General features: G+C 38.6%; 11 protein-coding genes and 2 non-coding genes across 33 annotated transcripts in view; 5 read left to right on the top strand and 8 right to left on the bottom strand.

The window, feature by feature from the left end:
- scara5 (scavenger receptor class A, member 5 (putative)) overlaps nucleotides 1-47135 on the top strand; it is an 82271-nt gene extending 35136 nt beyond the window's left edge. Inside the window, exons 4-12 of the mRNA XM_037751374.1 lie at nucleotides 2173-2372; nucleotides 2530-2708; nucleotides 3271-3397; nucleotides 3577-3745; nucleotides 13531-13611; nucleotides 17816-17923; nucleotides 23136-23201; nucleotides 36946-37134; nucleotides 45918-47135. Of these exons, the coding sequence (XP_037607302.1) occupies nucleotides 2173-2372; nucleotides 2530-2708; nucleotides 3271-3397; nucleotides 3577-3745; nucleotides 13531-13611; nucleotides 17816-17923; nucleotides 23136-23201; nucleotides 36946-37134; nucleotides 45918-46051 (1253 nt within the window). The 3' untranslated portion in view covers nucleotides 46052-47135. The remainder of the gene's footprint in view (nucleotides 1-2172; nucleotides 2373-2529; nucleotides 2709-3270; nucleotides 3398-3576; nucleotides 3746-13530; nucleotides 13612-17815; nucleotides 17924-23135; nucleotides 23202-36945; nucleotides 37135-45917) is intronic.
- Nucleotides 47136-59509: 12374 nt separating this feature from the next.
- pbk (PDZ binding kinase) lies at nucleotides 59510-66911 on the top strand. Its single transcript, XM_037749860.1, has 7 exons — nucleotides 59510-59661; nucleotides 61128-61295; nucleotides 61845-61984; nucleotides 62909-63078; nucleotides 63667-63796; nucleotides 65121-65312; nucleotides 66186-66911. Exons 2-7 carry the CDS (start codon nucleotides 61129-61131, stop codon nucleotides 66416-66418), a joined length of 1032 nt encoding a protein of 343 aa, XP_037605788.1. The 5' UTR covers nucleotides 59510-59661; nucleotide 61128; the 3' UTR covers nucleotides 66419-66911.
- A 1790-nt stretch (nucleotides 66912-68701) lies between these two features.
- Nucleotides 68702-76988, bottom strand: esco2 (establishment of sister chromatid cohesion N-acetyltransferase 2). The gene is made up of 15 exons (XM_037750953.1): nucleotides 76845-76988; nucleotides 75195-75262; nucleotides 74407-74561; nucleotides 73200-73509; nucleotides 72741-73044; nucleotides 72512-72624; nucleotides 72209-72320; nucleotides 71958-72024; nucleotides 71713-71755; nucleotides 71207-71348; nucleotides 70788-70919; nucleotides 70146-70235; nucleotides 69774-69917; nucleotides 69055-69239; nucleotides 68702-68872 (listed from the first exon to the last, which is right to left on the bottom strand). The coding sequence occupies exons 2-15, from the start codon at nucleotides 75245-75247 to the stop codon at nucleotides 68740-68742; spliced, it is 1983 nt and encodes a 660-aa protein (XP_037606881.1). The 5' UTR covers nucleotides 75248-75262; nucleotides 76845-76988; the 3' UTR covers nucleotides 68702-68739.
- Nucleotides 76989-77834: 846 nt separating this feature from the next.
- Nucleotides 77835-82726, top strand: ccdc25 (coiled-coil domain containing 25). 2 transcript variants are annotated; one of them, XM_037750951.1, is made up of 9 exons: nucleotides 77835-78034; nucleotides 78228-78275; nucleotides 78400-78439; nucleotides 78560-78611; nucleotides 79458-79533; nucleotides 79796-79899; nucleotides 80076-80278; nucleotides 80513-80558; nucleotides 80872-82726. In XM_037750951.1, the coding sequence occupies exons 1-9, from the start codon at nucleotides 78010-78012 to the stop codon at nucleotides 80899-80901; spliced, it is 624 nt and encodes a 207-aa protein (XP_037606879.1). In that variant the 5' UTR covers nucleotides 77835-78009; the 3' UTR covers nucleotides 80902-82726. The 2 variants fall into 2 exon arrangements, with proteins under 2 accessions (XP_037606879.1, XP_037606880.1); XM_037750952.1 differs by lacking the exon at nucleotides 77835-78034 and adding an exon at nucleotides 78939-78970 and having other exon boundaries at nucleotides 78230-78275.
- A 2468-nt stretch (nucleotides 82727-85194) lies between these two features.
- On the bottom strand, nucleotides 85195-85282 carry trnay-gua. Its single transcript is given in 2 exon segments — nucleotides 85195-85230; nucleotides 85246-85282. It is a non-coding gene; the product is annotated as a tRNA-Tyr (tRNA).
- Nucleotides 85283-86252: 970 nt separating this feature from the next.
- Nucleotides 86253-101378, bottom strand: tmem214 (transmembrane protein 214). The gene is made up of 17 exons (XM_037751022.1): nucleotides 101051-101378; nucleotides 93834-94027; nucleotides 93181-93331; nucleotides 92909-93043; nucleotides 92402-92484; nucleotides 92117-92222; nucleotides 91111-91192; nucleotides 90546-90647; nucleotides 89813-89954; nucleotides 89549-89640; nucleotides 89314-89362; nucleotides 89043-89150; nucleotides 88782-88899; nucleotides 88567-88663; nucleotides 88184-88352; nucleotides 87849-88000; nucleotides 86253-87511 (listed from the first exon to the last, which is right to left on the bottom strand). Exons 1-17 carry the CDS (start codon nucleotides 101226-101228, stop codon nucleotides 87385-87387), a joined length of 2085 nt encoding a protein of 694 aa, XP_037606950.1. The 5' UTR covers nucleotides 101229-101378; the 3' UTR covers nucleotides 86253-87384.
- Nucleotides 101379-103875: 2497 nt separating this feature from the next.
- Nucleotides 103876-114809, bottom strand: LOC119477134 (microtubule-associated protein RP/EB family member 3-like). 4 transcript variants are annotated; one of them, XM_037751023.1, is made up of 10 exons: nucleotides 114709-114809; nucleotides 110801-110868; nucleotides 109917-110066; nucleotides 108933-109057; nucleotides 108688-108833; nucleotides 107916-108075; nucleotides 107757-107798; nucleotides 106495-106634; nucleotides 105236-105379; nucleotides 103876-104074 (listed from the first exon to the last, which is right to left on the bottom strand). In XM_037751023.1, coding segments are annotated over exons 3-10 (828 nt in total). In that variant the 5' UTR covers nucleotides 109919-110066; nucleotides 110801-110868; nucleotides 114709-114809; the 3' UTR covers nucleotides 103876-104005. The 4 variants fall into 4 exon arrangements, with proteins under 4 accessions (XP_037606951.1, XP_037606952.1, XP_037606954.1 ...); XM_037751024.1 differs by having other exon boundaries at nucleotides 109917-110036; XM_037751026.1 differs by lacking the exon at nucleotides 107757-107798.
- On the top strand, nucleotides 109960-110042 carry trnal-cag. The gene has a single exon. It is a non-coding gene; the product is annotated as a tRNA-Leu (tRNA).
- Nucleotides 114810-116839: 2030 nt separating the features above from the next.
- LOC119476905 (dihydropyrimidinase-related protein 5-like) lies at nucleotides 116840-145462 on the bottom strand. Its single transcript, XM_037750555.1, has 16 exons — nucleotides 145334-145462; nucleotides 143989-144245; nucleotides 133238-133352; nucleotides 131746-131895; nucleotides 125314-125472; nucleotides 123926-124105; nucleotides 123635-123703; nucleotides 122843-122887; nucleotides 122674-122749; nucleotides 122436-122592; nucleotides 122214-122355; nucleotides 121414-121556; nucleotides 121088-121295; nucleotides 119587-119764; nucleotides 119417-119498; nucleotides 116840-117160 (listed from the first exon to the last, which is right to left on the bottom strand). Exons 3-16 carry the CDS (start codon nucleotides 133334-133336, stop codon nucleotides 117157-117159), a joined length of 1692 nt encoding a protein of 563 aa, XP_037606483.1. The 5' UTR covers nucleotides 133337-133352; nucleotides 143989-144245; nucleotides 145334-145462; the 3' UTR covers nucleotides 116840-117156.
- Nucleotides 145463-151952: 6490 nt separating this feature from the next.
- Nucleotides 151953-199688, bottom strand: LOC119476900 (DNA (cytosine-5)-methyltransferase 3A-like). Of its 7 annotated transcripts, none has more exons than XM_037750533.1 (22): nucleotides 199555-199688; nucleotides 190676-190783; nucleotides 180381-180504; nucleotides 179965-180002; nucleotides 179716-179832; nucleotides 164747-164968; nucleotides 164073-164231; nucleotides 162279-162386; nucleotides 161657-161804; nucleotides 161110-161253; nucleotides 160402-160446; nucleotides 159474-159553; nucleotides 158478-158590; nucleotides 157446-157629; nucleotides 155985-156069; nucleotides 155686-155831; nucleotides 155473-155563; nucleotides 155132-155280; nucleotides 154881-154966; nucleotides 154706-154775; nucleotides 154038-154156; nucleotides 151953-152890 (listed from the first exon to the last, which is right to left on the bottom strand). In XM_037750533.1, the coding sequence occupies exons 1-22, from the start codon at nucleotides 199621-199623 to the stop codon at nucleotides 152749-152751; spliced, it is 2547 nt and encodes an 848-aa protein (XP_037606461.1). In that variant the 5' UTR covers nucleotides 199624-199688; the 3' UTR covers nucleotides 151953-152748. The 7 variants fall into 7 exon arrangements, with proteins under 7 accessions (XP_037606461.1, XP_037606463.1, XP_037606465.1 ...); XM_037750535.1 differs by lacking the exon at nucleotides 199555-199688 and adding an exon at nucleotides 197929-197953 and having other exon boundaries at nucleotides 154706-154799; XM_037750537.1 differs by lacking the exons at nucleotides 190676-190783; nucleotides 199555-199688 and adding an exon at nucleotides 183503-183521 and having other exon boundaries at nucleotides 154706-154799.
- Nucleotides 199657-246352, bottom strand: LOC119476904 (dystrobrevin beta-like). Of its 10 annotated transcripts, none has more exons than XM_037750551.1 (23): nucleotides 245918-246352; nucleotides 236088-236139; nucleotides 231969-232060; nucleotides 231660-231740; nucleotides 231177-231390; nucleotides 230962-231047; nucleotides 230196-230350; nucleotides 229839-229938; nucleotides 229244-229410; nucleotides 227330-227454; nucleotides 225970-226041; nucleotides 224772-224849; nucleotides 223334-223418; nucleotides 223063-223142; nucleotides 222259-222357; nucleotides 218475-218571; nucleotides 218235-218255; nucleotides 217827-217980; nucleotides 217342-217431; nucleotides 217079-217126; nucleotides 215800-216027; nucleotides 215439-215469; nucleotides 211295-214218 (listed from the first exon to the last, which is right to left on the bottom strand). In XM_037750551.1, exons 3-21 carry the CDS (start codon nucleotides 232057-232059, stop codon nucleotides 216002-216004), a joined length of 1869 nt encoding a protein of 622 aa, XP_037606479.1. In that variant the 5' UTR covers nucleotide 232060; nucleotides 236088-236139; nucleotides 245918-246352; the 3' UTR covers nucleotides 211295-214218; nucleotides 215439-215469; nucleotides 215800-216001. The 10 variants fall into 10 exon arrangements, with proteins under 10 accessions (XP_037606478.1, XP_037606479.1, XP_037606472.1 ...); XM_037750544.1 differs by having other exon boundaries at nucleotides 223334-223421; nucleotides 245918-246351; XM_037750545.1 differs by having other exon boundaries at nucleotides 215439-215466; nucleotides 223334-223421; nucleotides 245918-246351.
- A 3622-nt stretch (nucleotides 246353-249974) lies between these two features.
- On the top strand, nucleotides 249975-254252 carry LOC119476902 (toll-like receptor 5). Its single transcript, XM_037750543.1, is given in 3 exon segments — nucleotides 249975-250129; nucleotides 251352-252475; nucleotides 252477-254252. Coding segments are annotated over 3 exon segments (1908 nt in total). The 5' UTR covers nucleotides 249975-250087; the 3' UTR covers nucleotides 253219-254252.
- Nucleotides 254253-258777: 4525 nt separating this feature from the next.
- On the bottom strand, nucleotides 258778-280940 carry LOC119476901 (kinesin-like protein KIF3C). Of its 2 annotated transcripts, XM_037750541.1 has the most exons (9): nucleotides 279009-280940; nucleotides 266006-266107; nucleotides 265687-265809; nucleotides 265420-265428; nucleotides 263146-263264; nucleotides 262324-262440; nucleotides 261871-261979; nucleotides 260441-260586; nucleotides 258778-259527 (listed from the first exon to the last, which is right to left on the bottom strand). In XM_037750541.1, the coding sequence occupies exons 1-9, from the start codon at nucleotides 280425-280427 to the stop codon at nucleotides 259440-259442; spliced, it is 2232 nt and encodes a 743-aa protein (XP_037606469.1). In that variant the 5' UTR covers nucleotides 280428-280940; the 3' UTR covers nucleotides 258778-259439. The 2 variants fall into 2 exon arrangements, with proteins under 2 accessions (XP_037606469.1, XP_037606470.1); XM_037750542.1 differs by lacking the exon at nucleotides 265420-265428.
- Nucleotides 280941-288358: the final 7418 nt, after the last annotated feature.

Genomic DNA, 288358 nt, shown 5'->3' with positions numbered 1-288358 from the left:
TGGAAACAGAAATGTTGTGACATCGGGCTGTTAGGGGCATCAACGTGTCGAAAAGCCTGCGTGAAGCGAATAACCTGCTTCCTCTCGTTTCCCAAGATATTCCCTTTTCTCTCCAGCTAAAGTATTTTGCACACACTGGTCCCTGCTGTCCCGCGGAGAGGATGTCGTCATGGCGTAACGCTGAGGATCTGGTTTCAAAATATCTCCCGGGCTATCGAGCCGTTACCACGCAACATGCTCTCAACATAACATGAAACCGAGGAGCTTTTTCTCATTAGGCACGATGGAGAACAGAGAGAAGGGAAAAGAAGAAGTGGCCTTTATGCCACAGCCAGAAACAAGACAAGAAAGGTTCATCAGTAATATGTTAACTGTCACCAAATGTGGTGTAACACGTGCATATCGTCCCAAAACTCTCCACAAACTCTTAAAGGAAAACATGTTGTCACTTTATCTTTTTATTTCTGTTTCTTTCAGATTTGTGTGTTTACAATTCTTCATCAAAAGGTCCCTCTAATTTAATGTGTATTTAAGGTTAAATGAGCGTATTACACATTATAACAAGTAGATGATTTCATAATTAGAATAGAAACAAAACCAAACTCCAACTTTTTGTCATTTTAATGTAGAGGAAAGTTCAGCAACAACTTGCTGGGAGTCCACATTGGTGGTACTCAGATCCTTTACTTAAGAAAAAATAGCAGTACTATAATGTAAAAATACTCCGTTACAAGTAAAATTCCTACTTAAAGGAACAGTGTGTAACATTTAGGGGGATCTATCTTCAGAAATGGAATATAATATTAATAGTATATTTTTTATATTAGTATATATTCACCTGAAAATAAGTATTGTTGTGTTTTCGTTACCTTAATGACCAGTTTATATTTACATACGGAGTGAATCCTCTCCACGGAGCTGGTCGCCATGTTTCTATAGTCGCCCAGAACGGGCAAACCACTGGCTCTAAATAGGGGCATTCGCCTTTTTGCGTCAGCCACTGTAGTTCTCCTACACGCTTTGCACACGGGAGAAGTTTCTGTAGGTTGGAATTTGCAACTTCATCAGTACAGTATATGCCGCCAGATCCTACACACTGCACCTTTAAGTAAACCTATCAAAGTATTGTCAAAAATAAAACTACTGTTTCTGCAGAAAATGGCCTCATGACTGACACTGTATATAATCAAGTATTTCATTATTAGATTGTTGCATTTTTTACTTTTATAGCTTGTCAAGTTGGAGCTAGTTTTAACTACTTTTTACAGTTTAGTAGTTAAGTCAAGTGGTTCTCAACCTTGGGGTCAGACGCCTCCAAAGGGTCATAAGATAAATCTGCACTGCTCTCATGCGGCGGTTACAGCTGATAACAACGGCGTCGTCAAAGAAGCATAGCACCCACCCTCTGGTGGACTATAGACTATAGACTTAAATTGAATATCCTTACACTTGAATAGCCCTTATTTAAATCAATAGGTCCTCAGCAGTTAAGCCATTTTGGCTACATGCACCACTGAGCAACTCTCATAGGAATGAACGGGAGCCCGCCTCCAACGCTGAATCCAGTTCTCTTTATACATCGATGTCCCAATCCTGTATTTAGCGCCTTCAATCTGTAAAGTAACTAGAAAGTATAGTTGTCAGATACATGTAGTAGAGTAAAAAAGTACAATAACTGTTTGAAAACTGGTATAAAAGTACCTCAAAGTTGTACTTCTCGAGTACAGCGTACTTACAGTAGTTACTTTCCATCACTGGGAATCCATACGTCATATCTTTTTAAAAAGCGCTCTGGGCTAATGCTCTCTCTCCTTGGACGAACAGCAACATGTGGAGGCCAACTTAAACATCAGTCAAAACAGAGACAGAATTTCCAAAATATGTCGTCAGTAAACACAGAGAACCTCACAGCGAGCCAACTCTGGAAACTGGTTTTGAAGTCATAAAATATTTAGGTCTTAATTTAACAAAACAATACATTTAGAAAGAATAGACCATCAAAATTAGTGCGGGTGACTGAGTCAACATCTGCTCTGCATTAACGTGCTGGCTGGGTCCAAGCTGACAGTAGTGATGGATAGTAAATGATACTCGATTTGGGGACTGAGGGATCAACAAATCAACACCCAGAACAAATCTCTCACTCTCTTTTCTTTCTCTCTCCCTCCCCAGTCTCTCGTTCCCAGGTGTCTTCACAGCGGCAGGAGGTGCTGATGGAGAATGTGACCCGGATGTCGGAGCGCTCTCGGCTGATCCAGCAGACCCTGGGCGAGGCGTCCACTCAGGCTGACCTGCTGGAGAACATCTGGAAACTGGAGAATCTCTTCCAGAACCACAGCGACTGGCTGCAGAGGCTGGAGATCCTCATCAAGGTACGACACGAGAGACCGGGAAAGTGACATTTAAAGATAGATAAGGGATAGATAGATAGACTTTTAGGTTTTACTGTGATTTCCAAGTTAGTAATTATCTTTATAAGTGATACTTGTGTTGAATTACGTTGATAGTTGTAAGTTCTTTCACCCGCAGGGCCTGGAGGTGGAGCTGAGGAGCATCCAGGCTCACTCCCTTCAGTCAGAGGGCTACCTGGTGCAGTTGGACGACAGGTTGTCCTCCCTGAGCAGCTCCACCGGCAGGAACCTGACGGGCCTGATTGCGGAGGTGTCCCGCACCTCCATCTGGCTCCACGACCAGGACCTCCTGTTCAGGTACACGTTTATATTACAGTGAAAATCCTCATGTCCAAAATATGGAAGCATAACTGCATCACAATGAAGACTGAAGTAGAATATAATTAATTGAATTTATGGACGCATTACTGAACGGGCTTAGCGGGCACACGCCCAGGGGCCCGAAGTGAAGCCCCCCTGGCCTTCACCTACAAAACGTCACTCAAAGAGACCCAAAAAAAGACTACAAAGAGACGCAAATGACTACACAGAGACACAAAGCAACTACACAAAAATGCAAATTTACCACAAAAAGACACAAAGCGACTACAAAGATACACAAAGCAACTAAAAAGAGATGCAAAATGACTACAAAGAGACACCATACAACTATAAAGACACGCAAAATGACCAGAACGACACACAAAACAACTACCAAAAGAGGTTAAACCACTATAACATCTGTGTGTCTTGCTCCTATGTAGGAGTGGTGGTGGGGCCTTTTGCATGTCTGTGCCCAGGGGGCCCATTACCTCTACAGTAAATCCACCCATGATTGAATTAGAAGAATAAAGTTCTGTTTGTTTCTGTTCTCTTTCAGGGAAACCTCAGGACAGGTGAGCGGGCTGAGAGAGAAACTGGACGAGGTCAATTGGACGGTGGGAGCTGTCAATCATACCTTCAGCAATGACATCAGCATTCACCACCTGAAGATACAAGACCTGCAGGTTCATCACAGCTTACACAAACACGTCCTATACGTTAAATCTACTACTGAAAAAATGTTTTTAAGACACATTTTGGAAGCACAAAGTTAACATTTATACATACACAATACGTGTTATAAGCTAACTTTAACTACACTGTGAGGAAATCTTACTGTTACCGTCTTCCTGCTGCTGCTCAGATCCAGATCAGCAACATAACAGAGGACACCAGCAGTCTGTGGGTGACCCACGTCCACACGGAGGCCCAGCTGAGGAACGAGATGGAGATCCTCAACACAATCACGGAGGACCTCCGCCTGAAGGACTGGGAGCACTCTCTGGCCATGAAGAACTTCACCATATTCGAAGGTCAGCTCCAAAAATGTTCAGATTGCTGAGTGGAAAAGAGCCCCCTTTTTAAAACGTTTATTTAACCAGGACTTGGCTGTTCCCAAAGGGGACAATTCAACGCTTCAGAGGGGCACTTGAGAAGCCTGAGAGCCCCTCTCGTTGTCCCAAATGCTCCCCTAAGTGCCCTTGTGGTTAGCTTTAGTGCTCCTGTCCATATAAGCAATGATTTAGTGATTTGCAGGTCAAAAGGCGTCAAGATGTCTGAGATAGAACTGGGATAAATTGAGTTGAAAAGTTTTTTTCAAACATCGGGGTTACATAAAACCATTTAAATGATTATATTCTAATATGAAGCAAGTCCTAAATACACTTTAAAACGTATCCAAACAATAGATGATCTAGACTTTTTAGCCCAGTTCTGATCTAGACCCCTAGCCATCTTGTCATCTTGAAATTACCAAAACCTAATGCTGTTTAATCGGGCCGAGGCGCGTCGTGCCGTGAACACGTGTTTCCACTTAGACATCACTGCAGGTGATAGCCGTGCAGAGCCGCGCTGTTGTGCTCCTGCTTGGTAGCGGTCAACCTGTGATGGTGTTCTCCCTCTAACCAAAGCCATGTCCTGCACCAACACGTGTGTGTTCGTGCTGGTGACTAAAGAGAAAGCTCTTTGTTCAATTTATCAGTACTTTTGTTTAAGTTTAGTTTCACTCCTACATACCTGTCAGCACTTTCAAATATCCATCCTAAGGATTCGACATGCTTCAGCCATGTTGGAGCTGTTTTAAGTTACGGCTGATGCATGGCTTGACTGGTTGGGGTTGCTCACGGCTCAGTCCAGTATCACCAGTACAGAAAAACAGAAAAAGTTACTGGGTATGATTGTCTCAAATGCCCCTAAAGTTAGCTCAATCTGAAGCCTGATCCAAATCCTGCACAGGGAAGAGGTACCTGTATACAACATATAAGGTAATTTAGCAACATCCAACGATGGAAATATCAAAAATTCAATCAAAATCATAAAAGAGTAATTGCAATGTTCAAATTTGATGATATATTGAGATAGATATGTCAAATTGAATTCAGTTTAGGGATGTCACGGTGAGGAAATTTTCCCACTGGTTAATAAACTTGTGACAACATCGGTTTTACACTGGACATTTTACAAGAAAAGATGACGGTTAATGTATGTAAAGAGCTTACTTTGATCTTTAACGTTCTGGTCGAGCTTTCGCTGCGGGCCGCGGGTTTCCACCCGGTGTCACTGCATCACGCACACCTGCCATGAACGCTCCGTAATCCGCATGGCGATTGCCTCGTCATTAATGTTATGGTTCCCTTATAGTGCTGGTTTTGAATCTGAAGTATTGCCAAATAGGCGCTTTTGCTTTTCGCTTTTACACCGAATCCTTCGCCATCGTCTTGTTTGTCAACTCTCTCTCATCCCGTGTGTGTGAAATCTGACTCCTGCTACTTTGTGCTGAGACTCCGTACGGAGCAGACACTTTCACTTTATAATTATAGTGTCCATCGTCCGACTATGTATTGATAATATGGCGCCGATACACGAAAATTAACTAAATGAGTTTTATTTCTTTTAAAAAAAGGCAAAACGACGGCGGGGGCGTTTGGTATGTAATGTAATCGGTGTGTGCCCGACCACCGTGTAACACCGGTAACACTGACTACTACGGCAAGCCTAATTCAATTATGACAAGACTTTCAACAAAACTTTTGTGTCGTTTTGCAGAAATCAGCTCATTGTGGCTGAAAAGAGGAATTATATACACCAAAGAGCATGAAAACAACAGACAAAGAAGGGACTTTATGGATAACATGCATGTGTGCAAAATTCCCACAAGAAGGACAAAGAAAATTCATTTCATGTTAAGTGAAATTTACAAGACATCCATGCGGTTTTGTAGGAATGCATGAAAGACATGTGAACACAGCATGAGAACATGAGACCTTTAACTCTCAGTATAATGAATCCCTCTGGGTGGAACTCTGTGCTCCAGAAAGATCATTTACAATAGGGCGTCTGAGCCAGTAGATGTTTGCAGTGTGATTGAATGCAAGTGACCGTATAGCACGCAAACATGATTTTACACCGTGGGATTACTTCCCCGGGGTAATTGAGCAACGCTGAATGTTCTTCCTCCGGTCTGTTTGGATCTGATTAGTCCCGACGTGGCACGACTCTCGCTGCCAGGGCACAAAATGACTTCCCTGGCTTGTTACAATCAGAATAGGTATGCTGTGACGTAATGCTGGCCGGGGACGAGGCCCGAACTGATTGATGGCAACTCAAACCCATCGAGACCCCTGATCTTGTGTCTGCTTCACATGTGGGTGGGATGCTGTTTCTCCTGAGCCTGGAAACAATTGTAGGTTAAATTTAGACGGGTGAAAACTCGACCACTCAGCTCTGTCATTAGTTTTCTCTCCGCAGCCCAGTTGTTTGTTCTCAGCTCGAAGTCACCTTAGCCAAAAAATGGTTTGACATCTCTCTCCATGTTTATCCTCCTCTGTTCTGTTCTGTTCTGTTCTGTTCTGTTCTGTTCTGTTCTGTTCCCTTCTCTTTTCTTTTCCCCGTCCTCTCCCCTCTTTCCTTCTTATTCAGTTAATTTGCCTTTAATTCCTCTGTGACTCACAGTGATGTTCATGCCACACATGTTGTATTAATGATAAAGACACATGAGAAGCTGTTTTTTAATGTCGCCTGGAGTGTTTTACCTCTCCATGTGGTAAATTATTGTACAACATGGTGTTATTTACAGTAACATGTTGCCACTAAGGGGAAATCAGATGATTTCAATTACAACTTAAATACTGTGTGTGTATGTATGAGGTTATCCTCAGTTTAGTGTTTTATCAGTGACGAGACATTTAGTTTTGTTTATTTGAGAAGGGACAATGCATAATTAATAAGAATAGATAAAAAAGAATTAGCCGAAAGGCTATTTTTCATCCGTTATCCATTTGTATTTTCAAAGGTTATCAATAGCTGTAGCAAAATAATAGTGCCAGAGACACTTGTAGCACTTGTAGGGAAGGACTGAGGGCCCCATTTCTGTGTTTGTTATGTTGAAAATTTGCTGCCAGCACGTCGGTAATCCTCTGTATCCGCTCTTGGAAAACGAAAGTGGGATGTATAAATCGGTCATCATGAAAGGCCAAGGGTGGAGCGCATTGCTGACGGCGGTATAACAGCTGGTATAAATCGCTCCTCCTCATCCAACAAAGTTAATCCCACCTTTCAAAACAATGCGCTATGTCAACAGCTATGTTATGAAGGACTTTACATAAGATTTAAGTTGTAATCTATGCCTGCGTTTGAACTATTTCAGCTGGTGCAACCATTAAGATGTTACCAGCTCGTAAACTCCGACTTAAGTTAGAAATTACGTTCAAACTAGGCTACGTTTGAACTTACACATAGCTGCTGCAACCCAGTGCATGATAACATCGTAAATATAAATCTGTGTGTCGTCTGCATAATTATGATTTAAGATATTTTGTTGTTTTCCATAATCTGAGCGAGTGGGAGCATATAGATGTTGAACAGAAGAGGCCCGAGAATGGAGCCCTGGGGAACGCCACGTCGTTTTTTGTATATTCATATCAATTGACATAATGTAGTCCCTGTCCTTCAACTAGGAGTTAAACCAGTTTAGCACTGGGCCAGAAAGTCCCACCCAGTTTTCCAGTAATATGCTGTGGTCGACGGCGTCTCTTTCGTTGCTCCGAACATTTGTTACTGTGTCACTCTGGTCTAAGTGTTTAATTGGCATGAAGCAAACGCCTTCTACTTGGGTTTCACAACTATCTTTCAATTTGACAGCTGTGTGTGTGTGTGTGTGTGTGTGTGTGTGTATCTGTGTGTGAAAGAAATGGTGTATTCACGTGCATTCAAGTTCCCTCTATCCGTGTGTGGAGATATTTGCTGGCATTTTATGAATAGGCCCACACGCTGTTATGTAAGGTCACCAACAAGAAATAGGTCCTTTGTCAGTGCTTTTTGATCTTTTGCTCCTACGGTGAGAATAAATCTCTTGTATCCAACATGTAAACTATTAAGGAACTAAGAAAACACCATCTTTTGGACTACTATGCATTTACAAGAGAGTGAATCAAACCAGTAGAGGACAGATAAAAAGTGTTATAAAGTGCTATAAAGCTCAGTAAAGCTGAGGGAAGCTGCAGATTCAGGTTCATTTTGGCAGCTATTTTAGATTTAGTCTTAGTCTTAAAATGAAAATGCTTATTAGTTTTAGTCATATTTTAGTCATTTTTATCCTTCATAGTTTTAGTCTAGTTTTAGTCGATGACAACTCAAAATGTCATTTGATTTTATCAAAATGTTTTCTCTCTTGTCAGCTATTTTTTTTTTTATTTAATTGTGAGACAAGAAGGACAGAGACAGACTGAGCGTTGCCACCGTAGCACGTTTTTGTGTTTGAGACAGAGAGAGAATAAGAGAAGGTGGAAGGTGATAAAAATGTTGGTAAAGATATGATGATATTACATGTTTGATATCGTCAACGTTAGTGTTTCAAGACGTCGGTACCGTCTCGTCATCGTCTCGTCTTAGTCATAGAAACAAAGGTCGTTGACGAACGTATTTCATCATAGTTTTCGTTAATGAAATTAACACTGGTGGTAATTCTCTGTAGGTTCATCACTATAAGCGATCCCTTTCACAATGTCACTATAATATCACACTATTATTATAAAAAAAATATCTATAATAGCCGCTTAAACTCTTAACTAAGGCAGTTTTTTCCCAAACCTATACTTTGATTGTTAAAACTTAAATTTGTTGCTTGTAAGTTGTGAGTTCTCAGGGGCTTTAAGTTTACTGTTATATGGTAACCTACATTTGACAACAAATCTATCATATGAGACTACTCAGTTTTACCAACTGCTGGATGGCTCTACACTCACAGGCAACAATATGTTTCATTTTCTCTCTAATTCACAATGTTTCTCCAGCTTGTGCCAGAAGATGACACAACTTCATACGCAGGGTTTTCATACAGTAACGGTGACACATTTGGATGGATGATGTGTTGTTGCTGAAAGCTGCTGAGCTGCGGGAGTTTTTTGCTGAGTTAGTCAAACGTTACGAGTCGCTCTGAGCAACGCCGAGGCCTGGAAACATTTACAGCCCTAGGTGTCATCTGATGACCATTAATGTACATTTTGAGTGGCATGTTTGTTTTACTAGTGAAGAGTCCCATCGCTCAGACGAGGTTGGCTTATACACACTCACATTCAACTCACAATTAGCAGCATTTCTAATCGAAGATACAATATCTAACTGTCCTTTGGAAGTCTTATAACCTAAAATGTCTCTAAGGGTAGATAGGTAAATAAATATCGCCTTATGTCCGGGCCAATATGCTAAACTGTCTCTGTGTAACAGTATCTGTAAAGCCAAAGCATTTTGTAGAAAGCCCCTACTCTAAATCCTCCAGAAAGAATCACTTTTTAAACACAACCCTGTCCTCTTCTATTAGGGATATACATTGAACATTTTAGCCTCATTCTGACTACAGTTTTGTCCGTCTGTTTTTTATTAAAATGACTGTATCCTCAAATAACATAAACCCTGATAATACCCTCTGTCATTCGTCATAGTGATGGATTTCACAACGCGCTCTTTATCTCCTTTTACATTTAACATACAGTACATTTTGTCCCATCACGGCGTGGTGTGATCTCCGCTAAGATCGTCTGGCTCTCTGCCCTGTTGCTCCACCCTGCATTACATTAGTAACAGAGACTGGATGTTGGATGGAGGCGCCTGAACTCCACGCTAGTGTTGTATTCTTGGACTCGGTGCTGTCAGATGTTTGCAGGCTGACCCTGAAGGGGCCGCTGGGCTTGTTATTGTTGAAACGCTGTCAGCTGAACGAACACATGGGACTCTGAAAGCCAAGAGATTAATAATGTGAAGCTCTGCTTAAACAAACTATTAAGGAGGACACATCTCTTCAGGACCACCAGGGTGAACTGTCTTTACCAAAGCTGAGGCATGCAGACACCCATAACTTTATGTTATATTTTATAAAGGGATGTTAATGTGTCAAAAGATGTTCAGAGATTAGTTGTGAGTTCAGCTTTCTCTCAGGGAAACTCTTAAGTTTTGATCTATAGATTCCTGTGACCACAGATGATTTTGCGCTACGGTCCAGATATCCAACATCACAATAAAAAAAAACAGCATGGCCAAAGAGAAAGGAGAAGACTATAGCATCTTATCAGCTCAATCAGTGGGAATTGGAACCAGACGTCTTCATGGGCCCCAAAATTTGCACCTGACCTTATCTGACCTGACTCTCAACACTTATTAGATGGATTGCCATGAAATCATGTAAAGAAGTTCACGGTCCCCAGATGATGAATCCTGCTGACTTTTGTGAACTTCTGACAATTCATCTAGATCCCCCAGCAGGTCAAAGTTTTCACTTCAGATCAGTCATTCCCAAAGACTGGGTCGGGACCCACGAATCGTAGGAGATTTTATTAAGGTTGCCAAAAACTTTGCAATTTTGCCAAAAAATCTACATGAATGAATTTATTTGGTCTCATTTATAAAGTATTTACACGTGTTTATGTTTTCATTATACTGTCAAAGTTAACGCAATAATAACGCATTAACACAATTGAGCTTTCGGAGGTTGTAGCGGGCTCAGTTTTAAAGCTAGAGAATCCATTGGTACCAACCGCGTCATACTAGCTTGTCGTGAAGAGGAGGCTAAATAATACTAAAAAATTACGTAAAATTTTGGCGAGGAAAAACTTTCATGGCCATTTTCAAAGGGGTCCCTTGACCTCTGACCTCAAGATATGTGAATGAAAATGGGTTCTATGGGTACCCACGAGTCTCCCCTTTACAGACATGCCCACTTTATGATAATCACATGCAGTCATAGTCAATTCAGCACACTGACACACTGACAGCTGTTGTTGCCTGTTGGGCTGCAGTTTGCCATGTTATGATATGATCATATTTTCCATGCTAAATGCAGTACCTGTGAGGGTTTATGGACTATTTGTCATTGTTTTGTGTTGTTAATTGATTTCCAATAATAAATATATACATACATTCGCATAAAGCAGCATATTTGTCCACTCTCATGTTGATAAGAGTATTAAATACGTGACAAATCTCCCTTCAACGTACATTTTGAACAGATAAAAAATGTGCGATTAATTTGCGATCAAGTAGTAACTCTTCTATTGGATTGGACAACACAGGCCAGCCTTCGCTCCCCTCGTGCATCAATGGTCTGACCATATCGCCGATACACCGGTTTTCCTTCCTTGGACCACTTTTGGTAGATCCTGACCACTATAGACCGGGAATATCCCACAAGAGCTGCAGTTTTGGAGATGCTCTGACCCAGTCGTCTAGCCATCACAATTTGGCCTTTGTCAAAGTTGCTCACATCCTTACACTTGCCCATTTTTTCTGCTTCCAACACAAAGTTCAAAGTTCAAAGTTCAAAATGTTCACTTGCTGTCTGATATAACCCCCTCACTGCCAGGTGCCGTTGTAACGAGATAATCAATGTTATTCACTTCACCTCTCAGTGATCTTAATGTTATGGCTGATCGGTGTCTTTATGCAAAAATATGCTTTTTTCACGATTTCTAGGCCTATATGTTTGTCATTCTTAAAAAGTGGGTCGATGAATTGGACAAAATTTAGCACAAATATTCCCGTTCCCCTCAAGATATCGTATGTATAAAACGGCCCATAGTGAAAGTTACTGATGTTGGCTTAACCCAATAAAAACAAAAACCCAACAGCCAGAAAAGCCGACTTTTGTCCAAAATGCTACTTTCTTAAAGTAACAAGCAGAAAACACTCACACGGTGATTTTACTCAGTAATTTGTTGCGTTTTGACTGACGCAACTGACTAAAACTGCAACATCTGTTGTTCATGTTATTTATCTGTCTGCTGACCTTTCATGGGTCCACGGGGTCCAGTCAAACGTGAGCAGAAGCCCCAAGATCTGTAGCAGATTAAGTCTGTCCACAGCTGACAAGACACTGTGAACCAAAGGTTAACTCGGGTCAGGTCAGGTCCTCGGGTCAACTCTGTACAAAGGCCTTCAATAGGAAGATGTTCCCTACAGAAACACCACGTTGTAAATCTACCGATAATTACCCTGATTAATCATTTGGTCTTTTAAATGTCAGATAATATTGAAAAAGGCCCATCACGAGTACTAAATGCTCAAGGTGATTTCAACAAGTTTCGTCCAACCAATGCTACAAAACAGAAAGATATTTCATTCACAAAAACAGAAACAATGAAGAAGATGAGGAAGTTTGGCATTTTTTTCTAAAAAAAGAATTTGACAATGAATTTAAATAGGTGCCAATTTTTCTATTACTGAAGGATATCATCACTAGTTGTAGTAGACACCCAGCCTCCCCTCTTAACGTGACCTTTTCACAGGCTCGTGACCTGGAGGTCACCCGTTAAGTGTGTCCAGTTGTAAAGCTGCTCGAAGCGGCAGCAGGCAGATCGGTATCTCAAAGTCGCTCGGCAGCTTCTCGGCATCAGAAACTTGCAAATTAAGAACATTAGAGGCTGTGAAGGATCAGAACCGCTGGACAATAACAAGCCCTGAATTTTTAAGCATTCCCACAAGCTGTGTTGTGGTCCACCTTGTTAAACATGTGGTTCCCATTGTGGCCAGGCCTCTCTCTCTCTCTCTCTCTCTCTCTCTCTCTCTCTCTCTCTCTCTCTCTCTCTCTCTCTCTCTCTCTCTCTCTTTCTCTCTTTACTGTATGTATGCGTTTATCTCTCTTGTCCTCTTTCACTCACTATTTGGCTTTTTGTTCATTCACTCTCTCCAAGTACAACAAACGTTTTGGATTGAATCCTTAGATCAGTTGTAAGAACCAGTTTGGCCTACATTTTGTGTGTGTGTGTACGCGCGTGTGTGTGTGTGTGTGTGTGTGTGTGTGTGTGTGTGTGTGTGTGTGTGTTAGCTATAGTAAATGATGAATATGACATTGATAAAATCATTATCTGAAGGAATTAAAGGCTCGCATGTTGCTCTTTGAAACAACTTTTGGTCCCATGTGTTCCCTTTTCAAGTGATAATCTACATGATTCCTCTCTTCCCTTTATTCTGGCAGCACCTTTGATGATAAGCGGTCCAACATGCTGTAATAATAAAGACACACTGAGTGACTCTTATATTTCTACCCTCTTTTTATTCCTCAAAAACCCCTGTTGCAGCTTCTATTCCTCTCCAAGAGAAGTAAAGTCAAGATAAAAAACGGGTTATTTTCATGGATGTGGTATGAGTTACAGTATATCTTTTAAGTAAATGGATTAAAAACATATACAGTATATGCAGCCATTTTTAAACTTAAATAAAACCATACACTGTTGTAAATTCAACTTGACTTTCAAATCCGCCTTGGAAAGAATAACATGCTGCAATTAGTAAAGTAATTTTTTTTTCTGCTACTGAACAGTAGAAGATTACTGAGCTTCTCTTCAACTCACTTGATGTTGTTTTTCACAATCTACAATCTCCAACAGCATCTGAAACATGTGCGACAAAACACCAGCAGTCCAAGCTGACTGACCAAAGTTTCGCTTTTTCAGTACATTTGATCGTCCCATATAAAAACAATGCAGTGTAGGTCGTAAAGGACTTGAAAACTATCTACCATCGCTGAAAAATGTTGCATTAGTAACTATTTGCATTGTTTACCAATGCATAATGTCATCAATTGTGACCATAATTGTGTTTCTTTCTGCAGGTCCTCCAGGGCCAAAGGGAGAGATGGGTGATACTGGAGCACTGGGGCCCCCCGGAGCTCCTGGGTTGACAGGATTGAGAGGTGGGTACAACCATTCATCAGTTAGTGAACTGGATACAAAAAAAGACCTATTAAAGTGGCAGTAGGCAACAATATTTTGGCATAATTTGGCAAAAATTCCATAATAACCTTTCAGCATATTGTAATTCAAGTGATCTGAGAGAAAACTACACCTCTGCTCCTCCTCATGGCTCTGTTTACAGGCTTTAGAAAATCTTGCCCGTGACGGCAGACTTTGACCAATCACAGGGCATTTCAGAGAGAGCGTTCCTATTGGCTGTTCCACAAAAGGAGATGCGCGTTCACGTCTGGTCTCTGCAGATAGTGAAAGCCTCGGTCAATGGCGGAACAACCTACTGGAAAGCTTGCTATTCCAGCATTGGCAGCAACTGCCTACACCTCAAAACAACCCAAAAAAAGAAAGACAGACTTTCAAAAAGACAGTCCAAACTGTTGATGTCGTTAGAAGGTAATGTGTAGCTCGCTGCGGTAGCCTCCTCAGATGTAGCGAGCACGTATGAAGCGCGTGCATATGCCCGTTCTCGTGTGGGGGGAGGGGCTTCGGACAGAGAGGGGAGAGCGGAGAGAGGAGAGAGAGGAGAGAGCAGCTCGAGGGGATGCAGGATTTTGCGTTTTCCGGATTTCTACGCACTGCAGCTTTAAAGGAACAGTGTGTAACATTTCAGGGGATCTATTAACATAAATGGAATATGATATTAATAACTATGTTTTCATTAGTGTATAATCACCTGAAACTAAGAATCGTTGTGTTTTTGTTAGCTTAGAATGAACCATGTGGAGCGGGTCCTCTTCATGGAGTCCACCATGTTGCTCCTTTTGCATTTTTCTGTTACCTGAAGGCCACCATAGTTCTCCGACACGCTTGTGAAACTGCAGTAACCTGAGCTGCAGAGTGTAAAACCGCCGTACCGCCAGTCGCCGTCTGACTTCCGTTGCTCCTAAAGTAGTGTTATTATGGTGAGGATGGCCTCTGAGCGAGGTGAACGGCGTTACCACAGTTTTGCACTCGGCGGCTCACGTTACTGCAGTCTTAGAAAGGGAGGAGTGAGCGGAGGGATACTCAGTTGGTTGCAATCTGCAACCACACCACTAGATGCCGCCAAATCCTACACACTGTACCTTTTAATAGTTAGAGATTTTGGGAAATACTAGTTTTTTTAGCAGAGCATTAGATGAAACAATCAATACCACTCTCATGTCTGCCTGTTAAATATGAAGATGTTGATGGACGTCTTGATAGCCCGAAAGATTAAGACGTATATACCACATAACCACAGTGTCGACCTTTATTTTGTATCCCGCCCCCTTTCTCTCCCCTCATTTCCTGTCTGCCCCAATACTAAATTTAAATGCCATTGTTTCAAACTTCTACGCCAACCACTGCAAACAAATCCCCAACCTGCGGGAAATGCTGTGATATGTAAGAAAGGAATGATCACGAATTTCTGAGTGGCTATTTCTGATTTAATGAATGTGAAGCCAGAGACGCACAAACACAGTGTCAAATAAAGCCTTGTGTTTTCGGACTGTTTTTTTTTTTTTTTAGATGAGTTTAAAAGCCCATAGGTCATAAAATGTCCTTGGCCTATAAATGTCCAATGTAAACAAGAAGTTTGGAGTTACAAGCCTTTTTTACGGGAGAGGATTTAGGTTTGAGTGGCATGAAAGGTGAATGTGTCACCTTTAACGCAAAACAGACTTCTGGTCTTATTCCCTCTGCTTCTGTGATTACATTCAGTTGCATTAATAATGCAGCGAGCGCAGAGGATATAAAAGGTCATATAAATCCACTTAAGAAAACAAAGACCCAGACTTTGGATGGGGATTTATTTTCAGACCGGGTGTGGACGGGACCAGCGGGACGGGTCATCTATCTTTGTCTTGTAGGTATGTCCACCAAAAACCACAAGATGAACCCTCATCCAGGCAGAACTGGCACCTCAGAACCATGAAAGTTTTCATAGATCCTGTAAGATGCAAACAACAACAACAACAACAACATGTGTCCAGATGTTTTTGGGACCCTTTCCAGCTTGGTACCTCTTGAATCATCACCCCCTCAGCTCCTACCCCCATCATCATCCATCCCACATTCCCTGGCCGACGAACTGCAGCTCTCACATGACATTTCCAAGAAGCATTATCTTCCTGCTGAAAGGAAACCCCCCCACCGCTGCTATAGTTCCAGGAAAAAGTGAATAAAAAGAATTTCTAACTGTAGGGAAGGAGGAAAAAGGCTTGTTTAATTTTTAGCATGAAAACATAATGTAGTCCCCCGGACATTGAACAATCTGTCATAAAGATTAGAATCAGTGTTATCAGATTTATTTATTTTTTCGCTGACAGTTCTATTTGATGAAAACCGTACATAACCGATTAATGCAGCACATGTACTTCTGTTACACCATTTCCATTGAAACCAAAAGAAACCATCATCACATCCAGGCTATTGTTGAACGAACATCAGAATATGATGGGTCACATTTTCCCATTGCTTTTTTTTTTTTTTGAGAAAGAAGTTATTGACCCTTTACGGCAGAAAGATAGAAACCCACAGAAAACGTGACATCATCCATCATCGTTTTATTTTGTGTCTCTGTCTCAGTGTTATTATTTCTTTCAGATTGCTGAGTAGTCACAACAGTGTAATCAGAGCGTATCGGGGCACAGCGACATTTGACAAAGATTGTGCTTTATACTTCCAACGGTGCAATCAATAACTCATTACCACATTAATGTTGAGACGTTTCAGTGTGCTTACTGTAAACAAAAGTTCCCATTGTGTGCCACAGGGCAGGAAATCTGAATTGGATTGTTTTATAGAACAAAACAAAGTATAGTGCTATTCTTCCAGCGTCAGCAAGCATTCAGAGATTTGAAGCTTTGGCAGATGGTGGACGTTAACAATCACTTTCAGCATCTTTGAATCCCCTATAAATTAAGCCAGGATGGGAGGGAGGACAGGAAGCAGTAAGGCTTTTTGTAAATGTATCATAAAGTCATATAAAATCATATTATTACTTTTTTTTTTAAATTGCTATGGTATACAGTGGATTTGCAATGATTTGCAAGTAAAATTTAACCTGAGTTTGTTAATGAATGTTAAGAAGACAAAGTCCTCGTTATATTGATTTATGATTTGGCACCACAGCAGTTCTCTAATTCTTGGATTGGATTTGATTGGATGCTTTCCTCATCAAATGCTAATTAGAAGGAGTTTAGAAAATTGTTTATTTAGTGGAACCAATCACAACCAAATCCAGTTGTTATTCTAAAACTGCCAGGAAACAAAGATGGATTTGAAAGTACTGTGAATTTAACTTTAACCTCTGAAAGTCAAATCTGATCATTTCCGCACTAAAAAGAAATGTCTTAAATACTCTTAACATGATTTACCCTTAAAGCAGGTAAAACCATGGGCGGATTACTGAATGGGTCTACATGGCAGATGCCCAGAGGCCCAACAGATTAGGGGGCCACAAAACTACCAAAAAGAGATGCAAAACTACCACAGAGGCACAAACATACCAAAAAGATGCAAAACTATAAAAAAAGAGATGCAAAACTACTACAGTGATGCAAAACTACCAAAAAGATGCAAAACTACCACAGAGGCACAAAACTATCAAAAAGAGACGCAAAACTATCAAAAGGAGATGCTAAACTACCAAAAGGACATGTAAAACTACCAAAAAGAGACGCAAAACTACCAAAAGGATATGCTAAACTACCAAAAAGAGACGCAAAACTACCAGAAGGAGACGCAAAACTACCAAAAGGACATGCAAAACTACCAAAAAGAGATGCAAAACTACCAAAAGGACATGCAAAACTACCAATAAGAGATGCACAAGGAGATGCAAAACTACCAAAAAGAGACGTAAAACTATCAAAAGGAGACGCAAAACTATCAAAAAGAGATGCTAAACGACCAAAAGGACATGCAAAACTACCAAAAAGAGACGCAAAACGACTACAAAGAGGGACTCTGTAGTAGGGGTGGCCTTTCACATGTCCCATGGTCCATTGTCTCATAATCCGTCCATTGGTAAAAGCGAGGGTAGTTATGGCATTTTGTGTCATAGCTGTTGTTGAGGAGAGTCTGATGAACGATATTGCAGGATGTTATGACCACATGGCTTTCCTGTTGGATGGTTATTAATCACTGATTGAATCAAGCTCCTATGTGTTTGTTGTGTTTCAGGGTTTACAGGAGAAAAAGGGATCCAGGGCAACCGAGGAATTAAAGGGTCTGTCGGAGTCGAAGGTTTACAGGGAGAAAAAGGAGACGTTGGACCAGCTGGTCCCAGAGGTATGTATTTTAATTCTCATATTAATCAATACATGTTTATATATAATCATACGTATAGCTTAGCTACTGTATAAAAGCAAATAACAGTTGATTTCTGTTCATTTCCGTCCATGAGGTCACGGCCGAGAACGTTCATCTAGAAAACATATTGAAGCATCAGTACATATAGCACAGATTAATTATTATAATTATAATACAATAATCATAATGCTGTGTGCTTTATAGGGTAACAGTAGTAGTCACATTAAAGTGAGTCACTTACTCACTCGCCCAACAGTTCATCATCCACAAGTCAGTAGAAAAAGCCTTTTACTCCCGGCAGTCACAGCTGAATGTTGTCAACGCGTTCACAGCTCAAATCATTTCAGACTTTTCAGACGGCTGCTTTATTTGCCAGAGTAGAAATGTCTTCCTCCATCACTAACAGGTGGCACTTGTTTTCTTTTAATGTTTCGCAATGGAAGCTATAATTGCTTAACTATCCATATCTCCCTTTATTTATTCCACAGAAACAGCTGTCTGTACTAATCAAATCTGCTGTTTTAAATGAGTCCATGCAAGAAAATATTTTACCATACTGTATATAATCATTACAAAATGAACTTTAAAACAATGAATACATTTTTTTGAGCATCATAAACACTTCAAAATGACTTCCAAGGAGAAAAAAGGAGGCAAACACTTTTATAAATAGCTATATTAGCATTAAAATGATCCATATAGACACTTATCATGTGTGATTCAAGGAACAGGCCTTAAATTAATCAAATCACATCATGGTTTGATAAATCAGTCAGTGAATTAAGGACTCAAAAAGAGAGTTGATTATTTTTTCCTTAACATATTTAAAGGTATGCAGTGACCTCTATGCATTTGTAGAAAGCCCAATGCTATTTTGAGTGTTTAAGTAGGTCAGTCATTCTTATATATGATTAAAAATCCATAATGAGCATTTAATAGCGTCAAGACAGCTGAATATACTATTATGCGTTGCAGGAGAGCATCGGGAAATTCTTCACCATTCTGTATTTCCAGCAGTTTTCCATTGCACACTACAAATATACATTTCTTTTTACATCAGCGTTCAGATTTTCTAAGTAGACGTAAGAATCAGATGCCAACTTTTGGAGAAGAAAAAAACGACTTTAAACACACAATAACTTGATGACTTAGCGCTACAATTTCTGCCTTTCCTTCCATCCACTAATCCACCCATAAATCCATTTATCCACACCAGTCTGTATCTACATAACCCTCCGGGGTGTAAATGTTTCCACGCTGGCATCACCAGCTGGACGGTGCCAGCAATAACAAAAACACACTGAGACACACACAGAGCGCTGTTGGGGAAAATAAAGCCACGACAAATGTGATAAGGCGCTTTTGTGTCAGCATGTCATTGTGTATGTGCGTATATAATATGTGTGTGTTCAGCCAACAGCTGTTGCTGATCAGAGTTGGGTTTGGCTGAAGTGTCCAGTGTTTTGAGTCCCACAGTCCCCATGTTGGCCAGTAGCTCCTGAAACCTTGGACCAGGCTGATCTGTTGTCTCCTGTGTGAGCACATGTGCTTGGCTGTTATGGCTCAACACTCTGCACCAGACTAGTTTTGGTGCATTTTTATACAGATAGATGTGCTGCTATAATTCAGCAGCACTCTGCCTTTGAGGTCTTTGCTGGAAGCAATTTTGAAACTATGAAAACAGGAAAGAAAACAAGAACACAAGAAAAGATTGACCTTAAATGCCCGATCACACAACTAGTGTTTGCAAACTCTTAACTGGAAAAAAAAAAATCTGCTAAGGCCTTTACACACCAGAGACGTTTTTTTCATGCGATTAATTCACACGTCAATATATATGTTGTTTTTGTCATGAATACTTTCACACAAAACGCGAATATTACACGGCGAAAAAGCGGCATACTTTTTTTCGCACCGCAAATAAAGGCATCAAATGGTAAATGGACTTGCATTTATATAGCACCTTTCTAGTCTTTTGACCACTCAAAGTGCTTTACACTACATGTCAGCATTCACCCATTCACACACACATTCATACACTGATGTCTGCCATGCAAGGTGCCAACATTGCCCATCAGGATCACAGCCTTGGCACAGCCTTCGGGAGCAATTTGGGGTTAAGTGTCTTACTCAAGGACAATTCGTTGTGTGACTGGAGGAGCCGGGGATCGAACCGCCGACCTTCCGATTGGTGGGCCACCTCTGAGCCACAGCCGCCCCACAACCAATCACGTTATGTGGAACTGGTTGAGTTGCGATTATATTTATCAAACAACAACACAGAGGAACCAAGACGGCAAACTTTATTACTCCTTTCAACCTTGACAAAGGCGGCTCGGACCAGATCCACTCTTTCTGCTCTTACCTTTCACAATAAAAGCCCTAAACATATAACATTCGCAGGCGAGCATTTCATATTTTCGTCACGCTTTCGGTGTGTAAATGCCTTTTAAACAGACACATTTTATGTATCAGGGCCCTGTTTTAAGCACTGCTTAGACACATATCTCAGATGACAGAAACATCGTATTTCACAAGTGATTGTCACTTGTGTTTGTTTTGATCAGTGAAATAATAAAAAAAAGAAGCTCGAGGAACTAGTCTTTTGTTGCATATCATAGCTTGCATGTTGTAATTTGGTGTAACAGGCCTCTGATTTGTTTGGAGTAAACAGAAGAGAACATGGAAAGTTAGCTCGGTCAGCAATAGCCGCCTTGGCTGAACAAACCTGAAAAGGCTCTTGTACTGGTGACATTGTTTGTTTGAGTTCAAAAGTGTTTTTCCTGAAAAGCGGAGACAAGAGGAAGAAAACGATGATCTTCGCGGATGTTTGGCCATCTACACTCTGGCAGTTTACAACAATGTCCGTCTGTGCTTCCACCCATCTGGGGTCTGGTTGTGGGTTTAACAAACCAGCGAAGGGTGAAGAGTTTGTAGACTTTCTGAGGTGAACGGAGCCTCAGCGGAAAGCAGTCGCTCAGCTGTGGATACTGAAAGCTTGTTAAAACAGCACCGGGAAGCTTCATGGCTTCTTTTAATAGATGAATGGTGGATAGACTCGGCGAGTGCATTAGGTGGTTTTGGCTTTTTCTTTGGTTGTAAAGCGCCACAGATCAGCTGAGTTGAACAAGCCGAAAATATTGTCTTGGTCATTTCTTGGTGTTGGCAACTTGAGGGAAGAAAACTCCACAACAAGCTGACACACACACTCAGCTCAGAAACATTTTAATTGGTTTGGAGTCTTGTTTTTGTGCAGCTGTTGACTATAAGTCCAATTCACTCATATTTTAGCTCCTTTTTGGTCTCCACCAACTCCTCAGAAAAACAACTGGGTTTTTAGCTGCTAAAAGCTCCACTGCCGGAAGTGAAACTGATTCGAGTACTGAGACAATACAGTCATTTTGCCAGCTGTAAAACCAAAACAATGAGCTAAGAAAAAGGCTAAACAGGCTGACACTGACTCAGTTTGCACAAAAAGTAGTGCTATGATGTTGGATGTTACAGGAACTGTGATGAATGCAAATGCAGAGCCCACTGTTCTGATTGAATTAAAAAATGATATCAATGGACAAATTAAAATTTTGACCTGCTGGTGGTGCTATAGAGGAAAAGTCATTAGGATTCATCTTCTGGACACCATGAATGTACTGTATGTACCAATATTAATGGAAATGCATCCAATAGTTGTTGAGATATTTCAGTCTGAACAAAATTGGTGGACCAACAGGCCAACTTTACCTTCCATACAGCCGCTAACGTGACTAAAACTGTTCATTAGTGAAGCTTTAAGTGCTTAAACTTCACACATGAACTCTTTGCTGCCATTCAGGGCGACCAGCATGTAACATTACTGGGGCAGTTTGAAAACAAATGCATCTGTTGTCTCTCTTGGCTCAGCAGTAGCTTACCAGTGTGTTTGGGTTTTTCCTACAGTGTTATTTAGTCGTTAAGGATGTGGTCAAGATGGAAGTGACACTGACAGGCAGGGTGTGGTGTTAGATACACTACTCAGAGACATGGACACACTCACACACACATACAGTAACACATGGTAGGTGGGACCGAGTGCCACCTCGTCTGGCAGCTGCCCCTGTGGTCTTGGATGTGAAATAAGGAGTCGAATTAAAGGTGGGATAAATGCCGACTTGAAGCCAATCCTCTTATAGCTTCATGGCAAAAACAGACTTGTGGTTTTTCAAACCTCATGGCTGAAAATTAGCAACAAATGGCGCTCAAACAGACGCTCTCTCCCGCTTTGGAGGTTATTCCCCGGAGTTTGGAATAAAATCGTGTTTTGAAATGAAAACAAATGAGAAACAGTCGTATCCAAGCTGCTGATTGGAGGGAGGTGTCGTGCATTTAAACGTACCGTCATTTTGAGGAAACCACAAATGAGAGGATTTTCTACTTTCAGCATGCAAACGCTGTAAAGACACTCCAAGAAACTATACCTTGACACTGGTACCTTTATTTCAGTCCTACTTCTGCTTCCTCTCTTTCGACCTCATTCACCTCGCACAAAAAACACATCTTTAAGAGGTAAATTAAGCACCGGACGCAGGGTGGGTATCCTCTAATGTTTCACATGTTATACCCATATCACTGGGCATGATTACAGGGCACACTATTTTAGAGGCTTTTGGAAAAAAAATATACAAAGGAGTACAAAGGAGAGGAAATGGGTGTGAGGTAGCGGAACGGTTTTAAAATCTAAACCTGTCGAAGGTTCAGCTGCTCCTGTGTGTTATTTCACATTTCTGACCCCATGTGTGTTATGTTGTGGTTGCCACTGTCTGTAGACGGTACACATTACAGTAGGTTTTGGTTGTGAGTGTCGGGTTTAACTGATGAATAGGTCTACCGTTGTTGGTCTGTCATTAAAAGGGAAATGTGTAAGATCTAGCCATGTTTAAAACATCCAAAGTTGGAGCCTAAATAAAGTAAAACAAACAACAGGCTATAAAAAGCATGAACTGCAAACAAGGTGTCATACATGAAATTGAAGCATGACACAAGAACATTTGCTCTCACAAGTCCGATGAGATTGTGAGGAGTCTAGAAACAGTCGTACAGAGTAAAGTAAGGTCAAGTTTAATGTGTGTCTAAGATTGAGTTATATTTAACCAGTTCATATTTCATTTCTACTCCTGTAAAGTCTGTGATGTGATTTTCCATTCTGTTTTGTCCTCAGGCGACCGAGGAGAAAGAGGGTTTAAGGGAGAGAAGGGGGATCGAGGAGACCGAGGAGAGAAAACAGGTAAGAGCTGATTTATTGATTAACAGAAGTGGCAGCATTCAGTCCAGAACACTCAAATGACTATAGCCTTCAAAAACTTCTGTATATTTTCTATTCCTGTACCGATATCGGCAGGACGACGTATTTGTCTGTGCCTTCCAAAATGTGTATGATGGTTATAAACACAATTAATATGACTCTGAATTAATATGATGGTTAAGGTTTAGCAATTGAATCTACTTAGAGTAGTATTCCTGACCGTCCATCCAATCGAACCCCTCTCCTAAGAGGTTTTGCGACGGTATAACGTCACACAACTCCCGCCTTTGTTTCTGAGAGACAATAGTCAGAACTAACCCGACAACAAGAGGTCCTTATCAGGGAAACATGAGGTTGTTACAGAATTCAGACATTTGAAGACTGGACCTGTTGTTTTTAGGGTGAAGACAGTGCTTGCTCCTCTTTAAGCCTCGATTATGCTCCCGAATGGACGCATACACGGACAGCTGTGGACACCACGGACGCATAGTAGTTCTGTTTATACTGTCCGCTCGGAGAATGCGCTTCACACATCCACAGTAGATCGCTAATCAGACGTCTTTCTATTTCACTATTTTACTTCTTAATTTATTTGCTTTTATCTTATTGTGTCAGTCATGTATGAAAAGCCCCTGCACTTGCAGCGGGAACCTAGTTACAAAAATTCAGAGGTGCACGACCAAGCGCTGCGACAGCTTGCGGACCCTTGCGAAGCCGCACTTAACGTACAATACGTGATGATATCATTTTTGGGCTCGTGTACCCTCGCGCCGTGGACACTACGGTGAGCATAAACCTCACTTTAGGTTTCCAACATTCAGTAAACTGTTCTACTTGAACAATCTTAGTAATAACAAAACAATGCAAAGCTGGAAAGATTTTCTGTTTTTCACCACCAACTAAAATCCCCCAAAATAATAACATCCTGTTTCTTTTGGTTGAGTGACTTCATTAATGTGCTGCTTCCAGCATGTAAGATGACCACACACACACACACACACACACACACATGGATGCAAACAGACCAGTGTGGTCCAACAGTAAAGTGAACATGCTCTGCTAAAATATTCAACACTGAAATTAAAGTGTTTTATAGACTTCATCGCGGAAAACCAAGTTGGAACAACTTATGTTACAGTAATATTCACACTAATTAGTGTGGTAATAAACTCCAGTTTCAATTCCAGTGACACTGTTTTATGTTTTTTCCGCTGTCATCTTCTTCTCCCACTAAACCGCTTTTTATGAACAACAGCAGAAAAGTTTTAATTCTCATGCTGCTTTGATAAACTGGAAGTCAGAAATGCTTACAGTCTTACTAGAAATCTAAGATACACTTAAAAAAATAACTTGGAGCGATAAAGCTACAACAATTTTTGAGGCTTTTGCTCCACTTTTCAGACCGTTCACAACTTCCCATCGGCACTGGATGAATATTTAATACTTTTATTTCCAAGATTCGTGGAATTTGTGTTATTGAAGCCTCACACAGCATCACTCACATTTGCGTAGCTTTTAAACTTAAAGTATTAGAATGAAAAAATTACACTTTAATGATCTCTGTGGAGAAGCTGCATTTTGTTGCAGTAGAAAATTGTGATAAAGTACTATAAAGAAAGACGGGATGCAAACAGATAAAGGTATCAGAAATGAATCATGTATAAGATGTTTGCATAAAGCATCACCTGAGACGTTAGGATGCATTTAAAGTGATCATATGTTCATGTAAAGACTAGCAACACCAGACTCTGTTTATTCTACATCTTAACTATTTCAGCCAAGCTGTTGCAGATGATGGATGATGATGATGGTCTCTCCATGTTCATGTAAGAAGTACTGTGGGAGAGAAGTAGCTTCAGTTTGTGCCTCTCGTGTATGAAACATTACATTCAGGTCACGAAGATAAACATTAGATTTTCCCAAAAATACATACCTGATGATCTCTGAGGAAAAACAGAAGATTGTATAAAAACACATACAGCTGTTTTGAAGGTATTTCCAGAATACTCAAACACTCTTCTAAACAACAGGATGAAAAAATATTCCATCCGTTGCACGATCAAAAATATTTTTAACCCAATTCTCACGTTTTGACCATATTTCTCAATCCATTTAGACAGAAATTAGGCAATATGTCTTTACTCTTTGTAAACGACAAGCAGCGTATGTTGTGGGCGGCTGTGGCTCAGAGGGTAGAGCAGGTCGTCCACCAATCGGAAGGTCGGTGGTTCGATCCCCAGCTGCTCCGGGTCAGATGTCGATGTGTCCTTGAGCAAGACACTTAACCCCAAATTGCTCCCGAAGGCATAGCCATCGGTGTGTGAATGAGTATTTAGATTATATCCTGATGGGCAAAGTTGGCACCTTAGCAGCCTCTGCCATCAGTGTATGAATATGTGTGTGAATGGGTGAATGCTGACACGTAGTGTAAAGCGATTTGAGTGGTCGGAAGACTAGAAAAGCGCTATATAAGTCCATTTACCATGTTATTTTGGAAATATAGAATATTGAAAAGAAACATCAATATATACCAATATAATTGATAATACAATTCTAAATTTTGGTTCATGTTGTACAAATTGAGCAACGACATTATGTCATTTCCAGCTACAATCTTTTCTAAGATTAAGAAAATTGATTGTTAGAAGAATCTTGGTTTTCCCCAAAAAAATGTAGGTATATTGGATGCTGTTTTTTTGTGAGTGAAATGTACTACTTGGAGACATGCAGACATTGTTAACTGTTTGCATTCAAAATATGATTTAGTATATTAGCATATTTCAAATATACAAAGTAATTCTGACTCTGATACTGTATGTCCATTTGAGAAGAGATCCCAACTCGTAAAATGGAGATTTAAACTTAAACAACTTAGATTTTACCAAAAAAATATCTGAAAAAGCTAAATAAACAAGCATCATCAAATAAAATAGTGTAGGTTAAATATATAAATAATGTATTGCTAACAGCTACACATTCTACTAAAGAAATCTGTCTGTGATAAAAGCCCATATATCAGTGCACATGATCCAAAGCTGGCAATATAAGACCAGAAATTTACGAGCTGATGATTTTATGGGCCTCGTAGATCTCTGCCACACCTGCTGTCCTCTGCAACGAGCTGTGGGAAGTTTAGAGGATCAGTAGATCTGCTTTTCTTTTCAGCGTAATCTCACGGTTTCCGACACATGATGAGGAGCCACACGGCTTAGTGTACATCAAAAGGACTTGAAAACCATTATATGTACATACATATGTCCTGTCAGGGTAAGATAAAACCTCGGTCAAAACCACCAATCTTGGTTCAGGTTGAAAGAAAAAAAAATGTTAATGACCCTCAAAGCCACAGACATTTCTCTTTTTTTTTTTTTACCACAAATGTTATTCTTCCTTTGTTACGTCAGTATGGTTGTTCTTCACGTGATGAGCGATGTGGTGGTTCACATCAAATAGACTCGACCATCTGAATGCTGTTTCTGCCAGTTAAGGAACCGTCAAAGATCGGTTCTTTCCTCACATCATTTATAAGACACGGATCTTTGAGGTTCCAGAGAAAGAAACCGAGACCACATGCTGCTGGCTGTCAGAAATATTAAATCACAGCGTCGCTCACTTTTCTTGTCACAAACCATTTGGCTGACTTGTTGTTTGATGCATGACTCAGATCTTTTTTACGCTTCAAAGCATACTAGTGCATACCTGTGTGATCACTTACCAGAATGAGGGACCCAACACCATTGAAGTTCTGTGTGTGGGAAAAGTGCACGTTCATCCACACATGTTGGGTGTTAACACTAAATGAACCTGCCATACAGGACGTTATGTCACTGAGAGGATCAGAATCTTTAGCTCATTGAAAACCTCAACAACACACAAAAAAGAGTATTTAAAAGCAAATGGACCCCAGCTTGTAGTCATTTGTGAGATAGAGGACAATTTTCTTGTATTGATGGGCTTGTAATTGCCAATGAAAATTCTTAAGTAACCAGAAACACACTTAATGTACAAAACAAAAACAAAAACAAAAAGGAAAAAAGTTATTGGGAGATTAACGTACATGTGAATCGACATAAACATGTCCTTTATACACGTGTATCTTGTAGATCATTGTCTCTAGGGCCTCGTGCAAAATCCATATTCTAACATGCATCAAACCGCAGAGAACTTTACTTTTGTTCAAATCCACTAACGTTTGAACGTTTTGTCCTACAGAGACACTAAAAACCGTCTTTTTTACCAACTCGTACACATAGTTACTGTTACTGCAGCCCGGTTGCACGAAAAGGCGTGTGAATAACACGATGATGCGCAAGGCAAAAGCGTGCAATAACAACACCATTCTTGCTTTTGGTGTGTCATTTGTATGCCATGTAGTCTGTACTGACTGCAGTGTAAATGCATCAAAGTAAATATGCAATGCTCAGAGCTAGAGATGTGGATGGGTCCAACAAACACAGGACTTTCACCCAGGAGGCCGGTGTTCGAGACCGTTGTTTTGTTTTCTAAGTTACGTTAGTGACATTTTCTGTACTGATGTTACGTTGTTTCTGTACGTATTTTACTTCGTTTACGTACTTATTTTTAAGCCCACTCATGATGTTTTTCGGAACTAAGTGGTTTTGTTGCTTAAACCTAACTGCAGACGTTACCGTAGTTTTGTTGCGTGGTGTACAAATGACACGCGAAAACGCCAAAATGCATCCTCAAGACACGCAGAATTTCCTCGTAATGTTGTGGTATTTATACGCCTTCCCGTGAGATCGGTTTGGTTACTGTTACTGTTACTGTTACTGTTACTGTTACTGTTACTTCTCGATCCAATAGTACATTGACATTTGTTTTTCTATTAATCCAAAGGCTGTAAAAACTACTTATGCCTGTTTTTTTGTTTAAAATCCTCTCTACATGGCGTTTGTTGCTCTTTATACTTCATGGTTCACAATTGTGTGGATGTCGTAGATATAGCTATGAATGGTGTATGAGAACAGCATGAACCTGTAACCCCACAAATTTATATATTTACTTAATATGCTCCTTGGCCTGGACGTAATACTGTAGGTTTAAACTACTTAGCTGGACATGCTAAACATTGTGGTTTATGTTAGAGCAGATAAACACACTTGAATCCATTTGTAATGTTGTGTATTCCTGTAAATCTTTTCCCTGAATGCCACAGAGATAAATAAGAATATAATAAACTGTACTGTATCACTCATCTAAAGGCATGAAATATGTCCTACATTAGCTGAGGCCAAAGTCCAACAATAACTCCTGAGAGACATTTTCCCATGTGCATGTAACATGTAACAAAACACCAAATTTTTCATTTTTGGGGCATTTAGGGTAATTTTCACTTGACAGATGACGTATTACAAGAGCGATTGGAAGTGATACACACACACACACACACACACACACACACACACAGCTCTTACTTTCATAGCTGACAGTTTGATCTCGAGGGTCCAACTAAGTGTTGTGGGTTTAATGTTTAACAGGCTGTTTTTTACAGTGGACCTGAGCAGCTACAGAGATCCAATTATAAATGATTTCAGCTTTGGACTCATGAAAAACATCATGTTATTATTTTTATGTGTAGCCAAGCTAAAAGCTCCACCCTCCAACATCAATACTGAGGAACATAGTCAGAGATCAGCCAATATATATTTACTTTCTACTCTTCAGTTCTCACGTCTGTTGAAATACCTCCTATGTACTCTGTTTTTATTATTTATGTTCTCTTTTTATTTTTGCTGAATTCAATTATCAGCTTGTGGGAACAGAACAACCCAGCTCCCCCACAGTGTATCTGATTTTATTCATTTCTAATGTAATGCACACACAGTTAAGCAAACACACATGAAGAGATGCTTCATGCTGAGAACTCTTCAAAACAGTGAGGTCAGTCAGTCTTTTGCTTTTATTTTACAAAAGAATCAGATCCAGTTTGACCCTTTCGTCTAGGGCAATCGATTTTCCGATTCAAATCGATCTTCATTTAAATGATCCGATATCGATTCATAAAATCCAGAGACCGATCATTTAAAATATGCCTTTTCCCGTGGATGCGTGAGGCTTTAAATCGGTAAGTCTCACGTGGTCAGCCCTTGCTCCTGTAGATTCCTGACTTTTAACCCCGTTGGTTTCACATGGCCAGCATTTGGTTTATCGCGGGATCTGGCCACGTGAGAGACTAAAGCGAACCTCAGTTGAATCAAAACATGCCGGGCGCTGCTCCACTGAAGGCACCGCCACAAGCCTAAAGCCTAATAAGGACCGCGACAGGAAATCATTCCTGCCCACAGCTATATCAATATACAATGACTCTTCTATGCCGGGAGAGGAGACTTATCTTCTGAGTGGCAATGCACAAGGCACATTCTACTTCAATTTGCACAACGCGTATTTTACTTTCAAGTTGCACAGATGAGATATCCAATAGGGCATTGTTAAATCTAAAAGTCAAAACTAAGGGAAAAAAGATAGATGGTAATCATTTCCAAAAAATTCACAATATTTTTTTAGCTAACAAGATATTTTGGTTTAATCCATATTTGTTGGCGTTTAGCCTTTCAAAAAACAAAATTGTCACAGTGATCAAAAAACCTATTTGCTCTCCCGCTTGCACCATAAATTACATTTATTTAACCACAATAACAATAAATCTATTGTGGCTCTCACACTATTATAGTAAATTAATTAAATTGTTACAAAAAAAGATCATATTTTGTATCTGCATTTGCATGGCGAATCCGTCAAGACGTCATCACTTTATTTATGTTGACAAAATTGATTTGTTATATTCATTAAAGAAAGTTAATTTAATAAAATACAACACTGGATCACCTTATTCAAATTGAGGATTTGTAATTTTTTGTTTTTGTTCTACATGATGTTAATTTTAGTGAGCTTTAGAGGTGTTGGTTGGCTGCTTTTGTCACCATTAGAGAGCACATGGCTAGCTGTTTCCCCCTGTTTCCAGTCTTTATGCTAAGCTAAGCTAACTGGTCGCTGGCTGAAGCTTTATATTTACCAAAAAGATATGAGAGTGGTATCAATCTTTTCATCTAATTCTCAGCGAGAAAGTGAATAAGCATATTTCCCAAACTGTCAAACTATTCCTTTAACATATCACAGTAGAATTCAGGTCAAAAACACCCCATTGACAAACACTATAATAGTCATCACCTCTGTAACAGCGTGTGAATCAGACACGCTACATCAAGTATAATATATTATTGCAGTGAAATCCATTTTATAAAAACCCTGATTTTAAATACTTTTTAATGCATTATTTCCTTTCACTTGGCTGAAAAGGGGTATTTCCAAAATGTCAAACTATTGCTACAAAGACCACACGAGAGGCACAAACTGGTTTCAAAATGTGCCTGTGTGGCCAAATTTTGAGTGTGCATGACTGGCCAAGAAAATCAAATTAGAAGCAAAGAAATTACACTAAACAGAAAGAAGAGTCAAAAGAAGAAAACATAAAAAGACACCAACAGAGCAATGACAACAACAATGTGAAAGACAAAAGCATCTGAGGTTCAATGAGAACATTTTCTGAACAGATGGAGCTGGTTAACTGTTGAGCCGAAGCCACTCAGTCCTGTTCGGTCCAGACCCGCCCTGCCTGCCAGATAAACATTAGTAATACGCGATCACTCCATGTTCTGGCCTTCTTCAGGTATTGACAGTCTGCTGCTGGAGCTCCCCCCGGCCTTTAAAGGCTTGCACCACTTGGATGAACACCAACACTTGGAGCTCGTTCGTCTAGTTTCCCCTGGACAAAAACAGTCATTATATCTCGTGCACAGGAAAAGGTGCAGGGCTTGTTATGAAATGTCAAATTTGTCCAAATTAGAGAGTTTATGGTGAAGCGCTTTGTTGGCCGTCCAAAGTGAACACGAGAGCTGTTCGACTGTGAAGAGACCGGATATGTTAGACACCAGCATCCTTGACTTTTTGCATAATTACTTAAATAAGTAGTTGTTTTGATTGCTAACTTTCGCGCTTTTTGACTCAGGAAATATCATTAACTACGTAAACATAAGGTCTTAATTATTAGTTGAATTCATTTATTTCCACCACTGGAATAACAGCTAAATTTATGTTCTTATATTTGAATCCAAAAATGAAATTTATGGTTTTGACATGTTATGATATTTAAAGATAGTTTGGAAACAAAGATGAATTACACCAGCAAATGTTTTCACCAAACAATGTGCTGCCCTTAGCTACCGTTGCTACGCCTGTTAAGCTTTCTGCTTTCATATAACACATGAAGGGATAATGTACAGCGAGCCGGTCACTGTTGTGAAATAAACCCTGCTAGCTGTACATTATCCCGCTTATTACACGGCTACTTACATAAGGAATGAATTATTTGACACAAAAACGGTCCTCCAGAGTCCGACATCAGAACTGCGTCCATAGCAACGGTCTGTTATACATAGCAACGGTCTGTTATGCATAGCAACGGTCTGTTATACATAGTAACGGTCTGCTATAAAGAAGTAACAAACGGTAGAATGCTGTGATTGACCAATCAGAATAGAGTATTCAACAAAGCTGTTTGCAGATAAATATCAGGCTACACTAATATTAGTATTAGTATTTTACTATCTGTAGAATTATATTCCAGTGGCGGCTGCGTAGGATTATTTCCAACTCGTGTGATCCAAACATTTCCAATAACTCTAGAGCGTTGAACATTTATTAAAAAAAGATATTTGTAATAATTGTTTTTACTTAACGAAATATTCTGCATCAATCCATGTTTGTTGGCGTTTAGCCTTAAAAACACTTTTCATCGCATTTTCACTGTGATCAAAAACCTATTTGCTCTCGCACTTGCCGCACACAAAGGGAGGCACGCACCTGTATTAACGGGGTGGTCTAGTAGTAATCTATAACACCATAATTCACATTTATTTAACCACCTTTATTTCATTAAAGCAAGTTTGTTTATAAAAAAAGACTAATTTAATTCATTGAATCACGTTATTCAAATTAATAATTTTTTTGAGGATTTGTATTTTTTTTTTCGAAAGGGTGATGATGTCAGAAAATATCAGGTTGGGTGGGGCAGCTTTTCTTAGATACAAGTAGGGGGGGGCTTCAACATTGTTTGTGTAGAGCTATACTTAGCTTTAGTATTATGGTACAGTATAATGAGGAAAATGTAAGGTTATTTGGTTCCAACGTCATCCCTGTTTGGGTGTATAGCTTACTCAAGCAAAACATCCAACCAACAAATGTTATATTTATACTTTATTGTTTACATTTAAACTATTTCAAGAGAAAAGGCTTTGAGGATGAGGATTAACCACATGTGTTCGGAAAACGTAACTTTATCTCGGGTAACAATTTGGTTTGTGGTTTCTGGAGTGTAAACTTCCCCAAATCCAATAAACAGGACAAAGCCGAACATAGTTTATATAGTAGCATCCAGGAAAACATAATTTATAACTCCACAAAATGATAATGTGCTCCTTGTCCATGGAAATAGTACCACGTTAGTGTTACTGCTGCAGGTCGTAAGCTAGTTACACAGACATGCTAAATTTGTCTAATCCATTTCTTACACTTTGGCTCTTGTGTTTTTGATTTTGCATGCTAAAACATTTTGGCTACACTATAGCTTTTTAGAATAAATTGACTGTTTCACCTTAACTTTCTTGTCATGCATCTGTCTTTATTCTACCAACATTTCCTGCAAAATAAATCAAGTTAACTTCCACCACATAATTCAGCACAACGCCAAACATGTTTAACTCCAGCTTTTCTTTGCAGAGATATGAATGTCCTGTGAAGTTTGCTTGTATGGTTCTCATTATATCTGAAGACTAAAGCTTACATGTGCTGCCTCCCTTCCTCTCGTTCCTTCTCCTCCTCCCCCTCCTCCTCTTTTCAACAGAGTCTCTCATTTTGACAGCTCATAATATAATATATACAGTAATATTCTGAAATGGGCCATTCTGCATAATGAGTACTTTTACTTTTTATGCTTTAAAAGGACCAGTGTGTAACATTTTGGGGGATCTATTAGCACAAATGGAATATAATATTCATAACTATGTTTTCATTAGTGTTTAATCACCTGAAACTAAGAATCGTTGTGTTTTCGTTAGCTTAGAATGAGTCTTTCATATCTACATAGGGAGCGGGTCCTCTTCACGGAGTCCGTCATGTTACTCCCCCAAACACTGGCGCTCATGGCTTTCACGTTTTTATGTTACCTGAAGGCCATCGTAGTTCTCCGACACGGTAACATGAGTGCCAAACTGTGATACCGCCAGCTGCCGTCTGACTTCCGTTGCTCCTAAAGTCGGCAATGCGAAGGTCCTGAAAGATACCACGGTTTTGCACGCCGCGGCTCTCGTTACCGCAGTCTTGGAAAGGGAGGAGTGAGCGGAGGGGTACTCAGTTGGTTACAATCTGCAACCACACCACTAGATGCCGCCAAATCCTACACACTGTACCTTTAAATATATTTTGATGCTCATATTTTTGTACTTTAGTTCAATTTTGGATGCAGGACTTTTACTTATAACAGAATATTTCTACACTGTGGTATTACTGCTTTTACTTGAGTAAAAGATCTGAGTACTTCTTTCACCTCTGAATATAAAAATGCATTTTAAACCAGACTGACAAAGAGTAATCCTAATCCTTGCTCTTGGTACATGTGTTAGCACCGCTGTGTTGTAGAAAAGTCCTGGGACTAATTCTTAGTCTTCTTCCTTTTATGTTATTATGACTGTTATGTGGGTTTACAGTCCAAAGACTAGCAAGTTTCTAGGTGAAATTGACCCTCTAAAGTGTCCTTATAGGTGAGTGGTTTTGTGTTTTATGTCACATTCGTGTCAGGGACAAATTGTAGTAACTCCCTGTTGGAGATATTGTTTATTTCTGATGGTTAAGATACCTCCAATGTGGTAAAAAATAACTAAAGAAGTGCCAACAAGCCAGTGGCAAATTGGCTGCAATCTAATTAAAATCCAATATGTTCAGTAATTCAATCAATTCAGCTGATAGAAAATAACTACACTGCTTGTCAGTATCCCGTTTCTCCAGCATGGCACACAATATGTAACAAGATAAAAGCAGCTAATTTAAGTGTATTTTTCAGTGTCTAGAAGAAGCAATGAGGGTAACTCTATAGCACCAACTATAAATGACTATTTAACAAAAATATGCATCAACGGTTGGAGCAGATTTTTGTCTGGTGGTTCATTTGAGGACATTTAAAAGTATCCTGTTCAAAAAAGTAGTTAACCTTTATGAGATGTATTAATTACTGTTCTACTTTTACATCTTTATGCCAGCAGAGTCCTCCAGTTTTTACCCAACTTCATAGGAATTTAAAAAAGAGGGACTGTTTTGTACGTGAAATAGTTTCAACATCTGTTTCAGGTAATTGAGTATTCAGTTGCTCATTCCTTGTTGAAAACTAAGTATGTGCTATTATAGCACTTGTTGATTTCTTCTATTTCAGTCTCTTTCAGTATTGTCTAGAAAGAAAGAGCAATAGGAGGTTGAAAGTTCATCCAATTTCTGGTTTTAATTTGCTGATTTTCTGTATGAATATGATACAAATATGTGCAGCAGATATGATGGTATACTGTTATGGTAGGTATTAAATTATGATGGGCTAGTGAGAGCAGACTGTCTAATGAGAGTTAAATGGTACACAGTTCGAATTTATGATGGTCTGATGAGACTAATATCCTGTCTAGGTAATGTGTCTGGCTCTACTCTCCAAGACTTTGTCAACAGTCTCAATCAGCGAGAGCACGTCTTAACACCAAGGATAGTGTCGCTCTATGTGTGTGTGTGTGCGTGCGTGTGTGCGTGTGTGTGTTTACCTCTTACTCATTTTCTCTCTGCGCTCTGAAAGGTGATAAATCAAGTCAATTATACGAGTACAGCTGCTGCATAGTTTCAGGAATACGAGATGTACTGTGGATCCATGAAGCCTCTGCTAACACAAACACACACACACACACACACACACACACACACACACATGATGTGATTATAATGTAGGTACGTTCTTGAGCAGGGCACTCCAACCCTGAATCAAGCAAACTGGCTTAAAACGACCACTGTAGAGAGTTTACTTTCACGTTGTTATATTTTATTGTTAGATAGTAATTTTTTAAATACCCTGATGTATATTGTGTTAAAATCAGGTGTTCTCAAACCATATACAACAAACTAATAGAAGCAAATTGCCTCCATGTTTTGTAAATGAAACCGCTTTATGTTTCACAGTGAAAACAAAGGCTGTCATGGCAGAAACAAGATTCTTATTCTGCTTTTATTGATTCTAGTAAATGTCCAACAGCTTGTTTAATACAAGGAAAAATTACTTTTGGTTCAGAAACATCACAGCAGAAGCAGCTCCTTTGCATCTTTGAAAAACAAACCTATAGTCTTTTTGTTTTTATCACGTAAGCCTAATATTATTGCTGCTGCAAGTGCATTATTTCATGCTGCTAATAGCTACATGCAAACATAAGACACTTTTCACCTCCCACTTCCTTCCAGTGACATTTTGTATTCAATTATTAATTCATAACCTTCATTTATTTCCTTATCTCTTCACCTTATTTCTGATTATTTGTGTCTCAACACACAATTGTTGATCATTTTCTATTGTTTTATGTATGTTGTCATGTTTGATATTGTATATCCTATAGTGGATTCTCATAATGTATTTAGTAATATACGTTTTTAAAGGAATAGTTCTACATTTTGGAAATGTGCTTATTCATTTTCTTGCAGAGAGTTAGATGAGAAGATAACACTCTCATGTCTGCATATTAAATGTGAAGCTAGTTTAGCACAGAGACTGTAAACAGGGATACAGGTTGAAAAACCCACCAACACGTTTGTTGAACCTGCACAAAAAGTGTAAAAACAACAAGTTGTGGTTTTACGAGGGTTTGTGTACCGGACTATTTTGTTACCAGTACCAGTAAATTCCTGAAGTTTTGTCCATAACTGTTTGTCGATAAATGCTCGCAGATGCATAGAGTGAAGTTTCAAAGAAGGAAGTTGTGAATTTCAAAATCTTTCAACCCTTACGCAATAAAATTCACAATATTATTGCCAGACTATAGGTTATTATGTTCGGCTGACGGTCAGCAATCACTGAAAAATTACTTTTGGACAGAACTTCAATCCCAAATTCTTGTAACCCCAAACTTTTTAGAAGGGGATTCACATAAGATCAAGGAAGAAAAATTCCCCTCACTTGAAATTATTTTATTTATTTTTCTTTTTGAATCAAAGACTATTTCTGTGGCTTCTGGAAAAATAAGTTCCTTTGCAGCATGTTGAAAACAATCTATGGTATTCATCTCCGTTTGTTTTCATATTGGTTTGATTTACAGGGCTTCATTAAACTCATAAACACTCGCAATGAAAATAAGCTTCTCTGTGTGAGTACAAAGTCACGCCAACAAGTGTCGGATAAAAGAGAGTCATGTGTTCTTTCAATGTAGTCACGTTGAATTAAATAATGAAGACTCAGCATTTCTGCACACTGAGGAACGTGATGCTTTTTGCTGCAAACATTTTATTGCTTGGAGACTCCAATAAACTGTCTGCGAACACATTACCTTATAGAAAAAAATGTGTATAGATGCCAGTTCATATGTGTATTTGCATCCACAGATCATTACGTTAATGTGTGTGTTGTGTGTGTATGTTGCAGTGGAGGAGACCCTGGTGCGGCTGGTGAACGGGTCAGGTCTTCACGAAGGTCGTGTGGAGGTTTTCCACGAACGCCGCTGGGGGACGGTGTGTGACGACGTCTGGGACAAAAAGGACGGAGACGTGGTGTGTAGGATGCTGGGATACCGAGGAGCCGCCGAGGTCCATAAGACGGGACGCTTCGGACAAGGTATGACATGGTCGACACAAACACGTATACAATCTGTTGTTTCACTGGTACATTGTCCTGGTTTGCTTTCCTGCCAACCATGCAGCAATTAGATTCAGCTCATGTCTGTGTGATTATGTGCTCGCAACGACTTAAAAACTTGCTTTAGATAATCCCTCTATCATAGGGAACATTTAGTCGTTCCTTTTTTGTTAAAAGTACATTATTGTCACTTGATAAAAAAGGGTCCAAGAGGTAGAACAGGTCGTCCAGTAATTGAAAAATGCAGGATTGACAGAAAGTGCATTGAATTGAATCAAAATTGTAATCAATCAAAAACGTGGTCAAATTTAGTGAATATATCAGCTGTATTAAACACAGTACCAGTATTAAAGCTGCAATGAATGGGCCCTCGCACCTTCCCGAATGTCCGGGGTACTGGCGCTCAAACGGTTCATGAGTTATGGAAGTGGACGGGGCTATGAATCTACATTGGCATGTAAATGTCCTCAGGCGTGTACCCTTATCATGGCTGAGAAATTTGGAGCAGATGTACGCTGAAGTTACAACAACTTCCTATTTTATGGCGAAAGGAGCTTTTCCGCTGCAGTGCAACGGCAGCAATTTTGCATGAAACGTAAACGATTAATAACTTTATCTTAGGTCTTTAGATTGTACTGACCAAATTTGAAGTATATCTGATTAACTCTGTAGGAGGAGTTCGTTAAAGTACAGAGCGTCGAAATGTAAAAAAAAATAAATAAAAAACACCCTAACATTCAAAACGGCCGACTTCCTGGGTTTACAATATACATTCAAAGGACTTTTTTGTACGTCTCCCCATGTTACATATACCTACCAAACTTCATAGATCTAGGTGAAACGCACCGAGGGGAATACTAACTAGGGGGCACGAGCGAGCCATTTTGCCACACCCATGCATAAGACCCATATCACATGTACATTTTTTCCAAGTGTGCAAAGTTTCAATACCTTTTGAGCACTCGAAAATACGATTCTTTTGAGACAATAATAATATTTCCTTCAGTTACAATAGGGTCTTCACCTACCGCCTGGTCTGTGCTCGGGCCCTAGTTAACTACAGTAAGGCAAAGATGAATAGATGATATTTTGATTATAGAGTCACTCTCCCTTTAAGCTCATTCTTTCTGGGTCAGTGGTCGTTTTGTGGAATACGAACATCTCAATCAAGACAGGAAATCAGTACAGTTTTGTTTGCCCACAGAACATATCCATGGTGAAGTTTACTGAAGGAAGTATTTCTGATTTTTACTAACTCTGCTGTTTTTTGTGCAGTAGAGTGGTTTTACCTGCAGTAACAGTGCCCTGAAATGCTGCAGGGATTAATATTAAGGTTTTATGGGGCAAGACATGCGAGCCAGATGTCGTCAAGAAAGAGTCTCAGAGGTCACTTTCACCTCTCTCTCTCTTTCTCTCTTTATTTCATTTCAGTCACGAAGGCAGCCTTACATCATTCAGAGTCTCTGTCCAGGCAGAGTTGTTACTAATAAGTCTGGAAAATTGGGGGGGAAACATTTCTTTGTTCCAGGGGACAACCTCCAGATAACAGCAGTGACGACAAATCACGGCTGGATTCACTTTAAAACAATCTGGAATTCAAATACATCTTTTCAGATGAGTCAACCACCTTTAAATTTTTATATTCAGAACATCTTTTAAAACTTTTAGGGCATTTCACAGACACAGATTTGCCTTCTAACTGTTGAATACATTAAAGGTGCTCTATATAATATCCAGAGCAGTAATATAGCAGCAAACAACTATTGTCTATGTAAAGATATAGAGGAGTAAGTCATGTCTACCTGAGCAGAGAATGAAGTCGCTCTCCCTCTGTGTGTGTTGTAATCCGAGCTTCTCTCTGCTTTGTTGGCATATCTGAGCCGGCCGCGCATGTTTTTAGTGCATGTTCGTGCATGTAAGCGTGCTCCACTGGCTAACTCACGGCCGCCAATCTGCACTGCTATGCACTGCTCTCATACAGCAGTTACAGCTGATAAACGGCGTCCGGACCGATGGCGCTCTTGCGGAAGCGTAGCACCCACCCTCCGGTTCCTCCTCAGGTTAAGACTATTAGCTCTGTCAGCACTGTTGCCGTTGTTTTCACTGTTAGCTGCAAGCATCCGGCTCAGCAGTCGCCATTTGAGTGCTTTGCGCAGGCAATAGGTATGCTCCCAATCTCGTATAGAGCACCTTTAACCATGCAATCAGGATATTTTTAGGACTTGCTTGAGTTCCTACTCATTTTATTACAAATTTGCCTCAAGGGGCTTTACAATCTGTACAGCATACAAGACCCTCTGTCATTAGACCCTCGATTCGGATAAAGAAAAACTCCCAAAACAAGGAAAAACTGGAAGAAACCTCAGGAAAGAGCAACAAAGAAGGGATCCCTCTCCCTGGACGGACAGATCAGGGAGATGTCGTGTGTACAGAATAAACCTACATAGTAAAATTACAGTAAAGACAATCAAGATGACAAAATTCTAGATAGACTGTAAACATGTATGAAGAATTGTACCTCTTTCTTCATAAGTGAACAATGATTTCTGTTTCCCATGACTAGAAACAGAAGAACAGAGTTAATAATCAGTGAGGAGACACAGACATCAGCCCTCAAGGAGAGTCAGTTTACAGAGAAAAAGTTCTCTTTAACAAAATCCAGGACTGACTGATTTTCTAGGGTTGTTTTTTTTGTCAGCACGCTTTTTCAAACAGCATTTTAATCCTTCAAATCACTCATAAACTGAGTGACTCTTTTCCTAAATCATCCCTGGGTGTTCCCTTAAAAATCCCACACAGTGTTTCTGGTGATCCAACACTTATTTGTGAGAAGTGTCATAAGTTTAGTGCGAGCGGTGCGACCCCCCGGCCTGAAGACAGCAGAGCAGTAAAAGTGTGTTGAGATCCAGAGTAAACAGTTTAAAGGTCCGTGTCCGTTAAAGCAAACCCTGAGAAGGCACAGCAGCTCAACAGCTGGGGCTCATGTATTCCCCAGTGCATACCTCATTTCCATCCTGTGCACGCCTCCATGGAGACAAGTGCGCCTGGTGTTTCATGCTGCTTTGAAGATGTCAAATCTGCAGCCAGTTTTTGTTATGTTGTGAAGCAAAGCAGGAATGTTGGAAGCATATGGTTTGACTGAGATGCTGATTTATGTTGTATTTATGCAGATATGAGCCTTTAAATGCAACATTATGATCAGATGTTACAGAAACATACATTGTTTGTTCAAATAATTTACATCTCCTTGTCCAAGACGTTTATGCCTGATTAAAGTGCCTCACTTTTATTCGGCTTGAGGATCTAAGGATACAGAGTACCATGTGTTGTATGGATTGTAAACCGTTTGAAGCACACTTTTGATTTGAGATTTTGGGCTATATGTAAATAAAATTGACCCGAGTCAACCTACATTTTATTTGTCCGGGATTTCAGCGGATAGTTTATGTGTCCAATGATGATTTAAAGTCTTCAAAACATCATACTTTTTCTAACTCCAATTGAACTCTAATGTGGTTAAAAACACAAAAACAGGCCAAGTTGAAACTGGCTGGACTGGAAACATACAAACTCATGTCAGCATTTTTAGGGAACATATTTCATACAGTAAATCTTCAAACACAAAAACACAAATCTCAGCCCAGTGTGACACCAGAGCTGAAACGAGGACTATAGTTTCTGTAAAACAAGCAGCTTTCTTCTGCTGATCAAAGCCTTAATGGAACAACACAACTTAAAGGTGCTCTATACAACATCCAGCGCTTTAATATAGCAGCAAACAACTATTGTCTATGTAAAGATATAGAGTAGAGTAATGTCTACCCGAGCAGAGAATGAAGTCACTCTTCCTCTGTGTGTGTTGTAATCAGAGCTTCCCTGTGCTTTGTTGACATCGCCGGGCCTGGCTTTTAGTCCATGCTCTTGCATGTGAGCGTGCCCTGTTGGTTAGCTCACGGCCGCCACTCTGCACTGCTCTCATACAGAGGTTACAGCTGATAACGCCGTCCCGACCGCTGCGCTGGTGACAGCTATGGACAAAGGCATTCATTTTTGGAGTTATCCGTACAAAATGATTCGATTTTGGTGGTCAAAGGTCACTGTGACTTAACCAAACAAGTTTTTGTCCATAACTCAAGAATTCATACACTAATTATGATAATAAATAAATACTGTCTAACAGGATAAAATGATGAAGTGACGACATTTTAGACAGACATAGATATAAACTGCAGCTTGACTGGTCTGGAGAAGCATACAACCGCAAGGCGGTATTTCTAGTTTTTGATTGATTATCTTGGAGGCTTTTCAAACAATCAATTAAGTTAAGGGGCATGTTATTGTAGTCATATGCTGCGTTTGTTTTCCATCAAAGAAATGGTGCTTACTGTTTGAATTTAACAGGGTCATTTAACAAAGGGAATTTGCAGTGAAACCAGGCATAAAAGCCACGCAATGAACAATGAACACCTGGAAGAGATTTTCTGTGCTAGTGTGTTGATAGTTTATGTTGAATTTTCAATCAAATCTCTTATTTTCATGTTCTTGACCTTTGGACAAAGTTAGTGTAATGGAAAATATACTGGCTTGTGTGTCATTGTGACCTTATTCTCCTGTAATGGAAATGTGGTGAGCTGACCCAGAAAACACACTTCGCCTCTTTATTATATATGCGTATTTTTGTTTCCACACCTGTCTTTGAGACGGGTTTAGACTAATTTCTGTACGCCTAAATGTTCTTAAAAACGTACGACTCACTTCTGTAAGCTAAGTCCCCTCATCCTGCTTTGTTTGGATAAATAGATGCCTCACCGTTATTTGCGGGTGTTGCTCTCTGAACAGACTGGCAGACTGTATATGCTCTGTGTGTTTTGCTGAACAACCATTCTTGCAAGAATAAATAAGACAAAGACATGTATTGTTCCAGTATCTTGAGATCCGGATCTCCTTTTTCATGAGACCTGTACTGTAGGAATAAACACATACGTAAGCATAGACAAACACAAGAAAACCAGCAAAACACACGATTTACTTGTGCTATCGAGGTTAGTTCCACATTAAAGAAAACTATTAAAAAGTGGCATTCAAAATGCTTTAATATTATATTATGAAATATGCTTTGGTTTGTTCACTTTCTACATGTGATACAGCTTAACTTAAAGTGTCTTGAATGTACAGTTTCTATTGTTTAAAGATATAAACTATGAGATACATTTTTAAATCATGAATCTATCATCTGTGCTACACAGCAGGAACCTGGACAGTTAACATGAGAAAGCCGCAACACTTAGTTTGGGTTTCCTTTGTCGTCTGTTTTGACTAACCTCTCGGTCTGTGTCTTGTTTTTCGTGGTTAGTTAATAAAAGTCAGACACAAATGAAGGACAATAGAATCTGACATTCATCAGATGGTCCTCATGAGGTGATACTTCTCTCTTCAGTTGTCCTGATGTTGACAGCGCCTTGAACTTGTTGCCAGTTATAGAAGAGGAAATAAAAGAAGTGGAAGATTAAGAGGTTCAATCTATTTAAGGTTGGCCTCATGAGACCGCTGGCCTGATGCTGAACTATCGTGCTTTTGATTAAACTTCTGTTTTATTTTGCGTGTGCTTTTTATATTCCTCGTTCGTGACTTTACCAACATGAGGTTTGTTGTATTGTTTGTTTCTCTTCTTTATCCTATTTGTCTGTTCACCTGAGTGATAAACAGTTATGATTTAGAGCAGAACAACAGAGATTACACGACTCCAGATGTTGCTTTCAGGGCTTTACTGATGAGTCAGCCTCTCTTCTCACCTACAGCGCATTAAGTCGTGTGTCCTTAAACTGCATCATCAGTGCGTGAGTACAACCAAATGTTACTTATTCCCTCACAGCTGAGCGCCATCTCCTCCGAGGCTCTAAAAACTGTTGCAAAACTGAAGGGACTTTCCTGAAACCCTCCAGTGATTCCCGGTTTTACAAACAGGAACAAAAGTTTTATAGCGAAACAATTCAGCCAAAAGCTCTGATTACCAGCTGGAACTGTGTATTTTATTACCGGATGTAATATTATCTGATCAACAATCCTGGGAGGAGTACTTGATGTCTCAATCAGAAGACTCATATACACATACCAATAATAATGGTGACTGTTTCTGATTTATGTCTCTGCATCCAAACACTTGCCTTTAAAACTTTTAACCTTCTTATAACCGTTAAACGTTTGGGGAAAAAGCAGCACAACAACTGAAGAATCATTTGACCATTTCACCGAACCAAAGAGTCTACAACTAGCTCTTAAAACATTGTTTGTAGCTATACCTATGAAAATGAATGCACTGGGACATTCGTATTTATCCCACAAAATCAATTTATTTGTATTCCACGTAATCGTGAACCGGGAAGTATAAACGCCAATAAGGAGGAGTAGCGAGGAGGTCGGGGTGGATGGGTGGATGAAAAAAAATACCAGGCTTTCGCCCAGGTGAAACCAAAAGTCAACCTTGATTTATTTGTCACGTAACTTCCGTACTAAAGTTACGCCACTTCAGTGGTTATCTTAACCCAAATGTTGATTCATTCAACCCAATCCGACTCCCAACTTGTCAAATACCGCCGATTGGTCAGTGCCCCTCAGCATCGGAACCCGACGCACAGAGGCACCCATAAGCAACAGTATGTGACAAACAGGACTTTCAACTAACTCCAATGTAAACCCAACCGTTATTCGATGGTCGGAGCAAGTGACGTTGACTTATTTTGTCATGTGACTCGTTGTATCGTCAGTCCTGTGAGTCACATGAGTCGCTAGTCAATGAAGTTTACATCAACCACGACTGTTTTCTAACCCTAAGTGGTTGTGTTCCCTAAACCTAACTTCCTGTGAAAACAGAAGTTTATTTTGAAAGGACACTATGCATTTAATGAGCGTATATTGACCCGTCCCTGGTACGTCCAAAAGTAACGTAAGACGGGGTACCACATGCGTGGGTCTCCGATGCTGAGGATCATCGGAGACCAACGCATGTGGTACGTCAGAGTTTGACGAGTTGGGAGTGAGAATATTTTGATTTGTCACATAACTTCCGTACTTATGTAAGGCCACTTTCGTAGTTATTTTAACCCTTTTCCTAAACCTAATATTCGTGGGAAAATGCACGAAAACTGAGGAATAACTGTTCAAAGATATCATACGAACTGTTGCATGAGGACACGTTGAGCTGCGTATAGATGCAGATGTGTCCTCCACATAATCTTCTTCTCACATAAATACAATGTTTCTATGGCAACAATGTGGGAGAAAAATCAGCTCTCTACATGCCACAACAAGAAATGAAATGTCAGAATCATTGACTGGGTTTCAGGGAGTGTTTATGTTGAGTTTTTATAACAGTTTATGACCAAAACACTGTTGTGTGTGGTGCTCACATAACGTCAGCTGGTGATTAACAAGCAGCTCCGGCAGCCAACATGTTCCCTCTCTTTGGCTGCAGTTGCATCATTTTGAAGGAGAGGGAAAGTGATGCATGAACGAGCCATCAGAGGGAACGCTGAACTTGGACCGCTGGTGTCGAAGTCCAGATGTGATTTTTGATCTTTATAATGACGAAGAGAACTTAGGAAGTGACTTTTTTTCCAGTTGTTGTTTTCCATATTTTTATCCATGTACTGCAGCGTAGATGGGGTTCTTCTCTTTGAGTGTCTTGGAAAAGGGAATTTGTCAAGGGGTGTAAATTACACTTGTCAAAATCCTTTTTTTGGATTTCGGATTTTGCCTCGCAGGCTACATACAACCTGTCTTACCTTATTGAATCTAGGGCTGCAACTCACGATTATTTTCTCTATTAGTCGTTTGTAACCTGGGAATTCACAACAAAGGATCCTAATTAACTTTTCATTGGCATTGTTGCCGTGGTGCCGGCACATAATACGCTGTTAAAAGGTCATGGTTGTTTCACATATTTTTGTGACATCACATGACATCACATATCGTGTGTCCCCCACATCAGAAAGCAAATCTACACCTTTGGGATTTGTGGAGGTTTCTTTAATAAATATTTATTGGGTTTTGTCTTTACAAAAGGCAGAGTTTGAACAAAACAGGAACTATAAAAAAAACAGACAGGAAAAACAAAGGAAAACAGATGTGAGGAAAGAAAAAAGAAAACAAAAACAAGACAATTGGCTCAACGTAATGGAGCGAAGCCTCCAAACCAGTTCAGACCGTCATCTTGAGCTGCACTGCTGTGTTCACACGTGATATACCGGACTCTCTGTAGAACTACCAGAACTAACAACTAACAACAGAACTACCCAACAGGGCCTTGCATCGCCCTGAAGGGGTTTATTTCACAACAATGACCGGCTATCTGTACATTACCATGCTTATTACACCGCTACTTACTTAAGAAATCAATAATTTGACATAAAAACGGTCTGCCAGAGTCCAACATCAGAACTGCGCCCATAGCAACGGTCTGTTATACATAGCAACGGTCTGTTATACATAGCAACGGTCTGTTAAACATAGCAACGGTGTGCTATAAAGAAATAACAGACTGTAGAACGCAGTGATTGACCAGAATCGAGTATTCAACAAAGCCGTGTAATAATATAATATATCACCACCACCCCAACATCCACCTGCACTCTCTGTCTTTAATGAGACTTTGTGCAAATCATAGCAGTCTACACAGTTCAGAAGTTGGTCCTACATTTAAACATTAAATAAATTGTCCATTTTGTACACTACAATCTATAAATTCTTTCTTCCTTCCTGTGCAGGTACTGGTCTGATCTGGATGGACGACGTAGCGTGCGCAGGGACCGAAGACACCATCCACCAGTGTAAGTTTTCTGGCTGGGGAAAAACCAACTGCGGCCACGTGGAGGATGCTGGTGTGACGTGCATCGTCTAAAACCTTCATGATCCTGGTACTGCTGCAGCGGCCGAGCTTCTCCTCAAACGGTGCCTTCAACGTTTAAGAAGCTACAAGGTGCATAACGTCCTGCCACATCGTCCGGGGTGTCACAGTAGCAGTATGTTGTTTTTTACCTGCAAAAAAAAAAGTGACAAACCTCCATGTTGTGCATGAACTAAATCTGCAGCTTTTTTTGTTAGAAGTTCGTGATTAATGATCGTTTTAGCTACAAGACTGAATCATGGGAGCTAAGAAAATGCACACATTTTCAAACTTTGAGCAACCATATGAGCTGGGGATGATCGCACGACAGGACTCTTCATCAGGACTGAATTACAGAGCTCACCTGTCTTCAATGAAGGCCCAAGGTCAGCTTTCAGAGGGTCCGTCTGTCCTCAGAGGCTCGTCTGGGGGCAGGTTTGCTGTTTTGACCTCCAGTGTGGATTAGAAACTAATCCAACAACTTCATAATCCCAGAGTCTTCCTTCGTCTATCAAGTTTCTGAGGAGCTGAAACGGCACATAAAGAAACTGATTCTTCATTTACAGGCAGCTGCTCTTCACATTATTATGCAGGAATGGCTTTTGAGTGATGCTAAACATACACAGTGTTGCCTTATTATACATCATATAGCATTACCTACAGTAGTAAGCACTCATTTGTTGATTAGCAGGTCGAAAACTGGACTAAATTTGGGCTGAAATTTAATTTTTTCAACTACTTTTAAAGCTTCTGTGTGGAGTTTTATGTAAACATTCAAAGTTACTCACCAAAACACATTGTGTGTATCCTTGAGATCTAACAAATGAGTTGAGTACATTAACTTCCTCCTAAAACCTGTGCAAAGACTTTTTTGAAATATTTTTAATCATGCATTGTTTACATCCATGTTTGCTAGCTAGCTGTCTTTCTACGTTTTTCTGTGCATTACTGCCGAAGCACCCGATTCGACGATTATCAGCTCATTAAATGTACGTTATTAGTCGTTATGAGCCTCATAGATGTGGGTCAGTTTGGGCCTGCTACACCTACTACATTGTAAAAGTGAAAGCAAAACTTAAAAGCAACATTTCTGACATTATATTTTGAACACAAACCAAACAGCTTGTTTAGGTTTAGGCAACACAACTACAACTTCTTTAAGTTTAGGAAAAAAAGATTGTGTTTTGGCTTAAAATAACTACGTTTGAAAACTGAAACTGAAGGTTGTGAACACAAAGACAATTACACGTCGGTTTTACACGGGATGCGAACCCAAGTACTGTGTTTTGTGTCCCATCTATCCCCCGACATCCACGCCGTATGGACTTTCACACCGTCCATACTACAGCGTCTGACCTCAGCTTCTGCACCTGTCATAATTACTACGGTCGTTAGAGGTCGCTGTGTCTTCTTTTATTCTTTCTTTTGGTGATTGCCCATGTGAATAGATGATAAAACCTACTAGTGGGTGACCTTCTGACCCATATCTATGAGGCTTACGACTGATAACAACCATTTAATGACCTGATAGCAGTCTAACCGGCTGGCCTAAGCTGCAGTTTTTTAAACTCTCCTCTAATCAATGTTTTACATTTTATAAACAGAGAATTATTACCTACAGTAAATCTGTACAAAGTTCATTGTTTTGCTCGAAAATCTCACTCTTTTCTGTCAAAAATACTCTGATAAATCCACTCTATGTTACCTGCCCAGCAACAAAAGACAGACACAAAAAGTTAGCGACAATCTGGGGAATTATTTAGCAGCTAAAGAGCCAGATATTTTTCTGAGTAGATGGTGGAGACCAAAAACATAGCTAAAAGGAGACTTACATCCATCAGGTGGACAGAAACACGACTCCAACTTTAGGAGGTTTATTATTGCAGCTTTTTAGCGCTGTTTTAATCCCAACATTCAGACGTCTTTCTGACCTGCAAATCACCAAATCAGTGTTTACTCTGTGCTTTATGTTTTTAATGAAAATGGAAAAAATAATGCAACTAACAAAGAAAGAGTCATCAGTCACTGCAGTTGACAGATGACGCGATAATGAAGAAGAAAGAGCAGATGAGTATAAACAGATGGACGAAAGCCCTGTACAATTTACGACTGTCATCGTTTACTGCCAAAAGTTGGGTTGATTCAGCATTAATATGTGTATGCACACACTCACACGAAACCAACCATAACAGACAAGCTTTCTCTTCCGAGTTTTATGCCTCTCTCAGAGGGGTTTAAACTTTACGGCTGCTCTTGAATCCAAAAAGGCTGGTACCTCCCAGGTGTCCCAACAGGAACGCGTCTCTTTATTCAGTCATGTTTTATATTTGAAGAGGGGAAACTTTTTTAGTGCACCTTTTAAAATTTGGCAAACTCACAAACCTAAAAGAGCTGTAGTTGAGTTCCCTCTGCTCCTATATTCTGTAGTGAAATCTGTCTGTGTAAGCTCTCCTAGCTCAAACAAATCAAGAATTGTATGGCCCACTTTATTTGTATGGAAATTAATCTGCACACATGATGTCCATGTGAGGGAGGAAAAAAACATTGGATGTGAATTTGACTTTTCAGGGCGATTTCAGCCAGAAATTATTTTTTCTACCTCATGTTCAAGTGCCTTGGTGTTTGTTGAGGGTTTCGGTTTTAAACCGCAGAAGAAGATAAATTAAAGAGGGGAAAGGGAGTCTTGGGAAAGGGAAAATGAGGTGAGAAAACAGACTCAATAGTCTCAGAAGACGCTATGGCAACTCAAAAGGGAATTGTGGGTTTAAAAAGTTGATCTGAGAACTCACTCAATAGCTTGTACTCAACAAAAATCAGGTATAATTTGTATGAAGTCTTGTCATGAAGTCACTTCTCGCACAGAAAGCTGTGATCATTTTCTACATCTGTATCACCACATACCTTCTTTTTTAACCTTTTGCCAGATAACAACAAGCACAACTGAATGCAATGCAAACTTTATCAGACATTGACAACTCTTTGGCTCACCAGGAAGCTAGTTGGTTATCTGTTTCTTTTTCATTAGCTCATCCTTCATGCTGAACAGTTTTCATTTTGTTCACAAGGTTTGGAAACTGTTTTATAAAAGCAGCATTATTATAATTATTATACACGTTAGAGCTGAAACGATTACTCAATTAATCAATTAGCAGATTGATTCATCGGATCAGGTACCAGCATTCAAACATTCTCTGGCTTCAGCTGCTTTTCTCTGTTCTATATCATTTAAAATTGAATATCACTTTTGGACTGTTTGTTGGACAAAGTATGATATTTGCACAATGGATATTTTCTGCTATTTTATGGACCAAATTAATCTATTAATCGAGAAAATAATTGGCAAATGAATCAATTATGAAAACTCCCTGTGGAAAACACATCCATATACTTAGTGTATGTCTTAGTATCCTATAATAGAGACCAATAGAGGTAGAGCTGCAACAATTAATCGATTAGTTGTCAACAATTAAATTAATCAACAACTATTTTAATATCGATTAATCGGTTTCAGTCATTTTTTAAGGAAAAAAAAGTCAAAATTTTCTGATACCAGCTTGTTAAATGTGAATATTTTGTTTTCTTTACTCCTCTATGACAGTAAACTGAATATCTTTGAGTTGTGGACAAAACAAGACATTTGAGGACGGCATCTTGGGCTTTGACATTTTTCACCATTTTCTGACATTTTATAGACCAAACAACTAATCGACTAATCAAGAAAATAATCAACAGATCAGTCAACAATGAAAATAATCATTAGCTGCAGCCCTAGAGACCAGGTCAGACTTTAATGTATAACTGCATCTGCATGAATCCAAAAGTGGCACTTTAAAGCTGAAATGCAGCAGATTAATTTGCCCAAAATCAGGCGGGAGGAATTCTTCTCCCTGCACAGGAAGCAATAAAACATAATAATGACATGTGAAATACAGCAGCTGACAGTGACAGAACCACATATGACACCAGCTCAAAGGATTTCTGGGCAGTCGAGTCCTTTAAATGTATAAAACATACATTAAAATACAGATGACAGATCTCTCAGCAACTTGGTTCTGCCAAAGTACAAAGTTTATGACACGAATCATCAAAGGACCCATCAAACAATCCAACATATAACAGTCAATATACAGTTAATTTATAGTATTAGCAGCTTGATATATGGTACGATTACACTTTTATGTCCAGTAGTTTGTCTTTTTCTGTCGTCCATGAGGTGGTTTTGCTTAAAAGGAGTGAATGGAACAAATTAGAAATTTACAAGGTTATAGAGTTGAATACTTCCCAACTAATGTGTGCATGATTGAGTGTTATACTCTCTCACACACACACACACACACTTTTACAATATGAGCTCTGTTTTTCTGTGCTGACAGTACGACTGAGTGGCAGCCAGCTCTTTAGGTCTCGACCTGATGACCCTCATTAATCTTGTACAGGCGTCACATTCAGCACTTTGGCCATGGAGGAGTTTTTACTTTAAAGCTCTAAGCCAAAGATAACACCCAGAGCTGCTTCAGTATATTTTCTCCTCTTTTTAAACAGAGAAACAAACAAAATATGATTGAAATTCCCTTGGAGCACTTCCTCAGAAAATAGTTTTGTATTTACGCAAGTTTCAGTATGTTTTACTCCACAGTATTGATCCCAGCAGGCCTTTAATATTCATTAATGTTAAACTATTTTGATAGCAGCAGGAGCTATCAGTGTAGCTACGAAGACATGGCAGTGCTCCCAGCTTTTGTTTCTTTTCTTTTTTGCTACTGAAGAGAGACAATTTATCAGATTTGGTGCCATTTCCTTTTTAACTTAAGAGGTGCCAAGTGTGAGAAAGTAAAGATCAATGTTATCTCATCTCATCTACGTCCTCATTATCTTATACTATAGGTATTTGCCAGTAGATTAGACTTCCATAACATTTCTTAGAGGCAGAGCTGCTCTAGTTATACCTCAGTGAGCAGAGTCAAGTATTTGCAGCACAAGTTTGCTAACGTTCAAACTTTATTGGCAGGATATTGTTAATAATTATTCATGTCAGTTGCTTCTCTCATCCATGACCCTGACATTTGTGATCTTGACTGATCAGCGAGGCGAAACAACAGTCACTCAGGCTTTTTATTTACAGATAACTTAAGAGATTATTGGTTGGAGATTGGTGCCGTTTCCACTTTCAAAAAACTTTTTTGCCCATAAATGAAATTTTAGCCCCCAAATTTCTAATGCCCCAAACTGTTGTACAGATTGAAAGTTAAGAGGTGCAAAGTGGAAAAAGTAAAGACCAATGTGTTCAGTCCTCAGAATGTGATGTTTAATAGGAAAATAGCATAGTTGGTCTCCTCATTATCAGATGATAGGTATTTGCCAGTAGATTGGACTTCCCTAAAAATGTCTTAGAGTCACAGTTATACCTCAGTGAGCCGAGTCTAGTATTTACAGCATAGATAGCAAGATATTATGGGAGCACTAAGAATCAGTTAGGCCTTTTATTTACAGGTATGTTAGGAGATTATTGGTTGGAGATTGGCAGACCAAGCAGCTACAGTAAATCAGTTTTGTTTTTGTTTTGTTTTTTTGTACCATTTTTCTCACTTATGACTCAATTTTTAGCTCCCAAATTTCAATTACACCGATTGAAATGTAAGTGATACACACTTTTGTGTTCTACTATCAATGTCAAGAGCTCCAATGGGACTGGATATAGAAATCATGATACATTTTGAATATGTTTTTATTAAGCGGATTATTAAAAATATCAACAAAAAACCTCCTGCAGTTCATTTACCTAAAGTTAAAGAAAATTAGATGCATATTCAGAACAACTTGGCTGCTCACTGTCACCTCGAGGTGCTGCTTTTGGAGGAAGGTACAGTAGATTGTGCATTTCACAGGTATGGAATAATCACGTAGGATCAATAGTACTGTAGGTTATCCTTTGTGCTCTGAAAAGTAAAAACACAGTTGCTTTGTCCTGGGTTTTTTTTTACTGATTGTAGTTGGTTTGTTAGTTTGGTTGGTTGTTTTTTCCTCTTTAATATACAGTACATATACATAACTTTGTAATGTTCAAAATCCCAAGAAATTGCATTTGTGTCTCCTGCTGCAAACTGCTGCTTTTTTTGACTCCATCCAAATATGTTCCAAAACCTTTGACTCTAATATGTCAACAAAATGAAACAAGAATTGTGAACCTGGCTTTATCCAATGTTCAGATTTCTCTTCTGGAAATGTGTGCACATTTGCACACATTTAATATGATAGTGCCTCATTTGCACATTTAAACATAACATTTCAGAAAACCTGTAATACAAAAAATAAGTGCCTTATTGTAAGTAATCAACTGGGGAAGTTTCATGGTTATATCTACTTGTTACATTTTTTATCCTATTCACCTGGGGTATTTCCCCTTAAAGAATATGCTTCTAACTCTTACAATATGCTGGTAAATATGGATTCTGGAGACGGTAACATGTGAAAGTTGTGCAGACCAATCACATACCAAAACCATATGTGCACAATTCAACCATAAAGAAATGTGCAATCCCAGTGTCTCCTCCAGTTGATCCTCTTCTCACAACTAAATGTATTTTTTACTGATGTTCCTTCCCGGCGAAGTTGCAGCCTCTCAGATATCAGAAGGATAAAACGCTTGTGATGTGATTTCCTGATTGGTCAGAGGCTCCGCTGACCTCACATCAATGCTTCTGCCTCACGGGGTCAAATAACTTGAATATTTGACTTTGAAAATATAATGCAGCCTAATGCCATCGCTTATGAAAGTGAGAACACATTGCAAAGTGCACTTAATCACTTAAATGTGTCATATTTTTAAAATGTATACTTTGTTGTACAAAGACCTTACTGTGCTATACGTTGGTATAATGGTCTGTTTTTTATTACATTGTGCTGGTCATAACACATATAAGGGCTATGGAGTTAACAAGATACGTACAAAAATAAATGCCTAAATCAAACATGATTATGTCAAGAACATACTCAACACAGTGCTTCACTTTTTACTTTATGTTCTGTTGATTTGTACCACTAAAATGCTGTATATGCACTGCTGAAGTAATAAAATGTAGATTTGTTTAAACAGGTGAAGTGTTGTTATTCTTGATAACATTGAGAGGTGGATTGGAAACAGGCACTTTTTAGACGTCAAGCAGGTGAAGAGAGAGCGAGGAAGCTAAACTTGTGTTTCAGTTACACACATGATCACAAGCGCGGCCTGAAGCACGTGGGCATGTAACGCCACGCATGTGCTGTGATTGACAGCTCTGAACAGTAATTACAAGTATGATGGTTTCCACATGTGAAGCGGATGTAGAAATGATTGGATGAAAAATCACCTGATGTCCGACACACATGGCCGAGAGTCAGAACAAAGACTGTGAAGCCGGTTTGACTCGGGTCAACGTGGTTTCACTTATCCTCCAGGGAGGTAAGACTTTATATTAGTTTTTATTAGATACAGTGAAATATATACTACAGTTCTGCAAGTGGAACCAATTTTACACACGTGTAGGCTGCAGTAGATGGTTGGCCGGATGGATGGATGGATTTTTAGAAAGAAATTTTAGTCGACTAAGACCAAAACGACTGATTAATCGACTAATCGACTAAGAGGGTGCAGCCGTATATATTTGTGTTGTTACATGGTCATTATAAATACATGATATGTGAGCTAATAATATGGCTGTCAGCTTGATTTGCATCTGCATTTAAGGAATAAAACTGGACTTTATATTCCTTAGCTGCTAATTTAATTAGCTCTTTTTTTCTTTCACTGTACATGTGCAGTTTTAGAGCTGTCATTTCATACATCAGATTTATTTTTTTTATAAATTGGTCCGTTAATTGAAAACCTTAAACCTTAAAATCTGAGGTTCAAAGTTCATTCCTAGACCTTGAAAGCAGCAGTTGAGAAAACAATCTCACCACAGGGTCCATTTAGCTGTTCTTAGGCTTTCAATCATCCCCTTGTGGTGAGATTGTTTTCTCAATTTCTTGAAAAAATGTTATTTTTTGCTCTCCTAAATCTGTAGTAATCCTGACTATTAGAGATAAATCACAGGAGTTCCTGAGAGCTGAGAGGAAGACATGTTGTATATGCAATGTAAGCGTGTTATGTAACAACGTCCACAGCTAAAAAAAGTACAGCATGCAATATCTTCACATTGTGATAGTAAAACGGAGGTGTAATATTCAGATATCCAAATATGTTTTGCCATGTGGTGCATGAACGTCCTGGATTCCTATCTGTTAAATATTTTTTGTGGTTCAAAACAAAATATATTTTGTACGTGCTTTGTTGTTGTTTACATGGTCATTATAAATATACGTTCTGTCCCATATGTGAGCAAACATCTGGTTGTATCTCATGATAAAAGTAAATTGAATATTAACCTCCTTCAAGCTGCATGAATGACATAACAGAGAGAAATTGACACACAATACTCCTCTCATTTTTGTATTTGAATCATTACATTAAGGTATGTGACTGTTCTTAATTTGATGGTGACATTAAGCACCATCCTCTCTTTCTTTCTGGGTGTTTTTTTGTGCTCTGACTAAAGAGTTACCCGTCCTTATTCTATAAAATACACCACAACATGTGGCAGCATGAGCCCATTTCAAACATAAGCTCATTTGCCTTTAGGGGAACGAGGGATGGCTTCCCATCCATGTCCAGTTGTCATCGGACCACATTCCTGCTCCTCTTCCTCATAATGAAACGGTTATCCCTCCACACAATGAGAGGAGCCGGCAGGGAACATCTGCAGTATGTGAAGGAGATGAAACAATAATGGGACCATGAGAGTCGAGGTCGGAGGTCAACTTCATCGTCGGAATGAGTGAAATTCTTTCGTACAAGGCCCCGATATTAAGGAGAGGACAGACACATGCTGTGATGAAGATTAAAGATCACATTTTGTAAAAAGTGAGATTTCCATGTCTTTTTTTAAGATAAAGCAGGTTTAAGTGCTATATGAATACTTTGAAAGTACCAAAACGCTCATTCCACAGAGAAATACACACAGCCCGTATTCAGAAACTCTGCATTTGAAACAAGCTGTCAGGATTTCTGCCCATTTGTGATGTCACAAATATACAATATTTAGACCCATTACACAATTTTAAACATAAACATTCTAAATGTGTCCCAGTTTATTTCGTGTTGATGTGTGTATGTGAATGTCATCAACTGACAGGAAGTAAACATGGACCCAAACTGTTTCCTAGCAACGCAATTCTGTTGTAATTCCATTGAAATGCACTAAAACGGAGCGTTTCAGACAGAGGCTAAATACAGGTATATTCAGGCCGACAGCATGAGGAAAATAAAGTTTTTTTTTAACATTACAGCATGTAAACATGTTCTAGTAGAAAACACAAAATAAAGCATTAAAGTGGCAGTAGGCAACAATATTTTGGCATAATTTGGCAAAAATTCCATAATAACCTTTCAGCATATTGTATTTCAAGTGATCTGAGAGAAAACTACACCTCTGCACCTCCTCATGGCTCTGTTTACAGGCTTTAGAAAATCTTGCCCGTGACGGCAGACTTTGACCAATCACAGGGCATTTCAGAGAGAGCGTTCCTATTGGCTGTTCCACAAAAGGAGATGCGCGTTCACGTCTGGTCTCTGCAGATAGTGAAAGCCTCGGTCAATGGCGGAACAACCTACTGGAAAGCTTGCTATTCCAGCATTGGCAGCAACTGCCTACACCTCAAAACAACCCAAAAAAAGAAAGACAGACTTTCAAAAAGACAGTCCAAACTGTTGATGTCGTTAGAAGGTAATGTGTAGCTCGCTGCGGTAGCCTCCTCAGATGTAGCGAGCACGTATGAAGCGCGTGCATATGCCCGTTCTCGTGTGGGGGGAGGGGCTTCGGACAGAGAGAGGAGAGCGGAGAGAGGAGAGAGAGGAGAGAGCAGCTCGAGGGGATGCAGGATTTTGCGTTTTCCGGATTTCTACGCACTGCAGCTTTAATATATTTTGACTTTTTTCATGAAATTTTTCAACATTCTATATTTTGACTTTTTTTCATGACATTTTTCAACATACTATATTTTTACTTTTTCATGAAATTTTTCGACATTCTATATTTTGACTTTTTTTCATGAAATTTTTCGACATTCTATATTTTGACTTTTTTTCATGAAATTTTTCGACATACTATATTTTGACTTTTTTCATGAAATTCTTCGACATACTATATTTTGACTTGTTTTCATGAAATTTTTCGACTTAATATATTTTGACTTTTTTCATGAAATTTTTGAACATACTATATTTTGACTTTTTTCATGAAATTTTTTGATATACTATATATTTTGACTTTTTTTCATGAAATTTTTCGACTTAATATATTTTGACTTTTTTCATGAAATTTTTCAACATACTATATTGTGACTTTTTTTCATGAAATTCTTCGACATACTATATTTTGACTTTTTTTCATGACATTTTTCAACATACTATATTTTGACTTTTTTCATGACATTTTTCAGCATACTATATTTTTACTTTATCATGAAATTTTTCGACATTCTATATTTTGACTTTTTTTCATGAAATTCTTCGACATACTATATTTTGACTTTTTTCATGAAATTTTTTGATATACTATATTTTGACTTTTTTAATGAAATATTTCGACATTCTATATTTTGACTTTTTTTCATGAAATTCTTCGACATACTATATTTTGAGTTTTTTTCATGAAATTTTTCGACATACTATATTTTGACTTTTTTTCATGAAATTCTTCGACATACTATATTTTGACTTTTTTTCATGAAATTTTGACATACTATATTTTGACTTTTTTTCATGAAATTTTTCGACATTCTATATTTTGACTTTTTTTCATGAAATTTTTCGACATTCTATATTTTGACTTTTTTTCATGAAATTCTTCGACATACTATATTTTGACTTTTTTCATGAAATTTTTCGACATTCTATATTTTGACTTTTTTTCATGAAATTTTTCGACATTCTATATTTTGACTTTTTTTCATGAAATTCTTCGACATACTATATTTTGACTTTTTTTCATGAAATTTTTCGACATACTATATTTTGACTTTTTTTCATGAAATTTTTCGACTTAATATATTTTGACTTTTTTCATGAAATTTTTCAACATACTATATTGTGACTTTTTTTCATGAAATTCTTCGACATACTATATTTTGACTTTTTTTCATGACATTTTTCAACATACTATATTTTGACTTTTTTCATGACATTTTTCAACATACTATATTTTTACTTTATCATGAAATTTTTCGACATTCTATATTTTGACTTTTTTTCATGAAATTCTTCGACATACTATATTTTGACTTTTTTCATGAAATTTTTCGATATACTATATTTTGACTTTTTTTCATGAAATATTTCGACATTCTATATTTTGACTTTTTTTCATGAAATTCTTCGACATACTATATTTTGACTTTTTTTCATGAAATTCTTCGACATACTATATTTTGAGTTTTTTTCATGAAATTTTTCGACATACTATATTTTGACTTTTTTCATGAAATTCTTCGACATACTATATTTTGACTTTTTTTCATGAAATTTTGACATACTATATTTTGACTTTTTTTCATGAAATTTTTCGACATTCTATATTTTGACTTTTTTTCATGAAATTTTTCGACATTCTATATTTTGACTTTTTTTCATGAAATTCTTCGACATACTATATTTTGACTTTTTTTCATGAAATTTTGACATACTATATTTTGACTTTTTTTCATGAAATTTTTCGACTTAATATATTTTGACTTTTTTCATGAAATTTTTCAACATACTATATTTTGACTTTTTTTCATGAAATTCTTCGACATACTATATTTTGACTTTTTTTCATGACATTTTTCGACATACTATATTTTGACTTTTTTTCATGAAATTCTTCGACATACTATATTTTGACTTTTTTTCATGAAATTTTGACATACTATATTTTGACTTTTTTTCATGAAATTTTTCGACATACTATATTTTGACTTTTTTTCATGAAATTTTTCGACATACTATATTTTGACTTTTTTTCATGAAATTTTGACATACTATATTTTGACTTTTTTTCATGAAATTTTTGTGAGCATGAAAATGGACCTTTAAACATATAAAGTAGGCTACTAAATTCTCAAAAGCTAGAAAATCCTTGCAATCTCTTGTGCTGGCATCATCATCATTATTGTATAAATTCAGAGTTAGTATTAATCTAGCTATCTATCTATCTATCTATCTATCTATCTATCTATCTATCTATCTATCTATCTATTTTATAACGTGACCGCCCTCTGTTGGTGAAAAGCTATATTACAACTGAAACTGATTTTAAAATCATGTTGAAATATATTTAGAGTAACGCTGAGCCATCTTTATAATCACAGTTAATAACATGTATACTCCCTAAAGCAGGGGTCAGCAACCTGCAGCTCTTGAGCCACATGAGGCTCTTTAGCTCCTCTCCAGTGGCTCCCTGTGGATTTTTAAAAATGGAAATGAATAACTGTTTTTTGTTTACATTTTCATTTTTATTGATCATTGTTGTAGGTCTATGGTACGACAGAGTATTAGGGTCACATTGAGGGGAAAAAATATATCTGAGATTTCGAGAATAAAGTCATAGGATTACGAGAATAATAATCGTAATATTATAAAGTAGTAATTTTACATGTTATTTTTCTCGTAAAGTCATGACTTTATTCTCATAAATTACAACTTTTTTTGTTAAATTATTATCTTATTTTTGTAAGATTATGACTTTTTTATTGTAAAGTTATGACTTTATTCTTGTAATATTATAATTTTTTTCTCGTAAAGTTATGACTTTATTCTCGTAATATTAAAAAAAAATTCTCGTAAAGTTATGACTTTATTCTCGTAATATTACAACTTTTTTCTTGTTAAATTATGATTTTATTCTCGTAATTTTACGACTTTTTTCTTGTTAAATTCTGATTTTATTCTCGTAATATTACGACTTTTTTTCTCGTAAAGTTATGACTTTATTTTCGTAAATTACAACTTTTTTTTATTAAATTATGACTTTATTCTCGTAATATTACGACTTTTTTTCTCGTTAAATTATAACTTTAATTTTCGTAAATTATGACTCTTTTTCTCGTTAAAATACGACATTATTCTCATAATATTATGACTTTATTCTGTAAATCTCAGATTATTTTTCCCTCAATGTGGCCCTAATACTCCGTAGTACATTTGCTCTTTGGCTCTCACTGCATTAGACTTATATACTATATACTTAGACTATAAACTGTTACCTTCATCACAATGCTCAAATGTTTTGTGGCTCCAGACAGATTTTTATTTTTTATTTTTTGCCTAAAATGTCTCCTTTGATAGTAAAGGTTGCTGACCCCTGCCCTTAAGTCTTATCAAATAAAGAAATTAGTTTTAACTCTGCTGTTTTCATTACCCAGCCTCAATCGCCCTCCGTTCAGTTTGTCCCTCCGCGGCCTCCGTCGTGCAGCCGGGTTGAAGCCGGAAGTGGTATTTTGAATGTTCGGCGCGTTTTAATCTAAACTTCATCAGTTCAGTTCAGTTTGTGAAACAGTGAAAGAAAACGCAGGTAACGTTACATTTATTAACTAAACTATGGACTTATCTGACTCAAAACACTATAAAAACACCTTAAATCCGGCTGTCTTCATTACAACATTAGTAACGTGTCACTTTATTTCGAAGCTAACGTTTAAAGTTAACGCCATTAATGAAGACTACTGTGCCAGACTCCATTCAAAATAATGCGTTTTATTGTTGTTTTACGTATTCTTAGACTAAAATAACTTTATACATAGTTAGTAAAACATTAGACAGTTTAGATTTTAATTCGGCTTATATCACATGCATCAAAACGTCACTTATTCCTATAAAATATTAACTTTTAGGACTTTAAAGGGGAGACATCCCAGGGGATAACAATTGACACCCACCATGAAACTTCCCCATTTTATTGATTCAGTTTTGTATTACAAAGTTTTCTGAAATTTGTATGTTTGTTTCAAATATGTTTATTGGGAAGCATGTGCATGTCAGTGATACAGACTTCTGTGGGGTGTGTATAACGCCTCATTTCTGATATATATATCAACAAAAACAGACAATACTAGGAACTAAGGGCAAACAAAAATGGAGATAAGCAAATACAAAGAACATAAGTAGTTAAAGGGGAAAACAAATAATAATAAATAAGATAAATAAAACACAGACAACACCCTAAGAAATTTTGTTTGAATTTGCAAATGAGGTATTATCTTATCAAATAATGTGCTAATTTGCATACATTTCTTTTTCTTTTCTTTTTCTGTTTTTTTATTTGACCTATCTTATTTACTCATTTTACTAAATGTATCTTACTTAATTGTTATTCTTTTAGGCACTGGTGCTAGAAATAGTACTTTTCTTTTTATACACATGAACTTGTTGTAATTTTGATGTATTTCTGAGCAATCTCTGGCACAAGAATTTCCTTCGGGATTAATAAAGTTCTATCTTATCTTATCTTATCTTTCCAGAACAGAAATCTGAACATCGGATAAAGCCAGCTTCAAAATTATTGCTCTATTTTGTTGACATAGAGTCAAAGGTTTTTACAGAGGGATTTTTGGATGTCTCTTTAGAAAATACTGTCAACAGCTGAAAATAAAATCCATGTTTTTATGAATAAAATATTATATAAATCAGGAATGATATATAAACAAACCCCTCTGTAAAACACCTTCAGAATATAGATGGGAATAAAACTGTAAAGTTGGATGTAAGTGCTACTGAAGTGGAGATTTCTGGCTCAGAGTCTGAAAAAAAGGCCTTTAAAGATATATATTGTAAAATCCACTACATATTGGTGAATACTAGGGTAAACAATTTTAACTAATAGTTAAAGTCTCAAAATTTACTAGTACATGAAAAACAAAAGGTCTCCCCTTAAGTCACTAGTGTTGATATTAGGATTAAATGTTATGTGTTTGGGTTATTAGCTGTATCCCTATGTGTTTTCCCCTGTTAACTATTGTAGTATTTGTTTTCCTCTGACAGAATGGCCTCCCCCACCTCATGCAGCGACGAGGGCGCATTCAAGACCCCTAAAAACGTCCGAGTGAAGAGCGTTGGAAGCGGCGGAGGGACCCCGATCACCATCCCGGCCTCACCTTTCATGAAGAAGTTGGGCTGTGGGACTGGAGTCAACGTTTACCTCATGAACAGGTTTGTAATGTTCTCTGATTATAAAAATACATTGTTTATAATAATGTATATCTCCTCATTTCTCCTCTTTCTTCTTCACCCTTTAATATAAGAATATAGCTCAAAATATCTATCTGTTGCGGTTCAATTCACCAAAAAGCCCTTAACTTAAACAAATCCTAGGCTTTTTTTTAGAAATGGTTCACCATGGTCCCTCGGTGTAGTTCATTTAAATAATACTGTGAGAACAGGACTGCTGAAATGTACATTTTATTGAAAGAAAAGTTGCTTTAGTGTATTGCAGATGCATACTGGATGACAAAGGCGAGTAGATTCCTAAACATTTAAATCACAATGAATGACGTATGTACTTTAGCAAAGCCAAACTAAAGTACCAAATGTGTGCATGGAGTTTCATGCATCAAAATAAAAATAGTTTAAGTCAAAATATATTTACCATGACTGTGCAAATCCATCTTCAGTATAAATTGTTAAATAGTGCTGTTTCCCAAGCCTACTGCATATGAATGATAAACAATATGTATATGTTGTTGATCAAATGAATCCTAGAATGGGAAAGTTGAATGCCTCTCCCTGGGCTGTGAAGAAGATCAACAGCAGGTGTGCATCCGGACAGACGGCGGTTTACCAGAAGCGCCTGAACGAGGAGGCGGAGGTCCTGAAGGGAATCAATCATCCAAACATTGTTGGTAAGACACGACCGCAGGCTCACGGTACATACACTGTGGTGTAGCACTTTACAGTGGCCAGTGTAACAGACGTTCTTCAGAAAATAATACATAGATGAATGATTTAATGCTTCTTTGTGTCTCTGGCATCATTGTAAACCACAGGAATATTTTAAGGGACATTTTACACTTCAGATACAAACAGCAGAATCATTATTGATCGTAACGTTGATAAAGGCCTCACAATATTCACTCCAACAGCGACTTGGATCTCAGACTCCCTCCAACAACACTCATTAAAGGAACAGTGTGTAACATTTCAGGGGATCTATTGGCAGAAATGGAATATAATATTCATAACTGTGTTTTCATTAGTGTATAATCACCTGAAAATAAGAATCGTTGTGTTTTCGTTACCTTAGAATGAGCTCTTCATATCTACATAGGGAGCGGGTCCTCTTCAGTCCGCCATGTTTTCTACAGTAGCCCAGAACAGACAAACCAAACACCAGCTCTAGAGGGAGCCTTTCATGTTTTTACATTACCTGAAGGCCACTGTAGTTCTCCGACACACTTGTGAAACTGCGATAACGTGAGCCGCAGAGTACAAAACCGTTGTACCGCCAGCCGCTGTCTGACTTCCGTTGCTCTTAAAGAAGTGTTATTATGGTAAGGATGGCCTCTGAGCGAGGCGAACGGCATTACCACGGTTTTACACCCGGCAGTAGGAAGGTAAAGTGACAACATAAAGGTAAACTTGCTTAAGATTCAGGTTGAGTGGACAAATGTGGAAGCAAATGCTAAAACTAGGCTTTTCAATGGCTTGTTAGTCAGCTCATTTTAATTTCCCACCAAGTACACCAATCTGGTGTTGACTGATGTTACAAGTATGGCATTAATAGCTCATTTTGTTAATTCTGTGTCCTTATCATCCCAACATTAAAGGGTTTCGTGCCTTCACCACGGCCAAAGATGGATCAAAGTGTCTGGCGATGGAGTACGGAGGAGAGCAGTCCCTCAATGACCTGATAGAGAAGAGGAGAGAGGACGGCCTGAAAGCGTTCCCCGCTGCCAACATAGAAAAAGTAGCGCTGCATGTTGCTCGTGGCCTTCAGGTAAATCACAGACACTCTTGGTGTTAACATGTATCAGATCTGGATTATCTTCACACCTGTGTCCCTCTATACTCATGTTTGTCTTCATATGACAGATTACTGCACACATCAGCTGCTCTTTTTTGTAGTTTATACCTCCTCCTGCTTGTTAATCATCCTCTATTAACCTTCTAGAGCTGCAGCAATTAATCAATCAGTTGTCAACTATTACATTTTTGGAAAGTATTTTTATAATTGATTAATCGGTTTCAGTATTTTTTTAAAGAAAAATATGTCAAAATTACCTCTTTCCAGCTTCTTAAATGTGAATATTTACTGGTTTCTTTACTCCTAACAATATTATTATTTATTTATTATTTTATTTATAATAATACTAATAATAAAGAATAATATGATTTAATAAAATATCCATGGGAAACTGTAGACAAACCCACTGACAACATCAGTCGTTCATTCTTTCCCAAAACATATTTGTCTCGTCTCCTCATCAGCCATCTTTCTAATTTAATTTTAGAAATGAGGATTGTTTAACAAAACCAAATAAACACAGAAGGACATTGTTAAGTCTTTGTTTGTTTCTCTCCACAGTATCTCCACAATGAGAAGAAGCTGCTGCACGGCGACATGAAGTCGTGTAACGTTGTCATCAAGGGCGACTTTGAGACCGTTAAGATCTGCGACGTCGGTGTGTCTCTGCAGCTGGACGAGAACATGAGAGGTAATTAGTAACTGTGTTCATGTCAGTCAGGATAAAAATAAACTGAGTAGCTTTGATGTGAAAATACAGCACTGTACTTTCTGTGAGAGAAATAGTGGGAGCTCCCACAATGATCACTGTTTGTACACAAGTTCAGGGACATCTTAAAAACAACACAATTTATTTCTAGCTCCTCAAAAATCCTTGAATTTGAAAATAGCTGAAAATAGTTGTGCATTGCTTTAGACAACAGGGAAAATATAGCACATGATTTTTTGTCTGTATCTACATTTTTTATTTACAGTAAACAGTCATATCGCAAAACACCAGTGTCATGCTGCGTTCACACTACAAGCGACACAGTAACAGGCTAAAAAAGAAGCTACAAACTGAAGCGCTGAAAAAAGTTGAGACCAGCTCAACTTTATTTGTATGTTGGCGTCATGCAGCAACAAGAGTTGGCTGTCAGTTTATAGCTTCATGTCACCGGGTTCCATTGAAAATGATTTGTAGCCTGTTGCTGTGACGCTTGTGGTGTGAACACAGCATAAGTTGACTGATAAAATCTTAAGTACAGGTAGATGTACTTGTTCTTTACTTAATACAGTACTTGAGTAAATGTTCTGAGTTAAGTTTAACTTTAAAACTCTAATTTTATCAATTCTAAAATAATTGTGTCATCAGACAATGATGTAATGTGCACACACACACACACACACACACACACACACACTCACTTGACCGTGAGTTGTGTTTGTGTGTGTGTAAACATTACAAGTGGGAATAATCACGGAGTAAAGCACAGAATTGGCAGAAAAGATTTGGTTGGAAACAACTGTTTATAGCAGCTGATTAGCTTTGTTCCTGTGCCCGGACAGAAACAAAAAGTCTTTAGTCTCTCATGCTTTGACTCTTCTTGTACATACATGTCAGCCAGTGGGGGTGTCCTTTATTTATTTTAAACTAATTGCAAACTTCTGGATCTTTGCTTTGTCGTTGCAATTGTAAAACAAAAAAAGCCAGAACTACATGCGCTTTGTATTTAGTTTTGTGTTTGACACTATTTTGTCTATTATGGAAACACAGACAAATTGAATGTTTTGTTTTGTAATTACATTTTTATCCAGCCCAATTTGGGTTTCATTGTCTACGCCAAGGAGGTTATGTTTTCAGTTTGGTTTGTTGGTTTCTTTTTGTTTGCGGGATTAATTGGAAGGAAGATCCCATTCGATTTTGGAGTGGCTTCGAATCACACATTATTTTTCACGTATGGAAACAACCTTGGTGGAGGTCTGTGCTCTCCGAGTGCCCTTCTAGTTAATGTTTTTCTTCTCTCTGTCCTCAGTGTCAGACCCAAAGGCGGAGTACATCGGCACAGAGCCGTGGAAACCAAAGGAAGCTCTGGAGGAGGACGGAGAAATCACCGACAAGGCTGATATCTTCGCCTACGGTCTGACTCTGTGGGAGATGATTACGCTGGCCATGCCTCATCTGGAGATGCTGGAGGATGATGACAACGATGAGGAAGAGGATGAAGGTAAGCCCCCCCTGAATTTCGTACTTTCTCCACACATCCGGCTGATTTGCGTTCTACTTAGGCTAAAGCTCAGTTATAGTTCTGTGGCGGTGTCAAAAAAGTCAGTATAATGTGTCGAAAACTTTTTAAAAAAGTCATAGTATGTGTCAAAAAAAAGTTTTAAAAAGTCATAGTATACTTTGTCGAAAAGAGTTTTTAAAAAAGTCCTAGTATAGCATGTCGAAAAAAAAAGTCAGTATAGTTTTCCGAAAAAAAGTCCTAGTATAGTATGTCGAATTTTTTTTTTAAAAAGTCATAGTATAGTATGTCGAAAAAAAAAAAGGTCACAGTATAATGTGTCGAAAAAAGTCATAGTATAGTATGTAAAAAATTTTTTTTAAAAAGTCATAGTATACTGTGTCAAAAAAAGTCAGTATATCGAAAAAAAAGTCATAGTATACTGTGTCGTAAAAAAAAAAAATAGTCACAGTATATCGTGTCGAAAACTTTCATGAAAAAAAATCATAGTATAGCGTGTCGAACAATAAAGAAAGTTAAAAGTATGTCAAAAAAATTAAAAAAAGTTCTAGTGTAGTATGTGGAAAAAATAAGTCATAGTATAGTATGTCAAAAAAAGTCAAGTTTCATATGTCAGAAAACATTTTAAAAAGTCATAGTATAATATGTCGAAGAAAATTCATAGTGTAGTACTTTGCAAAAAAGCGAACATTATAAACAGAACTACTAAGCGCCTGCAGCTGTCCGTGCATGCGTCCGTTTAGGAGTATAAACGAGGCATTAGAGCCGTTCAAAAACTTCCTATTGTCGATTTTCTGACAATACAAGCTGCTACATTCAAACAGAGCGTGTTAAAATGGTGCGTTTGTATTTCAGAGAACTCTATGGAGGAGAGTTTTGACGAGGACGCCTACTATGAGAGGTTGGGGACAAGGCCGGTGCTGGATGTCAAGGCTCTGGGCAGCTCGTACCGGAGGACGGTGGAGCTTTTCTGTCTCTGCACAGAGGAGGACCCGAGGAAGAGACCCTCTGCCGCCCAGATCGTCCAGGCTTTAGAGAGCAATGCCCCGCTGGATTTAATGCCTAGTGAGGTGATTGTTATCGACTGATTTCTACAAATAATTCAGCATTCTGATCTTAGAATAAGCTAATTGTTAATGACTGGCTGAAGGGGATTTATATTAGAGGGATAAACTGATAGGGGATTGAGGTTCTGACCATATATTCACTAGTTTGCTTGGGGTTTTTTGTATTAATTTAGAAGCTCCAGGACACCCAATTTTGACGTAGAAATACGTCACTGGTCAAAGTATCGGTTGCCTTTGACAAATCACGATAAGCTTTTGTAGCTCATTGTAATTTCTATACTGTCCATCTTTATCTGTTGACACTTTAAATAGCAATTAGTCTGTCATTTATTTGTATGTTGTCTTTGCTGTACAGTATTCTTTTTTTCTTCTATGTACGTCAACTTTTAGTGTAAGTGTTCAAGTTCTCGTGTGTGTTTGCTTCTGCACCTCTATAAACTTTGATATTTTCTTGATAAAACTCTAGCGCTGTCCTGTGTTAATATTTTACCTTTTTAATACATTGCATATATTCCGCTGATGTATCAGTGTCTATGGCATAATTGTGGTAGATTGTACTGCAGCTCTGGTTAACGGGAATCTGCTTTGTATGAGCTGAGATGCAATAATATCTGCTTTCTTTGTTTTTAGTAATTAAAGGTGCCAAATACGGGATTGGGAGCATTTCTTTTGCCTCTATTTTGCCGTTTCCATACAGCTTTTCTATTGCAATGCTTCCAAATGCATAAAAAATGTGAATGGAAACACAGCTTCTAAATTATAAAAAAAAAAAAAACTAATCGTTCATGCAATTGTTTTAAAAATTATTTTCCGCCTATCTACCAACATTTTCAACGACTCTGATTTCTATTTGCAGTTACACAGACGATAGTCCCTCCTCTTGAAGTAACAATATAATTATATACATCTATTTTAAGTGAACTGTTAGTGTACAGTCAGTGCAAAAATATTTTCAAGAAACACATTTAGGATCATAAAACAAAAGGCAACGTTTATTAAATGTATTTACAAAGTAGAATGCCCCTAAACAACAATGGCATCCAACTTACAACAGGCCTATCAACATATTTCCTTCCAAAAACGTACCGAAAACCTCGAACTTGTAGCAAACATTTGAACCAAAAGGAGGTTTCTAGTTTTCTTTCATGCAAAAATAGGAAATATTTTCCGTCGCTGCAGTTTCAAGCTCCTTATTTAGCAGAATATAAACATCTGAATAGAAAACGCTGCTAATATACATTCAACAGTAAATTATAGAGTATAAATACTGAGTGACAACAGGTGTATCATGAATCTTTAAAAACGACTTAAAAAAGGGCCAGTGTGTAGGACTTCCGGGGATCTTTTAGCAGAAATGGAATATAATATTTATAACTATGTTTTCTTTAGTGTATAATCACCTGAAACTAAGAATCATTGTGTTTTCGTTAGCTTAGAATGAGCTTTATATCTACATAGGGAGAAGGTCCTCTTCATGGAGTCCGCCATGTTTCTACAGTAACCCAGAACGGACAAACCAAACACTGGATCTAGAGAGAGCCTTTCATGTTACCTGAGGGCCATTGTAGTTCTCAGCCACGCTTGTGAAACTGGTAATGTGAGCCGCAGAGTGCAAAACCGTGGTACCGCCAGCCGCCGTCTAGTGCTATTATGGTAAGGATGGCCTCTTAGCGAGGCGAACGACGTTACCAGTTTTGCACTCGCCAGCTCAAGTTATCGCCGTCTTGGAAAGGGAGGAGTGAGCGAAGGGGTACTCAGTTGTAATCTGAAAATACACCACTAAATCCTACACACTGTACCTTTAATCCTGAACACGGAACGTATTGAAATTATACAGGCTTTGACACACTCCAACACAAACTAAAGCCTCGTCAAGATGAAAAATTAAGGGTACTCCGATCGTTATTAGCTGATTTTCGTTCTAAATAGTTTGATCAGTGGTCTCTTTAAAGATAGATCATTAGAGCCGATCAGATGACTCATCGATTCTGAATTGAAACATTTTTAATACTCATTTGCCTGCTCTTTAACAGCAGGACATACGTACACGATTCTTGCTCTGCGACGCATACTGTCTGAACAGCCCGACTTCAGGCAGGCAGACGCAGAATTGCTTGTTGACCGGCGCAGAGAAATAGCGGTGACTCCGCGATCGATCTATATTGCTTCTAGCGGTCGTGATTAGTCCCAAAAAATCCTGATCGGAGCACCCTTATAAAAAACCTGAACAGTTATTGCTTTGCATATGAAAAGACAATTAAACAATTGCCTTAAGATCTGTTAATATGTAATACTTCAAATGCATCAGTTGAAACCATGCATCTTTAATCCACGTATTTACTTCATGCAATGAAGTTGTAAACCATGAATGTTGGTGTGTTGGAATACTTGGTTGCGAACAGTTTGCCGTCAGGCGTCGGGTCAGAGAAGGCGATTTCTTCCTTGGTCAGATGGCTGCCGTACACGAAGGTGCTCCTAAAAAACAACAAGAGAGATGTAATTACTGAAAGCCTTTAAGAGCAATTTCTTTAAATGTAGGATATAAATGCTGTCAAGTTGAGTTCAAATGCTATTTGAATGTGTTTTTTTGTGGTAATTTCTTCGCTAAAATGAAAATATGTGCCAATTTGGGCAACAAAAGTAAGAAGACTTTGTACCTGACGGTGTCCAGCATGCGTGTGGCAATGCCCTGACGTCTGGCCAGACTGAAGACCCAGATGCGACTGATCCCACACAGAGCTTGTTCTGGGACGGTGGAGCAGCACCAGGCTCGGTGTCGCTCCATGAAGTCATCCTTCATCATGTCTTTGGGTTGGTCCGGCTGCTCGAGGACTCTGTAAGCCTGCAGGGACAAAAAGTGGATCGTCATCGACACAAGGCACTGAACGAGCACAATTTACTGTCAAATGTTTACGTACAAAAATCACAACACCTATAAGCCCATGATGTGACTTAAGCTGGCAATTCATAGAGGCAAATGATGGCTGTTTTAGTTCAGAGTATAAATAGGATACAAAGGTTAATTAAGGGTTACTTGTACATTTTATCAGTTATTATGTCCTGCCATCGTTATGTATTAAATAGAACATGAAATATGTCACTTAGACAGGGGTCATCAGTTTACTCAATGAAAGAAAAGGGTCCCTTGAGGAAAAAGGTTTAGAACTACACAAATACTCCCTCAAATATACTATAATAATATGTCTATTACTTGATAACTTTTTTGGTTGAACTAGTCACTAGTTTTAAGCAGCCATGTGCCAGAACGGTTGGGAACTGCTGTATGAAGGTCTTCATGGACAAATACCAGAAGAGATAGAATGGGACTGAATCTACCACACACTAACCCAACAAACACACACATCTTCAGCCCTACCTGGCGTATGGATTCAGCGACGAGGCAGCCCACCACCATGCGCTCCCTGTTGATGAAGAGGTAGGTCTTGGCCTGTGTGGGTCTGCTCAGAGTCACCTGCTGGAAACCCAACTCGCTGTCCGCTACACACCGCACGTCGTCAGCCTGAAAACACACACACACACGGTGAGGAATGAGGCATGAACACCAACATGGAAAAACTAGTTTGTACACTTTCTCACACACTCACTTCATCAAATATGACCCACTTTGGAGTATGTTTGACTTCAAATTTCCTGCTAGCTGAACTATAATTTTTACAGACTGAAGTGGAGACATACTTTACAGCACACACACGAACTGTGAGAAACCAGCTGAAGTGCAAACCAACACCTTTTTAATGGCATATTTGGGATCATCTGGCATGACTAGGAGGATTTTTCCATCCCAGAACTCGGCCACCACCCGCTCCTTCTTCCAGCCCTGGAAACACAACAGAGAGAAGCTGCAGTTACAAACTCACCTCCCCATGAAACAAACTCATGCCAGCAGCCTTGGCAGAAGATCGCTGCAAAATAGTACTTCAAATAAAAATAAGTAATTTATTCATTTCAGTGGCAGAAATGAAAAAGAATGAAGGGAGAGTAAATAGTACAGTTAAGAAGTGATATATTACTACTACATATTGAAACAGACGTGTAATTGAAGACGAAAGACTGTCAATATTGTGAACTGAATTTTATTTTGTCATTTATATCATGATTTACGACAAATATTATTAAAAAAGGTTCATGTTCCTGGTCTAGATTTGACAGGTATGGAGACTGGAGCCTTAATTGAATATCGTTTTGATATTGTCTTTTGTATTTTCTGAATATCTTTCTAAAGCATGGGATAGGAGGAGGAAAGTAACATAGATAAATAGACACGTATCCAGTACAGCTATTAAATGTTAAAACGGCTTTCCATAAGGTGTCTCCCTAGAGAGTTCAGTTCAGGGAGATTGAAGGAAGGAAGGAAGGAAGGAAGTTTTACCACAAATTTGATGGAGTCAATGAAGCGCTGGTGGAACTGGGTGTGTTGGAAATTGTCCTCTGGGTTCTCTGCGCTGTACACCATCCCACACGAGCTGCAGGTCATCGCTCCAAACTGCTTCTGACCTGCGTCCTGATCGAAGAAAAATACAGAGAAAGATGCAGTTAACACACACAGGAAGACAAATGGAAGGGAAATTGACGCATGTAAACTGAAAGAAAAAAACCCACTTCATTTCTAATTTCCCTCCTTCCAACCTACTTTTTGCATATAAATTTATATTGTAGTTGGCATTAAATCGTACAAAAAATTAACCAGCTTCAATATAGAGTATCTGCACCAGCCATCAAATATGTATTCTGGGCTCAAGTATGTACCAAAATCTAGTCTAAAGCCTGAGAATATAAATATTAACGTACGATGATGAGCTGGTCGTCGTCCTGTTTCTCTTTCTTCCTGCGAACAGGTCGCTCTTTGGCTGCAGGAGTAGTCTGCAGTGACGTTATCGGGCCAGAGGGGGTGCTGCAGGACACTGGTGCCCGCCGAGAGGCACTCTTTAACCTACAGGACAGCAAAATAACAGAACATACTGTAGTTTTAGTGGGTTAATGCAAAACACAACATGGTACTAAAGGATTTTGTCAGAGCGACAGAAGTAATCAAATAAACAAAAGCTGACACCAGCGGCTACTCATTATATTCTGTTTTGTAAAACTTGTCATTGATCTTGCTTCCCATCTCCCTGCTGTTTTTGTCTTTACTGAAGAGAGTTAACATGTTGGAAGAAATGCTTCCATCTTCTTTTGCCAGAACCTCAAAGCTTTACCTCTTTATAAGCTAGAAATACAACTTCCTGTTTTGCGTCATACAAGAAATCTTTTCATTGTGCCGTGGTAACTGTTGATGACTAAACAGACTGTCTCACCTCTTGGAGGCAGAGCCAAAGATGGGATACACCGCTGCAGATTCTGTGGAGAAAATAAAAAGAGATATTTAAAATAAAGCGTTCATGGAACAGGAGATATTTTAAACATCTGAAACCTCAAAACAAGGTGAGTGGACTGGATAAAGCTGCTGAAGTGTCTATGATTTGATGTGTGCTGATCAGTATCTCAGTGGAGTGAAATCAGCTACAGATGTTGAACTGGTAAAAACTGTGTGTCTATGTACCTTTGAGTGGGCTGGCAGCAGCACTGGTGGGACTTATATCACTCAGGTCAAACTCAGAGCCACCGTCCTGGAAGAAGAAAAATAAAAATAAATGTATGGTTGAGGTCAACATCATTTTTATTCAGCTACAAATGTCTAGTGATGATTAAGACCTGCAGCTAAAGTAAAGCTAAGTTGGATAATCAAGATTTTAAACATGAAGAATCTGAAAAAAATCCTATCTATGAAATGTGTGTATATGTCTGCTGTACCTGAGTACTGAGGCATGCAGCTGTGGATGCAGGACTTGCTGTTGGGGTCCTTGCCAACACAATATTCAGCTGTTTGGTAATCCCATATTTCTTCGACAACATTTTAGGAGAGCTGCAGGAAGAAGATGAAGGTTATTGATGACCTGGAACAATGCATTTCCCCAGTATAATTACAAATCTGTGCACAGGACACCCCAACATCTAAACATTCAGAAATGTGTCGGTCCAAAGGTTGGAACAATTTCTTCTTAATTTGGGGGGGGGGGATTATTCAGACAGCCAAACGTTTATGCAGTAAAGCACCTGAATGGCTGTGGAGTTTCAGGCTGTTCATTAACAGGGTCCATCCAGTCTGACGGATCAAACTTTACTCTCTGCTTTGTGCTCGGCTGGTTCTCTTTAGTCTTGACAGCACTCTGCAGGAAACAACCAGTACAAAACTGAAAAGTCAAAACCAAAATAAAATAAAAACTAATTGAAAATTCATAACTATTATAACCCTGGTCTAAACCAACACAGTGGCTCTACTCACCTCTTCAGGATGTTTCTGCTGCTGGTTCATCACCTGAGCAGGTGGCTTTAATTTCTCACTCGTTGTCTGCAGCAGGATAGCTTTGCTTTTAGGGACTGAAGCTGACCTGGTCGAGGATTTTGGTGCAGATTTCTTGTACATGGATGAAGGTTTCTTCCCTGTACTGAAGAAAGCTGCACCTACAAAGATCTTCGGTTTGGGTTTCAGGCTGCTGAAAGTGATGGTGATTGCCTTCTTGGGCTCTGCTGGCTTAGCGCTGCTGGAGGGAGCAGCGGTTGTAGTGGATGCTGGTTTAGCAGCGACACTGTTGAAATAAATGATGCAATGATTGCAAATACAGATTAAATATAAATTATAACTAAAACTACACTAATGATGATACTAGAACATGAGGTCAGAAAGCTGCAGAAGCACCAACAAAACAGCAACGAATGGACTGTGACTTATATGGAAACAAACCTGCTGTTAAATTTGGACAGCTTGATCATCTTTGGAGATGTCGCACTGCTTTTGGTACCCGTCTTCCCCACATTACTAGATCCTGCAGCCACCTTTCTCTGCTTCCTGCCTCCTTTAACATTCCTCTTATTCTTCTTTTTCTCCTGGGAAGGAGGGGAAGGAGAGGAAGGAGGAGGAGGAGAAGGCCGGGACTCCTTTATCGCCTTCCTCTCTAGTGGAGTGAGATAGATGGGCTTATTCTGGCCATAGAAGGAGCTTGTAACCATGGAAGGTTTGAACGGAGATTTACGAGGTGATTTGGCTGGAGAGCCTAGAAAAGATGATATATATGTGTGAGAAACAATGTGGAAAAGGGGAGGATGGAGTCATTTCACAGCATGTCCTAACTCTACTAATGCAATGCATTTGTTTAGACTTAAAGTTTTTCTCAATTGTTTACACACCAACAATAGTACTTGAGACACAGTGACCACAACATGTAAATCATATACCAACCCCGTGAACCAATTCTGCTAAAATACAAGCACATTTCCTGCTTTACATTCAGACTGAAGTTCTAAACCACACTTTTTACAAAACACAACACACAAGTCTCTACATTTGGCACAATCTTCAAGGATAAAATCGATTAAGTTCACGTGGAACACCCTGCCATTCAAAATGCTTAACTTAACGTCCCTACTATCCACTCTCACTCCTCACATAGACAAACACATGTTGCATTCTCTGTTAGCAATCAGAGCTTTAGCAATAAAAAGGGCCACAGGTAAGCTCTTCTGTTTTGGGAGCAATGGATGAGACATAGGAGAAAGAAGATTAGCAAGAGGAGTGAGAGAGGACGGGGAGGAGGATGAGGAAGAAGAAGGAGCCAAAGGGGCCGTGTCCACCACATTTTCGCTATGGTAAAAGCAGCGTGACAAGGCGCTGAGCACTGCATGTTGGGCGTTTTTTCAGGTCGTCAAAAGCAAATCAGTGTTCAACTAGTTATTAAAAATGTCTATTCATATGATGGTGTGTATGTAACGTTACATAACATTGTTTTGAAAGCAATGTTTTGCCTTTTGTGTGTGTTTTTGGATTTGTGTGTAGAGTTCTGAGAATATGGGGTATGCTCTCAGAAATATACTGTAAACAATTGAGAAAAACTGTATAAACCACATCGGCTGATCCAAAATTACCAACGATGGCGTTCACTAGTCCACCCTACCTGCTGCTCTACGTGGGGACTTCTGTGGCGAGGAAGAGTTCTCCTTGTTCAGCAGCCCGACAAGCTTCTTCCTGATCGGAGACTGTGGCGGCTTCCTGGGGCTGCTCCTCTTCACGGGGGACACCTCCTCCCTCACCCTGTTCTTGGCCGGGTTACTGGAGTTAAGGTAACAAAAGATCGGGTCACAGTGAGAGATGAGAAACAGCAAATGCTACAGATCCAACACAGCTTTCACCAAGTTTCCCCAGATGAAAACCTCTCTTCAGATTTTAACAAATACCCATGTAGTAAAATTGTAAAACCAACAAAAATACAGCATATATCCATAGATGGCAATACAAATAATAAACCAAATGCAACTAGAAATGTTAAACCCAGAATACTTTAATGAAAATATGAATTAAGGAAAATGGCAGATTTCAGATATGAATAAATAAGGAAAATAAACTGTTAAAATGTTTGACAGAAATGTATGGAACACATGAGGATACACAGTATATCAATAACTGTTTACTGTTACTGGGGCTGAGATTTGTTTTGAGATTTTTCCATACTAGTGTCGATATGATACTGTACTGCTGTAGAAATGCTTGCCTAGCATTGGATAAAAGTCTGAATTTGGCAAACTTTTTGATTTAAATCAGAGACTGTCTGATCAAAGTAAATTAAATTACAAATGTAATACCTAGCCCCATTTGTTACATCTGAATTTACCACATGTGCCACAAGTACAGTACATTTTCAGAGTAGCCAAATGCTTAAATCCAGTCAGTGTGTTCACAACTCACCTGTCAGAGTCCAGAGAGGAGAGCTTCCTCTTCCTGGTAGTAGTGGGCATCATTTTCACAAACTTCACCTACACACACACACAGATTAACATTAGCAGGTTTTCTAGATTAACATAAAAAATATCACAACTTTAAGCATGTTGCATCTAAAAAAACTCAGAAAACAGGAGGAAGCATTTCCCTCTAACATATTTGTAGTGTCACAACTCACTTACTCTAATACTGGGTGTACAAGAAAATAATTACGATGTTGTATTATGTGATTTTATGTATGATATGGTATTATGTATTTTTTCTTAAAGGTCCCATATTATGCTCATTTTCAGGTTCATACTTGTATTTCGTGTTTCTACTAGAACATGTTTACATGCTGTAATGTTCAAAAATACCTTGATGTAATGTTAAAAAATACCAGTATATTCATACTGTCTGCCTGAATATGCCTGTATTCACCCTCTGTCTGAAACGCTCCGTTTTAGTGTATTTTGACAGAATTGCAACAGAATTGCGTTGCTAGGCAACAGCTTGGGTCCATGTGTATTTCCTGTCAGTTGATGACATTCACATACACTGCAACAGGATATAAACTGGGACCCATTTAGAATGTTTACGTTTGAAACTTTAAAATGGTCTAAATATTATCGATTTGTGACATCACAAATGGACAGAAATCCTAACGGCTTGTTTCAAACACACAATTTCTAAATACGGGCTGTGAGTATTACTCCATGGATCGAGTGTTTTGATACTTTCACAGTATTTATACAGGACTTAAGCCTGCTTTATAATAAAAAAAACATGAAAATCTCACTTTTTTATAATACGAGACCTTTAAGTGTAACAATGCCTGTCAAATAAATAAATAAAGGGATGCTTCAAGGTAGATGGAGTGATGTATTGTTAGTAACACATTATGATTAATACCAATTTGTAAATGATGATGATAAATGGTTTATTTGAAGAAATCAAATTAATTCCCCACAGTGATATTGTTGGATATAGTTATTTTTTTTACAATAACAGCCACCATAAGTAGTGCCACAACGCTTCCTGTTGGTAGTAGAAAAAAGGTCACAGACTGCAAAGGTCACTTTAGTGTTTGACGTTAAATTGGCAGATTTTCAACAGTAGTTTGGTGTGACCGTCTTAATGTGCATGAAGCCGGTAAACTAGTACACCGGGGTTATTGGTAGCTAGAATTGGATAATTGATCTCCGTTCTCAATTTAATGTCACACCAAAAAATGACATCATCTTGTTTGTGCACAAACGTGGATTAATGTCGTCATGAACGTTAGCTTTAGCATTACATGTTAGCTAAGAGAAGCGCTTATTTAACGAGATGAATGGATAATTGGCGGGATGATTAGCTAGCTTATACGTAAGGTGACTGTCTCAATACAAACTAGCTAACGTGTCGATATGGAGCACATGTTACCGGTTTGTTTCCATGTTTGTGTTTGTTTTTGAAGCTAATAAACACATCTTAACATCGAGCAGTTGTTTAACGGTTGTTTAACGGCTGTTTAACGGCTGTTTGTTCTCAACATGTCAGTCACTTTTTCCGTAATTACGTCATTTAGGAGAGAAACCAGCCACGTATCAAACACAACCAGTAAACACGTTAACTGTTATAATACATATCTCTTACCGGACACGTTTCTGTGGAGTATAAAACTATATAAATGTGGGTATAAAGTTTGAGTCGTTGCTTCTTCTTCTTCTGCCGCGGTTCTTCTCCGTGTTTTGAACAGCGCGCGCTAGTCTCTAAAAAAAAAACCGGACCGGAAACGGAAACACTATTATTGTCTTAATCGAGCTACCACAGTAAAAGCGCGGAGGGACAGATAATAATGACCAAAAACACACACATATATATATATATATATATATATATATATGTATATAGATAATAATGACCAAAACCATATATATATATATATATATATATATATATATATATATATATATATATATATATATATATATATGTGTGTGTATATAGATAATAATGAACAAAACCATATATATATATATATATATATATTTTTTTTTTTCATAGTGGTTTAGAGAAAAAAGACAGATAATAATGACCAAAAACACACACATATATATATATGTATATAGATAATAATGACCAAAACCATATATATATATATATATATATATATGTGTGTAAATAGATAATAATGAACAAAACCATATATATATATATATATATATATATATATATATATATATTGACATATTGACATATATTTATATATATATTGATATATATTGACATATGTTGATATATATATATATATATATTGATATACACAATAACCACAATTGCAAAAAATCATGGGTGTTCAGCAAATTAACAGACAGCTATCAAAAACAGCAACAACAAACAACATATTTGTAGAAAGAAATAATAAACGCAGTTATAAAATAGCAGGGGGGTGCTGGATAAAATATTTAATTCGTGATTGGCATAAATATGTATGTGATTTGTTGTTGTTTTGTCTGCTATTTGTATGTCTTGTGTGTTTCTTTTCAAATTCCTTCCAGATAGACAGTTAAAAAAATGTATGGATAAGGCAAGCTTTTATTTTGGAAAAAACAAATGTGGGTACTTCCTGTTTCCTGTCCTGTACTTCCTGCTAACTGAACAACTTCCCGGGTCAACTTGTACATGCGAAAAGTGACAGCAGCAGCAGTCTCCACACAGCTGTTTATATATCTCTTTGCGTTCACAATTAGCTGTGGTAGCTTTCAAACTACATACACTAAACATTCATATCTTGTTAGAGAGTTTTAATTCCTGTAAAATGGTGTTTTACTTCACAAGTGCTGGTGAGTAAAAACTACAACAGAGCTAGCAGCAACGTTAGCTAGCAGCCTGGTTAGCCAACACTTTATAAAGCTTTATTTCTCATTTAATGTGACTCTGTTTGTGTCTTTTTATGTGTTTAGTGTTTGCTTTTGTAGCTGTTTCAACCAGTAACTATACAGTATATACAGTAACTATTTGTTGTTTCTCTCTCAGAGGTGAATCCTCCCTACACCATCTACATGGGCAAAGACAAATATGAAAGTAAGTTCATTATTAGATCACAACACACCCTTTTTCACACACTCAGTGCTCTTTGTATAACTTTTGTATTGTGCTGCTACTATTTGTAATGTGCCACACCAACTTACTAATATTGTTTTTGCAGATGAGGATCTAATAAAGTATGGATGGCCTGAAGACATCTGGTGAGTCTTGTGTTATTTTAGCAAGTGCTTAACAGATGTTATTTAATATCTTCTAATAAATAATCTGTAAAAACAATTAATATTAATATTACAAGTTAATTATGTCTTGTTGTTTTTCAGGTTTCATGTGGACAAACTGTCTTCAGCTCACGTTTATCTGAGATTACATAAGGTAAAGAGTCAACCCTGAAATACTGAATTTGAAGTACACAAGTCCTGATTATACAGTATTACATTATTATACATAAGTTACCTTTGGTCAATTTACATGTAGCATCATGCAAAACAGCACAAATGAGACAACAATGATGCTCAGGTTGATCTATTTTAGCCCTTGAACACAGCAGACATTTTCCCAGAACCACCTTTAGGATGACAAATCTTGTTGATTCAAGACCTTGACTGTGAGCACTTAAACTATGAGGTAAAATGTGAAATTCCCTTTTTTTTTTTAAACACTAAAACGTACATTTCTATGTGTTGTCTTGTGCACTGGAAGTCTGCAATGTAGAAGAAGCCCTAGATCTAATGGTATGTAACCCTTAAGGCCGGGGTATGCTTGCAACGAAGTAGTTTTCCTACTCACCTTCAATCCAACATCATAGCACTACTTTAAGAGGGAACATATACTGAGAGGGCACATCTCTTTGCAGTTAATCTTTGCATGTAAACTATTATTTAAAAATCTATAGCGTTTTTGAGAATCAATACAGTATCACAAAACATAATATCACGATATTCAATATTTTTTCTTACACCCCTAATGCGCCACACTTTTTTATAGCTTGTCCTTCAACTCATTTAGGGTGTTGCACTCGTTAGTCGACCCTGCATAGCTGGCTAATCACTGCATAAACAGGGCGGGTTTGTCAGATTTTCCGTTTCGGAAAGTTACCAAAATTGTCGGACGGGTCAAACTTTTCAGACACTGTTCAACTATCCACTGAGCACTTAGTTTGAACGACACCGATGCCTTTAGCACACATAGGCACTGCTGATCGCTCTGTGTCTTTTCTAGGGTCAGACAATCAGTGATATTCCCCCTGAGGTGCTCATAGACTGCGCACAGCTGGTGAAAAACAACAGCATCCAAGGTAAATATCTGTTTCCTGATGACGTCATGTCATTTGTAGAATGATTGGCATCAAAGATCAGCCATGAGCAAAGGTTTCAGAATAAAAGCCTTGATTATCACAGCTGATCAGAGTGCATGAGATGTATTAAAAAAAAAAAAAAAGATCCTTAAAGCTGCATGCTGGCAACTACCCTGAGAAATCATCCTATCAAAGCATTTTTCTCCTGTTTTTTATGTATATTTCTATGTATATTAAATTAAACTGTGTTGTGTGCTGTCAGGCTGTAAGATGAACAACATCAACGTTGTCTACACGCCGTGGGCCAACCTGAAGAAAACCGGAGACATGGACGTAGGACAGATCGGCTTCTTTCGACAGAAAGAGGTCAGTAGACCAGCACTGACATGAAAACAGTCTGACTCTGGAAAAATAATACAAAGTTAGATTAAACCTGATGTCATGTTCACTGTGATGGTAATTTGATTTATATAGCCCATTATGACAGGTGTTGGACGCGTTGTTTTTGTTTTGTATTCTAAGGTGTCTCGTGTGTTTCACAGGTGAAGAGCGTGTCAGTGGAGAAGAAGGTCAATGAGATCGTAAATCGTCTGGAGAAAACCAAAGACGAACGCTACCCCGACTTCATGGCAGAGAAAGAGTCGAGAGACCAAGAGGAGAGGAACGAGAAGAAAGCTCAGATCCAGGACCAGAAAAAGAAAGAGAAGGAGGATGTGAAGAGGAAAAAAGAGATGGACGAACTCAAGTACGTCCACAACTCTGATCAAAAAAAAACATTGTTTCCCATGACATTGTTTTAGAAAAGTTGGATTGAACTAAAAAAAAGAAAATACCTCAGTATTGTGAAATAGTTTACTGAAGCATTTAAAGTGATGGCCTTCTGAAATACTGCTAATTTAAAACTGTACTCCATATTTGAAGTTTTTATTACATTTTCTGTATATTTAACATTTTGTTATGTTTTGGTTTCTCTCTCCAGGAGCTACACTTCACTGATGAAGAGTGAAAATATGATGACTAATGAGGTGAGAACAAATCTATTAATTTATATTTTGTTTAGGAATTCACAGAGAGGGAAGGTCAGAGGATCTGCTACATTTTTTTGTAGAATAATTTTCAATATGAGGGATATTCATGAATGGGTCACTTAACGGAGATGTACCACAATGTATTTTCCTATTTCATTATATACGATGGTATCAGTGTCAAGTGAAAAAGAGGCACAAAGCATACAATTATTTATATTAACAATCTGAATGAAGCAGAAAAGAAAGAAATATGTTTAGGTCATGGGCAAGCTTTAACATTAACTTGTGCTTCGCTGCCTGTCGTTTGCAGGATGGTAATGATTCAGACGACTTCATGTGAGAGGTGAACACCAGGCAGCAAGTGGACCGAATCCTCCTCCACCACTCAGACCTGCTGTCAGGACGCTCTCCTGCTGCTTTTGCTTGCTGTAACTGACATTGAAAGAAAGAAAAAAACAAAGACAAATACCTTTTTTGCTTTTGGACGCTTTGAGCAGAAAGCGAGCCAGTGAGGGACAGCGCTGGGGTTTTATTCCACATGCTGATTGGTTCAGACACCAAACCAAGCTGGCTGGCCTCTACATCACAGGACGACACTGTAGACACAGGACAACAAAGAAGAATGCTGAGGATCATTTTGGAGGAAAACACTAAAATAGCAGAACTGTTTTCACTGATGTCGATGTATGATGAAATTGGGTGTCCTGGTGTTTTTATAATCCTGCAAACTCTTCTGTTCACTTTCTTTATGTGTTCATTTCTCTGCATGTCAGATTTTATTCAATACAATTCAATGTATTAAACTCACAGTTATTCATTGACAAGCCCTTATATTGATTTGCAAAGCACCATAAACCAGTTGCAGCATCCAACTGCAGAACCATAGTGTGTGGAGCCACTGAAGTCCTGATGTTTTGTTTTAATCTTGTGTGCACAAATTCAGGGCTGCATCTAACGATTATTTTTATACAACGCCTGTCACATTTCCTACAGTCATAGCTGACGTCTTAGATTGCTCATTTTGTCCAACTACCTGTCAAAAACCTAAATAAATTACAGTAAGTTTACAATGATAAAACAAAAAAAATGACTTTAATGATTAATAGACTATCAAAACAAACAGCGCGGACAAGAAGTAATTTGTGTGCACAGCATTGAATAAATAATACGTTTCCAGACTTCAGGAGCTCCGTTAATAGTGAAAGTAAAGCCTACAAGTAAATTCATGACCTTTGAAACTGTAGAAAACATCTTAACTCAAGGCCTTTTTTTGACTTGCTTTGTAAACATCTATGTTCAGTATGTTCTTAACTATTGTACATATTGTATTCTTTTTATTATTCTAGGACGCTTAACATCTGGCAAAGGGACTGCCGATGAAAACTAGCCTCCTGAATAACTCGGGTACATTCACATTTGTTTGAATGATGATTAATGTACATTGTCCCTTTTTCAAATAACTTAAAATTAAATCCCTCACATTCGATTTAAAGTTAGACTAAAAAGCAAGTAAGCAGACCTTGAGGAAAGATTTTGTTTTGTCAAATAGGGCTGAGAAATGTAACAGCAGCATCAGATTAGACCTGTTTAGATGTATTATATGCTGATTTATGTGCATTATCTCAAGGCAGGGGAAAACACATGCTGCAGTTTTGATGCTTATCTACTCCTAGTGTTCAGTAGATACAGCTCTGTAGTTAACAAAACTCGTACATTTTGCAGGTTTAAAATATAAACTGTTTAATAAGAAAATACTGCACTGTTTTTAAAATTGTAGCAGTTTCTTTCTCTTTCCTGTAGGTGGCGACATCAACTCATTCACACCATGTTAATGCATTAAGAGGATCTGCAGGTCGAACATGTTGATGCTGTTCATTAACATTTCTTTAAAATGGCACAGACGTGTGTTTGTTTGACAATGACTCAACGACTCTCCATGTGGAGGATCTGCTAAATGTGGAGGAAATGTGCTACATGAGGATGTAAGCCAGTTTCATGTGGTGCTTTGCATGTAAAAAAAAAAATTTAATAATATGTTAAGTTGTTTCACATGATGTCATCATACTAACTTCTGAGTTAATTTCTGTAATTTTGTTAAGTTACTTCAATTGCCAAGATGTTGTTGATTGTTTTATAACAATAAATCAGCAATCCTGTGGAAAGCATTTCTAAATACTATACTTTATTAGTAAATGTTGGTGTTGGGATTCAGTAATTTATATATTTGAAAGGATTCATATTTTTTTTTTAGATATTTTATTTAATTTTCAAATACTTTAATTGATTTCTTTAAGAATCCTATTAGTGCACCACTGTACTGGTATTATGAGCTGTGACATTATTCATCAGAGGACATTTTACGGATTTATGTTGTTCATAATATGATCCTTTTGGGCATAGAGTTTCGTTAAAAGCCAACAATAATAACGTTAACATATTAACTACATTATGCTATCCTTTTTATAGATAGATAGATAGTAACTTTATTGATCCCGAGGGAAATTCAAGTTTCCAGCATCACAGTTCCATAGTGCAAAACATGTTAGTAAAAAGGCAGTCAAAGAGTTAGTAGTGCAAAGTACAAAGTACAAAAAAATATACCAGATATAAAAATACAAGGAGATGAAGAAAACTGTTAAAAGTGAATATAGTGCAGAATAACAGCTGTGATACAAAACTATTAAAAAAGTGAATATAGTGCAGAATAACAGCTGTGATACAAAACTATTAAAAAAGTGAATATAGTGCAGAAGAGACTGTTAAAAATGAATATAGTATATAATTTATGTCCTCGACTGTGGTAGTTCCGTCTACTGTTTCTTTCTCATGTCACATTGTTAGCAGCATTTACTGTAAAAGGTTGTTATATCCACAAATATGTGGATATATAAATGTGGTCGTCTTTGAGGCAAAGAAGAAACAATAAATTGGAGGATGCGGGCATCGATCCCGCTACTTCTCGCATGCTAAGCGAGCGCTCTACCATTTGAGCTAATCCCCCGTGATGCAATGCAAGACATGACGTCACTATTTAAAGTTTTTTTTACTTTATTTACAAAGACTTTGCAGTTGGTGAACACTTCTAATTTCTGCATTGGACTTCTGTTTCGCTTTCACGGTGCTACAGCTGACTCGCCCGAGGCAAACTTGTTTTTTTACCATCTTATAACTCCATGTTGGGCGGTTGTAAGAGAGTGGGGGTTGGGTTGTCTTCTTAAAGTGCAATTTTAGTCATATTCGTGTTGTGATGGAGGTCGAAAAAACAGTTTAAACGTTGCTTTTACAAAATTAAAACTACAAACTCACCATGTGGAGGGCAATCATCTCGACGTCTTGTAAACCAGGAAAAAGGCGATGTCAGGTGGGTGTAGTTATCTTTACACATCCATGGTGTAACGGTACAAAAATCAAACAGTACAGAGCGGGTGACATCCTTTCTCCTGAACAAGAAATAACTGGAGATAAATAAGAAACAATAAATTGGAGGATGCGGGCATCGATCCCGCTACTTCTCGCATGCTAAGCGAGCGCTCTACCATTTGAGCTAATCCCCCATGATGCACTGCCCCTCTGACGTCACTATTTGAACTCCAACGCTTTCTTTACACAGGTTACATAGAGTACATGTGTGGTTTTCCAATGGCAGTAATCGATCAGCAGGTGTCACCATTGTAAGGACACATTTAGAAGTTAGGCACAGTGAAAAAGACATGTCTGGGAGATGGATTATTTTAGTTGTTGATATAAACAGCTTTTTACTAATCTGCCATAAACCTCCTGAACTCTGACATCTCCTCTGTCTGAGTTGAACACGTGCAATGTAAATCTACTGTTATGGACATGTGCAATAACACTTTGGTCACTTTTGTGTCACTTTTTTGCAATGTAAACACTGTAAATAAGCTGTTACGGATATGTGCAATAACATATGCTGATCACTATGTGCAATAATTATATAAATATCTGACGGACACTTTGTGTGCCCCTTTTGGGCACAGAGTTTCGTTACAAGCCAACAATAATAACGTTAACATAATTAGCAACATTATGCTATCCTTTTTATGTCCTCGATAGTTCCGTCTACTGCTTCTTTCTCATGTCACATTGTTAGCAGCATTTACTGTAAAAGGTTGTTATATCCACAAACGAAAAGAAGAAATAATAATATTGGAGGATGCGGGCATCGATCCCGCTACTTCTCGCATGCTAAGCGAGCGCTCTACCATTTGAGCTAATCCCCCGTGATGCACTGTTCTCCTGACGTCATTTTTACCGTAGATTTGGCGTAAAGGTTTGACGCACTGGTGGGTTTTATGTTGTTAATTGATAACACCTTACGTAAAGAATCAGCGCAGGATCGAAGCATGTGGTCCGGTGTTATGACAAATTGTGTTACCTGTCGAAATAGGAACTTTAGCCACCACACACTTATATGATTTTACCAAAATATACACAAGCGAAATTGTAGGAAAACTACAACAAACATCTGATTCAATGTACTTTGGTTCTAATTAACATTGAAACCGTCTAACTTTGCACAGGTAGTCAAGATAGCTAGCTAACAGGGTACAGGTGTTTCCATAGCAGCTAAACTAACTTTCGTTTTCGGTAGAGAAAAAGTTGAAAAGTTACCTCCTTCGAGCCGGATTTGAACCAGCGACCTAAGGATTTCCATGTATTCACTCTACAGTCCTCCGCTCTACCAACTGAGCTATCGAAGGGGATACTGAAGATTCAGTAAAATGCAAATAAGAAGCTCGTCATCGTTCATTCAAGGTGATTACAGGTATTAATGTATCAGTGGGTGTTCCAGGCTATTTGTTCACCGTGCAGCCTGGTGCCCCCTATACATGTGGCGGCTCCATTATACACACAGAGACCCCAAAATCAACTCAGTTGATGGAATAACACAATCCCCAGGCTTTTTGTTTCTGGAAATGTATATAGGAATATGCACTTTGTGACTACAATATAAACCAACAATAAAGGTAATAAAACTAAAACATTTAGAGCCATGAAATTAGCTAATATTGCAGGACCACCCTTAGTTTATATTGTAGCAAAAAAATATAAAATAAAAATAAAAATAATAGTGTATTTACAAATAATATGCAGTATAATAATAAATATTTTTATTTTAAATATTCAAATAATAAAGGAAGTACTTGGTATATGGTAACTATAGAGGCAAAATAATAATAATTATAATTATATATATATATATATATATATATGGGAGCAGTAGAGGTTGCATACTATAAAAATATTGCACAGGCATTTATTTATTTTTCCATATTGCACAAATTGCATTGATTGAAGTATTGCACTTGTTTATTGCACTTTTTGTGAGGGAGAGAGTGTTGTATGATTTATCTGTTTAAGAGTCTGATGGCCTGGGGGGAAAAAACGTTTCTCAGTGTTTGGTGTGTGGTGTAATTTGTGATATTTGTGGGAAATTTAACAAAATGTAAACTTATTTCTTCATTAATAATATGTTGGGGAAAAGCATCTATGTCAACAATAATGAGCATAAAAATAAAGATGCAGAATAACACCAAGGTCCATCTAGTTGCTGTTCTGGATCTTTTGATCATACCACATGTTCTTCATCAGAGTTGTCATGGAGCTGTAAATGCTAAAATGTTCAATTTAAATGAGACTTTACATGAGAAAAACAGATAAACCAACTGGTGGGGTTGAATTCTTTATTATAAATCATTTACATTACAAAGTAAGACATTAGTCATTGCCATATCCATCATAACATCTCGTTTTACAAGGAAGGGTTAGTGAATCAGCTGGTCAGAAATGTTTGCCTTGCCCAGACGGGCGGGGGGGGGGTTATTCAGGAGGACATTGGCACGGGGGTTAATCATGATCCCATTATTGAGAATAAGCTTGTTGATCCACACAGACACGCACACACACACACACACAGAATATCATCAGCCTTCACGTATGAGAACACTGCTTTCAGCTCCGGTGTTGAGCTACTGATGGCAAATGAAAAAGCACGAGAAACAGCAGACAGATGACGAAGCAGCAAAAACGAGACAGCAGGTAGATTTCTTCTTCTTCTGGACCTTTTGTGACTGATGAGAGACTTGTTTCACCAGCAGTTTTGACCCTTTTACCCACGATATCTTTCCTGTTGAAGGCTTTACACTGTGAGCTGCCCACTGGACAGATTCTCAGGTTTGATGAAGGCTTTTTACTGAGCCTGACACACATGAACATACCGCATCTGATCCGGAGATGAAGTGGCGCTCAGAAGTCAGCTAATGAGGTCTTCAGTGGCTTAGAGAAGTCTGGAATATCGTTTTTGGTCTGTTCCCTGCCCTTTACCAAGTTTTCACATAACACTTTTTTTATATATATATATCTTTAAATAAAAATGGTTTATAAATCATCTACAAACCTACATTTTTCTATAAATTACACAATCTGTTTAACCCAAAGGTTAAAGCAACAGCTGAAATTTGCAGTAGAAAACTCAGGGAGAGAAAAAGAGAGAGAGAGAGAGAGAGATACGACCTCTGCGTCCAGCACTGACAAAAAGATTGGTAGAAAAAAACATCTATACAACAGCAAACTGATTTTAAAAAATGTAGCCAAAACAAGAGATAGAAGAGATCGAAGGGGTCCTTTTGAGTGAGAGTTTGTTTGTCTGACCCCACAGCGTCCAATCACGGCTTGAGACGGGAGCCGACGCACTGAAAGGCAGCCTCAGATTGGGTCAGCGTGTCTGTGCGTGTGTGTATATAACTTCATGTGTGTATATATTATGTGTGTGTGTGTTAATTATTCAGCATCTGTGATGTCATCACGCTCGTGTCAGCAGCTCCTGAGCCCACGTCTTGATGGCCGACGTCGTGTGTTGGAGCAGCTGCCACGTTGAGTTGGTGAAGGACACAGCGTGGCCTTGCAGACACGATACAGACACCTCGCCGCTGCAGGAAACAGAAGAAAATAATGTTTTTGAGGGTTTGCTCTTCAACTTACTGGTAAAAATAATATTATTAAATGCAGCTTTATGATTTGGATACCAGGATCGGGATGCACAAGCTATTCATAAATCCACTACTGTGTTTGTGTGTAAACATAGACATAAATCTCCACCAACACTACACTACACTGCATTACACTTAACATTATGCTAAATTTGAATTTATGAACAACTACAGCTACTGGCTCCTGACACTTTTCTCAACGCCAGATGAAACCAGCTCACATTCAGAGAAATATGGATACAAAACAAATGTTTAAAGGATGCTTCAAAGTACTGACTTGCAGGAGTCCTGTAGGTTGGCCCACGCTCGTTGTAGCAGTTCAGAAATGTACGCCAGCGCTGGCAGGATGTAGTTGTGATGGAGGGAGAGGAGCAGCTCCTTTAAATACGCCAACACCTGGAACACACTGTCGGGCGTGTTGGTGTTCACCTGGGCAAAGACACACAGAGGTAAGACACTTAGTTAATGACATATAATATGACGGTTTCATCTTGTTAGAATCAACAGAAAACACATCCAATCTTTGTCATCAGAACTTAAGTGGAGGTATGTGAATGAAGTGAACATCAGGGAGTTTTACAGCCATTTATTTATTCATTTACACAGCCTTACCCATTCTATAGCCTGCGGCGTCTTTTCTTTGACCCAGAGGATAAACTGCGTGGTGTTTTCAGAGATGAAGATGGCGGCTGTTTTCGTCTTTTCCAAACCTTGTTCCATTAGTGGCCCCAGAACCCGCGCACACTCAGAGTAGTAATGAGGAGTGTTTGTCTCCAACCAGCTACAGAGGATACAAAAAAACACAACATAAAAACACAAGTTAAATTAAATTAAAGTTAAGTTAAGTTAAATTAAGTTAAATCATCCAGCGAGTTTAAAGAGCGGGTAGAAACAACATCACAACAACACAACACAAGTCTGTTACAGGATTAGCAGACTTGCATAAGACGTGGACAAACTTTAGACAAAAACAGAAACAAATTGTGAGGTCGTACCTGAAACCCTGTGTAGAGTAGACCTTTATTTTGCTCCAGGCCTGCTGGGATACGGCGGTGACCCCTGAGTTGCGCAGATACAAGGCTGTGGTGGAGTCTGAAACACACAACACACTTTGTTAAGACCTCAAACGTCAATGGAAACAGCCTTGCACACATTCTGATATAAAAATGAAGACTAGTGATTATGATGGGTTAACCGGACTCAGACGGACCTGCGAAGGAGCCTTGAGATCTGATGTCATGTGCGATGAAGCCGGCGGCGAACACGAGCAGAACCATGAGCAGTTTGGACCAGGGGAACCCACGACCACGCATCTTGACCTGCAGATTCTGGAGACGGAAGAAGAAAACAATGAGCAAAAACTTTATTGACACAAAATCCAAACTTCTATGTTTTTTGTGTTTGACAATCTAAGTGTTCAGTACATTCATAGTATATATTCTAGAGGCTTCTACAGTGATCTTTGTCTCACCTGACACAGGTTATTGCAGTCCTGAAGCTCCTGAGTTTCAACGGTGTCTTTCATCTCCTCATTGGTCACTTTGAAAGACTGGATTGTTTCTTCAAGGTTCTTCCGGAGCTAAAGATGGAATATAAATCACAACAGTTTAACACGAGACTCAGTTTAAATGTATTAATGAAGCCGTTGCTCTCTGAGTGTAAACATGCCCTGATGCTCTCATTAGTCTCCAGGGAGGTGAGTTTGGTTTATGAACCATCAGACCTGGTGGCAGGAGTCGTACCTTTGGTGGCAGGATATTCCAGGACTTAAATAAATGGTTCAACAGCAGACTGGAGAAGAAAAGAGAGAAGAACGAACAGTCAGCTCGATCTATCAGAATATAAATGGCTGAAATCCAGAATTTTGTTTCATTAATTTCTGTGGAAATGTGCTTGTGACATGCTTTTGCAACAGATCCTCGCTGTTTTCTTTCTACTTTTCACAGTTTGAAAAGAAAGAAAAATCACATAACTCACCTGGACTGGGGTAAGTGTTTGGTATAGAGCTGCCTCCACACTCCTAGACTCTGGACATCCACACACAAACACTCCGTCATACTGCTGAGCAGCTGCAAAAAACAAGAGAGAGAGAAGAAGGAAAAACTCAATTTTTCAGCTATAATTCTAATTAATGCTCTTTAATTCATGATGGACACTAAAGTGTTTTCTGTTGACATTTTAGATAGCCAAAAATTTTTTTTTACAATCAAATTCTATTAAAGCAGACCAGGAGGGTCTTACCTCTCTCTTCATGTCGTCTGGACAGTGCGGTGTGGCTCTGGACAGAAATGATGGCAGGTATGTGTGTAATGTGCTCTCAGGTTTGGCTCCAAATGCGAGGACCTTCAGTCGAGGGTACAGACGCCTCAGCTGGTCCTGCAGACTGAACACAAACACAAACGTGTTACTTTATTCGTTTTTATAAAGTAAACAGTCACTGGGAGGTAAAAGAAAAACACTCAAAGCCACACTAAGCTGTTTTCAGTGTTTAAATATACATGTGAGAGAAATGCTTTTACTAATGAAAATAATAATAAAGAAAATCACATATTTCGTAACAATTGCCTTTTGTGAATGATGTCAGCTGTTATCCATGTTTTACAGAAGAATGGTAATTTTACAGGTGGAAACTGTTGGAAGAAATGCCCGATGGGTCATGTGACCAGAGGATAAAAACAAAAACCCTCATATTCAAAATGTTCCACTACTAAAAGAGAAATGAAATTCCCAATAATCTTCTTAAATGGCTTCAGTGAATATGCAAATCAACCACAGTCCCTCAGCTCTGCTCTGCTCTTCCTAAAGTCACGACTTGTGGTTGTTTGATTGAGTATAATTTGGGGTTAAGCATGCACAACCATCCATTCTCTACACCCACATCTTCCTACACTGCGTATCTATGCTGTGCACATGGGACAAAATCAAGAAAACTTGACATGACTGGAGTTGAGTGTTTGCATTATGTTAAAGTTACCCTGATGACAGGGCGTTCTTGGGCATGAAGGCGAAATCCAGCAAAGGAAAGAACTCTTTAGGACCCATGATGCCAAATCCCTTAGTCAGGTTTGCATGAAGTCTGAAAACAAGAAACATGAAGCACAAATTTAGGAGTCAAGGTTTAGTTTAACTAAGTCAGACATTAAAAACACGACGTCCTTCATTAAATAAACATTAACTGTGAAAGGGTAACTTTGGTATTTTTCAACCTTGACCCTATTTTTTCATGTTGTTGTGTCTAAGTGACTAATAGGGACAACAAATTTAAGTTAGACACAAAAACTTGGGAAAATAGGGTCCACGTTGAAAAATACCAAAGTTAATTACACACAATTAATTCAAAAGAAAGGCAAGATCATGGATATATAATAATATTTACCAAGTGATATTTTACCCAAGAGAGACAATATTTGGTTGTCACACTTCACATGAATATCTTAGATAGTTAATAATGAAAAGAAAATAAAGTTTTGGTTGTATTTTACATCATCTAAAGAAAACACAAAAATAGAATGAGCCACATGTTTCTCAGAGAGACTTACAGGAGGAGTCTCTCCAGATATGCGATGGCGTATGAAGACAAGGACTTCACTCCCAGCACAGGAAGCATGATACCCAGCCACACTGAAACACAAATAAAGAACTTGATTCACATCACAGGAACTTTTACTTCTGGCATGAAACGTGTGAACAGTCGGCCTTTTCAGCTTTCAATTTAAAAAAAAAAAAAAAAGAAGCCCAGAGCAAAACATGACTTTTATTCTTTCATGCTTAATCATTACTTAAGTAACATGCTCTGGAGGCATTTCTTCTGTGTATTAACAAAGGAAAACAAAGATACTTCACTGTTATATATCATAAGTCTGTGACATTAAATGCACTCAGATGTTATTTTGTTCTTGTGACATTCACTGTTGCCATTTTAGATATCATTTTGTCCAACTTCTATCGCATATCGCACTGGAAATATTTCAATATCAGGTCAATATCTTGCCAAATCTAATCACATCAAAGTCTGGGGCTCAGACAAGAAACTCTTGATTGCTTTTTAAACAAGATTAGATTTCCTAACGGGGTTTTCAATCCCATTTGAGAGATAATACGCAGGACATTTTGCACTTGTAGTTTTGTAAACTGCATCAGAATGAGTCAACTTGTTTCTTTCCTTTGCCTTGGGGCGAGTCAAATGCTGCTCAATAACCTTATTTTGCAGAAGAAGCTTGTTATGTAATCTTCCAAGAACATTCATCCTCCTCCTGCCCACATGCTAACACCCACCCCACAGCTTCACCAAACACCAGGCGGCAGACCTGGAGCAGCAGATGAGGTTTTGAAGTTATCATGTGTTTAAGCTCACAGATGGCTGTTAGTGACTCTAATATGCAACTGTTGCTTCATTAACCCCTAACCCAGAATTTATGTCAGCACATGTTGTTGGGAAAGTGGGAGAAAGGCGAGACAGAGTGGGACACAGTGCAAAGGATGATAAAATACTGTCTACACGTTTAAAAGGAGTGTGTGTGCTTCGTGTGTTTGACTGTCTGTTACCTCTTAATCCCTGGCTGAGGTCATAAAACCCGGCTTGGCCAAGAGCCCACATGATGGTCAAACACTTCACAGGACGATTCTGAACAGATCGCAGTAACTCCAAATACTAGAGAGGAAGGACAAGAGGAAGGGAGGGTATTACAAGATATTATTGCAAGGTTGCAAAACTTGTATTGTTACTTAATTAGATTACATTCAGAGCAGACAAGGGCAAGACAGCAGTTATCTGCAGGACTCAAGGACACACACACACACACACACACACACACACACACAGTCACTCACCTCTGGCAAGTTTATGGTGGCTATCCTGGGTTTGTCCTGCAGGATTGCCTGGATGCAAACTCTGTAGCCATGCAGAGGTTCTCCTGGAAACAGAGAGAAAGAAGCTGTTTGTGTCTGTTCTGGACTAAATCTATGAAGGATAAAAATTAATAAAATGTGACTAAAAGTAAAAGGCATTTTGGTCTTAAAACTAAGACTAAATCTAAAATAGCTGCCAACTTAACCCTGATTTCAATGCACAGAACAGCATCTACAGTTAATGTTTGTTTCTCCACTGTATTGTTAAGAAAACAAAGTTTTCTTCCATATGTCACTCCATGATGCATTACCAAAATGAATTTCAGAAGTGAGCCAGGTGACTTGAGTGTAAATTTCACAAAGTATCTCCACTGGAAAGAACAGTAAAGATAGGTGGGAAACGCTGGTAACAGCAGAGAAGAGAGATGTTGCATCTCATTACTGCATCATTTATGTCTCGCTCCACTTCCAACCCTCCATTACACCTACCTGTCTGTCTGTCCAGCTCCCTGAGCATCGTATAAACACAGTGGTCGAAGAAATCTGGCAGAATGTCGCTGCAGCGCCCGATGAGGCCTTTAATCACAGCCTTCAGCTCTTTTCCTGAAAGGCAGTATGGGTAGTCTGGGAACAAAAAGACAGAAACAGTGGACATGAAATAAGTCTTCTGATTACTGGGTCAGTGTCCTGCAGAAACTTTTAATGCCAGACAGTTTGTTTCCTTCGTACATAAAATGAAATGTAGTCTGAGTTTGACCGACCGTGAGCATAGCTGCTGAGTGTGGGCTCGCTCTCCTGCGCTGTCAGATTGAGGTTGAGGTATCCCGCCAGGTCTTTGACCCACACTGATGGGTTTTCTGGGAACAAGGTCTGACTGCGGGCCAGCTGCTGCTTAAGGTCCCCGACATCCAACTAAACAGGGAACAAGATAGAGAAAACTTTATAGCATGTACATTCAGAAACAACACCTCCATTATGTAAAGAGGAGATCGTGTTACAGCATGTGATAGTTGGCTTGGAAGATGTCACAGTGCAGCGTTGTTTCGGTGTGTTTGTTTGAAGATATTTATAGCTTTTAAAAGCCGATTACATTTATTTTTCTTTCCAGTCACATAAACAAAGATCAGCCAAGTTCTCACAACAATATTGAGGATAATAAATTATCAGTTTTAATCTAAAATGTTAGCAACAAACTAGGGCTGCAACTGATAATTATTTACATTATCGATTAATCTGCAGATTATTTATGTTTTAGGGCAAAAAGCACTCACAAATTCCTCAAAATAATTGTTTCTCTTAATAAAAATGTTGAGCCTTAAACTTTTGATACAAGCATTTATATTGTAAACAAATTTCAACGTCTAACAACCAGGACGTTTTAAAAAGGCCTGATAAGATAAGAGAAAGTACTCACAGTTTTGAAGGCTTCCTCGAGGGTCTTGTGAGTTGTGGGGGCGACTGGACTGCTGGAGTGTGATTTCTTGGATGGTTTACTTGATGATGGCTTCTTATTTTCAGGCTCGGCTGGCGGGGGAACCTGCTCCTTGTTCTGCTTCTTTCCCATCTTCTCAAAGTTGTCGTACAGAGTCTCTGACATCACTATGGGCGCTGAAAAGAAACGAGGCAGCCGAGGTTAAGACACGCCTCTGTGCAGATATGAGCATCTACACTTTTTTCTTTTTTTTTGAATGCAGCCTCTTTTCAAACTTCTATAACACTTTCTAAAATCCACCCTGTGTCCTGAATAAATTAATCCATGAAACCACGGCATTCCCCTCCCCTCTCATTCAGTGCCTCCTCCCTCCCTCTAGGCCGCTATTATCCCAGACAATATTCATGCAACACTCATTACAATCCACAAAGGAACAGAGTTAAGCACCAGCAGCATTTCAAGCTGCGTGTTACTCGCTAAGATCCCATTTGTAAACAAACTGTGTCCACTTAGTTCTCATTAGAGCTTGACCAGTTTTAATCTTTGAAGGCCAACACCAGTATACTTTGTGTCCTGTGGTAGCAAAGAACAGATATTTTAGGTATCCGGTATAATAAGTATCCGGTATTCCCCAGAAGTTTTATTTTTTATTCCAAAGATGTAAAAGCCTCAGAAAGGATAAGGTTGGTATCATTCTATATTTCATTTATTGTCAACAAATCTCATGAAAAGACTAAACTCAACAATGTGTTAGTCCATTTCTGACTTCCCTTTCTCGTCTGTAGCTCTCAGACCAAAGCTCATTCTTTCCTAAATCTTTACGAACAGGTCACAAATATATAGTTCCTTTTTTTGATTACATATTTCCTCAAACAGGAGGAAATAGTGCATTTGTTGGGGACTATTTTCACACGCGGATTGATATACATTTTGTACTCTAGTGAGTATTTCAGACAGCACAATATAGGCTAGGCCTACATTTCTTTTTCTCTATAACTTCACTTAAAAATGTTATGTTTATTTTGCACTCAAGTTCTTAAAATGAGAAAATATTCAATACTTTTCATTTGTCAAGTATTAAATTCACACAGGAGTATACAATAGGCTTTACCATGTGGTTATTCTAAGGTAACAAAAACACAAAGATTCTTATTATCAGGTGATTATACACTAAAGAAAACATACTTACAACATCCATATCTGCCAATATACCCTCCTAATTGTTACACACTGGTCCTTTACAGTGGCACTTTTGTGTGATTCTTTCTGGAGGAACTCTAATCAATTGGTCGTCAAAATCGTATGAGTGTTAGTCGACTAGGACTACATTTCTTTGGTCGAGGACAGCCCTAAACTGCACACAAGATTCAGACCCACCCACAAAACTTGAGTCTCTGTGCTGACAGAGGTCACCAGTTGTTCACTGGTCATTCAGCTGTACATGTTGCTGACAAACCTAAATCTATATCTGGTCTGAGTGTGTGTCGGTACAACACAGGGCTGTGATGCAGACACGGGACTCGTTTCATCACATACTGGATTCAGTTCCCTGTTCAAATGTTGGTCAGTCAGGATTATTCTTCACTTCCCTGAACTAAAAGGGTTTGAGCTTGAAATACATTTTTTCATGGAATTAATGTGTTGACAATTCCCATGAAAGTACATCTATGAGCGCGACACAAAATCAGATAAGGTTTCCAGTTTTGACATGCTCCAGTCCACAGTGAGTAATCACAACGACGGTACCAAACTCACCCGTGTCAAGCACTTGGAATCAAGATTTGTTTACTACGGTACTTTCTAAGGAAGAAACCGATGGCAGTACTCCTGCAGTAATTAAACAGATCAAAGTGAGCCACTTGCAGTAACTGCCAAGACTGAGTTTCCAAGAATCTAGTCAACAACATCACTAAATTAAAGAAGAAGAACCACATTACTCCAACCACCTGGAGATTTGCCACCAGTTCTTGTAAATGTCAAACACCACAAGACAAAAAGGTGTGTTGAACGTGTTGGAGTTAGTTAAGGTAAGCATGCAAAGGAGGAGTTTAGAAATAAATTTAAAAAAACAATAGAACGCAATATGGAGGAGTGTAGAGCTGCAACGATTAACTATTCGATTAGTTGATCGACAGAAAAATATTTGCCAACTATTTTGACAATCATTTATTAAAAAAAAAATTGAAATTGCTGTTTTCAGCTGGTCAAATGTGGAGATTTCCTGCTTTTTAATGTTTTATATCATATTAAACTGAATATCTTTGGGTTTTGGACTGACAAAACAAGACATTGAAAGACATCACCTTGGACTTTGAGAAATTGGGATGGACATTTTTTACAATTTCATATAATTCAATATTTTTTTTGGTTACTCCAGAAAAGTCTGCAGATTAATCGTTAATGAAAATAATCGTTAGTTGCAGCCCTAGAGAAGTCAAAACCTGACCAAACTTGGCCCAATTATTCTGATTGAATTATGATGCATCTTTATTCTGTTTGGGCTCTTCTTCTGATTCTTACTCTGAAATAAAACACTGCACTGTTTTATTATCCATTCACAGGGAACATGTAACCTTTGTTAGTGTTTTGGTAGCTGCTGGGAAGCAGACGTTACACTGTGTGAATATTAATTTAAAAAATATCAGTCTTGTGACCTTGTGGAGGTTGTTATTCATATTCTATCCTACCTACTGTCTCAGTGAAAACATTGAATGACTTTAACACAAAATATATATACGGTCTTTGAATTTCAACTAATGATTATTTCCATTGTCGATTAATCTGTTGATTATTTTCTCAAAGCCCGCAATGACGTCCTCAAATGTCAGTGAAAACCTTGAAGGATTTAAGTATATTATCTACAGTCTTTGAATAAAACTATCTATGTCACAAAGTGTAGTCATAGGTTGGAACGAAAACCTACATAATCTTGGCACTACTGTATGTCCTAACATTGTTCAAAAAATGTTTTCCAGCCCTGGCGTCTGTCGGCAGAGGGTCTTAGTGGTCTGGTGGGGTGTAATCTGAGTACATGTACCCAACAAGGCACCTCTCACAGGGTGGGTGGACTGGGAATGGATTCTCACACCAGCAGAAGAATAGCTGACAGGATGCTTCACATATAGATACAGAGCAAACCTCGTTCAGACACTTCACAACAACACAGAACAGACTGCAGCGAGGCACGTCTTGCTTATCTGATCACAGTTCTTTCACTGTGTATATTCTGTCAAAACAGTGCCAACTTTTGTCTGGGATTATTTAAGACACATGAATTGTGTCGTAAAAGATTATGCTGGTATTTAAGGAGAGCGCTGAAAAACTGATTAACGCCAACCTGTTCTACAGAGATCATTAGTGTACGTCAGATTTGAGTTTACAATTTCTATCAAGTGGAGAGAGGCCATAAAATAAACTGAGTGGAAGAAACAGGACTATTTTACAAAGCTAAGCCAATAACAGCTGGGATGACGTCTGTTTTTTTTATTACCCTCCTTAGATTAAGGTAGCCCTCAAAGTATGCGGCATGAAAATCAGTCCAATAACATGTTGGACTTGACGTAAGCGCTGGTCAGATATCCTGTAACTTGTCAAGACATGTAATGTGAAAGAACTTCAATAAACATGACCTTCTCAAGGTGAAGGTACGTATGTAACATGCAATCACACATAAAGGGATTTAAGAAAAAATATCTTGGCTCAATGACAAATAATAAGTCAAGTAAAATCAGGCGTTTTATTTCTAACATTTTTCGTTCTTGTGTTTACTTCTGAGGACACCGCCCACAAAAGATTCGGGAGCCTGCTCTACCAGATACAAAAGCCTCAAGCTGACATTTTTGTGCTAAAACCACAAACTCAACAATAACAATCTCATGGTTGTTGGAGGCCTTCATGGGAATGAACTCAGATTTAATAATAATAATAACATAAGAATCGGACCAACAAGAAGAATCAATATTGGCATTGGTATCAATAAAATCTTGTCAATTCCCATCCCTATTTCTTTTAGACAAAACCTTTAGCCTTCACCTCCTCCACCTTCAGACTGACACAGCCACGGTCACTGTGATCAGACAGACTTTGGACCGGCTGATTCGCTGATAAAACTGGTGCATAAACAAACAGCAATCTGGCAAAGTGAGATCTGAAGTCGTTGTGAGAGGGTGCGGTAGTTGACGGTTTGTTGTTGTTGCCAGGTTTACTGAATGTAATGTATGCTGAATATAAAAACAAACAGTCCATCAAAGGTTTGTAATTATGTTCTACTCAGTTGGGCCAATGAGGAATCATCACACAGTAAACTGTTAATATGGTTACTGTTTTCCACGGGCAGATTAACCTGCTGGGGGTTTTGTAGATTAGCCCTCAACACTACCTGGACCCAGGTTTGCTGTATAGTTATTTGATTAAACACAAATTATTTCAGGAATGGGAGCACAAAACTCATAATGAAGTGAAACTAGATTTTAACACAGGCTCCAGTCTTCAAGACAGGGAGTTAAAATCAGGTAATAATCCATGACACACCTTTCAGCTGATCCTCACGCCTATCATCAGCTGACATTGTGCTTTGTTTGTGGAGGTAAATTGGCTCAAATTGATTTACACACAGTAAACCTGGGGCTTTTTGGGGCCCCTGGAGTTCTGGGACTACAGGTCAGTCGCCCACTTTACCCAGTAGGTAATCAAACCTTGATCCCTGCTCTAGACCTGTCAGAGGACTGTGCAGATTTTTGTAGTTCCACTTTGATCTACAGGTGAAAACCAAACTATTAATTATTAATGTGTGAAAAAAAAAAAAAATCCCGCAAATTTATGCGCATTGCCATCATCTAACCAATAATATAACAATGAAAAACTTCAGTTAGGGTATAGATAATTATATTGTCCACTCTTAATTCCTCAAAGGATAAGACTGGCCTTATTATATAGATATATAAATATATATATATATTAATATATATATTATCGTCAAGAAAACCTGCAGTGCTCTTAAACTCTTAATACTTTCCAACGGAGCTACTGCAAAGATAATCGATTAGTTGTCAACTATTAAATTTATCAATTATTTTGATAATTGATTAGTCGGTTTGAGTCATATTTTTTTAAGAAAAAATAAAGTCAATTTATCTGATTCCAGCTTCTTAAATATAAATAGTTTCTGGTTTCTTTACTCCTCTATGACAGTAAATTGAATATCTTTGAGTTGTGGACAAAATAAGACATTTGAGGACGTCATCTTGGGTTTTGGGAAGCACTGATCGACATTTTTCACCATTTTCTATCATTTTATAGACCAAACAACGAATCGATTAATCAAGAAAATAATCAACAGATTAATCGACAATGAAAATAATCGTTAGTTGCAGTCCTACTTTCCAACACTGTCTGTGTCACTCAGCCCTAAGCTCATTGATTCCAGACCTAACGCTTAAAAAATGAGTAACTAGCAAAATATATATTTTAAAGGCTAAATAATTTTCTTAAAACAGCTAAAACAGCTAGACTTTTAGCAAATACTACTCAAACAGGAGTAAACAGGGAACTTGTTGGGGACTATTCTCAATAGCAAATTAATACACAGTTAGTGCACTAATCTTTATGGGCCCATATATATAAGTACCACGTCTCCCAGTGCAACGTGTGGCAAATATATGTTTTTAATAGTTTTTGGACAACAATGAGGACTAAATTATATCAGTAGTTACACAGTTACTTGTTAGTATGATCAATTAAATGTTTGGTTTGTTGATAACTGGAAAAATATAACATATTGCCAGCCTTATCCTTTAATAAATCATGTAAAAGGGGGGATACACGGGATTACAGTCACCACATTGATAATTGATCACTCAGCACAGTGACAGCTGTCACTGTACTAGGCTAAGTGGAAATAAGCTTAGGCCTAATTAATTAGCTTAACGTTATACTATTAAACTAAGTTTAACAACAGCAGCAGAAAGAAAAAGAAAAAAAGGGTCACGCATGCTGTTAACAGATGTGGCAGACAAAAAAAATGAGTGGCTGGTAGAAATGTTCAGTGACCTGCCACAGTGGCAGGTGAGGAAAAAGGTTAATTTCAGACCCTGGATGGGCAGAAAGAAGTATTCAGATGCTTTACCTAAGTAGAAATGGCCTACTAACACCACACTTTGAAAATACTTAACTACAAATAAAAGTCCTGCCCTCATATGTAATATTCTTATTATAAGAATAATGTATAATCTTATAAAATAAGATAAAATAAAATAGAACTTTATTAATCCTGAAGGAAATTCTTGAGCCAGAGATTGCTCAAAAATACAATAAAATTACAACAAGTTCAAGTGTATAAAATAAAAAAGTGCTATTTCTAGCACCATTGCCTAATAGAATAACAATTAATTAAGATACATTTAGTAAAATGAGTAAATAAGATAGGATAAGTAAAATAAAAAAGGTAAAGTAAGCTAACAAACAGAAAAATAAGTAATATTGCACATGTTGGACATTAATATTGCACACAATGAACAGTGATATTGCACATGAGAATGTAAAAAGTAGTATTGCACATGATATTGATATTATATTTGTACTCAGCTGTAATAATGTAATAGTAAAATTCACTAGTATCAAAGAATCAAAAGTGAAAGTACTCATTCTGCAGTAAAAAAATGTCCCTGTCAGTGTTTTACTATGATGTTTTATAGATTAATATTACTGCTGCATTAATGAGTATGTTGCATTTTACAGCTGTAATAATTCAGTTTATAATAATTAGAATAATAATAACAACAAACTGTATTTATACAGCAACTTTCATGTATAAAAAGCAGCTCCTCAAGTGATGACGCTGCCTTTGTTGACACATTGCTAGCAGGCTAAGTGAGCTCAAGCTTAGCTCGCTAGAGATGTGCATGTGGCAGGAGGACCAGAATAACAATAGTTAGCTTTTATGTTTTTTAATAAATTAATGTGTCAGCAGAGAAGAACAAAGTATAGCCACTCATGTGAACTGGTAAAACACCAATAAATGTCAAATGAAGATGATAGCATGCTAAGCTAGTAGCTAGTTAGCTTAGCATGCTAGTGGCTGTCATCCAGTGCTAGCTGACCGTTAAGACAGCTAGAAGTGAACTAAGAGGTCGTTTAGCTCGTTTAGACAGACACACACACGGAGCTGCTCTTCGTGTGAGCTTCAGCAGAGAGGTACTCACGTCTGGATGTCTGGTTGGACTCGACCAGAGCTTTCCTCGCCCCGCTGCTGGTCTTCTTCTCGGTCTGGTTCTTGTTTCCTCCTCCTGCTGCTGCTGCTGGTCCTCCGGAGCTGCTGCTGCCCTTCTTCCCTTTCTTCACCACCTCCCATTTACCGGCCGAGACATTATTAGAAGCCATTATGTGTCTCTGTGGTTCCAGATAGTGGTGTTATTTTATTTAAGGTCTGGGTAACTTCCTTCTGTCCTCCCTGGTTGAATGAAACAGACCGACTCAACTCGACTCAGCGGCTCCGATCATTTAACCGTCTGCGTGCAACGTGTCTTTCTGTCAGCGTGACGTCAGAGTGATGCGTTTGAGGACCGTTACTTTCATGTTTATACACGTCGACATTTTTTATCAACAAATATCTTTTATATATATATATACTTTTTATAGTATTTTATATGTTTCCCTTTTTTCAAGGTTGTTTTCATATATGTAATTTACAGTTTTACAGTTTTTAAGTAGTTGAGCTTATAGACAAACTCATTAGGTACACTAGAGAAAACAACTTCAACATTCAAAATTGAAATAAAATTAAGAAAAATAATAATAATAATAATAATAATAATAATAATAATAATAATAATAATAATAATAATAAAAAGAAAGAATAGAGTTAAAAAACAAACCAAAAAAACACACATAACAAAAAATAGCAATAATATCAACAAATAACTAACTTTACTTTCAAGTCCATACACGTCAACATTATTTTTTATCAACAAATATCTTGAAATTGTTGTGTTGTAGTGTGTTTTTTTCCTTCTTCTTTGAGGTATTTATTTATTTTGTCTTATCTTTTATTTTATTTGTTTTCTTTGTTAGATTTGTGAAATACATGAAGTGTCATGTCTTTCTTTGAAATTCTGACTATACATTTCATTGTATAATTTAATCATTAATATTGTTAGTCTGTCTGTATGTGTATATATGTTTATATGTAAAATTCAATAAAAAAACTGTTTCCATCTTCTTGTGAAATCTATTTCTTGATATAATCTGGAGCTGAGGTGTGAACAGGATAACACAAAACAGTAGATGATGGAGAGCAGGTTATAGTGGGAGTTTTGAACCTCCTTCCTGTCAGCTCTCTCCTTCTTTGACGAGTGCCAGGTCCAGTTAAACCATTTGGGGCCAGCTACAGTTTTCTGTCTGGCTGCCGTTTGGGGAACATACGGTGTGTTTTGGCTGCAGTGTCTCTGAAAAGAGGCACTTAGTGTCGCTCAAATGAGTCACTTAGTGTTTGGCACAAACCTCCTGGATCTCTCTCAAGACCTCCTTCATTCAACATGAACACAGAGGACGTCCTACTGGGTCAATATGTTAATCTTTAATACTTTTGTTTCCTTGTCAATATACCTCGCTGTTGGTCCCAAAATATGTTTTCATGTGCAAATAATTTCTCTGCAACATGATGGCAACACTTAACATCCCTGTGGTTACACTTTAAAGTGTGTGATTTGACCTGGGGAATTAGAATTAGATAATACCGCTCCTGATAAATACAGCAGCAACATGGCAGAAAGCACACACAACGATGAGGTTTGTTACTTTTCTTGAACATCAGAGCTTTATTTCATTCCAGCTGTAACTGCGAATGATGCAAGTTAATCACACGGCTGCCACGGCAACAAACAGTGAGAGAGAGTTTGATGTTTGCTGGTTCAACTACTGTCAATCACACTCAGCCCGGCTGTCAATCACCGACAGCTCCTCGGCAGCCACTGTTGCGTTTTTAACGCTTTGCAAAAAAACTCAAATTAAATACGGCAACAGAAGAATAATGATAGCAGCTAAAGTGTTTAACTCCATTAACACAGTCAAACATTAGTATTTAGTGTCTGTCTGTAGTCTTACTTTTACACTGTTCATTCATAGAATTCAAAGCATGACATTTGTCTGATAAATAACTCTTACTCTGACGCCTCTATCTTGGCCATTGATGAATTCAATGCAAATAAAAAACTTTAATCTACAAAATATAAAATTGCATCTTCCTGTATCATCACCGCATGTTGGCATTTTGGATCATTTCAGTTGGTTTGTTTCGCTACATTTAGTGCAAGACCTTCGACTTCCCCAAATACAAAACCACCTTTTTTTGTCAGAAACCGTAGCAGATTAAAAAAAAAAAGATAAATAAATATAACATAAATACATCATGCTCTCTCGTAAACAAGCTGTGATGATTGAACTCTCTCTTGATGATTAAAAGCAGACTGATTTCACCTCGGGAATGATGACTTCTTTATGCATGTGAGCAGAAGTCTGTGATATGTTCAAGGAATAAATGTACGTTCACATGTGTCATTATATTCAATATGTTCAAAATATATGTGCAAGCCTCTCTCTTAATGGGGCTTAACACCATTTATAATCTCACCTTGTGAAATGTACAGACAAAATATCCTTTAAGCTGGTCACATTATGGTGAAAACATTGTGGTTTCATATATAAACTCGGAAGAAGACCCTGATGCATGTGTGCATCTGTGTGGTCACCAATCAAAGTGCATGGTGAGAAAAAGTGATTGATAGCACTGTTGGCTCCAGGCTGTCAGTGCTGGGTCCCTGTAATCTCATTGCTATTAACCTTTCTAGCAGGCTGAACCAGCCCTGCAGTGCAGCTGTCCCGTCTGGTAACAGGTTAGAATAAAGTCGAGTAAGCCAAGCCAGGCTGCTGGGCCCGGGTCCACACAGGTCGGGGTTTAGTGTCTTTTGCTAGTAAGAGTTTTGGGAAGCGAAGCTGTGCAACAAAATCGTCATGATATGGACAGCCGAAGACAGGTAAGGGGATAAATTTTATAAAAAAATAAAATAAAAGGGGAAAAAAGAGGGGGTTATGACAATAATGGTCAGGTAGGTTAAAAGGTGAGAGGTGGGGGAGAGCATGATGAAGAGAGGAAGAACAGTTCAGAACTCCTCCTGCTCTCCTTGTGCTCCTTCGTCAATTTCTCCGTCTTCTGGTGGTGCAAATCCATCCTGCAAAAGAAGACTGAGGTCAGTGTACGTCAGCGCATCAACCGGGTCTGAGAATTGACGCCAATGTAGAAGTGCCTTAAACTTCTTTCTAATAGCCAGCAGAGGGCGACTCCTCTGGTTGCAAAAAGAAGTCTGATTTCATAGAAGTCTATGAGAAAATGACCCGTACTCCTCAATTGATTTATTACCTCAGTAAACATTGTAAACATGAGTTTATGGTCTCAATGGCTAGTTTCAAGTCTTCTTCAATACAGCATGATATTCATTTAGTAAATTATGGTCCCATTTAGAGTCAAATAGACCATAAAGCAGGAGCTGCTTTAAGGCGTGTCTATCTTGTGATTGACAGGTCGCTACCACGGCATTGTCCGGTCTGGGAGTTGTCCGTGTCTTACAACTTCAACCCTTTCAGTGTGTTTTCAGTTCATGAAAGTTAATTGTACCATTCTTTGTCACCTAAAAATGTCTTATCAAGCGTTCGGTTGTACTTAGCTCCGCCCTCTCGTGTCACTTCTGGTTGCAAAAAACCAAGATGACGGCAGCCAAAATGCCAAACTCAAGGCTTCAAAACGGCAGTCTATACTGAGTTTGTGTTTTGTGTGGCTGTGTTTTGTGAGAGTCTCTTGATAGAATCTTTGTGACTAATTTAGGTGCCTCTCTCTCTGACTGGCTCAAATTGAGGGTTCAGTCTGGGGTGTGTCTGCTACTGACTGGTCCATCAAATTGACACAATTGACACACACACTGAATTGACTGCAGGTTGAGCGGCCGAAGTTTAGAATATTCATTGTTGATTACTACCGAAGCTCCGGAGCCTAAAAAATGGTACTCGGGACAGCCCCAGCAGTACGTATTTCCGCCCACATAGTTGTATGTGGATTGAAAACGCAATTGCATTTACACTTGTGCTCAATGCGATCACAATGCGTCCCTGACCACCTCCGGAAGCGGTTTGGCTAATCGGATCACAATTTGTCCTTAATGCGTTTTGGGTGCATTTCCACCTGTACTTCCATGTGGTCAAGCACTATCCGATTGGAATCCAATCAACCAAAAACATTTTAATGCCAGGTGTAAAGGGGGTCTAAGTAAACACTGTAAAAGTGTAAAATCTTCTGTCCTGACGCATGTGCTCCATGTGAGTGATCTGACTGTATTTACCTCTGTAGCGTACAGTACATCCATTATTTTGCAGAGGACTGGGTTGTCGTTGTCCTGGCAGAGTAGCTCAATGTCTCTGAGCTTTCCAAAGTAGAAGTCCCTCTCCTTCTCCAGTCCATCTATAGTCAGCTTCATATCCAGCAGCTATGAGCAGAGAGAGGCAGGTCAAACAGCTTGTGGGTATGAGATAAATATATAACAAAAACAGCAGAAGGGTGAATACTATGAAATATGGGCACTCATCAAAACAGCACTGAAAAGTTTTTTAGGACAAACAACAGAAGGTAAAAAAGAATCTTTGTAAATGTTGTATTACAGCATCAAATAAAGCTTTAAATGTTCTTTGTTGATAGCTAATTAATTTATTCTATTAACAGACTTTAAAACGTTGTGTCAGTCCAGACAAAATGGGGCAGGCAAAGTGACCTTGTGTTGTTATTTCATTACAGGGGGCAGTGTTGGCCGACTGGGACCCATTCGGTATCGGTAGAAACTTCATGAACATTGAAGGGTACCATCATCAATCATACAATTTAAAGGGTAAAGTTAATGTAACGTTACGTCCACTAAAAGTGCTTGTTTTTGCCATTGACAGGCTCAGATTGTTATTATAAGTGTCTGACAACATTATGGAAAGGACCCCACAGGGAAATAAAATGTGTTTTCTTACCTTTCGCTTGATCCGGTCTGTTTGTTATTGTATCCAAGTCCTGCTCAAGGAGAAGTATGGCTGTGAAATCTGAATATCCGTATACTCTGGCTCGTCCACATTGTGGAAATCATCTAAATATTCAGCCATGACATTGAAATCATTTTAGATTACACTAAGTTACGCTTTCTGTACTCCAACACAACAAACTCTGACCGGCTGCCACTCGCGTTTCCACCATGGATGTATTCCACTACTCCACCGTTGTCTTCCAGCAACACGTCACCTCGTCAGATTTCAGACTTCTCCTTGAGCGAGACTCTTTCCATAATGTCAGACACTTATAACCACAATCAGAGCCTGTCATGTCAAAAACAAGCACTTTTAGTGGACGTAAATGACGGTGCCACCTTGCCCCAATAGCACCATATTGCAGGCCGTGAGAAGCTGCCGTCTACGGCACTCTCCCTCAATACTGGAGAATTTCCAGGTTGAAAAATACCAACGTTAATGTGAAACCTGCCCTGATATCTTGGTCTGGGTGCCATGATAGGAAACTACAGGGTGTTTCTGTTTTAGAAATGGCTGAACAGATCACAAGAGTCGGTACCTGCTGGTTGAGCTCTATGATCTCAGCGTCTCCTCCATTGCGGGTCATGGCAGCGGTCCTGCGGGCTGCTGGTGTGTTGATCTGCCTCTGAGGAGGGGGGGGGACAATCTTTGGTACTGTGGGAGACGTTCTCGTGGAGCCTGGAAGACAGAAACAGACACATGTTTACATATCGACACTTGTCTGGATGGATGAAGGCTGTGTTGTTTTCAGTCGGCTGTCAGTTGCCTGTGTGAGACTCAGATGCAGCGGTCTTTACTGGGTTTGTAATAGCTCATCATGCTTTACTTGCGTTTTATGTGTGTAAATGTGACCCAAAGCATCTTTTTATGCTTTAGGTCTCTCTTACTTTCATGTGTGTAAATACATGATTACATATTTGGCTGTAAGTTCTGTCAAACACTGCATAGAAGTACTGAGGCTGAACAGACGCAGTGAAGACACTGAAGAAGGACTTACAGCTATTGTTGTTGTGCTGCTGATCAGCTGCATTCGCTGCCTGTGGAGAAGTAAAATAACCTTAACCCTAACCTAAACCGACTTTTAACCTTAAAACCTAACAGCCAAATCCAAGCCGTCAGCAAGCCCCTTCAAGAGATGAGGACAAGCCAAATTATCCTCACTTTGCAAACGTTTCCTCAGCCTCAAGGCCTTAAAAACTGTAAAGGTGTGTTCAGACCAAACACAAAGTGGATTTTTGCCACTTATTTACATGCAGCAATTCCAAATATTGATCGGCCGATCAACAACTTGTGAGTAAAAGCAGGATATCTTGTGAAGTGTAAAAGGCTGCTTTTGGAGAGTCAATGTCCAGAAGTCTTGTGAAAATTGTGTAAAACTATAAAAAATATTTATTACACGGCTGTGTTGAATACTCAATTCGTATTGGTCAATCACAGCGTTCTGCGGTCTGTAATTTCTGTATAACAGACCATTGCTATGTACAACAGACCGTTGTCTGTTTATGTTGGACTCTGGCGGACCGTTTTTGTGTCAAAATATTGATTTCTAAAGTAAGTAGCCGTGTAATAAGCGGGATAATGTACAGCGAGCCGGTCATTGTTGTGAAAGAATCCCCGCTCGCTGTACATTATCCCTTACATATTATGCTTGTTCAAAATTGTGTAGCTGCTAATACTGTCTACAACCAGACAAAATAGACAAATCCATAAACCAAGTAACTCACAGTTTCAATGAAGGTAAGACACTCTGCAAGCATTGACAAGCACACACACACACATGATGTTATGATGAGATGTTACCTGCGTTAGAGGGTCTTTTAGGTTTGTGGAGAATGGGTTCACCTGGGTTAGAGTGAGGATGTGTTTGCATGAAGAGGTGAGAGCGATGAAATGAAGCCTTTGAGTTCACACACACAGATGATCACTGATAGTAACAAGTGAAGTGTGTATTGTTTGTACCTGGGTTGGGTGGAGGCGGCGTTCCCTCCTGGCCCTGCCGCGACATTAGAGGGTCGTATTCTTTCCCGTCATAGTTGGCATCGAAAAATTTCTTAAACCACTGAAGGAACTCAAAGTTGTCCTGAAACTTCCCCTTCACCAGCCGCTCCACAGGGATGATCTGATAGAGAGAGAGGAGAGAAAGGAGGTGTTGATATATGTAATGTTTTTAAACAGAAGAGGAGACGACCCCTGGTTACGGATCTAAAAGAAATGCTAATCTGTGGCATGGCAGAAAAAGACACTGCAATGGGGACAGTTTGTGATCAAAGGGTGACTATAAGAAACTGGAAAAGCCAGGTGTGTCTCTCTCTCCCCTCCCAAACAAAGAACAATTGAATCTCACTCAGTTGTCCCTCCTGGCTGGTGGCCCCGTGTAAGATGCCGACCATGTAATCACAACAACCTCTGTTTAAGTGACCATTGTTGCATGTCTAACTACCCTTATTTCTGTCAAAATAAAGGCAGAAATATCTAAGAAATAATTAAAATAAGAAAATATCGTTTCAACTATATGAAAAGAAACTAAAAACAATAGAATGCAGTATGCAGTATATGCGGTTAGAGGTATCTTTGAACAGAGATGTATCTTATGTCAACTTACATATTTCAACAACTCTGTTAACTCAAATCTAGTCTGAATGTGTGCATATTTAAGAGTGTGTGTTTGTGTGTGTGTGTGTGTGTGTGTGTGTGTGTGTGTGTGTGTGTGTGTGTGTGTGTGTGCTCTCACCTTGTCCACATTCATTCTCTTGAATGAAGCCTGTAAAACCTTGAAGTTGTGGATATATTCATGCTCCAGTTTAGCGTTGAACTTCACTTTCTTCATTAATATGCACCCTGGAAACAGCATGTCCATGAGCTGACAGTAAGCACCACCTACAGTAGGAGGAAAAACACAGATTTACTTTTAAAGCTTAATATACACTTTGAAATTAATTACAAGCTCGACATTTTGTTAAATAAGTGTGTATTTACCTGTACAGAGCTGCTCGATCTTTGTGTGTGTGAGCTGCAGAGAGTCGTTGACCCACGCCAACATGTCATGACGACTCAGGTTCTCTATGGTCATAGAGGTGGAGTAGACATTCACCGCCATCCTCCTGATTCACAATAAGACACACAGATATCACATGAAACAGTTGAATGACTGATTTCTGAAGACTGATAAATACTTATAGTCTACGGCTTGATTAATGTATGCAACTATATTTGTAAACTAAACTTAAAGTGAAAATTCATCAACTTTTATGTGGATGTCCAATCAGTGTTGATGGTAAATGTAGTCAATTGAAGCAATACATTTCTCAGTGCATGCTATATTGACAGAGAAAGCTAAGTTTGCAGCTGCAAAATCTGTTGACCTTACTGCATCCAGCGCTGTCATTTGTCACATGCTCTAGCTCAGAAACAGAACTTCCTTCTCTTCACTTGTATTGCAAACTAGCAATGTTTCCAACAGTGAAAATATGACTGTAGAGGATGTTATGGACGAGGACACATTTTACAGTGTTTTGGCTGACTCGGATATTCAGCCGTATTTATTTGAGCCAGAAGAAATGCAGCGGAGAGAGGCCGAGGCTGCATTAGCCGTGCAAGAGGATTTGGCCGACGGGGACCCTGGGTGTCAGAGGCTCGCATGTAATGCATCCTGGTACATGTAGGCACTGCCGGCACGGCCCCACGAGCAGGAGAACTCAGCTTTCTCTGTCAATATAGCATGCATGGAGCAATATAATGCGGTAATCAACTACATTTACTATCAACACTGGACATCCTCATAAAAGGTGGTGAATTTTCCCTTTAACTATACATAAACAGCCATAATGGTGAAAACAAAATGTTTTGAATGTTTGTTGATTCTTTCAAATTTGTTATTTGATCATTCTGTTACATTTGTTGTTATATTTGTTGGCATATTTGTGCTGCCTATATGTCTCCATCTTCAAGTAGTAGCCTTACATATTTTGGATCTGTTGATGTTGTAAATAGAAGCAGCTCAGATGTCAGGATGGCCGAGCGGTCTAAGGCGCTGCGTTCAGGTCGCAGTCTCCTCTGGAGGCGTGGGTTCGAATCCCACTTCTGACAACAACTTTGTTTAGATTTCGATAACTAAATAAATATGTAATTAAATATAGCAAAAAGCAATATTAAAATTAAATGTAACCATTAATTAATTGATACAATGTGACATTAATTGATATTCAGAAATGTATTAAGAAAAGAATACAGAAATAATATTTGGGGAAATAAATAAGGGGTGAAATGCAAATGGAAAATCCTGCAGAAATAACTAAAGAAATAAATGCATGAATACATAAGTAAATATATACATTTAAAAATAAATATAAAATAAATAAAAAATAAAAGCAAAATAAAAAATTAATGCACAAATAAATACATAAAAAAAGAATACATGAATAAATAAAAAAGAAAATTAATAATGGAATTAATACAAAGATAAATGCATATTTTTCAATTCGTTTTTATTTTATTTTAGTTTAGTTTTAGTTGGTTTTCAGAGTGCGCCTGCTAGTTTAGTTTACTTTCAGACAGTTTTTCCAGAAAGGTTTAGTTTTAGTTTTTATATATTTAGTTAGTTACAGTAGTTTTAGTTTTTTTAGGGCCAGAGATAATGTCTCAGCTACATATACAGTACATACAAAATACAGGATTTAGTTTTTATTTAGTTTCAGTTTACTAAAAACATTTTTCACTGCTTATTTTCATTTTAGTTTCAGTTTTAGTTTACTATAATAACCCAGTTAATAAGTATGTGAAATGACGTACTTCATGGCCAGGCAAAAAAAACAAAAAAAACAAAGACACACACACACTTTACTCACCTGCGCCGAGTGTGTGTTTGGTGTGAACTGTTCAAATGAGGTTGTGGTGGACCACCTTACAGAAAGACCTGCAGACAGAAACCAGCATCATGTGAGATATTAGTGATGCTACCGTTCATACTGCACCTTGAAGATAATCAATTTATCAAGTTATTTTACTGGCAATTCTAAAAAATTGAATCTTGTCTTTATATATCCCCTTTAAGCATAACTTCCTCTACACCTGAATGGTCAGAGTGGTTTAGTGTCATGCACAAGAGCTCCCCCACATGTTTACAAAGAGAAACACCAGAGAAAAAACTAGAAGCCAGTCACTAGTTCACTCACTAGTTCACTCACTAGGTCACTAATCTCTGCTTCAGTTAATCCTTTTAGCCCAGGTCGAACATGTTGTACACCAACATGGTGCACGGAGGCCAGCAAGAGGCATAAAAACCAGTACGGCTACGATTCATCACACTGGCAGCTCGAGATAAGGACGAATCCAACAATAACAAAGCATTTCCTGTGAACTGACAGCATTCAAATTGTCCACCAGGCAAATGCTTCTGATTTGGTTGTAGCTGCCAGTTATGCCACAGTGTCCTTTTAGCCCACAAATCTGCTTTGACTAATTCACAGGCATGGTCTGAAATTAAGATTTTTCCTCACCTTCCACTGTGGCAGTGGTACCAGAAACTAGAAATATGGACTATATCATGTAACTTTAATCCCTGACTATTTTAAATTTAGGAATTGCTTTTAAAAAAATAATATTTCTTAATATAAAGAAAACATATCTGCCATGGTGGCAGGTGACCTGAAATGTTTACCTGCCACAGCCAACATTTACCCTGTATTTGGCAGGTGGTAGGTGCTAATTTCATTCCCTGTTTGTAGGTTTGAAATTACAAACTTATCACTAAAGGTGTGTTTATTTAATATAAGAGTTTATTTAGCTCCCCGACTGTCTCGTCCACATATGAAGCAAACTGCACACACATTTATACAAAAAACTATCTGATCACTAAGACCTCTTTACTACAACCAATAGATACTAGCTGTTGACTTACATTTTCATAAAATAGATAACGGTATGGGGTGAAACAATTGTTGACAGGAAATTGTTTTTGGAAAATTCAATTTTGATAACAGTTTTGTTTTTTTTCCAAAAACAAAAACGACAAAAATATGCTGTTCCAGCTTCGATAATGTGAAGATTTCCTGCCCTAGTTTGTCTTAAATTACAAATAAAATGAATTTATTTGGGTTTTGAAATGTTGCTCGGACAAAACAAGACGTTGAACACATCACTGAGGACTCTCTGAAGGGAATTTTCTTTGTTTGTTAAAGACCAAACAATTAATATTGATAATGAAAACAATCATTAGTTGCAGCCATCGTTTTAAGAACAGTGGCTTACATAGACAAACAACACCTGCTTAGTGAGTCAGTGATTTATAATAAGATGGATGATTAGACCTGAATGTAAGAGTGTAACCCTAAACCTGGACTTTCACAACTTACAGATACTGTTTCCAGAACATTCCCCAGATCTTCAACACATCACAGCACTTGTTTTTGCATCTGACCCTTTACTATAGTACAGGTCTGTAGTAATAATAACAACATGTAATTCCTAAAATCTTTCTCTTTCCTCACGTTCCCACTGCCGAATTAAGATTGAAAAAAATAAAAAAATAAAGTGTATTAAATTCAAATTTATTTTAAGGGGCTATTATTTGACACTACATCTACATTGAAACTGTCAGTGCTGATTATTTTGGTGAAGTTCATTTTAAGGGATATGTACAACAAAAGTCTTAGTCTAAAATTATTAAAATAATAATAATATTAAAAATGATGGTTATTACTTTGTTTTAGATAGTTTTGGAAACTCATACCTGCTTTTGCATCTTAACCGGACATTGTTTATTCTCTTTTATAGTATGCAACAGGTGTATTTGCCTGTTTATGTTGTTTGTAGTTTAATTATTATTGCAACAAGAGCTGAAACAATTAATATTTTAGCCAATTGTCAGATAATGTCTTAGCAACTATTTTGATAATCGAATCAATTTACTGCTGACGTCATTTTTAAGTGAAAATGCCAAAAGAATATACAGTTTCAGCTTCTCAAATGTGAATGGTTTCTGTGAGATTAAACTGAATATCGTTACATTTTATTGACAAAACGATCAAAAATCAAGTAGATAACAGCCAGATTAATCAATGATGAAAATAATCCGGAGCTGCAACTGTAAATGGGGTCAAAATACATATTTGTGATCTAAATACTATAGCTAGAGTCGAGTCACCGTTTTGATAACAGTTGCTATCAAAAGATGTAGTATGTGATAAAGGATGATAACAAAGTTTAATTGGGGCCACAGAATCTGATGAGTCACAGAATGTGGTGCAACACCGGCAACAGCAAAACATTAGCATACTTCTCAGCAGTATACTGCTGCCATACAACAGTATTAACAGAGTATAAAGCTGTTAAATGAGCAGAACAGGCGAACAGACACACTTCTGCACATATATACAACAGAAGCTCCAGAATTATAATGTAAGTCAGGGACATAATAAAACATTAATTTAAAGAATTATTTTTAAAAAGAGTTGATAAAACATCATATGTGCTCTTCCAGAAAAAAAGCAGTTTTTTGTCGAGCTTGTTAAGGATACATAGACGTTTTCCACATTAATTGGGCACATTGTTTGTCCTCATTTATTGTTTTAGTCTTGTAACAATCACACTGGTTTACTACCTCATTTTTAAAACAATAATGGTAACTTGCACACTTTGCTAATGTATATAGTATGCTATTCTGATTCTATGTTCTTATTTTATATATTTTTTAAGCTAGTTGTAGTAGTCTGGTATATTTATAGCATATTCTAATATATTCTTTATATTGTGTATGGTATAGATATTATCTCTAGTGTTGATATGTATATTTACAGTTGCCTGTACATTGCCTTTATAACCTGTTGCAACCTGCACAATCATTTCCCAATTTGGGATCAATATAGTGCATCTATCTATCTATCTATTTATCTATCTATCTGTCTGTATATCTTTCTATGAGGATAGGATTTATCCAGAGGGAAATTGTTGTGCAGCAGTTGCAGAACAAAATATAAACAATGCCAAAAAGTATAAGCAAGGTTTAGATATAGATTATAAATTGCTCATATCTCAAGTTGCTCCTACATATGAAACATTTCAAGTACAGGTAAGTGTATAAAGTTAATTCATTATGTTCATTGATTGCCCCTATTATTGCACAATATGTCAAAAAAAAGTAATAATTGTACAACCAGGCAACAACCAGTAAAAGCCTCAGGTTGACAGCTACTTTATGATGTTTTATTATTATATTCCGCAGATATAATAATGTTATAAAAGTACGTCACAACATAATAAACCTCCTGAGTTAGTGAACATAACTTCACAGCCTGGTACTAGTCGGTTTCACGGGTCAACGTGAGTGTTTTGACAGTTGACGTTAACAGCCGTTACAGCCGTTACCACCGTTACCAACGTTACCACCGTTACAGTCGGTTAGAGCAGTTACTGTTACAGCTACTGTTGCTAGCTCCGAGCTAACACTGCTCGCATCAGTTAGGCTGGTTGTAGTTGAATTTAAAGACTTTATACCTAATTTAATGTCGATGTTTCGATGTTAACGAACTCAACATGAACCAAAGTGTAACTGCGACGAGACTTTCCTCTCTCCAGCCTGGTTACCCCCTCTGAAGGCCTTTAACATTAACACATTAATACAGTGAGAGAATATAACCGTCAGCGACGTCACCAGACTGTCTATCTATGTGACACGTAAATGAAACAAGCCGTCAAATGAACTGATTCAACACGTAAAGGAGCATTTTTTAAGTTAAGTTGAGTTACTATTACTCACTGAAGTGCGACAGCGTCCCTCTCAGCCGTCCGGTTGAGTCTGATGAGGCTTTTCTGTTGCTATATTAACCCTGGACTCTGTTGCTAACGCGAGACTCAGCTCTCCACGATAAGCCGCTGGGGGGAGTATGTGCGCGTGCGTAATGCAGTTGCAGGATTTTTGCATTACTTTTAGTGAAACTGGTGTCCCCATGAGCGGCCATGATGGAGAAAAGGCACGACTTGCTGTGGGGCCCATGTTTGGTGATTAACCTGAGCCATAGTGATGGTACAAGAAGTATTCAGATCCTTTAGTAAAAGTAAAAATACCAAAGTATAATAATAAAAAACAACTTAAAGTATAATAAAAAATAACAACTTAATAATAATAATAATAATAATAATAATTATATATATATATATATATTATTAATATTAAGTGTTTTTTTTATATTATTATTATTATTAAGTTATTTTTTATATTATTATTAAGTTGTTTATATATATATATATAATTATAATTATTATTATTATTATTATTATTAAGTTGTTATTTTTTATTATACTTTAAGTTGTTTTTTATTATTATACTTTGGTATTTCTACTTTTACTAAAGGATCTGAATACTTCTTGTACCACCATATATATATGATATATATATTTCATATATATATATATCATATATATTTCAAAATGTTTATATAATATGTAATTCAAAATGTTACTTCAGTAAAAGTACAAAAGTATCATCAGCAACATGTACTTTAAATCAGTGCTGTAATTTTGAGGTACTTTTGCATTACTTTTAGTGAAACCGGTGTCCTCCATGACACCATGATGGAGAAAAGGGCACGACTGCTGCGGGGCCCATGTTTGGTGATTAACCTGAGACATAGTGGTGGTTGAAGAAGTATTCAGATCCTTTAGTAAAAGTAGAACTATGGAAGTATAATAAAAAAAAAGTAATAATATATATATATATATGTATATATATATTTAAAAATGTATATATAATATATTATTCAAAATGTTACTTCAGTAAAAGTACAAAAGTATCATCATCAACATGTACTTTAAATCAGTGCTGTAATTTTGAGGTACTTATGCATTACTTTTAGTGAAACCGGTGTCCCCCATGACACCATGATGGAGAAAAGGGCACGACTGCTGCGGGGCCCATGTTTGGTGATTAACCTGAGGCATAGTGGTGGTTGAAGAAGTATTCAGATCCTTTAGTAAAAGTAGAAATATGGAAGTATAATAAAAAAAAACGTAATAATATATATATATATATATATATATATATAAAATATAAATATATGTATATATATATTCATTTTTAACAGTCTCTTCTGCACTATATTCACTTTTTTAGTAGTCCTGTTTTTAATAGACTGTTAAAAATGAGTATATATATATATACATACATATATATATATATATATATACTCATTTTTAACAATCTCTTATGCACTATATTCACTTTTTTAATAGTTGTGTATCACAGCTGTTACCCTGCACTATATTCAGTTTTAACAGTTTTCTTTATCTCCTTGTATTTTTATATCTGGTATATGTTTTTGTACTTTGTACTACTAACTTTTTTACTGCCTTTTTACTAACATGTTTTGCACTATGGAACTGTGATGCTGGAAACTTGAATTTCCCTCGGGATCAATAAAGTTACTATCTATCTATCTATCTCGCTCTCTCTCTCTCTCTCTCTATATATATATATATATAATATAATAATAATAAAAAATACTCCATTAGAAGTAAAAGTCCTGAATTCAAAATGTTACTTAAGTAAAAGTACAAAAGTATCATCAGCAGCATGTACTTAAAATCAGTGCTGTATTTTTGAGGTACTTTATTTACTTGAGTATTAACATCTCTGCTACTTTATACTTCTACTTCACTACATATTGTAATTTTTTTTCTATGTCAAAATTACACTTAAGTAAAATTCTTGAGTAAATCTACTACTTACTCAAGAGTCAGTATAAAGAGTTTTATATTGTCTCATTGTGCTCTTTTTCTGTTACATGTGTTAATTAATTGCTAAATTGTACTTTTGTTTTTACATAATACAACTGTGACCACAAATCTTTCGAGGCGTTTTAGGAACAAAAGGTGACACGTACGAATCAAGATGTTATTTTTCATCACTTTATTCCTTTGCCGTTAGTCGTGTGGTAAGAAACAAGCAGCCACGTACAGATTCAACAGGTTCACTGTCCAACACGACAAGAATCTACAAACACACACAGCCATCGACCAGTCACAGTGCCTTCAAAACAACAAAACCATCCAACAATAAAACAGCGTTGTTGTAGGTAAGAGTAAAAAAACAGCACCAGTTGTTGTGAGCCTGTGGAGAGATTTTCCTCTCCTCCGTCTCCACGTGGTGCTCTTCATGCATGGGTGAGGGGGTGTCGCACGGGTGATTCACATTGGCACATTTATTCTTTCAGCTAAAAAAACAAAAAACAAACAAACATCCTAAATATATAGATCACAGACGAGGAGACGTGGTCATGTATAAATATAATACTGATAGGCAGGAATGAGACATTATCAGGAGGTGAGAGGATCAGTGTTTTTTCTTCAGACTGTGCAGCTCAATCTTCCTGCTCTGTGGAGACTCGCTGCTCTCATAACAATAAATCCATTTTGATTTTCCCACAAACAGGAAGTTTACTTCCAAAATACGATCCCCGAGATGCTTCTGAAACTCAACAACGTAATATGATTTCTTGCGGTTACTTGTGGGCCCTCTATGCATAATCTGGGGGCCTCATTTATCAGCTGTGCGTACGGACAATTTTATATGTAAACTGTGCAAACACTAATTTTCAACGCAGAGAATCAGATATATTAGATTCTTTTTGTGCCTGATGAAACATTTAAAACTACTAATGTTCATGGGTGTGTAACAAGCCCTTAGTGGCAGATACATATACTACTATTAGGACGATTTAGGATTATCCAATCTTTTCAAGTGACAATGTCGTAGATCCTAAATGAAAGTCTTAAATGGACAAGCCACTTGCGAAAGTGCCAAATAAAATCTTCTGGTTTTGCTGAACCTTATTTAGCAACCTCGCCATCGCTGATTTTTGTCATTTACTTTCTAAATTGCAACATTTTTCCACAACAAATAGTCCTTCGAATAGTCAATAGTGCTTCATTAAAGCTGCATTAATGGCGACTTAATTAATCTACGTCCAATATTCACTCTCCTTCTAACTCTGTTTTGGTCTCTACCAGCCCCTGAGGGAAAACACCAGTCTCTTTAGCTGCTAAATGTTCCCTTTTCTTCGCTTGCTAGTTGCTAACTATGTCAGTCTGTCGTTTGGTGCTGGAAGGGCAGCGTACGATGAGTTTATCAGAGCTTTATTCCTGAAAACGGAGCAGCGAGAATGAACCGAAACAGTAAAGCTGTGTGCTATAAAAGCAAAACAATGGGATATATATTAAGTATATATCGCTTTTTCTTTATGTAAATGAGCCTGATCATGCTCATTTTAATTTAATTAAATCTTTCCTATGCCTACGGGCAGTTTATTACGCACAGATTTACACTTGTTTTATGCACATTTTGATAAATGAGGCCCCTGATGTTTGCAGTAGATCCTGTTTTCACTCAGAAAGTGATCTGAAAAGGCAGCGCACTCAACTTTATTGATGTAAACTACATCAAGGCTTATTCTTATGTTCTGTATTATCAGCAGCAAAGTAACAGAAAACTGTTTCTTCTTTTTAAATCACATACTCTTCACCCTTACTTTAAGAAACTGACTTCTCTTCAGTCTTCTAGCACTTTGCAAGGTCTATAGATACCATGTTTCCATGACAGACTACATTTATCTGTTGTGGGATCAGTATTGGGGTCAGTTGTGATCCGAGGTCAGCCCGCAGGTTGTATACTTGTGTAACTCGGTCTTTAGACCGTGCCACATTGCAGGTGAGGCAGGATGTTTCAGGGATATGTGAGTGTTGTTTCAGTCAGAGGCAGTGAAAACATAAGGATGACTCTATTTAGAGAGTGTAGCTGTAAAATCACACAGTGTTTGAAGCAGTTGGATTTCATCACCACACAGCACGGTTCACCCATTGGAAATAAAAACACTGTTAGAGGAGCCCCCGGTGCAGCAGGAAGCCGAGCACAGCGGGTGTTTAATCACAAACAGAATCCACACATATGAGTCTAAAGCTATGGTGTCTACAGTGTGCTGTATGCTTGTGAGTGAGTGTGACAGGGGTATAATAGATATTTCACTGAATCCAGTTCTACTATTTTTTAAATAATTCAGTCGACATCACTTTCAGTTCAAACCATCAAAAACTGTACTGGTTTTGATCTTTCACAGTTTAGTTTAGTTTGCGTTTGTTCGCGGGATACGAGCAGGGTGGTAATGAGCAGACTTTGTCAATGTTAGTATGATCAGCTTGAATTTGGCGAAACATTTTAAATTCATAGATAGCCCTTCACTCTCTCGTGTAATTATTCAGGTCAGTCGCTCCAATTAAGACACAAATTAGATTCGTAAAAGTCACTTTGGCAGATCACTGATCATCAGTTAAGTCTTCACCAATCACAGCTTCAATTTATTTTCCTCTCTTTTACTTTAATCCTGTGATTGAAAATCAGTGCAGTTTTCCTGGTTGCTCAAAATTTTACAAAACAAGGAGACTCGGACGGGTGAAGCTCCGGCAGCAGAGATTACCAGATGCCACTGGAGCGGCCGCCAGGAGGGGCCAGGATCCGGGCGGAGGACCTCTTCGGGATGTGGTCATCGACCTGAGACCCTGAGAAAAACATACAAAATCACCAATATTACAGTTATGAGCGTTTTTACTAAACAAGCACAATGCTTTTGGCTTTATTCCAGCCTACCTGACAGGCTAAAGGAGGACTCATGGAGGTCTCGGACTCCCTGGTGCCCGCGAGGAACGCCTTTGTCGGTCGCCTCTCCGTCTATGGGGCCCAAACCGAACTCCTTCTTTATAGTGTTTGCCACCTTGGCCACATCACCGGAGTAGGCATCCCTGTCAACTCCTTTATAAGCCTGAGTCTGAAGCAGAGAGGAAGGAGGTTAGAGGTTAAACGTTGAGAGTAAATATAGTACATACACACATAGATACATGCTTGGGATTTTTAACCATTTTTGATAAAAAAGTTCAACTAAAATTGGTTCTTAAATTGAAATCTCTTCATGAAGGAATGTGAACACAAACTTTATCATGTGGTGTTCTTGGCTAGAGAAGGTATTAAGTAATAGATACAATAATAACAGTCCTATTAATAACACTCTCATCATGAAGTGCAAATGGAAATGACAACATGTTTATTTGACCTGACAGTTATGGTTCTAATCTTAAGGAGCATCCTCAAGAAGAGGAATAAAGCTCATAGAGTTTGGCTTTTACAGTTTCTGACTGAAAATTATTCATATTTTTTAAAAGAAGCAGACTAGTATTAATTTCGCTAACGAAAACTATGACGAAATATGTTCATCAACTACCTTTTTTTCCATGAGTAAGACGAGACAATGACAAGACAGCAGCGATGCCATTAAACACTAAAAATGACATTTGACACAGGACTAAGACTAAATAAAAATGACTTTTCAGCAACTAAAACTGGACTAAAACTACAAAGGATAAAAAAGACTAAAATTAATACGCATTTTCATTTTAAGACTAAGAAGAAATCTCAAATACATGCCAAAATGAACACTGGAGCCGACCAGTTTAAGCTGACCCAGATATTCTGACCGTATGCTCCCAAATGCGTCACATTGCTGTTGTGAAATATGCAGGGTTTACTTCAAACATGGCCATCTAACAGAGAGCACAGCTCAGAAAAATGTTCAGTAAAAACAAGAAAACTACATCAGTATGTATTTTAAAATTGTAATTTCAGTATTATAAACAGTGATATGTTGTTTATAAATAACAAGCCCTAAGTATAAAAACATGGGATGAGACAAATCTATAATTCTGGGATATATAAATAACTTGACATGTGACATATACAGTGTAAAATTCAGAGAGCATGGAAAAGTAATTCCCATAAAGTTAGCAGTATAAACCATCAGTGTAGCTAAAACAGAGCAGAGGCTGGTGGAGGAGGATTTTGCCGACAGCAGCAGCAGAAAAACAGTGTCAGCGTGCAGAGAGAGCAGGAGCATTAAATCCTTTATACACACTGTCAAACCAGTGCAGTTCGACTCAGTATGATGGCTGTGTTGGCAGTAGGTTGGCTGTCAGCTGACACAGCGAAGCACAGCATCAGAGTCCTGGTGTCAGGCCTACATGACTTTATGAGAAACTTTTAGTACCATATTTTGATTCAGCCTTCATAAATTGATCTGAGTGAATGAAAGTGAACACACCTTTTCTCTCTGCACCATCTTCTTGTAGAGGTAGTCAGGGAAGGTGCGCTGAGGGTAGAACTTTCCGGATCCCTCGGCACACATGAACACGCCGTTCTCGCACACCAGACGTCCTCGGCTGATGGTTACCAGGGGAACGCCGTGGCAGCGCATCCCCTCGTACAGGTTGAAGTCTCCACCCTGCACCTGAGTGCTCACAGAGATAGTCCTGCACGGACACAACAGCCATTAATACCTGCGTGTTTGTTCGGCTCTAAATCAAGAAGCAATGATGAGTCATCTGTGTTTGTGAGCCACATCTCCATGTTATAAATATATCTGTGTACCTCGTTGCATCCGGGTCCCAGACCACCAAATCAGCATCGGCCCCGGGGATGATGCGACCCTTGCGTGGGTACAGGTTGTAGATCTTTGCAGCGTTAGAGCTCGTCACTGCCACAAAACGATTCTCATCCATTTTCCCTGTAACCTGCAGGTATTAATGTATTCAAAACATGTAAGGAAAAACACAGCTAAGGCATTTTGATATTAATCTGTGAATTTTATTAAGGATGTTTTCATATTAGGTATGATTGATTCATACCGTGCCCGAGTACGATTACCCCCCTCTCCATTCCCCCGCTGCTCAGCTTTCACATTAGTAATGTTGTTCCGTACCCGAGTACACTTGACTTATCATCTACGTGACATTTGTTTATGTTGTCGCTACAGTGTAGAAATAAACTACCCAATCGCAAGATCCAAAGCCTGTACGAGTCAACCTTTGCATTATGCCTATTATTGTTTATATTTTCGAGAACAAACCTCTCGCCGGGCCTCCGGGTTTATCACCCATAGTTGTGCAGTTCAGAGGATGAGATCGGCACGTGCTGCACACACGACAAAAGCCTGGCCTTTCAAAACTACTCGCTGACTGCTACTCGCATTGAATAGTAGTCCACTTCTGTGTTTTGGTACAATGCACATGGTCCCTTCCTGTTATTGTCACTAAGGGCACTTTCACAAGCCAACATTTAGTCAATTTTAATCGAACTCTGTTGTGGTTCGTTTGGGCAGTGGTGCGGACCAAAACAACCGGTCCGAGACCGCTTGCAAGAAGTTTGTGTATGTGTTTGTGTGTACGTACCACTCCCCTCTCCCAAATGACACTCATCCTGTCCTGGACTCCAGCCACTCCATGAGGGATCTTTGTGAAGTCGTCCTTGCCCAAAGCTCTCTGCTTGATGCCAAATGGACGGTGCTCTGATGCCACCACACTCAGAGAGTCACTGGAAACAGGATATGCAAGTTATCAATCTGTATAATCACTAAAAAATGTGTGATGTCAGTACTGTATTTGAGCACGTACTTGGCCAGCAGGCCCATGAGGTAGCTGGGTGTGTTGGGGTCGAGACGGAGAGGAGGGACGATGACGTGGGCGGCAGCGTGAGCCCATTCCTGGTGGTAATACTGCATCCCGTTCAGCACGGCGTGAGCTACTGTGGTCTCTGCGTGGACCACCTTACCTGCAGAGACAAAACAAAATGTTTGTTACAAGATTATCACCTTCATCTACTTTATATCATCACAACTGTCATCTTTCTCACCTTGCATCTTAGCAGCAGCAATCATGTCTCCAGCAGACATACTGGACACATTCACCAGGTAGATCGGGCAGTGAGCCTGCAAACACAAGAGCATTCATTCATTTTATCAGTAACATACAGACACATGCACACAGACAGGATATTAAAATCTGGGTTTGCATCTGTTTACCCTGTTGGCGATGGTGACAGCTCTGTGAGTAGCCTCAGACTCCAGCTGTAGACAATAAGACACAGAGCTTTAATAAGTATTCAATGGATTTATATTTTTAGGTGTTTATCATGAACTTCTATCCAAAGAAGCAACAATATGTGTGTGGTCATAGTCAGCTTATTTATCGTTATGGGAATTAGACATTTCATTGTAAGTAAGGAAAGTTGGATGTTTGTGTATCACCTTTCAAATTAATTTAACATGGTTGGGTCCTTTCAAAATGAGCATTTTTACCTTTGAAGGGATCGTTTGGATTTTTTTAAGTGGGGTTGTATGAGATACTTATCAATAGTTTAATAATATTGATTTAACTTTTAGGTGGCTAAAATACATTTTGCTGCCGGGCCCGTCCACAGCAGTACATTGCTTTGCTTCCGTGCTGGTACTCCTGTCTGCGTACCGACCGTCATCTACTGTAGGTAATACACTGACTATGGATAAGTACCTCATACAACCTCACTTCAAAAAATCTGAACTATAGCATCTCCATCCAGCCAGTTACTGTTTTTAACACAACTCATCATCCCGACAAGTTTCGTCAAAATCAGGCTTCCGATTTCCCTTTCTAATTTTCATTGTGATGAAAACAATAACTTTAATACTCTTAAATGTTTGTTTTCTTATCAACATTTTAAGGATACCGAAATGAAAAAAGAGCAGAAACTGCTTTATATTCATGTAACTTTAACAGGGCATTAACTAAATGAAATATAACTGAGTGATGAGAAATGACCTCTGATGTAAATTTACCTCCTCTGGTCGACTGATCTCAATACCCTCTGGTCCATTGATGCCCAAATCCAGAGCCTCTTTGGCACCCTAACAACACACACAAACAATATAAAAAAATACGCACAGACAGATAAATACAGCGTCCAAATGTTACTACATATGTGGATAAAATAGCTAATGTCAGACATAAAAATATTCAGCAATGAATTAACTTTCATGACAGACAAATACAATTATATTTCACTGTGCTGAACATCTTTTATTAAAAGGAAAAATGGAGGAATATGCATGTGGTTATTTGATGTGCACCTCTGCCACCAGCTCTCCGTTCTCAGCGTGGACGCGAGCGATGGCCCCGATGTCCTTACAGGTCTGCAGCGTCTGGTAGAGCTCCGAGTCCCTCAGCATCATCATATCTTTGTAGGCCATGAACATCTGGAACGAGTTCACTCCGTGCTCCCTCACCAGGGTCTCCATCTCGCTACGCACCTGATCACAGGACAAAGGTCAGGGGTCAAAGAGAGTGTTCTGGTTTGTATTATTGGCAAAGGCTGACAATGAAGAGCATCAGCCAGTGGGAATGTGGGAAAGGAGGGAATTAGAAACTGTGTTAGTGTGTGTTTGTTATATGGGGCATGAAATGAGCTTGGAGAGCAGCCAGAATGAGATCACACTGCATTCACAGACATTCACCACATAGAGAAATCTGTTTAATTCACTCAAAATGCAGCAAACAGAAACTATACGGTAAGCAGATAAAATACTCCAACTATACTGCAGTAAAAAGGGGTCATCAAAATCCAAATGAAGGAGAATACTTGAGTAATACTGCATATGTAGTTCCTTCATTTAAAAGGCCATTATACCGGCAGATGATCACGTGACACAAAATCAATGCTACTAACCAAATAAGCTGCAGATGGAAATTATTATTATTTTTTTATCATGCATTGATTTATTTGTTAACATCATTACTGTGATTGCTCAGAGAAAACAAAAGAAAATTCCCTCATAAAATTCACCTCTGCAATGCCTTTTGATTATTTTATCAAGACATTTCTCATGGTACATTCATACACACACACATATACAGTTTATATGGCTATAAAAGAGGTGAATGAAGAGGAATCATTTGTTTTCTGTGGGTGATTTTATGGGAATGTGGCTCTTTCAGATCAATTTGAGGAGTGCTTATGGTTTTTGCATGTTCCACAATTAATCGTAAGTGTGTCACGCAGTGTGGGACTCGCACGGGTCTGGTCTTGGTGTTGTCTTGGTTTTCGATATGCCCTGGTCTTGGTCATGACTTGGTCTTGGTTTAGGAGGTCTTGACTACAACACTGCATCACTGTATTACAAGGATGTCATTAACAGCTAGATTTTCTGGCATTAAACCTTTTACTATGTATAATACGATGTGGCACATGCACACAGTCAGCAGATGATACAGCACAGATATTAAAGCCAAAGGCTGAATGAGGCCCGTTGACTCATAGAATCTGCCTAATGTGCCCACTGAGCATGTGTGTTAACCCAGTTCATGTGAGGTTCAATCTAGGTCATTACACATTTCACCCAGATATGAAAACAGTTTATTATTCATTCAGCGAGGATAAAAGCTTGAGGAGCAAAAGAGTTTTGAAAGATAAAGTATTTCCATGCTGTATCTCACATGTTGACCCCTCTTTGGGTCTTACCTTCGGTCCCCACCAAGTCACCCCGACATGCAGAGCGTAGTCGCAGCACGCCTTGGCGTCGGCCAGAGCTCGGCAATTCTCGTAGGCGTCCAGCAGGGAGCAGTGTTGTTCAGGCAGGGCCAGAGCCATCACCATGGTGGTACCACCCATCAGAGCCGCCTGGTGAGGTGAGGGGGTGAGGAGAGGTGAGGAAATAGGAAGGAAGGAGGGAGGCAGAGGAAGAGAAATGAGAGATTGATTAGAGGAGAGAACAATGATTCCACTGTAAAGCACATAGACTCTGTTTGTCCTGGTGACAATGAACAATAGGTCTTCCTCATGAACTGTTTTCTCATCATCATTAAGTCTACTTGTTAATAGTTGTGTAAATTGTTTTGTTTTTTAAACATAGATGATGCACAAAGACTGGCTGTTCAAAATTTACAAAACATTTAAGTCAGCTTAAGCTTGTAGCATTTCTTTTCTTTCTTCTGCTCTTCTGTACAATTTATTTAAAATGTTGTTTTTTTTTATGTGTCTTGTTATATTGATGGATAGCAGTGTCTTATAGTCCCATATGGAGAGGGCCAAATGTTTAGCATGTCACATAAATAAAACCAAACTGCTTACATAAATATCCTTTTCCAAAAGTTTTTCCACAATACCAGAACATTTTAATTTTTGTTTTTACATAACAAACAGTTGTTTGCTGCTATATTAATGCTCCGAATATTGTATCGAGAACCTTTAATTTTTCTGAATCTGTCTTCAACAACTCCAAGACAGCAGCAAAAGAAGATGATGTGAAAGGACTGATGAAGAAAGGGATAAAGTTAGAGAGGAGAGGACACAGAGGAGAATGAGAGGAAAGATGGAGGACTGATTTAGAGGAGGGAGTGGTCTGCGGTGACTCGTCTCAGTCGGCTGAATGGTAAATGCACTTTTGCGTAGCCATGACAACAGATACTGCTCAGCCATGCCTGTCATATGTCCCCACTCTCCTCCTCCTCCTCTTCCTCCATCGAAAATTGCACACGAAGTCACAACCGCCCATTCAATATCCTCTCTAACAGAGCCTAACAGGGATATTGCACTGAGGAGTCATGGCAATAATCATTTATGGAATAGGAAATGAACAGTGAGCGGTAAAACATTGCTTTTGTAACGTGCTCTGTCCCTGCAGACTTTCTTCAATTCATTTCAGCTCATATGAAAAACATGTGTCCACAACCAAAACTGAAGCATTAATTCAGTATAATTTCTACGACATAGCCTGACTGAAATGTTACTAAATTTGAACACAACCCTGGTTTATGTGTCAGCGTGGAGTCGTTCCTCCACGCTCCAGACGTGGCGCAGACAGGGGCGGGGTCATCTGCTTTTGAGTGACAGTTCCACCAGCCAATGGGCTGTCAGGTTTCCCATTACCATAGTAACCAGTCCGAATCATCTGCAGCGTCAGCATCGAAGGCCTCTGCATAAGTGTGTGCCTTAAAAGTGTCATTGATCACTGTCAGTGTGTGTGTGTGGGAGAGATCAGGGGGCATGGACACAGCTGGGGATTGTGGGATTTATAATATCTGTCTGCACGGCCTTAATTAAGATTTACTGCCAGAACACTTCTCAAAACAGGGGCTTGGACGAGCAGGAAAAGAGAGAGAAATAAAGCAAGAGAAGAGCTAAAAAGAGCTAAAAGTCGTGGCTATTGCTTCCTCCTAAAGCCACGTGTAGATACAGTAGAGCATACTGAACATTATAATTGTGCATTTTCATCAGTGTGAGTGTTGCAGAGGCCAGTAGCAGACTTTTCTCTGCCAAGCTGGAATAAAGAAACTGTGACAGGACAGGATGAAAGACATTTCATCCTGTCCTGTCTCCTCTTTTTAGGCTGCATCTGTATCTACAGTCACCAAATAAACATCCAAATTTAGATGCTCTACATTACAAATCTGCTGAAGAGATCAAAGAATCACCAAATCATCACTGACAGGTGGTTCATAATACGTAGTCAGTCAGTATTGTTCTGATGAAACTGCTTGTAACTGGTGTTGCTGGGCAGAATGAAACCACCATCATGTATTTTTAATTCAAGTCAAGATGCAAAAATTTCCAAAAATATGAAATCTGGCCAGATTACTGTAAGATATTATCATAACGGTCGGCACACCCCCAGTTTGGAGAAGCAGACAGGAGTACCAGCACAGGAGCAAAGCGATGTACTGCTGTGGATGAAGCCAGCAGCAAAACGCATTTTAGACACCAAAAAGAAGAAGCGTGCACTTCAACTGATATTGATCATTTTAGGTGAGCCTTTCTTTTAGGTGGCTAAAATGCATTTTTCTGCTGCCCCCCTCCACAGCAGTACATTGCTTTGCTTCCATGCTGGTGCTCCTGTCTGTTTCTCCAAACTGGGGGCGTGCCAACCGTCATCTACTGTCGGTAATACACTGACTATGGTAAGTACCTCATACAACCCCACTTCAAAACACCCAAACTATACCTTTAAGTAAGCATGATGTGGCATTTATCATACAGCTGACAGAAACACATTTTTTGTTGTATTTAGATGGACCATAATGTAACAAAACACACATTTCTACAGATATGATGTACCTGATTCTGTTATATATCCTGTTATAAGACACTACACCATCATATCATCTACATGGTTTCAATTGAACAGCTCTCTTGTCAAGCCACAGTAAACGCGACATGCCCTACTCCCCCCCCTTTGGTTCCTTAAACATATTACTGATCATTGACACCACAGCTAAAGTGATTGTGACACATAAACCCCAAACAGTGTTTTATCGTGAATCCCCCACTCTATTAAAGACCCCCGACCCCTACTGTGAAGATAATCCCCTGAAGAGAAAGTGAAACAGATAGACAGACTGTGAGTGTGGGTGAGACATGGCTGATCTGAGAGGATGACAGGATCTTTGTATGTTGGACTCTGGGAGAGGCTATCAGTGTCAGACAGATTACCAGAGCAGCTCTCTGATCAGCCTCTATCAGCACCTCTCATACTTCACATTACAGCTGAATACCTTCTTTCATCCCCTCCTCCTCCTCCTCCTCCTCCTCCTCACCTCCCTCTGCCTCTCCTGCCTGCAGAGACATTAAAATGCATGCTGGGAGAGATAAGGAGCTGGTCTGCCATTTTAGCTGAATATTTGTCCTTTATGAACAATTCAGATCTGAACCACAGCAGTAACTCTGAAATTATAATAACGACAAAATATAATTGGTAAGGGTTTTCAAGTGATGTAATGAATGAATTGAGTTAGATAGTTATCTTACTAGCGGTCTTGCTTTTTCAGGTTCACTGAGTTTATACTTCTTAAGTTACATACTAGTGGGTAAAAAATGCCAGTTCATTGTGTTACAGTAACCTCATACTTCATTTCAGCTTGATTACTAAAGCTCAGAAAATGCATTATATACATTTAAAGGTGCTAAATGCAAGATTGGGAGCATTCTTATTGCATCCGCACGGCTCGTAGCTAATGGTGCTAACAACGCTCAAGGCCCTGACACACCGGTCGGACAGTTTGGGGCCGTCTGTTGGCCTAGTTTTTGCGGTGTGTCTTGCACCGCACCGTACCGTTCATCTTCATCTCATCTGATCATTCCAATACACGGATATTTTCACAACGACATGGCCATCTGGAATGAAGCTAAGTGGTGAGCGAGAGTGGTGTGAAAAAGGTTGGTAAACGCTGCTGTCTTCATATCTACATAGGGAGCGGGTCCTCTTCCCGGAGTCTGCCATGTTGCAACGCCATGTTTCTACAGTAGCCCAGAACGGCCAAACCAAACTCTGTTAACTTTTCCTGCTTGGGCCGGAGTCGATAACGTTACTCGCTCCCGTCGCCACCGCGCTCTCATTCTCTTGCTTCACCAAGACCAACACTCTCGGTTGCTATCTCCTCACCTCACCGTTAGATACCGCCAAATCCTACACACTGGACCTTTAAGCGTGCTCACAATACAGTTCAATATCCAGACTCAAAAACTCAATACAAGATATGTTTGTGAAGCTTCTCAGTCATCCAGGTCATGGTATCCGAGGAGGGGTTAAATCAGCAGCAGCAATGATTTCGGTTCTTGAAGATGTTTCACATCTCTTTCGAAAAGCTTCTTCAGAACTGAAGAAGCTTTTCGGATGAGAAGTGAAACGTTTTCAAGAACGTCTTCAAGAACCTAAACCATGTCCAGTTGCTGCTGATTTAACCCCTCCTCGGACTCAATACAAGATGCACAAATGTATGTATAAAACAGGTCTGTATCTTCACTGCAGCACTACTAAAACCAGTCGATCCTGTTATATAAATGGCCCTCCTGCTGCAGGTCAGTGTGAGTCTGCACCGGAGGGGAGTATTTGGAGAGACAGAGGGGGGTGAAGCAGAGGAAACAGTGGGGGGGAGGGAAGAGAGGAGGAAGGAAGGAAAGCGTGAGAGGGATCACACTGTTACAAAACGACAGGAGGGAGGGAAGAGGATGCGGAGAGAAATAGTTTTGGGGCTCATCACAATTGCACATGAGCCGTTGCTGCAGCAACACAGTCACCATAGAGACCACACAATACTGCCATGTTCATGCGTGCACATACACATTGGCTCCCCTCTGATTTCCACACTAAGAGCGGGGGTTAGTCGCCATGGCAGCAGGGTCAGTGGGTAGGGGTTGGTGATTTGGGGGGGTTGCCGGGGTAAAGCTGGCACACGGACGATTCAATCCCCCCAAAGTCCTCTCACCCCATTTCAGTTGGCATTCCATCAGACTCAGACCGCATTTCACTGAGATACAGCACTGCAATGTCCCTGAAGGTAATATCATTAGTCTAGCTGATGTTAATTACACTGTAGTGTAGGGCTGAACAATTCACTGTTTAAAAATTAAAATTACAATTTGAAAAAACTGCAATTTCCAAATCATAAGAGTTGTAATTCTTATCTTATGCTGCATTCATGTGGTGTTGGAAAAATCTGAAAAATGTGTTCCTGAGTGGGAAAACGCCCCCTCAAGTTGGAACAACAACTTAGGAAGTCTGTGTAAATTTTGGTACACGACCAGCCGAGTTGACGTCATATTACTGTACGCAGAAACATACCAGTTAGCCAAAATACAGGATAAATATATCTTTTCAGTCATTTTCTGTCAAATATAGCAGCTGTGTAATATCTTATACAGTATGAGCAAAATCGACGTTGATAGAAAATTAAACATTATAGAAGTTTACTTTTCTCCATCTGACATATTTGAAAAAAATCCTACTATAACAACATTATATGTAACATTATCTTTATGTAAGAAACAAGATAAGTTTAGGATTATGTTCGATGCAGACGTATCTTGTCTAAAACTACCATCAATACATACCTGTAGCTTAATTTGTGGAAAACATTTGCCTCACTCTGTCTACATATACAAATCTCATCTTCTGGGGATCCAGTGGTGCAATGATTATTTTGTAACTGTGATGAATTGTTAGACGTAGTTCTCCAAGAGAACCACATAAGAAGGATCATTAGTCCTAAATGCCCAGTTGCTGTTAATTGACTTTTTTAGACAAGGCTATAAAAATGGATTTCTGTCACTATGTTGTATCTTTGCACCACTCACTCTGCTTCCAGTATGTATGTACAGCGACTGCCACATCTTTGTGCACCCAGTTACCGCTCTTGACTTAAACCTATGGGGCAGTTATTGTAACAAAACTATTTGTAAATGTGTAAAAGACTCTCTAAATGCGTACTGAGATTTATTAATGTGTACAGGAATCTGAAAATGTGTATTCAGAATCTGTGTGTGTGTGTAATCAGATTTGAGATTTGTAAATATGTAGAAAATCTGTAAATGCGTACTTAAATCTGTAAATGAAATATAGCTACACATCTCTCCACAAACATATGCAAATAGCTTTGCTACAAAAATGGACCCATATGAACCCCCCCAGTGATAAACAACAAGAAAAACAGCCCACAACATCCTCCAACACGTAACGCTGCAGGCAACAATCCCACTCCCTCTTTTGAATTTTTAATACCCCTAATTATTAAATCATCCTCTCTGCTCTGAGTCTCAGTGGAAAACATGCAGAGCATGCATTAGAAAATGAATAATAATAAACTTAGCACGAATTAAAGACGGAACAGCTGTGTGTGTAAAAAGAGAAGTCTTTGCATTCAACCAGAAACTTGTGACAGCTGTTTGGGTTTGCTTCCTATAGGACGGACCACCGTGACAACACATGTGGTCATTAGTCTTGATGAACGTACTGTATGAAGCAGGGTGAAGATCTGCATGTAGACAAGACAGAGAGTGAGAGAGGGGAAGCATGTCTGTGTTTGACAGCTGTCTCTGGTTTCTAAATGTGTTTAATCACTGGCATGCTGACGAGCCTTGTCATGTGTGTGTGTGTGTGTGTGTGTGTGTGTGTGTGTGTACCTTGGTCCCACTGTAGAAATCATCCTGAATGCTGGCGTTCATGAACGTCTGCTGCAGATGCACGCTGGTGTCTATTCCGCCCGGCAACACCAGCTTTCCAGAGGCGTCAATCACCTTAGCCCCGCCTGGTATCATCAGCTCTTTTCCAACCTGCCACAGAGAACACGAGCATACAAATTATACAACTTTATTAACATGCGTTTTGTCCACATAAGGTGTATCTGAACCACAGAATACATAAAGACTATAAAGGACATTGGTGTTTGGGTCGATGTACTTTTAATGTAGTCCATTAACTTGTGAACAGAGACTGAGTGGTTATATTAAAGAGGGCCAATCAATGGTTCTTTGTGTAAGACAGGTTTCACATAACGGCCACAGTGAGTGCTTGATTCTGATTATTAGGTTTGGTCCAGACTGAAATGTCTCAACAACTGTTAGATGGACTGGCTGTCAATCAGTATTTAATACTTTTATCAACATGGGTAAATAAACTTTCTTTGTAAAGGAGTCTGTAAAGGGGAGACTCGTTGGTACCCATAGAACCCATTTTCATTCACATATCTTGAGGTCAGAGGTCAAGAGACCTGAAAATGGCATCCTTCCCGACAAGTTAGTACGACATGGTTGGTACCAATGGATTCTTTAGGTTTTCTAGTTTCATATGATGCATTCATGAGTCCGGTACAACCTCAAAATCGCAAGTTGAGTTAAATAAATTAGTGGTGTTAAAACGAATTTGCGTTAACGCATTATTATCGTGTTAACTTTGACAGCCGTACTTAAAATATTAATAGTAATACAGGCAAATTAGAATAAAGAACCTTTATTCACATGTGTATAATATATTCTTAAGTTCTTCCAATACTGCTAGTATCTTATGCATCATTAAATAGTTCTCTTTTAGAAATATGAGGGTTGTTTATCAGAGCATGATAATATATGGAAACTTTTTAAAACTATTCTTAAATCCTTCTTAAAATTATTATTTCAGCTTCATTTAAAACTGAGGAACCATTTAATGTAACATATGGACCCTGATTTGTTAACAGGATGGCACCAACTGACACGATCCTCTAATACTGTTGATGGAAATAAGCATCAGTAAAGTGTGCTGCTCATGTGCTGCCATAGTGGAGTGTTTTAGTAGAAGTACAGCTGATCTTTCCAGGTTTCTGAGTCAAATGCATCCTCTTCACATGAGCTGATGCTTATTTCCATGACAACACTCTGTGGGCTAATTATAGCGTTCACTATCATCCTGTAGAGCCACAGAGTTCAGTGAGCGATTCATTCTCCTCATACTGTATTATTGTGAAATGAGTCACACTAACAGCTGGGGATGCACTGGACAGAGAGTGTGTGTGGGTCACAGTGTGTGTGTGTGTGTGTGTGTGTGTGTGTGTGTGCATGTAAAGAAAAATGAAGGATGTAGCATACATTATCATGTGTGGACTTGACTAAAATGCATTGGTATGTAAATGTGGTCTACCTGCTGAATGATGCCGTTCTCGATGTAGACATCAGCTTCGTGGGTGAAGTCATCGTTGACCACCTTCCCTCCCTTGATGAGGATACGCATCGACCCCATGTTTGCAGTCAAAGTCCTGCCAGAGAAAATGCATAAAAACATCAATATTACATTGCAGGGGTATAGATCATAGACCAGGGGTCTTAAACTTTTTGTCCTCTGAGAGCTAATTCGACAAAATGAAAGTGTCCGAGAGCTACTCATAGCACCAAGCTGCACATCGCCGATAACAGACATAATTTCTCTTTTATGGTTCTTTAATAACGTTTCAGCCACCGCAGTCATCACCTCTATTACAATCCCGCCATAAGTGAAGGGCTTTTTGTGTTTCGTTAGGATGTGCTCCACTAAACAAAGCCTCTGTTTGCAGTGTTGGCCTTCTTCATCAGTTTAGTAAACGGAGACTTTTGTCTTTCAAGCGTTGTTTTCAGCTCCTTTACCTTCTCTGTTCGTAGACTGCTACCAGCTGCAAAGTGAAAAGTTGCTGTGGACTTTAGTGAGATGGCGTTTGACGTTACATCTTTTACTGACTGACATGTCATTAACATTCGGGGAAAAATTCCTTTCCACTCCTCATAAAAATAGTATATTTTTTGCCTTTTATTGGCCTGGCTATTTTCTGCGGTCACTGTCAAATCTGGTGTGCGTTTGCTAGTCTGCTAACATCACCTAATGTTACGGCATCACAGATGTAACCAAACCTGAACGCAGCATAACTTGTTGAATTGACAGCTGATTGGCAATCAATCGTTTTGTGTCAGAAGGGGGGGGGCGGGATGTCTGTGAATTTGATTGGATAGCAATTTAAACAGGTTTACAAAGTGACTTGTGTTATCAAATTTATATACTTTATATTCTCTTGACCTCGGAAACAACAACTTCACCACTGTGTCACCAATATTTAATTAGTTTAATATAACAATGTGAAAAGAAAACTACAATCAAGGAGAACATTTGTTTTCAAAATCCTGGCCTTGAACCACTCTAGTCAGTTTCAGGTTTCTAAAGATCCTTTTCATAGTGCTTAAAGCCACTGCCAACTAGGATGAATGCAAACGGGTAAACAGCATCCTGAGTGGTGTGTTGGTGCCTTTTAGAATGCAAGTACCAAGTGAATGTGACAATGTGTTTCACAGCCTCTGTCGCAGACGTTATGTTGATGGATATAAGAAAAAGTTTTCACCCAATAAAACAATGGCTGACTGCCGGAGCACAAGGGAACAATCATCCATAATTACACCAATCTTGAATTTTTTGCTGAGTTACAGTTGCTGACACATATTGTGTTTTTCTGTCTCTGGAGAAAAAAAACTGCCTCCAAGCTTTTAGTGCGTCAGCTTGGTCTACTATATAAAATATTAAGAGGTGAGCAGAGGATCTATTATTTACAAATCTATTACAGTTTCTGCGGAAATATAACAGATTTTCCGAGTTCTGCACTGACTGATAGAAAGTACAGGCTATAAAATATATACAGTACCTGCTTACTTACTTACTAACCCACGTACAGTTTTCTTACCACTCTGCTTTATGAACTGAGTCAGGCTGGAGGAAGAAAGCTGGTTTTAAATGAACAATACTTACACTTTTTTGCAATTTCCCTAATAAAGATTAGGGATGACGATCAAGCTTATCGATACTGCTATCGAGACTAACAGGTCCTATAACGTAACATTATGTCTCGAGAGACGACAGTAATACAATTTAAATCAAATCACTGGTGCACAAACATACATCGATTGTCTAATAATAAAGTTTCTGAATTCAACTGAATTGCCTGCAAACTGACGTTAAACTAAAGTTAAGGAAAATTTCATTATGTTGTTCAGAAATAAAACAGTTAAGCAATAAAAGCAATACCAGAATTTATTGCTGTCTTGTCTTTCTGCCAAATAATAGAAAAGTATGGATAGTGGTATCAATAAAGATTGAAGACAATGAATTGAATATAACTTCTGTTTGTGGTGGATAGGTTAGACATGCTATAACGGTGTCTAGAACTGAAACGATTGTGTGCTAGTGTGTCTAGAACTGAAACGATTAGTCAATGAAATTATTAGTCGATCATAGATTATTCGTTTAAGCAATTTTTGAAGCGAATATTCCCTTGTTCCAGCTTTTCCAGTGTGGGGATTTACTGTTTTTCTTTGTCTAAATATTTGTGGGTTTTGGACTGCTGGCTGGACAAAACAAGCAATCTGAAGACGTGACCTTGGGCTTTAGAGAACTTTTATGGACATTTTTCATTATTTTCTGACATTTTATAGAAAAAATAATCAGCAGATTAATCGACAATGAAAATAATTGCCGGTTGCAGCCCTTCATGCTACAAATATACAGTATAACGTAAGGTGAATTTGAATGGTCCTGCAGGGCTTTTGGTTAAAAACATGGATCTCATTAACCTAATTTCGGGCATTTCTACTGTATGTTGCAAAATTAATGCCTGGTGGTGTTTGTGAGCATTTCTCGTCCCTGCCCCCTCCTTTACTAAAGATAATGATAACTTCTGGCGATGGTAATTTCAGGTTGTGTTACAGTACACGCTCAGTTTATGTGCCTTGGGAAATTTTCATAGACCCTCGATAGCTTCTTGAAGGTCTCGTGGTTTGGGATTTCAAGACAATTTGCAGTACTGTCAGCTTGTTCAAAACCTACAAGGATAAGAATAATACGTTTTTTTATGAATATCTACATATTTCAAAGCATACTGTACATGAAAGTGTATTTTTGCCACATGGGTTTTTACCAGCTATTTGTGATACTTTCAGATGATTATTGAAAAAAAGAAAATCAGCGTGAGCAAGTCTAATGGGATCAACAAACTGAGAGCTTCTTCTACAAACATCCCTCTGTGTGCTAGTGTGTATTCTGCATGGATGGATGTATGCAATGTGTTTGATGACAGGACACAATGGCCTCCCAGTCACACAGCATCAAACTCAAAGAGATGGAGGAGAATAGAGAGAGGAAGGAGGAGAACAGTGAACAGAATAATGAGGAGATAAATCTGTACCCCAACCAGATGACACTAAAATGGGTCCAAAGAGGAGAAAAGTTGGGCAGAAAATTCAGAAATACATGAGGTTTCGGTTTTCCTGTTGTGCAAGTTACTTTTTAAGCAATGAAAACATACCAAAATCTTCCATGTATGCCTAATCAATGGTCTTTCAGGGCTCCATCCTAACTCTTTTTCCATAGTAAGTTCAGTGCTGACAATATTTATTGCTCTAAACACAGAGGTGAAAAATATATGATTATTAAAGAAGAGAATAACCGTTATTTATAAGAAAGTATTCATACTATCTGCCTTTATTCTAAGGCATACCATGAACCAATTGCTTCAGCACGAATCAGGAATCATTTAGGTCAGACTCCAGTCGATCTGAGAGAAGATTGAGGGGCAAAGATGGGGTGAAAAGGAGATAGAGAGAGGCAACAGAGAGAGATGAGTCCAGTGATAGAGGAAGAGTAGAAGGGGATGATTGTGTAGAGATGAAAGATAAAGTGATCGTGGTAAACATGGTGGTGGTGGTGGTGATGGGGGGTGTGCAGTATGGAAAGCAGTGCCCTAAAGGCCTGGCAGCCAGCATAAAAGACTGGTTTCCCAGGAGATGGGAACTGGAGTGCTTTCAGTGGAAAAGCCCAAAGAGAAACACACAATTACATGTAACAGTATGGTGAAGCATACTAAAACACCAGGACTGATTTGCCAGTTGAAGCTCTTGTTTTCCTTCTCTACCATGGATCATTTCAAATATAATCTCAAACCTTTTTTAAAGGTAAAGTGAGAAACATTTGGCGGTATCTAGCGGTGAGATTGCAGATTGCAGCCTCCTGTGTGCCAAGGGTGTAGAAGAACTACGGTGGCCGACATGAAATGCGAATGGCCCTCTCTAGAGCTGTTGTAAGAGTAACGTAGGTCATGTGGAGTATGTGGTAAGTGAGTGGTTAAGCAAGAGAAAAAGAGCAGCGGAGAACGTGTGTGAGCAAACAAGTGAGCGAGTGGAACTGAAGACAGAGTCATGGTACGTGTCCACAAGGGCGTTTTTTATCGCGAGGGATCACCTTGCTTCACAGCGTTGGACGCTTGATGGGCCGCCATTAGACACAAGGCACGAGACACCTGATTGGGCAAACGCTTTCCCTCGTGGGCTGCTGCTCCCAGCTTTCAAACCGGAACCAACACGGCGGTTTGTTTGGAAACTTTCTTCTCATATATTATGTAAATAGTTCCCCGAAAACATTTTATGCAAGAAATAAGCCATGTTGCTAAATTCGTCTTTATTTTGGATCGTCAACGGTTAGTTTAAAAGTTTCTAGGGAGTTTCCAGAGGCGCCGAGTTACGCCGGATGCCCCTGATTTGCATAAAGTAGCCTAGAAATCAAGTTTATGCAAATGAGGATCGGGCGAGGTGATGGTCCGTTTCTCAAATCACGCCGCCATGTTACCAGATGGCATTGCACGGCCGCTTACATAGACAATAAATGGAAAGCGTCGTGTTAGTTCCGGTTTGAAAGCTGGGAGCAGCAGCCCACGAGCAAAGAACGCACAGTATATTGATACTCTCTTACATGAAATTCTGTCCTCTATTACTGATGTTTAAAGGCTGAAGCTGCTGTTGTCACTATTTTCCAGTCAGCTCCATCCGAACCCACACAGCTGACTGACTGACTGAGTGAGTGGGAATGGTAACGCTGACTAAACAGACCTCAGCACCGGACACTGGGAGCTTTGTGTGTCTGTCAGGACTGTAAGCCAAAGGAAATTAAAATCAACTTATATAATTGACATTCTGGACTGTGACACCTTTAATACTCTCAAACACTCAGTAAGCCCTCCAGCTGCTCAAAGGAAGGGAGCATAATAATCACGGTGCCCACTGCTTGTCCTAGAGACCCTGCAGGGGCGTCTGTGGACGAAAAATTGACGGAATAAAAACTGTAAAATTGTAGTTTCGGTGTGTTGGCTCTAATCAGTACTTATTAGTAGCCAATTCGGCATGATAAATCAGCATCTGCTGAATCAGCGCTTCTTTTTCACTAAACGCCTTTTCTTCAACAAAAACATAAAATATTTAGTTTGTCCTCCCGTGATGTTTTCTGGATTAGAAAGAGATTTGTTACAGAAGATGTGGGGCAACATGAAGTGATGTGATGTGACACGAGGTGACGATACAGGACATAAGGAAACATGAGGTGTTATGAGGCATGTGATGTGATGTGAAGTGATGTGATGTGAGGTATCATAACGAGTGGACCAGCTAGTTCTTTGGGCCAGCTTGGTGTGTCCAACACAGTCTCACTGCAGTGTGTGAATAGTCACAAAATTGCGTGACGCTCAGCACGACTTTGTTTGCTTTTTTCCAGAGCTGATGATGAAAGTAGCTAAGGAGTGAGCCATCTCGCTTCTTTCTCATCTCTGTTTAGAGTTGCACACGTGCAGTACTGATCGGTCACTTGCGAGGAAATGGCGGCGGGTAAAGAGAAAGTTTATGAGCTGAAGCGCAAGCGAGCATTTCAATTTAACCTCCTTCGCGACAAGCTAGTATGACATGGTTGGTACTAATGGATTCCTTAGGCTTTCTGGTTTCATATGATGTCAATATCCTCACTTTTGCTTTAAAACTGAACCCACAACCTAAAAATCGCAAGTTGCGTTAATGCGTTGAAGAAATTAGTGGCGTTAAAACGAATTTGCGCAACGCGTTATTATCACGTTAACTTTGAAAGCCCTAATTTATTTAAATAAAGATTAAACGTGACAATTAATTTTGGTCTTCGTTGTTATTTGACTGCTAATAAAAAAAAAACAATTTGTATAGGGGCAAGTAGAAATTGACTTTGGGCAAGTAGATTTCTGACTGACTTTGTGTCCGTAGTGTTTGCGTGGCCTCAACTAACGGTATCCAAAGATTCAAACTCAAACCACCATGCTGAAAAGCACAGATCTATTTTAGACTTCATCAAGTGCAGGTCTACAGTGTGTATGTGTGTGTGTTCACTTTCTGCTGTGTCATAGCAGATACGACAGACAGCCAGAGAGAGACACACAGACAAACAGTGACACACCAGGCAGCATTTCTCACTCACCCTGTGACCAGCTGCCACACACACACAGCGAGACACACCCTGATTTCTCTCCATGCAGACAGTTTTTTTAATGGGGGTGTTAATTAATAATGAATGAGGAGCAGCTGGCAGACTTAGTCCAGACTCCCAAAGTCACATCATCACACGTGTTTTCATGACGACATGGTCATACCAGACACACAAAGACACTTCACAGCATCCTACCGTATGCAAAACCAGAACACTGGTCTTTAAGGTATGAACTATTTTACTGAGGAATCAAACTATTTCTGTAGTGTTACTGTCATTAAAATGACCTAGGGCTGTCAAAGTTAACGCGATAATAACGCATTAACGCAAATTTGTTTTAACGCCACTAATTTCTTTAATGCATTAACGCAATCAACCTCAGAGGCATCATAAACCTAAGGAATCCATTGGTACCAACTATGTCATACTAGATTGTGGCGAAGGAGGCTAAATAACGCTCCAAAGTTGCGCAAAATTTTGGCAAGGAAAAACTGTCATGGCCATTTTTAAAGGGGTCCCGTGACGTCTGACCTCAAGATATGTGCATACTGACAGCTGTTGTTGAGTTTGCCATTTATAATTTGAGCATATTTTTTTTTCTAAATGCAGTACCTGTGAGGGTTTCTGGACAATATTTGTCCTTGTTTTGTGTTGTTAATTGATGTCCAATAATAAATAAATACATACATTTGCATAAAGCAGCATATTTGTCCACTCCCATGTTGATAAGGGTATTAAATACCTGACACATCTTCTTTCAAGGTACATTTTGAACAGATACAAAAATGTGTGATTAATTTGCGATTAATTGTGATTAACTATTTTAATCGATTGACAGCCCTAAATAGAATTAAAGTAGCTGAAATCGTAACATCGGCAACAACAGCTGTCAGTGTGTCAGTGTGCTGACTTAACTATGACTTGCCCCAAACTGTATGTGATTCTCATAAAGTGGGCATGTCTGTAAAAGGGGAGACTCGTGGGTACCCGTAGAACCCATTTTCATTCACATATCTTGAGGTCCGAGGTCAAGAGTTTTCAGTTTTTTTCTCATCAAAATTTAGTGCAAGTTTGGAGCGTTATTTAACCTTCTTCATGACAAGCTAGTATGACATGGTACCAATGGATTCTTCAGTGTAGCTTTAAAACTGCACCCACTACAACCTCCAAAAGATCGATTGCGTTATAACAATGTTGTGTTGTTAAAACAAATTTGCGTTAATGCGTTATTATCGCGTTAACTTTGACAGCCCTAAATTAAAGATCATTTTCATTTGGTGTTGCTTACCGTAAATTGTCCAAATTGCATATATAATTGAAGCTCAAAATGTGCGTTTTCTTTTATAAATCTTTTCAAATTCACATTTTGAGCTTCAATTGATTTGCTTCCTTCAACATCCTTAAAAATGCCTTTGCTCATATATCCAAAAGTAGTCCATAATAAAGTAAAAACTATAGAGAGGCAAGAGCACCTTAAAAACTATATAAATTAATCTGAAAACTAAATTAAAACAAACAGAAATGGATTAATATAAGCATGTTTAAATCGTATTAGCAGAGGCAGAGCTGCAGTCAGAAACAAAATGAAAAGCAGGATAAAGATTAAAACCTCCATCTTGTGATGATTAAAAGTTAAATCTATTTTCAGAAAAAGCTTGCATGTTTAGCGAGAGTGTAAACGTGACATAGTGGCTGCTGACATCCTCAGATGTCTGTTCTGAGTATGTGCAGGCTTCATGTGTGGCATGTACATGTATGTGTGTGTGTGTTGATGCATGTTGTAAGTGAGAAGAAAGGAGGAGACAGCTGCTGACTCCTGCTAGATCTGGAGAGTAAACGCCACGGGGAGTGACGGTGTACACTGTTGTGTGTGTCATTACCTTGCATATGTGTGAGCCAGTGTGTATGTGTGTGGAGCTATTTAAAAATCCAGAACAAACGTGCATCAGGCAACTTCACAACCAATCGGAGATAAGAATAGACATCACACACACACAGACAGGATGAGGAGGTTTAAAGAGTTGTGGGTGCTACTGGAGGTTCATGGATGAATAAGCCATTAGTGAATCACACACACATAAACAGACAATAACAACAGCGGTCGCATAACTAACTAGGCCATCACTCAGAGGATTAGGGGCGTCTCTCTCTCTCTCTACATCCACTCTTCTATCACTCTGTAATTTCAGATTTTTGTGAAAGACAGGCGGGTCTGTCATCTTTTTATTAATACATTTTTGTCTCTTCTTACCCTTCACTCTCCTCTGTCTCAGGCAAACTGAAGAAGTTATCGAAGAAGAACTTCTGTCTGACCTTTGACCTTTTCTCTTGTGCCATACACCAAATCACAAAGCCAAATATCAACTTCAGAACAAATAGATTATTATCTATGAAGCACATTTCTGCTCCTCAGATGATGACCCCCTTTTGGTTTTACATGACCCCAGAATGTTTTGTTCATCATCCCAATCTATAAACACTTTTGCCTTCAGAATGGTCAAACAAAAAACTCTCTACCTCAGTTCTTATCCCACATTATATTCCATATTTGACATTTCTTAATCCCCTGGTCTCTACTGTATATCTTCTATATTTTATTATTCAGCACTATATCACTTTTTGCACTATATTCACTTTTTAATAGTCCTGTATCACAGTTGTTACCCTGCACTATATTCAGTTTTAACAGTTTTCTTCATCTCCTTGTATTTTTATATCTGGTATATTTTTTTGTACTTTGCACTACTAACTTTTTTACTGCCTTTTTACCTAGGCTTAGGTTTCATTAACAAGCTGTATGCCTCACTGTGTGGAAGTGACTGGGATCATTCTACTACATCAGGTTTGACTTAAACATTGCTTTTCTCACTTTGTAAAACAAAATGTAGCAAATAAATACATTTATATCAATTTACTGAATTGCTATTTATTCATACACCAGAAACTTGGTAAAAAAAATCTTCAAAATTAACATGGATTTACAATTGAAGTGTAAACCTTTTAATGCAGCAACAATGGAGTACTTTTGGACTTTGGTATTTCTACTTTTACTTAAGTAACGGATCAAAGTACTTCTTCAACCACTGATCAGAGTAACAGATATAGGATTGGAATATTACTAAGACAATTACTTGATTTACTGATTAGACAATAGACAGAAAATAGACATTAACTGATTGTATAAGTCATTTACCAAATGTCCTGACCTCTTATTATTTGCAGGATTGCAGTGCAGGGACCAGAGGTGGTGTACAACGCCCATCTATCACACATAGACAGACACCATTTACACGGTCTGCCGACAATTTATAGCCACAATTACAGTCGCCTAAGCTGCATGTCTTTGGGACTGTGGGAGGAAGCTGAAGCAGCCGGAGGAAAACCCACGCAACCATTACTATTACATCCTCTCAAATGTGAGGATTTGTTTTGCTGCAAATTTGTGACGTGCATGCATAGTCATTTTAACACTTACAGACAGAAAAGATGTTGCATATGCAACCCTAACGTTTGGCATAACAGGTTACGTCATCTAATTAGGATGCTGATTCATTGTGCTGCACTGAGGACCCCTGGAGCCCCCTAAAGCACCCTCGAGGATCCTTAAAACCAAATGATGTGAAGGCTTCAATAAAGAGGAGCAGGTCTGCATGCAGAAAACACACCCTCCATACAAAGGAGATAAAATAGGAGATCAAATCACCTGTTCAGTTCACATTCTCAAGCATATACACCAACAGGCTCGTTTGTATGCATGACGACTACAGACCCTCCTCCTCATCATCATCCTCATCATCATCATCATCACTGTGACTCAATATATTTGGTAGAACAGTGAAAAAAGCCATATAAACGAATATCAGACTTACATAACGCCCAACACACACACACACACACACACACACACATATTGCACACAGCCTTATTGCACTGATGGCACGTCCAAACACACACACACACACAGACACACACACAGACTCACAAACACATATTGCACACAGCCTTATTGCACTGATGGCACGTCCAAACACACACACACACACAGACACACACACACACAGACTCACAAACACATATTGCACACAGCCTTATTGCACTGATGGCACGTCCAAACACACACACACACAGACACACACAGACAGACAAACACACACACACACACACACACACACACACACACACACACACACACACACACACAGACAGCAAAAGCACACGATGCTAGCTTACCAACACACCACCAATCTTCATTCATTTTTCTCTGGATTTGGCTTTAATCACTTAAAATAGCATCAAATACAGAAAAAGGCTCACATTAATTAACCCCCATTCAAATGTAAATGAGAAAATACATCATTCGGGTGACTGAAAATGTAAAATAAGATATAAAAACACAAGAAAATCTCTTGATATTAAGCTAACGTTGATGCACCAAGTTGGAAAATTAAAGGTTATTAACGTTAGGTAGTTAGTCGACATAATCAATCATTTTAAAGGTCTAAATAAGAATAATGCCGATTAATTCCTTCTATTCTAGTCAACCACTACTATATTTAGTAAAATAAATCCTTACATCTTCATGTTTTTATGTATTTTTAGTGTTTTCTTACCGTTTTTCTTCCAGAGTCTCAGATCTCCTCCTCCTCAGCTGGAGCTTCTAAGCGTTGCCCAGCACTGGCCGAGTGCGCGAGGACAGCTGGCACAGCGCGAGCCGCAGATGCTTCAGTGCCGACACAGTGCGGAGGCAACAGCCAATCAGGATCCGAGCAGCGAGGACAACCGACCAATAGGAGACGAGATGTGTGTAGAGGAAGGCAGGAGGGCGTGTCTCCTCCTGCCTCCAGAGTTCTCATGATGCCTTCAAGTGCTGTCGGAAATAATACAGTTAGATAAGATAAGATAAGATAAGATATTCCTATATTGTATATTCATGACATCGCGAATGGGCAGAAATCCTGACAGCTTGTTTCAAATGCAGAGTTTTCTGAAAACGGGCTGTGTGTATTTCCCTGTGGATTGAGTGTTTCGATACTTTCACAGTATTTATAAAGGATTTAAGCATGCTTTATAATAAAAAAGTGAGATTTTCATGTTTTTTTTTATTATAAAGCAGGCTTAAGTCCTTTATAAATACTGTTTCAGTATAATTTCACATTATTTATATAGGACTTAAGCCTTCTTTATAATAAAAAAGTGAGATTTTCATGTTTTTTTTATTATAAAGCAAGCTTAAGTCCTTTATAAATACTGTTTCAGTATAATTTCACATTATTTATATAGGACTTAAGCCTTCTTTATAATAAAAAAGTGAGATTTTCATGTTTTTTTTATTATAAAGCAGGCTTAAGTCCTATATAAATACTGTTTCAGTATAATTTCACAGTATTTATATAGGACTTAAGCCTGCTTTATAATACATACAAACATGAAAATCTCACTTTTGTATAATATGGGACCTTTAAGGTCGTCAAAAAGGTGGTTCATTTGCATGAAAAAGAATAATCCTTACAGTTTCAATAGGGCCCTAATTAAAGACTATAAGCAATAGAAAGTCACATTATGTATTGCATGTTTCAAAATTAGTTGGATTATAAACTCATCACGTACTTCCTGCAGCTGTCAGACTCCACAACCAGCACTGCTCCCAGTAGACCACTTACACACCAAAACACTGACAATAACCTGATATTTTCAGGTGGAAATTCATTCATTCATTCATTCTCACTGTGCAATATCATTTTCCACTTGTGCAATTTTGCAGTGTACAGCAGCAAAGGGGATAGTGCAAAAAACAAGATGAATCAGCTAACACAGTAAAAAAAGAGCTAAACAAAGTGTAACAAAATATGAACCATTTAAATAGAAGGAAGTATAAAATAGGAGCAGTATATACAGTATTGACAATAAACAGACTATTAACAAAATTGCATATACATGTACTTGCAGTTTACTTACTTGGATGTTTTGAAGTCTGTTTTGGGAGAACTTTTGCAAGGCCAAACTCTCCTGCTATACCAGGGGTCAGCAACCTGCGGCTCCGGAGCCACATGTGGCTCTTTAGCCCCTCTCCAGTGGCTCCCTGTGGATTTATTAAAAAAAAATAGTGGAAATGAATAACTTTTTTTACATTTTCATTTTTATTGATCATTGTTGTAGGTCTATGGTATGACGGAGTATAAGGGCCACCTTTAGGGGAAAAAAATAAATCTGAGATTTCGAGAATAAAGTCATAATATTATACAGTCATTTCACGTGTTATTTTCTTTTTTGCTCGTAAAGTTCTGACTTTATTCTCGTCATATTACGTCTTTTTTTGCTCGTAAAGTTCTGACTTTATTCTCGTCATATTACGACTTTTTTTCTCGTAAAGTTATGACTTTATTCTCGTAACATTACTACTTTTTCACGTAATATTGTGACTTTATTCTCGAAATCTCAGATTTGTTTTCCCTCAATGTGGCCATAATACTCCGTAGTACATTTGCTCTTTGGCCCTCACTGCATTAGACTTATATACTATATACTTAGACTATAAACTGTGTTACCTTCATCACAATGCTCAAATGTTTTGTGGCTCCAGACAGATCTTTTTTTTTTTTTTTTTTGCCTAGAATGGCTCTTTTGATAGTAAAGGTTGCTGACCCATGTGCTAAACTAACAAAATCTATTGACAATAAAAGGGCCATACACATTTAGCAACAGACTAACATTAGGGGTGTAACAATTTTGACCTCTAAATCAAATTATTAATGTTTTATTTCAGTTATTATAGGTACTGTGTGTAGCATTTTAGCGGCATCTAGTGATGTGGTTGCAGATTGCTGCCAACTGAGTACCCAACTGAGTGGCGCAGTACTCCAGCTCCTGCTGTCCTCAACAAACTCTCACAAGGCGACAAACTGTCGCTTGCAATAGAAAATGCTGAGTGTTATTGTGTTGATTTCAATCTTTGTCAGAGGAAACTGAATGACAATAAGCTGTTAAAAGTGAAAACAAAACATTGACCCTTAACTGACATTAAGGTAGATAACACTGAGCCTTTAGACTAAATCACAAGAAACAGTCCTTTTTTTTTTATTCACGGTTCATTTCTTACATTGTTCAAGTACAAAGTTAAAATGCCTTTTTAATTAGTTCATATTCATACAAGAGTAAAATAATAATAGTGCCTTTTCATTACTACGACAAACTTAAATACAGTCATTGTAAAGACAAACTTGATTTATACTCCTAACAATATATTTTTCTTATTTTCAGATAAAATTTTAGCACCTTTTGAAACACCAACAGGTCCTCCTTTTTTCCTAAAAGCTCATCTTTCCTTTAGTCCATGAGATGAGTGTCTGCATGCGCCACAGCATTGTGTTTGTGTTGTGTATGTATCTCTGCATCTTGTGTGTGTTAAAAACAGTGTGTTTATGTGTTTGTATCAGTGTTGAAAACAGCGCATCACTCAGCCTATAAGCTGTTGTTGGTAGGCGAACAGAAACATCATCACCGTGTCACCCATCGTTTGAAAATATCTACTCCACTCCTTCTCGCGTTGTCCGACTGCACTCTCAAACAGAAACATGTTGAAATGACACTAAATGAGTTCCAAGTTCTGCTCTCGCCCTCTCAGATGTCTTCTATGATAGTAAACTGAATATATTTGGGTTTTCAACTGTTGGTGGAACAAAACAAGGCGTTTGAAGATCTAACATTCAGCTCCGGGAACTTGAGATCCGTATTTTTCACTATTTCATTTGGCTTTTTAGACTAATGATTAACCGAGAAAATTATCGGTAGATTAATCCTTCTCAACCTGGGGGTCGCCAGATGGTTGTGGAGAAAACATGAATAATATATTTAAAATAAAAATGACATATTTTAGACTGGGGAATATTTTTTACATTACATTGTCTGGTCTGTCTGTCCAGTGATATCATTTTCCTCAGAAAAGATGTATTGAGTGTGTTCGTGAGTTTCGGACACGGGGTTTCTGGCGGGTCAGGGGGGAGAGAAAAAGTTACGGAAGGCAAATATCCTCATTTGTGGACAGTAAAGATTGTTATTTATTTAAAGATCCACAGCGCCTGGAGCACATTTGACAACGCCTAGGTGCTAAATGTTCAAACTAAAAAAACTGGGGGGGCGCGAACGCCAACCTGAATATTGTGGGGGGGTTGCGAATCAAAAAGGTTGAGAACCACGGGATTCATCGATACAGAAAATAATCGTTAGAGGTAAAACTGTTCAGTATTTCAGAAGAAATCAGAGAATGTAAACTTAATTGTGTGTGTCAGACTTGGATTTTGCTTCAATGTGGGGAAATTGTTATTAATTTTCCCTTGAAGGAGAAATCTCTCACCCAGATCCTATTAGTCCAGATTTCTGTGTATTTATTGATCGATGATATTGATAGTTTCCCTTCCTCGTCCACCTCTTCTACAACACTACGTTCAGTGTTATTTCAACTGGCTCTTGTTTGAGAGTGTCCTTTAGCTCATCGGTTTTACAATTTCTTCCGGCATCCTCGGGTACAATAGAACAAGTCACTATACTAACTGTAATATATGCTTTCTCGAGCCTCTCTCTCTCTCCCCTCTAGGCTGAGACTGAACTGAACTGAGCACCAACCTGGAACAGTACACACACACAATAACAGATTATTATTGTAATTATTATTACCATGATTATTATTATCATTACTCCCTAATCTAACATGGAATCGGAGATTACACTGACTGACTGACATGCAGCACCTGGGGGTCGGGGAGTGGGCGGGTGGGTGGGTTGGGGTTTTGGGAGCACCAAGCGACGCCGGGTGATGATGTCACACCCGGCGGCGCCAGTGGGAAGCCTGATGGCAACAAGCGGCCGGCAAAAACACAGTGTGTATGCATGTGTGTGTGTATTTTGTAGCGAAAGGAGTTCATAGAAAGCGTGAACACTGTGTTTCCAGCAAATGTGTGCATGTGTGTGTGTGTGTGTGGAACCTGCACTGTAAAAAAGAGTTTTAAAAAGCACCTGAAGGTTGGTTGTATAAACGGAGAGTAAACATGATGGAAAGATCTTTGAACCTGCTGGTTTATTGTTGTTTTTTTTGTAACTGTTTGTGCACGTGTGTGTGTGTGTTTGTGTGTGTGTGTCGGCATAGACTGCATGTGTCCAGTTGTCAGCTGGTATCTGAGGAAGGTCAGAGGATCGGAAGGCTTCCTGGGAAAAAATATGGCCACCTGAGGACCAAAAGCACCAGACTGAAAGAGATGTTTTCTCTAAAGACGGCCCTGTGTAAATAAGACATCAGAATATAGAACGTTTCAACGGGACTGCGTTGCTAGGCAACAGCTTGGGTCCATGTTTACTTCCTGTCAGCTCATTCACATACACTGCAACTAGAAATAAACTGGCACACATTATCATCTATAGGGACGTCAACAACATTTTCTTTACTTGCTTATTCCCATTCAAGGAGTTTATCCCAGCATGCATTGGGGGGAAAAGGCAGAGAAAATACCCAGAAACAGGTGTGTGCTATGAAGGAAGTATCAGTTATTTACACAGGGCTATCTGTTTCAGTCGTACAGTAGGAAGTAGAAAACCAGCATAGTGTCTTCAGAGTAAAAGTCTGCCTCTAGTTTCAGTGGACGTCGCTGCGATAACCGGAGAACATTTTGGATCCCTATTAAGCAAAGTAGTAACGATAATTGCAAGAGCTGGTGGACTGTGGCTGGTTTTCACCAGACGAAAAAGGGCAACACTCGCAAGACAAGAGAAGCTGAATAGTAACTACAAGGTTTAATCCCACACTGATTTCCCTTTGCTTTAAATGCTGCTGTGAGCACAACACTGAACGCTGCTCTGGAGGCAGTAATAATCTCACTGGGTGAATTCAAACTTTAATTGATGGAGCCGAAGATTGATTGCGTTTTAGATTAATTGAATTATTAAATTAATCGCCAACTACTTTGATGATCAAATAATCGGTTTGAGTTATTTTTTAAGAAAAAGAAAGTTTAAATTCTCTGATTCCAGCTTCTTAAATGTGAATATCTTTTCTAGTTTCTTTACTCCTCTATGACAGTAAACTGAATATCTTTGAGTTGTGGACAAAACAAGACATTTGAGGACGTCGTCTTGGGCTTTGGGAAACACTGATTGACATTTTTCACCGTTTTATAGACCAAACAACGAATCAATTAATCAAGAAATAATCAAAAGATTAATCAACGATGAAAATAATTGTTAGTTGCAGCCCTATTTTAGAGTGAACCTTTTAAGGGACATGAAACACTCTCATTTTGACAAAGTAGAAGTCTGATTGTTTTAAAACATCTAGTGATTTTAAACAAGTGTCTTTTAAGGGAGAGGAGGAAGTTTTCAAAATGAAATAACAACATAAAAAAAAAAACGTCTAGCAATCAAAGATTTTGGGACAAAATCCAGACAACAGACTTCAAGCTGTGTAATATCAGTGTGATAAAAAATATATTTATGGTTTAGTATATACTGTATATGTGTGTATTTGACTATGCCCCGAACAATAAATAAATCTTATATAAAATGAAGTCACATCTCAAATCAATTAAATATCGAGCAAACTAAAAATTAAATGATGTTGGCAGGTATTCATGATCTTAAAGGTCACAATATTTGCTGGCTGCCTCACCCAGATACCGGTAGTTATAGAGATGCTGCATGATGTGTCACACAAAATAAAAGCCACTCTCATGATGGGTAAAAACAAACCGAGCTACATAGAAAGACTCCCTTATTATTATTATTATCGTCATTTCACAGTATAACTATTTTTCTGGACTTTGTCGACAGACTATCTGAACAGAAACTTCCCTCCAATACATCAACATAATAAAATATTCACTGCCAACTTAATGAAGTGATCGCATTAAGCAGGCCAAGGTTTGGTACAGTATTATTACTGGGACTAACTTTATGCGGACATTAACTGTAACATCCAACTAAAAGGCCCGAGTAACTTCTGTCTACAGTCTCTATCAGGAAAGTGACATAATTACTAGTGATACTAGTGAAGTGACTTACAGTATTATTCCAATTTTTGCACCATCAAGATGAACATCACAGTAATTTGAGCAACAGTTAACAGTAACCAATGCAATACAACAACACGTTTACACGTTATTGAGCAAGTATTGCAAACCAGCAGATACTAAACATGAGGGAATAAACTCATTGTTAAAATGCTACAAGTGTGCAGAATATCACAGCATATCCACCAAAGCACAAGCTAACCTTAATGTACAATCACTGCCTAAAACCACCAAGAAATAATACATTTTTAAAAGGTAAATTAATGGTGGTAGTTAGTAGGTATTAAGTACAAAAGCTGACTTTATTTTTCTAATCCAGTGACTGCTAACACAAAGGATTGTTTTACCCCATCATGAGTGTGTCCTTGTTATTATGTGCTCCCTTTATACTGGTGTCTCTGTCCACTGGAGGGCGCTCCAAACACTGAAGATGTAGACAGTTATAAGGCTTTACATTATAATCTTGGCCCTCATGTTACTTAAAAACATATTTTCTTGAAGGAACATGCAAATAAATATCACCCGCCTCTTATTCTGTCGTTTTTGTACCAAATTAGTCTTGTTCTAGGCTATTTCTTAATACATTATTGTATTTTATATTCCTCTTGTTAATGTTGATTTATTTTGTTGTTGTTAACTGTTGATCCGTCTAGATTTCCAGGAAGACTAGCGACTTCTTTAGTTGAAGCTAACCGGGATTCTGTAAACAATACAGAGCAACAAATGTGAAAAAATAACCTCAAACTGTTGTGTCATCCCCCCAAAATTCACTTTTATTTCAGTGTTTCATATAGGGTGCTGCAGGGATGATGAATTTGTGTGGGCCAACAAGGAAGTTAGCATCGCCCTGGTTCCCTTCACAAAAAGCCAATAGGATTTTTTCCATTTTTTGAAACGTTTATGATACATACACATTTTGTTCAGCAAAATAATCTTCACAAATGAACACCACTTTTATGATTTTTGAAGCGTGAATGCAATCGGCAGAAGTAAAAATCTAGCATGACTTCAATGTCACCAACACTAAGATAAAGGCGGACTAGTGTTCAGTGTGATGACGTTTTGTAGTCTCATTTAGCCACTTGTTAGCAACCACCTTTTTTAAGATACATAAAAGCTTCAACATTTACGAGTGGAATATTTACTGACATATTTTATGTCGTTGAACAAAACAATAAAATCTCTTCAGCTTGTGTTACCAACAGAGCTTATTTCAGGCATCTAACTAAAAACCCATTGACTTCCAGACGAGGGAACCGGAAGTGCTAAAATGCTGACTCATTTCTGGGTGTTAGGACTCATTCCTACAGCACTCTTTTGCGATCAATACTGACAACATTTAAGATGAAAATGGTCTTCCTCAAGGGGAAGAAGAAGACCTTATTTTTGGTGTTATTTTGCCACACAAACTTTTGTTTTAATCTCTTAATTATTTGTAACTCCAGAGCAGCTTTACCACCAAGAAAACAGAACAAATTACAATCTGATTTATGTTGAAATAAGCTTCATATGAATCTAACTGATTATAGTTGCCTTGCTTTATTTTTCTTCTGGACGCTCCTTTGCACGTTCTCACTAACTTCACCTCTCTTGTCTGGTGTTGCCTCCACCTGCTTTTGAGCATTTGGTTTCACTAAGTTAGGGACACAAAACTGTAGTGACTGAAACAACCAGAGACCATTCAGTCTCCGAGAGCACCATAAACTTTAAAAGTGTTGTATTAAAGTGGCACCATTTGGACTCTGACCAGCACCACGAGCGTTAACTGGTGTGTGTGATTGTGTGTGTTTGTATATTTGTGTTCATTGCACTGCGATGCACCAGCAGCATCGTCACTATACATGAATACAGTTAAGTTAAGTGTTTCGGTTCAGAGGGGTTCACTGTGTGTGTCGATGTACTCAAGAGAGATGTTAGAAACAGAAAGCCGGGGCATCTTTGTCAGTTTTTTGCGCCCCCTGGAGGTTTGAACTCCAGCTGCTGCTATGACACAGTAAAGCCAGAAGACACCAGTTTCAAGGTCGGACAGGAAGTTTGTGTGTGAAGACAGTACAGAAACCCTGCTCCAGTATGTGTGTGTGTGTGTGTGTGTGTGTGGAGATCAGCAAGGTAGCACCAGGGGACTAAGGTCAGCCAGTGGTCTACACGGGATCTAGGGAAGCAGTCCTTTACAGTGTGTGTGTGTGTATATGTGTGTATGCCCGGTCATCTGTGTCATCCTGTGTCAGCCAACCTTCATGTACTAGCTGTGTGTCTGTCATTAGGTACTGTTTATGTATTTATGTATGTGTGTGTGTGTGAGAGAGAGTTGGTGCGTGACTAGTTGCAGGCGAAGTACTCCTTGAGCGGGGCGAAGAGGTGCCTGATGACGGGGACGCTCCAGGAACGTCCCAGCAGCCTTTGCCTGGCCAGACGACTCATGTTGGACACGTCCGTGTAGTGGACGGGGAAACCAAACACCCTGCACACACACACACACAAAATTTAATTATTTCAGTTTGAACTGGATTTAAAAGAAACAATTAGTCAATAAATCAATTGTCCGATGACAGAAAGGTAATCAGCAACTATTTTAATAATTGATTGTTTATTTATCAAGCAAAAATGCCAAACAATCCCTGGTTCCAGCTTCACATATGTGTTTAATCACTGTAAACTGGAATATTTTTAGGTTTCGAACTACTGGTCAGAGAAAAAAACAGCAATTTGAAGACATCCTTTTGGGCTATGGGAAATTATGATGGCATTCGTCCCTATTTTCTGACATTTTATAAACCAAATGATTAATCAATTAGTCGAAATAATAATAATATAATAATAATGTAACCGTTAGTTGTATAACACAACGATCTTTGACCAGACAAATCTAATCTAATGTTTGTTAGTATTTTCAGATTTAATCAGATAAAAAAACAATTCAAATATGTCTTGAATTGACCAGAAAAACCTAATCTAGCGTAATGTAGATTATTTTCAGATTTTAAAAAATCAGTACTTAAAATATGTCTTTGAATTTAAAAAGTAAAAGTGAAAACCATTTATTGATATTTATTTCATTACTTAGAGACTCATAATCCGCAGTTTATCTGTGTTTCTCAACATTTTTCTCTTCACTTTCTATTAGTGGAAGTATTTTCTAAGCTGTGCTCGCTGCATAAGGCACCTTGTTAACTGTAAACTGTAATGAATAGTGTCTTCTTGCAGCAGAAAACAAACTTGGATGAATGGGGACACAAAATTCGACTGAAACTTTTTTTATTTTTTAGGTCTAAATCAGTAAAACATCTGTAAACACATTTATTTTTAGCATCTAATATATGTTTTATTTAAGTTGTTTTGACAGGAAACTCTGTAAATCTTGCACAAAAAGATAAGAGACAGTTTATATGTCTGAATTGGGACACCAATGTGTTAGAAGTACAGATTTGAAAATTGTGAAAACTAAATCTGTTGCTTCATAAATGACACAGAGATAGAACACTAATATAATAATAAAGTACGACAATGACATTCAAACAAAGCAGATCAGAAACACAAACGTAATTAAAATGGGAGTTAGAGGGACTCAAACCCAACACACACAGAGACACAAACACACACCACTGTACCTTTCCATCTCGGTACACCAGAGGATGTCCTCCTTGTTGTCCATGAAGACGGGGAAATGCTCGTCTTTCCCCTGCTTCACAGAGTTGGAGCGTGTCGTTATCGTACGCAACTTCTCAAACTGGAATCAACATCCAGAACCACACACACACACACACACAAAACACAAACACAGACAGACACACACACACACACAAACCCTTTTTAATCCTAAAGCTATCCCCCTTTTTTACGATGCATCGTGATTTAGAAAATCATTAACAAATGTGTATTTTGCTAAAGAAATGAATGAAAATCCCTCTGGCTGGTAGAGCAAAAGTGAGACAGTAGCAGGGAGAAAATGCAGTAAAAATTGACATCAATAAGTACATTTTTGCAGATATACTCCACAGTGTATTATACTGTATATCTATGCTCAAAGGAGAAATATTTCATTTCCCTAAATCCCAGAAGACTTTAGCTTTTAGATGCTGCAGGCGTATCAGTTCAGTATTTGACACCACTGACACTTTTTTTCCAGTTTTTATATCAAATAGAAAGTAACATTAAATACTTTCCACATTTGGCTCTTTACTTTCCAGACTTGTTAGAAACCATATGATGATAAGCACAGACACACACACACACACACACGTGTACGTCACACACACTCACAGAGATGGATAGATACCTTGGCGGTACGTCCGTGCTCGAGGCACTCTTGTAAATCCAGCCTGTCATTCGTCATGGCGGACAGAGGTCTGAAAGTTGGGGGAAATAAATCACTTTCAAAATTAAAAAAGTCAGACTTGTAATCAAGTAAACTGAAAGTGATCATAACAATAGTGTGTGTGTGTTAGTTTCACCTGGACATGCCTGGCAGGTTTCCCCAGAAATAGCGAGCGCGGTGGGCAGCAGAGACCTCCTTGGCGTCGATCATCACCGGGTTACACTGAGGAGGAACAGCAGGGTTACTTCCTGTTATATGAATGTCTTCCTGTCTGTCTTACTGTAGATCTGTGTATATTATCATACGATGACCCTGATGTTTTTTCTTACACGGAAGAGCCCTAACATGAACTAAAAAGGTTTAGTGGCCCTGTTCATGCTACTGTACCTCTAAAAAGCGGGAGATGTCCCGTTTGTCGCTGACTCCCATGGCGACCACATTCTCAAACAGCCAGTAGAACGGACGCTCGTCGCCGGGTTTTGGTCGAGCCTCGTGCAGCAGGCGGTAAAACTCAAAAAACAACCGGCCGGTTCCCTCTGCGGGAGGAGAGAGAAAGTTCAGTCTCCATATATTCATTTCACATGAAGATCATCAGCGCCTCTGAGCATTTATAGTTTTAATATTTATATTTTATTTGTTCGCTTCAAGTTTTTTTTTAATATTAAAAACGAATTCACAACAGGAAGCAGCTTTCAACACAGACATCAGATTCAAAGACCGCTTCTTACCGAAAAGGCCTTTCCTTGCAGGGTTGACTATGGAGAGGTCGTTGCAGGGGCTTCCTCCGATCACCAGGTCAAATGGTCCCCACTCCTCGATCTAACAGCACAAGTTAACATCAGCACAGATGAACAGGGTTTGGTGTGAGAATGTCCCCAAAATGTTACACAGGATTATTTATTCTACCTTGAAGTCGAAAAACAAAGAGGAGTCTCACTCACATGTTTGCGTGTTACGTTGCGTACGTCGCCCACGTACATGATGCGCCCCTGGTGTCGGACCATGCCGACAGTGATGGAGTCCTCACACACCTCAGACGCCACATACTTGTCAACCTGCATGCCCAAATCCCTCAGCACCAACAGACCTGAGTGCACACACACAAATACAAACATAATATACACCCCTTAAACTCAAGAAGGCCCCGCGACCCCTAGTCGAGGTCAGGAGTGGTGGACAGACTGGTCGACCAACATCGTCTATTAATCAATAGATTAATCAACAACGAACACACATGTACCTGTGGCAATGCCGTCAAACAGGGAGAGAACTCTGACTGGTTTCCTCTTCTCTGCTGAAACTGGAGGGTACAATTTGGCTGGCTCCTAAAAGAGAGAGAGTTTAAAGGAGGAAGAAGAGACATTGATTAGATAAATATTAAGATTTACAGTATGTCGAGAGAGCTGCACATAACAGCTTTATTAATGATGATTATCTGGTCTTTCAGCAAAAAGTCTGCCTGAAGAACATCAATAATTGAGTGTGAGCATGGTCTGTTTTGATGTGTTTTAGCCTTCATGGATAATTTATAGCTGACGAGGCCCGGAGCAGAAGCCTCGCTGATCCCCTGATATTAATGTTTCCCGTTTAAATGTGATGTTTTTCACCTAATTACTCGAGCAATGTTATGATAGCAGATTAGATTAGGATAACAAATATATCAAACGTACGACACCTGATTGACTTTCATGGTGTTGACAGGACTGGGTTAGTGTAACGAGGTGTAGTATAGTACAGAAGTACGGGTAAATATAGAAGTAGTAGAATCTGGAGTGTGTCACCACAGATGTGAGTATGATAATAATAATAATAATAAACTTGTAAATTACTTTATTTATATATCAAAAATAAATGATAGACACATGAGTAAATTATAAAACAAAGATAATACAATTAGCAATCTGCAAATTTAATTTCTTTTTTTTCTCTGTGTGGTGGAATGTAAATAAGTACATTTACTCAAGTACTGTACTAAGTGCAATTTTGAAGTATTTGTACTTTACTTGAGTATTTCCACTTTATGCTACTTTATACTTCTACTCCACTACATCTTAGAGGCAAATATTGTACTTTTTACTTCACTACATTTATTTGATAACTTTCGATATTAGTTACTTTGCAGATTTAGATTATTAATCTAAAATATAAATGAATAAATTATGATAAATTATCAAAGGTAAGCTACCCAGAAGTATATGAAATAATACAAATTTGTTCCACATTTACCAGCTGCAACATTAAAGTGATGAACACAATAATGCATCCATATAATTATAATCCAATAATATAATAAACATTATTCTGAAGTGGGCCATTCTGCATAATGAATACTTTTCAGCATTTCTAGTATATTTTGATGCTAATACTTTTGTACTGTTACTTTTTAATGCAGGAGTTTTACTTGCAACAGAGTATTTCTACACTGTGGTATTACTATTTTTTACTTAAGTAAAAGATCTGAGTAGGTTTTCCACAACTGGTCACATCATCACCCAATCTCTCTCTTTAAAGGAAAGGTAATTACTAAAAATGAATTACACAAAAAATCTTAGTAATTATTCTAGGGAAACATTTCCTTCTCCATATTTAAGTAGTCTATATTTTGTTGATGTAGTTTATACAACATTATGAACTCTTTTTCAAGAAAACTAACATATTTTTAATCATCATTTAATATGTATTATACATCTATCGGACTCACAAAGTCCTGTTCGTGGTTGTTGGCGAAGAAGTGTTGTAGTCTGCAGGGCCAGTCGTCCCGACGCCGCAGTAACCCATAGGCGCCCTTGGAGCCACACATGTAGCAGTTCCATGGGTCCTCTTTGATGGCTGTCGCCGCCGAGCCGGCTCCGACCAGCAGATCCACACACTCCACACAGAAACACCTGCACACACACACACACACACCATGAAATCTGTGTTTTCCTTGCAGACTGCTTAAAATGTTCTGATTTATTATTTTGTAGTCTTGTCCATCATCTGATACTGTTTGTGGGTTTAACATGGTTAAATTGATGGTAGACTATACAGCTTAAGTAAGATTTCGAATGCAGGACTTTTGGGACAAAATGTCCTAAAAATACAATTTTAAAAAGCTAATTTAATTAAATGAATCAAACACTAAAAAACATTATGATTATTGGGGACCCGCTCCATACTTTTACTTTTAGATTTTGAATGCAGGACTTTTACTTGCAACTGAGTACTTTTACATTGTAGTATTGCTACTTCTACTTGAGTAAATGTTATGTCATCAAGTCCTCTTTCTAAACTATAATACTGTCAAACAAAGAACAAAATACCATAAAGATACATTTTAAAAAAGCCAATTAAATTAAATTAATCAAACACTGAAAACGGCATGATTATTAGGGACACATTCTTTGAATGCATTTTACTTGTAACAGAGTATTTCTACATTGTGGTACTAAGATCTGAGAACTTCTTCCACCACTGCATGACTCCAAATATCTGCTGTTTTGAGCTGTTGAGTGTTTGCAGTGATGAGGTCAGAGCCTGGATGCCAAAATAAACTGTATGTTCACATAAATAAATCTGCTCCATTTGGTTTGTCTGACTCAATTGCCAATAAAAATAGCCATATTGTATAAAACATTCTGACATTTATGGGTCCGTCAATGTGAAATACAAAACCTTGTCCTGGCCACAAGAAGAAGCTGCTTGCCAATCCCAAACTCACCACTGTATATACAGTACACAGTGTTGTACTGACCTACAGCAGTTGTTATTGCCACACATGAGCACCTCCCGGCCTCCACAGCAGATGGTGCAGTAGGACTGGTAGCCGTCGTCGTCGTACTGGTAGGCACACTCCAGGAACGAGTTCTGCCACAGAAACAAAATGGAGTGAGCAGAGAGGCGTAGAGGGAGAGTGTCTTTGTTGTCCACCATAATGAAGTCTTGTGTTTCTATTGTTTCCATGTGTCTCTGTGTAGCATCACAAATGTCACCAGTATCGAACTATAAAGCAAGGAATCTCTGTATGTATGTGTGTGTGTCCTTCGCATTTGTCGAGAACCTTTCAACCGATTGACTCCACACTTGGTGGGTGTGTTTCTAGGGACCCACAGACGTGCAGTGTCAAAGTTGGTCCAATTTGGAGACACGACACATTCAATATTCTGTGCAGCATTGGAGGCTTCAGGGCTCAGCGGGCCTTTACACTACAGGCCACGGCTCATTGACTTTTGCTGCTGGATACACTACCGTTAAAACCAGGGTTGGTAATTAGCACCAGCCACCAGCCAAATGCTGGTAAAAAAGGCAAGTGTCTGCTAGATTTGCTTCACTCACCAGCCAATTAACCAATGGTAATCTATTGAGTAGCTGGTAGATTTTGGAATCCACCAGCCGAGATTCAATACAACAAATTCACATCAACAATACACTACAAATAAACATCAGCGTAGACAAAGATAAAACATCAGCATAAACATATGTTAATACTCTTACAGAGTAATTTAAAACAACAAGTGTCTGGTGCATTAAGAGACACGCTAGGGGACACAGTTTAAGTTTAGTTTATGGACTGAACTAATGATGAGGAGTTGAGGTTCCCTCACTGCCTCAAGATACGTGCTGTTACAAAAAAGAGTAGTTCAATTCAATTCATCTTTTTTTTATGTAGCCTCAAATCATAACAGAAGATATCTCGAGACGCTTTTCATATACCTTGCATATATATTATTGCCAAGTGATGTTTTCTTACTTTGCAGCCCTGACACATCGCTCCTCCGAAGAGAGGATGCTCCAGAGAGACGTTGAGGCTTCCACAGGAGATGCAGATATCTGAACAAACACAGACATGATCACATTATTATATTTAAAACACTTTGTTTAGCCCTTTGATTAATGGAGGAATTTACAGGTACAACAAGTAAGAGTTTTACTACCCCCTAACAACCAAAATGTGCTTATGATCAATAAAAGGTGCTGTGGTTTACAACTTTCCAGCTCCTAATCTATTCTGGATGCCCCGGCCTTCACCCCGGACCACCAGTGAATTATTCTTGCTGCATACATGAATCAGCTAAATGGCAAAAGTGACAACAAGAACAAAAATTGGATTCCAGAGGTGTTTAGCCCCGAGCTACAGCAACACTTGGAGCAACTGTACACACTGAGTGAACTTAATTTACAACAACAAATAAGAAATTAAGTTTAGGTGTGACTCCTCGACTGATGCTAAATGTGTAAATTGGACCCTAATTGGCCTCATTTCTGTTTTAAACACGAACAAAATGACTGATAATGTGAATAAACAGTGTAATGTGTTATCCTATGTATTGGTTAAGAATGGTAATGTATTATAACAAAATTATATTTTCTTAATTAATGATGCAGGTCTTATATTTAATGGTTTGTCACCTTTCCAACCCATTTAGAGGGATATTTTATTAGGTTTTGGCAAATCATGATTGTTAATGCTATTTAGTAGCCATTAAAATATCACATGCTACAAGGGGAAAGTGATTAAAACAAGCTTTTAGTCAGCTCTATACCCAGAGTTAAACCTTGTGTAGAACAACGATGTATGAAACCTTTCTCCCCTTAAAGAAGACATAATTAAATATGCCACTTATTTATTTTAAGTCTACATTTAATAAAGATGCTTGAAAGAAATCTGAAGCTTTTACCGTCTATGTTCCTGGTCTTCTTTTTGACTTCACATATTAGTCTCTCTGGAACAAAAATATACATAAGAACACATCACACACAATTTTGAATGTGAACGCATACAGACATTTCATTAAAAAAGACAATCATTTTAATTAGTCATGAAAAAGTCTGTAAATGTAAATATTACAGATATAGATAAAAGCGACCTTCGTTTTTGAGTAACATGATATTTCTTCTTGTAAAAATAGTCTATTTCTTTCAACTAAAATTGCATATTTGTATAAGGAGATGGACATTAGTCATTAACTACCTCAGTTAGGAATCTTGATCTAAAATCTTTTAGATGTAGGCCTATATTTTTGTAGGTATATATCTGTACAGTGTTATTTCATCAAATCTTTGTCAAGTGAAGCCCAATCTCAAGGAGATTTTGTTTTGTAATATCTGTTGTCTGTCAATAAATGTTAATGGCAATAAAGTTAAAATAAAAAACAAAAGTAAAAAAATCTTTCTGATATAATATTCTGGATGTTTCGCTGAAGGAAAACTATGAGAAGAATCCAAAATGAAGGGGTTTGCTGTACACCAAAAAACGCTTATCCAGCTTAAAGCTTCTTTTAAGAGCTCACTCCCTCCTCAACTTGAAGAAAACACTGCAAACTGAGAAGTTGTTGGTTAATATTTGAATATAAGCAGCTTCAGATGAAATGTGTTTGCATGTTTACCTCTGGTCCCTTCGTCGATCACCTCTCTGATCTTTGCTTTTTCAGCCGAGTTCTTGCGCGGTTTCTTGGCGGGTGGAGGGGTGTACGCTGCCTCAGGCTCCGCCCACATCTCTGGGTACACTTCCTTATATGGATTTTGTTCCTCTGTGGGGATATAAGAACAGAATAAACATTGTCTTTAGTGGTCTTTATTATCATACAGTGGGGGAGTAACAATGACTGTGACTTTGGAGAAATAATACACTGGAACTGGTTTAAAGCCGTGGAGTCACTGGCACACAAAAGACGGTTATCAGAATGAATACAAGTACTGGAAAAACAGAGTTTAATGAGCTGAAAGCTAAGATAAACAGTATTGTCTAGTATGAGACTTGTACCTACTTGCTCTCCAATGAAACATGAATGAAGTACATACAGTTCAGACACCTGAATACATCTAAATTTCCTACATTTTTAACCTTGGTTCCATTATGAGGGGGGATTTTCTGTTTGTGTATTTCTTAGACAATCTTCCCCATAAATTCTATATTAATAAATGTGTGTTTACCCTCTGGAGGTTCCAGTGATTGTGGACCAGTAGGTAGGAAGCCGGTCATGGCCCACTCTATCATCTGTCTGGTTTGAATTTCCACACCGTCTGCATCATCGCTCGTGTCACAGGAAGGAACTGGCCTCCCCGCCCGAACACTGGACACCTACACGCGAAAAAAAACACACAATACACAAACAGCAAAAACATGTCAAATAAGAAGGATAAATATGGTAATCCTTCGCTGCTTGTTTATAATTTTACGGAAGTTCGAGTGAATGATGAGTGACGAAGAAGAAGAAGTAAAGGACCATGTGTTCTTTATTACTTACAAGAAAACAACGAAGCATTGCTGGATTGAAAAATAACCCACAGAAATATGAGATGTACCCACATGTTACCACTTATAAATTGTGGGCAGAGCTAGATGGGAACACAACCTCCACAAAATGCAAAATGCAGATCTTGTTGCATAAGAAAGGAATGAGTAAAATATGACTTTTAGACCTGCACATTTATATTTTGGTCTTTTAGATGTTGGATTGCATCCAGAGAGAGATACAATAAATTCTGCAACAGAATGTTTTTTAATCTGTCATCAAATGACTCAGACGTTAAGTTAAAATGGTGGGTTTGTTACCTGCAGAGCCTCGAAGATAGCTTTCCGGTACATGGACTGTTTGTTGTAGGTGGGCTGGTGGAAGGCAGATGAGAAAGAGCTCAGAAGCATCAGCTTCTCCACACAAACCTGCAAAACAAAGACATTATAATGAATGGTATCAAGATCAAAAAAACTGGTAGGAAACAGATTCCCAACAAGTCCTTGAAATCCTTAATTAAGGTCATTTTGAGTGCCGCAGTGAGTATCTTTTCAGGAAAGAAGTCTCAATAGACGAGGGGCTTTGGGGCAGGATATCAGCCTACATTCAAATTTAAACAACTCAAAAGAAAAGGGTAAAAATCAAGGTCATCTTGCATCAAATCAAATTAAAAGATCATATCCACTCACTAAGGTTTCTGCTAAGAAGTGTTGAATTAACACTGAGCTATTAACCACAGAATAAAAGTAGCATTTTATTTGAAAATCTTATTTAACTGGGGCAGAATTCTGCTGTCTATAAAAGCATAAAATTATAATAGTGGGCTCTGGGTGTTAAAGACATTAAGCTACTGCATTAAAAGGCCAAATTACTTCCTTTAAAAACATCATTCTGCTGGTGATTTAACACACATTGGGCCTCATGCAGCAATATTCTCTTAAAATTCTCTAATATTTTCTCTTAATTTTCTGTTACGAGAAAAAATAAGAGAAGTCAACTCCAGACGCACCAAACGTTCTTAACCATTCAAATCTTCTCTTACTCAGCGTGTGACTGATTGTTTATTATTAGCATAGGTAACGCCCCTAAACTCTATATAAGGGCAGGTGTTATGCCGAGTGCTGCAGGAATGAGTCCTAAAATCCAGAAATGAGTTAGCATTACAGCGCTTCTGGTTCCCTCGTCTGGAAGTCAATGGGTTTTTTAGTTAGATGCCTGAAATAAGATCTGTGGTTAACACAAGCTGAAGAGATTTTAACATTTTGTTCTACAACATACAATACGTCAGTAAATATCTCACTCGTGAATGTTGAAGCCTTTATGTGCCTTAAAAAAGGTGGTTGCTAACAAGTGGCTAAATGAGAGTATGAAACGTCATCACGCAAACACGGCCGCCTTTATAGCCTCGTTGTGTATACTCGCGCTCACGTGACCGTGGTGTATTTAGTTTAAAGCCTAACGTTAGTTTTTTACTTCTGCTGATTGCATTTACGCTTCAAAAATCATAAAAGTGGTGTTAATTTGTGAAGATTATCTTGCTGAACAAAATGTGTAAGTATTAGAAACGTGAGTTTGCCACAGAGCTTATTTTCTGTAATAATCCAATGGAAAATCCCATTGGCTTTTTGTCGAGGGAACCGAAGGAACCTTCCTGGTTGGCCTACAAAAATACGTCATCACTGGAGCTCTCTATACTCTGGCAAATACTATGCCCAAGAATTGGAGAGATGCCACCAAAAGCCTTGGGATCGATGGATCAATAGTAATTCTTTAGCCCACAAATCTAATAATCCAATCATTATAATAAATCTAAAACATATAATAATCTAGTTTTTTATGTTCCTTCAAATGTAAAACGTATGCTTCCTTGCGTTGGACAGTTTGTGGACTGTGAAAACAACATGTTTTTTCTTATCTTGGTAAGAGTGCTCTCAACCACTTGTTAAATTACCGAAGAGAAGAGCAAAATTAAGAAGACATTGGTGAATCCCAGAAATCACTGGGTACAAACAAACATAAGAGGAACTTTGTTCACATATCACTTCCTACATAAGGCCCGTTGTACCAGTATTTGATCACTTTATTTAACGGGTTCCTCAGTAAAAACTACTCACCACAGAGAATTTTCCGTCTCCAAACCACATCACCCAGCGAGTCCCGTCTGCAGCTCGACTTCGGCCGCTCATCAACCAGGAAACGATCCTGCCGGGCCACCAAGAGAAACCTCGCAGCTTCCCAAACACCAGAACACCGATGCCAAAACCCCGGCCGTCCTGTAAGCACACAGAAAACAAACAGACCCGGTAAAGGTATTGTAAAGGTAAATGTAATAAAGAAAAATCTCATGTGATTAAGGTCACCAGACTGAAACTTTGTGCTTTGACTACATTTTCTTGACCTTGAGAGACTGTTACACCTTTCCTTTATTACTTCATTCATTTATGTCTGGACCTCTACCAGATGTCACTTTAAAGCACAATTTATTGGTTCAGTGTCTAAAAGTAAAGCAGTAAAATATTTCTATGAAGCCCCTGAACTCCTGAAATATTATATTTTTCATCTTGTGTGGACATGATAATAACTTGTGGACACAAATGATTACTTTTTGTGTACAATATCACTTCGGGAGCTCTGGATATTTTCTCTGCTGGTGAACTCTTAACATATGAATCTTATATTGTTTTATTAAATGTTTTAAACAGTCATTTTGTATCCTGCATACTTCTTCATCGGGGCGACACTTCTTCTAGAAAAGTCACCAATTCATTCAAAAATAATAATGAATCACCTGGTACTCTATCTCCCTAGGCGTGGGCCGTTCTCCCCTGGCAGCTGGCTCTGGTGTCACGGCAACCGTTGGCGAGGCGGGGGCTGTGTGTTGTTGTGAAGGGGGTGGGGGTGGGGGTAGGGGTGGGGCTGGACTGGCTGACTCCTCCTCTTTCTGAAAGATGCCCCCTGATAGGTCGTCCATCATGTCCATCTCCGCCTCCCTGTATGCCCGGCGCTCTGCCTGTGAGGGAAGAACAGAGACCATTTCATTTTATTTATTTGTTTATTTTAAAGGTCTTATTGATAACATTTTTATGAAGACGAATATTTTTTTTTAAATATCGCATCCATGGAGCTTTTACATAGCTGCTGGATAAAAGTATGGCTTTTCCTGAAAAAATAATAATATTATTACTAATTATTATTATAATTATTTTTATATAAAACAATGACAATTAATAATAAATCGAATAAAATAAATCTAAAAAAATGAATAAAATAGATTAAAAAACATTTTAAAACATGGATACATTAAAATAAATGATTGAATAAAATAAATAATGGCCATAAAATAATCAAAAGCAAGGAGGTTTTAAGTTTACATTAAAAATATATTAACACTTTCAGTTCCTCTCAGTATTACTAATACTAGTAATTTATTCTAAATGTGAGTGTGGCATTCAATTGATATCCCATAATCAAATCGAGTCCGATTATGGGACAGTTTTAATGGTTATTTACCTTTTAGTTTCATGTAATCAAATGGTTAGGTGCTAAATTGCATTTCGTTTTTACTGTGGTGTGCAATGAATCTAATTTAATCTCATTGATGTAACCAGTAAAACTGCATCATAACTGTCTTTTTATGTGCAGATGTGTGTTTTAATTAGATGCCAATATTATGCCGTCATGTCAACCTCAAACCTTCATGTGTAAAGGAAGAGTTACAGGCAAAGAATAATCCTTTTGTCAACTCTCATATCAGCTACAATCTGTCCTCACCACATGTTATTGTCATTGATTGTCCTGTCTGACTTTAATGGCTTCAGTGGGCATCGTCCCCTCATGTGTGTTTCCTCAAAAGTTGCTCATCTATCATAACCTTTCTGTTTTTCTCCTGTCGGCCTATAGGCACAAACACTGTCCTTTAAGGAGGTCCTATATAGTTGCTGTTTTATGTACGTCTTTCCAGCTGATGTGTGGCTGCTCTAGATCAAGGCCTCGGTGCCCCCGGCTGTAGGAACAATCCCTTAATTGTTCCTCTAAACAGGAAGTGAGTGGGGAGAAAGGGTGCGGTGGCGAGGCAGTTCAACGGATTCAGAAGAGAGAGACACAGAGAGAGAGACGGAGAGAGAGAGACGAAGAGAGAGTAGTAAAGTAAAGTAAAAGTCTGTTTTTCTATTGTATTACTGATTGTTATACTACCATACTGTTATAATTAAATACTATTTAAAGTGTATCAAGTTTATGAAATACAGTATGTTCTGTTGTGGCAAGAAGTATAAGATATTTTACTCAAGTAAAAGTTACTGTAGAAACATGGCGGAGTCTGTGGAGAGGACCCGCTCCCTATGTAGATATGAAGGATTCATTCTAAGCTAACGAAAACACAACAATTTTTAGTTTCAGGTGATTATACACTAATGAAAACACAGTTATGAATATTATATTCAATTTCTGCTAATAGATCCCCCAAAATGCTACACACTATACCTTTAATCCGTACAAAAACAGAAGTCTAAAAGTGACATACCTTGTTAATTAATAATAATAATAATATTTATTATATTATTAAGCTTAAGATGTGCTAGTAGGTGTCACCTTTGTACAGAGCCAGGCTAGCTGTTTCCCCTGTTTCCAATCTTTATGCTAAGCTAAGCTAACCAGCTGCTGGCTATAGCTACATATTCAATGGACAGACATGAGAGTGGTATCATCTTTTCATCTAACTCTCAGCAAGAAAGCAAACAAGTGTATTCACCAAACTGTGTATAAAGCATTTTAATGTTTTAGCTGCTTGAGGTGAAGGTATTGATCAAACGTTTTGTGTGTAAAATCTTGACCTTCAAAGTAACAAGTTCCCACAGCTGTGATATTTCCCTCTGAAATGTAGTGAAGAAGAAGAATAAAGTAGCATAAAATGCCTCTAAATGATGCGTAAGTGCAGTACTACAGTAAGCTCTGATAAGCAGTAATAACCACTAGGAATCAAAGCTAAAAGTCACCGTACTGCTGATATTTGTTTTATTTGACAAGCGATATCTGGGAAGTCCAGGGTAGAAAGAAACACAGCAGCGGTGAGCGCTCGGCTTCAAACGAGACAAACTTAAAATAATCATGACCTCACTGGTTACTACACTGCGAGAATCTCACAGTGGCCCAGATGTGAAATCCCACGACTCGTCCAGAGCATTTCCATGACCTAAAAAACATTCTTCTTTTTACTGGAGAAAACAATTTAAGCTAAGTCTGAAAACCACCATCTGATGTGATGGACGTGTGAGACAATTCCTTCAGAAAACAACCCCAGAGAGGAGCAAATAAACATGTGAAGAAGAAGAAGAAGAAGAAAAAGAAGAAGAAGAAGAAGAGGAGGGATGACGTCATAAATTCAAGTGGAAGTGAGACAGTAAAAGCGAGAGTGTCGGGTCGTGACAGTTCTCTCCTCTGTTTGACCCGAGGTCACAAGTTCACTCTTCCTCCCCGCTCCTGTTGACCTCTGACCTCATAAAATCCTAATCAGCCTGTTACACGGATCGTAGACAGACCACACACACAAACACACTGACCAACACACACACACACATACACGTGCACTGTGAGGGAAACTCCACATGTCGTCACTAGTTTCTAAAACATCTGGGATGCCTGAACGACAAGCCTGGAGTTCTACTTCCCACAACTGAACTGTGAATCAGTACTTCACACAAACTGTGAACAGGTTTGTGGTGTGTTCAAAAAGTGACAACATGAAGTATACTCAAACTAGACAGAACGCATACTAAATATTACACTATATACTGTATATACATATACACTATTCTGACACAAGGAAAATGAGGAGCTGCTCACATAGCATATAATTGTGAAAATAGGGCTTGAGAAGAGGCTGTGCACTGCTCCTCATCGGAGGTGGAAAACCAAAACTAATAGAAGACACTTCTGATCAGGCACAAATATTCTAAATATGCGCTGCTTTTGCGTTGCTGAGCACCTTGCGTTTATACAGGAGCATCCTGAATGACTCAGGTTGAAAAAAATTCAACTCTGAGCGAAAAAGCGCAGACGTCATTAACGTTTTTTTCTCATTGTGGTGACTTTCGCTGGATACCCGGAGCTTTATGACTTTACCAACAGTGGTTACCATTATCTGAACAGAAAGCAGCAGGAGGCAAATTAGTGCGGTACTTGAGATGTTGGGTAAGTTGTTTTCATTAATTTAAACTGTACTATTAACTATTCGGGTCACGTACAGTTCATGGTTTGTATTAAGGTAATGTTAGCACTCATTTGGTGGTTGCCTAGCAACACATCAAATAAAATGACGCAGCAAACTGCAGAAAACGCTGTCTGATCAGGGCCTAATAATAATTATTTTACCCTGCAGGTTTCTTTCATTCATATCAACTGTTGAAAATGTTGCCCTAAATGCCTTTGCAGGGATAATTAAAACTGTATTAAATTGAATCGCACTGAACACTATATTGATGTATTAGTAAATATTCCTGCTTGCAACATCAATGACCAAATTTTCCCACAGCAATACTTTGAGTTCCACCTCATCTCACCCACATTCGGTTGTTGATGTTGTTGTGAAGGAAACTTGATAATTTCTGTCAGCATCTGGACCGGATCATCTTATTAAAGACTTGGGCCTGACTCGTGTTGCTACGAGATATCGGCCAAAAAACCCTGCTGCCTACTGGATGAAACTGGGTTTGTTGCCTGGCAACATCAGCTGATTGAAACACTCAGGAACACAGGAGGCTTTGGTGCTTTCAGGGATGCTGATGACTCACCGGTGACAGACGAACACTCGGGTCTGAGATAAACTGAAGGGTCAGCTTCATGCAATCAAAGAAAAAACAACAGCATGCCGCTCTTATTACTTCTGTCCGATTATATTTATACTGCGTACCATAAAAGTATTATTTTCAGTGCGAATAACACATATTTAAATGCTGATATTTACAAAAATGTATCTTCTTTCTATCTTATCTAATCTAATCTTTTTAAAATGTTTTTATTAGACTAAAAAGAGTGCATCCTGTTAAATACTGAATATTCTTAAAATTACCTACTAACTTATAAAAAGTGCAGTAATTAGGCCAGTTGACAGAATTTTAACTGGAAGGCTTCCACTCTGCAGCACCTCATTCAAGGCTTCAACTCCTTCTGAGTTGAACATTATGTCTGCTGCCAAAGTTCAACACGCTACCGTGTCGTTTGCTACTTGTTGGGGCCACTGAGCGACTAAATTCGAGCTGGTATAATTAGTTTCAGGTAGGAAACAACATAAAGACAATTAAAGCTACTTGCTATAAACAAAAGTTTACGATTCACACAAACCAACAAACATGCACTCAAAGCAATAGTCAGACATACTGTAAGTAGCTGTAATATACACAGTCAACCTATTAGCACCCACAAAGGTTGACTGACACCTTAAATCAAATATGTTTCGTTAAGACTGACAAGTGCAAAATCTGCCAATTGTTCGAACATCTACTTGGACATGACAAAGTTCTAGTACTGAGCTAAAAACACACATCATTTTTCATATTACTTACATAAAACTTCACGAGACACTTCTATATTTGCCTCTAAACACACTTAATAAATACTCTTTTTTATGAATTAAATATAATGAGGAGCAAAGCAGACTAACATAGCAAGATACATGCATGATAACTGTGTTTGTGGGATTATTCAAATCAGTTTAAAATGTGTTTTAGAAAAGGTCTTTCCAATGTATTTGTATTAGAGCACAAAGATACTATAAACACTGGATACTGACATTGATATTTGATAGGTGAAATAATGACTAAGAAGAAGCCCTTAAAATGTATTCTTTTGTGTGTACTAAATATGTACATAAACATACTGTATCTTTGGCATTTCCGTACCAAAATATTCTTGTTTGTCATTGGCCAACATATGCACAAATACCGATATATCGGTGAGCATTTAAAATGAATGGGTTTTTAGTTAGATGGCTGTCTGTGGTTAACACAAGCTTAAGAAATTTTAACGTTTTGTTCTAAGGTATAAAATACGTCAGTAAATAACCCACTCGTGAATTTTGAAGCTTTTACTTTTAATAACTTTTACTAAACATCATCACGCCAACTCGTCCGCCTTTACAGTCTTGTGTATACTCCACGCATGCATTCACACTCAAAAATCATCAAAGTGGTGTTAATTTGTGGAGATTATCTTGCTGAACAAAACATGTAAGTGTCATAAACGTGTGTTTTCCACAGAGCTTATTTTCTGCAATAATGGAAATCGAAAAAATCCCATTAGCTTTTTCTCAAGGGAACTAGGGCAATGCTAACTTCCATGTCGGCCTACAACAATACGTCATCCCTGCAGCGCTCTATTTGCACCACACAGCACAAAATATGCCGATGTCTTGCATGTCTCACATTGTTTGAAACATGTTGAGGTATATTAGAGTTATTGTTGGTTGAAATGGATGAGAAAAAAGACGTTAAATGGATGTGATGTATGGAACTGCTTGGAGTTGTAACAGAAAATTAAAGCGTGCAGAAGAAATAAAGGCAGGAGGGGGCAGAGCGACAGAGAGAGGTTGTAATGTTGTGAGTTACGACTTTGAACTTTGACGAACCCCGTGGCCTGGTCAGTGTTTTCACTCTTAGTGCCGCCCCCTTGACCTCTGACCCCTCACCCCACGACCTCGCCAATGAGCCATTTCTTAAAACCACACCCCCATTTATGAGCGTGACTGACCCTGACCTCGAGATGAACCCGACATTGCTCAACACACAAACACACACAGTATAATTAAGAGTGCAGTTAAGACCCTCTCTCTCTCACAGCGTCAATAGGCAACACACAAGTGACTGCTCTTTCATTAGCATCGATCGCAGCCGTGGGACATGTTAAAGGAACACAATCAGTGGTTTTCCATGACGCTCTCCGGGGGTCTCTTATAATGAAATGAGCCGTCTGATGAATGTTTAAGGACAATACCAACACGTTTGACCCGACTGTAGCAGAATGATTTGGTGGTTTGGCGTTATTTTCTAATTATTAACATATCAGGAAGACATTTACGTGCCTTTCCAGATATTTTAAACTGGTTATCAAACCAAAGTGAACAGAAAAAAATGTCATTTTGTAATAAAACTGATCAAACAATGTGTGTCCAATGGCTATTAAGGACAAAACCAAGCCTGATGTTAAGACTGCAGCGTAATAAATTGGTGATTTGGTGTTTTTTTCTAGTTATTAACATATTTAGAAACCATTTGCACAGCTTTTTACGGCAAAAGACTTTAAACTTTTAGTTCAAATCTTGTTTTTACTCCCAAAACAAAAACAAGTTAACAGAAAAACCTCCTACAAAATTACCTCTTGTAGTAAAATGGACTAAACAACAAGTGTCAGATGGCTGTTTAAGGACAAAACCAAACCTGATGTTAATACTGCAGCATGATAATTTGGCGTCTTGGTGATGTTTTCCAAATTTTAACACTGCTTTTGATCACTTTTCTGGTGAAAAAATGTTGCTTCAACATCTCTTTTTCACAAACAAAATACGTAAACAGACATAAAATGTTTGCCATTTGACAACAACAAATAATACGAAACGTGATGTTAACCGTGGAGCTTAATACTTTAGTGGTTTGGTATTTATAGCAGTAGCACTAAAACCTTTGTCCTTCTTTTTCTGTTATTATTATTTTAAAAAGCTCTAGTGCAGAAATATAGCAAATATAGCAACACTTTTACCTACTTTTTCCCTCTAATCTTTGCTTTTTTTCTTGCAAATAACTGAATCATTTTACATCGTTGGGACTCTAAAACGAGGAAAACAATCAGTCTTTGTTTGCAGCGGTCATAACTCCTAGGCACACTGTATGCAATCGATGACGAGGGGTCATAAGAAGAGACAAAAATGGTTGGGAACCACATGTCTTACACTGTGTTTTACCCAGCTCTACCATACTACATCCAGAGAAAATTCTAATGAAACAACCACATATTTAGCCCTCACAGATCCTGAGTTATTAGCCGATATATTTGGGCGTGTCATTTTGTCAGAGCAACCCTAAAAGTTTGAGGTGTTAGATGGTTTACATATTAAGGATTAATTTGCATGTCTTTGCTGCCAGTGGAAAAAGTGGGAAACACTTGACTTTTTTATCTGAGCTCCCATCTTCCAAACAAACTGAAAGTAAACAAAAATTACCTCTTTCCAGTTTAATCAAACTGTGTTTCAGATGTTTGAATACTGAGATCTTCCATGTGTTCAAGGACTTGGCATGAACCACCAGAAAGCATCTGAATATAACCCCATTTTACTTCAGCTAACATCAAAACAAACTTGCCATGAAATAACTTGTTGGTGACAGAAACAGCTTGCAACACTTACTGTTTAAAAACAACAACCTTAAGCATACATTTCCTCACACACTTGCATTCTCTGCAACTCGTGCACACATGGAAAATAAAAGAAACTGACTTACATGCCGGACATGGCAGCTCTGTAACTGCAACCCTTCCTCCCTGGCTCTCTTTCTCTCTGTCATGTTCTTCGTCTCTCTCTCTCACCTCCTCCTCTACTTCCTCTCTGAGTGTCTCCTCGGCTAAACTCGCCCTGAAGCCTTCTTTACCCTCTCCTATCCTCTCCTATCCTCTGTGCTGATTGGCCACAGCACTGAAGTGTGTGATTTACAGGCTCCTTCACCTAACAGATGTTTAGGTGAACTTCGGCAACACACACACACATGCACAGCGACTGATGGTGTAGAGTTATGTCTGGTAGCCCCGGGTGTTTAAGGGTGATGACGACAAACACACACACGCACACACACACTCTCACAAATCCAGGCTAGCGTTTACGTATGTGTGTGTGTGTGTGTGTGTATAGGGGTGTGTACGTGCACTGAGGTCAAAGGTTAGGTAAGCCTCAGAGTTGACAAGGCAATAGGACGTGTTAGGGTCAGGACCTCACAGCGCCTCACGTGAGACAGTTTAGAGTTACAGAAAGAAAAATAAAGTGAAGCTGACTGAATGTCTTTATACCGGATGTGTGAAATAAAGAGCAACTCTTTTCAGTAACTACTCTGATAGAAAAATTAATTACAGCTGCACTAATTTGCTTTTTTGGCCACTAGAGGGCAGAAGAACCCTAAATCAAGCAAAAACATGACATATAAAAGTCGTTATGGTCACAAAAGTGGTCAAAAAGCAACATTAGCATTCATTTGGAGTTGTATTTATGTCCACCTGAGGAATGTTAATCCGACATCTACGCTCTTTTTAGCTCTGTTTGGAGTTTCATTGTATCCTCATACAACGGTTCGTATGACATCTTACAAAGCTATCCCTTATTTTTCGTGCCTTCTCCAACTAATGTCCAGCAACACGTGTCAATTTCCGCAGGTTACATGCATACAGTCTTTTTAAAATAAACTTTCTTCACAGGAAACAACTTAGTTAGGTTTAAGCAACAAAACAACATGCTAAAGCCTATTTTTTAGGGAAAGATCGTGATTTGGGTTAAATGACTAATGAAGTGGCGTTACTAAAGTACAGAAATTACGTGACAAATAAATCAACATTGACTTCTGGTTTCACATGGGACACAAACAGCGGTCTACTGGGCGAAAGTCTGGTGTCTTTGTCGCTCTTTATACGTCCTGGTTCCCGATTACGTGGATTAAATACGCATTGATTTCTTGGGACATACAGTGCATTACTTTTTGTACGTATAGCTAAAATATTTGGCTCTGTAGCTGCTAGATGTTTGACTTTCTTCAGCAGCTGGTCACCATCTTTGTCAAGGTTGAAAGGAGTAACAAAGTTTGCCGTCCTTGTTCGGACTAGGGAGCCTCTGATGCTGCTTTTTCGCCACATAATATTCGCGTTCTGTGTGGAAGTATTCATGACCAAAAACAACAAGAGCTGCAACAATTAGTTGATTAATCAATAAGTCAATCAAAAGAAAAAATTAATCTGCAACTACTTTGACAACCGATTATTCGTTTCAGTCACTCTTCAAGCAAAAATGGCAAACAATTGCTGGTTTTAGCCTCTCAAATGTGAGAATATGATGCTTTTCTTTGTCATAAAATGACAGTTTGTGAAATATTTTGGGGTTTTTAACTGTTGGTCAGACAAAACAAGCAGTTTGAAGGTGTCACCTACGCTCTGGGAAATAATGAAGAGCATTTTCAGACATTTTATGGATAAAACAAGAGATTAATCAATCACAAAATTAATCAGTAATGAAAATAATCATTGGTTGCAGCCATAAAACACTCACTAGATGGTGGCTGTAGTGAGCGCCCACAGAAGGTGGAAAAGAAGAGGACTGTTAGCTGATGTAAACAAGGACACACACAATACCTAGCAGCTTCTTTGTATCAAGAAGAAATACATTTCTTCTTGATACAAAGAAGCTGCTTATGTATAGCCATGTATGAGCTGTTCTTACTATTGTATTTTATTGTATTGTATTTTTTTTTACTTAGTACGCTACAGACCTTCTCCTTGTGTCCTAAATAAAGTCATTATTATTGTTCAATGCATTTTGGTGAGAAAGACTGAATGTAAACTGCTTTTAGGGTGCCTTTAATTTGCTTGTTTGTAATTCTTCTGGTCATCATTGATCAGATCTTATGACAGAAAGTTTCAGAGATTATGTGTCTGACTTACACTGCGGTTCTACACATCACACCGAGTGGTTAGAGGTGAAAACAAGGTTACAGCTGAGAGCGTGCACGACGTGAGACCTGCTAAATTAAATCAGCACAAAATGAGGTTAAGGCAGTGTACAGCCTCTAATATATACAGTACACTATATCCTCAGTGCTCGGTATTTATTTTCTTGGCTGTAACTTTAGACACGAAGTGAAAAGATGCCAGATTTTTTTTTTTTTAATCCCAAAATTGGAAAAGGCTTTGCAGCGTTTACCAGGTTGTTTCAGTCAGCAGTCAGATGGGATGTTGATGGGGGTGTTAACAGCTGGCTGCAATTCAACTGACAGAGCAAACACACACACACACACAGGCAGAAACCTGGAACTGGTTAACCTCTGTCTCCGTCGCTGACTTCACCTCGTTTTCTCTTTCTGTCCAACACACACATATGTACACACACTTTCTCTCAGTTTGTCTTTCTCTACTTTCACTCCCTCACTTTGTCAATATCTGTCTCTTTCCTCTTCTGTCTTGCACCTTTTTTCTTAAAATGTTCTCTCCTACCTTTTTTTCTTGCCTGTTTTTATTCTTTTCTTTCTCTCTACATCCTTCTCCTTTACTTCCTCCCCCCCCCCTCTGCTTGACTTTTTATCTTTCTTCCTTACATTCTTTCTTTCTTCCCGCTCTTTTGTAGCATTTTTGCTTTACTTTTCAATCCTTCTCAATTCATTACGTTTCCTTTGTTTAACTTTCTCAGTTAAATAAGTAAGTCTGTGATGAAACGATGCATTGCAAAAGGTGCTAAATGCGAGATCGGGAGCATTTCTATTGCCTCTGCACAGCTCTCAACATGGCGGAGGCTCACAGCTAATGATGCTAACAAACAACGGCAACAATGCTGACAGTGTTAACCTGAGGAGGAACTGGAGGGTGGGTACTACGCTTCCAAAACGACGCCGTTAGCGTTATCAGCTGTAATCGCCGCATGAGAGCAATGCAGAGCGGCGTCCGTGAGCTAGCTATTGGGGCACACTCACATGCACTAACATGCGCCAGAAGGCACGCTTGGAGGCCCGGATATGTCAACAAAGCAGATAGAAGCTCAGATTACAACACACACAGAGGGAAAGTGACTTTATTCTCTGCTCAGGTAGACATTACTCCTCTATATCTTTACATAGACAATAGTTGTTTGCTGCTATATTAATCCTCTGAATATCCTACTATTTTCCTTTCTGCTCACTTTTATTTACTATATTGTTAAACGTCCTTCCTTTCTTTGTTTCTTTCTTTTAAATTAATATAAAGTTGTGAGAAAAAAACTGTTTTTTAGTTCTTTTGCTACACTCATGCAAAACATACATCACTTATGGCTTGAGAGTAGGCGATAAGTCAGTATGTGTGAAGACAGTGTTGACAGGAAGTCACACGTGCTCTACCTCCCTCTACCTCTCCAGCTGTCACATGCAACAATCTGAAGACAAGCTGCTCTCAGTTTGACCAGCTACAGTTTGGTTGTGTTTACATACGGTTCACTTATTATGCCTGAAAGATTTGTGTTTTTTAAAACCATCATCTTCATTTCAGTCGTCATAACTCATGAAAAGCTGTTGTTGAAGGTACATCAAAGATAAAGTAAAAATGTATACTTTCTAAATATATTCAAGGCTCAGGGTATAAAAACACTTGATGATAACAAAACTGCATTTCTGCTCTTAATTATAATATTTGTGTCCATCAAACACGGACTGCAACAGAACAAGTTCAAACAAGAGAAAGAGGAAACTGCAGCCACACTCGTTCTCTTCCTCTCACACACTCTTACTTTACTTCACACACTCCTACGTCCCTGTGTGTTTCAGCCAGCGCCGTCTGTCAATCAACCTGAGTGACTTTCTCTCTACCCCTCATGACCACACACACATCCTGTCTCTCTCCGTCATTCGCTCTTTCACTTTTAGGTTCTCCTCATACACACACTTTCTTTCGTCTACAGACATTTACTCACACACACTACCTCTCTAGGTTACAACTTAGCAGCACAGTATTTTCTCTAGTGCAAGATATCTATATTTTATATGTGCATGTATGTGATAAAAACTGCTTTTACTCTTCTTATGATAACAGAGTAGTATAACTATTAATAAGTGATTGTTTTTGCAGCTGTAAGCACAACACTGACATATTTATCACCTTTAAGTTGTAATGGTGAACGTATTTCAACATATCGTTATACAACAGTTCGTATGATATCTTACAAAAAGCTATTCCTCATTTTTCGTGCGTTTTCCTACTAATATCCATCAACATGTGACGCATGTGTAAAAATTTCCGCTCCAGTCTTAGTTAGATTTAGGAAAAGATCGTTGATTTGGGTTAAAACAACTCTGAAAGTGGCATAACTTAAATACAGAACTTACATGACAAATAAATCAACGTTGACTTCTGGTTTCACACGGGACACGAACACTGGTCTCCTGGGCAAAAATCCGGTATTGTTTTACCCAAAAATCCACCCTGAACTCCTCCTTATGAGTTTGTTGCTCTTCGTACTTCATGATGACATGGATTACATACAATTGATATTGTGGGATATGTACTTTTCGCAGGTATAGCTACGAATGGTGTATGAGAACAGCCTGCCCATTTAGACATTCAGCACAAATGGAGCAACATTTTCATTCATTTGGAGTCGTGTTTCTGTTCACCTAATAAATATAAGTCCAAAAGTCACTCTCTTTTAGCTCTGTTTTTGGTCTCCACCAACTCCTGAGGGAAATACCTGTCTCTTTAGCTGCTAAATGCTCCACTATGTTCACCGATTAGTCACTAACTTTGCCACTGCCTGCTGTTTGGTGCTATGCAGGTAGTGAACAGTGGGTTTTAACAGGTTCACCCTGTTGCCACCAAAAACTATGATGACGACAGCGTTTAGAGTATTTAAAATAGGGCTGTCATCAACCAAAGAAATTCTTTGTTCTTTTTCGACTAACACTCATAAGATTTTGTTGAGGTGTAGAATATTAAAACTCGAAATAACTCAAATTTATTGAGGTTTTTGTTTTCTAAAACTATTTTTTAAGATATATAATCTAATCAGAGTCACACAAATAACTGTGCTGTAGCTACGGCCTTCTGACAGGGCTGTGGGGGATAACAAAGTTGGGAATATAGCAATGTTATTGTTTTATAGCAATGTTAAAGTGGTGAAATGTGCCACTGGTGCACTCAGGGGCAATGGATGTCAAAATCAAGTTGAATTCTTTTAAAAAAGACAAATAGTGCATGACAGTCACTGAAAGGCAAAGCACCACTTTCACTTTCAATGTCACTTCACTGTGTCGAGTAAATGTCACTACAAAAAGCCAAAGAAATTAAAAGAACACACACTCCTCTTTCACCAGTGAAGACAAATGTGTGTCTGTATGAAAGGGGAAGTCCCCAAGTGTAAACAAATAAATTCAAAGGGCAGCAAGACTGCAAAACAAATGTGTGTGATGAAGGCTGAAAAAATGTCAAACAAAATGTGCAGTTAGACCAAAGATGATGACAAAAAAAAACATTCAGATGTCCGTGGTTTGGTTTTTTGGTAAAGTATTTACGGTTTGACTCAAACAGTCGAATGTCCTTTGTTATATACACTGAAGATGTGTTCCAACAAATATACAGGCAATGGCTAACATCGGCTAAAAGAGCCCAAACCGGAAGAAACTTATAACTAGTCTTGAATTCTTTTAAGGACAATAAAGTGCTCTAAAACGAAGCTCTGTCATATCGAATGTTCAGTTACATGTAATGACCTATTTATTGTTTGATAATAGGCCTTTTTCAAAGCAGACATTTTGACTTGTCATACTGGGGAAAAGCACAAATGGACATTAACGATGTGTCCGCTCTATTCCAGTACGACATACTAGTGAGACAGGGTACCAGTATGCACAATACAATGACCCTGTAACCACAACAGCTAAATGGAATTCAGCCACCATTCATTTTATTATTTACACCTGTGCTTTTCCTACTGTGACTTGTCAAAATGTCTGCTGTGAAATAAACCTATGAAATATAATATTTCACTGTGCAAGGTTTCTGCAGGCTTCACCTAGTTAAATTTAAGACTTTTAAGACAATATGGCCAAGAAGTATTTATTATAATATCACTTTTTTTTTGTTTTTTGAATAGATTATATGTGAATGTCGAATATGTACAGCTTTAATGTCTGGAATCTAAGCCCCCGATAAGAAAACACCCAGTTCAGCCAAGCCAGGGGTTGGGGAGAGATGGTGCTAAGTAACCCCCCCTAAGGGAAGGTAGACTCAGAGCCTACAGGTAGATGCTGGAGCTTTTGAAATGCAACATGAACAGCAGCACCAGCGGTGGCAGCAGATGACAACACAGCTTTAAAGTGAGCAGTGTGGCAGCCAGTATGCAGCAAATGGAGTGATTAAATGTCTGATGTTGCAGTGAGAGGAGCGCGTCGTGAGCGTAGCCGCGACTCCAACTGAACTAGCTTGCAGGCTTCATTACAAATAATCTTCAGTAGTTAATCTTTATGACTGCCCTCTCATTTTATTGGCGTAAAATGAACATTTAACAAAAAAAAAACAGCATACTGTATATCGACTTCCCTAACACATGAAATTGAATTGCTAATCATGATAACATTTTTTAGAGATATCGTCCAACATTAAGCACTTCTGTTGTGAAGGTTGATTTCCCCTTTACTTCACTACTCAGTACTACATAAAGCAAAAAAAAACAGCTTCTACTATATTTTTGGTTGCTTTACAATACAAAGCACCCATTTACAGATCCCATTCTAAAGCTAAATATGTCAGTCATTTAAACTTTTACAGTGAAGGACAAAGATATTCCAAAATTAAAATGTAATCAGGAGTGTTTACGTGGATACGTTATGATGTTTCCAAACCGTTATATAAAAAGTTTCTATCATCCTTTTCAATCCACCCCAGTTTAATCTGATTGAGGTGTTAATTTGAGGCGTTTTATTCTGATTGGGCTTCAAAGAAATAAAAGCCTCTATTGTACTGTAACTATATATTCACACAGACCGAGACCTGTTTCTCTCCCACCTCCATCTTCCAGCGGCTGAGCCATTCTTCCTTCTGTCTCCTGCTGATGTAGTACGGGTCTCCAGCCTGGAAAGTCACTCTGGGGACTGGCCTCCTCCGCAGCCTGCCAGTCTCACCCTGCACACACATTCACACACACAAAAAGCATGTTATATACTTTCTCTTAAATCTGATTGTAATATGAGAGATGGGTTTTTTTTCTTCATTTTTGAGTGTAAAAAAAAGTAGGATGGCAACCGGTTTTCTCACCTCTCTGGGGGAGTCGCAGTTTCTGTCTTCTGGCTCGTCTGCAGGAGAAGAAAAGTTACAGGAAATGGCCCATTTGTACAGATTTAACAAGAGGTTTAATGAGGAGGTAAAGTCATGGTTTTCATCACTTTGCCCCGGCATCCATATTTAAAGTCGAAATGCCCTCAAACACGGCAATCTGGAAGTTATTTGACTATTAAAATTTCAGGTTAACTGACAACAAGTCTTCTTGAAGACTATTTTTTTTTTATAAATTAGACATTCACATCCTTAAAGCATATAAAATGTCAGTAAGTTAGCTGTTGTGTAAGACTTCTTTAGATTAAAATTTGACATTTTAATCACTGTATATATATATATATATGGGCAAAGTCATATTATATTTAGAATTATATGACTTTGTATTAAATCTATACCCTTATTCTTCTCGCTTTGCTCTAGTTTCCGACGCCCGCGCCTCTTGCGAGGGGAGGGGGAGGGCTCCGGCTCCTCAGGCGGGGTTGGGGGGGCGTTTGCACAGGGGTCAGAGGTCGCCATCTCCTGGGAAACAGACGGAGCACAGTCTATGTCTGAGAAAACTGCTGCTGGCCCTCGTCTGGACTCATCAAAGGACTCCACAGACATAATAACCATACACACACACAGGTCTTATACACACACATAAAACTTGTGCATACACACACAATCAAAGTGCTACTGCAATACAAGCACATACCTATTAGTCTGCCCTTGTTAGTACAATGCAGAGCAGGTACGTCCAGCAGAGTGTGTCTGCATTGGATCAGTATAATAAACACCCACAGCTCCCATTAACACACACACACACACACACACACACTCACACTAATGAGATGAGATGTGGAGCGCTATTGATGTCGTTAACAGTGCTAATGATTAATGAACACGTGGGAGAAACTCTTTGTGCTAAATTATGCTAAAATTACATTAAATGTAAAATTGCTTGTATGGTTTTAAAAGTCCGTACTTTTCAAACAGAAGTTTTGTAATGACACTGCAAAATATTGAGATAACAGTGCGCGGTTTGTTTAACTATGCACTCCAACTATCTTCTGTCTCTAATTCAATGGTTTCTCCATTAGCTCACCAGCATTAATGACGCTAAACTGTGATCATGTGTCCGCTCTGAAAGGCCAGCAGGATTTTTATGTGTGTGCGTCTGACAGGCCAACACGTTTTTATAGATGGGTAGTTAGAAAGTGGAGAGCGAGGGTGAATGTCAAGCTCAAAGGCTGCGCTAACGCTAGCTAGCGCTAACAAGCCCACAAAGGCTGTAATGAGCAGGTGAGAAGGCCTGTTAAAAGGCAGAGAACACAAAAGGGCCTCGGGACAAACTTAACTACACCAGCACACACTTTTAACACTTAAACAGGAACATGGTTTTGATACATAGGTGGATTTTTTAGAGCCAAAAACGTTTCAACTACAGACAAAAATGTATATTTTGCTTTAATGTGTGCTTGCCCTTTTGCAAAAAATAATAGCTAAGTGCATGTATAAGGCCATTTATTTGCCACTGCATCAACCCAGTTCTTAAAGTTAATGCAAGCTCAAGCTCTAAAAGGCAGCTGTGCTCTTTTAATGCCTCCAGTCAGCTGCATATATTTCATTTTTGTGTTTTTAAGGAACAACACTGCACTTTATTACAGAGCTGGCAGCTGATAATGCTTTAATAATCCCCAAATGCTTTACCTAAAAACAAAATGACTAAGTCTGTATTAACTCTCATTAAAAGTGTGTTTTAACTGTGTAAACATGCATAAATGTTCATATTAACAGCAGCATGTTCACTTAAAGTTGGGACAAAACATAGAGAAATGAACTGCTGAAACAAAAGTGAAGTTGACTGGAAAGTTAAAAACATCTACTCATAGCATTTCATACAATACATTGCAGGAAACATGAAATACACAGCACATTCAAACTAAATAACTCAAAGCAGTCAACTAAATTCAACCACTTAAGTCAAGTCGTTGAAATCAGTGTAAAACTTGCTATGTAAAAAATCAACCAGCAGCTTTGAAAAATATAAATTTTGGACGCCTAATCGCTGCAATAAATTAGCTCACATGGATTTTAAAACTGTGCGCGCAAAACAATCAAAAATAATGACATGAATTAACCAAGATGACAGTTTCATTAACATTAAATTAAAATGAGTGCACCAGTGTCTTTGATGTGAACACATGGCCTTAACATTTATTGATTTAAACCCACATTAAAGCTGCATTAAGCAATGTTTTACCATTACAGTATGAGGCAAAAAGACTCCTACAGCTAACTTTTAAGCAAACAACTGACTACTTACACATTCAGCAGAAACAGAGGAACCTGGACTTGCAGTCATCTTTTTGGCCACATGTCGAATGTAAATTCAATTCAGCTCCTGAGAAAAATGTCTTTGGATTGCTATATGTTCGACGTTTCTTCAGCCACTTCGCCTCTCCGCCATTTTGCGCCAAAACGAAAAGTGTACGACCGGCTTGTGTGAGCCAGTTGTACACTTCCTTTTGTGAGAGCACGTGCATTTGTTGGGTTTCGTTTGGGCCGGTGAACCAAAACTATGATCTGGATGCGGTTGCAGACTACAGTGTTGATTCACATTACAGAGAGTCATTTAAATCCAGTGTGACTATAAAAGACATTGCTTAATGCAGCTTCAAATGAGAGATTTTAGACACATCAAACTGTGATATTTTCAGGCACAGACTACATTTTTAGTAGTCATAATTAAAGAGGTAAAATCACACACAAACAGACAGCACCTCCTGCATGTACACTGGTGGTTTATGTTGTCTGTCACCTTTTCAAACAACTCCTGCACTTCCTCTCATCTCAGCATCTATAACCTTGATCTTGAATGACACAGTGTGGAAAGTACCCGACTCTACTGACTCTAACATGCACTGTGTGCACATTATAGAGAATCAACCAGGGGCAGTTTTTAGGTTGGATGAAACTCTGATGAAACCCAAGGGGAGACTGAAGAGGGAACAGGATGTAGCAAACAATAAAACAATAGTGCACCAAAAATAATAAAATAAGCAGTCCCACTGACCTATTACAGCAAATAAATGCATGATAGGCCAAAATGTTTTATCGCTGTTTCTAAAGTGTGATAGATGGAGATAACACTTGTTTTTTATCAGTTAGGATTAGTAGTTAACATCACAGTAGCCGTTTTGGACATGACATGATGTCTAAACTGAACAAGTGTCAGCTTGAACCGCGCCCATCAATCAGACTAAAACAAAACAGCCTCTAGAGGAATAGCAATGTTAACTTCTGCCACATTTTACACTGGACTCTTCATCTCCAAGCTCAAGTCTTCTTATCTGTTTTTAACTATATTGACTTCAGTTTTGCTAGCTAACACGTGTTATTACTGGGGATAGCAGCTGTGGCTATGTTGGCCAAAGTAGCTATCCCTAGTTGCTGGATTTACAGGGTTTTCAAGCTATCTATTAAAATAATAACATTATTTCTCAAAAGCGAATAAAGATAAAGCCGGACACCTTACCTAACGGTGGTGAAAACAAACGTTCCTTAAGCGTTTACTTACAGATTGCTCTCTCTAACAATCAGATTTACCCTTTCCTTGTGGAGTCTGCAGAAGTATGATTATATTCAAAGAGTGAAAAAGGGAAGTGAGACAGATGTTGCAAATTTATGCACTCAACTCATCTCGACTCAGCAGTTGCCAGTTTATTAAGTACACGTAGCTAAAAATGATGCAGTCTAATGCAACAGTCCTGCAGTAAATCCTCCATGAAGGTTATAATGCTCAGTTTTTGTTTAAACTGTTTTATAGTGGTGTTTATTCAACTGTATGGTCACTTTGGAGGTTGCACTTTGTGGTGTTGTTAAATTGTACTGACAGCTGTTTCTGTTAGGGCTGCAACTAACGATTCCTTTTATTATTGATTATTTTCTTGATTAATCGTTTTGTATATAAAATGTAAGAAACAGTTAAAAGAGCCCTGTATGATTTCACACAGCCAAAGCTAACTGTGTAAAAAACACAACAAAAGAAAGAAGAAAACATGTTTTTTAACACCATATACATTATTTTAGAAATGCTGTTTGAGTCTCTATGTAGCTAAATATTAACTGAAATAAAAAAAACACATGTAATAAATAGTATAAGCAGGAAATGTTTGACTTATGCATCAATTGAAAACAATCTCAATCACTCTAATTAGTCAGCTTTTACAGACAACATACTTCTCTTACAAACAGCACCGCCTGAGTGCCTTAAATGAAAGCACTAATTAAATGTCCAATTAGGACCTGGGAGCTGCAATAAACATTAAAAGATGTTGATCTCTGCTGACACACTCAAACACTCAATTTAGAAAAGCCAGCTTATGACAGAGAAAGGACTACAAACACATAAGATCAAATCTTATTTAACTACTTTTATAGTAGATTAATCAGTTAAATGACTGTAAAAACACGGATTACGGTGATGATTTAGTTAATGTTTTTACATTCTTCGCAGTAATCCGACTTCCGACTTCCACAACAACATGAGTTTATATGATTTATTAGAAAATGAGTTTAATCTGTGTGGTTTGTAACACAGTAGAAGACATTTAAGCTAGTTAATACAGAACTTTCACACAACTTGCAGCGTTAGTTGTAAAATAAAAGCGCTTTTGACCCAAGAAAGTTCATTTTTTATGTACCAGCCACAAGTCATGATACATTTTGTCAAACACAATCACAATTTCCAGCATGTCTCTGTGACCTTTGTGGTTTGGGCGCAAAACGGAAAACACCAAAAGAAACCAGGCTAAATCTGCCACAATCAAATCGAAAGCTCCGGTTATCAAGTCATGCATAAGATCTTCAGTTTCACATGACAGTTCCAGTAATTATACTTCAGCTTCACTCTGGATAAAATCTAGTTATTAGGGTGCATCCATTATTTATACTGACTGTGGCTGTGAGGGGATTTTCATGTAAAAGCATTACATAAAAGTTGGGAAAGTTGCCAATATATGTCTTTAGTCCTACTGTACTTCAAACTACTCTGAAATGTTTAAGCAAAAGCCACAAGTCCAACACACACACACACATTCATAAAAACCCCACCAGCTGCTTCACACATGGTTCCGGTGGTGAGAAAAAAAGAGAGAAACGGGGGAGAAAGGAAAGAAGAAAGAGGAAGTGACCAACACCTAACTTATACTCTAGTGAGTGAGCAAAAAAAAAAAAAAAAAACAGCTGCCAGAAAAAATAAGAAGCAAAAAGCGTGAAAGGAAAAGGGATGGAAGCTTGAAATAGTTAAGGACCATGAAGCTAATCCACTTATCCATGAAAGTATCACCATTACCGTAGTAATATATGTGTACAGATATATGTAAATGTGTGTGATTACCAGTGATGGTGTTGAACCAGTGAGTGAAGCAGAGAAAGTGAGGTTCCCTCTCCCTCTGCTCTCTATAGTCAGTGTCACTGACAGCTCCACCCTGAGCTCCACACAATGGCTCTATTCCTGGATACACTCCACCGTGTGTGTGTGTGTGTTTGTGTGTGTTAATGGGTAACATACTGTTCACTGGGCAAGGAGGCTCCTGTTATATATTTCACAACTACTACATGTTATAATACTGCCATACTATAAATGTCAACGACTACATGCACAAAATATTCTGCCCTTATTCCACAATATTCCTACTAAACTGTTTACATAGCTAATGAAAATTAATATTCCAATAATATTCCTGTCGTGCATACTCTGATTATTAATGTAACCGGTGGCGGACCTGTTTGACTGTGCAAACACATCCTCACTCTTTCATTCCTTCAACCACCTACTTGAAAAGGTCGGCGTTGCGATATCTGATCATATCCAAAAATCTGTTGATATCCAAGTCTTTCGTAATGTTTAAAAGTAGGTGTGTTTCTCCTTCTTTTCTTTTTGGGCATGCATTTCTGCAAACTGTCGGCTGGTTGGTTTGTGTACAACGCACAGAGCTGAATGCAAACAGGCAAGAGGCCGTGTGTCGCAAACTACCGTAAAAAAAAACAATTGAGACGCGTATTCTGAATGTGCTGTATACATGTCCAAAGAATGCTCCTAAAAGCTGAAAAATATCAACATATCACACATGTATTAATCAGAAAATGCTCCATTTGGAATAAATCTTAATTCATAATATGCTGTTTACATGACCCGTATCAGATCAGGATTATTGTGATATTCTGAATAATAGTGGAACATGTCAATGTAGTCAGTATTATTATAAGTACTATCATCATCATCATCATCATCATCATCATCAGTAAGCATTTCCTTACCTTCTATGATAACTACATCTTTTCTACTACTAAAACTACAGCTGCTACTACTACTACTACTATTATATCAACATTAACAGGGCTACAACTTTTTAGTAATACTACAAGGTCCTACCTATACCAGTATCAATACTACTACTATTATACAACTACTGCTATTACTACTACTGCAACTATAATACCTCTACAATGCTACTATCACCACTACTATCACTACTGCTACGACTACAACTACTGCTACTACTAATACTTAAATTACTTCTACTATTAAACTGTTACACTACTAGCATTACGACTACTATGACTAAAACTACTACAACTATTACGTAACTACAACAACTGAAACTACAACTATTATACTACCACTAACATGGCTACAAATTTTTACTAATACTAGTGCTCCTTCTGTAGTCCTACTACTATTGCTATTAGTACCAATACTACTACTACTATCATACAACTACTGCTACATTTATACCACCACTACGACTAGTACTATTACAATAATACTATTACTGTCACTATTATGCTACTATCAATAATATTATCACTACTCCTATGACTACAACTGCTGCTTCTACTACTACTACTTGTACTAGTACTATTAAACTTCTACAACAACTACCACTGCTTCAATTACTACTACTATTAGAACTATTACGCTACTACGACTACTGCTCCCACAACAACAACTACTACTACTATCACTCAACTACCACTGCTGCTGCTAGTATTAATACTGCTACTACAACTATTATACAATTATTGCTACTAGTACTTCTATTATTATATCATCACTGCAACTACTACCAATACTACTACTACTATTAAAACTTCTACTGCTACTGTTATACTCTCCCCACTACTATCAATATTACTACTTTTACTGCTACTGCCATTACCACCACTTTACTACTTTTACTAATGCTACTTTTACTACTAGTATAACTGCCACTACTACTGTTTTGTATGCTACTACTACTATTGTACAACTACCACTACAACCAGCACTAATACAAATATTGCGACTGCGATTACACTAGTACCAATACTACTGCTACTAAAACAACAACTACAATAAATAGTACTACCTTTACCACTATGGCTAATTTTTTACCTTATAATACTAATATTACTACTACTGCTGGTGCTGCTATTTCTACTAATACCATTACCACTACTTTAATAATTCTACTAATACTACAACTTTTACTACTGCTACAAGTATTAATAATACTGTACTACTATGATTGATTTTGCTAGTACCAGTAGAGCAGAACAAACACCTTTTATTAACATGCAGACATTTGGTTGCGTGTAACATATGTCTTATCTGCAGCCATGTGTGTGGTACTGTATATTTGCATGTGTGTGTGTGTGTGTGTGTACGTGTGTGTGACAGAACCCATATTAATCCTGCCTGCCTTGTCAGAGCTCAGACATCAAAGCATGATCAGACCTGCTCTCCTGCACACATGAATGCACGCACATGCAAACACACACACACACACACACACACATGGATAACACACACACACACGCAGATAGCACACACACAGCCACGGTAGTTCACTCGGTATTCCTTTCTGTCTGTGGGGTTGTTTGATCAGCTATATTGACTTGCTGATTCGACCACAGAGTTCAGTCAGCACAAAGACAAACACACACACACACACACACACACACACACACACACACAGACTGAGCGATAAGAGGATGAATGGAGAGAGAAACATGGAGGAGAGGAGCTGCCAGAGACCTGAAGTCATTAACAGTGAATAAACTGTTAGGTGTAACTATTACAGTAATAATGCAGCTCACTCTCACATTATTACTGCTGGATTAAAGGTGATTGGAAGGTTGCTACTTCAAACCCCCAGAAGCCACACTAACACACAGGAAGTAACACTTCCACCAACATACTCAGTTCCCCACTTTCTCAGCATAAGAGGTCACTGACCAAATTATAAAACAGCAGAACTGGGAACAAACTTTACATACATTTGCTCATAACAATGCATATTTGCAAAGTAGAAAAATCCAGCAAGAGCACCTGTGCAGGTGTGAATGTCACCTTCTGCCCATTACAGACACTCTGTAGTTTTTATACTCTAAAAGATAGTGACCAGTGATCAATCAAAGCATTGAGCAACTTAAACTGCATAAGCTACCTTTTTTTTCCCATCATGCTGTTATATTTTGTTCATTGAATTAATGTTTTGTTAGATCTGGTTGGGTTTGTTCTGTCTTCTTTATTATTTTTTGTCCATGTAAAATCTCCGTGACAAGTATATAGATACAGAACTGATTGACGTGTGTCTGTGCGGTGATCTTGTTTATATGTAGTTTGTTCTAAAGTAAACAGATCTTGACACAAAATGAGACTTACCTAACTAAAAGCTTGACAACAAAATTTTAAAATCAATCAAACAGGACTTGTAAAACAACAAAAATGTGTTAAAACCAATTTTTAAAAAAACAAACTACAATTTATCACAACTCTTTCTTCTATAGCTCAAGTTGTTAAAGCCATAGAAGTCAATTTTTCGGTACATAACAAGTTAATATATTGTAATTTTAGTCGTATATTGTAATTCTTCGTAATTTTAGAATATGTCTGAGGCAAATGTTGATATTCCCAATGGCCTCATCTGTTTCCTCTGTCATTATGCCTTTGCATTTACTGCATTATGTTACCCACTTGCTAGCTTGCTAAATTGTTAGCCTCTGTGGCTTCTAGACACCAACAGTAACGTTATTACTGCCGTTGCTTTGCAGCGGTATTCTCACAACTTGACCACTTGAACAAACTTCCCATGTTGTGAATACGAGCTCCTGAGTTTCATTTGAAGGCACCATCAGACTATCAGAATCATTTCCATCAGTTACAATAACATTGTACTCACCAGAGTAATAGCAAAGATCTCAAAAATATATCTGACGGGGCAACAAACATGGGAGATAAGACAATCATACAGGTTGAAAGCGAGCCATTAGTTTTGCCAGATTAGCTACCACGTTGCTAATAATCCCTCATCGTACAGGAAAACCATGAGGGCGCACAACTATAGCAAGTATGGCAGGTCAAAGTTGAAGCAGGAAGTTCAGCTGTGGTGAAGGTTTAATCTCTGGCAACCTTTGTTTTGTCTTCCAAATAAATTTGGATCAACAGATTGTCTGTCTGATTGTCTGAGTGCTTAGGGATGCACCGATCCGACTTTTTCAGTCCTGATAGCGATACCTGGGCTTTAGTTATCTGCCGATACCGAGTACCAATCTGATACCAGTGTTTAATTAATAAGCTATATGCCTCACTGTGTGGGAGTGACTGGGATCATTCTATTATGTGTAAGACACCATCAGGCTTGACTTAAACATTGCTTTCCTAACTTTGTAAAATAAAATGTACAAATAAATACATAGATATAAATTGACTGAATTGTTATTTATTATTAAAAGAGTGAATCGTACACCAGAAACTTGGTAAAAAAAATCTTCAAAATTAACAGGAATTACAATTCAGTTGTAAACTTTTTTTTATTGCAGCAACAAACCGGTCAAAACCTAAAGAGGAATTAAAATCCCAGTTTATAATGTATATAATATATAAACATAGATTTGAATGAAATAAATCGGCCCCATTGTCACTGATACCCAATCCAGCTATTTGAGTCAGTATTGGCCCGATATTGGTGCATCCCTACTGCTTAAGCCTTGTGGTCCCTTCTGACTTATTTTTAACGCTGTTGCCACATTCTGCGAACCTAGCCATTAGTGTGGCGAGAACAATGTTATTATAACTGACAGAATTTATGAGGTTTAGTTCTAATGAATCATAGTTTTGTTCTAAGCAAAGTAGAAACACAAAGTACATTGAAAATGTGGGGGATGGAGCCAGACTTACAAGTGAAAATTATGAGAAAATTATGAGGAAATGAAGCTAGCATTATATGTTGAGGAAGAGCATTGACTGTTAAGCCCTGCAAAACAGTCAATGTGGAGGGGAATCCCCGTTCTTCGTGGTAAAAAAAAATGTCTCAATGTAACACGTAAAAGCAGAAGAAAAGCAATAAAAGCGTCTGTGAGGAGTCAAGTGCTCTGAACACATTATCTGTCAAACACACTCGAATGTCACGCTTAATTAATGCAGTAAGTGTGTCCTCAGATTTATGTGTTATTAGAAAAAAGCTGAGCTGAATGCCACTCAGCAGCTCGCAAGTGTGAATGCATAAATGTGAAGCAAAGTGTTCCTGGAAGCGGTGCATGTTCAACACATCTTTTCAGGCTAGACAGGGGGATCTTTTTTTATAGGTGAATAGGTAATCAATCACTCTGCAGCAGCGTGGAGTATGAAAGGCCGACGACAGCCTGTAATTACAGTACTCACAGGAAGCAGCTGTTTGCGTTTCCTGCCAGGACGACCCACTCTGCGCTTGGTGCGGGGGCTCGCCGGTGTCCCCTCCTCTGGACTGTCATGGTCTGCTCCATCTTCATTCTGGACAATTACAGAGAAGCCACATCAAACACTGAGCCAATCGAATGCCTGGATGAAGTTATAATTGGTGTCAGCAGTGAAGCCGCATTAAAGCAGCGATGACTCAGGGGAGATGTGGTTAAGAAACACTCCGAGGCAGTGACTGGAAAACAGGATAAAATGAAGGGTGGCACATAATAACTAGGGTATCGCAGTTTTTATAAAGCCAACTGTCACACTGTTTTATGACCTTTTCACTAAAAGGAATAAAGTTTAATTGAAGACCTTTTTTAAAAACAAACTACTTTAAAAACAAATATCTCAAATCGTAGCTAAGTTCGGATAGAACAAAGCAATTTTCAAGCTATAAATAGGCAAAATATGACAGACAAAACCAGTAAATTACATGTTTGCAGACATGAAATCCAGCTGTGTTTAGTACAGCAAACAGGATACATGTTGCACTACTTCTAGACCTCCTCTGGATTGATCTAAGGACAGATACGCAGCACAAAAACTGCTACAAGATAAAAAACAAGACATTAAATTTAGATCATTACTTGAGGTCCGGTGGAAACCTTGATAACATGGTAGCCTTTTCCTGCACTGCCTTATATTGATCCCTTAAGTGAAGCTAAATGAATTCATCTCAGCAGTTTGTTCCTCTGCTCGGCTCACAGCAGAGACAAAGTGGTATGGTACAGCAGAGTTGTAGAATAGCAGTGACATACAGTGATATAGTATGAAATAAAAATAGCATGCTGCTGCACCTGTGTGTCAACTAGATAGTGAGCGTGTTGGGTCAAAAGCAAAGTAAAAACCAGAAGCATCGCCTCATGAGATCTCTTTCTGTCTTCACCTTTAATTTTTTATATCACATCAAACTACAGAAACCTTTTTTATGATGTTGTGTTGTTGGCAGCTCACTGGTTTGCAGGCCTTTTTGCACAAAACATGGAGTAATTGCAGTCTTACTACTGAAAAATTCCCATAATCATAATGGTCAAGATAGAACAGTGTACACAACCCCTTTATAATCTGGGATGACATTTGAAATATCTAGTTAATTTGATTCCAAATAGAGCTAATTTGTTAAATATTTGGAAATGTGTCAATATAGTAAAGAAATAGGAAGTCTGCCAACGTGTCTCTCCGGTAGTTTATCTATTATCAATGGACTAGTGGACTCAAGTCATGAACTCGACTTAATCAAAAAAGACTTGCAACTCAGCTCTGACTTTAACAACAGCTCGTGACTTTAGAGTGACTTGATATCCTCCCCAAAAGCCCCCAGATTAAACATTACATGAAAAGCGTGCAGCAAATCAGCCCTTCATTTTCCTGACAGCAGCCACTCATGCTAACGTGTGCTGGAAGGAAAAGTTTCAGGTTACGACATCCGGATGTAAAGACTCGGCTGTGGTCAATGAAAACAAAAAGTACTGACGGCAACATGCCAACGTCGTTGTAACTGTGTCACAGAAACATACCGAGGCACATCTGACCATTTAGCTTTTAGATGTTGATAAATACATACTAGGGTTGTCAATCAATTAAAATATTTAATCATGATTAATCGCATGATTGTCCATAGTTAATCGCAAATTAATCACATTTTATCCGTTAAAAATGTACCTTAAAGGGAGATTTGACAAGTATTTAATACTCTTATCAACATGGGAGTGGACAAATATGCCGCTTTATGCAAACGTAGGTATATATTTATTATTGGAAATCAGTTATCAACACAAAACAATGATAAATATTCTCCAGAAACCTTCACACGTACTGCACTTTGCATAAAAACATGCCGTATGATGTTTTTTCAACATTACAGCATGTATACATGTTCTAGTAGAAACCTAAAATACAAGTATGAACCTGAAAATGAGCATAATTGGTCCTCTTAATTATTTCTGCAAATTTACTATACTAACTGTTACTCTGCTTATATTTGGTAAAGGATACATAATGCCTTGTTTAGGACTTGAAAACACAAGATTTAGGACTTGAACTTGACTTGAGACTTGCAAAACAATGACTCTGCCTTTATGCCATGGTGTGCTCTTGTTATATTGACGTAATGACAAGTCAAAAGACCCCCGCATACACAAATCACTGTTTGTTTGCCAACACTATCAGTTACAAGGTACCAAAATACCAACTCATTCACAATCAGATTAGACAGTCTTTTTTTCCAGAGCTGTAAATATTCTCTCTCCCACACAGTAGTAATCTCTGGGAACAACCACCCCCGTTCCCCTCCCCAATAATTCCATCACTTTCTATTTTTACATCGGCTCTGGGCAAGATTTGAGCCGGAGGTCAGTGCAACATTTTTATTGGACCCAAGAGGACACGTGCAAGAGCTAAATAAAATAAGCAACACCTGCTGCATCTTAAGTTAAGCAGTCAAAACATTCATCGTGTGAGATGCCTGTTACTTTACGAGTATCGTATTTTAGCCAGGAGGCAGGAATTTGCCAGCCGCAGTGATTTTAATTATAGGCCTTTTTATTCATATTTGAGCTCTCTTCATGTGATTCGCTGCCTCAGGCAGAAATTAAATAAATGTCACTGTTACAAGAGAGAACCATTACACTCTTGTAGTGCTGAAGTGAACAAGGCGGCTTTATGCTTCTTCGCTAAAACTTTATTATTTAAAACGGACTGTTAGTGCGCTTAGTGCGCAAGCTTGAGATGGTTTATGTGGGAGTGTTTTAAAGTTTTAGAAAAGGTGCATGTGTTTTGGAAGTAGTGAGCATACGACTGGATAAATGAGACTCGGATTATACTGCACGAATTGTGTGAGAGTTTGTAAACGGATGTTTTGATATAGTTTTGCTGTTGTTAAACGCGGCTCTCATTTACTTCAATTATTCAAGACTTTTCTCCACTTTTGATTCTGCGTTCACCGTGGAGTCATACGAGAAAAACAAAGTTTTCTTCATGGATTAAAGGTAACACAGGGTGAGTAATTGATATAAAAATGGTCATTTTGTGGGTGAAGTATTCCTTTAAAGAACATAAACGAGATTGTAGTATCTCTCACGGCATTTATATCGTCCTACTTCAGACTGTCAGCATTAAAACTGAGAGCAGCTTCCACAAGTTCAACATCAAATACAACTTTCTTGTCTCAATCATTATGTGTGTTATATTGTTTGTAAGATATATTTTTGTGTAGTCTGAACTCTTTTGTTGTGTGTACATGAGAGACTGTCAAGTTTAGTTTAATAATAACTTGGGCTGTCAAAGTTAACGTGATAACGTGTTAACGCAAATTCGTTTTAACGCCACTAATTTCTTTAACGCATTAACGCAACTCACAATTTTCAAGTTGGAAAGGTCGTCATATGAAACTAGAAAACCTAATGAATCCATTGGTACCAACCGTGTCATCCTAGCTTGTCGCGAAGGAGGTTAAATAACGCTCCAAACTTACGCTAAATTTTGGCGAGGAAAAACTGGCATGGCCATTTTCAAAGGGGTCCCTTGACCTCTGACCTCAACACATGTGAATATAAATGGGTTCTATGGGTACCCACGAGTCTCCCCTTTACAGACATGCCCACTTGATGATAATCACATGTAGTTTGGGTCAAGTCATAGTCAAGTCAGCACACTGACACACTGACAGCTGTTTGTCTTGAGTTTGCCTTGTTATGATTTGAGCATATTTGTTATGCTAAATGCAGTACCTGTGAGGGTTTCTGGATAATATATGTAATTTTTGTGTTGTTAATTGAGTTCCAGTAATAAATATATACATACATTTGCATAAAAAAGCATATTGACCACTCCCATGTTGATAAGAGTATGCAATACTTCACAAATCTCCCTTTACGGTACATTGTGAACAGATAAAAATGTGAGATTAATTTGCAATTAATCACAAGGAACTATGGACAATTACGGGATTAATAGCTACTAAATATTTGAATCGATTGACAGCCCTAATAATAACATCCACTCTATTTCTTGACTCTCTCTGCTATAATCATTATTACGACCTGATCTGTACGCTTCCTCCCTCCTCTCCCTCTCCTCTGGTCGACCCTCTGTTGAGGTGACAGTGGAGTGGTTGCTACGGTGCAGAAAACTGCTTAGCAACCGTCTCCGACGGGGCCGCCGTGCTGACTAAACATTTTGATGTCACTTCCCTGACGATGAGCATAGCAACCAGCTAGAACCGGGTAATGGCCCCGCGCCTCGTCTGCCTGGTGTGCTGTCCATATGGCTGTATCAAGACACACACACATTTTAACAGCACACGCGCACTCATCGTGTACTGGAACTGGGACGAGTAAAAAAAAAAAAAAAGCGTACAATTATGTCAAATATAAACCGGTAGGGCTATAAAACCAAATCCCTTCAAGAAAATATGTCAACACACACACACACACACACACACACACACACACACACACACACACAGTGGCCAATCTGTCCATCTTTGGTCTATTTCTGTCTCCCGGCAAGTTATTTTAGGCCACTGCAGTTGCTAAGCAACCAGACTGCAAACCAGGCGGGCAGAGGAGGATCCCATCAGCAGCAGACTGCTTGTCCTCTTTCTTTCTTCCCCATCCCTACAGTACGTCCTCTCTGTCTCTCTCCTGTTCCCTGTGTCTCCCTACTCTTCTGCTTTCTTTCTCTATTTGAATCTATTACTCACCAAATCATCAAGTCAATAAAGCTGTCCACACTTTAATTTCTCTAGATTTAGCCTCCGTAACAGATTCACAACATTTAAACACAATTGTAGCACAGCATATGTCACATTTACGCAATCCTATTGTTAAAATAATCAGTATCTACACATTTACGTGCATTTACACGCTGACATTTTCAATTTCACACTATGATGGACTGAAAATGACACAAGAAATTTACCAATCTTAAGCACCATTCTCCCCTGGTTATTGTTATAATAATGTTGATAGCTATTTACCACTAACAGTCAGCAATATGGCGACAACTACATCTTTTTGGGCTTCAGAGATGGAATAAAAAACACCGTCCACACGGTCAGAATACAGAGCGATGCTTTTACAGGTCCTCCAGCATCTTTATACCATCTTCAAAGTGTCTTTGTAGTTTGTAGCATATACCGTGCAGGGTTCAATGTCAATGCTTCAGGCAAGTGGGTCAGAAATTTATTTGCCCAAAGTCATTTTTTATTCGCCCCTATACAAATTGTTTTATTTATTAGCGGTTATCTAATAACAACAAAGACTAAAGTTATGTGAAATAGACTACAGGATGTCTGGCTGGATCAGGGTCCCTGATGAAGACCTAGAGTTGATACGCGTTGATCTGCTTTATTGCCTATATGCTCCAAAAATAAAATCACTATTTTTTCACCTGAAGACAGAGTGGCTTTTCCATGGTTGTCTGCACCACTTGAGGATGATCTATCCAGCAAGACTTCCTGGATTCTGTTTCATGTACTTCTACCAAGCAGTGCTTCCTTCCTCTTTTGACCACATCCTCTAACACCACTCAACTAATCTCCTGTTTCCAGGATAATTTAAAATGCTCGCTTGCGAATCAGCGCATAAACTTTGACATTACCCGCCGTCCTTTTCTTGCCAGTGCCTGATCAGTACTGCGCATGTGTAACTCTCAACAGAGATGAGAAAGAAGCGAGATGGCTCACCACTTGGCTACTTCCATCATCAGCTGCAGAAAAAACAATGTGTTTAGTTATTTTTTAGATTTACTAGCGTTGCATTTTACTTGCCCTGGGCGATCCTTATTGTTGAGTCCTACCATATGTACACAGGCACTTGGCAGCCAAGGCATTAAGGCCTCATATTCTTAAAATAAAGTGCTTATTGTAACCTCTGAAATCAGGGCCCTGCGTTCCTCTATTTCTGTAAATCTCTGAAACAGACAATCAAGTGACTGGTGAGGTACAGGGAGGTAACAAAGTAGGGCAGTGTTTGAACTTCTCAAGCAGCATGTACAATTTATTGAAACACTATAGTATATTACCTTCGAAGAGATCCCTACTTGTATGGTTAATTGCATTGAGACTACTTATTCGTGGAGAGAGATCAGAAGTTTGGCAGGAGGCAGTTTGATGCAGTTAGGAGGAGGCTATGATGTCAGTTTTTTTGCCCTGACCTGAATTCTTGAACTGTGGAATAGGAGCCAGTTTGTTTCAAGCATACTGTCGCCTTCAGGCTTTGGAGGTAAAACAACCTCGTCCACATGATCAGGATCTCACATGTCCCTCAAGGTGGTTCCTTTGACAGTCTTTAAACTGTGTTTGGAGTTTGTAACATACTGTATATGTACAGTAGCGTAAATGAGTGCACTTGGCAGCCAAGGCATTAGAGAGGAAAGAAGACCTTGCTTAGCAGCGATTAGTGCATTAAGGGAAAGTGCCAGTGCTTAATTTTCAAGCTCAAATAAGGGTCAATAAAGTTCTTTAAGCTTAAAATTTCAATGCCTGCTGTGAGTGTAAATCTCCCCTTTGCAGCAGAAAAGCATAAAGTTTTGCATGACACTGACGTTATCCATGCACATTAAGGTTACAAGTCTGAATTTTTGACATTCTCAATTTGTTTCTCCATCTTTAAATATTTCCCACACCTTCACAAACTTTAAATTTTAGTTTTTTTTTCACAAGTTTACTTTGGCATTATTTCTGAACATCATCACAGAAATGTCTTTCTATCTTCAACATCTGGACAGTAGCTTCTGTCATGTGCAGTGGATTAAAACTGGAGTCACACACCTCTTTTCTCTTTCTATCTTCATGTCTTCCTCTGTTTAAACTCTGTGACTCACTCAGATTTCTCTGTGGGCTTTTTTTTTTTAAAACTCTTTGAGAGGTTAGTCTCAGGAAGTTAAGAAGCACAACAAACTCTATAGTAAGAAAAAAAAAAACTCTATAAGGGAAACTTTGTACTTGTTGGCTCTTTGCCAGTGTGTGAATGTGGAAGTGAGTGAGTGAGTAAGACGGCTCTTTATATAGCAGCACTATAGAATGAACTTCAAACTTCTCACAGATTTACGAGGGCTGCCCTGGGCTCTCGGGGCGCAAATGAAAGGAGCCATTTTTCACTTTGTGTATGTCTGACTGTGTGTTAATGTATGTGCTTGTGTGTGTGCTCATTTGTGACTGTTTGAGAGTCGAAACCCTTTACTCGTCTCACCTGCATGTGGTCGGGTGAGTGTGTGGAATGCAGAAAAGCCTGAAGTGAATGTAAATAAATAACTGTAAGTTTAATTATTGCAGACACACACACACACACACAGTGCCAGATTTTCTGTTTATGTTGGCTAAAAAAAGCTCTCAACTAAAGTAGTAGTGGAGGTAATGATAGCTGTAGTAAAACTGGTGGTGGTTGTAATAATATCTGTGGCTGCAAAAATAGCTCTAGTAGTAATTTAATATGTATAATAGAAGCAGCAATAATAACAGTAACAGGAGGGGTAATGGTAGTGGCAGTAGCTGAGATAGTAGTAGTACAAGTGGTGGTAAAAGTCATAGGTGGACAGTGTGTTTGCTTGATTTAAATATAATTTTCAGTTCTAGTACTTTACTGAAGTATTCCCACTTTATATGTAATTCCACTCCCATTTACAACACTACGTACAGTGGGAAATGTACGTGTATGTTTTATGAGTAAACATTTATTTGATGGATGTAGTTACAGCATTACAGCTCTATAATGAGCTCCATAACATTGACGTAGTGCCACAATTTAAATTACTCGACAGTATATTAATTAGTTTGCGCCACCTGCACTTACTGTACAACACTGAAACACTGCTAACACATCAAATACACTCAGTCTACACTCTAAAAAGGAACCAATCATTAAAATGAGTACTCTAACTTATACTTGCTGTAATACTTGATACATTTTATAGAGTTTGGAGAGTGCAACCTGAATAATTATAAACGCTTTCATAGTTTAATTATAATAACTTAATAATCACTTATTATTAAGTTTCTACAGTAGCTCAGAACGGAAAAAACAAAACTGGCTCTAGAGAGAGCCTTTTCGCGTTTTTACGTTACCTGGAGGCCACCGTAGTTCTCCGACATGCTTGTGAAACTGCAGAAACTTGAGCCACAGAGTGCAAAACCGTTGTACCGCCAGCCGGCGTCTGACTTCTGTTGCTCTTAAAGTAGTGTTATTATGGTAAGGATGGCCTCTGAGCGAGGCGAACGACGTTACCACGGGTTTTCACTTGGCGGCTCACGTTACCTCACACTTGGAGTGGGAGGAGTGAGCGGAGGGGTACTCGGTTGGTTGCAATCTGCAGCCACACCACTAGATGTCCCCAAATCCTACACACTGTCCCTTTAAAAGATTAATTATTGAATGAACTTGTAGTTATGACATTTTTTTTAAAAAGGCTTTTAAATTATACTTTTTGTTTTAGAATGACAGATATTTTCCGTTACATTTTCTTGTCTAGAAACGTACAGATACACTCAATACATACAACAGATATAAATACATATATACATTCATGTCCTTAAATAGATCCCCACATATATTTTATTAACGAGTCATTTATCTCCTGCTGTTTGTATTTTGTCAACGTATTCATGTAAAGAGACAGCATTGTTTTGGCACAAACCTGACTCCATACATTGTATGTTAATACTTCATAAGCATTTTGTTGCTGGATGTGTGTGTTTACTGGGGTATTTTCTCCATTGTGGTTCTCCTAGTTTCACACGAGTAAAGGACTTTTCCCCATTACATTAGTAGTAGTAATAGTACTTGTGCTTGCAGCATTAATAATCTATCTCACTGACTCACCACGTCATTGGTGATGTCGTTCTCCGGTGTCTCGGGCGGTTCGGCGGCTGCAGGACTGTTGGACGGCATGGCTGGGAGCGGCTCGGTGAAACCACGTTTAGAAAGTAAAAAATGGAGCAAATCAAAACATGGGGTAGTCCCTCAGAAGCACCAGGTGCAGCTTCATTCAATCTGTCTGTGTGTCTGTCTGTCTGTCGGACGATCACTCGCTCACTCAGTCCTCCCCCTCTCCTGAAGAAGAAAGACAAAACAAACACACACAACATGACATGACTGGATATACAGTAAGTTCGGGTACAAAATCATTCTCAGTATGTGGCTGACATCTTTTTTTTTTTCATTCATCCTTTCACACACACACGTACAAACACACACAGCCCCGAGGTTAAGGCTGTAAATAAAGCCAAAGGTGTCTCAGTGAACTGTACTTGAAGGATGGGACCCCTGCACATGCAGAGCAGAACATATTCAATTTCATAGCAGTAACAGGTTAACACACATTTATGCATCCACGCACGCACACACAGGTGTCCTCAAAGGAATCTGCTGGAATCAGGGCAGCTTTCAACAAGGCTGTCACAGTGTTTGATTGATGTGGCCGGATAAAACTGTCCTCTTTCATTATTAGACAAAATGGCCGCGGTCAAAGTGCAGGTAGTAAACGTGTCCAAAAACGAATCCTTTTCCCTCAAACAGGACTCAGATCTGTATTTTAATGACGGTATAAACAGGGAAAAATCCCATAGACGCTTATTATTTATCTTGATTTGGGTCAATTGGTCCTTAATCTGTTAATTATACTGTATCTGTTTTTTGAGGGCAAAGTAAACCCTCCATTATAAACAGTCTCGGGCTGCTTCATAGCCTTACTGATTAATCTTTTCATTATATAATTTATCTATCTTATCTTTTTAGTTTTTTTGCCTTTTTTGACAGCATGCAACAAAGGTCCCTAGGTGTGTTTTAAAGCTGCCAGTTTCTGCTGTCAGATTCAGTTTTTTTTTGTATTCATTAATCATTAAAGATAAATAAAATAAATTAATAATTATAATAAATCTCCACCATAAGTTCCCAGAATCTAAGATGACATCTTTAAATGTTTTGTTTGACTAACAGTCCAAAACCCATTGAGATTGCGAGTGATTTTATGCAATTAATAATTAATTGAATAATAACATTTATACTGATTCATTTTCTGTCGTTTGACTACTAAACTAAACCGTCACATCTGAAATACGTCGCTACAATTTGACAGTTGCTATGACTCCTGCCAACCGAGCACACACGTCATTGTTTTGGAGCTTCAGCGGAGGGTGAGCCATGTGTGACTTTGTACTCATTTTGGGTCTCTTTTGTCTCATTATTTGTCATATGGAAGTTAATAAGTGACAAAACCATTGAGCAAGCACAAGAGAAAGTCATGCTGTCGCCTAATCGTCAAGAGGGCACAAGGACAGATTTGTAAGAAAAAGTTTTGAGTGTGATTTAGATCTGCTTGGATTTGCGTTTTTTTCCAGCTGTTTTGGCAGATTGAAAGCTCTTGAGATTTTTAAAGGGCGTTTACCAACAGATTTCAACTAAATGTGCCCATATCTGGCTCTGAGGCTCGTATCTGTTCACAGTGTTCTTCAGACAAATGAAGAGGCTGAGGAGCACAGCGGAAAGCCTAATGTTACTAAGAAGGTGGAGTCAAACAAGATGGGGCTTCACTTCTTAGCTAGAGTGAAGATACTGGCATTATATGAAACTAGAAAACCTAATGAATCCATTGGCACCAATCGTCATGTGCTCTGGCCGAGAATCATAAAACAACGGCGAGTGTCATGACAAGCTAACATGTCATGTTAGCTCATCAGGAAGAACACTAAATAACACTCCAAAGTTATGCTAAATTTTTGCGAGGAAAAACTGGCATGATTTCATTTTCAAAGGGCTCCCTTGACGTCTGACCTCAAGATATGTGAATGAAAACTCTGAGATGAACAGAGTGAAAACGGGATCTTTTTAGATAAAACAGATGTAGACAAACTGCATAATTAGCAGTTGAAAAAAGGTAATAAATCCCAATATATCTTATTGCAATACTGAGTAGCATATCGCAAAATGTTTAAAATCACAATCAGATCATATCGGTACTTAAATATTGTGATAATATAGTATCGTGGGGCCTCTGGTGATTCCCACCCCTAATTGCCACACAGTGATTCTTAGTTTAAATGATTTAAATCATGCACTAGATCAGTGGTTAAACTGCTGACCAAATCTTAGTTTGAGACGTTCTGTTATAAGGTTTTAATAGACACCTGCCATCCACTTTTTCTTTAGAGTTGTGATTTCTGGCTATAATATAGTATAATAAAATACAATTTTCCATGGCTATAGATCAGCTGCATATTACCATATAAATAACACCATACATGATGTCATTTAGTCAAAGGAGTCTCCATTAAACTTATATACTTCTGCGTGAGCATGCAAAGTTTTTGTGACCGTATTCAGTCACTCCAGGAGTGTGATTTGTTCCGATACCGATCACAATCTGAACACAAAAGGAGCTTAAAGCACTATGTTTGCATGTGCCTAAAAGAAAATTGGATCTCAGCAGTGATTTGGATTTGAGCACAGTGTGAGTGCAGCCAATATGTCTGGCTTTCTTCAAGACGTATTGTACAGTATGTCACTCCTCACGCTGCGGCCTTACATCACCTACTGTTAAGACAACAGGCAGCCGGCCAGGGTTACCAGCGGAAAGACAGGGGTGGAAACTTTGCAGAAATGGGTGTACAGTATCCACCCCACACCCCCGGGGGCTCCCTGCAAGAGCTCCAGGCTCCAGGCCAAACAACTCCTCCAAGTTCTGCGTATTTAGGTCACTGACACACCTCTCACTCCTATAGCTAGTCTATACACACTGCTTTAAATTGTTTCAGCCTTCATGGTTTGACTTAGACCATAGTCAAAGGCCCAAGAATAAGCCTGTACTGGTGGGAGGAGAAATGGTTGCGCAGAGAAAAAGCTTCAGAGGTATGTCAAGGTAATGAGAGTTAGGCGGTGATAAGACAGGGAAGTAGGTGATTTGTCTTCACAATAAAAGCCAAAACAATCAAGATACAAGAACACTTTGTACCCACAGACCATCACTCTGATGAGCACTTAATCAGTCATACACTGTCAATAACCCTCTAACACCAAATATCCACTGCTGCTCTTACAGTCTTTAATGCACATTTTTAGATTATAATTTAGTCTTTAATGTACATTTTTGCACATTCTTAGATTATAATTTACAGTCTTTAATGCACATTTTTAGATTATAATTGAGTCTTTAATGCATATTTTTAGATTACAATTTACAGTCTTTAATGCATATTTTTAGATTATAATTCAGTCTTTAATGCATATTTTTAGATTATAATTTATAGTCTTTAATGCATATTTTTAGATTACAATTTACAGTCTTTAATGCATATTTTTTGATTATAATTCAGTCTTTAATGCATATTTTTAGATTATAATTTATAGTCTTTGATGCATATTTTTAGATTACAATATACAGTCTTTAATGCACATTTTTAGACTATAATTTAGTCTTTAATGCACATTTTAGATTATAATTTACAATCTTTAATGCATTTTTCTCTAATATGTACATATCTTCTGTCACTTTATGTACATATTATAATATGTACATACCTGTCACTTTAAATATGAATCCTACTCAGTGTACATACAGTATATAGACATCTCCAGACATCTTTCTTTGCACTATTTGTATTGTTTACAACTCCCGAACACTTGACTTGTATGAACACTTGACTTGTATATAGACATATGATTTTTATTTTATTTATATTTTTATTATTGTATTCTTTATTCTGTTATTTCTATTCTGTGTAAGTACATTGAGAGAGCTGCTTAAAAAACGGAATCAAATTCCTTCTATGTATATACTTATACATAGAAATAAACCTGATTTAGATTTTCTTTGTCTTATTTATTCAATTTAAATAGCTCTGTTTCCTTTCTTTAGTACTGCTGTAACTGAATTTCCTCCCTTGATGATCAACAAAGTCTTATTTTATTAACAGAGCAAAGGTAATTATATTCTAATTATGATATCATTGATGTCATGAACTCTTAAAGGCAGGTAACTCTTATTTTCCAACTTTTAACATTTCTCAAGCTGTCCATTTTCAAAGAGATCCAAGTGTGCCGTAGCCAGGATTTCAGAAATGATAAAGTCATCTGAGGTCATGAGTCCAATTCCTCCAACACGCCTTTCCCTAACCCTCCAAAAATATTCACCTGACACCAACAATTAAGTCTCTAAAATGTTTTATCATACACACTTGTCATTCATTTATTTATTCAGCTATGTTTACTGAAAGTTGTATGTCCCCAAGCCTGTTTCAAAACCTCTTCCACACTGCCAGGAATAAAATTCTTGATTGGGAAATACTGAATCCTTTAGTCATCTATTTATTTATTATTGGCCTTAAAGTGGTGAAATTTAAGTCTGAAAATAATGGGATCAGCAAAAACAATACCCACCATGTGTTAAGTTTTGTTAATTGTATAATGTAAACTCCACACAAGTCACTAAAACCCCCAAAATCCCCCATATATGACAAGGACATGACTTAAATGAACTCAAAAACAAGTGCTCACAACATATTAGAGCTGAAACAGTTAGCCAATGGATGGATTAGCTGATTGACAGAAAATCAATAGCCAACTATTTGGTGACGCTTAATTGTTTGAGCCAGGAAAATCCATAAATTCACTGGTTCCAGCTCTTCAAAGGTGAATATTGTCTATTTTTTAGTCTTCTGTGACAGTTAATAGAGCACCTTGGGGTTTGGGACCTGTGGTAAGATTAAAAAAAAGACATATGTCACCTTGGACTATGGGAAATTGTGGCTATTTTTCACTATTTTCTGACATTTTATATACACTATGTGTTAAGTTTTGTTGGTTGTATGATGTAAACTCCACACAAGTTGCTAAAACCCCAAAATACCGTTAAAAACAAGTGATCACAGCATACTAGCGCTGAAACAGCCAATTGATGGATTAGTTGATTAAAAGAAAATGAATAGGCAACTATTTGGTAATGATCAATTGTTTAAGCCATATCCTAAATTCACTGGTTGCAGCTTTTCAAATGTTAATATTTTCTGTTTTTTTAGTCTTCTTCGACAGTTAATTGAGCACCTTGGTGTTTAGGACTTATGGTCAGAAATTGTGACACTTTTCACTATTTTCTGACATTTTATACATGGGGAAATACTGAATTCTTTATTTATCTATTTAATCATAATTGGCCTTAAAGTGGTGAAATTTAAGTCTGAACATAATGGGATCAGCAAAAACACACCATGTGTTAAGTTTTGTTGGTTGTATGATGTAAATTCCACATAAGTTGCTAAAACCCAAAATACCATTAAAAACAAGTGATCACAGCATACTAGAGCTGAAACAGCTAGCCAATTGATGGATTAGCTGATTAAAAGAAAATGAATAGGCAACTATTTAGAAAAAAAATCCATAAATTCACTAGTTCCAGCTTTTCAAATGTGAATATTTTCTGCTTTTTTAGTCTTTTGTGACAGTTAATTGAGCAACCTGGGGTTCGGGACTTGTGGTCAGACAAAACATTTGACATTTGAAGATGTCTATTTTTCACTATTTTCTGACATTTTATACACCAAAATATTATTAATTATGAAAATAATCTTTAGATGTGAAGCTATGACATTGAATCTTAAAATATGCATCAATCACTTCAACAATATCTTCAGTACTCAAGCTGATTAAACAGTATTTTTATAACAGTATCCGTAGAGATTTGTACTTGACGCAGTGTATAACGAGGGCTTTTATTTTTAAAGTCCACGCCGGAAGTGTCGTAGCTTTCCCTGCTAGCTTGACGGAAGCTCCGCTTTATGACAATTAATATTGGGAGCGACCTCAATCGGCCTTTACCGGATGGTCTCTCAGTAACGGCGGATAATCCCGGTGGTGTGTGTGTGTGTGTGTGTGTGTGTGTTGAGCAGCCGCAGCCGGTGAGACACACGTGTGTCTGTGTGAGTGTGTAGCGACTATAATCTTTTACTGGGTCAGGTAAAACACACACACACACACGGTGACACACGGGGGCGCGTGAGAGACCGAATGCACCCGTTAACCTCAAGCAAGGCGCGCGCCCGCCGGCCCCAACCGCTCCTCCGCGCGCTGATGTGTCTGTCTGCATCTGGTGGTGGTGGGTGAAGAGAGGACACGGTGAGCTCCGGTTTAACGTTACCTGCTGCTGTCTCCGGAGGGTGTACGCTACACCGGACAACACACCCTCGTTATATAACGGTTGTCCGGTTGATTTATCCTCACACAAGTTCACTATAAGCGCTCTTCACGCGCACATCATCATCTGTTTAAACGGAACCAACGGTTTTTGGCTGCGGAGCAACGCTCGAGCGATGACTTTAGGAAGATGACTGGTAGATTTAAACTTAACGGCTGTAACGACTGTAAACGGCTGTTAACGGCTGTAACGGCTGAGTCAAAATGTAATGTTTATATTTACCGTGTCGTCCGTCCCTCAGGTACACGGACCCTGACGGTCGTCTCTCTCTCTATCTCTCTCTCTCCTCTCTCTCTCTCTCTCTCTCTCTCCCTTCTCTCGCGCTCTACCGGGTCTTCTCCTCTCTCCGATGCTGGCTCGCGCTCCCCCGCCTGCTTCTCTCTCTCTCGGTCTCTCTCTCTCCGACCAACCGGCTCGCTCGCTCTATCACGAGCCGCAGAGGCTGCCGCCGCACCGGAGAGAGAAAGTTTCCGCTGGGTCCTAAAGTCTATAGCTGTAGGTTCTCAGCTCAGCACACACACACTTGCACCTGAGTGAGGACAGGTGTAGAAGTATGCAGACTACAAACTAGCTTAACTAGTTAAGCTAAAACAGCTATTTCCATGAAGTAAACTTCAATCAAAGGCCCCATATTATAAAAAAGTGAGATTTTCATGTTTTTTTTATTATAAAGCAGGCTTAAGTCCTATAAAAATACTGTTAAAGTATCGAAACGCTCAATCCACAGGGAAATACAAACAGCCCGTATTCAGAAACTCTGCATTTGAAACAAGCTGTCAGGATTTCTGCCCATTCGTGATGTCACAAATATACAATATTTAGACCCTTTACACAGATTTAAACGTAAATATTCTAAATGTGTCCCAGTTCATTCCTGGTTGCAGTGTATGTGAATGTCATCAGCTGACAGGAAGTACACATGGACCCAAGCTGTTCCCTAGCAACGCAATTCTGTTGCAATTTCGTCACAATTCTGTCGAAATGCGCTAAAACGGAGCGTTTAAGACAGAGGATAAATACAGGTCTATACAGGCCGACAGTATGAAGAAAATAAATAGTTTTTTGAACATTACAGCATGTATACATGTTCTAGTAGAAACACAAAATACAAGTATGATCCTGAAAATGAGCACAATATGGGACCTTTAAATGTAACTTCAGAACAAGTTCAGGGTGAGTACATTGAGAAAGACATATAAATATTCTAGAGCAAGTTTAGTGTCATCATTATAAGAAATTGATTAGTCAATAAATAAGCAATACATAAATAAATGACTTGATAAATGTAACAAAAATAATATTAAAAATAAATGGAAAGTCCAGAATCAAGTGCCAAGTAAAGACAGGCAAGTCCTCAGGCAAGACTGGCAAGTCCCAAGTCCTAAACTTTGAGTTTCGAGTCCTAAACAAGTCATAATACACTCTTCACCAATTTCGACCCACACATTTTGCATACTGCAATTAGTTTTTTTCGTTGACCACAGCATTGTTTTTATACGCAAACAAAATTATCTTTGATATCATTTATTCCAACTGCCGCTCAGTGACGAGTCTGACTCGAGTCCAAGTCATTTTAACTCGAGTCCACACCTCTGGGAAAAACAATTTGTGCAGCAAATGCAGATTTTCTTTCTTATTTCCAATCTTTTTAATCATCTCATGATTAATAAAAAAAATAGTTGGGAACCACTGTGTTAGAGAGAATTTGGACTAATATAAAAAACAGCTACTGTTGATGCACAAAGGTGTTAAGTCAATTTATATTGCCCAATATCACTAATCACAGATGTGCCTGGCTTTACAATCTGTACAGCATACATCACCCTCGCTAGTTCAGATTAAAGAAAAAACTCCCCAAACATGTTCTGTTGTCATGTTTTGTCACTAGGTTACCTGTCTCCACCTACCTACAACCCTCTTAAGTGAGTGCAACACATTTACCTGTTTTCTTGTTTGGCGGGTTAGTTTCTTCTCCGCAGGTTCCTCAACAGGTGAAGCTGAAGCATGCTGCAACGAGTTGAAACCTGCTCTCTTAACTGCTGTGTATGTGGTATTCTAGGAAAGAGAGGAAAAGCAGTGGGGAGTGGGTTTGCACTGAATATTACAGTATTTACAACGGTATAAGAGAATGTTTGAGTTGTATTTTACTTTAACTAACTCACTTCCTTGAAAGTGTGGATTCAGTGTTAAACATGTAGAAATGTATGTGGTCCTCCATTTACCAACATCTAGAGATAGAAAGGTGGATGAAGACATTCTTACTAGGGCTGCAACCAACTATTATTTTCATTATTGATTGTTTTGATCAATCTGTTTATTTTTTTCAATCTACTTTAATAGTTTAGTCCATAAAATGTCGTAAAATAGTGGAAAACGCCCAACGTGGTGTCATCAAACTGCTTGTTTTGCCTGACCAACAGTCCAAAATGAAAAATTATCAAATTTACAATGATATCAAACAGAAAAAAGCAGCAAATCCTCACATTTAATAAGCTTGAATCAGAAAATATTTTGAATTAACTTTTACTTCAGAGATGAAATTGACTTTTACTGCATTATGACTAGTTGATTATTGCTCTAGAAGAGAAGGTTAAACTCAGTTCGACCTCCGAGTAAGAAAGTGTAAAGATCCCTAATAAACAGGGTCATAACTGCACTGTGTGAGTGAGTATAGGAGGAGGTGGTGGGTGGGGGGGTTATTTATAGCAGTCAGTGAGGTCACCAACAACAGACAACCTCAATGAGCTTTATTCAGTCTATAGTTTACACCCCCACCTCACAAACGCACATATACAACACAACACACACACAGAGGCGTGACCTCTGAAGGAAGCTCATGGGAAACGTGAGAACTGCTCATCCATACTAATGAGGACACTAAATCAGGAGGAAAGTTAAAGAAAGTCACACATGCAGGAGAAAAATTGGGTGTTTATTTATAGAAACTGGGTTATGACCAAAAACATTGGCTCCGTTTTGTTCCTCCTCAGATTATTGGGATCAGATTGGATGAAAATGGTTGAATGTTTTAATTAAATAAGTGGTAGTTAACCAAAGTACTATACAAATCTTAGGTACTTAAGTATTTCCATTTTCTGCTATAATATTGTACTTTTTACTCCACTACATTTATTTACTAGTTACATTATCAGTTATTAACATGTGATGCATTATACATTAGAATACCTAAACATTATACATAGTTGTTCAAATTAGTTCCAACATGAACAATAAAATGTTGTTTACACATTAATGCATCAGTAATATCCAATACCATATGTATATGAATGGGTCCATTTTGCATAATGAGTACTTCTGATACATTTTGCTGCTTATACTTATCTATTTTTACTTAAGTAAGATTTTGAATGCAGGACTTTCACAGCAATATATACCTATTGTGACTGTATAGAATAGAGCAAGACTGCATTTTTATTGTTTAAGAGTTTATTTAAGGGTAAGAATGTGTTATTTCATATTTAAAAAGTAACATAGTCTCAAAGACTATGTGACTTCTGCTGTGGTGGAATATAACTAGGTATATTTACTCAAGAACTGTACTTAAAGGTGTAGTGTGTAGGATTTAACGGCATCTAGTGGTGAGGTTGCAGATTGCAACCAACTAAAACATCTCCCGTGTGTCAAACATGTAGGAGGACTACGTTAGCCGACATGAAAACGCAAATGTCCCCTTCTAGAGCCAGAGTTTGGTTTGTCCGTTCTGAGCTACTGTAGAAACATGGCGGCCGACTCTGTGAAGAGGAACCGCTCAGTATGTAGATATAAACGGCTTATTTTAAGCTAACGGAAATACGACAATTGTTATTTTCAGGTGATTATACACTCAAGGAAACTTACTTATTAATATTATATTCCATTTCGGCCAATAGATCCCTCTAACTGTTACACACTGTTCCTTTAAGTACAAATTGAGGTACCTTTAATGCCACTTTTATACTTTTACTCCACTACATTTCAGACTAAAATACTTTTTACTCTGCTACATTTATTTGACGGCAAAAGTTAAATGTTAGATTTATCTCCATCTCAACAACAGTCAAATTATATTAAGATTTAAAGGGACTGTTTGTAACTTTTTACAGGTATAAATCTACCGGGTCGGTGTCCCATGCGTGCTCGCATATGCGCACTTGTGTGTGGCTACGCTGTTCAGACCGCTCCTCTGCCTGCTTGCCTTCACTCATGCAACGCGCGCGTTCTCGCTCCACCTCACATTCATGCGCGCACACTCCACACTGCAGAAGAGTTAGTTTAGCTCTGAGAATATCTAGTGAATGTACAGTGGACTTTTGTGCAGAAATAAATGCTGCAGCTCCTCCAGACCAACAGAGGTTTCCCGGGTCTTGTGAAGTGACGGGGCTCCGCAGTGAGAAACGTTATCGTCTACGAATGGGTGCCGGTGTCTCCCCTGTTCTCTCCGGCCGCAGTCGGAGGTGATAACGTTTCTCTTCCTGCTTCAGCCCGGAGGCTGAAGCAGCGGGGCTGAAGCAGGAAAAGCCAACACTAGGATCAGATCTAAATCATGTTCATGGAGAGACCTCCGTCTGGTCAGCTAACATTACTGCCAAGCAGGTGAAATATAGAGTGATATTGTGGTTTGAGCTGACATGTGTGTCGCCTCACTGTTTGGAGTGATGCTCGTTCATGTCTATTTAGAGCGAGCAAGCGCAAGCCCGACGCTGACTTTCGTTGACTTAACGACCACAGGTGTCGCTGTTAACAAGCATTTCTGAAAGTTACAAATAGTCCCTTTAATATAATAAAACTTTTTCAGAGGAGGACTTTTACTTGTAGTGTTGCTACTTTTACTTAAGTATAAAGGACATAAATACTGTACTTCTTCCACCACTGGATTTTTGTGTCCTAATATAAAATAGGGGACATTTTGTTCACTATTAGCCCACAACTTTATCATGTAAATCATCCAACATTCTCTCTTAAGTCATGGTCTTATTTTTCTTGTACTGCACATTTCAGATTTATCTTCCACTCTGGTTTATTTCTCTGCAGGTTTTTTGGAGTTGCTGCAACATCCTGGGGTTTACAAATGGTGTATTCCAGATGAGAGAAGTCAAGGAATTTTAGAAATGGGTCACTTTCCAGGAATACAGCAGAGTGTAGTGTCCAACTTGTTTCACAGATGTATTACATTAGATGTTATTGTTCTGCCAAACTGTACACGAACATGAAGAAACCAGGAGGGAATACAATGTTGAGGTCATGGAAGAGCTCTGACATAGTAGAGTAGTGGAAAGTTATTGAATTAAACATCAGAGCTTTGTTTTTATGTTGCTTCCCAGCCTTTTGTGTCCTGGGGGATTAAGACCAACAGTCACAGAGACGGACGAAACTCGACAGTTTGACGTTAAATATTTATTGCAGATGAAACACAGTTTTCACTCACAACGTCAGCTCAGGCAGGTTCAGAGCTGAAGGTGTTTACAGTTTCATGTCGGGACGCGTCTGTCCTGTCAGTCTTGATTTCACTCTCACTCTCTCTTTCACAAACACACACACAGAAACAAGAACTCATTCATTTATTTATTTAATCATTCACACACTCAGTCAGTCTGAAAATGTGATCATCACAGACACAAGCTGTCAGTCAAACAATGTGGAGGGCCAACTGAAAACTGATCCAAAAAATGTACATACAGCTTCATATGAGCAGAAACCAAAACCCTGAAATGCTAAAAACATATTTTTGATAAAATTATTTCACATCTGCTACATAAAAATAAATCAACCTGATCTGATTCAAGCTCAGTAAGTCACTTTGGGTCATGTTTGATTTGCATACAGATTTTTGGGGTGCTGGTTGTAGTTCAACATCCAAAGAGAACGTCAACTCCCACAATCCCCTTAATAGTACAGGAAGCTTACAAAGGCATCAAAGAGTAGTAAAGTGTGAGGAGATATTTCGGGCAGGCAGAATTTAGAAAGTAAAAGTCCCATTTATTTTTTGCATAACGTTCGGTAATTGGCAGTAGAAGCACTTTGAGGACGTAGGTGAACATAAAAATCTGCTGGTAAAAAAAGTCATAACTCCATATGTAAAGACTTAAAGGAGAAAGGTCAACTACAACTCCCATGGAGCATTGCAGTAAGAAACATCCAATCAGAGAGCTTAAAATTGTGTTTGATGAGTCAATTTTGGATGAATGATGTGCTGCGTTTTGTTCCTGATTACAACAATGAAGTGTTTTATATTTTCTACATCAGACCGGCACATACGGGTACTAAAAAGTCAAGGCCGCACCCCCAAAAAAGAAAACCAAAGATCCCATAGACTTCAATGCAATTTGACGTATGTTTGGTTTGTAATTTTGACAAGTTCGTATGCATTCATCTCGTTAACAACATTTTTTTTTTTTTTAACACGTCTAATAATTATTTTGCGATACCTTGATTAATTAAGATTGATAGTCTTTCCCCGTCCAACACAGTGGCCGGATATTGCTTATCCAGATATCTGTAGTTACATATTTGATTGAATCACGTTAGGCTAAGTCGTTGTCTGTAAATAACCAACGTGTTAATAGCCAACTGTTTGATCTATAGGCTGAGATTTAGTTGGAGTCTGATAATGATAATGTATGACTGTATTACTGAAGCAGCCTTACACTCAAGCTAACGTTAACTAGCCATGCTGGTCACTGTCACCAGCATCATTTAGCGATTTACTGCACTGACAGTGAATATTCACGTATCATATGTGCCTTAAATGTCAGTGTGAAAACCGCGGTTAACCCGCTAAACAACAGCTTATCGATATTTTCCTGTTTAATGTGACAGCAAGTTTCTTTCCCCTAAAAAGGAGCGCAGCCTGACGCAACACTGGTCTTGTCTATGGCTTTGAGCCATAAAGCCCCTCCATTATATCTTTTTTAGGACATAGCAGAGGAACAAATCAGATGTTTTTGGATTTATTGTTGGTGCAACCAACTACACAGCAACTCTTTGGCATAGCGTTATTAATTTAAACCGAATGTTTAAATTACAAGTTTGGAGACATGTTTCAACTTCCTCTGTTTAGGCTGTTGCCCTCTATGCAGGACGTGGAATTGTTTTCCCCAAAAAGGCGGCGTTGTGATGAGATCCTACTCTGGATGACTTATTGCCGGCCTGATGTATATTTTTCCTAAGGATTGAGATTGCTAGCTTTTTCTCCTCTCTTTCTTCTTCTCTTGTTGCTGGAAAATAATTGTGTCTCTGTTTACATGATTTTGTGATAAATATTTTCCTCTATCAAAATAAAATAAATCATTGGTCACGCAAAAATGTGTGTGGACATGGAGTTGTGAGCAATTCAACCACCAACTTTCTTCATCATTCTTTCAATCATCATGTGACCCTTTAAAAGAAGATTTTGTAAAGGGGATAAATACTTCTCCACCCACTTTGCTACTCTGTTGATAAACTGTTGAAGCAAATGGTTTCATATTCTCTCTCTCACACACACACACACACACACACACACAAACACACACACACAGTAATCAGATATCTCCTCTTTGACTGTCGTCCCACTGCAGTACCGAGATACACAGAGAGGCCTGGACAACCTGAGCTGCTGTCATACCAGCGCCCGTAGAGCTAATCTGTTCCAGGTTTCAAACACCTGGACCAGGACCGGGACTTCAGCTTCCCAGCCTGCACCAGGCCGGGCTTTATACAGCAGGAAACGTCCCATTAAAGCTTATCGTCTCAGCAGGGCCGGACCACACTCACGTACGCATAAACAAACACTCAAACTGAATGAATAAATGTCAAAGATCAAATCAAAGCAATAAATACTAAGCACACAGTGCCGAAACTTAAAACATTACAACTCACTTCTCGTCTTTTTGACTTTCTTTTTGTTTGTTTTTTTCTCTCCACTATACATCCTGTATCTCTATCCTGAAACTTTCCTGCACTTTTTAATCCTTCACAAATTTCCTCAACACGTCTTTCTGTCTCTTCACGGCGTCCCTCTCACTTACTCGACCCTCGAAAACGCAGAGCGCACACACACACGCACACGCTACAGTACAAATCAGTAGGATTCATTTAGCTATGCATGATCAAATCAAAACAAAAGTAAATCCACAGTGACAAGACACACACACAAACACAGAATCACAGCTATACATCAGTAGGGACCCAGCGGTCGTTTGGTGTCCAGCATCGTGATTGGTTGATTGGCAGTTAATCCCCATTGGCTAACGATTAATACAAGAAGATATATTTTAATCCCAGCAGGGTCAGTCTTCTTTGGCCGTGATGAAACATCACTCTGCCTGAGGAGAGAGCGACAGAGAAGACAGACAACTAATCAGGAGTTTGTTTTCTTTTATATTCTGTCATATGGGATTAAAGCAATAGTTCGACATTTTGGGACATGAACTTATTTGCTTTCCTGTTTAGAGTTAAATTGATAATACTCTTGTGTCTGTATGGTAAATATGAAACTGGAGACGACAGCCAGTTAGCTTAGTTTAGCATTAAGACTGGAAAAGGAGGGAAAGTGCTAGCCTGGCTCTTTGAAGAGTTAAAATCAATCTGCCTAAGAGCACCTCTAAACCTCATTTATTAACACATTTCTCTTTAGTTTGATCCTAATTATGATAATAACAAGACTACATGAAGTCACTGCCTCTGGCCAAGAGATATTCTGGCACATAAAACCACAATTAATGTGTTTGTTTTTTTTGTACAAATTTAACAAATGAGATATAGTGAGCGTTATAGGTGCTAGTAGGCATGTTCCAGTCTTTATGCTAAACTAACTAACCAGCTGCTGGCTGTGGCTTCATATTTACTGTAAAGACATGAAAATGGTATCAATCTTCTAATCTAACTCTTGGCAAGAAAGCGAATAAGCATATTTCCAAAAATCTACTTTGGTTTTCAAAAGTAAAAGAAAACACCATCACATACTTCAAAGTTGGTAACTACTACTTTGAAAACAAGTTTGACAATTATGACACAAAAATATCTATCTTTGAATAAAGAAAATTATGCTTTCATTTCAAATAGAAATGACAGAATCAGATTTTTCTCAATTCTGTAAACAGCTACGTTAGATTTTTCTCTCTGCATGAACTCAAATAAAACAACTCACAGTGCTTCTAAAAGCTGATCAGGAGGAACCAAAAAGCGTCCGTTTGTTGGCCTGTGCAAACAAGTTGTTGCTTTGAGTCATCAAATCATTCATTCAGGGTTTTCCCATAAAACCTGAATGCAGCCTTTTTCTTCAAAAGCAGTAACATTTCTAAGCCTGCCTTTGTAACAAAAACATCTGATGATTGATTTATGATTACCGGTAAATAATTAAGAGGTACAAAGTAGTTCAATCTGTGAATGTTTGGTATCTGGTGCACTTCGGCACATTTGAGTTTAGAGCTTGCTTGTACCATTAATTGTACCGTGTGCTGACAGAATCAACCTTAGATAACTGTGCTTTACAAGAAATTGAGTTTTTATCTTCATGAATTTAAAAAAGGGGTGAAACACTTACTTTTTGTTTGTCCTGCGATCATTTTAACCTGCTGAAGAAAGAAAGAAATAAAGAAGGTTTGTTAGCACAGTGCAGTGTGAAGCTAAATCAAGCTAAATTGTTCTGCAAAGGGACAACGGGTGGAAAATAGCAATTTGCTAAAACCCAGTACATTACATCTCTCCTTGTTTTATATAAGCTTAATCTTCTTTGTGTATTGTCCCTGTTCAAATAAAGAAACAGAACATAACAAATGCTACAGATTTCTGCCAGAAACTGTAATAAGAACCAGTTCTTAGTATAGAAACATAAAACAGGTGCTACACAAACTCACTAACTCTGGACAGTCTTAACACAGTATTTATAAATGTCAAGACTTAACTGTGTTGAACGCGGGGCTGACCCCTGGTCTCCTGTCTGTCTGTCTGTCTGGCTGGCTGTTCGTGGGTCGGTGGGTTAGTACTGCGGGTTAGTATTCTTATAAGCGTTTAATCTGGGCTCGGGGAGCAGACCAGGAAGTAGTTCCACCGCTTGGGCTCTGCAGGCGGTCCTCTTGTAAAGAGGAGGGGCTCCATAAAGAGTGGCTAATGAGACGGCATGTTAATGAAGCCTGCAGACGAGAGAGAGAGCACCTGGAGAATAAGTGGAGTCGTGGAGAGACTGCGCACGTGGTCGCACAGACGCAGGAAGACATGCAGGAAAAGGCGCATTTAACGTCTTAGCAAATACCTCCTGATGATGGGATCAAGAGCGATTTTTATATGTGCAAAAAAAAAAACAAGATTCACTTCCATTATCAGGGGTCATATAGTACAGATTATTGATATATTTTATTAAAAATGAGCTAACTGATGTATTCCACCTATGATTGAAGTTTCTCTGTAGCCAATGCTGTATTATTAGTATTTAATTCTGATAAATTCATCTTAATATTTTCTGTCAGATGTTTGTAAAATCTGCTTCACTCTGCATGAAGCAGCCGTTTACCCACACAGAGGAACATCATGTCTTTTAACAGTGGTAGAAAGTACATTTATTCAAGTACTGTACATGTTTTAAGTACTTGTACTTTAGGTGAGTATTTCCAGTATACGGTACTTTATACTTCTACTCCAGCTTATAAAATAAGATGCACAAAATATTATCTTTCAGGACCTTAGGGGCAGCATAATTTAACACTCAGTTTAAAATGAGCACTTTTTTTTTACATTTTGCTGATGTTCTTTTACTCAAGAAGCATTTTGAACACATGACTTTTGCGTGTAACAGAGTTGTTAAAAGTTGATTGTTGTTGTTGGTTGTTATAATCTCACCCGTTCTTACCACCTTTTATGTGAAAATTGCCAAAAAAACAACTCTAAAATGAAGCGTGGAGTCAAAGGTGGAAATCATTTTTCATTCATTTGTTACCATTATTTACTCTACAATTTATTTTATTGTTTGGTGTTGGTTTTTGCATGATAAAGGGAACATTTTAAAATGCTCTACAAGCGTCTGGCTATAGATGTGTTAATTCAGCAATACTGAAATCAATTTCAAGAACCCCATGTTAGTCCTCGTGCAAAGGTGAAGCATTAGAGTGATCGTGTTAGTGTGAAGTTTTGTTAGAGCGAGTAAAGAAAGGAGTAGTGTGAAAAGGAAACATGAGGATATTATCTTACCTCTGTCCTTCCCGTTCAGCAATCTCTCCTCTTCCTCTCGAACATCATCTGGTCAGAAATGAGGGTAAAAAAAGTCAACATATGAACGTCTTGTATTTCTTGACCAATTTAATACCCAAAACTGTCAACAGCAAACACAATGTTTGTCTTAATTTGGGAAAGGTTGATCGTTAGAAGCTACAAAGATGTCAAAAAGATCATCTGCAGGATACTATGGAAGTGTCTGTACGTGTACGTATTTATGTATATGTGTGTATGTGTACCAGAGTGCAGCTCTTTGACCAGCGAGGACACAGTGTTGGTGATGGAGTCGGCTGCTACCAGAAGGTCGTTCCTCAGGTTCCTTCTCGGGCCTGTGATGGAGAGATGTTTACAGTATTGCAATATATTGAATCGTTACCCCTGTATCATGATACATATCGTATCGCCAGATTCTTGCAAACACACAGCCCTAGTCCCATAGTTGTTCATATATATGAAAGCTTATGTTAAAGAAAAAAATTGTTGAGCTGCTCAGAAAAGTGGTGGAACAACATGAAAACCTTGTTAGATTAGGACTAAATCCTACTAGAAACATCTCTCATGTGTGTCTCAAAGAGGTGAAAGTAAAAGGACCAAAGATGGTTCACTTCTTGTGTTTTGTTTTAGAGCTTTAACTGAACCAAATCCATCAGATCTGTATGTTACTTAATGTGCAAGACCATAAAAACAATAATTCCATTTACCCTGCTGTAAGCTCCAGACTTACCTTGGGCAAATGCTTCTTGTACGTCACCACCGACCCCAGCGAGTGAATCTTGAGGAGGGTACATGTGAGTCTGGGGAGATGCAGCACCTACAGAGCGGACGGTTGATGGGCTCGGTCGAGAAGGAGAGGCGTGAGAAGAGCCAGCCGCCTGCGCCTAAGAGATGGATTTATAAGGGACGGTTTATGACTTTCAGAAACATCTAACTTGTCATTTTTGTTGCAGCTGACATCATCTTCACAGAGTAGAAAAAGTTCTGGTAACTGCTGGAAAAAGGTGACCAAAATATTCAGGTCCCGATTGGAAAAATTAACCTTGGTTGTAAAGTTGATTTATTTTGATATTTAAAGGTTCTGCATGAATCCCACATTTACAGCACTGAGGGTCCAACACAAGGGGGATAAACTTACTGCCTGTCGCTGCTCCTCATCCTACAGGACCACAACATGGGCAGTTGGAAACAAACAGGGAGGAAAAGGATGGAAAAGAAGAGGTCAGACACAGTCAGAGCTGGAAAAAGGTGAAATTATTAAAGGAGGAAACAGCAGAGGGAAAAGTGAGGCTTGTTACTGTGAGGATAGACATAGGAAGGTGTGAAGAAAAAAGGGAAACTTTGCCCTCTAGTGTGTGACGATAAAAGTGTGTGTCACCTTGAGCAGCTTCATCAATCCCTCGAGCTGCACCATCAGTTCCCTCCTGCTCTCTTGCAGAGACGACATCCTCTGCTCCAGCTCATCTTTCCTTTGTCTGCAACACACACCAGCCCTTCATTACTGTCACATAACAGAGCGTCGGGAGGCAGCAACAAAAGAACCAGAGTGCAACAGGGACTCACAGGAGGCAGAAGACACAATTAAACTGAAATCATTTGAGCTTACAAAAGGTACAAGAATACAGAAAGGCAATAAGACAGAAAGCTGAAAACACTGAGAGCTCTGAGAGTGGATTTACTGGCCACATTTACACTTCTCATGTCACACATTTGATTTGGTACAAATTCATTTGCACTAAGCCACATAAACAGTATTGATTTCTGTTCGCCAGATCAAACATTTGGCATAAATGTAGGTAGGCTCTAAATCACTCCAGTCTGGGCTGCTTTGGTTGGTACCATGAGGTTTATGAGTGGATAAAACACAGTTGGGAAACTGCCAAAACTCCTCTCTCTCTCTCTGTCTCTCTCTGTCTCTCTCTCTCTCTTACACTTCTGCAGACAGTTGTCAAGTCGCCTGGTTAGCGAAATAAGAGACTCATGTCACTTTTGAGCGCAAGATCATCCCTCCCAGGAGAAACAGCAGAAGCGAGGTGAGAGCCTTGCATGAGAAAATGAAAATCGTAGAGCGATCAGATGGAAACACGGATGGTTGGAGATCGAAGGAACACAACGTCAGAAATCTTTGACATTTTCCTGTGTTGGTAGCTGACCTAGGGCTGTCGCAATAACCGCAGTATTGTTACACCGTGCTATTGACTGGTCAACCGCAGGGGATGGCAAGCAACCACCACAACCGCTATGTTTATATTTTTTCTTTCTTGAACTATTTGCAATGTGCTTTAATGTCCCATCCGGACCACACTATGCTACAAACCCCAGCAGCGTGACGACGCGCTAAGCATCTATTCTGCGCTGAGCGCTGCACGTTTCTTGTAGCCGAGAGTTGAAAAATGCTCAACTTTGGGTAAACGCTGTGCTCGTCGTTATCAGTTTTTACCCAGCTGTCCAATGGAGGAGGGGCGCGAAAAATACCACATAGACCAATCGTCACATCTTACATGTAAGCTACAAGAGCTGAACAACAACAACAACAATGGAGGAGAAATTAATACACATAGACCGGCGGGTCTGTCCTCTCTCCCTATGTGCTTCAGCCTTCCCTTCATCCAGAGCAAGTACTCTAACTTGTGCCAAATTATAGCAACCAGACGCAACCAAAGCGCCTCAGCTGAAAAACACACTGCACCACGTTGCCCTTTTGTGTTCTATTTAATGAATTTTAAAAGCAACATTATACGTAATAACAGCCTAACAATAAAGCTTATTGATATACAACTAAAATCTGGAAAGTAATTTGCAAAACAAAAAGGCAATAATATTGCATATCGCGCTGTTGAGCCAATCATTGTCACCGTGACAGCCCTAAGCCGACGAGAACATGAGAAGAACATCATGAGCCTCTCTCACAAGACCTTGAAACCAAACTTTGACATCTTGAAAACACAATCAAGTCTGATGTATGATGACTGGTTCTCAGATGGCAGACGCAGCAGGAACATTCATCATGATGAAAACGCTCTGGTGTAGACCACCAAGGCTTTCAAAGTATTTGAGAAGTACAAATTGAACCCAAACTGCATTCAAATGATACATTCGTAATATTTACTTTAGTGAGTTGTCAGTAAAAAGCCATGATTTATTTAAGAGTCGGCATATGTGACATCATACATCATACTAGGTGTTTACAATCTTTTTTTCCAAACAGTGTGTGGTCTGGATGTGACATTAAAGCAGGAGTGTCAACTCTTCTCGTTCCTGCATGGTTTCCCTAAACAAATGAAGTCTGAGTCATGCAGTAACTCCAGATCTGAGTCATTATAACCCCAAAGTAAAGCTGCCAACAGTGGGATTGACAGAAAGTTTAAAAAACACTTTATCTGTATTATTTAAAGTATTTTACTGGAAGTTTTCTCCAATAATGATGTCTTGTCCTGAATCTAGGCTGTAACCCCCCCACCCCCCACAAACCCCTTAACGGAACAGTGTGTTAGATCTGGCGGTATCTAGCGGTGAAGTTGCAGATTACAACTTCTCCTGAGTGCCAAGCGTGTTGGAGAGCTGCGGTGGCCGAAGCAAAACGCGAATAGCCCTCTCTAGAGCCATTTGTTGTAGGAGTAGAGTGCTTAGAGTGTGTGTGTACGTGGGAAGTGAGTGGTGAAGCAAGAGAGAAAGAGCAGTGGCGACGGGAGCGAGTAACGTTATCAACTCCGGCCCAAGCAGGAAAAGTTAACAGTGTTTGGTTTGTCTGTTCTGGGCTACTGTAGAAACATGCAACATTGCTCCCTATGTAGATATAAACAGGTCATTCTGAGCCAACAAAAACATGACGATTCTTATTTTTATGTGATTATACACTAAAGAAACTAAGAACTAAAGAAAACATACTTATTAATATCAATAGATCCCCCAAATTGTTACACACTGGTCCTTTAAAGAACGAGGATATGACCGAGACATTGATGCATTTGAGAACCCTCTTGCTAGTTAACGGTCCTGCACATAGATGAGATGTACAGGGTGGAAAATTCATATTAATAGCATGTGGCATGGAAGGCTGATGGGGGTAATTTACACATTGGATGAATAGTTACAGTATAAGGGTCATTTCAGGGTACAAAATGGGGATGCACTTAACAAATTAACATCAAATAGAGTGTAGGAGTGTAGTGACCTAATTATGGGTATTAGCTAATTTGTGTCATTAAGGTTGTTTCAGTTTTCACTACACATGCATATAATTTGTCGCACAATCAAAACAATGCTCCATTCATCACAGTACATTTTGAATATTGACAGAGATTGTGTCGCTTTTCTACAAAAACTTGCAGCGGCAGAATAAGTTCAAAGATGCTTTTAGGGCTGCAACTAACACTTATTTTCATTGTCGATTCACCTGTTGATTATTTTTTCTTGATTAATTGATTAGTTGTTTTGGTCTATAAAATGTCAGAAAATGGTGAAAAATGTGTATCAGTGTTTCCCAAAGCCCAAGATGACGTCCTCAAACGTCTTGTTTTGTCCACAACTCAAAGATATTCAGTTTACTGTCATAGAGGAGTAAAGAAACCAGAAAATATTCACATTTAAGAAGCTGGAATCAGAGAATTTAGACTTTTTTTTCTTAAAAAATAACTCAAAGCGATTAATCAATCATCAAAATAGTTGGCAACTAAATCGATTCATCAATTAATCGTTGCAGCTCTAGATGCTATAATCAAATAAATAAATCTATACATTGGGTTAAAGCTGCTCTGTGTCGCATTTAAAACTCCCAGTATCCTTCCATCATCATCAGCAACTCTGCAGAATTATTATTGCTTTAAAATCAAGACCCCCTCCTCTCTCTTGGAGTTTCTGTTTTTACTGAAATAGCATAAACATGTTGGAAGTGACTTTTACGTTGGCTTTTCACAAAGTCCACCATCTGTCACCGCCATCTGCCATAAAGAACTCTCCCTCTGCGCTGCAAAGCAACGTGGCAGATTTCTCGCCAAATCTGACACTGTGGCACACGACGTAGAAAAAAACGCAGGGCTGACAATCTTTTTGACTGTTTTTGAAAATGATGTTTGGGCATCATTTCTGTTTGTATGACAAAAAAATAATGGTTATAGTATGTATGTGTGTGCAGCAGCGGTGGTGGTGGAGTCTGTGTTTACCTGAGCAGACGAAGCTCGGCCAGCAGAGTTGGGTTGGTGGTGGCCTGGCATGTTGCATCATGCTCTACGCGGAGACGTTTGATCTCAGCCAAGATCTCTCTGGGAAATGAAAAACATACTGGTCAGCTATGGCTGGGAGGCTGGGGGAGCATTACATGGCTGAACAGACTGTGAAAAGACAAACACTCACACACTTCTGCAGATATATGGAGGAATGTACATGTTGGATTTAAGGAATATACTTTAAATCTGACAAGCAGTTGCATTTGGGAAATTTTGTACTTATGTAATTATAATAATAATTATTATTATTATTATTCATTTATATTAGTATTATTGAGTTTTTAGTGGGAATAAGTTGTATTTAAAATAATAATATTATATAAAGCAACTTTAAAATAAAGTATTAAAAATATATATATTTTTTTAATTCAATAAAAAAAAACGAGCAACAGTTTTACACCTGATAATAAACAACACATTTATTATTAGAACGTTTCATTTAAAATTGTATTATCCACTCAATAAGTGAATAAGTGCAAGGGTATAAAATTTACAAACTTTCAAAAAGTCCCAAAATGTTTGCCTTTGATTTTTGTGTCAAACTCTGAAACGACACTGATAAGTTGCATAATTTCTCTAATGTTTTTCCTAAATAAGACCAGTGTTTTCTAATAATGGGGTAAAACTGTGCTGAGACACCAGTGTAATCTCTATACAGTCACAAATACAACTACAATGTGACAGACTTACAAGAGCCAAGCTAAAAAGGTAATTAATTCAAATTGACAACTCATCCTCTACCTGTTTTTGCACTCCAGCTGAGCAATGAGCTCCCTCTTCTGTTTGTTCACATCAAAGTTGATGCTCCGGTTCGGTATCACCTGAAACACACACACACAACACTGAGTTACTGGAGCTCACTGATTGTGGGTCAGTCATCATCTGACAACCAAAAGATGATCTTAGTTTAGAAACAGATCACCCACAGTTGTGCACCAGAGCTCACAGAAGTACCTGATTGTGTATTTCTAATGTAGTGTGTGTGTGAGGAAACAAGGTGTTGTTGACTCACTCCTGTGCTGTCAGTCTCTGCCAGCCGGGAGGTGTAGCGGGCGATCAGTTTGTGCTCTTCATCTTCTCTCCTGGGACTGTCCACACTACTGCCAAACACAAATCAGCAACATAAACTAATGATCATTGCTATAACTCTTTCCACTCTTTAGAGCCTGTTATAATTTTTTTCTTGAGCTGTTAAATATTGACTCACAGTATGAATGTGTCAAATGTCCCCTGTAAGCAACTGCAGGTGACAAATGGGAGCCTATACTATTATAAGCAAAACTTTATAGTGCATTCTGCTCTCCAATCAAATGAAAGCCATGAACACAGCCTGCAGTAGTAGAAAATGTTGCCACTACGCTCCCAGCAGTAGAGGAACATGCCAACCACACACTGCCACTGTAACACAACCAATAAGTGGAATATGGATTGCTTTAATAGTGGAAAATTGTGTTCTGTAACATCTGCTGCCAGTTTCCAGCAATAATGCAAAAAAATGTATTTGTTAACATGTAATATGAATCTACTTTTTCAGTTTAACTACCTCCTAAAAGAACCAAAATGACGCTAAAATCAGGTCCAACATTTCCTTCAGTAAACAGTTAAATTCAAGCTCTGGTTTGGTGAGATGTTTAACATTTTATAAGATGTAAGAATATAATGTCAGTAATGAATCATTTATCCATCTGACCCTGGGAATGGAGGCTTTACAGTAAGACTTTATGCTGTAGGCAAACTTCTGATCAATGACTAAATGAGGCTAAAAGGATGCTGGACACAGCGATGATGCAGAAGCAGCAGTTGGGACGTTCTGTGTTTGAACTGTAACACATGACAGGGGCTGATTGTTTTTAAATCAATCTAATAGAGATTCAGTGCACAACCTGCAATCAAACAGCTCGGAGAGGATTTACACAGATTTCTTTTGTTTTTACTTGATCTTCACTATACTGATAATAAACTACACTGGAATACACTTAACTGGCTTAGGTCCCGATCAGACAGAGTGCATTTAAGCAGCCTAGGGTGGCTTTTTGTAATTGTTTTCAATGAGATGGAAGTGTTTGGCACCCTGCTTTTGTGTTGCTGCTTTTGTGTTACTGCTTTTGCGTTGCTGAGCGCTTCGCGTTTTTACAGGAGCACCCTGAACGCCTTGAGTTGAAAAAAATCCAACTCAAAGCGGAAAAACACCCAACGTCATTAACGTTTTTCTCATTGTGGTGACTTTTGCTAGATATGATCTGAACAGAAAACAGCAGGAGAAAAATCAGTGCAGTACTTGAGATTTTTGGTAAGTTGTTTTCTTTCATTTAAACTGTACTGTTAACTATTTGGGTTGTGTACAGGGTTTGTAATAAGGTAACATTAGCACTCATTTGGTGGTTGCCTAGCAACATATAAAATAAAAAACTTAAAAAAAACTGCAAAGCGTAACTGTACTGCACTCTCACCATGGGCTGGTCTGGAGGCGATTCACGTACGCAGCGATCAGAGCGTGTTCCTCGTTCATACGCTGAGCGGCTGCCAAACTGGACGAGGGAAAAACAGACGTGAATTTACATTATTCAGATTACAATGTATTCTCATTAACTATAGATCTCATATCTTGACATATTTCATTTATTTTCAAACAATAAAATGTGATTCCTTACATGTTTTCATTGTACTTTTATTGCTGTCATTCTGCTCACTCTGCATACGGTAAGATTTATCTTTTTTGGGAGGAGTTTGGCAATATAATGGAATGTATTTGTAAAATACGTACATCATATCAGACTGTCAGACTTTGGAACGATAAAATCTTTGTTTTCAGTCCTCCAACATTTGGATGGAAAGGGCTATTCAATGTCTAACTTTAGAAAATAGCAACTAAAAACTTGTTAAGTAATTAGTAAATATATTTTTTTTTTCCATGAAGCAGACAAGGTAAAAAGTGACATCCAGGAAACCACATCATGTAGATCTTTAATTTAATTAATTTAAAGATGTCTTTCTTTTCAAATGCCATCTGTTTTATTACTCTGGTCACTTTTGGGCTGCAACTAAGAATCATTTTTATAATCGATGAATGTGTCAACAGTTTTTCTGATTAAACATTAATCATTTGCTCCACAAAATGTGAAAAGTACAATGACCGAGAGCTCAACGCGCTGCACCTTGACAAAAAGAGAGGAAATGGATATGTATATGTTTTCTTGGGTTGTAGCACGTTGAGCACTCTCAGCCACCGTAGAAAACTGTGCAACACAATTTTCTATCTTCAAATGTCTTGTTTTATCAGAGGAACAGTCCAAAACCCCAAAATGTTCAATACACTGTCACATAAAAGCAGCAAAATCCACATAATTTAAAAGATAACTATTTTTTTTACTTCATGTTGTTACTAATTGCTGCATAAGAGACTCAAATTTTACTCTCATCAAGTCTAATCAGTGAAATAAAATTGACAATTGGTGTAAAGTTTATGCAGAGTAATTTACAAGGAACAAGGGAATGAAGCAAGCTATTAAAAATCCATTTATGCTGACTGAAACAAGTCATTACCCATTCAACCTGTGGCTTTAAACTCCAGAAAATTGTCTAATCAGACAGAACAAAATATATCAAACACTAAATTGGTGTTTTCTAACTCTCAATGTCAGTCTTTACCTCTTGGCGGACTCGGGCACTGAGGCGGACAGCATCATGGCTTCACTGGTGTTCCCAGTGGGGCGAGAGGGGCTGCACACACAAACATAATGTATTATCAACAGTGTAAACACAGAGTATTGATAACAACATTAAATCATTAAAACACAAAGTCCTGCCTGTCCAGAAAACACACATTCTTACACACACACACACACACACACAAACTCTCTCTCACGTGCTTTTGAGTGCAGTCATGCAATAGTGAATTGCAGTCTGTGCAAACACAGACAGGGCAAAGATCACCAGAGAGAGAGGGAGAGAATGAATGCAGAACCAGAGGGAAAAAAGACAGAAATTCAGAAGAATTAAAGTTTGAGAGAGGAATAAACCTGATGCAGCATTATAAGTATAAACATACTCACATCTGTGATAAGTGCAGTCTCTCTGTGAGTGTGTGTGCTGGCCTGATTATGTGTCCAGTGCTTGGAGGTCTGTAATGACCCAGTCTGCCGATGTTTGGGAAATCAAACCGTGTGGATCCGCCACGAGGGGCGGAGCGACCAAACTATAGAGGTGGGACCTTTGAGGTCTCGTGTTATCTGAAGTTTTTGTGTACATGTAGCTGTAGCGGTGATAACACACCAAAATGTTATTGTAGGTCGAGAGTCTGCGACTTAGTGGTAAATGTTTCACTTTCTGTAATGAACAGGTACCATTTTCAGAGCTACAAAGCCCTTCAACTGCCTGACTGAACATTAACTAGTGCCTTATGCAGCATTAACGTTGTTTGTACTTCCATAAAGGGACGGGAAATAATTTAGTCTTTCAGAGGAATAGTAGTGTGACGAAATGGTCAAATTGAGTTGCAGGTTTTTAACATTTTGTTGCTTATTATTCCAAGAACATTGTTATTAAAAAGCAACAAAATAAGGTGTAAATATTTTTGACTCTTGAAATACCATGTGACATCATTTCCATCCATATTGCTGATCTAACAGTGCTGTTTATAGACGAATCCGGCGAGCGCTTTGTGTGTTCCGCCATCTAGCAGCACCGCCATTACTGCGGTGGCAAGTCGCAGTGACTCTACTGTCTGCTAATTGTGTTAACCGGTGACTTTCAGCCAAAAGTGTCTGTGGTTGCTCGTAGTAACTTACCTTAATGGTCGGCGCAGATAATAAACACAGATGAGTATGTATTTAAAACGGATTAAAGTCAAATTGAAGACTTTTACGAGGACACCTACATGTTTGTGTTTTCAACATCTCCCGTGAGAGTCAGTTAACACGGTTAGCAGCAGACACTTTTTACGTGTTCTGTTTGTGATGCAGACCGATTAATGATTCATTAGTGTGTGTGAGTGTGGGTGAGGTCTTACACTATGTTGGAAAGGTTGAGGGTCCTCACAGGTTCCTCTGAGTAAACAGGATGACGTTGCTCTCTGGACGACACACAGCCCAGAGTCCTGCCCAGGGCTCGGCCAAGCTTTGACGCCGGGGACTTCTACAAACACACGCACACAAACATCAAGTCATCATTCATAAACTGTGTGATCTTTGTGTTGTTGTTTTGCAGCAATGTTAACCGCGTTAAAGAGCAGGACTGAACTTCTTGAATAAAATAGATCAGGATGGATCGTTCCTGTTGAGTCTCACCAACATGCTCTTCTGTGTCATGTCCACTACAGTACAGTATTACATCTTCTCTGACTGATTATTGACAAGGTTTGATTGATGTTTTCCCTGTTTTTCCTCTCCAGGAAATCCTCGAGGACATGTGGGGGATAAATTGCTATGAAAATACAAAATATATAATATTTGAACTTGGAAGCAATTTTTTTTAAAATTCTAGCTTCAGTTTCTGATTATGTTTTTTAACACAGGTGCATGCAGCACACCTCATCTAAACAGGCAGGAGAGACGATGTCACTGTGTTTCCTTAGTGTAAAGTGTAGTGGCGAAGTGAAGCAGATAAACTGAGAATAAAATAGAGCCCAAAACTGAATCCTGCTGGAAATGATATGTAAAGCCTGCTGAGGATTATTAGGATGAGAAGACTCTGTTGGACAGGCAGGAGCTGCACTAGTGAAGAGATTTATCCCTGAAACATCAATAAGACAAATTATTCCAAGCCTGGCTGATGAATAATTCAACAACTATGTTTCCATCCATTAGAATGTCATTTCTTCATTGAAAACATTTCCCCCCTTCAGGCTAGAATTTTGAATATTACTGTAATGTTTTGGGATTGTAGCATTTCCATTCAGATTTTTGGAAATAAATACATCATAATGAGCAAAAAGCTAACAATATTTGGATGGAAATACACCTGTCCAAATTTATCAAGGGATATTTGAAAGTTTTGGATACATACAGTAAGGATGATCTTTAATCTCTTCAAATCCTTTACTTTAGAGCGGAGGTACTGGTATCATATAAAACTAGAAACCCTAAGGAGTCCATTGGAAGTTACGCTTAAAATTAGCAAAGAAAAACTGTCATAGCCATTTCCAAAGGGGTCCCTTCACCTCTCACCTCAAGATATTTGAATGAAAATGGGTTCTATGTGAGCCCATGATTCTTGCCGAAATCTCCAAATGTCGAAAGTTTTTGATACCAAATCACAGCATGGATTTTTCTTTGGTGTTCCTCAAGGTCTAGGTGTCATATTGTGGTATTTTGGAGGGATTATTGATGATTTTTATCAATTCTCGAAATGTAAAAAACAATTAAATTTAGCACCAAATCTATGTAACAAATGGTGTCAACCCAAAAATTGCTGCAACAACTTATGATACATAATAGAGCATGGGGAAGGAAATCATATACTTCTATCATAATGTTCTATACACTTTCATAATTTATTTTAATTAATTATTTATTCATTTCTGATTTGTGACTATAACAGCTTGACATACAGAGCTGAGCTGCATCTCAAATTAATCATCAGGTTTCCAGCTTTCAGATGATGTACACCACTTCAATGTGACATATACTGTTGACCTGCTATCTCCCCTAAAGACCCCCTGTACCCCCCTAAAAAAGACAAAAACTGGTCTATGGTAAAAAGAGGTAGAGTGGAAGAGGTTAAACTAATCCTAATTCTGACCTTAACCCTAAAACCAAGTCTTAACCCTTACAAAACAAAATGACAAAAATTGTCATGTCATGTGTCCCACTGTCAAGGTCTAAAATTCACTATGGTTCTCACAAAGATGGAGGTCCACACACACACACATACACACATGGAGTGCCCCCTGGTGTGATGAATGAGTAATCACACTGTGACTCACCCAGGACGAGTGCTCCTTCATCTGATGCTGGCTGCTGTGAGAGCCGCTGGCGTTGCTGCGCCAGAAGCAGTTTTGGCAGAGCTGGTAACCACGGCAACGGAGGCAGCGATAGCGGAAGCCCGTCATGCCGTTGCCACGACAGTAGGAGCATGACACGGGATGATAGACTGAGAGAGAGAGAAGAGAGGCAGAATCTGTCATCGATAGTTTTAGCTAAGCAACACAGATGAGTCTCACAAGTTATCTTATACTTATTTGTTTATATTGCAAACTTTTAATATAACAAATATTTTTGACAATGCCTCAAATTATTATATATTATTATAACTGTGCTAAAAATATGTCTGAAGCAGTGTTCCATTTCTACCCATTGCTCCCTTAAGTTTACTGGAATCTAAAATGATCTAAAAAACAATAAATTAAAAAAACCAAAAGGACAAACTTAGGTTTAAAAATGAACTTAGAAACTGGAGGCCAAATATATGTAAAAGTACACACCATGAAAACATGTATTGCTGCAATTTACTGCAGTGCAAGTAAATTTCAGACCATAAAAATTGCAAGCTGATATAAGTTTGTGTATATGTGTGTGTACCATGCTCCACGTTGGCCATGCGGTGCATGAGAGGCAGCCAGACAAGACACTGAGGAGGGTCAGATACGATGTCCAGGAACATGTTGAGCATCACCCTCTTCTACATCAACAATAACAAAAGACAAAACTCTTCAGGAACACAGAAAATACAATAAACAATAAAGCCCCCCAAAAAAAACATTAACCATTAGAATCAGATTCAGTTTTTATGATTAGGTTGTTGCAGAAACACAAAAATAATAATATAATACTGTTATTAGAAATAGCAGGCAAAAGAAAATTAGGTTTAATGTAAACTATGAAATACTGTAAATCTATATAATAAAAGACAGATGGATGAGGTGTGTGTAAGCGAACCTGTTGTGGGAAGCATGAGCGTGCTAAGGTGTGTGTGTAGCCAAAGGACGGTCCTTCATGTGCAGCGGTGGGCAGCTTGAGAGCCTCCCTCAGGAAACCATCAAACTTGGACTGGACTAACACGCCGCTGGAGTCAGATACCTGAGAAAACACATCTACACAAACACAATTGAAAAGAACGCATTAAATGATATTAATTTCCTGAAGACTTAACCCAAACATAACCACACTACATGCCTATACCAGACCCTTACCCTAACTTTAACTGAAATCTAAATCTTAACCTACATTTTAATGGTTGGCCTTGTGAGTCTCTATAAGGTGATTAATAAAAGAGCAGGTAAATTAACATGAGGACACAGCAGCATTGACCTGCATTTTCCATAAGGTGGCACATGTGCTACATGTATATATCTTGCTGAAATTCACACTAAAATATTGAGGGAACGTTGCAAAAAGTCCAAGTTATTAGACATAAATCCAGTAAAAAAAATGAAGTAAAACATTTTAATTAATGTTGATTAAAGTGCACAGTCCGTAATATATGAAAAAATACCAATAACTTAAATACAAAATGTATACTCTTGCTCCTGTTATGCTATCATTATCACTATTTCTATCTCTGTGTTTACACCCAACGCCTACATGTGAAATCAGTAGTTTATGCCCATTTTCTGGGGAATGTCTGAAGTGTTTCTGGGAAATGTAAGATAACAGATCTGTAACAGATTCCATGTCAGTCATAATGGTATCTTCTGGTACTCACAGCGGAGTTTATCTATCAGTTTCCCTCCACACAGTGTGGCCAGCATCGCCTTCACAGAGAGCACCGTCAGGCGACTGTCAGGCTCACTGAAACAAAACACATGTGACACTATAGTTCAGTATATGTCACCCTCACTTTTATATAAAATCACGTGATATTATCACATTTATGATCACATATCCTTCTGAAGCATCCACAGATTTCTCCGTAGTTACCTGTCAATGGCGGACAGCATGAACTCCATTAACAGGACGGTGCTCTCTTGCGGGTTGATGGTGTGTGTGGTGGGCAGGCGCTTGCTGAGCTGGTTGAACAGGGAGGACACCAAGTTCTCCAGTCTGGTCACAGAGATGCCGGCGTTCAGCTCTACAGCGTTCAGACCAGCATCCCGCACCGCCTCAATCACATTGTATATGTCGATCAGATGCACTGGAACGAGACGTGTCGAGTCAGTGAAATATTCACACACAGTGATTTTAAAAAGCTTATTTTAGTTTAAAAACATTTTCTGAAAACTTATTTAACCTAAACAGTTGGTGTGACAACTTGAAGAACAGGTGACAAGATATTTGACACATAGAAAAGTTTCTATATCTCAAACTTATTTTACAGAAAATGTCTGTATTAAGACTTTGAAATGTTGTTAAAATAGCACTAGAGAGCAACGATGATGCTGAAGGAGACCAGGGATGACTTACAGTTGCATCTCTTTTGTATGAATCGGAGCTTGCAGGCTGTTCGATATGTGGAGAGACAAATGGTATCCAAGTTCTGCTCCCCTGTAATGAAGAGAAAAAGACATTTACAAACTTACTTATCTGTAATGGAGAAAAAGAAAATCTCTGAGCTCATGACAATCTCATCAATCTCAGATGATAACCACTCAAAATAAACATTGTTCTTCTGCAAAATACCGAAACCAGAACAATCAAGGAAAGGAAAAATCCACCCTGGGTTCCTTCCAGAGGCCATGTTAAGGCTTATATGATGTGTCAAAGGTCACTCACCGAGCTCTACGAGGATCTGTCTTCCCTCTGCTTCTGCTGTGGTTGGAGTCCCCCTCCCTCTGTCTCTCTGTCCCCCCTCCTCCATCACCATCCTGCACAAAACAGCAGAAAAACTCAGCACCTGGGTCTCCATCAAAAGCACTGAAAACATCATGAAACACTTATATTTGTAAAGGGACCATGTAAACGAGTTGGTATACTAGAGTTAGCTTTAACCTAATTTTCTGACTGAGTGCATTTCTGTTTTGGTAATTCTTGTAATGTTGTCTGAAATGTTTCTGGTGGATGTGATTTGTTCAGCATTTTAAAAAGTGACTTAAAATTCAGATAAACCTTAGTTAAGGACTTCATAAGTGACTAAATAGACGGCAAATACAGGGACAAACCAGGCACTGTGTGACTGTGACACACAGGACAACTGTCTGCATACCGCCACACCCACCCACATACATACACACACACACACACTCTCACACACACACTCACTAGAGGTCGACAGCTCAGAGTCAAATTCAGGGCCACCAGAGGATGAGCTGAGTGCTTGGTAAATAAACACATTAATGAGAGCAGCTGAGGAAACCTGATCCGAAGGCTGGCATTTAGACTACTGGACAGAGATAAAGAGAGAGAGGGGGACTGTAACAGAAAGAAAGAAAGAAAGATAGATAGAAGGAAGGAAAGAAGGAAATAAAGAAAGAAAGATGGAAGGAAAGAAGGAAAGAAAGAAAAAGAAAGACAGAAGGAAGGAAAGAAGGAAAGAAAAAAAAACAGAAGGAAGGAAAGAAGGAAATAAAATAAAGACAGAAGGATGGAGGGAAGGAAAGAAAGAAAGAAAGAATGAAAGAAGGAAAGACAGAAGAAAGCAAAGAAAGAAAGACAGAAGGAAAGGAAAGAAGGAAAGACAGAAAGATAGAAGGAAGGAAAGAAGGAAATAAAATAAGACAGGAGGAAGGAAGTAGGGAAGGAAAGAAAGAAAGACAGAATGAATGAAAGAAGGAAAGACAAAAGAAAGGAAAGAAGGAAAGAAACAAAGAAAGAAAGAAAGACAGAAGGAAAGGAAAGAAGGAAAGACAAGAAAGGAAAGGAAAGGAAAGGAAACGAAAGAAAGAAAGACAGAGGGAATGGAAAGAAAGAAAGTTAGCTGTCAACCGCTGCTGTCAGGTGACACAGAAAACACCACAGGATATCAGTCGCCATGGTAACAGTTACACTACACCACAAAACTGAAACACGCACAGACACACACTAATATTTGCATTCCTAGTATAAATGTGGTGACAAGCCAACCCCCAAGTCACACACGCACGCACACACACACACACACACACACACACACACACAGACGCACAACACACACACACACACACACACCCACACACACACACACACACACACACACACACACACAAGCACAACACACACACACAACACACACATTCCAGAGGGGATTTGAAAGCTTCCCAGGAGACTTCATGCTTCACCCAGACAAAAGAAGGATTCCTCCTTTCAGTCACTCTCTCTCTCCCTCTCACACACACTCTCAGACACACACACTCTCTTTCTTACATCCCCGTACATCTTTATACAGCTGATTCAGTCTCAAGGCTGCTGATACCAGCTTGTTAAGTGTAACTTTCTTTCTTCTAAACCAAATGCTCTCTCGGTACAGCTTACAGTGGCCGTCGTGCTGCCACTCCTTCTGAGTGCCCTTGAGTCAGACACTAGAAACACTCCACAGCCTTTGTCAGAGTCTGTCTCATGTTACACGACTGTAAGCTCCATATTGACCGCTGATACATATCTGATAAAAACTGGAACCCACAGATACATCAGGAGCTTAAAAACAGAAAGTAACTGTGCATTTTGGAGTATTGAACACCGAGCAGATATTTTACATATGAAGCTGTGATTGGGCAGAGCTGCGTATGTAAAGAGAGTAGGCCTTATTATAGTGTTTACTGGTGCATGACAAACAAGCTAATAATTTCCCACTTGTGTTGTAGATTATTTTCTCAATTAATCGATTGATCATTTGGTGTGTAAATTTCAGTGCAGTTCCCCATTGGAAAAGCGAAGTGAAGGGCTGTCTGACGGCAAGATAAAGTGGTGAAAATATAGTAAATATAGCGTACACCTAAACGGATATTGATTTTTTTAGGTTGCTAAAATAGTTTTGCTGCCATCCCCGTCCACAGCAGTACATTGCTTTGCTCCTGTGTCGGTACTCCTCTCCAAATTAGGGGGGTGCCGACCACCATCTACTGTAGGTAATACACCGACTATGGATAAATACCTCATACAACCCCACTTCAAAAACACCCGAACTATCCCTTTAAAAGGACAGCCAGCAATAAAGGAAGTCAGCTGAACAGGTGGATGCATGTGAGTTAATGAAGAGTTTGTTGCTGAGAGGTTTTATAGACACTTGGATCATTATAACTTCACAGAAGAGCTGTCTGGATGTTACATGAGCCAAAAAAAAACTCCCCAGTTCACCAGTTACCACGCCGGACTCCCACGGTGAGTAAACTGTTATTTCCAGCCTGGCCTTAGTGATAACTGCACCCTGTCTGTCTGTCTATGTCTGTCTATAGCTGACATGGGGGAACATTTGGGCTGTGAGGTTTGCTTCCTATTTTAACTCTGCAAGCTTTAAACGATCTTAGATATAATTATACATCCCGCAATTACCCCCAACTATGTCAGAGGGCCAGGAACAGCTTGGCTGCTGTTTTCCCAATCACTGGGTCGAAGTACAAAGGTTGGTTCCAGGAAATAGATCGAAACTTTATTTTTAGAAAGTGACGTACATCAGACAGGCTTTTACCCAGATCCCTGCTTCATAAATGAACAAAGCACCGGCAGCAACCTGACCAAAATTCACTCTATACTATCGAATATAGGCTGAGTGAGATATTGTAGGTAAACATACAACATCATACTTGAAGCAGTTCTAGGTTTATATTATATATTATATACAAGGCCGATTTTCTGAGCTTTTGCACCGCGAATAAAGGCATCAACCAATCACGTTGTGCGGAACCGGTTGAATTGCGGCTATATTTATGAAACAACAACACAGAGGCTCCGTAGTCTGAACCGAGACGGCAAACTGTATTACTCCTGACAAAGGTAGACAGCGCAGACCAGATCCACTTCTTCTGGTCTTACCTTTCACAATAAAAGCCCTAGACATATAATAGTCGCAGGCCAGTATTTAGTATTTTCGTGTTGTTTATTCGTCACATCCCCGGTGTGTAAAGGCTTTTACAGTTCCCTCTTCTCTTAAGATAAGATAAGATAATCCTTTATTAGCCCGGAAGTTTGCAGGATTACAGCAGCAAAGGGGTAGAGTGCAAACAATAAGAGGCATCATTAAAAAATGTTTTTTTAAAAATAAGAAAGTAAACAATAAAGATATAGTAAGTAAGTTAACTGTAAAAAACAAAATATAAAAAATAGATTGAATGAGTGGTTGGGTTATTATTGCACATATGAAATATGAAATGTTGATTTTGCACAGCGGTATATATATCAATCTTCTCTTATCAAGATATAATATGATAACTTGAACGTAGGTGATCAGGAAACCAACGGCACTGATGTTTCATGTTCTGTCCTTTTGTTAAAGGATAAAGTCAAACTTCTGGAAAATACTTCAAGTTACAGAAAGTCAGCGTTCTCCTTAAACTCAGACAAATGATAAAAGAACACCAAAGAGGTTAAAGTCTTCTCTTTTAGCTATAGAAAGTAAAGTATAGAAGGAAGGAAAGAAAGAAAGAGAAGGGAACGGAAGTAGAGAGGTATACATTGCTGACTGACTGCATTTGTGTTGCTTTCCTATGTTTGTGTGGGTGGCGATGCACACTGCTGTTGCACCATGGTGTTTTATTATGGCTGACATTTGCTGAGCTTTACGGAAACAAACACACCAACAGCACACGCTGCCCTGAATACACACAGAGGACACACTCTCAGTCCTCCACTAACTTCTGGCTTAAGATTTAGAAAACATTGCTGAATGCTTCAATTTTTTCTCCATATAGGCAGTGTGTGTGTGTGTTTGTGTGTGGGTGTGTGGGTGTGTTTGTGTGTGTGTGTTTGTGTGCATGGTCATACCTCTCTGTGTCAGGGGGGTCACACAAGACAGAGGAGCCTCAATAAAGGACGTCTAGCAGAGAGACACAGAGAGAGAAGAGAAAGGCAATTTGAAAAGTCTTTTCAGTCTGTAGACAATGATGTCTAAAGCTCTTTTGAAGACGCACACTAATATAGACACACCCTAAACACAACCAGTGGGGTACACACTCTCCTACATCTCTATTCACTCAGTAGACTTGTGCACATGTTTGCAAAATTGTCTTTTCATTATGTTATAAATGAATTCTGGTCGCTTATGTAATCTGTAGTCACTGCTGATACGATGAAGGATCCTTCCTGATTATAGCTCGCCTTAAAAACAGCTGAACATCCTTTGATAGTCCATTTTTATCTGTGATGTTTAATCAATTACTCATTTTATGACTGATGTATTGCAGGTTGCTCTGATTTAAAGCCCTGTCCCAGCCCTATTATCCATCACAAATATGACTCTTGTTCTCAAAACTAGGCCATCAGATTGCAACACAGCACAAAGTACTCCCTCTACTAATGCTACAGTCACACTTGTCAATTCACATCACTGCTCAACACATCATTTAAGGTTATTCAAAATGTAAGGTCAATCAAAACCATGTTCCTCTTCTTCTTGACATATGCTCTGAATATATTCTTGTGAAGCTGGAAACAAGTTATTACCATTTGTAAATAATTATTCACTGTTTTGCTGAAAACATTAGAAAAGTCAGCCAATGCTAAACAGCTGCCGAGTCAACAAAACCTTGCCCAAACAAAATATATTGAATTCACACGCTGACATGTCATTAAGGCTCTGTTTGCTTTGTTCGCTCTCACGACAGCAGTCAGCAATCCTCCCCACAACAAAGAATCAAAATATTGTCCCACAAATGAAGTCTAACTCAAGCCTCATGGGTACAATGACCACAAAACACAGTATATATCAGCACTTGGATTATATTCTGCTCATGGAGGAGGCTGAATTCATGCAGACAGCTTTAACAAATGGGTGTAAATGCACAGAAAACCTAAAGACAGTCGTGTGCCTGAATAGAAAACAAGACAAACTGCAAGAGGCAGATAGTTACATCCTGTCAGCAGCTGACACAAGCACAACCAATAGATATCACACAGACAACTGATACATACAGTGAATATTTCACTATATTAGAGATAAAAACTCAAATGCTACAACAAACATAAACAAAACAAAAGACACAATACTATACTACACACCAATAGTCATTTAAATGTGCTGTTTGCTGTCACATTATCACCAGACATGTTGACATTTCAGTTACAAGAATACAATGTTCCTGTTGGCGTCCGGTTCCCAACCACAAATGCCACACATGATCTTAATCATTACATAGAAAACTGTCAACCTGACACTATATTTTCAACTGTATTTTCACAACATGTCCCCCAGTATCACACTTGTTGAGTAAACATGGTTGATGATTTAGGATAGTGAACTTCAATACTTTCACTGACCAAAATGTGTGAAAGCAGTCCGGCTTATTTTGTTGAATGAATAATGTTTTTTTTTTAAAAAGATAATTTTCCCTAAAAGAAGAAATAAAAACAAATCTACAGAAAAATTAAGTATCATATCGGCACTTAAGAAGGTGCTTCTACAGTGCTGTCATACGGCTGAAACGATTAGGCTGAAAGTTGATAAATCGGTTATCTATTGATCTATTTTGATACTGATTCAATCCTTTAAAGTTATTTGTCAATCACAATTACTGTCTCCATTTTTTTCAAATGTGAGGACTTGGTGGTTAAGATGACACTTTGGGCTCTGGGAAATTGTAATGTCACTATTTTCTAATCTAAATTATCTTTTGGAAAGAGATTTTAATTTCAATGCGTTTTTACCTGGTTAAATAAAGGATATGTATTAATCAATTACTCCAAAAAATAATCCAGAGAATAGGGCTGGGTGATATGGCAAAAACCTCTATCACGATACATTTCATATCTCGATAACGATATATATATATATATCATGATATAGCAGGTTTTCTGGTAATTCATGAAATAGTCTTTATAAAATAACCCCATGGTAAAGCCTATATTTGTATACTCCTCTGTGAATAAAATACTTGACTAATGAAAAGTACTGAGTATTTTCTCATTTTAAGAACATTTTAGTGACAGATTAGTGAATTATTGAGAAAAAAATAAATAAATATAGGCCTAGCCTATTTCATGATAGAAATGCTATATAGGAAAATATATACGATAGACATTTTGACGATATATATCGTCATATTGCCCAGCCCTACCAGAAAATCCATAATGAAAATATAATAAGCGTTAGTTGCAGGCAGCCCTATACATAAGTACTGCACGTGGACATATACTCAAGTAATCCTGCATGACTGCATGATGCAAATATTATGATGCCGAGTGTCAGCAACATTTACTTCTTGTCTCAGTGTTTGTGTGATTGTGTGTGTAGGAGGGGTGATGCATCAGTGCAGACCACCCAACCACTGCACCTGTGCAATAACCACACTCACTCTACAGTATCTCATCTGAGCAGCGGCTACACTGTCGGCCCAACACCTGAAGAAGGCAAATGGTCCTGAAAGCAAACACACACTCTCTCTTACACACTCACACACCTGTTGTTAGGAATCAGTTACTTTCAGTCTAAAACATGCAAACTACAGGCTTCAAAATCACTCTTTGTATCAACACCTACACTCAACTCACCGCGGTGTTCTGGGGGTGAATCCACAAAATAACGTGTTGTTGGACAGAAGAAGCGACACAGCGAGGACACCAGTATAGAAACGGGCGTCAGGCAGGCGAGGCCGTACTAAAGAGGGGTAAGAGGGTGTTTACCACCCTCTTTGCACACCACACACAAACCATGCATGCCACATGACCACATTACCGCTTGCAGCTGCTCGCTATTCTCACCGTCTGCCCTGACAGGACCTGACCAGTGTGTACATGATATATATACAGTATGCTGCAACTTTAGACACTGACATACCTATGAGCTCCATTTATCCTCTAAACGACTCTTACTGTAACTGTAACACACGAAACAGATGAGGCTCGCTAGACGGACCCACAACTCCCCCGCAGCAACTTTCTAAATTATTTTTTTTAAAGTTATGGTTTCAGGAAATTGAGAGACTTGGAAGTTTGGATATTTCGAAGAGCTGACTGCGCCACCGGTGGTTTGCCTCGGATGGTCTCAAATATCCTGAAACATTTTAGACATAATGGAGACCAAATAAACTGTCACTAGGTGTTAAACAAAAAGCAGGAACATTTTAGCTGAGGTTTCTACAGGATAAGGAATGCCCTGAATAACCTGAACTGATTCTAATCTGCTGCTGCAAGCATGCATGAATATTTCGAGGGAGGAGAGCATGACGGTGGTAGGGCAAAAATCATAATCACGATCATTTTGGTCAATATTAAGGTCACGATTATTTAACATGACTACTCATTGAGTTTGGAAACATCATGCATTTAGAAAGAACATTTTGTAGCCTTCATTTTAAAGTTAAATGCATCAATCTGGTGCACTTTGAGAGCAAAATTAAGAGGCTAAATCTATGAAGAACTTTGTGCACCAGGGAGAATTCCCACGAGGGGATACTCCTACACCGACCAGCCGTCCCACAAACCAATGGGTGACATCACGGTGACAACGTCCACTTCTTATATACAGACTATGCACAAGACAAAAAAACAAGAGCGTCATTGCGATACAGAAAGCTGCACATTAATCGTTTTATATCGATTATCTTGTATTAGAAGCCAAAATTGTTGAACTGAAATTGAAATTGAAACACAGCCGTAACGGTATAGGGTTGCAACTAACCATAATTTTTTATAATATTTAGATATGTAGATCAGTTGTTCAGTTGTGTCTAAAATGTCAGATCCATCAATCACTCTATATAACTTCAACTAATTCTTAACTTGAGAGGAACACATTTAACTGCATTGACTACAAGCAGGTTGAACCGAAAGCAAAAGCCCCTCCCTGCCTCTCCAATCTCTCGCTCATGACCTTTGACCCCTGTGCTGCCAAAGAGACAGCCCGACTGACCTGGCATGACCCTGGGGTTGACACCAGGCAGGTAAAAACAGAAGCAACTCATCTCTGGTTACATGTTAAAGATGGACAGCCAGCAGGCCAAGGCTGTTCGGAGGACTGGGAGTCAGAAGTTATAGCATGTTCTGAGGAGGAGACATGGTGGAGTATGTTGTAGAGGGTTTTACAGGTCTAGAGGGTTGTACCAAAGAACCTGCTCCTATTCCAACCAACCATTCAAGATGGACTCTTCTGATTAAAATAGCCCGAACCGGCACTAAGGATCTTCCACAAGAACTGGACTCAAGTTGATGATTTTTAGTGATTCTGATGTACCCAAACTGGAAAAATGCTGAACACTTTCCCTTCCCAGGTTTGTTTTTAAGCTCTCCAAAGCTGTATTCAGACAGACAAAAGCAGTGCACGAAGAAATGCAGCTCCCCTTATTCATTTCAATGGGAAATTAGTGAGCGTTGACACAGCTGGCATCTGTGCCAAGTTACGCTCAGTTCTTTGGCAAAACGTGCTCATTCATCCAGCAAAAAGTTGAACTTTTGCAACACTGCAATGCAACGTAAGACGCTGCATTGGCTGATCAAATACTTGCAACCACACATTCTTGGTAGATTACTACTATTTGTCACAAAAAAAAGGACAAAAAAAGAGTTCTAAAATCTTGTCTTGTAGTATTTGAACCCACTTTGAAATGATTTGGCATCTGAAAAGCCTTCAAACTTGTGGAACTATTACTCAAACTGGCCTTCCTGGATTATATTTCATCGTCTCATCAGTACCTGAAGCAACATGCCCGACCAACGTAGCAGACCATTGCATTGTTTTACAGTATCACAGTGCTGTTTTACTTAAAGTGATAACTTTTGTGAACATAGCATTTGTGTCCTATTATCAGATTCCTCTCACGTCCATTTATATTTACAGAAACCCTAGACGTGTGGCTGGAACCAAACCAGAATTAAGTCTAGATCTGAAACCTGAACAGATCTGACTCTTGGGTGGGGAGGGTGCTCTGCCCAGAGAAGTGTAAGGTGGGAATGCCAATTGCAAAGCAAGAAAGCATGAAATAAAGAGAGAAAGGGTAATGTAGCATTCACACCAAGAGTAAAGCTTTACTCGCGCGAGATGGACCGCCGGTATCATTTGTGTTCATTCGCGCTAGATGCACCGGAGAAGAGAAGGGGTTTATCTCCATAGATACCAACAACTTTTCTTTCCATCATTTCATTCAACCATGGAAGAAATAACCAGTTTTGCTGCTTTGTACATGTTGTGGAAATCCCAGACATGTCGGAAAAACAAACGCCGGCGCCACACGTCGCCACTGTGATATGAACCCAAAATAAACAGATTGTGCTATAATTTAATTGGAATAAACAGATCTAAAGGATGCCGAAATAACTACATAATGATGTTGATTTGTAAAAAGTCTAAATTCATGCTTTGTCAGGTCTGTCCGCAAACCGACAAGCAAACATCTTTTAAAATGCTTGTTTTCTGAATGGAGTTCAGATTGATCAGTGCCAGGCTATGCAGCTGCTCCATTAACACTCAACATAACGTCATCTAGGCATAAATACGACAGCTACGTTGTTGTTTATACCATAGACCGTCTAAGGTTTATACACATACAGTTATACACAGAGTTTTGACCGGTCTCTGTACAGATATGATGTACTATCGTAGCTCTGGGTGCCTACATACAGCCACAATATTTTTTTTCTCCATTTCTGACTCAACAAGGTCAGGACGTCAGTGACGACAAGAGGAGAATCTCAACGCTGATAGGCTTTCACCACCCAGCGTCAAGCTAATTTCTCGCTCGAGTTGAAATATATCAACCAGTGCAAATTTGCGTCTATTCGCCTCTTTGTATTGACTTTGTATGTCATTGCGCCGCGCTAAAAGTTGGCTTCGCTCTTGGTGTGAACGTACCGTAATGCATACAGAAAGAGACAAGAAGATATTAAGAAGAAATGCAAAGAGATATACTGAGAAGCCGGAAGGAAGGAAAGAGTGAGAAACAAGATGGTGAAAGAGACAAAGAAAGAAAGAGAGATGTGGGAAGTGAAAGTTGTGTCTACCTACCGTTCTCAAGTGCACAACAGAGTAGAAATGTTTGATTATTCGACATTGAACTTGCAGCCTGACATACCTGAAATACTCTACAATATGTGCAACCAACTTGCAAGTTCATCACAACAATCTTCTCAATCACGGTCTCAGCCATAGATCTAATCCATCAGCTTTAATCTATTTCTTTGCCCATTTTTTACTGCCATCTTGCAAGCTATCAGAGGCATCACACATACCAAACAGTAAACGAGCAGAGAGCTCTGAGGTCCATCCAACTGCTCCTACATGCAAAATGAGGAATACTTAAATTTCACTATAATTTAACTCTTGAGAAATTATATAAACCAGGGGCTAGATAGGAATGACTGTTGTGCTAATCATAGGTTTCACCCCCACCGCTATTATCTCCCAACCCACAATGGAGACAGTAACAAAGTTCAGCACTATTCTAAATCAACTAAACAACTCAAATCTTTCCATATGGAGACACAGAGATAAAATGTTATGTAGTTGAGGTTGGTGTGAAGAAACCGCAAAGTATTATCTTCAGGTACATTTAGATAAAATGCTAAGCTTGTTTGTTTGGGGAAAATAAGATACATATTTACAGTATATACTGGTTATCATGTACAGGGTGGTGAGTGCCTGGAAAAGTGGGACGGATAATTCTTGTTTTGCTGTCTCATTTTGCCCGTTGAAGATGTAAACAAATCGCCCACCGCTCAATTAAAAGTGCACAATAAGCATCAACCAGGGAAAAAGTGGAGACCCTCAGGGGGCCTGTTTGGGCCACAGCCCATCTGTTACTGCCACCCCTCTCTGTTTAGTTTCCTCCACAGGGAGCAACAGTTTGGAAAAGTCTCCAACCTGACTGACTGGACTGATTTTTGATCTAGGGTTTGGATTTTTAAACTACTTTTTTTCTGTCACAGCCTATAATTGCACTGTTAGTTAATGAACTTGACAATTACTTGACTTTTTTATCTTTAGCTGCTGATAAAACAAAGAAATAAATAAAGAGCTGCTTGGTTGATGGTCTGCGTACTATTTAACTGTTAAAATAACAGTTGCGGAGAAAATAACCATATTTTGAATTTTAATTGGGATACAGAAAGCAGAATATAATATGAAATCTGTTTGTTTGGTTTATAGAAAGGTGAAGTCCCGCCCCTTCCTGTGGACCACCATGGGACCTTACTTCGGAAAAAATATGAACGGTAGTCAACGGCGAGAGACAAATATTTTTTTGATCCTGTTTGAATTGCGCCATGAATCACACATATGATGTATGTCAATTTAAAAGATAATTTTACAAGTCACGAAAGTTGCAGTTTGTTGCAAAACTGTTGAAGTATCAGACTGTGAAAATACGTAATTAGAAAGACGACACACCCAAAAGTCTCGTAAGTGGCATCTCTCTCGCTGAAGCTACAATGTGTTTAATACTGGGATGTACTCACATGAGCAACGGGTCTCGCTCGTTCTTTCACTTCTGGCTGATAAAATGACCAGGAGTCGCTGGATAAAACACATCAGGTAAGATAACATTTCATTTGTGCGTGGAACATAACTACATGTAAAGTTAGCTAGCTAGCTAGTGTTGATGAGACTAGAGATGTAGTTCACTGAGCGGTTTCACACAAAACTAAATGATACAACGACAAGCTGAGACTTTCTTGACTTGCAAAATTATGTTTTAAATTGTCAAACATCATATGTGTGACATTCATGGCACAATTCAAACAGGATCAAAAAATTATTTGTATCTCGCCGTTGACTACTGTTTGTATTTTTTCCGAAGTAAGGCCCCATGGGGTCCACTAGAAGGGGAGGGACTTCGCCTCTCTATAGTCACAAAACAAAAACATAATTTGAATACTCAACCTTTAAGGTTCAAATATTCAATGGGAGAGAGGAAAACGCAAAGAATTAAAGAGTTTCAAATTATTTATGAACTGGAGGCCAACCAACATTGGAGGAAAATATTAGCTTATCAGTATCACAAATATATCAGTATATAGAAACTACAGTACAGAAATGCAAAATATGTTATTCAGAACCATATCTTGTTTTTTTTACCCTGTTTGTATACTTATATATGCTCTAAAACACATTTTGGATGTAGGAGAGGGGGGATGGGGCTGTTATATTCAGCTAGACCCCAGAAATGCTGAGGCCATCTCCGATAACACCCTTTGGCAGGTTGTGGTGTGATAAATCACTTCAGCTGACCCAACAGGTCAGATATAATGATTCATTAGACTGCTGGTGATTCATTAAAGCATATTATGATTTATTAAACCATTTCATTTCACCCAAACTGATCAGATGAAATGATTTAGTACCCCTAACATTGCTATTATTATTATAACATTCTTACTAGTTAACGTGCATCTGTTTCCATTCAGCTTCATGTTAATTGTACTTAATATGCATGCCATAAATCCTTCATCAGAGCCACGGTCTGTAGGACAGATAATAATGCACACAGTGCACTTTCATAGACTAAGCTACTGGAATTACCCTGCACTATATTCACTTTTAACAGTCTCTTCTGCACTATATTCACTTTTTTAATAGTCATGTATCACAGCTGTTACCCTGCACTATATTCACTTTTAACAGTTTCCGTCATCTCCTTGTATTTTTTATATCTGGTATATTTTTTTGTACTTTGTACTTTGCACTACTAACTCTTTGACTGCCTTTTTACTAAAATGTTTTACACTATGGAACTGTGATGCTGGAAACTTGAATTTCACTCGGGATCAATAAAGTTACTATCTATCTGTCTATCTATCTATCTATCTAATAAATGCCGAATTTCACTCTGTACACCAACAATTTCAGAAAAGTATTAAGTTATGTTCCACAAAGCCTGTATGTTTGGCAATAAGCCAGGTAACTTAAAAATTGCCAGATTTTTGAATGGAATAAGGTTCCTCCCATACAGAACAGCTACTACTGCGCATAACTCAGGTCAGATGTAATGATTCATTAGACTGCTGGTGATTCATTAAAGCACATTTTGATTTATTAAACCATTTTAGTACCCCTAACATTGGCATTCTTATTAAAACATTCTTACTAGTTAACTTTGCATCTGTTTCCATCCAGCTTGTTGCATGTTAATTGTACTTAATATGCATGCCATAAATCCTTCATCAGAGCCACTAACATATGCCGAATTTCACTTTGTACACCAACAATTTTAGAAAAGTATTAAGATATGTTCCATGAAGCCTGTATGTTTGGCAATAAGCCAGGTAACGTAAAATTGCCATATTTTTGAATGGAATAAGGATCCTCCCATACAGAACAGCTACTACTGCGCATAACTCAGCAGTAGTTTTGATTTGAACGCTCAAGACAGATAGGCACCTTTTTTGTTAAAATAAGGTGTCTTTTGGACACTTTCAGCTGCCAAGAAATTTAGAAAAGTACTTGAGTATAAGCTCATTTTCGGCTCTGCCTCTCAGGGAAGCTGTGTGACATCTGAGCGGCCATATTGCAGAGAAAAGTTTAACTCCCTGTTCACCTTGTTTCTGTTGAACTCACAAAACCTCGGTTGGAAATTTAACATCAAAAAGTCAGACTCAATTAAAACCTTAAAACTTTACTTTCTGACTATGTTTAATCTCTAAACAGGCTGCTGGAGAGGTGGTCTACTCACCGGGACTATTTTCGGCAGGTATTCGTGGTTCAAATACCATCAACACTGAAACGTGTGACTTAAAAACCAAGTTTCTTCTCTCTTCAAATATCCGCTTCCTCTTTTCGCCGCTGCCTCGTTTCTTGTTTAAACAATATACGGTCCCGGTCCCGTTATTTATTCCCGTTGTAAACCATGTTTAACACCCTCCGTAACCCGCTACCGCTGCTCTGGTACCGGTTGTGATGAAGTGGACTATTTTTGAAAGAAGAAGTCACTCCTCTTCTTCGGTCCGTCCGTCCGTCCTGCCCCCTCCTCTCTCCGGTGACAGTGAGCCGTGTGTGCCGCTGACACACACAAAAACAGCTAATTAACATTAGTCACTAAACATATTCCGGTAATAAAACAGTTTAAATCAGATTTTACAGTGACTAACTTAGTTTTAATGCCAAAAAGATGGCGTTTAATTGAACCGTTACAACTTCCAACGGTTAACGTTCTCTCTTAAACGTCATAGCAACCGTTACCATAGACGACCGTTACATCCGAACAGTCGTCTAAAGATAAATGGATAGTTCAACTGCCATTTAAAGCTTGTTAAATTAGAAAGTATGGAAGTACATTTAGGGTACTCAAGTACTTTTATAGCTGAATTAAAGGTTCCATATTGTAAAAAGTGACATTTCATATTATAAAGCAGGTTTAAGTTCTATATAAATACCGGACTTTTATGCTAGCTTAATCCCCTTTTACTACATTGAGAGCAGTGGTTAAAAGTAGGCTAACTAAGCTACTTTCGGTGACAGTGAGCCGTGTGTGCCGCTGACACACACAAAAACAGCTAATTAACATTAGTCACTAAACATATTCCGGTAATAAAACAGTTTAAATCAGATTTTACAGTGACTAACTTAGTTTTAATGCCAAAAAGATTGGCGTTTAATTGAACCGTTACAACTTCCAACGGTTAACGTTCTCTCTTAAACGTCATAGCAACCGTTACCATAGACGACCGTTACATCCGAACAGTTGTCTAAAGATAAATGGATAGTTCAACTGCCATTTAAAGCTTGTTAAATTAGAAAGTATCGAAGTACATTTAGGGTACTCAAGTACTTTTATAGCTGAAAATTGATTTATAGGTTCCATATTGTAAAAAGTGACATTTCATATTATAAAGCAGGTTTAAGTTCTAAGTAATACTGGACTTTTATGCCAGCTTAATTCCCTGCTTGCATGCCAACCCTAGATAAAGATAAATGGGTATTTCAACTGCCATTTAAAGCTTGTTAAGTTAGAACAGGGGTTCTCAACCTTTTGTACCTCGAGGCCCACTTCCGATTGTTAAAACATTTCCGAGGACCACCTTCCCAAATAAATAACAAACTGGCCTGTAAATATGTGTTATGCCACTGTCAGGTGTAATGACCCACATAGATATTCAGCTTACCCTCACCCATCACTGCCTGCCATTATGATTCCAAAGTATTCAGGGTCATATTTCCTCACCACACACTTTTACTGGTTTCAAAAATGCTAAATTTTGTGTCACCGCATCTGTGACATATATATCTGTAAAGGGGAGACTCGTGGGTATATAGAACGTTTTTCATTCACATACTGTATCTTGAGGTTAGAGGTCAAGGGATCCCTTTGAAAATGGCCATGGCAGTTTTTCCTCACCAAAATTTAGCGTAATTTTGGAGCGTTATTTAGCCTCCTTTCCGACAAGCTAGTATGACATGGTTGGTAACAATGGATTCATTGGTTCACAGGTTTTTCTAGTTTCATATGATGCCAGTATCTTCACTCTAGCTTTAAAAGTGAGCCCACTATAACCTCTGAAATACAGAATAGCGGTTAATCTAAACATTAGGCAGCACCTTCGCGGCCCACTGGGTGGCTCTCCGAGGCCCATCAGTGGGCTAGTTTAATTTTATACTTAAACTTATACTCCATTCCCTAAAGGGAGAAGCTGTAACAGTATTGCCACCATGTCAGTCAACCTCTGCCTCTCTGTCTCTCTGTATTGTATTTGACAAACCTTCATTCTCCAGAGGTTGTGAAATTCACCAGCCCTGTGTGATTAAACCACACACACCGCTGTACTCTGCAGTGTTTTAGCCAGATTACAATGAAAATGAAACACTGACTATATTATATATTACTAACTAATTTGGACATGAATTAGCTGGATAGTTTCCCAAACAGAACAGGTGACAAGTTTGGACCATAACTACTCATCATTGGGAGATCAATTCCGGGTCTGAAAAGTGAGGCCAATGTTTAAGTGCCTTAAACTTGCATTCTTTCTAACAGCCAGCAGGGGGCGACTCCTCTGGTTGCAAAAAGAAGTCTGATTGTATAGAAGTCTATGAGAAAATGAGCCTACTTCTCACTTGATTTATTACCTTAGTAAACATTGTAAACATGAGTTTATGGTCTCAATCACTAGTTTCAAGTCTTCTTCAATACAGCATGATGTTCATTTAGTAAATTATGGTCCCATTTAGAGTCAAATAGACCATAAAGCAGGGGATGATTTAGGGCGTGGCTACCTTGTGATTGACAGGTTGCTACCACGGCGTTGTCTGGTCTGGGTGTTGTCCTTTTTTTCGTCTTACAACTTTAACCCTTTCAGTGTGTTTACAGTTTATGAAAGTTAATTATAACCTTTTTGGTCGCTTAAAAATGTATCTTATTCCGCATTTGGTTGTACTTAGCTCCACCCTCTCAGGGTCTCTTCTGGTTGCAAAAGACCAACCAACATGGCGACAACCAAATACCAAGATGGCGACGGTCAAAATGCCGAGCTCAAGGCTTCAAAACGGCAGTCCACAAACTAATTGGGTGACGTCACGGTGACTACGTCCACTTCTTATATACAGTCTATGAGTGAGACATACAGTATATATACTTATACCTTATCTACTGCTTTTGAGTAATACAACAGAAAGGGAGAAGTATTCAACATCCTGGTACGTCTTGATATCTGAAAGGGAAAGAGCCTTTTTAGGAAATTGTGGAAAAATGTGCAACTCATTGAAATAATATCCTCATTGGTTGCACGAGAGGAAATTGTTAAGCAAAATCAGACGTATCCTGTGACTAAAACAGTTTCCCATCAACTCCATCTGTGTACAAATATGTTCAGTACATGGTAATTTCATCACTTATTGCATTAACGTGATAGAATTACCACTCTACATAAGACCATTTTAAAAATGCTGTACATCTTATATATAACAATTATACTGCAATGACACAAATGTGCATACTGTAGTTGCTCCTCCTAAAGTCAGAAAAGCATCTAACATATTAAAGAATAATACAATAATCAGAAATAGAATAGGAGATAGAAAATAGTAAGTAAAATACCGCTCCTTAAAATATCAGCAAATGTATTCATGTATAATAAATACATTCTCAATCTTATTTACTTATTTCAAGTGAAATCAAATTAAAGGAATAACAATTGACATCCATTACAACTTCAACTTCAGTATATTTATAGTACAGCAGCATCACCCAAAGAGTCTCCACACACCCAAAACAAATTTCATACAACAACAAATAAATTAAGAACATATTTCCAACACATACAAGATTCATAGATTTTTATATCAAAATATTGTAGCAGCAAGTATTCATGATAGAGCTGTTGATACTGTACACATACGTGAACAGTTTCATGGCAAACCATTTAATCCTTTCATTATTTCTTGTACAACTTTATTATTGTTAGGATGGAAAAGTCTCTGATACATCACAGGACATTAAACATCTCCAGTGAAATCCATATAAATTACATTTTAAAGCATCTATTCAACTACATTTACAATGTTGGAAGCAAAAATCAAGATATAACTTACACAACCAAAACAGCCAATGCACCATCTTAACCTCAAAACACAACAACAAAACATACAGCACATAGCAACACAGGACTGCAGACATACAAGTGGACTTCCCTTTCTCATGTAAATCTGGCAAGAAAAAAGAGGGAAACCCCGTCCAGCGTCATGTTTACATTGCAGGATCAATGCTCAGTGACGCAAACACTCAGATATAAAAACGCTGCCAGCTGAAATCTCTATAGAATCTAATTTTCACATAGCAGCAGAACTCTGGAGCATTATCTCATCTAATATTACAGTAAGAGTTGGAGTTCTTCTGGTGAGCAGTGGGAAGATGTGGACGCTTCAGGTGGTCGTCATCTGTGTTTTCCTTCAGGTAAGTAAACATATAATGGAAATTAAAATTACAATTTGTTTATCCTGGAACTCTGTAAATAGAAATTTGCTTTAAGCTTTAAATTATAAGACAGGGAAAGTTTATTCATGAATTTAAAGCGCTTTACAATTAAATAAATGTCTTTTCAGTGGAAATACAGTTTTATTTTTATTATTTTTTGTATACAAAAGGGCACAATTACATAAAAAGTGAAAGAATAATGATAAATCTTTCACTGTTTTGGATAAAGACTAACATATCAAGTATAAAACAGTGAGCGATTAAGTCTTCCATTAAAAAAGGCAACTTATATCAACAGGAAGTTAGTAAAGCTTTGGTGCTTTATTTGGGCTTGATATATAATCAAGATGAGGAATCATTAATTGTCTTTGGTGTAAAGCATGCAGATTTTTTGTGAGGGCTCTTAACATTTCTTAATGAAATACTTTTCAATTTATTTTAATTATTTTCAATTTACAAATGTTACATTAGGGATTACCAATGAATGAAAAGGCAAGGCAAGTTTATTTATATAGCACATTTCAGCAACAAATCAATTCAAAGTGCTTTAAGTAAAACATCAAAAGCATCAAGACAAAGTGCAAAAGAAATACATAATAGAAGGACATTAAAATAAATACAGTTATGTATCTGTGTTGGTTGTTTATTTTTATGAAAATATTTGTTTTCTGTATCTTTGTGTAAGACAAATAAGATGAATATAAAAAGTGCTTTACAAAAGGTTTAGAAATGCATCAGGAAAACATTTAAAGACATAAGTAGAATTAAATGTTACATAAAAAGTACTTGGTTTCAGTTGTGTTGAGTGCAGTTACAGAACAATAATGTGTAATACATTAAATAAAGATAAATTCATCAGTCAAAGGCAGTTAATTTCTTTGTTGTGAGGTGATAATTGTTGTCTGATTATGAGTCTGTATATATATTTACCAGCTCCAAAATCCAAATATTGGTGTTTATTATCTCAGAAAGTCACTGAAATTCGAAGTGCAGTAGAGTTTTCTTTCTGAAATTTCAGAAAATTCTTTTATTTTGAAAGTTCTTCAAATGAGCAAACATTACATCAAGTAAAAAAAGATGAATATACAACACAAAACTGAAAGAAAATCTGTAATTAAATGTAAGCACTGAGTGGTAACGGATCATTGCACTACTGTAAATTAAAATCATCCCCTTACATTTCTTAAATGTCCTCTCTCAGGTGCCGGGGTGTTTCGCATCATGCCTCATTACGGGCCCTGTCGCCAACTGTGGCTCCCAGAACCTCCGCCAAGTTCCTCCTCTGCCCCCCCACATCACCCACCTGTACCTGGAGATGAACCACATCGCTGAGATCAACTCCACCTCCCTGTCGGGGCTGGAGCAGCTGCAGGAGCTGGACCTCGGGCGACAGTACGTTCCTCTTGTGATCCATAACGACGCCTTCAGCGGGCAGAGACGCCTGAGGAGGCTGGTGCTCGGCTTCAACGTCGGCCTCCAGCTGGAGCCGCGGGCGTTTACGGGACTGTCCAGTTTGCAGAACCTCCACCTTGATTACTGTTTGCTTCAAGACTCCATCCTGAAGGAGGACTACCTGGAGCCGCTGACCTCTTTAGAGACTCTTGACCTCTTTGGTAACAAGATAAAGAGACTCCAGCCTGCGATGTTTTTCGCAAACATGACTAATTTGAACGTTTTGAATCTTAAGTTGAACCAAATTGACAAAATATGTGAGTCTGATCTGGTTGGTTTTCAGGGGAAGCACTTCCAGGTTCTGAACTTGGACTCTGTTCACCTTAAGGCCATGATTAACGAACGCTTTGACTGGCACAAATGTGGGAATCCTTTCAGAGGGATGTCCTTTCAGTCACTCGACCTGTCCAACAACGGGTTCAGTGTGGGCACATCTAAGCGGTTTTTCACAGCCATTAAGGGGACGAAGATAACGCATCTCAAACTGTCAGGACACATGGGTAAAGGCTTTTCATTCAATAACCTCCCTGATCCAGACCGCAGCACGTTTGAAGGCCTTAATGCTAACTCAGTCCACACTTTGGACCTGTCTAAGAACAGGATATTTGCGTTGCAACAGGGGGTTTTCAGTCCGCTGAAAGACGTCGTAATCATTGACGTTTCCCAAAACAGACTGAATCAGATCCACAGGAACGCCTTCGAAGGTCTTCAGGGTCATTTAAGAATGCTCAACGTGTCACACAACCTGCTGGGGGAAATCCACGCTTACACGTTTGATTCCCTGACGGACCTGCGAGTGTTAGATTTGTCTTATAATCACATCGGCTCATTTAGTGGACTTACCAAATTAAAAGCGTTATATCTAACAGGAAACTCTGCGTGACCTTGGCTTCCCTGCATCTCTACCGAGTTTAGATTATCTCCTGTTGGATGACAATAAACTGACGTCTGTGAGAAGTCTCGCACGCTTTGCCGGTAATGTTAAGCATCTGAACATTCAGGCCAACAGATTAACAAACCTGGGGGACATTTACATGTTTTTGTCTCAACTGAAAGGCCTCCACCATCTCGCCTACGGAGGAAACACAATCAGTTGGTGCACGCTCAGTGGACGAGTTGGTTTGAATAACGTTCAAACTCTGGATCTTCACAGCAGCTCGCTGCAGTCCATCTTGTCTCAGGGGAGATGTCTGAATCTGTTTGACAAGCTCGGACATGTGATTGGTGTCGACTTGAGCTTCAACGCGCTGCAGTCTCTTCCTCAGGGTCTTTTTAAAGGTCTCACCTCAGTAGAGGTGATGGACCTGTCATCCAACAGCTTGACCTATCTCCAGCCTGACGTGTTACCCAGAAGTCTCAGAGTGCTCAAACTGTCCAACAACTTCGTAGCGTCCCCCGACCCCGCCGCTTTCCGCTCCCTCAGCTCCCTCGACCTGAGAATGAACCGATTTCACTGCGATTCAAACCTGAAGAGCTTCCTGAGTTGGATGAGCGAGACCAACGTGACCTTCCTGAGTCCCGTAGAGGAGCTCAGATGTGAATTTCCTTCTGGTTTCTATAATGTTCCTCTGTTAGATTTCTCTGCTCAGACCACACAGCAGAAAACCAGCAACTAAAAGTGACCAAATATATTTGTTCTTTCGGGGGTGACATCTAGAAAATCATAAGGGATTAACCACAGGTGTCATGTAATGTTGATTTGAGTTTATCACATGATGTGTTCTCTGTATGATCTGAATTTGTAATAAATGCCAGATAATGTAATCTCAGAAAATAAATAAATAAATGTAAATAATAAAATTAAAAAATAAATAAATAAATAAAACAAGGATTTAATTTCCAAACAATATAATAAAATAGTATTTTTAAATTTGTAATTTCCATGATTTCATTAAGTGGAATATTAAATGAAATAAATGTATTACTTCATCGAACAACAACCACAGACAATTGTTACATTAAAGTCGGTTATGTGTTCAAAAATGGGTTTGTTTATATGAGCAGATTATTGGTGCATCCTCTTTTCTGTCCATTGTAGTGTCAGTGGAAGTAAAACAGTTAATTCAAAGTTTATCTGAGATAATATTTTCAGTCCTTTGGAGCTCAAAATACTTTTCTTATTTTGGTAAATACTTCACTCTCAGTAGATTTACTGTCATTTACAGGTGAAAATGAGCTTTGAGCTGGAACAGAGGCTGTATAATGAGACATCAGGATGTTCCCTCCTCTTCCAGCAGATGGCAGCATCATCCCAGTTAGTAACTGACTGTTCTCCTCAATCCTTCAGATGAATGGCTCTAAAACAATACCAACCACACTTTACCCAGCTGGGATAAATGTGCAGCAATGCAGCATTTAGTTGCATAACCTTTGATAAATTAGCGAAAAACAAGGGATCAATGATGCATCAAAATGATCTATTATAAACTGGATGAATAGGACTGATCAATGCTGAGGGGAGTTACTATAAACAGGGAATGAGGTCAACAATGTTCAATGGTGAGGTGTTTTTGGAACAATAACAACACACAATCTTCTTTATTTTAATATCTAAGGCAGGATTCTGTATTGTAATTAATTCCATTATATTCTATTAACAGATCTTATTATATGTTTAATGTTGTTTATCATGTGATGTTAACTTGGAGTGTGACTGAATTAAAAATGTGTCCTAGTAAAGCTGCTCTCTGCTCATGAAATATTAAACGTCGACAGGCGGGAGGGGTGAAGAAGAAGAAGGAGAGACCTCTGTTACGCCTGGAAGTCAGCTGCTGATAAGAGTCAGACTGCATGAGTGAATTTATAGACATGTGTGTGTGTGTGTGTGTGTGTGTGTGTGTGTGTGTGTGTGTGTCACCTATGAGTCATCACCAGAACTGATTAAGTGATGTGTGTGTGTGTGTGTGTGTGTGTGTGTGTGTGTGTGTGAACGCTCGTTAAATCACAGACTTGTGAGTGTGTGTGTCCAAAATCTGTAAGATTACTCATCTGTTACTGATATACACTGTGAGTGTGTGTCAGACTAACTGGTAAAATGTCTGAATACTACAGTAACTGACTGCCTGACTGACTTGTAGTATATTTAAATTTAATTATTTTGCACCCCTTGCCTCAACACATCCAACCAGGGGACGCTGAGAATGAACAGACTGAAAACAACATATAAACTACACCAATGTTTTACTACCATTGTTTCATTTTCCTCCAAACAAACCATCAGAACATGTTTAAATATGCTAAAGTCACCAAAAAAATGTTGCCTACTTATAATGGCATTAAAGCTGAAGTAGGCGAGATTGGAGCAAATATGATAAAAAAAAGTTATTTTTATAAAACGGTCGCTATATCGTGACAGTAGTACATGAAACAGGTAACCTGAAAAAAATCCTGTGCCACTGTGTCCTCCGGTGTCCTCCGGTGCTCCTAACAGCATCTGCAAGATTTCACAGGCCGGAGGAAAACAAGCAGTCAGAGCTGATCTGATGTCCGCTGTCCAGCTGCCGTCTATGAGAGCCGGCTGTCAATCACTCGCAAACTCCGACCAAGCGGTCAAACTAGGCGGCGCTGATCAAATATGAATCAATATTATATTACCTTAATGCCTATTTCTTGCCTCAAATGTTTTCAGAATCATCTTGTAGTGCACGGTTTAGCTGTAAAATGAGAAAGTTTGTGAAATCTGGTGAAGGAACGCCAAATTCCGGTCACATGACCGGAGCACATTAAAGCATGTAAACATGTTGTAGTAGAAACCTAAAATACAAGATATGTCCCCTGCTAGCAAATGAGATCAATCATTAGTTGCAGTACTATGTACTACTACTATGTACTATACTCCATAGGTCCTTTTGTCTTTTGATTTACCTTTATATTGTACTATATAGATATAGAGCCTTAATAAGGAATAATCTTAAATTATGGTTGTTTTGGGATCAGAAAGTTATGGTTATTCCATTGAATTATTGTAATAATGCAGATTTCTTTGTGCATGTAGGTTTCCCACAATGTCGTAACAGTACGTGATTAATAACCCATAACTTCCTACTTATTGTTAAAATGTTTTGCAGCATGTATTGATTGTGTGTGGCTGTTAGCAGGTGGTTATACTGTGATTTTGTATTGTATTATAAATGTTGCATGTAATGTGGACCGCAGGAAGAACAGCTTCTACTCCAACGAGGATCCTAATAAAACAAAATTAAATATTACTGCTCTTGAGGGAAATATATCTCTCACACACACATAATAACCTGAAACAAATCTTTATCTATTGATTAGATTTGAAGAGCTTTTTAAACATGATAGATGGACCAGCAGGCGCCTGTGACAGCGTCTTTATTTGATTTTTTTTTTCAGCCAGACATGAGCTCAGCTCGACCGGCCCACCATGTTACATACATACATATTGATACACTCCCCCTCTCCATCCCCTCCATCTCCCATCCCAACACCCATTGCAGGTTACCGGCAGGTTACCATGGAAACAGGCTCAGTATCCACCTCCTCCACAGTCACTTCCTGATTGTCTTTGGATCCCTGCATCCATCCATCCGTCCCTCCCCCCTTCGTCTTCCATCGGCATCCTACCTCTATTTCCTCCTCCTCTTCCTCCCCCACAGCCCTCAAACTCTCATTTATACAATATTTTACAGCCCTGACACAGACGAGAAATGTACATGAATGATTTTACTGACTAATAAGACAAAATGTTTATAAATTAGCTAAATTTAGAGGCAACATAGAGTGGAAAACAGATGTTTTTTTTGTAAATTATTTGAACAAATCATCGTATCTTCCCTAAAATTTAGATCATAATTCATGGATATTTTGAGGCAGATGCTGCGAATGAACCAATGTATCCCCTGTTTTCAGTGCTGCAGACGCCAATGTTTCAAATTTTTTGCTTGAATATCAATATTATAATATTTATCTGATGAGGATCACCCTGAAATGTAGCATTATAATGCTTAAAACATTTCCAGATAAATTTACATCTCTTCCATTTGTGGTGAATCTTTATGCAGTTGCATGTATTTCAACCTCCACTAGACACATTTTCATGAAGCCTCAGAACATTTAAAGTCACATTTCATTTTGGGTTTTTTCAAACAACAAACTGGGTCAATTATGTACCCAGAAGCCGATGACTAAACACATAAAACCCTCAGTGTGCATCTGTAAATGGTTGAGACAGAGAAGGAAGTAGGTTAACACAGAAAACAGCATCTGACTAAAATTTGTACCACGGAAAGTACTTTTACCATTTTATTTTAGATTTGTTTATATTACTATTAGTATTTGCTGAGAACAAGTGTAAATAGAGCCTTTTCTGAAGCAATTTTTAGGTCAAAATGTAAAAAAGAAATCTGGCTCTAGCTTTTCAAATACGAGGATTTGCTGATTTTCTCAGTTTTATATCAAAATCCTTGGGTTTTGGATGGTTGGTTGGACAAAACAAACAATTTTAAGATATCACGTTGTGCTCTGGGAACTTGTGATAGGCATTTTTACAATTTTTCATTTTTTAGATCAAATAATTGTTAGTAAATTTGTCTATATTTGCAGCCCTAGAACAAGCAAGTTGTAAATGTCACATAACTTTAAAATGCTTCGGCACTGACATCTCAATGACGTTTTGTGAATTTCCACAAGCACATTTCTGACACTTTATCAGCTCTAATCAATGGTGTGGTTCCATGTTTGGTCAACATCATGTATCAAGTATTGTAATGAAAACTAACCAGATCTGCAGCAGGTTGGAAATAAATGTTGATATAAAGGACCGCTCTGGTCTCTATCAGGGGGTTCAGCTGCAACTGGATCTGAGGCATCAATAATACAGTGATAATTAGTCGGCCTGACCCCCCTGCTGTCTGCTGCTCTTAACCTCCAGCAGGTAAAGAGCCCCGTGACACTAAACTGTCAGACTGCTGTCTAAACAACACTTCAACTTCAACAAACAGCCTTTGAAAATATTCATCATCCTACACGTATAGTTGACTGATATCAGATGAATGATTGAAACTTTTTTTTTTTAATTAAACTGCAGGGAATCTGTGAGTGTGTGTGACCATGTTTTTTAAAAAAAGTTAAAGTTAAGTTTTAAATCATCATCATTCAGAAAAAGTTTTTGTTTAGCTGGTTTCCAATTGGAGGAGAGACCGGAGACGAAGAAAACTCCTGATATGTGACAATACTTTTGAGGTGGAGGCAAAGCGGAGAGTCAATTTCTCCACTGAGTCCATTAATTTTTTAGATCAAAAAAGTTGACTCTGTTTAATTCTGTGTTTTGTAGTAAGTATGGTTGAGTTGGTTTCACTGGTGAGTTAACTGGTAACATATAATTAGTTGTGTGATAAGAAAAAGTCCACTTATAAGCGTTTTCTGAGCGTTTAAAGGGACAGTGTGTAGGATTTGGTGGCATCTGGTGTGGTTGCAGATTGCAACCAACTAAATTCCCTGGACTCACTCCTCCCTTTCCAAGACTGCAGTAACGTGAGCTGCCGAGTGCAAAACCGTGGTAACGCCGTTTGCCTCGCTCAGAGGCTATCCTCACCATAATAACACTACTTTAGGAGCAACAGAAGTCAGACAGAGGCTGGCGGTACCACGGTTTTACACCTTGTGGCTCACGTTACCGCACTTTCACAAGCGTGTCGGAGAACTACGGTGGCCTTCAGGTAATGTAAAAACATGAGAGGCTCTCTCTAGAGCCAGAGTTTGGTTTGTCTGTTCTGCGCTACTCTAGAAACACGAGGACCGGCTCCCTATGTAGATATGAAGGGCTCATTCTAAGCTAACGAAAACACAACGGTTCTTAGTTTCAGGTGATTAAACACTAATGAAAACATAGTTATGAATATTATGATACGTTACTGCTAATAGATCCCCCGAAATGTTACGCACTGGTCCTTTAACCACATGTTATGGTCTTCCTCATTGGATGGATCTAATCTGATCTCCATCCTGCTCCAGAAAAAGCCAGTAAGTGGACCTTGAGTTAACACTTTTCGTCGTCAAACTACTATTTCCATGGCCAAGAATGAACTTTCACGCTTGTATTGTTACTACGGTTATTTAATTGTTTAGTATACCTCTTGTACACTGACCTAAGAGTTACATTTTTGTGTGTTTTGTGTTCTGATGGCCTGAATAAAAAATCCCAGTAAAAAGTGTGACATGCCTCAATATTTTCATTTTAATTACATTATTTTAAGGCTTTGATTTTTTAAATCAGACACTGTGGAGGAATAATGAGAGACAACGGGTGTGATAAAGGTCATCATTCAGGTTTCAGAGCACCTCGTCTGACCAACAACAGCAAACATTATAAGTTACATCAATACTTCCTTCTGTCTTCATCCATTTCGTCTCCACTTTAACACAGAAAACAGACCAAACCTGCCCCCGAAAAAACCCTCCAAACACATGAAATATGTACACTGATATCTTACAGGGGAGTTCAAGCAGTTTGTGAGCTTTCAGAGTCACAATTAGACACACAAACAGGCAATCATACAGCCCTGTAATACAAACACACACACTCACACATCCACACACACAAGGATGATCCGAGGCTCATGCAAAAGGACGAAGGGGTTCTGGAGGGTCTTTACATCAGTAGAACAACAGGAAGTGGTGTTTTTACAGAGTTTCTGAGGTTCAGCAGGTCATTTAGCTCGCTTCCTGATGTCGTTTATCACCTCTCAGGACTCAGCACAGGTGTGTTTGTGTCTTTCCAGAGGATTACTGGCCAAAACAGGAAGAAGAAAAGAAGGAAGAGGAAGGAATAAAATAAATAACGATAATAAAAAAAAAAATCCTCTTCACTAAAGCTTTACTGCGCCGTCATGGGCGTGGCAGTGTGACACGCTGCCAAGGAGACATTAGAAGAGGAGGAAGTGATGGATTTCGGGGTCTGACACCTGCAATAAAAACAAACAAACAAGAAGTAGTAGATATTAAAATTAATATATGGATAATGTTTAATCTTTAGACACAGGTTGATAAGATTATCCAGCAACATTGAGATTACAGGCTGCTGAGCAAATGAGAGATGAACCATCAGATTAGGACCGCCTAGAGAGGGTGTGGCTAATCCTCAATAATCCCATTTACAGATGCATTGACTCTAAACCATTTACACCAGTCAGATACAGGCCAGTGAAAGCAGGTTTATCACGTACAAAAATATGATTTATAGTATAAATGGATACTATAATGGATGAATATTGATATTTTAGAGTAAAAAAACATCTAATTATATCAACTTTATACTACAGCCTGACTGATTTTGATAAACATCAATAAATCAGGGTAAACAAAAACAGATATTATATTAAACAATATGTGCTGAGCAGTAAATTGGATTTTAAAGTTGAAAAATAAACTTTAAATATATCTTTGGCTTCACTGTTGTGCCATTTCTTGCTACTTATCCGCCGGCATATTCTCCAGTAGGATATATTAGCTAATATCAGCTCTACGTCTTCTTACAAAAATACTTTTTTGGCAAAGATCTCTCAAATGTGATCATCAAAGAGCTGTGTTGAAGATACGTACTGGAGCAGGATGTTTCACGGTTGAACAATAAAGTTTTACTCCTTTATAAAAAGATGACTTTTTAAGAGTAAAGAAGATTAAAAGGCACAAATATGAAAACTTTTTTTATCTTAAATGAAGAAAAATGAGGGTAAAAAAATGCAAAAATAAGTAACCTATGAAAGATTTCTGTACTTGCAGATCTGCCAACGTATGCATAAACAGTACTGTATGTGTGATAAATAATACTAGAAGATGATATGAGGATAACATCTGGTTCAGGGGGTTCAGACTCACCAGGACCGAGACTTGCGGATGCCTCCATCCTTGGTGGGCGAGTTGTCCAGAGAGTGACTTTGGTTCGACTCCGACTCTGCTGAGCGATCCAGCGAGGCGGTGTTCGGAGGAGTCATGTCCAGCTCCAGAAACATGATGTTCTCCGCCTGCACACACACACAGAGACACACTTTGCTATCTAACTTGTTCTCTAGTGAAGCTTCATCTAAAGGGTGTTTCTCACACATCACATCAATCTTGGCTCCGTTGAACTGGCTGCAAATCTCTGTTAGGATTAATTTTAAAGAGCTATCACATGCTGTACAAAGCTTTACATGTTCTGGCGTCGGGAGTATAAAAGTGAACTTCTAATCCCTTCTGTTCAGGTTAAATATTACATTAAGGGGGATAAAGCTCTTTCTGTACTGGCTCCTCGGCTCCACTCGCTCATCTTAAAACCCATTTCCTACAGATGATCATATTGTATAATTGATTACTGCTTTCTACATGCTGCTTATGTCCCATCATTCTCTTTTATCTTTCGAACTCTGGACTATGGCTGAACGATTTTAAAATGACTGATATTGCAATTGCAATATGATTTTCAATATCTGATCTTTTTAACACAATTATTCCCATATTCATTGTAAACATATAGAAATGATTATGGTGTGATTTTTATGGGGATCTGTACCAAACAAAGATGTTAAGTCTGTTGAATATGATGTGTAGGCCAGGACATCTCTGCAGCACGACAATATTTAATTTAAGAAGGTATTTTGACATACATTTCACTTTTAATAAATATTGCGCCTCCTGCGATTTGAAAATAGGGAGGCCTTTAAATAAATTTTTCAGCCATACTATGAACATCACACAAATTATAATTATCAACTCATTTACAAAGTAAAACAAAGGTTTAATCCACATTTTTGTTAGCATAAAGTTATGTTTTTTCAAATAAAGTGCAGAAATGTTTAATTATTAACAGAGAAAAAGATTGGTTACACATTCTTAGTCAAGATGCAAAAACAAATTATTTATTCAACCTTTCAACCACAAGGTCATGATGCCCAGAGATGACCTTGGGGCTGAAATTGTGGATGAATTAAAGGATTATTCCGCTGAAAATCCCCCTCTTATCGCGTAAATAAATTAAAAATAAAAAAAAAGATTTTAGCCTTTCAACAATATCTATTTATTTATACAGTTTAAAGTTACAGGGACAGTGCACTTTTTACATTTCTGTAAATTTGCCAGTTTTAGCCTCTTTGCTAATTTCCAACTGCATTCCTTGTGAACTATTCCTTTAATTATCTTCTGCAACAGCACAAGGATTGTTGGGTAATCTCATCGGTGCGTCCTGCCCTTTTTTTCAACATCAGAAATGTTTTATTAAGCACATCCAGTCAGTTGCATCATGTGAACACTACAGAAGCACTCACACCTACCCTGTATCTGGAGTGAGCTCCCATCGCTATGGCAACCCTGGCGTACTGGCTGATTGGTCGTTTGTATCCGACTGCAGATGCCGGCCTTTTCTTCATCTGTGAGGATTTACTGAATAGAGGAAGAGAGACGGGGAGGTGGGAGGGGGCAATCAATGAGAAATCAATGTTCAAAAAGGCCAAAATGCATCTTCATGAAGCTCTTCTATTAAACAAACAGGATGTAGCTTTTCTCTCCTGCAGTGAATGACACCACATGGACACTTTAAACGTCTGTTTCTGCTGTAATAGCAGCAGTAAAGACACAAGAGATGAAGAGCGAGTGACACAGAGAGCAAGAAGGTCAAAAGGTCTTGAACCACGACTGAAATTGAACACATTTTTGAGTCCATTATTTCCACCTGATGGCCCAGATGGGAATAATAATCCCAACACATGTCACACCCACACACTGACCTTTCAGCGGGAACGAGAGGCTGAAACTTCCACTGGTCCTCCTCGGTGTCGAAGGTCAGTCTGTTCATGATCTTGTTCTTCTCCTCTGGAGGGATGAAGTTCTCTATGATCAGATACCTGCATGAACACACAGCGTTTATATTTACCGAGTGTAACAGAGTTACAAAGTGTCTGAATTGTGCACTATTTTTTGTGTTAAATGACACGTAAAAAGCCTAAAATGCATTATCATGACATAAGTAATGTCCTTAAAATGTTGTGTTATTTATACACCTTCCCATGAGAACAGGTTACCCCCACCACCACAGCCCGCTTGCATTTTTTAACGCAGGATAGCATTTTTGGTCTGAATACCCACTAACAGATGATGCTCATTGAGCAAACAAATCAGTCAATATCAAAATATAAAGAAGCATATCTTCCTTTCTCAAGTTTACGTGTGACTTTTGTGTTTAAAAAGTCAATTAAGGCAAAGTTTAACAAACATTTTCACAAGAGAAATGAATGAGAAGCACATGAAATTTATATTAAATTAGTATTAATTTTCTTTACTACTTGTATGTATTTAAATTATATCATGTTTCCCAAAAAAATGCTAATAAATGGGGCATTGTTGAGTTGTTGTATATACTGATTAAACGGTTTGTTGCACAGATTCATATTGAAGTTCTGTATGTGTCAGTCTTAGTATTTTAACATCTCCTTCCTCTCAGCGTCTCTCAGTGTTTGGACTAATGACATCTCTGTGAAGCGTGTACGCATCTGATGTGTTTGCTGAACCGTCCAGGCATATGTGCTGATTCTGCCGACTCTTCGACTCACTTGAACTTGAGCTCTCTGGTGAGCTCGTTCTGAGTTTGTTCCAGCTCCTGTCGGCTCCTCACGTGCTCGTCGTTCACGTCCTGGATCTCCGCTTTGATGCACTGAAGCTTGGCATACAGCTACGAGGAGAGAGAGAGAAACAGAGAGGGTGAAGAGGAGGAGAGATGTCGCCCAGTGCAGCGTATAGTGATGAACTGTAGCTTGGTTGCCCGTAGCAACAGCACAGGCGGCACTGGTGTCTGGAGAAAAGGGCAGCCAATAGGAGCACGGCAACATGGCAGCGCTCCCTCTCTCCGGCTCATTCCTCCTCTTTCACCGTTCATGCTCTGACTGCACAGGCTTTAAACAAGTAGGCTAATCCTGACTGTAGTTAGCCTGAAAGATGACACCACAGTTCATTTCTCATCTTTGAGGGAGATTCTGATCAGTGAGGAGCAGCACGGTCACGAAGATTGTGTTGTAGAAGCTTACGAAAAATTGGATTTGTTGTTTAAAAACAGCTTGAAAATGGAATATTTCATTATATATTATATATTATAAATATATTATATAATATATTTAATTATATTATAACATTTTAAATTAATACAGAAATGTGGCCTATGCAAAAAAAAACAATGCACAAAGGCATGATGGGAGAAATACCTCTGATGGATTAAAAGTCTCTTTCCTTGCATTCAGACATTTCTTCTTTATTAAGAGATTAACTGAAAACATGAATGCTGCTGTTCTACAAACAATGCCTGTGAGAAGGTGATTCTTGTAGTCTTTTAAATAAAAGGTTTATGGAACTAAAGCTGGATTTATACTTAACAAAAAGGGTTAATCGCAGTCCCGCTACAGATAGCAACAGCGTAGGTTTTTAGTGACGGATGTATCGTACGCGATCGGGTTGTATTGTACATAGACAGTGTGTTTACCGTAGAAATAGATTCATTCAAATCAACATAGCAAGATGGTCAGAGCAGCGTCCATTTTTATGAGCACCGTTGCCATTGGGACCGTTGTAGTGGGCTGACTTCCTTTTAAACTAAACCGACTTACAGCAGGTTGCAGACTCTCTGAGGTCAGGTTTTGCAGTACGGACTAAAACAAACGGTGGAGTAGTAACGTTACGAAGCACAGAGAGCCAGAGCAGATGAGTAAAATTGAACAACTTAAAGGGACTGTTTGTAACTTCTTACACGTATAAATCACCCGGGTCGGTGTCCCCTGCGCACCGACCCGGGTGATATATGCGAGCGCACATATGCGCGTGCGCATGGGACACTGACCCGGGTGATTTATACGTGTAAGAAGTTACAAACAGTCCCTTTAAGTTGTTCAATTTTACTCATCTGCTCTGGCTCTCTGTGCTGGACAGAAATCCTAACGGCTTGTTTCAAACACACAATTTCTGAATACGGGCTGTGTGTATTTCTCCGTATATTGAGCTTGATGATAGTTTAACAGTATTTATAAAGCACTTAAACCTGCTTTATAATATAAAAGACATGAAAATCTCACTTTTTACAATATGGGACCTTTAAAGGTATTTCTGTTTACATTCAGTGTTTCTCATTAAAACGCATAAGGTGTATCATCGAGGTCTAGCAAACGCGTTGAATGAATTTCCTTCCTCGTAAAATATTTACAAAGCAGGTTTTTGTTTACATCCGTGTTTACTAGCTAAAACTCGTCTTCTTCACTGCCTTCTGGTGCAGTACCGCTCATAAAAACACTGCTCTATAGCACTACTAGTGGTAAAAAAAAACTAGACAGGGTGCCTTTAACGTTGTCTCCTTCAGCATTGGAAACACAATCAGACTTTAGAAGTGTTCCCTGACTATGATCAACCATTCCTTTATAACTGCAAAAAGTCCAGCAGTCACAAAGGTAAAAATCTCCTCCTCCTTTTCCTCAGAGGAACGGCACCATGCAGCGAGCGAAGGGTACATGGCACACGTCAGGGCATCAGGAGAGCAAAGATCAACACAGGATCATTAGTCACATTGTCATCCACATACACACACACACATTGGGTTGTTTGGGGTTAGTCCTGCTGGCCGTGCAACGGATTGGGAAGCGAGTAGAGCGGGTGGGGGAGGGTTTACAAGGTTCAGAGTGTTGTTTTAGAGAGGGCACGGAGGGATTTAGTGGCAGATCCTGACATGGAAGGGGAGAACAGATCGAGAAGGTTAGCATGGGAGAAGGCTCAAGATAGAAAGTGACGATAGGGAGTGACGGGAGTGGAGGGGAGAGGTCCAGCAAAGAGGAGGGGACGGCAGGACAAACCTTGAGGTACTGAGATTTAAGTGTGTGTCCGAACGGAGCATGTGTCCGAGGCAGGGGGTCATTAGGATCCAGGTCAGGGGTCAGGGGTCAAAGAGGGGTAAAGAGGGATATACTGACATTAGGAACAAAAAAAGGAAGGTGTGTGTGTGTATGTAAAAACATATCTTATATAAAAGTGTGTGCATTTTTTTAAATAAACATGTATGTGCATTTGTGTTTTATATTTTTATAATTTTATACGTAGATGTACGTGCGGTATCTGTGCACCTTCTTGAGTTTCTTGGTCTTGGCCTCGACTTCCTGCTGTAGAGAAGTGAACGTCTCTCTCAGCTCCACCGTCTCGTCGTCCCGGACCAACATCTGCTGCTGGATCTCCCTCTCGCTTTGCGTCTGAAAGCATTCATTAAAACGTCACCTTTCTGTTGTTTGCTGTGTTATTTAGGGAAAAAGGTGCTAAAATATAATATCCATTATAGTATCCATTCCATTATCCATTCATAGTTCAAGTTATTGTTCAGGAGTATCCTGCAGTTTACTGTCACATAAGAACTATATGTCTTATATCTATAAACACACACTGGTTTACCTGCTCAGCAATCTCGTGCCTTTTCACCTCCAGCATCTTCTGCTGCTCGTTGGTGTGATCGATGATGTTCTTCCCACCAACCAGCAGTTTGCTCTCCATCGCCTGAGGAAAACAAAAAGTTTGTTGTGTTATTGTAGCAGCTACGGCATCTGTAGCTTCAACGACAATGATTGAGTGTCTTTCTTGAGGTCAAACTAAGTTCATTTGGACGTCATCTAACAGTTGTGTGTGTGTTGGAGCTGCAGTCATCAGTGCAGACATTGTGCTGATGAGGCAGACGGAGCTGGAAGTGGGCAGCTTAACATCCATGATGACACCATCCGACAACAAGCTGAGCTCGGCTAAAACTTCGTAGCGCTTCAGACTTCAGACATGAATCACATCCAGAAGTGTCTGATAACCACTTTGATCCAGACTGAAATATCTCTATATATAACAGCTATTGGATGGATTGCCAGGATGAATCCTACTGACTTTGGTGATCTCTTGACTTTTCATCTTGCACTACCAGCAGATCAAACTTTCTTATATGTCAATGAAATGTAAGCAAGAATGAAATCTAATGACTTCAGTGACTTTTCCTCCAATTTTTTAGTGAAATGTCTCAACAAATGTTGGATAGATTGCCATGAAATTTAGCACAGACATTAATGTTTCCATTAGGACAAAGTAAATATTTTCTATGATTTTTTAAAAATCATACTTTATATTATTTCCTTAAGAGAAATGACTACAACAACCTAAACCATAACAAATAAAGCAATATGTAAATATAATAACAACAAATTGAAAAACAAATTATCAAAAAACAAGGGAGGAGAAAACAATTATAATAATATATATTTTATAATTTTTAAAAATATATAAATAAATAAAAATAATTAAAATTAAAAATATAATAAATTGAAAATGATAAAAAAGAACTAACAATAATAAAATATAAAACACAATATATATATAAAAAATAAGAAATATAAAAATAAAAATATAATAAATTAAAACATGTTAAATAAAATTAATAATAATAAAAAATATATAAAAAAGCTACATAAATAAATAAAATAAATTCACACACCAGATTCCCAGCACCGACTTATCCCTGTGGTTCCACTTGCACGTTAACATTTTCTATGATTAAAACAAGTATGACTGTGTAGCCTTTGTGAGGTTTGCTCTCTCTGCTTTCTAGTTTTTATTTCTACCTTTTAAATAAAAAGAAAATCCAAGCTGCAGATATTATTACATCTGTGTGTGTTTTAACTCCGAAGAAGCATCATTATCATTTCATGCCTCTGGTTACCGTGGAGATTAGAGGCCCGAGGTCGTAGTGATGCAACCTGTCTAGAAGGTGAATCACAACCATGATATATACTGTATGTCCTGAGGGCAGACATCTAAAATTAGAGAAGAAGAAAGAGGGAGAGACAAGAAACAGGATGGGAAGAAAAGAGAAGAAGAAAATGTAAAAAATAATAAAAGAAGAGGGGGAAGAGAGAAAAGAAAAGGGGCCCAAGAAGGGCAAACAAGGGCCACGGCCATTTTGTATTGGACACATTCCAGTCTCAGGACTTTATACAAAAAGACAGTGTGTGTGCAGCCTATACGTTCTTTATTACTAGCACACACGCACACACACACACACACACAGACTCATGCAGAGAGTACAGTGGAGTCCTTCAGAGAGGATGCAGCAGGTCTTTACAGAAAGACTCTTTGTTTCCAGCTGTCTTTGTGTGTGTGTGTGTGTGTGTGTGTGTATATGTGTGTGTGTGTGAGAGACTGCTGCTCTTTGTGTTTTGTCATATTCTTTCAGCTTCATTAAAGGGCTTATTCATGTCACAGGTTTTCTCTCTCTCATGCATCCCATGTCTCGTCCCCCCCTCGTTGGATGAATACAGATCCTTCACATACAGGCTTTCATGACTTAAATAGACAACTTGACACTTTGCATTGAGCTCAGTGTCTCACCAGCCACATACATTATGCTATTATAGTGAAGAAAGATGCATTTAACTTGAGTAAAAGATAACAGCTCATCCACTCTGAGTCTCGCTGGGTTCATGGAACTGTGTCAAAACACCAATTACATCGAATCACAAATGCAGCAACATCCAATTAAAACCAAACAACGTTTTGTTGCACTGTACATGTCGCCTGGTTGTCCTAAAAACAGCTCGCTAGCATTGAGTTCATACGAGAAAACAAAGAGCAGTCTTTTTCTGCACTTCTACTTTTAGTTGAGTGCTAAAAAACTGCGAGTTTAGGAAACACGTAAACTCAAATGAGCAGTTTTGCAAATAAAATTAATGAAAAAGAATCAAGACATGAGGTGTTAAACCACAGGACTGCGCTCTCTTTTTCTGAACTTGTTTTAGGTAAACAAACACTTTCCTATCTTCTCTATAATTAGCGATCATTCCTTGTTGAGATCATGAGGTGCTCTTATAGCTGCAGGAGAAAAATAATCTTCTAATTTTTGTTTTATCTGAACAATATATGCCATCGTAATCAAGTTTATAAAACTAGTTTGACTAGCTTCAACATTAGAAAAACACAAACTGTAACACAACTAGTCACTTTTACACAAACCTAAAGCTTGAGTTGTTTAATTTTAAGTCTTTTCTAAATGTGCAATGTTCAAATTTTGCATTTTGAAATGAGGGGAATAGTCTACAGAACAACTACTACATGAACCTTGTTGTTTTAAGCCAAGTTTTAAGTTGTTTTCAGCTGTATAGGAGTCGTGTTGCTGATGAAAACCCAACATTTCCTGATTTTGCTGCTTCATAATAAATGCTTTTATATAACAAAAATAAAGGGGAACTTTTATTGTGAAGAATGTAGAGGAAATTAAATGTGTATCTCTGAATTAGTGATGCTTTATTCGCGGCTATTCTTAATAAAAACAAGTCTACTAATACAGCAAGGAGGAAGAGAACAAGCAGCAAAAATAACAGGGTATTTTTAATGTGAAGAATATAGGAAACGAAATGTGTTTATCCATCGTTTTACAGCCACTCCTTTGACCTCTAGTCACAGCCGTGGTTACACACACCGCCGTGCTAAATCGAACCGAGTCGAGACAAGCACACGTGTATGGAAAAACCCTGATGGAGGAAGATCATGTAGTGTGATCAAAAGCTCTAAACAGCTACTCAATGTACTGTGTGGTGAGATTGTTTTGTATCTGAGGTCATGAATGAACTTTCAATCTGAAATGTAATCCGGTTTTGACTTAATCTCACATCTGAGGTCAGAGTCTAGAAGGAAATGACTTAATCATGGAGTCACAGGTTCCCATGACAGAATCATGTTTGTAATGTTCAGGTCAAGAAGCTATTTCACACCTGAGCGGATGAAACAGAGGTGAAGATGAAAAGAAGACATTACAGGAAAAGGAGGAGGAGGAAGAGGAGGAGGAGTAGGGAGCGATGACTCAGTGAGGAGTCCAAATGACCTTCAATCACATGAGAGACGACTCTCTTGTCATTCGAGTCATTAATCTGTTTCCATCCTTACAGATTGATGTTTCAGTGTTGCACTCACGCACGCACGCACGCACACACAGATGCAGTCAGGATGTCTGATGATCTCTAGGTCACAGTAGAGCTTCAGTTTCTTCACAATGTCATTATACACCTTCCGGTATCTACATCTCAGTCCTCAGCGGGTTCAGACTTTGTCCTCACTGTCTCTGTTTCTCATATGCTCAATCAATAAAGCAGATTTAATATCTTACAATGTGTGTGTGCTTTGAGCGCTGTGGGTAAATCTAGAAGAAGAACTTCTAGGTGTGCAACCCAATCTCACAGGAAGGTGTGTGAATGACACGATATTACAAGGACAATCAGAGTGTCATGAGAATGCATTTTAGTTTTTTGTGTTTCATTTTTAAGGGTAAATTCTGCAACAAAACCAATCACTTAGGTTGAGGCAACAAAACCACTTAGTTAGGTTTAGGAAAAACATCAAGGTTGGGCTTAAAATAAGTACGGAAACAAAGTATAATACGTACGGAAACAACGAAACATAAGTACGGAACAGGTGTCACAAACATCACTAATGTAACTTACAAAACAAAACACCGGTCTCCTGGTTGTAAGTTGTGTGTTTGTTGCGATTTAGAGGGATTAAGAGGGAGCGTCTTCAAAGTGGTGTTGGAAAGTTGCTTTTTCAGAAATTCGTAGATTCTCTATTTACTATTATGAAGGAGCATGCAAGCGTTCCCACTCCAGTGTTGCATGTACAGTATGTATGACTGGTGTTGTGGTTTGCTGTATGTTGGAGGACCACAACAGAAAGTAGCCATTAGGCTTCATTGTTTCTTGAATCCTCCATTACTGTTGATGGAAGTCGGCAGACTGAAGAGTTTATAAATGCATCACCCTTTTCCTGGAGCTTGTGAGTGCATGTATATGTGTGTGTGTGTGTGTGTGCCGGCCTGAATATTTGCGAGCGTATGTATAATCTGCCCATAAGTGCGTGCTCAAATTCTTTTGGCTGTGACTGATCCATTTCCTGATGGGAAAAGTGAAGAGAATGGGAAGTGTTGCAGATTGAGCAGGCTCATCCGCATCAGCCAGCCAATCACAGCGAGACCCGGGGCCTGCTGGGAGCGAGCGGGTTATAAATACGATGTGACGACAACGACTCTCGCGTGTGCAGCGGAGAGACAGGAAGCTTGCTGGGAAGAGACAGAGACACAGGAGAAGAAGAAGAAGAGAGGGTAAAGTAAAAAGACACTGAGCATGAAAGACAGACGTAGAAAAAAGAGAAAGGTCAGGTCGTTTCTGAGAATCTGTTTCACATCAGTCCTGCATGGTCGATGCAAAAACCACTTAAAGGAGCCACAACTTAAAGCCGAAAATCTTATTAGCATTCACTCACTGTCAGTCATCTCCTGCATCCATCAAACACACCAGGGAGATCCAGTAAGTGACATCACAACGTAACACCACAATTAACCTGAAAAACAATTAAGTTTGGAGGGAGCATATTTTATTCCCCAGATTATGTTTGTATTATGAAATTAGCACCCGCCAGCTGCCAAATACAGGTACATTGTTGGCCGTGTCAGGTAAAATCATCAGGCCATCTGCCACTTTGGCAGACAGGGAAACAGAAAAAGACGTTTGGTAAGGTTAGCGTATGATTGGATAGAGCTACACTTCCACTCGTTACTGCATCACCTTCACTAGCTACCTCACGTGCCAATATCGTCTGAAGGATTACTTAAGTGTGAAGCAAGCGTGTGAAGGATGGTTGATACGCTGAGAGCACATATATTTACATATTTGTGTGTGCATCAGAAAAAAAAATTTTGAACCTTATTTTTTTATGTGGATTTTCTTTACATGTATATACAACTATTTTTGTGCGCAGTGAAAAATATTTTTGTGGAGAGACATTTATATATAAATCGAAAAATACATTTGTACTTATACTTCTGTGTGCATTTGTTAATATTGAGACTGACCTGACCCCATAGCTCTCTGTTTCTGCTGCATCGATTTTGATCATTTTAAAAAACTGTTCATCTCACAGTGTTGAGTACTTTTTAAACTCATTTAGTACTTAAACATCTTTACACATCTTGTAAAAAAATGGCTAAATTAATTATTCAACGGTTTAATAATCGTTTTGTATATTTTATGAGGCTACAGTGGTTACAAAAGCACTATATTACATCTCTCATCCACCCTCTCCTTATAAGATAAACAGATATTTAATGTCTTATTTTACATGCAGACATCTCTGTGTGTTTAAGAAATGGCCCTGTTTTCTCCACTGATCACATGACACACACACACACACACACACGCAAACACACACATATACAACAGACAAACACACACGGACAACACAACAGAGTTGATTCATCAATATTTCAGCGATGCAGCCTCCCAAGCTGAAAGATGGTGAGCAGCGATGAGCTCTTTCTGTTCATTAGCCAACACATACACACACACACACACACACACACACACACACACACACACACACACACATACTGGCCTCCCTCTTTCCTTTCTGTCCAGTCTTTTCCTCCTCTAATTAGACAGGAAGTCAGCTATATAAACAGGAAACAGTCATTCTATCCATGACGTGATGCATGTGTGTGTGTGTGTGTGTGTTTGTGTGTGTGTGTACTAGTAAAATACATTCATACTGTATATTGTGGAAAGCTGATATGCACACACAGTGTGTGTATGTGCATGAGTGTGTTACTGGGCATTGTTGCTGATCATGCGTTCTGATTGGCTGAACTTCAGCTGGCAGGATGCAGGAAAAACCTTTAATGCAATTTCCTCCAATAACAAAAGACAGCCAAGACTGGAAGAGCCAAGACTGGAAGATGCATTCATGGTAAAAATAGTATATATAATAGTATGTATAGTATAATTGTCATCTGAAAGATTCAATTATCGTTCCTGCTTCAGGCCGAGTTACCCTCCTTCTATTTGCTGTAAAGCCTGACGATGCAACATCTACGGTTGCAGTTTGGCATCGTACAAAAGAAATAAAAAGATCAAAAGAAACCGGAGAGAAATAGCCGAGTGTTTCCCACACGCAGACTTTATCTGGGCAGTTTGCCATTTTTTATTTCCAGTCTCAGTTTATTAGATTCACACTCTTGAGAGCTGCTAATATAATTTTCCTGTTACCATAAATTAGACTTCAAAATCTACAATTTGATCCAAATTTGCAAGTATTTGTAAGAGATATTTTTAACCAGTAAACTGCAGACTTTTAATTTAAGATGCATGAAATTGACCTAATTTTTACCGTGCTGTTTCTCTGGGAAAAAGGCTTTCTCGGAAAAGCAGAAAATTCCTAAACTAAGTAGTAGACGAGGCAGGTTGAGGGAAACTTCCCCTGTAATAAATAACACGTATGAGAAATGAACCTAAATGAGAGACAGAAAAAGAAGGTAGAGAAACATATCAACTAAAAGAAAGTGATGGAGAAAGAAAACATTATATAATCAAATAGATGAAGATCTATCATTATATAACCTAGATGCAAGTAACATAGCATCAGAGAGCTTTAAGACATCTTGGACCTACAGATAAAGAGACAGAGAGTAGTGAGCGACGGTAAGAAGAAGTGAGACGTTACAGTTTTGACCCAGAAAAGTGGATCTAAGAATAGTCCACTGGAGGGTCGGACCCAGCAGCCTCCTGATGAGAAGCTGCTGCTCAGCATGAAGCTCTCGACGGTCGGTGACTCTACTGATACCTGACTGTTTCATAACAACACAATGTGGAGGTCACAATACCAGAAATGTAGTAATCGATACCAACAACAGTGAAATTCCACAAATCTCAATTCCCAATTAGATATTATGGTTAAAAAACAAAAACAAAACAATAAATTCCATGCAACATTCACTCCTTTATTACCGTTTGCATAATGTTTTTATGATCGATCGATGATTATTATGTGCTTTTGGATCTGAACTAACGTGGTGTCCACACAGCAGCAAATTGCTTAGCTTCCGTGCTGGTACTCCATCTGCTTCTCCAAACTGGGAGCATGCCGACCGCCATCTAAGTTACTGTATGGAACGTTAATACACTGACTATAAGGATGTATATATACTGTACATGTAGCAGCGTCATCATGCAATACATACGGTTATGTGGGAAAAAGTTTTTAGAAAGGCTTGGAAAAATAGCATTTAATGCTAAAACAAACATACTTTGACCAAAATTGTATTTGAATACATAAGGAACACCACTATGAAGCTACAGAATGATATAAAAACCTAAAAAACATTCAAAATAATGGACCCACCCATTAAGTAAAGGCTCTGAATACCTCTACTTCCACTGCGTGTGAATGTAAAGCTGGTGGCACCTCCAGCAGAGAGACAACAGCTGAACAACAGTTGCAGCAACATTACAACACACGATCCACAGATGGAGCGCTGCACCTTGGAGGCCAGTTAGCTCACAGCACCCTGCAGAAACACCAGCTGACCCAACAGGGCTCCACAAGGCTGGTTCCTGACCTACTTACATCTGTTGTGTGAGTGGATGTATGTGAGGGTGAGAGAGAGGGAGAGAGGGAGGAAAAGGGGAGACAGCTTTCAATCTGATTTTATCTATAATTGGTTATTTCTGAGCTCATGTTTCCAGCCAGACACACTCTACCTCTCTCTCTGCCTAGCAACCGCTCTCTCATTGGTTATCAGAGCAGAGAGGAAAAATGGAACCTGCAGGACACATGCTGTGATTGGTCAGTTAATATCACTCTCAGCCAATCAGAAGAAATCAGAGCCAGGACTGATTGATCAGACTGGAAATGTTGCAGGATTACTGCTCACTGCTGACAGCTGTTGTTGCCTGTTTAGCTTGTAATGATTTGAGCCTATTTTTTTATGCTAAATGCAGTACCTGTGAGGGTTTCTGGACAATATTTTTCATTGTTTTGTATTGTTAATTGATTTCCAATTAATAAATATATACAAACATTTGCATAAAGCAGCATATTTGCCCACTCCCATGTTGATAAGAGTATTAAATACTTGACAAGTCTCCCTTTAATAGATTAAAAATGTTTGATTAATTTGTGATTAATCACGATTAACTATGGACAATCATGCAATTAATCGCGATTAAATATTTTTATCGATTGACAGCCGTAGTTAGTACACCTCCATCCATCAGCCTGTCTGTGGCACTCATCCTCAAGCCCATTCATTCCTACTGAAGGTGTAAATCTTATATATAGTTTTATATTAAACTAAGTAAGCAAACGTTACTCAAACAGGAGTAAATTGTGCATTTGTTGGGGACTATTTTCGGTGATGAATTATTCCACATTTGGTGCTCTAGTGGGTATTTGGGGCAGGAGGGCAGTGTATGTGCGATTGAATAATAAACTAAAGTGTGTGTGTGTGTGTGTGTGTATGTGTTCATGGTAAAGCTGCCTTCACATGATAAGAAATTTCCTCTTCGCTCACCGTGAGGTCGGCTGCAGAGCCTTGCAGAGGCGAAGCGCAGCGCAGGTATAATATGTCATCAAAAAACTGTGCAAGGAACAGGACAGGCTGTTCACTGTTTCTAGGCAACCACAACAGTTGCAGCTGTCGTCTCATTGGTTGCGCTTTGAAAGGTCAGCGGCAACCGAGGTCAAAAGTGGAAATAATTTGACGATGGCAAGGGTAGCGCTTCCACCTAGTCAGGCAGCACATCTCTCTCCATAGGAAAACAATGGCACAGCCAGCGCAGAGCAATGAAGGAACATGTCACCAACTCTCACTGATGTGTTTATTTTGTTGCTTTTTGTCTTTTCATGAGATATATACATAAATATCACCAGATTTGCATCTTGGAACAAACAAATGAACTTGTATCTTCCATGATAAACATTGTTTTGAAGTTAGTCCTTCTAAAATAAACAGCAAGAGGCTGATGCATCAAAGGCAGGAAATACTTCTTGTCCTTAATCATCTTCCTCCTCGGGGGCGAAACGAGAAGGACTTTTTGCTGATTCTTAGCACTGACATCACTCAGCAGCCACACAGTCAGCACCAAACACACACACACACACACACACACACATAAAGTCCCTCTGAACTGCTCTGTGTGATCACAAGAAGATTTCATACGATTTAGCACGAAACAGCATTAGTCCCACGGCGCTGTGGAGGACAACGTGATGGGGAGAAATATGAGCCTCCTCACACAGAAACGTACATGAAAGCACTCAGTGTGAAGGGCGAAACGTCGGGATATACATTAGCTCTGTCTCATGGGACTTTCCCAGAACCTCATACCTTCACTCAGAAGAAGTGCCACATAATAAAGATGAGGCAACAACTAGAGAGAGCTTACGCTGCTCTTGAGTTTACTGTAGGTCGGCACAAGTGCTGCTTACACACTCCAATATTTTTGCCAATTTGAGGGATTTTAGACCTTTTCTTTTGCTGCAGTGTGCATTTATTACATCGCAAATACACAACTATTGACGGACGTTTTTGCTGATACTCTCATTTTAGCACTGTTGAAAATAATTTCTTGGCAATATATGTTGCGTTTCTGGGTACAAATAGTTCTTTTATGATATTTTTTCATAATTGAAGGTAGAAGACAAAGACAAAAAGAGAGATGGGGTGCAAGTATCTAATGTTAAAGCTCAAGTACAAAAAGACAAACAATAGTGTGTCACATTGGGATAATGGAAGTTCAGCTACTGTGTACAATACAATACACGCGAAGGTATTCGTCTGATGTCATGCATGACTGACAGTAGAACAAAATTCACTGCACCCGATATCAATTTCAGTATTTATATTCGATTTTGCATACATTTGCCATATTGTGATATACTGTACATCAATATTATAAGTATTATTAATATTTCATATTGATCTCAACCATTTTGCCCAGCCCGACATGGAAGAAATCCATTGTAGAGGAGGCAAACAGATCAATGTTGTCCACTGACAACAGCTTCAATAGACCAGAGTGTAACGCAGCCACAATGCATGCTGCGTTTTGAGATATCAGTAAAACTGTAACCTTAACTGGGAAACCTGTTCTCTGTTATTACACTACCACCTACACACCTACTGCATATTACCCATCACACCTCTGCTCTGGGAGTTGTAAAAGGCACTCTGGTAGGTTGAGGGAACACCAAGACTTTAAAGCACAACACTTCATTGCTCCTAAAATACACAAAGCATCACCGAAAAACAGGCTACTAGCAGGGATACAGCCTCAACTTGTCCTTCTATTGTTCCTTAACTGAAAATATCTTTTTCCTCCTCTCGTTTCCTCACATTATCAGCTCAGTAAGCTGATCCAGTAGCGTCCGGGCTGCAGCTACAGTATTATATAGACTGTAGTCACTCAGTCATTCTGCATGGCTGACTTATTGACTGGATGTGGCCATGAATCAGAGCAAGTAATTAATGCAGCTCTGACTCGGTCTTTGATTGCTGCCTGTTTGTGTGTTTGTGTGAGTAGGGTAAAGAGAGGACTGACATTTTAAGCTACATTGGTCACCAGTTCCTGTCTGGACATATGAGACATCCGATCAGACTGGAGAAAGGGCAGCAGGGACAAAAACACACTTAGTACCAGTTAATGCAACCACTGGTGCTGGTCTGGAGTCGGTTGCACCAGTTGTATGTAAGTTAAAAAAAAAACTGAAAAACCGCTGCCTCGATCGGTTAGTTAGCTTGTGTTGTTGTGTGACTTTGGTTAGTTCGGATTCACCAAAGTAACACAATAACACAAACTAACCGATCGAGGCAGCGGTAGACCAGTAACTCCCGTGTTCTGCGAGGTAAAATTGCTGTTTTTTTCAATGGAGTCTGGTGGCTTTGACGAGAGCTTAGATAACGGCTTCCCAGTCGGAGACATAGACTGTATAGCTGTCTCACTGCACGGTTAATCGTCGGAAATATTACAAATATAGCGTACACTTAAACTGATTTTTTTAGGTGGGCCTTTCTTTTAGGTGTCTAAAATACATTTTGCTGCCGGCCACGTCCACAGCAGTACATTGCTTTTTATTCTGCGCGGTAACTCCTGACGGCTTCTCTAAACTGGGGGTATTCCAACCGTCATCTACTGTAGATAATACACTGACTATGGAGAAGTACCTCATACAACCCCACTTCAAAACACCCAGACTATCCCTTTAATGTGACATGACATGAAAGGGTGACGACACCTGCAGGTAAATTCAGTTACACCGGCAGCAAAAAGTGATATTTAACCTGGTGAAATGTAAACAATATAATCACATAACTAACTAACAAAATTATTTCCTAAAACGATAAATAAATGCTTGGATTATTATACCTTCTATTTAGAATACAGTATTTTTTATTTTTTTATTATTATGAATATGTGTGATGCATATAAAAAAGTAATTTTCTGAGCGGAAACAAGAGAGAAGAAAAGTAGTCAATGCCTGATGAGGTCTATCTGACCATTCATTTATAATCATGGGAGCTAATTAACACCCACTCTGTGGATTATTTTCCTAACAAAGGTCAAACAGTGGGTCTAGTTGTCATTTCTAATAATCATCACAAAGTCGCCTCTCATTGTTATTCTGAGCTGCAGTTGATGGAATAAGAGCGTAAAAGCATTCTTTGGCTTCTTTATGTCCGTGAAAATAACCCTGATGAAGTCATAATGATGTCATCAGGGTCATAATGATGTCACTGGCTTGGGCTTGGAGACATGCATTACAAATTCGGGGTATATGTAGTCTAACAATGGACGTATATTAAGGCTTACTGAATGGACGCTGGGACGCTGTCTTGAGCTATGGAGTATGACACACTGGAGCTGCGGTCGTGCGTTGCTATTGGCTCAATTTCGGCGAGGGCAGATCAGATTTTACTTTGCATGTGTTGTAGCCCCAATGATATGACGCGATATGACGCTGTGACATCTCCTCTTTCAACCCTCCTTGATGTATACCAGACAGGCAGGGACTAATGAAGAAACGCTATCAAGTGGCATTATGGGAAATGTAGGATCCAGTTGTGCTAAGAACAATGACAATCTGTTTAGCGGTTCTTCAGCTGTGTGCAACATAAGTGTACAAGTAAATAAGTAAAAACTAAGTAAAAGCAATAAAAACGTGATAAAGTGACCAGTGCAATGTCGGTTTAAGTATTAGCATACTTAATAGTATATCTGCAATAATTGATGTATATATGTTGCACATATACGGAGATGTAATTAGATATGAAGCTGCCAGTGTTACTGTCCATAATGTCCCTTAATAACAGATCATCAAATTATCACACATGATAATCCCACTGACCACATGTTCTTAATCTGACTTCCTGGATTGTGTGTGTGAGATAGAGAGAAAGGGAGAACATGGAAAATGTAAAATCAGAGCAGAGCATTATGGGTAATTGTCTTGTTTGTTGTTTTTTCCTAAACTCTGTTTCTATGACATTTCAATCTGTGCATGTTTATGTTTTGTCTATGAATGAGTGAAGCCATGTTGGAGCTCTCACCTTGTACTTGGCGGTGAGCTGCTCGGTGGCTTCCTGCTCCTTCCTCAGATCTCCCATCATCCTCTCCTTCTCTCCCAGGAGCCTCTGCTTCTCCTCAGCCAACATGAACTGATCTTCTCTGATGTCCTGTTTCTCCCTCTCCAACCGCTGCTCCTCCAGCTTCACGTACTCCTCCGCCTCCTTCTCCACCTCCTCCTCCTCCTCCTCGCCGTCCGTCTCTTCGTCTCCGTCTCTCTCCCAGCCCTCGCCGTCCACCTGCTCCTTCTTCTGTTTGCTCCTCCACTTCCTGTGGTGGAGCTGGGCCCTGAGGCGAGCGATCTCCATCTGGAACTCGCGCAGCAGAGCGTCCTTGGGATCCTCGTTGACTCTGGGCTGGTTCTGGATGTTCTTGGCCCGGTTGGCGTAGCGGAGGGTGGTGAGGGTCTCGTCGTAGTGCTGTGGGGCTGGGCCTAAGGTGGCCACCATGACGGTTTTGGCGTTCCCGCCCAAAGAGTCCTGCAACAGTCGGGTAAGCTTTGAGTCCCGGTACGGCACGTGGCCGCTGCGCCCATCGGCCAGTGCTGAGATCACGTTCCCCAGCGCCGACAAGGACAGGTTGATCTTGGCGGCCTCTTTGAGGCGCTCTCCCTGGACGCCTGTCTTGGCTTGGCGCTCGCTGCCAGCCAGATCCACCAGGTTGAGGCGGCCGACCCGGATGTGCTTCCTCCCATCCGGCCCGGGCTGGCTGCACTCCACCGTGATCAGGAACAAGGCGTGAGACCGAGACGAGTGTTCGTTCATGTCCGTCGCCCCGACCGCCCTCGCCTGGTTGCCCACGTTCATCACCTCCTCGATTTCCTTGATGCTCTTGCAGACGCACGACGTGAGGTCACGCACGTACACGCCGGACTCCGGACTCTCCCTGAGCTCCAGGGCTCTGGCGTTGCCGTGGTTGGGATCGAGCAGATCCCGAACCTCCTCCAGATAGATCTCGAGGTAGGACGCCCGCACCAGGTATTGCCTATCGGACTGCGAGCGGGAGATGTGCGTGAAGATGTGGTCGAACGCGTTGGGGATCACGCCCCGTTTCTCCGGGTCCATCCACGCCCCCTGCATGGTGTACGTCTTCCCGGTTCCGGTTTGTCCGTACGCAAATATGGTGCCGTTGAACCCCGCGAGCACCGAATCTATCAGCGGCCGCACGCTCTCGTCGTACAAATCTCGCTGTTTGGAGTTCGCGTCGTAAACCGCGTCGAACGTGAATGTTTTCTGCGGCTCGCTGGATGGCGCTCGAGGGTTTCTGAGGATCACCTGTCCGAGCCGCAGGTCCATTTTCACGATGCTGCCGCCCGCAGCAGGCCCACCGTGCTCCTCCTTCCGGTTCAGAGGGCGGCATCGAACTACCACCTTCACTGACTCGCTGCTCTTATTTTTTGACATGACTGGTTTCTTATTGTAAGAAACAAAAGAAACAATTTATATAATATAAAATAAAAATAGCCTGGTAATGACACCTTTAATCAGCCTGTGAATTGTGTAACCATTGATTTTTTTTTTTTTTAAATCATTAATAACAAATTCAGTATGGCTTCTTGATCATATCATAAAGGAAAATAGCTACAGTGCCTATAATAACATAACACCTCCTTTAATTATTACTACCTCTAATGGCTAATCTGCTCTCCTTATTGTCTGTATTATTAGCTCACAAACACACAGCAGCTCTCACGCGTTGGATCGACGCTCCATTGCAGATCCACATCCAAAAAATCCCCAAATACCGACAATGAAAACCTGCATGTCAGATATCAGCCTCCTCATCTCGTCCTGGTTGTATAGATCCTCTACACATCCTCCTGTCAACCCGCTCACTGATGCTCAGAGCTGGGTTTGCAGCTCTCAGTCTGTGCGGAGAGAGACGGAGCTTCTCTCCTCCTGTATGCAACACACAGACACACAGACAGAGAAACACGCACACACATACACACACAGTCATTCAAACGCCACACCCCACATCACTGCGGAGTGGAACAAAGCATCATGGGAAGTGGAGTTTCCTCTCACTGCCACCAACTCCTCAACTGACACACTTTTATTTCTTTATTGCAGACTCAAGGTCCAGATAAGAAAAAAGAAAAAACAACAACAATACATTACATATAATACATTACAATACAGAAAGCACTATAAAAAAGTCATGATGAAAAGATATTAAAAATATAAATATTAAGATAAATATATACATACATCAATGCCTATATGGAGAACTATACCAGTGCCTCCACAGCTGTGATTGGTACCGTTTAGTACTAAATCTGATGTTAGACAACTGCAAGATTATGTCATTCTCAGAGTGATTAAGCCGGCATAGACATTTGTACATGAGATTTCTTAATACAGTTTGAAAAGTATTTATGCCTGCAGACACAAACATTTCACTTGCACTGGAACAAGCAATTATATGCGACCTGAAGTCTCTGTAAGTTCACTTTTTTATAGTTTGACCAGATGGCCAGTAGTTGGAATATGTCAAAGATTTGACGTAAGTCTGAAATCTACACAAAAAACTACATCCCTGTTTGTCATTGTATGAGTCCATTAATCTGTATTACCATATCTATCTTGAAAGTGCTGTATTTTTACACCTGATTAATTGATAATTGGTAAAGTGAATGGTATGTAAAAAAAACTACATTAACTTTTCAAATATTCATTTCTAGTTAACGTTAATTTTAAGTTTAGCATTAAATTAAACCTGCAAGTTGCTATTTAATCACCAGTGAGATTTTGAAGTTAGTCTCCCACCAGTACTTATACAACTGGGCTCCCAAAGCAGCACAAATTGAAGACAAGGGGGCCAAATGCAAAATTAATAATTATATAGGCTTATTTAACTATGACACAACAGCACCACCTGGTGAGATAAATGTGGACTACACTATGACCTGCAGACGCTCAATGTCACTAAAGGAGGTCAGGAGATTCATGTGAGCAAACAAGACTGTTTCCAGGTGTAATGTAGGAGGAGACAACTACAAACATTTCCATATAATAGTTCCCTTTTTATGATATGATTCTTTCAACGTTGATGTAGGTTTGAAAGGGGAAAGGCTGAGCCACATGGGGAACTAAACAAATCACATCATTCCTCTAAAGATAGAAGACACTTGATATGTCCCCTCACTGGTTGTACAACACTTTGGTCAATGTTTGTTGTTTTTAAATGTGTTCTATAAATAAACTAAACTTGAAACCAACACATGTTTAATTTGGCTGCACAAGCAACTAATGACTGACTGACTGAATGTCCCCGGAAAATTACGCATATGGGTACTGATAATCCCCTCGGCTCAGGCGCTCGTGGTATCACCTTCTATGAGTCATCAGCACGGCGTTGATTTGCAAGTAGGATGTCAAACTAAAATAAAATGAATGTGAAAAGATCAGTGTGAAGTCTGTATTTGTCCTGAGGAAAAGCGGAGAAATGAGTTGAAAATGAATATTAAGCAGCAGCACTGTTAGTTGTTCCAAATAAAAGCATCTGGGGCTGCAACTAACAGTTATTTTTATTTGGGATTAAACTGCTGATTATTTTCTTGATTAAATGATGAAACGTTTTGCCTATATAAGGTCAGAGAAATCAAAGTCAGTCCAAAAAAATACCATCATGATATCATAAAGCTCAATCAAGTCATCAATTCATTGCTTGTTTTGCACAATCAACAGTTCAAAACCTAAATATACTCTGAGACTGAAAGCTCTTAGTTGACCAGGAAACAATCTCTCTGCAGTGTCCATTTAGTAGCTGTTCTGGAGCTTTTGATCATATCATCTCAGACAGATGGAGCTGCCCCGTTGTCATGGAATTAAAGATGTTCAAATTTTCCGTTTTTTGAGCACTTTAGGACTTCTTGTGCATGTTGTCTTAGAAGTTCAGTTTGAAAGATATTTTGTTTGTATTTAATATCAATAATAATTGCTTTATTTGTCCCGTGGGGAAATTGATATATAACTACACAGTAACATAAGGGAAAATGGCGACCTTTTGACCTTTGTGCAGGTTTTTGGGGGACCTTAACATGCAACTAGGTACACCAAATGTGGGTCAGTTGTTCTCTGCAAGCCCAACTTTGAGTTGCAAGAGGTTCCAGCTTTATTTAAAAACATAAAAATACAGTGAAATGACCTTAGCCGTATCCGAATTATCAACTACCAAATGGGAAACTTTCTGCTACGGCGGTCAGGACAGTTGGACCCCATTCAAAGGTATTCCAAATGACAGAGTTGATAATTAGGATTGGGAAACTTTTTGTCATACCAATCATTTCACTGGATTTTTATATTTTTTTAATAGAGCTAGAAAATTGGAACCGTGTCCAACTAAAAGCTGGGCTTGTAGAGAATAACTGACTCAAATTTGGTGGACCTGTCTGCATATTCAGGTCCCAAAAAAGGTCAAAAGGTCGCCAGATTCCCTAATTTTACAGTGATTAATTGTCATATTTTCTCAGAGAATGGTCCCAAAAGACCCCACCGCGGCATCTAGAAAAAAAGTTGGTCCTTTTGAAGAACTAAGGTGATGAGAATGTGAGTGTCTAATGGTTTTACTCCCTCTGTAAAAGTTATAAAAGCGGTCTGACGGAGGGGGAAAAGGCAAAGAGGTTGAGACGGTCAATCTCCCCTGACTCCATTGGGAGGAAAATAAGTAGGATCTATATGTATGTGTGTGTTGTATGATTCAGCAGGTCAGCAGGGTGAGGTTTTTCATCTTTTTCATGGGCCCTCTGCTCCAGTAAGTGTGGATTTCCTGAACAATAGTTACCAAGCGGTTATCAAGTCTGACTTTTACCTCGGAAATGTATTGAAATTTGTGAAATATTTGAAGGCGAGCCCTCGTCTGAACCAGGTTGACTAACATCCCTGGCCAACATCACCACAATCACCTGACAAGATGTCCTGGGTAATTTCCTGGGAGAGCCTCAACAGGTACCAGCTGGCCGAGGGAAAGATCTCCAGCTACTGGTTAAGCCTGTCCGCCCAACATAAAGTGATGTGTGTCTCTGTCCAAGGTGCTGAAGCTGCTCTCCATTGACGTGATTTCAAGGTGCGGCAGAACCTACAAAAGAGAGCCCCCCTATTACAAATTTCTGCTTCATGTTCTTGGTAAAATTGTCTCGATTAACTAAATTATGTTATTTTTCTTGGAATGGAATCATAAATTATTGATAATAACTTAATGTTGTACAGTATATGGCCTTGATACAGAACAGCAGAGGTCATGTATGTGTCAGTAAAAACATTGTAGTCTTGTGATCTCCACAAATCTGTGGATTGTTCATGTTGTGACAACGTCAGTGCTGGATTAACCCACTAGGGGGCCTCAGGACAAAACTGAGCTGTAGGCTCCTTAGCAAGGCAGACTACTTCAGATGGTCTGTTGAGCTCATAGACTGTAGGCTATATGTTGAATTTGAGCAGGTCATAATAGTTTGAATATTACATTTTTTCAAATTAAAATTTTTAATAAAAATTGACAGTCCTATTGCATATTTCTATTATCACTCTATTACATCCACTGCTATTGATTATTGTTATTAGTCCTATTTGTATTACTACTTATAACTGCTGTGCTATTATTATTGTGGTTGCTGTGCATCTCTTTCTCTCTCTCTCTCTCTCAACCCATCCGGTCAAGGCAGATGGCCGCCCACCCATAAGTATATCATTTTACATTTTTATGTGAAAATACTCTGTTGCAAGTAAAAGTCCTGCATTCAAAATCTTACTTGAGTAAAAAGTACAAAAGTGTTAGAATCAAAATATACTTATTATTATTATTATTATTATTATTATTATTATTATTGTTATTGTTATTATTATTATTATTATTATTATTATTATTATTATTATTATTATTATTATTATTATTTATACTTAAATAATAAATAAATAAAGTATGTATTATTCAAAAAGTCTCATGTCAGAATAATATGTATTATGTTATTGGATTATAATTATTGATGCTTTACAATACATCACATTAATATTGCAGCTGGTTATGGTGTGGCAAATCTTAACTGCTGGGCAGCTTAATCTACAATTATATGTCATAATTTATTGGTTGATTCAGATTGTTAATACAAAATATAAATCTGTAAAGTCACTAAAGCTGTCAGATAAATGTAGTGCAGTAAAAAGTACAATATTTCCCTCTGAGATGTAGTGGCGTAGAAGTATAAAGTAGTAGAAATGGAAATAATCAAGTAAAGTACAAGTACCTCAGTAGTAAATGTACTTAGTTACATTACAACGCTGACTATTGCTTAGTGTTTTATTCCCCCTCTCAGCCCTCCCTCGTTTCCTGTCACATTTCAACCATCCACTGTTGATTATAGTCAAAAACACCCCTTAAATAAAAAGCATAAAGTCATCTGGTTTAGTTGTCAGACAGCTACATGTGTAGACAGACTTCCTCCTTAAATGTGCATAACTATCACAGCCAGAAGAGTGACTGTAGAGAGTTTTTGTTGGCTGTTTATGGGAGTATGAGAAGAACCCTGGGGGCCCCATGCAGCAAAATGCAGGAATGCATCCTGCCCTGGGAGGATTTCTGTGTTAAGACATGACTTATTGGCGTAACATAGATTGCTTAGCTGTGACGATAGAGAACAGGAATATAATTAAAATATGGGCTGACATGAAAAATTAAGCTGTTCGTTATTTAGCCGATGACAACTGAAAGAACTGTCTTAAGAAAATCTGTGAACACACATTCTGCTATGTGTCACCTCTTTAACCTCTGTAACATCTGGTTCAGGCTTTGCAAGGGCTGCTTTGTGTTGCATCTTCTTTCTCTTCTATGCTGTCGGTGTGAATGTGAACTTTCTACTTTGGTGAAAACATTGGATGGTTGATGAGATGTAGAGACATATTATATTGACGGTCCCCAGAGGATGAATAAGCTCTTCCTGATTTCCCCTCGAATCTATGATCTCATAGCATGAAAAACAATCTGTAATGGTGCTGTTATACTAAGCCTATTTATATTAGCCATTTTTGAGAGTTATGAATATTTGACACTGTATATGCTTTTTATTATATCTTTCTTTCTTTCTTTCTTTCTTTCTTTCTTTCTTTCATTGTCTTTCTTACTTTATATCTTTCTTTATATCTGTCTTTATTTCTTAATGTCTCTCTTTATTCTCTCCATCCTACTTTACATCTTTGTTTCTGTCCTTTTTTTCTTTCTGTATTTATTTTTCTTTCTTTCCTTCTATACCTTTCTTTCTAAATATATTCATTATGCCTTTCTTACTTTATATCTTTCTTTATTTCTTAATGTATTTCTTTATTTTCTCCATCCTATACTTTACGTCTTTGTTTCTGTCCTTTTCTTTCATTCTGTATTTCTTTTTCTTTCTTTCTTTCTTTCTTTATATTTTCATTATGTCTTTCTTACTTTATATCTCTCTTTATTACATAATGTCTTTCTTTATTCTCTCCATCCTACTTTACATCTTTGTTTCTGTCCTTTTTTTCTTTCTTTCTTTCTTTCTTTCCTGTCCTAGCCTACTTTTTTTCCATCCTTTTTTTTTTTTTAAATTCCATTAAATCTTTCTTTCGGTTTGTCTTTATTTCTTCTCTCTGTCCTATTTTCATGTCTGTCATTTCGTTTCACTTTCTATCTTTCTATACCTCCTTTCTTTCTTTATATTTTCATTATGTCTTTCTTACTTTATGTCTGTCTTTATGTCTTTCCTTATTCTCTCCATCCTACTTTACATCTTTATTACTGTCCTTTCTTTCTTACTTTCTTTCTTTCTTTATACCTATACCTTTCTTTCTGTCCTTTATGTCTTCTTCCTGTCCTAGCCTATATTTCCATCCTTTTTTTTTAATTTCTTTAAATCTTTCTTTCAGTCTGTCTTTCTTTCCTCTTTCTGTCCAACCTTACATCTTTCTTTCTGTTCTTTTTTCATTTCATTTCTTTCTTTCTTTCCTTCTTTATGTCTATACCTTTCTTTCTTTCTTTCTTTATCTCTGTCATTCTTTGTCTTTCTTTCCAACTTTGTGGCAAGTCTGTACTCGGCAGTAGAAAGCAAAGCAGGGCATACTCAACATTCCTAAGGAGTGTCTGAGAGTCAAACTACTCTGACAGGCGGAAGAAGGAAAGAGTCACACACACACACACACACACACACACACACACACACACACACACATACACAGTCTAAAGAACCCATATTAATATGTTGTGTGTACATGCAGATATACTCTCCTCGGTGTGTTTCCAGTTATTAAAGGACTTTATAGGGATAAAATGTGCTCACAGTTCACAGAGCACAGAGGATGTGGGGAAACGCCCGTAACAAGCACACAACTACTTACGTATGACATCACTTTGCCTGACTCACAGCTGGGATAGTCACCGCATCAAATGCCAGCTTGCCCCATGAAAACCCATAACACACATCCGGGCTAAGAAAGATCCGCAAGAAACTGGCCACCATCTTGGCTCATTAGATACATTCAGTGAATTTTTTATTTATTTTTTATTATTATTTCAAAATGACAGTATACATAGTAACAGCAGAAAACATTAAAAATATTGTCATACAAAAGAAGCATAGTGAAAACATAAACAAAGAGCTGTGACAAACATAAAAGGACAACAGAAATGAAACAAAACCAACACAAAATAAAAAATAAAAAAAAACACACAATAAACAGAAATGAATAATTAAATAATAATAAAAAAAGCGAGAATATGAGAATAATTTCACTTTAAAAACTTTAAAGATATTGCATACATTCAATGTTTTCATCGCTTTTTTGTTTGTGAGGAAGAAATTGTTGACAGATATAATTCCATTTCTTTCATAAATACAAAGAAATTAGACTTTTTTGGGGGTAAATTTACACTTGTGAATTTGGAACTTCGAGAGAATTAAAATTAAATGAATAAGAAAAAATGCATTACTGTCTTTGTCACTGTAATCATAGCAACCAAATATATAATTTATATTAGTGCAGTGCAAAATCTGAGAAAATGTTAACAAGTATAAAAAATTATAATTATATTATTATTATTTAGTTTTGTAAAAAAAAAATGAAAACCGTAACAAGAAACCGGCCGCCATATTGGCTCATTATCTACGTTCCATTCAGTGGAAGTAATTGAGAGCTTTGAGCCAAAATGTCCGAGTCACTTACGCAGTAACATTCTGTCAATCTAAAACATGCCCCTTTTTAGCCTCTCGATGTTTGCGAAGGATAGCCAATCACATTCGAGTGCTTGATGAAATGACAGCGGTGTTGACCAATCAGAGGCGTGAGTTTTGACAGAAGGGGCGGGAGAAAGGCGTGCCTGG

This window comes from Sebastes umbrosus, chromosome 18 (assembly GCF_015220745.1).
Source record: "Sebastes umbrosus isolate fSebUmb1 chromosome 18, fSebUmb1.pri, whole genome shotgun sequence".
NCBI classification, from domain to species: Eukaryota; Metazoa; Chordata; class Actinopteri; order Perciformes; family Sebastidae; genus Sebastes; species Sebastes umbrosus.
This window is presented reverse-complemented; position numbering and strand designations above follow the sequence as displayed.

Bases quoted from the DNA above. Each gene is read 5' to 3' on its own strand.
- pbk (XM_037749860.1), top strand. From the start codon at position 61,129: ATGGCCTCCCCCACCTCATGCAGCGACGAGGGCGCATTCAAGACCCCT. The intron at 61,985-62,908 runs GTAAGACACGAC...CCAACATTAAAG, and splicing joins CAATCATCCAAACATTGTTG to GGTTTCGTGCCTTCACCACG. The intron at 63,797-65,120 runs GTAATTAGTAAC...CTCTGTCCTCAG, and splicing joins GCTGGACGAGAACATGAGAG to TGTCAGACCCAAAGGCGGAG.
- esco2 (XM_037750953.1), bottom strand. From the start codon at position 75,247: ATGATGCCCACTACTACCAGGAAGAGGAAGCTCTCCTCTCTGGACTCT. The intron at 73,045-73,199 runs GTTTGTTTCCAT...TTATTTCAACAG, and splicing joins CTGTCCAAATTTAACAGCAG to TGTCGCTGCTAAACCAGCAT. The intron at 72,321-72,511 runs GTGCTTTACTGC...TTCTTCCTGCAG, and splicing joins GAAACTCCACAGCCATTCAG to CTCTCCTAAAATGTTGTCGA.
- ccdc25 (XM_037750951.1), top strand. From the start codon at position 78,010: ATGGTGTTTTACTTCACAAGTGCTG. The intron at 78,035-78,227 runs GTGAGTAAAAAC...TTTCTCTCTCAG, and splicing joins GTTTTACTTCACAAGTGCTG to AGGTGAATCCTCCCTACACC. The intron at 80,279-80,512 runs GTACGTCCACAA...TTCTCTCTCCAG, and splicing joins AAAGAGATGGACGAACTCAA to GAGCTACACTTCACTGATGA.
- tmem214 (XM_037751022.1), bottom strand. From the start codon at position 101,228: ATGGCTTCTAATAATGTCTCGGCCGGTAAATGGGAGGTGGTGAAGAAA. The intron at 93,332-93,833 runs GTGAGTACTTTC...TTCCCTGTTTAG, and splicing joins TCGAGGAAGCCTTCAAAACT to TTGGATGTCGGGGACCTTAA. The intron at 88,900-89,042 runs GTGAGACAAAGA...TTCCGTCTCCAG, and splicing joins ACTGCAATAACCTGTGTCAG to AATCTGCAGGTCAAGATGCG.
- LOC119477134 (XM_037751023.1), bottom strand. The intron at 107,799-107,915 runs GTACAAACAATA...ACTCTAACCCAG, and splicing joins GCCGCCTCCACCCAACCCAG to GTGAACCCATTCTCCACAAA. The intron at 106,635-107,756 runs GTAACATCTCAT...TCTGTCTTCCAG, and splicing joins TAAAAGACCCTCTAACGCAG to GCTCCACGAGAACGTCTCCC.
- LOC119476905 (XM_037750555.1), bottom strand. From the start codon at position 133,336: ATGGGGTCGATGCGTATCCTCATCAAGGGAGGGAAGGTGGTCAACGAT. The intron at 122,750-122,842 runs GTAAACAGATGC...TTGTGTTTGCAG, and splicing joins CTGTCACCATCGCCAACAGG to GCTCACTGCCCGATCTACCT. The intron at 121,296-121,413 runs GTACACAGATAT...GTGTCCGTGCAG, and splicing joins TGGGACCCGGATGCAACGAG to GACTATCTCTGTGAGCACTC.
- LOC119476900 (XM_037750533.1), bottom strand. From the start codon at position 199,623: ATGCCGTCCAACAGTCCTGCAGCCGCCGAACCGCCCGAGACACCGGAG. The intron at 180,003-180,380 runs GTATAGATTTAA...CTTCTCCTGCAG, and splicing joins GCAAAGCGAGAAGAATAAGG to ACGAGCCAGAAGACAGAAAC. The intron at 164,232-164,746 runs GTGATTCATTAT...GTGTGCTTACAG, and splicing joins CTAGGGAGATAGAGTACCAG to GACGGCCGGGGTTTTGGCAT.
- LOC119476904 (XM_037750544.1), bottom strand. From the start codon at position 232,059: ATGGTGATGGAGGAGGGGGGACAGAGAGACAGAGGGAGGGGGACTCCA. The intron at 230,351-230,961 runs GTGAGTACCAGA...GTGTTTGTGTAG, and splicing joins ACTGATAGATAAACTCCGCT to ATGTGTTTTCTCAGGTATCT. The intron at 223,143-223,333 runs GTGAGTCAACAA...TGTGTGTTTCAG, and splicing joins CAGAGACTGACAGCACAGGA to GTGATACCGAACCGGAGCAT.
- LOC119476901 (XM_037750541.1), bottom strand. From the start codon at position 280,427: ATGTCAAAAAATAAGAGCAGCGAGTCAGTGAAGGTGGTAGTTCGATGC. The intron at 266,108-279,008 runs GTGAGAGCTCCA...TGTTTTCCTCAG, and splicing joins AGCTCACCGCCAAGTACAAG to GCGATGGAGAGCAAACTGCT. The intron at 262,441-263,145 runs GTGAGTCGAAGA...GTGTTCATGCAG, and splicing joins ACCAGAGAGCTCAAGTTCAA to GTATCTGATCATAGAGAACT.